At 38.9% G+C, this 288358-nt stretch overlaps 2 protein-coding genes and 1 pseudogene across 7 annotated transcripts; 1 reads left to right on the top strand and 2 right to left on the bottom strand.

The window, feature by feature from the left end:
- Nucleotides 1-84699: 84699 nt before the first annotated feature.
- On the bottom strand, nt 84700-87800 carry GPR88 (G protein-coupled receptor 88). The gene has a single exon (XM_030936479.1). It carries the CDS (start codon nt 87731-87733, stop codon nt 86579-86581), a length of 1155 nt encoding a protein of 384 aa, XP_030792339.1. The 5' UTR covers nt 87734-87800; the 3' UTR covers nt 84700-86578.
- A 20851-nt stretch (nt 87801-108651) lies between these two features.
- Nucleotides 108652-279918, bottom strand: CDC14A (cell division cycle 14A). Of its 6 annotated transcripts, none has more exons than XM_010377242.2 (16): nt 279382-279918; nt 278533-278623; nt 255361-255436; nt 241486-241578; nt 205110-205189; nt 189489-189555; nt 186644-186706; nt 173823-173910; nt 166324-166554; nt 161064-161202; nt 144487-144646; nt 134032-134147; nt 132912-132959; nt 130733-130855; nt 129700-130033; nt 108652-110676 (listed from the first exon to the last, which is right to left on the bottom strand). In XM_010377242.2, the coding sequence occupies exons 1-16, from the start codon at nt 279428-279430 to the stop codon at nt 110647-110649; spliced, it is 1788 nt and encodes a 595-aa protein (XP_010375544.1). In that variant the 5' UTR covers nt 279431-279918; the 3' UTR covers nt 108652-110646. The 6 variants fall into 6 exon arrangements, with proteins under 6 accessions (XP_010375544.1, XP_030791709.1, XP_010375543.1 ...); XM_030935849.1 differs by lacking the exon at nt 108652-110676 and adding an exon at nt 121619-124223 and having other exon boundaries at nt 129701-130033; XM_010377241.1 differs by lacking the exon at nt 108652-110676 and having other exon boundaries at nt 129507-130033.
- Nucleotides 216462-239265, top strand: LOC104673255 (annotated as a pseudogene).
- Nucleotides 279919-288358: the final 8440 nt, after the last annotated feature.

Genomic DNA, 288358 nt, shown 5'->3' with positions numbered 1-288358 from the left:
GGGCTGGTTATCTAAGACAGTTCACTCACATGGGTGGCAGTTGATGCTGTTTATTGGATAAAAGCTCTGCTGGGCTTGTCCACCTGCACGTGGCCTCTCCATGTGGCTTGAGCTTCTCACAGCAGGATAGTTGGGTTGCAAAAGACAGTATCCCAACAATGCACATTTCAAGAGGCCTAGGCAGAGGCTATAAGGCTTCTAGTGACCTAGCCTTGGAACTCACTGCCACTTTTGCAGCATTTTACTGGTTAAGAGAGAGTCACAGGGTCAGCCCGGATTCAAGGGCAGGGGACTCCAGAGGGTATAAAGACTAGGAGACATGGCTCATTGGGGACCATCTTTGGAGACTAACATGATGCCTTTGGGACAGGCAATTAAGGTGGTTCAATATGTATTTAGATTGGGGATTTAGCTGGAGAGACAATCAATATGTAGGTCATGACTGATGCCATACACATAGATGAGATCTCCCAGGGAGAATGTGTGAAGTGCTACAAGAATAAGATCAGGGAAGACTTCTGAAGCAATGAAACACTGAGTAGAGATACCAAGAATGTGGGACCATAGAGGCAGAGAAAACCATGAATGACTTTGCTTACACAAGCCAAATGGAACATTTCAAGAAAAGGAAATAGTCAATAGAGTCAAATGCTGAAGAGAGGCAATGTCATGTAGGGTCCACAATGTATTTTCACCAAATTTAACAATTAATTGATCATGGATAACCTCAGAAGGAACAATTCCAAGGAATGGGAAAAAGTAAAGGAAAAAAATAAGACAAACAAAAAGGGCAGTGAATGGTAGCTAAGAAAGAGAAGGAAAAAACTATCACAAGACACAGTATTGAAGGGGGGTGTTTGTTTTAAGATGCTTGGGGGAGGGCTTTGGGCACAGATTGTCTGTTTGCGTGGATTTACATGTTGGCTCTACCAGCTCTGTGACATTGCTCAAGTTATTTAACCTCTCTTAACCCAGATGTTCTCTGAAGAGGTAACATTTAAGCTGATGCCTGAAGAATGAATCAGCCATGCAATGGATTGGAAGAATAATGGTTTTGGCTGGGGTAATAAGGATATGGGCAAGTTGGGGACACATTTAGCTTGTTAAGGAATAGACTGGAAATGATGACAAGTTGGCAGGTAGGACGGAGTAGAAGATATGGTCATGGGAGCAATATGAGATTGAGCTGGAAGGGAGATGAAAGCCTGATCTTTCTGAGCTTTTACTATGGTGAGATGTCATCCTAAATACAATGGAAGTCACTAGAGAATTGAAAATAGAGGAGGGATATTATTTAACATATTTCTAAAAGGCCACTCTGTTTTAAAAACAAACACACCTTCCCAGCAATTCTACTCCTAGGTGTTTATTCAAAACAAATGGAAATATATGTTCATGAAAAGATTCGTGCAATAATTTCATAGCAGATTTATTGATTATAGTCCCAAACAGGAAACATCCCCAAAATCTACGAATAAAGGAATAGTAAACATACTGTGGAATATTCATAAATGGACTATCACTCAGCAATAAAAAAGAATTAATTTGCTGCTACAGGAAAGAAAATTTTGTATGATTCCATTTATATGATATTCTAGAACAGGAGAAATTAATACACAGTGGGAAAAACTTAGAACACTGGTGTCCTCTGGGAACTGTTTGGAGTGACAGTAATCTATCCCTGATAAGAGTTAAGGTTAATGGCTGGGCGCAGTGGCCCACGCCTGTAATTCCAGCACTTTGGGAGGCCGAGGCAGTTGAGGTCAACAGTTCAAGACCAGCCTGACCAACATAGTGAAACCCCGTCTCTGCTAAATACAAAAAATTAGCTGGATGTGGTGGCACATGCCTGTAATCCCAGTTACTTGGGAGGCTAAAGCAGGAAAATCGCTTGAACCAGGGAGATGGAGGTTGCAGTGAGCTGAGATTGAGTCATTGCATTCCAGCCTGGGCAACAAGAGCAAAACTCCTTCTCAAAAAAAAAAAAGTTAGGGTTACACAGTGGTGAAAACTCAAAAAATGCAAATTTGGTATTCAAATTTTACATAAAAAAATAAAGATTGAACTTTAGTTATATGCATACCAGAGTGTTTACAGGGAATACTACTGATTCCTTTGAAATCAGTTCGATTCCTTTGAAATACACCAAAATGAAGATGGATTCGTGGATGAATCAAGGGGTAGAAATATGGATGGACAGAAATGTGAGAAAGCAAGTGCATGTAAAATGCTAATGGCAGAACCTGGCTGGTAGGTACATGAATGTTCATAGTAAAATAATTACAATTTTGCTTTATATTTGAAGATTTTCTTAGTGAAATATTGGTGGAAAAGATCACTCTGACCTCTCTGAGCATAATGGGTTTAGGGGGCAACTAAGAACACTGGAAGGTGAGAGGAGGATATGACATTGACCAAAACGAAAGGTAAAGTCAGTACAAAGAATGACATTAGTGATTATGATTTGAGAATGGATTTAAAAAGAAATGACCTGATTCTATATTTATGTTGGAGATACTGTGAGAAACAATTAATATAAAGCCTTTGAACTAGAGCCTTCCCTGAATAATTCGGACTTAGAGAGAGCTCAGTAAATCCTGTTATCTCATCCTTCCCTCAGGCAACATCACTTCCAAATCACCTCAGAGAAATGAGAATTTCTTCTCTATTAAATAACTCATTCTAATGTTTAATAACTGCTGCAGTCTCTTGTTTTCTTCAATTGGAAATTGTCTAAATATAGTGAGAGCTCAGCTTACTGGCCCAGAATGGAGCTTCTGAAAGTCCTAATACATGGTATGATCATGTTTATGTTTATCTGATATAGTAGAGTCCCTGACAGATCTGCAATACAATATTTCCAGAGAAAAAATTTGGTACACTTTAGACATCTTTGTTAGAATTTTGTGTTTCCCATCAGGTGTAGCACACAGATAGAACCCCTAGATTAACCACGTAGGCAGGAAAATTGGGGGGAAAATGAAAACCTGTCATCTGTGTCATTATTTCAGCACTAAGCCTTCAGGGAGTAGGAGAAGTGTCACTCAGAACATCTCTGCAATTGCCTGAGCTGCACGAGTGTCACCAGCTGCATGATACACTCACTTAGAGCTTGCTGAAACTCTCACCTTTTCTCCCCCATCTATCACCCCTATCCTTTCAGTGGAAACGGGGCCGGTGTTTGTTCAAACTCAGTAGAAAATAGTAGCAAGCACACCCTCTGTTTCGCTTCTCTTTTTACAGTTAACAGTTAATAGCTTACTTGGCTGCTTGGCAAAGTGCTAGGTGCCAGGCTAAGCACCATGCAGCATCATTTTGATCAACCTTCACAGCAACGGTTCTATGAGGTGGCATCTATTATTATCTACATTTTACAGCTGAAGTGTCTGAGGCTCCAAGGTTAAGTAATTTGCCCAACTAGCAAGTTAGGGAACCGGAGTTCAAAATGAAGTCAGATGGTTAGCAGAGGAAAATCTTCCAATCACCGTGTCCTCAGCATCACTAATGGAACATCAGGAGCCTAGAGGGTGAAGAGAGTTGACGGATTCTCCTGAGCCTTCAGCAGTAGCCATGAAGCTACATGCCTTTTGTTCTGCCTCTCAGTGCACTACTGAATTAGCAGCTCCTGCTTTGTATGAATTCAGAGGCTTCCCTTGCAAGGCCTCCTACACAGTCCCTCAAAACCTCCTAACTCCCAGCGTATGACTTAGTGCTTTTACTGGGCACAAACCTTTGCATCTCTCAATGAAGATGAAACTGAGCACAAGTATTGCTTTTAAAAAGTGAAAGTGGCTTAAATTCACACTAAGCTATAGATAACATTTATTGTGATCCATCTAGATTAGATTTAGCTAGCAGCAGAGATTGGAGAGAAAAGGAGAAAGAGCAGCTAGTTCTATAGAGGTTTTGGGGGATCAGGAAGATATTCAGAAATAAGTATGTAAGCCATGAAATCAAACCTAACCTAACAAAATTTTTTTTTTTTTTTTTTTTGAGATGGTGTTTTGCTCCTGTTGCCCAGGCTAGAGTGCAGTGGAGCGATGTCAGCTCACTGCAACCTCCGCCCCCCGGGTTCAAGCAATTCTCCTGTCTCAGCCTTCTAAGTAGCTGGGATTACAGGTGCCCGCCACTACGCCAGACTAATTTTTGGTATATTTTTAGTAGAGATAGGGTTTCACCATGTTGGCCAGACTGGTCTCGAACTCCTGACCTCAGGTGATCCACCTGCCTTGGCCTCCCAAAGTGCTGGGAGTACAGGCGTGAGCCACCACGCACAGCCAATGTAACAGATTTTTGATTGCCAATCAGCCCATTCCAAAAAGTATTAAAGGTGTTATACACTGGTCCCCAATCTATACTTTCCAGTTTGGAGCCTTGCACTTCTAGTGTAGCACCAAAACCAAGCTTCCACTTTGCCCCTTGTCCTTCTTGCTGCCATTTATCTGCATTTACATTAAAAAGCTTGTTATTTGGAGAAATCTGTTTATTTCTTGGCAAAACTCTAGAGCTGGTATAAATCACTGCTTCTCTAGGGCTTTTGCTCTCACCCTGCCCTGCTGTGCACCAAGGAAACAGCAATCTCCCCCATGACGTAAAGAACAGAAAGTGCAGATGGGCTGTTTTGCCCCACTTGTCTCTCTCAGACCTTCTCCAAGGAGCTCCACAGGGCTGTGAGCTATTTATTCCCAGGAGAGGTTTCAAGAATAAACAGGGAAACAAAAATGAAGAGATTTGCCTAGGGTGAGATGGGAGAATTCTATCATTTATTTAGAATCACAAAATCAAATTAACTCCAATGAAATATTTTTAAGGGTTTATTTAATGTCTATCTTCCACGTTACACTGGGGCTGGATTAAGGGGCAATCCAGTCAGACAGCTACTCCAAACATCAGTCTAAAAGGGGAGCCAAAAATCACCTACTGTTTAGAACTTCACCAGGATGTGATAAGATGAAAGGAACGTAACCACTTTTAGAATACTGACTGAATGGAAGGAACATGGTCACCCAATAATGAATGAAATACCTCCTATATTTAACTGATCCAAACAGATCAGTTAAACTGCCTTCTTAGCTTTGCTGTGTGAAATTTGTAGATTTCGGGCCAGAGCTATTATTGGTCTATACTGGAGAGTAGGGACAGATAACTCTCATAAAACAAGACTCAGATTCCACTCTCAGTTCGAAGGAATGCCAAATTATTCCCCTGCACAGGGTAACCACCAGTCTTGGTGCGGCCCTGACTGGAGAAAGAGTTCCATGTGGACAAGGGCTGTACCTGCTCTGTTCGTGACTGCTCATTCAGCATCTAGCTCAGTACCCAGCCAAAATGCATACCCTAGAGGCATGCCATTGCTCAGCTCCAGAGAGTACCATTTACAGCATATGCTGCTGCTTTATAAGCCTCATAGGTGGTGTGCTTGATGCAGGGTTGTACACATGGCCCCCCAGATTTGTTGACTGACCTACTGAATGGGTAAACAACATATAGATAGAGGGGGAATAACTTTTTCCCAACAATCTTTTCTCCCTACATCCGCTTCGTTGCCTTAATGTAGTCTCTGGCCTTCTTAATTCAAGTTGAGGGGCCAGATGTGTTCTTTCTGCCTCCAGTCTCCTTACCCAGTAAGAGTCATCTCTCTATGGCAGGACCAGACCGTGCCACTTCCTTTCTTCAAAGCCTCTGATGCTTCTCACTGACCATGGAAAGGACAAAATGTTTAACATAGAAAATGAGACCCTCTGTGAGTGGCCCCAAATTGCCCTGGCCAGCATCATCTCTAACCACTCCCTCCTTTCTGCTCTGTGCACAGCCATGTCCAGGGGTCATATTCACTATGTGCTTTCTCACTTGGTGCCTCTGCACATTCTATTCCTTCCACCACAAATAATGGTCAGGGTTGTGTGAGATGCTCCTTGTCCTAGTCCATTGACGTTGCTATAAATTACCTGAGGCTGGGTGATTTATAAAGAAAGAAAGTTTATTCAGCTCACAGTTCCGCAGGCCGTACAAGAAGCATGGTGCCAACATCTGCTTGGCTTCTGGTGAGAGCCTCATCCTGCTTGCACTCATGGCAAAAGCTGAAGGGGAGAGGGTGTGCAGAGAACATGTGGCAAGAGCAGAAGCAAGAGAGCGCAGGGGTTGGAGTGGGGAGATGCTAGGCTCTTTTTAATAACCAGCTCACCTGGGAACTAATAGAGCAGAACTCATCCGCATGGGGAGGGCACCAAGCCACTCATGAGAGATCTGTCCCTATGACCCAAACACCTCCCACCAGGCCCCACTGCCAACACTGGGGATCAAATTTCAACACGAGATTTGGAAGGGATAAATAACTAAACTATATCACCCTACTATTGAAATTCATCTGGTGTTTTTATAATGATTACACGGGAGTATGGGATTAGGGGAAGAAGACCTTAGAAGCAAAGTGCCATTCCTTTTGCCTAAGATCAAGGATAAATGATATCAACCTGTCTTATCACTGTTCCTATTAACCTTCATCACCTGGCTGAGATAGCGTGTGCTAGTTTTCTCTATGGTAAAGTTATTCTCCTCCCCCGAGCTTCCACACTGTACTCTTTGGAAGGAGAACACTATTCCAGCTCATACCTAAGGGATGGAAAATACGTTCCACCTCCTTGAAGAGGGGAGCATCCATATAGATGAGATTTTTAAAACATTTGGTTCTCTTAAACACCTATTTTTACTCACCTATTCCTAATAGCACATTTGTCTTATTATCAGTGGATTGTTTTGACTTTGGGTAGTCATAATTAGGGTAAAAGGCAGATATATGGTTCAGTTTTTAAATTTCTTTTCTGGGGCTTATGCTATCAACCAGAATTACTTGCTACATTTTAAATATATAACTTATCATTTTTATTTATTTCTCCTAATCTTTCTTTCTTTATAACCTTTAGAGATAATGCAAACTTAGTATCTATTCTTTAGAAATAAGAGAAACAAAAGTCTTGAAATGTTAATGATTTAGTTTAGCAGAAAATGAAAACTGACAAGCCATACTCCTTTTGCTTTACATATATCCATCTAAAAAGAAGAAGCAGAGGAATTCTGATCTGTTAGAAAAAACAATTTATTCTTAAAGTTGTACAAATGCTTTCTGACCATTAAACTACAATTCAGTGCACTTTCAAGAATTTATTCTTATACTCCTGAAATCTCTCTCCAGTATGTTATTACCAGAGAATCATGATCTGAGCAGAAAGAGGTGGCTTTCTTCTGTGAGTGCCTGCAACGCATGTTCTCCAGTTAATATGCTTTACCAAAAAAGAATTTGTCATTGCCTGTTGTCAGAGTCAGGCAAATTATTCTATTCTTGAATTGGCAAGTCTTTAGGTTAAACATCTCTTGGCAAAGCATACTGTGTTTGTAAGACCTTTCTGTTTGAAAGGCAGAAAAACCCATCACAAAAAAAAGTATCTTGTTTTAGTCCCCAACAGAAATCAGCTTTAAAAAATGCAGCAAATCACACTCAGCTGGTAACTAGTTCATCACTAGTCGTTCCACTGAATTCAACTGTCTTTTTTCCCAAGCTAATTTATGTGTAGATACAGCCTAAATTTATATCCTTTTAAATGTATAGTAAACTTTTTATCTCTAAGTTCTCCTAATAATTAAACAGCTAGGACACACCTCAAATGACCTGAATTTGATCCCTGGAATCCCCCTAAAAGTGCTTTCCCTGGGGTAGAATTTCCCTAAGGGAAAAAAAGGAACAAAAGAAATGAACTCAGACTTTATTTTGGAATGTGTGTATTGGTAAGGAAAAGGAACTATTAATCAACAAAAATGTGCCTTAAAGTTGAACTTTCTAAGGCAGACTTGCATAGTACTTAGTAAATTAAAAACACAAAAAGCCGTGGGCAATAGACTTAGTGAGCGTCACATTAGCCATTTATTTGGTTTTGAAGTGACAATCTATGAGAGGCAGATCATGTCTGCCTGATGATTTCCCCACATGTACACAGGTGACACTGGAAGATAACTCAGGCAGACACATGTCTGGCATGTTGAGCCAACACCACCGAAGTACACGAGTGACTACTTATCCATTCTTTCTGCAAGAAGAGTCACCCTTGAAAGCTATGCGCCTCTATACGTGTTGATACGAAGTGAAGTGAGAACCACAACCATTACATTTGAAAAACAGTGTGTGAAGTAGGATTTAGTTTTTGGCAAAACAGAAATCTAAAGTATAAATGTCTCTGTATGCCAGCAAAAAAGTCTAAAAATATTTATACACTAAATGTTACTGGTTAGTGCTGAATAGTGGGAGTGTGAATTATTTTTAGTTTCCTCTTGTACTTTATTATACTTCATGAATTTCTATAACAATTTTAAAACATTTTTAAAATATGTAAATCAACATATTTTTTCTCTTTCCTATTGGGATTTTCTTTCCATTTTGTATTCATACTTCTCTTAACACTCTACAAATGTGACCTTTACTATCATACCCTTCCCTAGTTGCAACCAAGTGGAAAAAAATTTAAATTCCTTGACAAGATATATTGATGATATGATATCTGATGATTACTAGGATTGACTAGAGGCCACAGGAAAAAAAGGAAAATTCCATTGGTATTTTCTACCTGGAAAAAATTTTAAAGGCCTCTGAAGATTTATGTAACAATCTGGGTATACACCAAATTGTTGTATTTATAGCATATGTTATCATTGATGGTAACAAACATAGCTTGATGTTTTTCCAAGAGAAAGAGAAGTGTGCAGTGTTTTTTGGTTAATTCACAAAACTAAAAGCCTCAAAATCTCCTGGAACAGACAGAATCTATCCAAGTTCCTTTGGTAGGAATGAGGAGAAGTTTATGCATTTAACAGGCATAAGTTATAAGTTCTCATATTCAAGAGTTTCCAACAGTTTGAGCATTTTTTTTTGAATTGTTAAATAGGAGGGTTTCTGGCTGCAAAACTATAGTATGCATTGACTTTGACGATGTATGAGCCAAGGAAAGAACACTGGCAGTCCCAGCAGGAATACGATCTCACGTGCCCTGTGCTGCTTCTCTACACAGAGGCCGTTCTCTGGGTCAAACACACAGCTACAGGAGGGATAGGCAGACTCGAAGCAGTGTTGGAGGAAGGAGACCAACACAGAATCAACGGGAGTCAATTGGACTATGTTCCTAACACCGAAAAATTCACTGAACATAGGAAACCACAATCTAGGATTGAGAGCATAGGTCCTAGAACAGAGCTTCCACCTTCAGTGTTAAATCACACATAGAACTTGTTAAAACACAGAGTCCTGAACATTACCCAAAAGGTTTTCAGTCAGTCTAGAGTGCACCCAAGAACTTGTCTTAACAAGCTCCCAGGTGTTGTTTATGCTGCTGGTCTACAGTTCACACTTTGCGAATAGATAAAGTCAGGTGCCCTGGCCTCAGTATTGTCTTCACTTACATTATGTTAAACAAGTAAATGAACTCAGTTGACTCCTCTGTGAAGTGGGGTAATAATAGTTCCTGCCTCATAATGCTGCTTTGATGATTAAGTGAGAGAAGTCATGTAAAGTTCCTGTCAAAACACCCAAAAATTTCAGTTATTATTAATAATATTAATATCGTTATAATCTATTGTTTTATCTAACCCTCCAGATTTACAGTTAAAGAAACTGAGGCTCCAAGAGATTGTTACTGTCCCATGATCCCAGAGCTAATGATCAATGAAGCTGGGATGTAGCCCCTAGACCCCGGGCTTGCAGGCCCTCTCGTGACACCAGACTGAGAGTGCCCTGAGACATTTACAGAGATTGAACATTTTCAGCCAGTCTCAAACTCATGATCTTCATGTAGAAAGTAAATACTGAAAACAAGCCTCAAAAGGATATAGGCATCCAACAAAGCTGACTGACATCAACCTTGTAGCATTTATGCCTAATTGAAAGCAGCATAATGTCACGGGTTATCAAAATGGAAACCAGGGACATGCTGAATGAGGATACTTTCAAAAACCAAATAAATGAGATGTTGGCATTGCCCCTGTTTTTGAAGATGAAGAGACTGGTTGCCATTGGACACTTTCCTTGACTCCCAGGAGCATGTCAGGAGCAAAATTTCCAGTTACAATCGACGCTGCCAACGAGACACTTGGGACAACAGAAAGTTATGGCCAGAGCATTGCCTACCTTTGGCCTGCTGAGAAAGAGAAAAATATCTTCACTTTTGCTGTAATGAAATGCACAATTATGCATTTTTTAAGAGAACAGAATAAACCATCTTTTTCTAGCCGTGGAATGTGATGTGTTTTTCAGCTGAGAAGGATAATAAATTCTAGTTTTGCTGGAATAATATGTCTAAGCTGGAAATTAAGAACTTAGATGCTCTTCTCAAGTCCCCAGTCAGCTTTCTGCTTTGGAAAATTGGGACATTAGGGAGGAACAAAGATCCTTAGAACATTTTCTTCAAAGCAAATCTGAAAGGAATACTTTAGATTAAGAAAAACTTCACAACATTCAGAAGATTCCAGTAATCCTTGCATGATATCAGAAAAGTCCTTTTAATTTTACTAAGTCAACAATTTACTTTATAGAATTATTATTATAATTAAACCGATTAATATATATAAAGAGCATAATATAGACTGTAGCATTCAATAACTGCTTCATAAGTGTTTCCTATTATTAGTGTGAATAATTATAATGATTTGGTCCTATGTTAAAGCCACAGGGTTTACAAGCTGGTTCAGCTATCTGTGACTTTCATGACTTTCTGAAGTAAAGAAATATGTTTCCCAAATTGTATAAAATACAGAAAGATTGTGATTGAGGGGAAAAGAAATATTTTGACAATAAAAGTTTTACTAAACAGAAAATTAAACTTTTTACCAAGAACTGAGTTTGTTTTTTGTTTACTTGGATTATTGTTTTTCAAATTGGTCTACATGCTCTGTGGAGAAATATTCAGGACTTTTTAAAACCACAATTGATTGATTCCAACCTAAGATAATCAGAACATGCAAACAAAGTCACAATAGAAAATATTCTACGTCTTTTTTTCCCTTGACTTTTCAGTTAATCAAAATCAGGTTCTTAAAAACCTGGTTATCTTACAGAATATTTGCTTACGATGGTTATTTCACTAACTCTAATTTTTCAGTGTGTCCTGACATCTTATTGAGTTTTGAATGGCCCCTTTTACTGTTACTTTTGGACAAGACAGTTCCACCTTATTTACAGTACTAGGACCCAAGGATATGTGTTTCAACACAATGCTGGAAATATAAAACTGTGCAACTATGCATGAGGGTAGTAAAAATGTGATTCAGGGCAAGTCCAAAAACATGTTGATTCCAATCATTCTTTCACTTTCACGGAGAAGAGAATTAAGGCTCATTAAACATGAGTGATCATTTCAGCTGTGTAAAAAATATGTCAGCATGCAACTAGAAAGGACCCTAGAAAACAAAATGGTTTTCAGTAATCAGTCTGGAACCATTAAGCCAGTCCCCTGCAGGCTCTCCTTTCTGGTCCCGCCCCTGCTTCTACTTCCATTTATTACAACTGGGCTCTTGACTCTGTTCATCTATTACAGCCTTATCCTGCTTTATGGACTGGGGTTGCAGCTGACCTCTCAAGCTCCTCTACTCTCTGCAGCACTTCAAAGATTAGCATAGAGTCACGTTCCCACTCTCTGTACGTTGTACAATCCTGGAGAGTTTACATCTCTCCTCAGCTGACCCTTACTGACCCCAAATAAACTCTCATCCATGGTCAGTGGCCCATATAGCCCATTATTATTATTATTATTATTGAAATTGATGTTTTAAGTAAAATTGTGGTTAGATGCTTTGTGTAACTTTATTAATTTAGGTAACGTAATTTCATACCATAATAACTAGAAGTCAGTAGAAAGATGAGGAGGGGAAGATTTTAGTCAACCAAATGCCTCTCTAAAATAGGTTTCCTGTTAGGTAAGTCTGCTTATCTTCTCCATTGCATTTGACTCTTAAGAAGCAAATTTATGTCTAGACCAACATGTTCTATCAGTAGAGAGTGTCTAGACAACTTCCCCCAGCTCACTCTCCTGTAGAGGCAAGCACCTGATTTTTTTGAAGCCTGCTGACTGTCTACATCAGGTACAGGGTTCTATTAAATTACCTGATTTCCTAATGCTACTTTCCTCAGGAAAAAAAAAAAAAAAAAAAAAAAAAAAAAAAAAAAAAAAAAAAAAAAAACTTCAAGAAAATCAAAACAGCAGCAGTTTATCCAGGCAAACACCTATTTAGCTATCATTAGCCCTCAGTGGGATTCCTAATTCTATCACTAAGTGGCGTGGGGGAAAGGGCAGCTTTATTTCTGTGTTTTGAATTCTAGCTGAAAAACAAAAAAAAGGACAGTTTTCCCCTTATGGAAGCTTAAAAGAGATAGTGACATATCTTCAATCACTTCAACACTTTCCTTACAGAATATAATAAAGAATTTCCCAAATAGCAAAATACAATGTCATCTTCATCTGCTGATACAATTATGTCCTTGATAGCAGAATTCAGACAAATCAGCTAGCTAATTTTGGGCCAAATAATGATAGTTCATTACATTACAATTTACAAAAGAAACAAAATTCCTTTCTCTAGAAGGTTTCCAGGCCATTTTTCTCGCTGCATGGTTTTATATTCATCAACATTGATTTAAAACCAAAGGGACCTGAAGGAGCAGTGGCTGGGCAGTAATGCAGTGCCACCTAGCTTCCCTCCTGCAGGATGGTAGTCCATCACCAGTTGTTCTGCATAACTGAAGGAACCAGAGTAGAGGCAACACTGTGCTAGGACTATCTGAGGCAGAAATAGACAAAGGGGAAAATATCTTCTTTCATATTCATCCAAAGACAATTAAACGTCAGATATATACCCTGGAGTTAGGCACGATCCTCCACAATCTAGTCCGATCACTCCATCGAGCCTCTCTCCACCCCATCACCCTTACAACTCTGCAGAAGAAGGCAGCTTGTACATGTACAGTGCTTATGATTAAAACTGCTCATATCATATATTTCCCCTAATCATCCCCAGCATATGCCACGAATGTTCTGCCTCTGTTATATACACTTTTCCCAGCCTAAAATCTATACTCATTTGTTCTCTTTCAAGTCCTTTCCAGTCCCAATTCCTTTATGCAGCCTTCCCTGACTACATCAAACCCCAGTGATAATCTCACCTTTGAATTACATTGTATTTTCAATTCTCTACTGAGTCTTTTACTACTCTGTCTATTCCACCCATGTATCTAGACTGTCCTAATTATCCTTCAAGACTCAGCTCACCTATCTACAGCTGTTCTTGATCACACGCATTCCCTCCACCAAACAAACTGAGTAGTTGCCTGTTTGGTGCTCTCATAGTGTTGTGTACACACCTCTGATAGAGAACTCATTTTTATCTTTAATTTTTTAAAATACAACTTTATTTTAACTTTTGTAGGTACATAGTAAGTACATATTAATATATTAATGGGGTGCATTAGATTTTTGATACAGGCCTGCAATATCTAATAAGCACATGATGTAAAATGGGGTTTCTATCCCCTCAAGCATTTATCCTTTGTGTTACAATCCAGTTACATTCTTGTTTTGTTTTGTTTTGTTTTGTTTTGTTTTTGAGACGGACTCTGGCACTGTTGCCCAGGCTGGAGTGCAATGGCGCGATCTCCACTCACTGCAAGCTCTGTCTCCCAGGTTCATGCCATTCTCCTACCTCAGCCTCCTGAGCAGCTGGGACTACAGGCACCCGCCACCACGCCTGGCTAATTTTTTGCATTTTTGGTAGAGACAGGGTTTCACCGTGTTAGCCAGGATGGTCTCGATCTCCTGACCTCGTGATCCTCCTGACCTCATGATCCACCCGCCTCGGCCTCCCAAAGTGCTGGGATTACAAGCGTGAGCCACCACGCCCAGCCCAGATTACATTCCTTTAGTCATTTTAAAATGTAGAATTAAATTATTATTCACTATACTCACCCTGTTGTGCTATCAAATACTAGGTCTTATTCATTCATCCTATTTCTTTTGTACCCATTAACCATCTCCACCTCCCCCAGTCCCTCTCTCATTACCCTTCCCAGCCTCTGGTAACCATTCCTCTATTCTCTATCTTCATGGGTTAAATTGTTTTAATTTTTAGATTCCACAAATAAGTGAGAATATGCAAACTTTGTCTTTCTGTTCCTGGCTTATTTCACTTACCATAATGACCTCCAGTTCCATCCATGTTGTTGCAAATAACTGGGCCTCATCCTTTTTTATGACCAAATAGTACTCCATTGTGTATCTGTACCACATTTTCTTTTTCACTTTATTTGTTGATGGACACTTAAGTTACTTCCAAATCTTTGCTCTTGTGAGCAGAGCTGAACAAACATGGGAGTGCAGATATCTCTTCAATACACTGATTTCCTTTCTTTTCGGTATATATGTAGCCATAGCTCCATTTTTAGTATTTTGAGGAACCTCCAAACTGTTCTCCATAGTGGTGGCATAAATTTACATTCCCACCAGTGGTGTATGAGGGTTTCCTTGTCTTCATATCCTCACCAGCATTTGTAATTGCTTGTCTTTTGGATATATGCCATTTTAACTGGGGTGAAATGATATGCCATTGTAGTTTTGATTTGCATTTTAAAGAACTTGTTTTTATTTTTTCTCTGTTAAACTTAGAATAGGGCCTGTGTTTTAGTCTTCTGCTTTAGAATAAGCATTAATAAATTGTTGTTGAATTAGTAGTGCTTGAATGAATGAAATATAGCCATGTAATTATTTCATATGGTACTCATTGTTTCTCCAATTAGTTGACATTTCTTGGGAAAAGACTATATCTTTTAATCTTTCTCTTGCTCATCTTGGACACAATTGCTGATCCCTGCCTGATCCCTTTTTACTTCATAAAAAAGCAAAAATTTTAAAACCTACATTTCCCTAGTGAATTTACTCTCCCACTCTCAAAGCCAACCAGTTTCCTCTTTCTTCCCATCGACACTCCCATTCTTATCTAACTAAAGGCTTACTTATTATTTCAATGAAAAACAGAAGCAACCAGAGTTTCTGGAAACATGATTGAGAGACGAAAATTAGGGAAATCACCTGAGGTCAGACACGAGACCAACAGACAAATGTGCTGAAGCACATAGCTTTGGCTTCCTTGATCAGGAGGAACTGGAGATAAAGCCTTTGGTGGGACAAAGGCATTGCAGACAGGTGAGAATCTGCCTACATAAATCCATGCCCAGACTATTCTCTACGCATTAGCCAGAGCAATTATTTCAAAATGTCACTCAACTGCTCACAATCTTCCAGTTCCTCTCCCTCAACTTCCGAAAGAGTAAAATCCCAGGCACTTCAAGTTTTTCCGTGACCTGAGACTACTTCCCTGAACTCCCTCTTGCCTCTCTCCTTCTCATTCGCTGCACATATCAGTGTTCTTGCGCTTCCTCGTACTACTAATACTCCTAATATAAAACAGTGACACTATTTTCTGCATCTGTTTCTTAACTCTATTCCCTGCCTACTTCTCAAACTACATATGGCTTATCCCTCACTTCACATTCAGAGCCTGTTCAATATAACATCATCAGAAGAGCCTTTTCTGATATGTTATAAAAAATATACCCCTCACCCTCCATCCTCCATCCCCTTATCCAGCCTTATCTCACTTGACAGCACTTATCATTGGTTAAAGTTACATTTTATGGTTTTATTATTTATTAGCTGTCCTGACCACCAGAATGTGAATTTTAGGAGGAAGGAAACTTTCACTTTTTCATTTAGCTAAATAAACCAGTCCTAGATCTGGGCCTAAGAAGAAGTGTGCTTTATTCACATATAACTTTGTCAGAGTGGTAGGGACTTTGGAGGAAAGTAGACACCAAAGCAAGTGTATTAGTCATTGCGAGATAACTGCTACAACAAACTGTAAAGTCCAGGAGACTTAACACAATGTAAGTTTACTCCTTGCTCATGCTGTAGTCCAGTGTGGATGTGCCTAGTCAGAGGGCCCAAGGGGTTACCAGGCTCTTCAGTCTAGTGGCTTTACCACCCACTGGGATCTTAAAGTCCACCAGGATCCATTACATCTGGCCAGAAGATGAGGAACAGAAGAGGACATAGAGTATCATATGGAATGTTTTCATAGTCAAGTCTGGAAGTGATATAAATCACTTTCACTCACGTTCACCAGAACTGAGTCACTAGGCCATATCTAACTTTGAGGGAGGCTAGGAAAGCAGCCTAATTGTAATTTCAGGGGAAAGAGGAAGTGGGGCTTGGTGAACGCATAGCATACAGTGTTTGTCATGAAACATGACCATTAGATGATGCAAAAGCTGATTTATAAAGGATGAAAAAGTTACCCTGGAAAAGGAGGATAAGTGTGTTCTAAGGGAAGGAAAAGGCAGATGCAAAAGCAAAAAGGCACAAAAAATAATAACATATCTAAGGAATTTCCATTGTCGATATGGCTGAATGTATACTGTGAAATAAAAAGGCATAAGGTTGGGGAGATAGGAAGAATCTGGATCATGAAAGACCCTGTATACCATGACACAAAGTTTAGACTCATCCTAAAGGTATTGGGGGAGGCACTGAAAGATATTAAGGGAAAAAAATCGAAGGACAATGCGATCAAACGTCTGTTATTAAAATAATATCATTCTTATGGTTATATAGGGGGTAAATTTGGGACACAGAAAATGGAGACAAGATAATTAGATAGGAAACCATTGCAGAAGTACAAGAAGAAATGTAGGCAAATGGAAGCCAAGACTAAGGTAGTAGTTACATAGTGCTTGCTAAGTTCTTCCTTCTCTCTGAAAAGTATCATGAGCATACTTACTGTCTTTGATGAGCTGAAGACTCTAATACTACTGAGGTCAGAGATCCATCTCATAGAGAGGTTAGCAAACTCATATTTTAATTAAGTTTCTAATTGGATTTCTATTACTTATTAAAACTACAAGTTGATATTAAGGAATAAAGCTATTTTTTAATCACTGCTAAGAGATTACTGGGGGTGGAGTGGGCAGGGGGAACAGAATACGGGGCAAACGTGAATTCTCACATTGATAGTGTGTGTAAAAGAGAAGAAAATGATGAATACTTCTTCAATATCCTTTGTGATAATATAACTTTAATCAAAGAATAGATGAGAAGGGGTGGATTGCTCATCATAACACTGTATTTAACTCCATCACATAAATTAATATGTTTCAATTAAATAAATCATTAGGTATTTCCACAGCCACAACTATCAACATTTTCCAATTTTTCTCTTTATAGTTATAAACTTTTATTTTACCTGAATCATTGCTGATCCATCATAATTTTAAATTACAATAACAGGATGTACAGTCTAGATATTTTAAGATTATGGAAGAAAAGGAGCAAGAAAATTTTTTTTTATTTTCTGCCCTGAAAAAAAAACAAAAACAACAGAAGGTTCCTAGAAAGTAGAGGACAAATTAAAGAATCAGCAATACTTTTTTTTTTTTTTTTTTTTTGAGACGGAATCTCACACTGTCACCCAGGCTAGAGTGCAATGGTGTGATTTTGGTTAACTGCAGTCTTAGCCTCTCAGGTTCAAGCAATTCTCCTGCCTCAGCCTCCAAGTAGCTGGGATTACAGGTCCCCATCACCACACCCAGCTAATTTTTTGTATTTTTAGTAGAGACGGGGTTTTGCGATGTTGGTCAGGCTGGTCTTGAACTCTTGACCTCAGGTGATCAACCCTCCTCAGCCTCCCAAAGTGCTGGTATTACAGGCATGAGTCACCACACCTGGCCAGCAATACTTTCTAAAGCAAATTTTACAAATCTAAAATTACATTGAATGATGATACCTGTTATATTGAAATGGTAGAATTATAAGAGACTGACTTGTTTTTCCTTACCACGCTTCCTGTGTAAGAACATTTTTGTCTAATATATAAAATAAATACAGAATCACTTTGACAAACTGATTTTCTCATAAAATTATCAGGATTCCTGGGTTAAATTTTAGCGTCATTGCTTTTGTGACATTGGGCAAGTTAATATCATTATTATCATTGTTGCTATCATTACCAGTAGTATTATTAGATCACACTCAGCACATATTATGTACCAGTCATTTGATTAAGAATGTAATATGTATTATCTCATGTTATCGAATATTTCAATTGTTATCATTACCAATAGTATTAGTAGATAGAATTCAGCACATATTATGTGCTAGTCATTCTATTAAGCACATTATATATATTATCTCATGTTATTATTTCAAAATATTTTTCTTAACCTATTTTAAAACATTATAGAAAGTAACTTTAGCAAGATGGCAGAGTAGGAAGCCCTGAATATTTCCCCTCCCACTAGCAACTAATTTGGCCACAATTCACAAATTCGCTTCATGAGAAATTAAGACACTAATTGAAAGTTTCTTGCAACCTGGGAAAACATGAAACCAGACTCATTGAAGCTAGTAGGGAGAGTTAAGACACCCTCTCACCAGATCCCTGCTCCTAGCACAACAATATATAATCAGGAAGATTCCCCCTAGCTCCCAGCTTCTTCCAAGGGAAGGAATGAGTTAATGCATATCCAGTACCCCTAACTTTCTGAGGGAGCTTCCAAGAGGCCTAGTTTGTGTCTTTCTACTCTTGGATTTATGACAGGACTGGCAGAGTCTAGTGAGTTGAGGGAGACATGCAATCAAAAGACATACAGTGGCTGAGTGGATTAAAAATCAAAACAAAACTATATGCTGTCTATAAGAAACTCACTTTAGATTTAAGGACCTACATAGGCTGAAAGTGAAAGGAAGAAAAAAGATATTTCTTATAAATGGTAACCAAAGAGAGCAAGCACTGTCATATCAGAAAAAAAAAAAAAAAAAAAAAAAAAAAAAAAAACAGACTTTAAGCCAAAAACTGTCAGGAGAGGAAAAAAGGACATTACATAATGATAAAAGGGCCAATCTACCAGGAATATATAACAATTATAAAAGTATACGCACTCAACATCAGAGAACCTAAATATATAAAGCTAACATTGACGGAGCTGAAAGGAGAAATGGTAATAAAATAATAGGATACTTCAAAACCCACTTTCATTAATGGATAAAACATCTAGATAGAAGATCAATAAGGAAACAAAAGATTTGAGCAACACTATAGGCTAAATGCACCTAACAGCTATATACAGTTCAGACCACCTAACAGCAGCAGAATGCACATTCTTCTCAAGTCACATGGAACTTTCTCCAGCACAGATCACATGTTAAGTCACAAATTAGATCTTAAAATTGTTAAGAAGGTTGAAATGATACCAAGTATGTTTACTAACCACACTAGAGTGAAACCAGCTATCAGTAGTGGAAAGAAAACTTGAAAATTTCACAAATATGTGGAATTCAAACAAACACACATCCTGAACTTCACTGGGGTCAAAGAAGAAATAAAAATGAAAATCCGGGGGCAAAGAAAGATGATGGAATAGAAGCCTACACCATTCATCCCCCACTGGAACACCAAATTTTAACAACCATCTGCACATAGAAAAGCACTATCACAAGAACCAAAAATCAAGTACCATCTCGGCCACAGTAAGGAAGAGCAAACAGGCACTTGGGGCCCCCAAGTTGAGACCTAGGCTCTTGGTCAGCATTTCTAGACATGTTTTGGGGCCAGAAGGGTAAGTCCCAGGCTTGGCATTATTTACTGCAGGCTGACAGAAGAGACAATGGACTTTAAACAAACATCAGCACTGGTCTGTCTGACAGAAACTTCCATGGACCAGTGGTGATGGTGACCACAGGGACAGGCTACTCTGCCTGTGGAAAGGAAAGGCAAGAGCAGAAAGGACGTCGTATTGTGGTTTGAGTGTCAACTTAGCCACAATAAAATAGAATATTGGGTAAAAGGCTATTTTTTAAATTCTAATCCCTGGCCACCAGATAGTATCTCTGGACACGCCTGGGGCCTGTGAGAACTCACCACCCGGAAGGGAAGGGTCTTTGCTCTGCTGGCTTCAGCCTGATCCAGCCCGGTCCTAGTGCTAGTGGCCACAGCGGTGCTTGACCCCCACACCCCCAGTTCCAGATGGCTCAGCAGAGAGAGAGAGAGAGAGACTCTGTTTGGGAGAAAGTAAGGAAAAAGAACAAGAGTTTCTCTAAAGAGACATTTCTCAAAAGAAGACATGCAAATGGCAAATAGGCATATGAAAAGTGCTCAAGGTCATCTCGATCATCAGAGAAATGCTGATCAAAACTAATGAGATATCACCTCACCGAGTTTAAATGGCTTTTATCCAAAAGTCAGATAATAGCAAATGCTGGTGAGGTTGTGGAGAAAAGGGAGCCTTCATACACTGTTGGTGGGAGTGTAAATGAGTACAACCACTATGGAGAACAGTTTGAAGAATCCTCAAAAACACTAAAAATAAATACATGATCCAGCAATCCCACTGTTGAGTATATATCAAAAAAAGGAAATCAGTACATCAAAGAGATAGCTGCACTCTCATATTTGTTGCAGCACTGTTCACAGCACCCAAATTTTGGAAGCTATTAACCTAAGTGCCTATTAACAGATGAATGGATAAGGAATGTGTGGTACTTTTACACAATGAAGGTACTATCCAGCCATAAAAAAGAATAAGATTCTGTCATTTGCAACAACATGGATGGGACTAGAGGTTATTATGTTAAATGACATAAGTGAGACACAGAAAGACAAACTTTGCGTGTTCTCACTTATTTATGGGATATAAAAATCAAAACAATTGAACTCATGGAGAGAGAGAGCAAAAGGATGGTTACCAGAGGCTAGGAAGGGTAGTGGGGAGGGTAAGGAGGAGGTGGGGATAGTTAATGGGTACAAAAACGTAGTTAGAAAAAATGAATAAAAATTTTGTATTTGATAGCAAAACAGAGTGACTCTGGTCAATAATAATTGAATTCTACATTTTAAAATAACTAAAAGAGTATAATTGGATTCTTTATTACACAAAGGATAAATACTTTAGGGGATATACCCTTTTTATGTGACATATACATTGTATGCCTGTATCAAAACAGCTCAGGTACCTCATAAATATATACACCTACTATGTACCTACAAAAATTAAAATTGTTTTTAAAAAAGAATAAATAAGATACAGTATTTGATAGTACAAAATGGAAACTATAGTAAATAATAATTTAAATGTACATTTTAAAATAACTAGAAATATATAATTGGATTGTTTGTAACACAAAGGATGCATGCTTGAGGGGATGAATACCCCATTCTCCATGATATGATTATGATGCATTCATGTCTCTACCAAAATATCTCATGCACCCCTTAAATACATAAACTCACTATGTACCCACAAAAACTAAAAATAAAACAATTTTTTAAAGGTGAATGATAAACAAAACACAACATACCAAATCTCATGAGATACAGCAAAAGTAGCAGTAAGGAAGGAATTTTATTACAGTAAGTGCCTCCCTTAAAAGGAGAAAGATCTCAAATATACAACCAAACTTTACACCTCAAGAAACTAGGAAAAAAGTAAACTAATCCCAAAGTTAGCAGAAGGAAAGATATAACAAAGATTAGTACAGAAATAAATTAAATCGAAAGTAGTAAAACAACAGAAAAAAAATGATTCTAAGAGTTGGTTTTTTTGAAAATATAAACAAAAATGACAAACCCTTAGCTAAACTAATTAAGAAAAATATAGAGAAGGCCCAAATAAATAAAATCAAAATGGAGAAAGGAGACATTGCAGCTGATCTCACAGAAATAAAAAAGATTATGAGACTGCTATGAACAACTATATGCCAACAAACTGAATAATCTAGAAGAAATGGATAAATGCTTACAAACATACAACCTGCCAAAAGTAGGCTGTGAAGAAATAGAAAATCTGAACAGAATTATAAGTAGTAGTTCGAACTTCCAGGCAGCTTTGTTTACACTGTGAGGGGTAAAACTGCCTACTCAAGCCTCAGTAATGGCAGATGCGCCTCCCTCCACCAAGCTGAAGTATCCCAGGTTGAATTCAGACTGCTGTGGTGGCAGCAAGAATTTCCAGCCAATGGATCTTAGCTTGCTAGGCTCCATGGGGGTGGGATCCGCTGAGCTAGACCACTTGACTCCCTGGCTTCAGCCCTCTTTCCAGGGAAGTAAATGGTCTTGTCTCGCTGGCATTCCAGATGCCAGTTGGGTATGAAATACAACTCCTGCAGTTAGCTCAGTGTCTACCCAAATGGTCCCCCCGTTTCGTTCTTGAAACCCAGGGCCCTGGTGGTGTAGACACCCAAGGGAATCTTCTGGTCTGCAGGTTGTGAAGACCGTGGGAATAGCATAGTATCTGGGCCGGAACGCAGTATTCCTCATGGCACAGTCCCTCATGGCTTCCCTTGTCTGGGGGGATAGTTCCCTAACCCCTTGCGCTTCCTGGGTGAGGCAATGCCCCACCCTACTTCTGCTCACTATCTGTGGGCTGCACCCACTGTCTAACCTGTCCCAGTGAGATGAGCCATGTACCTCAGTTGGAAATGCGGAAATCATCCTCCTTCTGCATTGATCTTGCTGGGAGCTGCGGACTGGAGCTGTTCCTATTTGGCCACCTTGCCCAGGTCCCCATTTTTACTCGATTTTTAATGTGGCTACCAGAAAACTTAAAAATTATTATATATGTGACTTGCATTGTATTCCTCCTGGACAGACTTGTTCTCCATTGCTAACTCAATTGTCAGCTATCTCATTCAACATTTCATTGAAGAGAGTGAATATTTTGAAAATCAAGTTTTAAATTTTCTAAAGCACTTTAGAGTTCTATAATTGCTTCTTTTTCATAGCAACCTATTCTTATTTTATGTGTTTAAAATCTTCTCAAATATTTCTGGAAGTACTTGATTAGAACTTTATTAAAGTTCTCTTCAATTTCCTATATAACTCTGTTTCTTCAGAATTTTGTTTCTTTTTTTTTTTTTTCATTTTAGAACTTGGTTTTCATGCTGCTGGTTTCTACTCTTTTTGGTTATCCATATCTAAAATGTATCCAGACTGAACAGTCATTGGTGGCTGCATTGTTTTCTCAGCTTAAGTGAAATGACATTGCCCTGAGCAATGAATAAGGATACTGATTAATGTAATCCTAGATTTGAGGAATGGACTGGGACATACAGCCTAGCTGGATTACCTTCAGGGTGAACGAGGAGCTTGCCTTTTTGGTTCAGGAACTCTTTTTCCCTTATGTCAGCTTGATAACGCCTGGGGCACTATCTTAACTATCTCTGTACCTCCAATACCTGCTTTGGAGCTCCCCAAGGCATATCATTCATTCTATTTAAAGTTTTCAGCCTATTGTAAAAGATAATTTTAACCTAAGAAATGAAAACTACAACCCATTACAGAATCATGTGGTAGCACAGTATAAGAACTAAACAAGGAAAAAGAAAAGACAATGTATCATTATGGAAATAGCTTTCAGACTACTCAGGTGATAGAGCTAGATTTCTTCTTTGTACTAGTACCAACTTTGCAAGAAGATAAGATGAGGTAGAGATGAAAGACATCACTAGCCAGATGTTTGATGACAAATGTCTAACCACTGAACCCATCCAAAACTGAATTGAGCTATCTTGTAGTTTTCCTCACCAGATAACTTTGCACTGGGTAAGTAGGAGAAGAAAATCAAGCATTTAACAGGTTCAAAACTGATTATTTCTAAGGTCTATTCTGGAGGGGGTGGGAAAGAGTATCAAGAACATCTTGGGGTGTATCAGAAATAACACTGAACTGAAAGTCTTGGCATGAAGTCCCAGCACTGCCAATAACTGACAACATAGGTAAGTCTCTTCTACATCTCTGGGCCTTAATCATCAATTCAAAAGCAGAGTTTGTCTCTCCAAGATACAGACTACCTGGGTTCTAATGGCTCCACCATTTGAGCCTCTTTTTGACTGAGTTGCATCATCTATAACAGGTGTCAGCAAACTGTTCTTGTACAGGGCCAGATAATATTTTAGGCTTTGCAAACTCTAATATAGTTTCTATAGCATATTCTGCTTTCTCTCTCTTACTCTCTCTCTTTCTTCCTCTAACCTTTTGAAAATGTAAAACCATTCTTAGCTCATGAATCTTATAAAAACAAGCCAAAGATCATGGTTTGCCAACCCCTAATCTATAAAATAGAAATAAGAGTACCACAATGCCACATAGTGGTGTTATGGCTAGTGATATGGTTAACACATGGAAAGCACTAGGATCGGTGGATAGAACATAGGAAGCTCTCAATAAACATTACATGACACCCTTAATATTATAATTATTATGTCAAGGGCATCTAGTTTAGCCCTGCAAATATACCATGACCTCAATAAGTGGTTAGTAAATTTTAAAATATTATGTAAAGGAAAACAACTAAATAATATCTGCCCTCTCTTCAAGCCCTGTAATTCAGTAAACCCGCAGGTCACATGGTGCATATTGCCATCAGGCATGCCACGCTTTTTGTCCAGATACCTGAGGAAAAGTCTGGTAGGAGTTGATGGCTGTTCTGAGTAAGGCTGGCAAAAAGGTTGAGTTGTTGAAAAAATGTTTCAGTTTGTAAGATTGGAATAAGAACTTGAAACTCCAAAATTTCTAGAAAAGAGTTTAACAAATCAGAGCATGATTTTGTGACATATATTCACACAAAGGTACGTTTTACAAATTTATTTTATAAAGGTTGTCCCCTCTCTAAGCCTGTGGTTGTCAAAGTATAGATCTCAAAATAGCAGAAACAACAGCATCTATAAATGTTTTTAGGAATGCAGATTCTTGACCCTGCTCCAAAGCAATCCAACCAGGAATTTCAGAAGTGAGGGTCCAGGAATCTGTGTATTAACAAGCCCTCCAGGCAAGCTCAAGTTTGAGAGTTGCTGTTTTAAGTCACCCTCTTCTTCAACCATCCTCTAATTCTTTACACCCTATCCAATCAATGGTTTGGCATCTTTTTCAGTTCTAAGAGGAAACTTATAACTAATAATAAGTATAGAAACCAGGGTTTGGGCCAGGTGCGGTGGCTCAATCCCAGCACATTGGAAGGCCAAGACAGGCAGATCACGAGGTCAGGAGATTCAGACCATCCTGGCTAATATGGTGAAACACCATCTCTACTAAAAAATACAAAAAAATAGCCAGAAGTGGTGGCGGGCACCTGTAGTCCCAGCCACTCAGGAGGCTGATGCGGGAGAATGGAGTGAACCCAGGAGGCAGAGCTTGCAGTTAGCCGAGATTGTGCCACTGCACTCCAGCCTGGGCAACAGAGCGAGACTGCATCTCAAAAAAAAAAAAAAGAAAGAAAGAAAGAAAAGAAAACCAGGGTTTAGCAGGTCTTTTTCAATTGTGTTAGCCTTCATAGAACCAAAACAATTCCTATTATCCAGCTCTCCCAATTCCATAGGCTTTTCTCCTCTTCTTCCCCTATTCTGATCATTTCCTTTCCTTATTTCCCCTCTTAATACCAATGTTCTGGAAAATGCCTTCCAAACCACACTGAGCACATCATTTGCTGAAATCTTCTAGCATTAACTGTGCCACAGTTTTAACTCATAATCACACTTTGTCTTACACTGTTAATAAGTTGTTTTATTGACTCTGGCTAAAATCATTTCTTAAGATCCTACTTACAGCTAGGTTCTGGGCTAGGCCCTGTGAGAGTCAAGGCACAGAGTCCACCTTCAAGGAAATTAATCTAGTAATGGGTAAGAGAAAACTTAGAACTAATAATGAAGTATACAAAACATGTTTAAAAGAGGCACAGGTAAAAGCACCATTCCTTTGTAATCTCTTATATTTTTCAGGCCTTTAAATACCACCTATATGTAGACGACTTCCAAATTTACATCTTCAACCTGGATCTCTCTAGTGAACTCTGGTCTCATAAATATAACTGTTCATTCCACAATTATGCCCAAAAGTCATATAGACATTTCAAGCATAGCACGTCCAAATCTGAACTTTTAATCTTCTCCAAACTTGCTCTCTCTCCCATCTTCCTGATCTTTCTTTCATCCCCCACATCTTAGCATGATCTCCTGCCAGCTCTACCTTCAAAACATTTGCAAAATAAAACTATATCTCATCACTTCCACCATAACTACCATGGCCTTAGCCTCTGGAAAATTATCTTGCTTCCATCCCCCACCCACTATAGCCTATTTGCCACCCAGCAGTCAGAACAATCCTTTTGAAGCATAATTCAGATAGTGTTATTTCTCTGCTCAAAACTTTGTAATGGTCTCCCATCTCACTCAGAGTAAAAACCAAAAGCCTTAATTAACTATAGTATTTGCACCCTATCCCCATCCCACCATTACATTACATATTTGCTCTCATCTCCTATCGGACTTCCTCTCAGACACTCCTCTCCAAACACACTAGCTGCTATGGCCTGAATGTTTGTGTGCCACAAAAATTTATATGTTGAAACCTGATCCTCATTGCAATAGTATTATGAGGTGAGGCCTTTAGGGGGATCAGTGTTCTGATGAAAAAAGCCCCAAAGAACTTGTTTAAACCCCTCCACCTTGTGAGAATGAAATGAGAAAATACCATATACAAACCAGAAAGCAGGCCCAGACACAGAATCTACTGGTGCCTTGATCTTGAACTTTTCCACCTCTAGAACTGTGCAAAATAAATTTATTTTATTTGTTACCCAGTGTAAGATATTTTATTACAGCAGCCCAAATGGACTAAGACAGAAATTGGTACCAAGAGTGGGGTGCTGCTATAATGAATACCTAAAAATGTTGAAGTAGATTTAGAATAGGGTAGAGGATGAAAAGTTTGGAGGTGCATGATAGAAAAAGCCTACATTGCCATGAACAAAACATTAAGGGTGACTCAAGTGAGGACTCAGAAAAAGAAAAGTTCTGTAGAGAAAGCCTCAATCTTCTTAAATAGCATATAAGTGTTCATAAACAGAATGTTGTTAGAAACATGGAGATTCAGTAAAGCCCACTCTGATGAAGTTTCAGATGGAAATGAAGAACATGCTATTGGAAATGGTAGGAAAAGCCATCCTTGTTTTAAAGTGGCAAAGAGCTTGGCTGAATTGTGTTCATGTTCTAGTGTTTTGTGGAAGGTAAAACTTGCAAAAAATGAAATTGGATATTTGGTTAAAGAAATATCTAAGCAAAATGTTGAAGAACCTGCACAGTTTCTCTTGACATGGCTTACAGTAAAGTGCAAGAAAAGAAAAATTATTTAAAGACAGAATTTATAATAAAATAAGAAGCAGGTCTTAAAGATTTGGAAAATTCTCAGCCTAGGCATATTGTAAAGAATGAAAAAGGAGGATGCCAAGGGTATGGCCAAGTGACCCTTGATAAGGAGATGAGTAACTGTCAGTGGAAGCCAGGTGCTATTCTTCAAGACAATGAAAGAATAACCCCAAAGGCATTTAGAATGTCCCTTCCATCACAGGTTCAGAGTGCCAAGGTCTGGAGGACACAATGATGCCAAGTGTGGCCTTGGGTGCCTGCAAGACATCACACAAGTCTCTGCTCCCTGCATTCTGGCACAGTGCTCCTCGGCTGCCCCAGATATGGCTCCAGTGGCCCAGGTGTACTGAAGTTTACAATAGCCACCTTTCTGGAGGGCAGGTGATAAACCTTGGTAGCATCCATGCTATGCCAACCCCAGCACAAAGTGCAGTGTGCAAAGTAAACAAGCTGTGGGAATATGGCTGCCTCCCTAGGTTTCGAAGGATGTCGCAGAGAGCAGCAGGGCCCAGGCACAGAATGGCCTGCCACAGGAGTGTGTTATTACTGATAGACCCTATTAGGGCAATGCCTAGCGATGCCATGGGGGCAGGACATCCTCCAACACCATAGACTGTTAAAGCCACCAGTATGCAACTCCAGCCTGAGAGAACCAAAGGCACCAGACTTCTACCCATGACAACTGCAGCATGGGCTGTACCCAGCAAAGCTATGGGTGCTACTGGAGATTTGAGGACCCAGCCCCAGCCAGTGTGTCTGGAAGATGGGAATTCCAGTCAAAGAAAATTATTTTCAAGCCTTAAGATGTAACATTTGCCCTCTTCAGTTTTAAACTTGGTCAGGACCTATTATCCATTTTATTTCCTATTGTTTCCTTTTGCAATGGGAATGTCTGTCCCAGACCTGTCCTACCACTGTATTTTGAAAGCACCTAACTTGTTTGATTTCATAAGCTCACAGCTGGAGGAGGATTTGCCTTAGGATAAATCACACCTTTGAGTCTCACCCATATCTGATTTAAATGATAGTTGGATGAGACTCTGGACTTGAACTATTGATGCTGAAATGAGTTAAGATTTGGGGAGCTGTTGGGATGGAATGAATGTATTTTTCATGGGAAAATGATAAAATGTTAAGGGCCTGGAAGTGAGGTGCTATGGCCTGCATGTTTGTATTCCCCCAAAATTCGTATGGTGAAACTGAATCCCCAATGCAATAGTATTAAGAGGTAGGGCCTTCATAAGAAAGGGTGAATTCACGTCCTTTGCAGGAACATGGATGAAGCTAGAAACCGTCATTCTCAGCAAACTAACACAAGAAGAAAAAACCAAACACTGCATGTTCTCACTCATAAGTAGACATTGAACAATGAGAACGCATGGACACAGGGAGGGGAACATCACACACCAGGGCCTGTCATGGTGTGGGGGTCTAAGGAAGGGATAGCATTAGGAGAAATACCTAATGTAGGTGACAGGTCAATGAGTGCGGCAAACCACCATGGTGCGTGTGTACCTATTTAACAAAACTAAACGTTCTGCGCATATACCCAAGAACTTAAAGTGTAATAAAAAAATTAAAAAGAGGTGGGGCCTTTATGAAGCAGTTAGGTCATGAGGGATGAGTCCCCATGAATGGGATTAGTGCCTTTATGAAAGAGGCCTCAGAGAACTACCTCATCCTTTTTACCATGTGAAGGCACAGAGAAGAGGAGTCACCTATGAACCAGAAAGGAGGCCCTCACTGGACATTGAATCTGCTAATGTTTTCTTGGACTTCCCAGCATCTAGAACTGTGAGATATTTCTGTTGTTTTTAAGTTATCCAGTCTAAAGTATTTTGTTATAGTAGCCCAAATAGACTAAAATACTGACCTTCCACTTAAAATTTTTTTTCCCTGTACCTGTCTTCCAGCCTACTCCCTCACTCCTGGCAGGTCTCTGATTAAAGAACATCTCTCCTTGAGGCTACCTCCTTATGTTGAAACTACCTATAACCTTATTCTGCCTTATTTTTCATGAAAATAACAGTCTTGCCTTATGTTTTCATGAAACACATCTAACATATCACTATCTAACATAATATGTACACATTTTTGACTCTCTCCTCCATTAAATTATAAACTCCATGAGAGAAGAGATTTTTATTTACACATAGTAGATAGTTACTATCTACTATGTAATGAGATAGTAATGAATAGTGAATGAGTGAGTGAATAAATGAATAGATAAACAAATGAATGAATAAAGTGCTACAGGAGTTCAAAGGAAGGGTAGGTTCCTTCCTGACAAAGAAATAAAGCAAGGTTTATGATGGAGGCAGCACATGAGTTGGTTCTGGAAGAACGGGTAGAATTTGGACAATAAGAAATGGTGCGTGGAGGATTACCAAACCTAAGAGAGCCCATTATCCCCAAATGTAACTAAAACGCTGTATAGTCACATCACAAAATATATAAAAATTATATCATTTGAATATTAACCTTAATATCATAATAGTAATGTTAATTACTAGCTAAGTCAAGCATATTTTAAAATTGTTTTTAAAATGTGAAAAAGTGTTTGAATGCATGAGAGAGGAAGAAGTGGATAGACACTTTTATAGAAGTTGTTAGCAGGGCCCTGGGCACACTCAAGAGTTTTGGAGATGAGTGGGACAGAAGTTGTGGAAAATGTGCCTTCCCTTTCTTAGTAAAATTATAACCCAATAATCCTTAACTAACAGAACTGGGAATACTTTTTCTTAATAAATTGATAGAAGAGAGGATTTTCTGGGAAACAAGGCAAGAAAAAAAGCTTAGAGTTAAAGAAAATGTGTGTTTGTATGAATGTGTGCATACACGTATGTGTATCTGTGTTTGTCTCTGTGTGTGTGTATGTGTGTGTAATGAAATATTGCTTGAATCATGAGCTGTGCAAACAAAGAAAAAGTAGAGGAGCTGCTTTTAGGCAAGGTAACAGTGGGCTCCAGAGAGCATACAGGGATCAATAAATAATTACTGAAGGGATAAATTCTCATGTATTTAAAATACTCTAAGGAGAATCTATCCCAGCATCTGTGGATGATTTCTTAATTCTCCTAAAATTCATTTATCTCCAACATGAGAATCAAATTATGTGCTGATTTTGTCTTCTCTATGGAGAAACGCTGCATCCAAAACAAATGTTATGCCGGAGGGAACCTTAGGGGTTGCTTATTTCAACCACTTCTATTCTCCAATGAGACAGCGAGTTTCTGAGATGTGTTGAGCCTGTTCAAGGTCACAAAGATGGTTAGTATAAGATCCTGGACAAAGAACCCAGGACTTCTTTCTCCATATTCAGAACTTTCTCCTCTACTAGGCTGATGACTATCCACTGTATTTCTTATTTTACTGAATAGCAAAGCAAGTCAGGTGGCCAGTACTTGTTGGTGTATTATTTAGTACATCCTGCAGAGCTTGAATTCTGGCTTGTACTTGAGTTTCTTCTGAAAGTCAATACTGGCCTAGCAATTGTTCATTTCATTCATTCACTAAATATTTATGAGCACTTATGTGCAAGGCACTGTGTTAGGTACCACTGATCCAACAATGAGCGCAATATTCATGCCACTGGATTCACAGAACTTGCATTTTGGTGAGGATGGCAGAAAACAACAACAAATGAAATTACTAAATAACGTAGTAAGTGATATGAACAAAACAAAATAGCTCTAATACAAAAGAAGGCAACCTACCTTAAATAATATGGCCAGAGAAAGTTGCTAACAAGATGTGTTATGTAGGCTCAATCTGAAATAGGCAAAGGAATCAGGAATTGGAGGAGGTTCTAGGCAGATGGAATAGGAAGAGAGAAGCCCTTGAGACAGCAAAGAGCTTAGCATGTCTGGGAAGCTGAGAGAAGCCTTGTGTGTCTGGAGTACAATGAGAGAGGGAGAGTGAACAGAGTTGAGGTCAGGGTGGAGGCAGGGCCAGGTCACATGGGACCTAGACGCTCTGATTTGAAGCTTGAATTTTATATCAAGCACATGAGAAGCCACTAAAGGGTTTTAAGAACTGAATAACATGATTATATTTACATATTAATAAGAGTTTTCTATGTTAGGCACAATTCTTCCCATTTAAAAAACTAAATTAATCAAATAAAAAAATGCACTTAATATTAAGGCAGGTGCTATTATTCTCATCATTTTGTAGCTGAAGCAATTGCAGCACAGAAAACTTAAGTAACTTGCTTAAATTCACATTTTTAGTAATAGGCAGAGCCAGGATTCAAACCTAGGTTGTACACTGCAGAGTATTCACTCTAAACTACTACACTTTTGCTTTTTATGTAATCTTATTTGGTATAATAACGAAGGCAGCTATTGCAGAACTCTAGGGGAGAAACAAATAGTGGCATAAATTAGGATCACGGCAATGGAGATAGAGAAAAGCTGCAGGATTTCAGATGTACTTTGGTAGTAGAATTCAGGACTTGATTATTGTATTAGTTCATTTTCATACTGCTATGAAAAAATACCTGAGACTGGGTATTTTATAAAGAAAAAGAGGTTTAATGGACTCACAGTTCAACATGGCTGGGGAGGCCTCACAATCATGGCGGAAAGCAAAGGAGGAGCAAAGGCACATCTTACACGGTAGCAGGCAAGTGAGAATGAAAGTCAAGTGGAAGGGGAAACCACTCATAAAACCATCAGATCTCATGAGACTTATTCACTACCACAGGAATAGTATGGGGGAATTCACCCCTATGATTCAATTATCCCCCACTCAGTCCCTCCCACAACATGTGGGAATTATGGAAGCTACATTTCTAGATGAGATTTGGGTGGGGACACAGCCAAATCATATCAATGATGCAGTGGATATAGCTGATAAGGAAAAAAGAGGAATGAAAGATGGCTCTTAATAACAAACCAGGTGGATGGTACTGACGTTTATTAAGCTGAGCAAGACTGCTAGAGACATGAAATTAGTTGTAGGGGTAAAAAGAAAAATCAAGGATTTTGACTCAGCTGTTTTAACTTGGACATGTCAAGTAAACTTTTGGTTAAATCTGGAGCTCAGAGGAATGGATATAAAAATTTGGAAGTCATCTGCATAAAGATGGTATTTAAATCCTTGTTAATAGACAAGGCAACCTAGGGGGAGAGTTTAGAGAAAGAAATAAAGAGGGCCTGAGAATAATCCCTTAGGAACAGCAATATTTAAAGTTTGTTTAGAGAAGAACAAAGGGATCTGAGACACTTTGGACAGTGAAATGGAGGGAGCAGGAAAGGATGATGACAGAACATCCAAGACAGGAGAGGGCTTCTTAAAAAAGGGAGTTGTCGGTCTGTCCTCCAACCGCCTAAGGTGCTGAAAGGAAAGGAGGCTAAAGGGAAGAAAGTGGCCCCGACCCCTGCTGTCATGAAGAAGCAGGAAGCCAAGAAGATGGGAAGTCCCTGTTTGAGAAAAGACCTAAGAATTTTGGCATTGGACAGGATATCCCACCCAAAAGGGACCTCACCTGCTTTGTCAAGTGGCCCCGCTACATGCCGTTGCAGCAGCAAAGGGCTATCCTCCATGAGTAGCCGAAAGTTCCTTCTGCCATTAACCAGTTCACTCAGGCCTTGGACTGCCAGTTACTCAACTGCTTAAGCTGACCCACAAGTGCAGTTCAGAGACAAAGCAAGGGAAGAAGCAGAGACTGTTGGCTGGGCTGAGAAGAGAGCTGACAGCAAAGGGTCTCTCCCCATTAAGAGACCACCTGTCCTTCAAGCAGTTTTAACACTGTCACCACCATGGTAGAGAACAAGAAGTCTCAAATTGTGGTGATTGAACATGATGAGGATCCCATCAAGCTGGCTGTCTTTCTGCCTGCCCTGTGTTGTAAAATATGGGTCCCTTACTGCCTTATCAATGGGAAGGCAAGACTGGGACGTCTAGTCCACAGGAAGACCTGCACCACTGTCGCCTTCATATAGTTTAACTGGGAAGACAGAGGAGCTTTGATGAAGTTGATGGAAGCTATCAGGACCAATGACAATGACAGGTATGATGAGATCTGCTACCACTGGGAAGGTAATGTCCTGGGTCCTAAATCTGTGGCTCACATTGCCAAGCAGGAAAAGGCAAGAGCTGGAACACTTGCTACTAAACTGGGTTAATCGTACACTGTTGAGTTTTCTGTATACAAAAATAATAATAATTCTCCCAGGTAACATAATGAGATCCATTCCTACAAAATAAATAAATTAGCCAGGCACGGTGGTGTGCGCCTGTAGCCCCAGCTACTCTGGAGGCTGAGGTAGGAGAATCACTTGGGCCCAGGAGGTCAAGGCTGCAGTGAGCCATGATCAAGCCACTGCACTCCAGCCTGGGCAACAGAGAGAGACCCCATCTCCAAAATAAATAAATAAACAAACATAATTTTTAAAGATAATAAAAATTTGCCTTCAAAAACAGGGGGATTATCAATATGTTACATGCTGCTGAAAAGTCAAACAGGGTAAATTAAATCACCTATATCACTTGACTCCAGTGTCTCCACAAAGCTCTCATCCCTTAAGAACCTTCCACTCAGCTCCCACCTGTATGAAAGTCCATATTTAGACCTCCATCCTTTTTTTATTACATTCAATGTCCCATGAGTGAAACACCAAATTGAGTCACTTCTACTCCCTAGAGGGAATAAATTTCAGATCATGTCTGGATACTGGAGATTTGATAAAGAAAAAGAGAGACATAGAAAGAGAGAGAGAGAGAGAGAGAGAGAGAGAGACATGAGTATGGGCTAGTGACAGTACTGTTAAAGTTGGAACGAGGGAAAGGCAGAAACAAGGAGCATAGGAGATATCAAAAGGCAACTGCAGCTATTTTACGCATTTGTCTGGGACCTGCTCACTGCACTGAGTCATTCCTGTTTCATGCTGGTATTCTGGCTGACATTTGGTTTGATACATGAGTATAAAATCTCCTTTATCCCCTTCAGGGGATGCTGTCTTTCTACATGATACATCATTGGTAATGAAGTTCTTGATAAACCCTCTTCACAGTCTTTATTACACCTAGTATATCTTATATCCTAATCCATTTGAGGTAGGATTAGGGACAAAATAAGGAACAAAACTTTTATTAATCTACAAACACTACATGATGCTATCATTTGATTGATGGAGATATAGAGACTGAGAAAGACATCTCAGATGACGTGTGTCTTCGGACCCACCTACAACCCAAACTAGACCAATCCACAGCCTTCAGAAGAGTGAATTTGCCAGAAGGAGACTCCATTCCTAGTTGATACTGGATAGAGGTGGATTCCAGCTGCACACATGGACATGAACCATTGGTTGTCCACTTGTTTAAATTCTCTAAGTTCTTCTTTGATCTTTCACTGGTCTTGAGGGAAGAATTAAAATTAAAACTGGTTCACCTTTAGTGTCAAAAGTTTCCACAGTAAATGGATTCCAACTATTTGATTGGGGTAAGGGGGTAAAAAATGCCATTTGTCAAAGTACTTAAGTTTTTAGAAACCCTATTTTCATATATCTTTATAGGAACAAAACAAAGGAAGTCAGCATCTTCTTTATGACTCATAGTCAGGAAAACATTGATGTTATGTAACAAGTGTTTCTCAACAATAGAAAATTCTACTACAATGAATGAATGAACAAACTAACAAATTAATGAATGAAGGAAAAAGTTATACCACATATCGGCTTCTTATAGGAGTCACTTCCAATGACTGTGACTCTCTCCAGACTCAGAACAGGGTATAAGATTGGAACAGACAGGATAGGAATGCAGGAAAAGCTACAAGGGGTATAAACAAAGAGACCTTGGCCTCTGGGTAATGGGGTGACTGTGCTCTGGACATTTGTCCTTGTGGAGTCTTTTAGGCAACCACAGCCAACTGTTCTCAAATCCCTTACCAGAAGATAAAATTTCCCTGACTGTGCAAAAATGTAGCAGCTGATAGCCTCCCTAAGGATGTATTTTTGAAAGGCAAGCATTTCACCTCTTCAGAGCAGCCCCCTTCAGAGAAGATTAGCATTCCTGGAGAGGCTCCAGACTGCCCAGAAACTCTGTGTCCCTGGAGTCTGAACAGAGCAACAATACGGAGTTAATTCAACAAGATTTCTTTACAAAAACAAAAAAACAAACCTTTTATTTGGTACCTAGATGGCTACAAAGAGGAAGGTAGTCGAGACACATGAGGACAGTCGCTGTTCCTAGAGCCTTGGAACTGCAGGAAGTCAATGGCAGAGCCAGAAATGGGATTTGGCTTTCAGGTGACTGTACCAAGCAGAAGTCCTCTCCATGTTTATAATTAATCAGTGGAATTTCTATTTAAGCCCTACATTGCTCCTAAATTGTCCACATGGTACAATACATCCAATCATTTGATGAATCTGCCTCATGGAAACAGTGCTTTGAAAAGATCACATAGCCAAAAAGTGAGAATAAATTGTCCTGCTTCAGGACTTTCTTCATGTTTTTCCTTGACCTGCAAAAGAAAGAACCTTCTTCTATCTCCACCTATGAACAATGGTCATTTTGTCTAGAATTATCTTTTGTCCCTAATACTTTAGGCAATGTGGGATAGGGAAAAAAAGTGAAGAAGTCAGATAACTGGTTTAGAGTCCCAACTCTACCATTTACTAATTACTTGATCTCAGATAAGTTCCTTAACTTTTCTGAGCCTCAATTTCCTAACCTGTAAAATGAATCTAAGAATGTGTACTACATTCTCAAGAATGCTGTGAGTATTGCATAAGATCACAAATGCATGCTCATCATCACACTGTCAGCACTGGAGAAACACTGTTAATGCCACTTCTGTTCTGTCCCCGACACCAGGATGAATCCAACCAGAAATGACTACATTTCCTACTCATTCCCAGAGTGTTTCTTATTTACCAGTTTATAGAACCCTTATCTAATCTTGTCTCAGTCTCTCTACTACTCTAAAAACTCCTTGAGGGCATGAAATGTATAATGTACAGTTTCATCATTTCTCTACTGCCCAGTATGCACATTCACATGAAAAACGCTCAGTGAACATTTATTAAATAAACCTCTCTGTTTTATCAGGACAAATCAAATGAATTTGTCCTGATAGGAAATGAAAAGAAATTGAAGGAGAGACACCAGGGTGGTTCCAGAGTCCCTGGCAATCATTAGTTCTTACTAGCTCTCTATTTTGCCAGACGCTATCTACAAGTGACAATAATAACTGATCGTCTGCTAGCAAGTTGGCCAATTTATAAACTGTCAACTATTCCCCTTTAAAAAAAAAAAAAAAGCCCTAAAAAAGCAGCTTCCCAGAACCCACAATCTCCTCTCTTTTCTCAAGTTCAAAATCCCATGGTTACCTTTTGTCTCATTCCAATGTGCAAGGCCCTTTGCCCAGTTGAGAGATAGAGATGTTATTTTTAAGGCTGAACTTTGCACTCTCAGCAGTCCTGCCTTAGACAAGAACAGTCTGTTCAACAGAAGCCCCTGGGGCTTCACAATCCAAACAAACATGGGACTCAGGATCACCTCTCCCATCTCAGAGGAGAGGGTCCAGAGAAGCACAGAAATGAAGCAGTCCTTCCCCAACACAAAAGCTTCAGATTTCCCTCCAATGTTTCTTTATTTCAAATTGTTTAACTAGTTAATAAGAAAACCTTATTTAGGTCCTAATGGTCTTTGGCATCCTCCTAAACAGAGGCAAACATAGGTTGTATATGGCATGAGGCAGCTGTAGTAGCCTGGGTCCAGGGGTCAGAGTGGTGAGGTAAGAGAAGGAGCCCTGTATCAGGCAGTAAGTGCCCAAGATTATTTTGAAATAAAAATCTAGAATCCATACACCTAGATATGGAGATTCTCTCAGGTTATATAGTCATGATGTCTAGGTTTTTTTACACAGAGTCGAAGCCAAGTGGTTGATGTAGAAGCTGGCCCAAGTTGTGGAGTACTTAGTACCCCTTCCATTCTCTTCTGTGGCCTGAACTTGTGGCTGGTTCCCAGTCCCTCACAGCCTCACAATCTTGGCTTGTCTCCCTAGAACCTCTCTGCTCCTCTCCTCCCTTTTCCATTTGGAGATTTCATTCAACACCACATTATGTTTCATCTCATAACATTTTCTCTCTCTCATTAAAAAAATGTTTATTTGAGGGTTCTCCTTCACTTCACCATTTGTTTCTACCTGTGAGCCACATGAAAGTCACTCTACACCCTTATATTTTCATGGTTTTGTAGGCCTATTCGAATTTCAAATTGCAAAATTTGATTTTACAAACACAAGATTTTACACTTTGGTTCCCAGTCCTTGGGAAATCTGCCCCAAATCTCAACTACGCTTGTAGGAAACTGGGCCATGTTTCTATAGATCACTCTGAATTTAACCTGTGGACCAGTAGGCAGGGTTTAGAGATCAGAAAATAGCAAAACAGGAAAATAGAAAAATAGCTCTAACTTGATACACTTGGGAGAGCCTACTGAGTCCATCAAGATGAGAAGAGGCCGCCACACTTCATTTGTATTGTTGAAATGAGTTTTATAATTGCATAATGGAAGCCACATTATGGTTAAGTTCAGAGTGTAAGCTAATTAATGGATAATAAATCCATAATAGGGTATTTTTTTAAAAACCCAGAAACATCCTGAATCATTGTGTTCAGTGGCCAAAAGCAACTTCACCAAAATATCCCTTGCTGCTACTAGAAAAGACCTCTTTTCATAGAATAGAAGGCTAAAGAGATAAATGTGGCATCGGTTATTTCATATGAGATGAAACGGTCTGAGGAAAAGACCTATCTATCTCCACAAGAGTGACCAGAGTCACTGAGAAACATTAGGGCTTTTTGCAAGAAACAGTAAGGAGGACACATTTTAAAATGCTTTTTCTTTTTCTCTTTGTAGAAGATGAATGATATTTTTTAACCAATATTTGGGGCCCAGGAATTAAAACTGTGGGATAAATTTGAAGGACAGAGGGATGGGAGGCACACATTCAACCTAAGAATGGGTGATGGGAGGAGTGGATAGAGAACCAAGAGCTTGCTGGGACTGTGGTTGATTTTCCAAGGAGATGGGGACTCTTGAGAGCAACTTTGGCTTGAGTCATCTTGATATGCTCTGACCTAGTTCTGGGGAAACTTGTACTGGATTTTGAAAAATCTGAAAGACCAAGAGCAACTTCAAAGGAACCCCAAAGCATTGTGACACCTGTGGGATAAAGGTTCTCTCCAGACTTATGAAAGAAACCATATGAACCACTAAGGGTGAGGTGGTTGTGGGTGGCAGCCAGTCAGCTTCCTTTCACAAGTGGTAGCCACCTCAACCAATTAAGGCCATGAGGAAAGAGGAGCTACTGTCAGCCAATTTGATCACTTCTACAGACACTCTATCTTCCCCAGTAAGACTTTTCTAGTCAAACTTTCTCCAAGTATGCAAAGTTCTCATTTGCAGTAAGCTTTGGAAACCCAATGTGTTTTGGTTTCTAAGAGAGTTTCAGAGCTAGTTGGGATCTAATGAGTCAAGCAAATCGTATTCATTCCCAAATTACCTGCTATTGTCATGCATAACCCTTGATTCAATTTTTTTAATTAATAAACTTTCTTTTTTGAGAAATTTTAGGTTTACAGAAAAATTGAGTATAAAATACAGAGTTCTCATTTACTCCCTCTACCCTCCTCCCCACACACAGTTTCCCTATTACTACATTTTGCATTAGTGTGGTAAATTTATTATAATTGATGAACCAATATTGATACATTATTATTAACTGAAGTCCATGTTAATATTAGGGTTCACTTTTGTATTATACAATTATATGAATTTTGACAAATGTATGACATGTGTTCATTACTGTATTATACGGAATAGTTTCACTGCCCTAAAAAACCTCTATGCTCCACTTATTCATTCCTCCCTCTGTATCCCAAACCCAAACCCTGGCAACCATTAATTTTTTTATATTCTCTATAGTTTTGCTTTTTCCAGAATGTTATATAGTTGGAGTCATACAATGTGCAGCACTTTTCAGATTGGCTTTTAACGCTAGCAACATGCAATTAAGATTCATTCATTTCTTTTCTTGGCTTCTTTTTAGTACTGAATAATATTCTGTTGTATGAAGGTATCACAGATTGTTTATCCATTCACCTATTAAAAGCATCTAGGTTGCTTCCAAGTGTTGGCGATTATGAATATGGCTGCTATAAACACATGTGCTGGTTTTTGTGTGCACATAAGTTTTCAATTCATTTGGAAAAATGCCAAGGAAGTATTCCATTCTGCATTGTATGGTAAGAGTATATTCGTTTTGTAAGAAACTGCCAAACTGTCTTCCAAAATTGCTGTTTCATTTTGGATGAATGAGAGTTCCTTTCTCTCCACATCCTCACTAGCGTTTGGTGTTGTTGGTGTTTTGGACTTTCCTCATTCTAATAGGTGTGTAGTGGTATCTCATTGTTGTTTTAATTTATAATTCCTTAATGACATATGACATATGATGTTCAGCATTGTTTCATATGTTAATTTGGTGTCTATATATCCTCTTTGCTGAGGTGTCTGTTTAGAAGATCTCTTGCCCATTTTTTAAAGGAAGTTTATTGGTCTTTAAATGGCTCAGATTCCAAGTAAACAAATCAGGTAGTGGCATCAGCCTATGACATGTGATGCATCTTTATCAGTTGGCTTTATAGCATCTCGGTACCCAGAAGAGGAAAAGTCACAAAGCAAAGTCACAATGTCAGTGGTTAAATATGACTGCAATGAGTACAGATGGAGGTTGCTGGGCCCCCTGGCCAATGTTACATTGGTAACTTGAATTCTGCACATCTTTGTCCCATTTTTAAATTCAGTTGTTCATTTTCTTATTGAGTTTTAAGCATTCTATGTATATTTTGGATATAAGTCCTTTATCAGATATGCATTTTGCAAATTTTTGTGGCATGTTTTTCCAATTTTTAAACAGTATCTTTCAGAGACAGAAGTTTCTAATTTTAATGAAGTTCTACTCACCAATTTTTTCTTTCATGGATTATACTTTTGGTGTTGTATCTAAACACTTATTGCCAAACCTAAGGTATAACCTAGGACTTCTCTGATGTTGTCTTCTAGAAATGGTAGAGTTTTGTGTTTTACGTTTAGGTCTATGATCCATTTTCAGTTAATTTTTGTGAAGGGTGTAAGATCTGTGTCTAGACTTTTTTTTTTACATGTGGATATCCAGTTATTTCAACACCATATGTTGAAAAGACCACCCCTTCTCCATTGAATTGCCTTTGCTATTTTGTCAAAGATCAGTTGACTGTATCTCTGTAGATCTATTCCTGTGCTCTCTATTCAGTTTTATTGATCTATTTGCCTGTTATTTTTCCAGTACCCCACTGTCTTGATTACTGTAGCCTTATGGTAAGTCTTGAAGTTGAGTAGTGTCAATGCTCCAACTTTGTTCTTCTTTTTCAATAATGTGTTGGCTACTCTGGGTCTTTTGACTCTTCATATAAGCTTTGGAATCCATTTGCCAATATTCACAAAACAACTTGCTGTGTTGTGAAGAATGACATCTTGATAATATTGCCTTTCTATCCATGAATATGGAATATTTCTTTATTTATTTAGATCTTCTTTGATTTCTTTCATCAAAGTTTTATTGTTTTCTTCATAAATATTCATATTTGTTAGGTTTATACCCAAGTATTTAAGTAACTTCCTAAGCATTTTATTTTTTGGTACTAATATAAATCGTGTTGTGTTTTTAATTTCCAATTATAATTGTTCATTGTTGGCATGTAGGAAAGCAATTGATTTTTGTAGATTAACCTTGTATCCTGCAGCTTTGTTATAATTGCTAATTCATTCTGGGGTTTTTTGGTCAATTATTTGAGATTTTGTATATAAAAAATTATGTCATCTGCAAAGATAGTTTAATTTCTTCCTTTCCAATCTATATATCTTTTATTTCTTTTACTTGTCTTATTGCATTTTATGCTCTTCTCATGTTTGTTTCTTTCTGAACATTTTTTTCTAATGGCCATATTTTTACTGTCGATCATTAGCTACTAACTATGAACAACTTTCTTTCACTTGATTTAACATACCTATAAAACCCCTCTTATACTTTAGTTACAAAGTTCCAACAGGTGTGGTAAACCAGCATCTCTGGAGTGAGTGATGTGTCAGGGAAATCAGGGAAATGACAAACTGAAATCCCCACATTCCAGTGGTGTATGATTGGCCCAAACAATGACGGGGGAGGCACATTCATAAGAGAGATCCAGTTCTGTGAAAAGCATTTATACTTTATCTAGATAAATAATTGTTTGTTTATTTATTCTAAATAGACACTTGATAATGTCCACTTTGTGAATCATGCAGGTGAAAAATCCTAAAATACAATCTCTCTCCTTTAAAAACAATTGAAAAATTCAGTTTCACTTATATGGTAAAGCTTACCAAAATTATGTTCATGTGAATGAAATATCACATGTCCACAGACAACAATAAAAAAATTCAGCATTTCCATATTAGAAGAGAGGAGTGTTCTCACATCTAGCAAGATCTGATATAGGAAACTGCTTAATTTGTTTTAACCTAGGACTGACGTGTGTGTGTGTGTATTTGTGAGTGCGTGTGTATAGCCATCTTATAACTTTCAGAATAGGGCTCTTCCTCTATACAGAGAATTTGATTAAACTTCTGCATCCTTCAACACTACAAGCTAATGCCTATTTTTATATGCTAATGAAATGCACAAATTATCTCTTTTTTAAGTGTAAAGACTAATTAAGTCACATTACTATTATTGCTAAGGTAATATACCAGATAGGATTTGCCGTAAACAGCACAGTTGAAAAAATTCATGTAATCATTAAGAAGGGTACAGCTACCCTTTAAGTTTAAAAAAAAGGAGATAAACTGTGATTCTTTCTCAAAGGGATAGATCTGGAGAGTTCTACTGCCAGCTCAAGTAATCTACTTGCAAATTACAAAACAAAAGATATAAGGAAATTACAGGCTATCACTTTTATTTACAACCTCCTTTCAACCGGAGCCTATACTTACACTGCTACATCCAAAACAAATCTGAGGCTGCTGATGCCGCAGTCTCTAATGGGTGTATGACCCTGGTCAAGAAGCTCATGGCCTCTACCTCAAAGAATTATTGTGCAGAAGTCAGGGAGCTAGGGATGGGTGATGCTGGGAGGAGGAGAAGAATAGGAGAAAATTATGGAAATCCTTTTTGAAGATTCAAAATGCAATTGAAATTCCAATCTTAATCAAAAACAGTAATAGGCTCTACTAAATACCTAGAAAGTCCTGCTAAAAATATGTGAAGTTCATCTGCAGTTCAAATCTCAGAATTATTTTTATTTCCCAGCTTAGGCCTATCAGAACCACCATGAAACCTTTAGCTGTTGCACTAAGAAGATAGTCTGTCCATGCAAATGGGCGAACATGTTCTTAAATCACAAAATGAAGTTCGAAGTGAAAGAAACTTAACAAATCTTTCATTGTACTCAACGTTAAAATTACACTGTGGTGTCAACTGAACCTGAATTGGAACTTTCTAGCTTCATAATGACCTCTCTGAGCATCAGTCTCTTAACCTTTGAAATGGATTGTTTATGAGGAACAAATGATATGAAATACATATATGTAGATATAGATAGATGAATGGATATATTAGATAGATAGATAGATAGATAGATAGATAGATAGATAGATAGATGATAGATAGATAGATAGATAGATAGATAGATAGATAGATAGATAGATAGATAGATAGATAGACAGATGGCATAGACCCACTATACTATATACTTCCTGGCAAAGGGTTAATTCAATAATTGCTTTCTTCCCACTGTTCATACTACTGCTTTGTGTCATGTGTAAGTTCTCTCAATGGTTATCTACTTACAGTGTAGCTAAACAAAGCTGCATCCCACTGACCCACAGACACGTGAAGATAAGACATTGACTAAAGAGAGGGAAGAGTTTAATTTGGAAACCAAATATCTTTGAAATCTGTAATGCAGATGTAAGCTGAAATCATCCTGCCCTCTGAGACTGATTTAAACTGTGCTGAGCTGGACCCCTCATCCAATGGAAGTTCAGTGCTCTGACTAAAATTTCTGCATAATTCCAGGGCTTATGCTTTCATGGTTACTCTGGCTTCAAATCTATGCTTCTGCTGTACTTTCAAACCAATTTGAGGAATCTCCTCACTTTATTTGCAGAAGTTTCTCGCTCTACTCCCTAACTGGCACTGAGCCTTCTTTGGCATATCCAGAGACACACCAATGTGCTATGCTGAGCAGACAGCCATTCATGTGGTGTCTCAAAGGAACTAGCAGAGACTGTGAGATATTAATCTTTCCTTCAGTTTCTATAAGTAGAAGGAAATAGCATAGAGATTTATTTTCCCACTAATGTGTATTTCCTACCTCAAACTCCTAAGATGACAGAACTGACAATATAAGGAGGTTTAAAATCAATACTTAATTATTCTGGCAGCTTGAGTTTACAGAAAAAGGGATCCAAGTGCACAGAGCTCTCACATACCCCTGCATCCTACCCTCACACATACTTTCTCCTGTTATTAACATCTTGCACTAGTAAGGTAAATTTGGTACAATGGATAAACCAATATTGATACATTATCATTAACTGCAGTCTGTAGTTTACATTAGGGCTCACTCTTTTTTTTGGTACATGCTATGGGTTTTGACAAATATAAAAAGACATGTGTCCATCATTACTGTATTATACAGAACAGTTTCACTATCCTCAAAACCTGCTGTGCTCCACCAACTAATTTGCGGGAAAGCTTCTTAGCTCTGCTATTGCTACACCGTTTCCACATTCCTTGTCCTTCCCCACAACAATTTCTCACCCACTGCTTACAGGCAATTTGAAGTTTACAGCTTTTCTCTGTCTCTTAATTTCACTGAAAAATAGCGTGAGGGGTTTTTTCGCCTCTGTTCTTATTGCTTTGTGTATTTTCTAAGAAGAGAACTGAGAAGACCTATCATTAAGCTGCCACCATGTTCCTCAGAGGGGGCATGATTTCTGACCTCAAGGAATTACACAATGGTGTTTCAAGGGGACATATAAATAAACAAGTGAGAGTGTGCCAAACACGATTCAAGTCACTGAAAACTTCTCTTTTCTATTGCTATACATGGCAGTGGAGCATGATCCAGGGATAATTCGGGGATTTAATTTTGGAGGCAGTCGGAGCCCAGAAAAGGGCAAAAATATACCTTCTAAAAGTGAGTGCATCACCTGCATAGACAAAGGTTGCCCCTAGGTAATAGCGGTTTATAAAAAATTGGAGAAGCCCAGGACTAAATATAGAACCACCCTCCAACTAGGTTAAAATCTGAGAGAAGGCCGGGCGCGGTGGCTCAAGCCTGTAATCCCAGCACTTTGGGAGGCCGAGACGGGCGGATCACAAGGTCAGGAGATCGAGACCATCCTGGCTACTACGGTGAAACCCCGTCTCTAAGAAAATGTGGCACATATACACCATGGAATACTATGCAGCCATAAAAAAGGATGAGTTTGCGTCCTTTGTAGGGACATGGATGCAGCTGGAAACCATCATTCTTAGCAAACCATCACAAGAACAGAAAACCAAACACCGCATGTTCTCACTCATAAGTGGGAACTGAACAATGAGATCACTTGGACTCGGGAAGGGGAACATCACACATCGGGGCCTATCATGGGGAGGGGGGAGGGGGAAGGGATTGCAATGGGAGTTATACCTGATATAAAAGATGAATTGATGGGTGCTGACGAGTTGATGGGTGCAGCACACCAACATGGCACAAGTATACATATGTAACAAACCTGCACGTTATGCACATGTACCCTAGAACTTAAAGTATAATAAAAATAAATAAATAAATAAATAAATACAAAAAACTAGCCGGGCAAGGTAGCGGGCGCCTGTAGTCCCAGCTACTCGGGAGGCTGAGGCAGGAGAATGGCGTAAACCCGGGAGGCGGAGCTTGCAGTGAGCTGAGATCCGGCCACTGCACTCCAGCCTGGGCGACAAAGCGAGACTCCGTCTCAAAAAAAAAAAAAAAAAAAAAAAAATCTGAGAGGAAAAGGAGGCATTCTGGGCCTGATAAGGAAACAAAAGACGAAGCCCTGAGCAGTGAAGCCTGGAAAGGTGCCCCACCCTTTACCTTCATCCACAGGAATCTCCTAAAACGGTCCAAGAAAACTGAATTTCTTCCAATAGGAGAAAAAAGAAAAGAAATATGATCACCATACACCAAGAAAACCAAGTAGAAAATACCAGTGCACCTTTCCTATAGAAAGTTAGAACTTACCAGAAAAATATTACCATAAAACAAATTGAAAATTATAATCTGGCATTCTAACATAAGTGTTAAAAATTTAATGAAGCAATCACAAGTCTGGGGGTAGACCACAAAGAAGAAATACAAGAACTCAAGGGTAAAAGGACCAAATATGACAAGAATATATTACAGAAATTGGCAGGACTCAAGAAGGAAATGGAAGGAAAAAACAAAAGATAACTACATAAATACAAGCTAAAATACAAGGAGCACAATGGAGAATAAACACCACATTAAGGGCCACAGATGATGGAAATAGGAAAAGCATACAGAATACAGCAGAAATAAAGAGATAACAGATATTAACAAAAAATTATAAAAGACAAACAAAAAGATTCAACCTGCTCATAATTGGAGTTCCCAAAGAAGAAAAAGCCCAAACAATAAAGCAAAAAATAAATAAATATTTATTTTATTTTATTTTTAACTTTACAGTTTTCTTCCCCTTTTTCTCATTCCTTTTTTTTTTTTTTTTTTTTTTTTTTTACCTTTTATTTTAAGTTCAGGGATCCATGTGCAGGTTTGTTACATAGTTAAACTTGTGTCACAGGGTTTTGTTGTATGGATTATTTCATAACCCAGATATTAAGCCTAGCACTTATTAGTTATTTTTCCTGATTCTGTCCCTCTTCCCACCCTTCACTCTCAGGTAGACCCCAGTGTCTATTCTTTCCCTTTTTGTGTCTGTGTTCTTATCATTTAGATCCCACTTATAAGAGATGGCATGCAGTATTCAATTTTATATTCCTCCACTAGTTTGCTAAGGATCATGGCCTCTAGCTCCATCCATGTTCCCACAAAAGACATGATCTTGTTCTTTTTTATGGCATGGTACCTGAAGTCACGTATCATGTTGCCTTCAGCTTTGTTTTTTTTAACTGCAGATTGCCTTGGCTATTCAGGCTGCATAGTATTCCACAGTGTATATGTACATTTTCTTTATCCGGTCCATCATTGATGGGCACTTAGGTTGATTCCATGTCTTCGATACTGCAAATAGTGCTGCAACGAACATTCATGGGCATGTGTCCTTATAATGGAACAATTTATATTCCTTTGGGTATATACCCAGTAATAAGATTGCTGGGTCAAATGGTCGTTCTGTTTTCAACTCTTTGAGGAATCGCCACATTGCTTTCCAAATGGTTGAACTAATTTATATTTTCACCACAGTGTATAAGCATTCCTTTTACTACACAACCCCACCAGCATCTATTATTTTTTAACTTTTTGATAGTAGCCATTCTGACTGGTGTGAGATGATGTCTGATTGTGGTTTTGATTTGCATTTCTCTAATAATGATGTTGAGCTTTTTAAAAATACGTTTGTAGGCTGCATTTATGTCTTCTTTTGAGAAGTGTCTGTTCATATCCTTTGCCCACTTTTTAATGGGATTGTTTGTTTTTCTCTTGTAAATTTAAGGTCCTTACAGATACTGGATATTAGACCTTTGTCAGATGCATAGTTTGCAAATATTTTCTCCCATCCTGTAGGTTGTCTGTTCACTCTGTTAATACTGTTAATAGTTTCTTTTGCTGTGAAGCAGCTCTTTAGTTTAATTAGATCCCATTTGTCAATTTTTGCTTTTGTTTCAATTGCTTCTGGTGTCTTTGTCATGAAATCTTTGCCCATTCCTATGTCCCAAATGGTATTGCCTAGGTTGTCTTCCAGGATTTTTATAGTTTTGGGTTTTGCATTTAAGTATTTACTCCATCTTGAGTTGATTTTTGTACATGGTGTGAGGTAGGGGCCCAGTTTTACTCTTCTGTGTATGGCTAGTCAGTTATGCCAGCATCTGTTATTGAATAGGGAGTCCTTTCCCCATTGCTTGTTTTTGTCAGTTTTGTTAAAGATAAGGTGATTGTAGATATACAGCCTTATTTCTGGGCTCTTTATTCTGTTCCATTGGTCTATGTGTCTGTTTTTGCACCAGTACCATGCTGCTTTGGTTATTGTAGCCCTGTGGTCTAATTTGAAATCAGATACCATGATGCCTCCAGCTTGGTTCTTTTTACTGAGGATTGCCATAGCTATTCACGCTGTTTTTTGGTTCCACATAAATTTTAAAGTAGTTTTTTCCTAGTTCTGTGAAGAGTATCATTGGTAATTTGATAGGAAGAGCATTGAATCTATAAATTGCTTTGGGAAATATAGCCATTTTAATGATATTGATTCCTCCTCTCCATGAGCATGGGATGTTTTCCCATTTGTTTGTATCTTCTCTGATTTATTTGAGCAGTGTATTGTGATTCTCATTGTAGAGATCTTTCACCTCCCTGGTTAGCTGTATTCCTAGATATTTAATTCTTTGTGTGGCAATTGTGAATGGGTTTGCATTCCTGATTTGCCTCTTGGCTTGACTGTTCTTGTTGTATAGGAATACTAGTGATTTTTGTACATTGATTTCATATCCTGAAACTTTGCTGAAGTCATCTGAAGGAGCTTTTGGGCTGAGACTATGGAGTTTTCTAAATATACAAAAATCAACAAATTTTTTATAACTGCATAGTATTTCACAGTGTATATGTACCACATTTTCTTTCTTTATTCAATCTGTCATTGATGGGCATTTAGGTTGATTCCATGTCACATGCAAACACAGATAGTTTGACTTCTCTTCCTATTTGCCCCTTATCTCTTTCTCTTGCCCGATTGCTCTGGCCAGGGCTTTTAATTTAAAACTATCTTGAGTAGGAGTGGTGAGAGTGGGCATCTTTGTCTTGTGACATTTTTCAAGGGAAATGCTTCCAGCTTTTGCCCATTCAGTATGATGTTGGCTGTGGGTTTATCATAGATGGCTCTTATTACTTTGAGGTACGTTCCTTCAATATCTGGTTTATTGAGATTTTTTAACATGAAGGGGTGTTGAATATTTTTAGCTTTTAGTTTAAGTTTAGGGGTACATGTGAAGGTTTATTACAGAGGTAAACACATGTCATGGGGGTTTGTAGTACAGATTATTTTATCAACCAGGTATTAAACCCAGTATGCAATAATTATCTTTTCTGTTCCTCTCCCTCTTTCCATCATGCCCCCTGAAGTAGCCCCCAGTGTCTGTTTTTTCCTTTTTTGTGTTCATAAGTTCTTATCATTTTGCTCCTACTTATAAGTGAGAACATGCAGTATTTGGTTTTCTGTTCCTGCCTTAGTTCGGTAAGGATAATAGTCTCCAGCTCCATCCATGTTCCTGCAAAAGACATGATCTCATTTTTTAGGGGTGCACAGTATTCCACGGTGTATATGTACCACATTTGCTTTATCAAATCTGTCATTGGTGGGATTATAGGTTGATTCCATGTCTTTGCTATTTGCTATTGTGAACGGTACTGCAGTGAACATTTGTGTGCATGTGTCTTTATGGTACAATGATTTATATTCATCTGGGTATATAACCAGTAATGGGACTGGGGGGTTTAATTTTTATCGAAGGCCTTTTCTGCATCTATTTGAGATAATATGTGGGTTTTGTCTTTAGTTCTGTTTCTGTGATCAATCATATTTATTGATTTGTATGTGTTGAACCAACCTTGCATCCGAGGGATAAAGCCTACTTGATTATGATGGATAAGCTTTTTAATGTGCTGGATTTTGTTTTTCAGTATTTTGTTGAGGATTTTTGCATCAATGTTAATCAAGAATATTGGCCTAAAATTTGTGTTGTTGTTGTTGTTGTTGTTGTTGTTGTTGTGTCTCTGCCAGCTTTTGTTACCAGGATGATAGTGGCCTTATAGAATGAATTGGGGAGGAGTCCCTCCTCCTCAATTTTTTGGAATAGTTTCAGCAGGAATAGTGCTAGCTCTTCTTAGTACATCTAGTAGAATTTGAATTTGTGTGTGAATCCATTTGATCCTGGTCCATTTTTGGTTAGTAGGCTATTTCTTACTGATTCAATTTTGGAGCTCATTACTGGTCTGTTCGGGATTCAATTTCTTCTTGATTCAGTCTGGGGAGGGTATGTGTCCAGAAATGTATCTATTTCTTCTAGAACTTCTAGTTTGTGTGCATACAAGTGTTCATAATAATCTCCAATGGTTATTTGTATTTCTGTAGAGTCACTGGTAATATCCTCTTTGTTGTTTCTAATTGTGTTTATTTAGATCTTCTCTACTTTCTTATTAGTCTAGCTAGCTGTCAATCTATTCTATTAATTTTTTCAAAAAAACAGCTCCTATATTTGTTGATCTTTTGATTGGTTTTTCTTGTTTAAATTTCCTTCCATTCAGCTCTGATTTGGGTCATTTCTTGTCTTCTGCTAGCATTGGGGTTCATTTGCACTTGGTTCTCTGGTTCTTTTAGTCTTTTTTTTTTTTTTTTATACTTTAAGTTCTAGGGTACATGTGCATAATGTGCAGGTTTGTTACATATGTATACTTTTGCCATGTTGGTGTGCTGCACCCATCAACTCGTCAGCACCCATCAATTCATCATTTATATCATGTATAACTCCCCAATGCAATCCCTCCCTCCTCCCCCCTCCCCCCTCCCCATGATAGGCCCCAGTGCGTGATGTTCCCCTTCCCGAGTCCAAGTGATCTCATTGTTCAGTTCCCACCTATGAGTGAGAACATGCGGTGTTTGGTTTTCTGTTCTTGTGATAGTTTGCTAAGAATGATGGTTTCCAGCTGCATCCATGTCCCTACAAAGGACGCAAACTCATCCTTTTTTATGGCTGCATAGTGTTCCATGGTGTATATGTGCCACATTTTCTTAATCCAGTCTGTCACAGATGGACATTTGGGTTCTTTTAGTCTTGATGTTAGGTTGTTAAACTGATATCTTTCTAACTATTCATTGTGGATGTTTAGTGCTATAAGTTTCCCTCTTAACACTGCCTTAGCTGTGTTCTACAGGTTCTGGTATGTTATCTTTGTTCTCATCAGTTTCAAAAAACTTTTTTATTTCTGCTGTAATTTCATCATTTACCCAAAAGTCATTCAAAAGCTGGTTATTTACTTTCCATGTAATTGTATGATTTTGAGCAATTATCTTTTTCATTTTTAAAAAAATATTTATAGCATCTTTATTTGTAAAGTCTCAAACTGAAAACAACACAAATTGTTTATCAACAGGTAAATGGTGAAACAAACTGTGGTATATCATACAATAGAATGGATAATATAAAAAAGAGAAAAAATGAAAAAGTACAAACTATTGATATGTGCTACAACATAGATGAATTTCAAAACAATTATGCTGAGTGCAGGAAGTCAGATTATTTTTAAGAGTACTATCTAATTCTATTTATATAAAATTTTAAAAATTTAAAAAAAGAGCTAACATATAGTGGGAAAAAAGGGAGATTAGTGGTTCCCTAGGGATAAGCCAGAAGGTAAAGGGCATAGGGAATCTTTTACAGGTGATGGAAATATTCACTATCTTGATGTAGTAATAGGTTCACTGGTGTTTAAATATGTCAAGATGCATCTACTTGTATACCTTAAATGTGCACAGTTTATTGTACTTAAATTACACCTCAATGAAGCTATTAAACAAACAAAGACCTTTCTTTGTGTTTTAAAACCATCTTGAAAAGACTGGTGTAGAGATAATAGAAATAATGGTCACCTAGCAAATAATGAGTATTCTAAAAAGCTGAGCTCTGCACCAGCTGCTATGATGATACATACAAAGTAGAAAACGATATGGATACAGATATAGATACTTTAAGTTCTGGGATGCATGTGCAGAACATGCAGGTTTGCTACATAGGTATACATGTGCCATGGTTTTTTTGCTGCACCCATTAACCAGTCATCTACATTAGGTATTTCTCCTAATGCTATCCCTCCTCTAGTCCCCCACCCCCTGACAGGCCCTGGTGTGTGATGTTCCCCTGCCTGTGCCATGTGTTCTCATTGTTCAGCTCCCACTTACAAATGCAAACATGCAGTCTTTGGTTTTTTTTCTCTAGTGTTAGTTTGCTGAGAATGGTGGTTTCCAGCTTCATCCATGTCCCCGCAAAGGACATGAACTCACTCTTTTTATGGCTGCATAGTATTCCATGGTGTATATGTGCCACATTTTCTTTATCCAGTCTATCACTGATGGACATTTGGGTTGGTTCCAAGTCTGTGCTATCGTGAATAGTGCTGCAATAAACATATGTGCACATGTGTCTTTATAAAAGAATGATTTATAATCCTTTGGGTATATACCCAGTAATGGGATGGCTGGGTCAAATGGTATTTCTGGTTCTAGATCCTTGAGGAATTGCTACACTGTCTTCCACAATGGTTGAATGAATTTACACTCCCACCAACATTGTAAAAGCATTTCCATTTCTCCACATCCTCTCCAGCATCTGTTGCTTCCTGACTTTTAACAATAGACACCTGGCTAGGCTGTGCATGCTCCTTTCATCCCAGATCATTTGCTCTCATGATAAGAGCTTGTGTCTGTTTTTCTACAGTTTCAGCTCTTTCTCTACAGGAGATAAGACTCTCATTCAGGGCAATCTTAACAGGTTTGAGGCTCAATATCTGCTTCTGAAGCTGGGAGATAGAAACCCTGAGTTCATCATTTTCCTTCATCACTTTGTCCACTGAACTTAGGAGTAACCAATCAGCTTCATTATGTTCCTTGGTTCTCCACATATGATCAAAGGTATAATGTCTAGAGTCACTAAACTCCTTGTCTCTCACAAGCGATGAATCAGGAGTGTCAAATGCATTTATTTTGCATAACTCTTTAAACAGTTCATGCCAAGGACTGTCAGTATTCTCCATACTTTTAGTATAATCCTTAGCATTTTGGGGTCTAATCATATTAAGCAGTCAACTCCAGAAACCCCAAAACCAATTAAAGAACTCCATCCTTAATATACTGTTCCTCTGAAACCCCATTCCTGGTATCAAAATCTGTATTAGTCAGGGTTCTCTAGAGGGGCAGAACTAATGGAATAGATGAGATAGATAGAGATAGAGATTGAGATAGAGATAGAGAGAGATGGAGCTAGAGATAGACATAGACATAGACATAGGGGACTTTATTAAGTATTAATTCACATGATTACAAGGTCCCACAATAGGCCATCTGCAGGCTGAGGAGCAAGGACAGCCAGTCTGAGTTTCAAAACTGAAGAACTTGGAGTCTTATGTTCTAGGGCAGGAAGCACCCAGCACAGGAGAATGATGTAGCCTAGGTGACTAGGCCAGTCTCTCTTTTCACATTTTCCTGCCTGCTTAAATTCTAGCCATGCTGGCAGCTGATTAGACCGTGCCTGCCCAGATTAAGGGTGGGTCTTTCCTTCCCAATCCACTGACTGAAATGTTAATCTCCTTTGGCAACACCCTCACAGACACACCCAGGGTCAATACTTTGTATCCTTCAATTCAATCAAGTTGACACTCAGTGTTAACCATCATAATTGTATAAAAAGGAAAACTGATCCAGAATGGTCAACAATAAGATATCCCAATAAAATTATTACACATTAAATATTTAAAAGAAAATAGAAAAAGAATCCTTTGGAAGTCAGGCAAAGAAAACAAAAGTCAAGTCACTTATAAGAAACAAAAATCCATTTGGCATTATCTCTCTCATCTACCACCACAATGCAGAGTAACAAAACCTGTAAGACTCTCAAAAGAAACATACTGTACACCAAAATTGTATATCCAGCCATGTTGCCCTTCAGCCATAAAGGCTATAAACAAATAGTTTTGAATTTTCAAAACTCAGCATTTATTGTTCATATAACTCGTTCCTGAAAAACTTGTCATGATTAATTTCTCCTGTTTCTTTTACTTTTTTAAGGTGGTGTTTTAAATATTTTAAATTCCTGTGTGGCTCACATTTGTGACTTGCATTGCATTTCTTTTGGACAGCATTCATATAAGACAGCACCATGTACAAATAATAAATTCAACTGCGCAAGACAAAAAAAAATTCTGTTAGACAAAAACAAATGACAAATTCAGAAAAATAGAGTTTCAGATCATATCACAGACAAGGGTTTATCACCTTGATATAAAAAGAGTTCCTAGAAATTGAGAGGAATTGAACAATAATCGTAAAGTTAAAATGGGTAAAAGGCATAGACATTGAGAAAAAATATGGCCCCTAATCACCTAAGCATAGTGTGCTTATAAAAATTATCACTTATAATAATGGAAATACAAATAAAGTTACATTGTGAATTCATATATTATAATTTAAGTAGACACAATCCAAGAGTGACTGTACACTTTGTTGTTGATGTATGTGGAAAAACATAGATTGTCTCACACATTGCAGATAAGAAGAACAATTTGACAATATTTATCTAAATTACAAATGCATTTACCCTTTGACCAAAAAATTCCCGTAACTATCTTACAGTTATACCTTCACACATATTAAAAGGTATCTGTACAAAGTTATTGCACCAATGTTTGTATTAAAACATATTAGAAAACAGTTCAAGAGTTCGCCAACAGGGGACTTATAAAATACCTTATGGTACAGTTACTTGTTCAATGAAATACCAGGCAGCTGTAAAAGAAAGAAGTTCTTTGTATACTGATATGAAAAGATCTACCAGACTAATTAAGAGCAAGGTGCAGAGAAGTCTATATGGTATATATTTTTGTTTGAGAAAGAGAAGAAAATAAGAATTATATAAGCTCCTATTTGTAAAAGAAACACAGAAAAGATATACAGACACTAATAAAAGTACTTACTTGTACACGTCAGGGGAGTGGTGAGAGTGTACCTCAAAGACAAGCAGCAAGGAAGCCAGTGTGGAGTGGAGAGACAAAGGAGGAGGATAATAAGAGACGAGATCAGCAAGATTAATAGTGGCCACATCACATGGTGTCATGTAGGTCCTAAAGAGGAAATTAGCTTTTAAAGTAAGATGCAATTCCATGAGAGAAATTTTAAGCTAAGGCATGACATGGTCTAACTTGTAGGTTAAAAGAAGCATTTTATGTGCTACATTGATAATGGATTGTAAAAGGATTAAGGGAAACAGCAGGAAACCCAGTTAAGAGCTTTTGTGGTGGTAAATGAGAGTGGCTTGGTCTAGGATGGAAGCAGTAAAAGTGGTAAGAATGGTGTATTACTCCATTCTCACACTGCTACAAAGATACTACCTGAGACTGGGTAATGTATAAACAAAGGAAGTTTAATTGACTCACAGTTCTGCATGACTGGGGAGGCCTCAGGAAACTTATAATCATGGCAGAAGGTGAAGAGGAAGCAAGGCACGTCTTTTTTTTTTTTTTTTTTTTTTTTTTTGAGACGGAGTCTCGCTCTGTCGCCCAGGCTGGAGTGCAGTGGCCGGATCTCAGCTCACTGCAAGCTCCGCCTCCGGGGTTTACGCCATTCTCTTGCCTCAGCCTCCCAAGCATCTGGGACTACAGGCGCCCGCCACCACGCCGGGCTAGCTTTTTTTTTGTATTTTTTAGTAGAGACGGGGTTTGACCGTGTTAGCCAGGATGGTCTCGATCTCCTGACCTCTTGATCCGCCCGTCTCGGCCTCCCAAAGTGCTGAGATTACAGGCTTGAGCCACCGCGCCCAGCCTAAGGTACGTCTTATTGTCTTACTTGGTGGCAGGTGAGAGAGAGAGCAAGAGCCAGGAAGTGCAACACTTAAAACCATAAGCTCTCATGAAAACTCCCTCACGAGAACAGCATGGAGGAAACCTACCCCATGATCCAATCACCTCCCATTTATCTTTCTGGGATCTGGAGGACAGTGGCCCTCTTCTCACAGCTCCACTAGGCAATACCTCAGTGGGGACTCTGTGTGGGGACTCCAACTCCACATTTCCCTTCCACAGTGCCCTAACAGAAGTTCTGCATGAGGGTCTACCCCTGCAGCAGACATGTGCCTGGACATCCAGGCATTTCCATACATCCTCTGAAATCTAGGCAGAGGTTCCCAAAACGCAACTCTTATTTTCTGCACACCCACAGACCCAACACCACATGGTAGCCAACAAGGCTTGGGGCTTGCATCCTCTGAAGCAATGGATGAGATGTACCTTGTCCCCCTTTAGCCACAGCTGGAGCTGGAGCTGCTGGGACACAGGGCCCCAAGTCCCAAGGCTGCACAGAGCAGCTGGGTCCTAGGCCTGGCTCATAAAACCATTTTTCCCTCCTAGGCCTCTCTGCCTGTGATAGGAGGAACTGCTGTGAAGATCTCTGACATGCTCTGGAGACATTTTCCCCATTGTCCTTGCTATCAACATTCAGCTTGTTACTTATACAAATTTCTGAAGCCAGCTTGAATTTCTCCCCAGAAAAATTGGTTTTTCTTTTCTACCACATGGTCAGGCTGCAAATTTTCCAAACCCTTATGCTCTGCTTCCCTTTTAAATATAAGTTCCAATTTCAAACCATCTCTCTGTGAGCACATAAAACTGAATACATTCAGAACAATCCAGGTCACATCTTGAATGCTTTGCTGCTTAGAAATTTCTTTACCAGATACCCTAAATCATCTTTCTCAAGTTCAAAGTTCCACAGATCTCTAGGGCAGGGGCAAAAGGCCACCATTCTGTTTGCTAAAGCAAAATACCACCACTCTCTGCATTTGAGCTCTCTGTTGTACATAAAAGGGTTATTTTGTTTGTTTCTGTTGGTTTGTCTGAACTTGGGTAAGTTGCTCTCTTCTGTTCAAAAAGTGAGGTCAGGGATTTTTGTTTCCCTGTGTCCTAGAACAGTAGCTCCTTTGGCTAGACCCTCCAGAGTTTACTTGACATCTTCAAGACTACAAAGGCTACGATGAGTTCCTCTCAGTCCACAGCACCTGGAAATCTTCCAGCTACTTACATGTTTAAGAACTATAGGCTGAGATTTTGTGCCTTTTCAGAAAAATGGGTGAACTTTACTAAGGGTAATTTAGAATTGCCGAAGCCACTTAGAGAACCTTTAACTTAGATAAAATAAGCTTATCTTAGAGGCACCTTGAAAACAGGAGAATACGAAACCTCCCCAAAACAATGAGATACATTCTTAAATTGGTATAAAGAGGCTTCTGAAAGACAAAATGACTCTAGAATCGCCTCTTTAAAAAATCCTTACAGCATGCTGTTGAGAAAGTAAAGACCAAAATTCAGATTGATTCTACTGATGCAACAGAAACATCATTTAATCTCTCTGCTTCTCTATATCATCTAATGCCTAATTATTCTGAATCTACTAACTCTGTTGATCCTTTGCTGTTTCCTCCAAACTGTTTCAGCATAAAATGCCCTTTAAAATAAGACTTTTTAATGAACCTGGGGTACCAATCTCAGCAGAATTTAAACCTTTATCTCTAGCTGAACTCTAAACCACATAATTTTCCAGACCCTAAAAGAGGCTAAACTAAATTTAAAGAAGAATTTTAAATTCCTTTGGGTGCTTATGATCCAGGACTCCCTGATTTTTGTCAATTTGTTTACATGGTAGTCAGCCCTGGAGATGTTCAAAAATGGCTTTGAGAAATGGATTGGAAAAATCCCATTAAACATTTTGAAGATTCTGTTAAGCATGATTCTAAGAGTAGACTAAAAAGAAACCATGTCTGAGGCTTTTTTTATGAGAATAGATTGGTCCATGTCTTAGTCCATTTTCTGCTGCTGTAATTGAATACCTTAGACTGAGTGATTTATAAAAAATAAATATTCCTAACAGTTCTAGAAGCTTGGAAGTCCAAGGTCTAGGGAGTGTACCTTGAGAGAATCTTCTTGTTGGTGGAAACCTTCTGCAGAGTCCGGAGGTGGTACAAGGCATTACATGGTGAGGAGCTCATTAGAGATAGCCAAACTGGCTTTTATAACAAACCCATTCTTGGAATAACTAACTCACTTCCATAATAACCTATTAATCCATTAACCCATTAATCAATTCATGAGGGCAGAGCCCACATAACCCAATCACCTATTAAAGCTTCTGCCTCTCAGTACTGTTTAGTTGCGGGTTAAAATGAAACACGAGTTTCAGAGGGGAGAAACCATATTCAAACCATAGCAAGGCCATAAACCAATCTTGCAAACAGAAAAATAGATGAATCTGCTGTGGATTATTGTTTCTGCCTAGAAAAAAATACTTAAACAGTACAAAATCTTTAAACATTTTGGCCATAGTGACCAAAATGATGAAGTGGCTTTGTCAGCCCATTTTGTTAATGGGCTGCATACACATAAGTGACGTATGAAAGAAACATAAAGTAGGAAGGGAAGTGACTCCCATGACAGTGTTACAATATTTAGCAAAACATTTTGGGAAAAACTTATAACAAATAAAGTAACCACCAGACAAAATAAATTGATTTTTGTAATTACAGTCATTGCAGGGGCCTCAGCCTAACTTTAAAATACCTTTATCCAACAACTGTTTCAATAAAGACATTTTTCATTATTGCAAAAAAATAGACATTGGAAGAATTACCCTTGAAACCCCTTAACACCGCAGTCTAGACTATCAGACTGGAAACCAAAGGGAGATTCTGAACTTTCTGACTCCTACGATAACTGTCAATACTAATGGAGCTCCAAGGAATTGCAAGGTAAACCACTTCTAATTATTTACTTAAATCAACAAAGGGAAACTAAACTTTAAAAATAGAGAAATTTGTTCTGTGTGGGTAGAGACTGAAGCAACTCTTTCCACTTTAAACGCCACCATGATAAATCAAGAACTTCTTCAGAATAATTTAAAAAACTCAATGGTGGAAACTCTCTCAAATTCAAAGGTTTTTTATTGGAACTCATAACTATCACCCTCTGCCCTTTCTCTGAAAATTATGCTTTTCTATTTGGTAATGCTGCTGTAGGTAGAGACCTGCTTTCTAAACTGAGAGGTCAATTTCAATTTTCCTCAGGAGAAACAACCTTAGAAATTCAAGATTTATTAGACACTGAAACATTATGTGTTTTCTAAACCCAAATTGTACTGAGGAAACTACTAAGTTGCATTAAAATATAGATATTCTAGATGTCTCTGAAGCTCCTGACACTCTATGGATATTTTCTTCTACAGATGTGAGAAAAATCAAAAGTGCTAAACCTATTAAAATTCAGATTAATCCTCCAAAATTGTTTCCTAAGTTGCCTCAATACCGTTTAAAACCTAAAGCCACACAAGGGCTTACTCCTATAATAGAAGACTTAATAAAACAGGTTTGTTATTCCTTGTACCTATCCTTGCACTACTCCCATCTTAACTGTCAAAAAACTGCACAGATAAGAATGAAGACTTGTGCAAGACCTTAGAGATATAAATAAAATTGTTATTCCAAGATTTCCTGTAGTATCTAACCCAAACTCCCTACTGGCAAATGTACTCACTGAATCCAAATGGTTCACGGAAATGGAATAAACAAAAAGAATTAGTATTTGTTTACCTTTATTGTATTGTTGGAAAAATCAACAATATGCTTTGACAGTAATGCCTCAGTGATTTACCAATTGATTAAATTTACCTGTAATCATTTCATGAGGGCAGAGCCCACATAACCCAATCACCTATTAAAGGTCCTGCCTTTTCATACTTCTTGCCAGTTTTACATCAGGATTTAAAAACCAACCTTGCAATTTCCTGGAAATTCCACCTTGGTTGAAATATGTAGATGATTTGCTTCTTTGCTCTTCATTCAAAGAGGACTCAGAAACTCATTTAATGTACAGTTGTCCCCAGTATTCCTGAGAAATTGGTTCCAAGACCTCCCTATGGTGCCAAAATCAGAGGCTTAAGTCTCTTATAGTATGGTATAGCATTTCCATATAATCTACACACATCCTCCTATATACTTTAAATCATCTCTAGATTATTTATAATACCTAATACAATGTAAATGCTATGTAAATAGTTGTTATATTGTATTGTTTAGAGAATAATAACTAAGAAATTTGTACATGTTTACTATAGATGCAATTTTTTCCATATATTTTTGATCTGTGGTTGGTTAAATCCATGGATGTGGAACCCAAGGATACCAAGACCTGACTGTATTAGCTGAAACAGTTAGCTTGTAGGGGTTATAAAGCCTACCAAAATAAATTCCAACTCTTACAAGGAGTAGTACTTTCCTTTAGTCATGATTTATCTGCAAAAGGAATTTTTGTATCTCCAGAAATAATTTTAAAAACTATCCAAAATTATCCTAAACCAGTGACTAAAAAGAAATTCAGAGTATTCCTTGAACTTTCAATATCTTGCAAGTTGTGGGTTCCCAATTTTTCTTTCTTGGCCTCTTCACCCTATGAGCTGACCAAAAACAGCATTCAGAAACCTCTTCTTTGTGAAACAAAACATTAAAAGGTTTTTACTGAACTTACATAGGTGTTTTTGTTTGTTTGTTTGTTTGTTTTTGAGACGGAGTCTCACTCTGTTGCCCAGGCTAGAGTACAGTGGTGTGATGTCTGCTCACTGCAAGCTCCACCTCCCGGGTTCACACACTTACGTAGGTTTGACAAAATCCTGCAACCTTAAGACTTCCCAGTTACTCTAAACCCTTCACATTGTTTGTCCATGAATGAAACAATCAGGCTTTAAGTGTCCTTACTTAGGAACATGGGGGAAAAAGTAGACCTTATTACAGCCTACAATAGCTCAGGCATATCCAAACTGTTGAATAGCAATATCTATAGCCACTAGAATTACAGAATCCTCTTCAGAATTGTTCAAGGAAGTTACTATGTCTGCAAGTTCCTCATGCTATAAAAATTTTATTAAATACTAAATATACTCATGATTTTTCAGCTAACAGCCTAATATCTTGTAAGGTTCTGCTTCTAGTTCCTTCAAACCTACATATTATTTGATGTAACTCTCTGAACTCTCCCAACTTATTACCTTTACCTGACAAATAAGAAATACACTATTGTGTTGAATTGGTTTTCCAAAATTTTACTCCTGAATTAGATTTACAAGACCCACTATTGAATAATCTAGAGTTGATAATCTATGTTGATGGCTATTATGCCATAAATTCTAAAGCAAAGTACTGAATTGGATACGCTGTTACAATCTGACATGAATTATTAGAAAGAATAGTACTTCCTAAATTTAGTTTAGCCCAACCTGTGGAATTATTTACCCTCATTCAAGACCGTGAATTAATCAAAGATAGACTGTAAATATATATACTCACGTGCTTTTAGAGTAGTGCATTATTTTTATATGGTATGGAAATGGGATTTCTTACATCTAATGGCATGCCCATAAAAAATATCAGGTTGCTAATTTTCTTTCTGCATGATTACTGTCTCTACTAGTTGATATTTGTTCCCTCAAAATCTCATGTTGAAGTGTGATCCCTAGTGTTGGAAGTGGGGCCTGTTGGGAGGTGTTTGGGTCATGGGGACAGATCCCCTCTGAATGGCTTGGCACCCTCCCTGTGGTAATGAGTTACTATGAGATCTGGTTGTTTAAAATTAGAGTCTGGGACTTCCCTCCTCTCCTGCTTCCCCTCTTGCCATGTGACACGCTAGCTCCCCTTTTGCCTTCTGCCACAATTGTAAGCTTCCTGAGGCCTTACCAGAAGTAGATGCTGATGTCACACTTGTACAGCCTATAGAACTGTGAGCCAAATAAACCTCTTTTCTTTGTAAATACCCAGTATCAGGTAATCCTTTATAGCAATGCAAAACAAACTAACATGCCCAGATGGTGATTTGTATTTTATTTTATTTTATTGTATGACAATAAAATGTTTAAATTTTCCTAATTTTATTTGATTTTATTTTTGACAGTTAGAAAGGTTTTTCTGACACTTCAAACTAATTTAGTTGTCCATGTTGTAAATTTTCACAGCACATCATACTTTTGCATTTTATCATTTATCTGAATTGTAATGAAAGAACTGTTTGCAATTATTTGTTTCATGTTTCTCACTCCTACTAGATCTAAGTTCCCTGAAGACAGTGACTGTGGTTGTATAGTATACATAGGTACATAGTAGGCTTGTTATAAACAACTATAACAAAAATGCCTCCTCCTGTCTCTGTGGGACAGTCTAATGGAGAAATCATTAAAATGTATTTGACTTACAGGGAAAGCTCATTAAAACCAAATGTATCTGATTCTTGACTGCAGACTCTGATGAGGTATCTTTCTTTGCAGATGAAGCCTGGACACACTCTTAACAACCCATGTGATGGAAATGCATCAGGATGGGGTATATTTTTAGCTACAGCAAATTATCATTCTTTTATGCTTTCAGATTTTTTTCTCTTCAAATGAATTCTCTTGTTCTTACATTTTCAGAGTAAATTAAAACTGATTTTTCTTAATAAAGAAAGAAGATAGACTTTAAGAAAAGAGTATTTATCCTTCAATCTTCACCCCAGCTCAGAGATTCAAAGAGCCTTTGTTGGGAGGCTTTTTTTTTTCCTCAGAATAAGGATGGTCCTCCATTTTTTCTTTTTTTTTTTTTTTTGTAACAACACTCTGGACTCAAACTTGTATAGGGGAAACTCAGTCCAAAAAGAACAAAACAGAATTTGACTGTGAGATTAGTCAAGGACATGATGTTTTACAATAATAAAACTGGTTAATAAGAAACTGGCATTGTACAGTTATAGGTTTTTTTTTTTTACTATATTTGTTAATATGATAGCGTTCTATAAAAATAAGTTATAGGCTCCCACAAATCAATGTAATTTATGTAATGGCCTGAAGATGACAAAGGGTTCAAAGCCAACCTAGAGAGCTTTCTGGGTTAACAAATGGTGTCAACAAAAGAGCTGAGATGTGATGTTAGCACAGATGAAGTATTTCACAGAAAGAACCCTATTTCATGGTGGTGGGGAGACTTCCAGGAGTGGGGAGTTAAAAAGATAATAGGAGGTTTATATTTTAACTTCTCCAGGATGCAGGCAGACTGGGATTGGAGAGGGAATATGTAGCTTTTTCAGTATACATTTTGTATTATTTAAAAATACTGTTTAGTAATATAAAAACTAAAGAATAAAACTTGGTATACATTTCTTAACTAATAATGATATAAAGAAAAAGTTTCAGAATCTCTAAGAAATTCTAAGATTTTTATGTTTAGTCAAAGAAAGCATAGGTTTAAAAATCCCAGTCAGGGGGGCGGAGCAGGATGGCCAAATAGGAACAGCTCCCAGTCTCCAACTCCCAGCGCAAGCGACACAGAAGACTGGTGATTTCTGTATTTTCAACTGAGGTACTGGGGTCATCTCACTAGGGAGTGCCAGACAATCGGTGCTGGTCAGCTGCTGCAGCCCGACCAGCGAGAGCTGAAGCAGGGCAACGTATCGCCTCACCTGGGAAGCGCAAGGGGGAAGGGAATCCCTTTCCCTAGCCAGGGGAACTGAGACACACAACACCTGGAAAAACGGGTAACTCCCACCCCAATACTGCACTTTAAGCAAACGGGCACACCAGGAGAATATATCCCACACCTGGCCGGGAGGGTCCCACACCCAGGGAGCCTCCCTCATTGCTAACACAGCAGTCTGCAATCTAACCGCAAGGCAGCAGCGAGGCTGGGGGAGGGGCACCCGCCATTGCTGAGGCTTAAGTATGTAAACAAAGCCGCTGGGAAGCTCGAACTGGGTGGCGCTCACAGCAGCTCAAGGAAACCTGCCTGTCTCTGTAGACTCCACCTCTGGGGACAGGGCACAGCTAAACAACAACAAAAAAAGCAGCAGGAACCTCTGCAGACGCAAATGACTCTGTCTGACAGCTTTGAAGAGAGCAGTGGATCTCCCAACACGGAGGTTGAGATCTGAGAAGGGACAGACTGCCTGCTCAAGTGGGTCCCTGACCCCTGAGTAGCCTAACTGGGAGACATCCCCCACTAGGGGCAGTCTGACACCCCACACCTCACAGGGTGGAGTACACCCCGAGAGGAAGCTTCCAAAGTAAGAATCAGACAGGTACACTCGCTGTTCAGCAATATTCTATCTTCTGCAACCTCTGCTGCTGATACCCAGGCAAACAGGGTCTGGAGTGGACCTCAAGAAATCTCCAACAGACCTACAGCTGAGGGTCCTGACTGTCAGAAGGAAAACTATCAAACAGGAAGGACACCTATACCAATACCCCATACTGACGTCACTATCATCAAAGACCAGAGGCAGATAAAACCACAAAGATGGGGAAAAAGCAGGGCAGAAAAGCTGGAAATTCAAAAAATAAGAGCGCATCTCCCCCTGCAAAGGAGCGCAGCCCATCGCCAGCAACGGATCAAAGCTGGTCAGAGAATGACTTTGATGAGATGAGAGAAGAAGGCTTCAGTCCATCAAACTTTTCAGAGCTAAAGGAGGAATTACGTACCCAGCGCAAAGAAACTAAAAATCTTGAAAAAAGAGTGGAAGAATTGACAGCTAGACTAATTAATGCAGAGAAGGTCATAAACGAACTGACAGAGATGAAAACCATGACACGAGAAATACATGACAAATGCACAAGCTTCAGTAACTGACTCGATCAACTGGAAGAAAGAGTATCAGCGATTGAGAATCAAATGAATGAAATGAAGTGAGAAGAGAAACCAAAAGAAAAAAGAAGAAAAAGAAATGAACAAAGCCTGCAAGAAGTATGGGATTATGTAAAAAGACCAAATCTACGTCTGATTGGGGTGCCTGAAAGTGAGGGGGAAAATGGAACCAAGTTGGAAAACACTCTTCAGGATATTATCCAGGAGAACTTCTCCAACCTAGTAGGGCAGACCAACATTCAAATTCAGGAAATACAGAGAATGCCACAAAGATACTCCTTGAGAAGAGCAACTCCAAGACACATCACTGCCAGATTCACCAAAGTTGAAATGAAGGAAAAAATCTTAAGGGCAGCCAGAGAGAAAGGTCGGGTTACCCACAAAGGGAAGCCCATCAGACTAACAGCAGATCTCTCGGCAGAAACTCTACAAGCCAGAAGAGAGTGGGGGCCAATATTCAACATTCTTAAAGAGAAGAATTTTAAACCCAGAATTTCATATCCAGCCAAACTAAGTTTCATCAGTGAAGGAGAAATAAAATCCTTTACAGATAAGCAAATGCTTAGAGATTTTGTCACCACCAGGCCTGCCTCACAAGAGACCCTGAAGGAAGCCCTAAACATGGAAAGGAACAACCGGTACCAGCCATTGCAAAAACATGCCAAAATGTAAAGACCATCGAGGCTAGGAAGAAACTGCATCAACTAATGAGCAAAATAACCAGTTAATATCATAATGGCAGGATCAAGTTCACACATAACAATATTAACCTTAAATGTAAATGGACTAAATGCTCTAATTAAAAGACACAGACTGGCAAACTGGATAAAGAGTCAAGACCCATCAGTTTGCTGTATTCAGGAGACCCATCTCACATGCAGAGACATACATAGGCTCAAAATAAAGGAATGGAGGAAGATCTACCAAGCAAATGGAGAACAAAAAAAAGCAGGGGTTGCAATCCTTGTCTCTGATAAAACAGACTTTAAACCATCAAAGATCAAAAGTGACAAAGAAGGCCATTACATAATGGTAAAGGGATCAATTCAACAGGAAGAGCTAACTATCCTAAATATATATGCACCCAATACAGGAGCACCCAGATTCATAAAGCAAGTCCTTAGAGACTTACAAAGAGACTTAGACTCCCATACAATAATAATGGGAGACTTCAACACTCCACTGTCAACATTAGACAGATCAACGAGACAGAAAGTTAACAAGGATATCCAGGAATTGAACTCATCTCTGCACCAAGCGGACCTAATAGACATCTATAGAACTCTCCACCACAAATCAACAGAATATACATTCTTCTCAGCACCACATCACACTTATTCCAAAATTGACCACATAATTGGAAGTAAAGCACTCCTCAGCAAATGTAAAAGAACAGAATTTATAACAAACTGTCTCTCAGACCACAGTGCAATCAAACTAGAACTCAGGACTAAGAAACTCAATCAAAACCACTCAACTACATGGAAACTGAACAACCTGCTCCTGAATGACTACTGGGTACATAACGAAATGAAGGCAGAAATAAAGATGTTCTTTGAAACCAATGAGAACAAAGATACAACATACCAGAATCTCTGGGACACATTTAAAGCAGTGTGTAGATGCCCACAAGAGAAAGCAGGAAAGATCTAAAATGGACACTCTAACATCACAATTAAAAGAACTAGAGGGGCAAGAGCAAACACATTCAAAAGCTAGCAGAAGGCAAGAAATAACTAAGATCAGAGCAGAACTGAAGGAGATAGAGACACAAAAAACCCTCCAAAAAATCAATGAATCCAGGAGTTGGTTTTTTGAAAAGATCAACAAAATTGACAGACCACTAGCAAGACTAATAAAGAAGAAAAGAGAGAGGAATCAAATAGACGCAACAAAAAATGATAAAGGGGATATCACCACCGACCCCACAGAAATACAAACTACCATCAAAGAATACTACAAACACCTCTACACAAATCAACTAGAAAATCTAGAAAAAATGGATAATTTCCTGGACACTTACACTCTTCCAAGACTAAACCAGGAAGAAGTTGAATCCCTGAATAGACCAATAGCAGGCTCTGAAATTGAGGCAATAATTAATAGCCTACCAACCAAAAAAAGTCCAGGACCAGATGATTATCTCAATAGATGCAGAAAAGGCTTTTGACAAAATTCAACAGCGCTTCATGTTAAAAATGCTCAAGAAATTCGGTATTGATGGAATGTACCTCAAAATAATAAGAGCTATTTATGACAAACCCACAGCTAATATCATACTGAATGGGCAAAAACTGGAAAAATTCCCTTTGAAAACTGGCACAAGACAGGGATGCCCTCTCTCACCACTCCTATTCAACATAGTGTTGGAAGTTCTGGCTAGGGCGATCAGGCAAGAGAAAGAAATAGAGGGTATTCAGTTAGGAAAAGAAGAAGTCAAATTGTCCCTGTTTGCAGATGACATGATTGTATATTTAGAAAACCCCATTGTCTCAGCCCAAAATCTCCTTAAGCTGATAAGCAACTTCAGCAAAGTCTCAGGATACAAAATTAATGTGCAAAAATCACAAGCATTCTTATACACCAGTAACAGACAAACGGAGAGCCAAATCATGAATGAACTTCCATTCACAATTGCTTCAAAGAGAATAAAATACCTAGGAATACAACTTACAAGGGATGTCAAGGACCTCTTCAAGGAGAACTACAAACCACTGCTCAGTGAAATAAAAGAGGACACAAACAAATGGAAGGACATACCATGCTCATGGATAGGAAGAATCAATATCGTGAAAATGGCCATACTGCCCAAGGTTATTTATAGATTCAATGCCATCCCCATCAAACTACCAATGAGTTTCTTCACAGAATTGGAAAAAACTGCTTTAAAGTTCATATGGAACCAAAAAAGAGCCCGCATTGCCAAGACAATCCTAAGTCAAAAGGACAAAGCTGGAGGCATCACGCTACCTGACTTCAAACTATACTACAAGGCTACAGTAACCAAAACAGCATGGTACTGGTACCAAAACAGAGATATAGACCAATGGAACAGAACAGAGTCCTCAGAAATAATACCACACATCTACAGCCATCTGATCTTTGACAAACCTGAGAGAAACAAGAAATGGGGAAAGGATTCCCTATTTAATAAATGGTGCTGGGAAAATTGGCTAGCCATAAGTAGAAAGCTGAAACTGGATCCTTTCCTTACTCCTTATACGAAGATTAATTCAAGATGGATTAGAGACTTAAATGTTAGACCTAATACCATAAAAACCCTAGAAGAAAACCTAGGTAGTACCATTCAGGACATAGGCATGGGCAAGGACTTCATGTCTAAAACACCAAAAGCAACGGCAGCAAAAGCCAAAATTGACAAATTGGATCTAATTAAACTAAAGAGCTTCTGCACAGCAAAAGAAACTACCATCAGAGTGAACAAGCAACCTACAGAATGGGAGAAAATTTTTGCAATCTACTCATCTGACAAAGGGCTATTATCCAGAATCTAGAAAGAACTCAAACAAATTTACAAGAAAAAAAAAAACAACCCCATCAAAAAGTGGGCAAAGGAAATGAACAGACATTTCTCAAAAGAAGACATTCATACAGCCAACAGACACGTGAAAAAATGCTCATCATCACTCGCCATCAGAGAAATGCAAATCAAAACCACAATGAGATACCATCTCACACCAGTTAGAATGGCAATCATTAAAAAGTCAGGAAACAACAGGTGTTGGAGAGGATGTGGAGAAATAGGAACACTTTTACACCGTTGGTGGGATTGTAAACTAGTTCAACCATTATGGAAAACAGTATGGCGATTCCTCAAGGATCTAGAACTAGATGTACCATATGACCCAGCCATCCCACTACTGGGTATATACCCAAAGGATTATAAATCATGCTGCTATAAAGACACATGCACACGTATGTTTATTGCTTCACTATTCACAATAGCAAAGACTTGGAATCAACCCAAATGTCCATCTGTGACAGACTGGATTAAGAAAATGTGGCACATATACACCATGGAATACTATGCAGCCATAATAAAGGATGAGTTTGCGTCCTTTGTAGGGACATGGATGCAGCTAGAAGCCATCATTCTTAGCAAACTATCACAAGAAGAGAAAACCAAACACCGCATGTTCTCACTCATAGGTGGGAACTGAACAATGAGATCACTTGGACTCAGGAAGGGGAACATCACACACCAGGGCCTATCATGGGGAGGGGGGAGGGGGGAGGGATTGCACTGGGGAGTTATACCTGATATAAATGATGAATTGATGGGTGCTGACGAGTTGATGGGTGCATCACACCAACATGGCACAAGTATACATATGTAACAAACCTGCATGTTATGCACATGCACCCTAGAACTTAAAGTATAATAAAAAAAAAAAAAAAACAATCCCAGTCATAAAATTGGCCTGAGAATGGAGGAAGTATAAGGAATGTGGTTGGATCAGTGCAATCTTACCTTTTGCCCCTTTTTTACATATAATTATTTTAATTTCCAGTTAAACACACCATTTAAAATTTTGCTTCCATGTCTGTGGTATGCAGAATATTGACTCCCAAAAAAAATCTGATCCCTATCCCCAGAACCTATGAATGTTGCTTTACATGACAAAAAGACCTTGTATTAATGTTACTTTACATGACAAAAGGGACCTTGTATTAAGATTAAGTTTAAAGATTGTGGAGGTAGAGCAAGATAGCCAAATAGAACTCTCCACTGAATGACCCCTTGCAGAAACACCAAATTAAACAACTAATTAAAGCACCTTCAAAGGAACAAAAAAACAGGGTCACAATCACAGTACCTAGTTTTAACATAATAATAAAGAAAGAGATATTGAGTGGATAGGAAAGATAGCCTCACATTGTCTACACTGTCCCTTCCCCAACTGCAGGCAGGGCAGCCCAGAGAGAATCTATGTGGCTGGGGAAGGGAAAGCAAAGTGAGTGTTGAACTCTGCATTGGAACTAAGTGCTGCCCTGTCCCAACAAAGCATAACATAGGGCAGAATTCTGCCAGTGTCCACAAAGGGAATATTTACACCAGCCCTGGACCCAAGGGGAATTCTCCACTCCAGTGGAAGAAACCCACATCCTGGTCAGCTTCACCACTGACTGACTAAAGTGGTCTGAGCCCCAGATAAATTTGACTGGAAGTCAGGAAACAAGGACTGCTGTCCTTGGGCAAGCCCTGGTGCCACATCACACTTTCCCCAACTCCAAGCAGTATAGCTCAGGGAGAGACTCATTCCACTTGGGGGAAGGAGAGGAAAGAATACAGAGAGCCGTGTCTTGAAACTTGGATACCAGCTAAGCCTCAGTAAAATGAAGTACCAGGCAGATTCCTGAAGCCACCAATTCCAGGCCTTTGCTCCTGGATGGCATTTCTGGACCCACCCTGAGCTGGAAGGGAATCCACAGCTCTGATGGGGCAGACCCAGTCCTGGAAGGATTCACCACCTGCAGACTAAAATGGCCTTGGGCCTTGAATAAACATCAGCAGCAGCCAGACAGTAATGGCCACAGGCTTGGACAACCTCCAGTACCGTGCTGATCTGGAAGGCCATGGGCATCAGCTGTGACCCAGAAATGTGCCAGCTGTGGTAGCCATGGAAGTGCTCAAGTCATCTATCTTCAACTCCAGTCAGTCCAGTGCTGAGAAAAATTCCTTCAGATTGGGGGAAAGAGGGAAAAGAGCAAGAGACTTTGCCAGAGAGCCCAGGGAATTGTTTCTTATCTTCACCAAGTCCACAAAGGCTGTGTATCTAGGAATCTGCAAGAATCACAGCATTCTTGGGCTTAGAGCACTTCCTATTACTACAATGGTTACAGTGACCATAGGCTTAGGTCACAATACTCAATCCCGTTTCAATTCTTGGAAAATCCTTTTAAAAAGGAAGGGTGTAAAACAAGCCCAGACTGCAAAGATTGGAATAAATACCTAACTCTTCAATTCCTAGACATTGAAAAATGACCATAACCATCAAGATCATCCAGGAAAATATGTCCTCACAAAGCAAACTTAGTGCCAGAGATACGTGAACCTTCAGGCAGAGAATTCAAAAAAGATGTCTTGAGGAAATGTAACAAATTTTAACATAAGGAAGATAAGAGAAGGAATTCAGAATTTCATCAGAGCAATTTAACAAAGAGATTGAAATAATTTTTAAAAAATCAAGCAGAAATTCTGGAGCTAAAAAACTCAATTGGCAAACTGAAAAGTTCACCAGAGTCTCTCAATAGAAGAAGTGACCAAGCAGAAGAAAGAACCTAGTGAGGTCAAAGACAGGCTATGTGAAAATATAGTCAAAGGAGAATGAAGCACTCCTACAATATCTAAAATTAGCCTCAGGAGGGCAAATATAAGAGTTATTGGCCTTAAAGAAGACGCAGAGAGAGAGAGAGATTGGAGTAGAAAGTTTGTTCAAAGAAATAATAGCAGAGAGTTTTTCAAACCTAGAGAGAGATATGAATATTCAGGTACAAGAAGGTCAAAGAACACCAAGAAGATTCAACCCAAATAGGGTTACTCTTGAAGGTCAAGGATAAAGGATTCTAAAAGCAACAAGAGAAAAGAAGGAAATAACACACCAAGGATCTCTGATATGTGTGGCAGCGGACCTCCCCGTGGAAATCTTACAGGCCAGGAGGGAATGTGATGACATATTCAAAGTGCTGAAGGACAAAAACGTCCAACATGGAATATTACATCCAGCAAAATTATCCTTAAAAAATAAAAGAGGAAGAAAAACTTTCCCAGATGAACAAAAGCTGAGAATTTCATCAACACCAGACCTGTCTTATAAGAAATGCTAATGAAAGTTCTTCAATCTGAAAGAAAAATATGTTAGCAAGCAACAAGAAATCATCTGAAGGTAAGAAACTCACTGGGAAAAGTGACTACATAGAAAAATACAGAATAATCCAACACTGTGATTATGATGTACAAATCATTCATATCTTTAGTAGGAAAACTATAGACAAACCTATCAAAAATAACTACAATACTTTTTAAAGAAATAGGCAATATAAAAAGTTATAAAGAGAGACAACATAATGTCCAAACGTTGAAGGGATAAAGTTAAAATGTAGTTTATGTCTTTTCTTAGTTTTATTATCTTTACTAGTTTGAGATTTTTTCCTTCTTTTTGTGATGAGAGTTGAGTTGTCAGCAGTTTAAATTTATTTGCTATAAGATATTATTTGTAAATCTCATGATAATCACAAAATAGAAGGCTGTAGTAGATACACAAAGACTGAAAAACAAGAAATTAAACATACTACCAGATACAATCACTTTAACACAAATGAAGACAGGAAGGAAAGAATCAAGGAAAAGGAGACCAACAAAACAACTGGAAAACAAATAATAAAACAGCAGTGATAAGTCCTTACCTATCAATAATAGCATTGAATGAAAAAGGGCTGAATCCTTCAATCAAAAAACAGAGTGGCTAAATGGATAAAAAATAAGACGTGTTTACTATGCTGACTGTTCCTTTTGTGGTGCAGAAGCTCTTTAGTTTAATTAAGTCCCAACTATTTATCTTTGCTTTTGTTGCATTTGCTTTTGGGTTCTTATTCATGAAGTCATTGCCTAAGCCAATGTCTAGAAGGGGTTTTCCAATGTTATCTTCCAGAATTTTTACAGTTTTCAGGTCTTAGATTTAAGTCCTTGATCCATCTTTTTTGTTGTTGTTGTTGAGACGGAGTCTCGTTCTGTTGCCCGGGCTGGAGTGCAGTGGCCGGATCTCAGCTCACTGCAAGCTCCGCCTCCCGGGTTTATGCCATTCTCCTGCCTCAGCCTCCTGAGTAGCTGGGACTACAGGCGCCCGCCACCTCGCCCGGCTAGTTTTTTGTATTTTTTAGTAGAGACGGGGTTTCACCATGTTAGCCAGGATGGTCTCGATCTCCTGACCTCGTGATCCACCCGTCTCGGCCTCCCAAAGTGCTGGGATTACAGGCTTGAGCCACCACGCCCGGCCCCTTGATCCATCTTTAGTTGATTTTTTTATAAGGTGAGAAGTGAGGACCCGGTGGGAGATAATCTTCACAATCGATACATCCGACAAAGGCCTAATATCCAGAATCTGCAAGGCACTCTAACAAATTAGCCAGAAAAAAATAATAAAAAATCCCATCAAAAAGTGGGCTAATGACATGAATAAACAATTCTCAAAAGAAGATATACAAATGGCCAACAGACATATGATGCTCAACAATGCTAATGATTAGAGAAATGCAGATGAAAACCACAATGTGTTACCACCTTACTCCTGCAAGAATGATCATAATCAAAAATCAAAAAATAATAGATATTGGCATGGATGCAGTAAAAAGGGAATAGTTCTACACTGTTGATGGGAATGTAAACTAGTACAACTGCCATGAAAAACAGTGTGGAGTTTCCTTAAAGATGAAAAGTAGAACTACCATCTGATCCAGTAATCCCTCTACTGGGTATCTACCCAGAGGAAAAGAAGTCATTATACAAAAAAATTACTTGCATATGCATGTTTATAGCAGCACAATTTGCAATCGCAAAAATATGGAACCAATCCAAATGCCCATTTCAATAAATGGATAAAGAAATTGTCATATACATATATATATATATGATAGAATACTACTCATCCATAAAAAGGAATGAATTAATGGCATTTGCAGCAACTTGCATGGAACTAGAGACTATTATTCTAAGTGAAGTATCTCAGGAATGGAAAACCAAACATCTTATGTTCTCACTCATAAGTGCGAGCTAAGTTATGAGGATGCAAAGGCATAAGAACGATACGATGGGCTTTGTGGACTCTGGGGAAAGGGTGGGAGGGGGTGAGGGATACAAGACTACCAATTGAGTTCAGTGTATACTGCTTGGGTGATGGGTGCACCAAAATTTCAGAAATCACCACTAAAGAACTTACTCATGTAACCAAATACCACCTGTTCCTCAAAAACCTATGGAAATAAAATTTTTTTTAAAAAAAATTAGGACCTCACTATGTGCTGCTTACAAGCAACACTTCATCTGTAAAGACACACATAGACTGAAAAAGAAGAAATGGAAAAACATATTTCATGCAAAATGAGCAGGAGTAGCTGTATTTATATCATATAAAACTGATTTTGACACAAAACTGTAAAAAGAGACAAGGTTATTTTATAATGATAAAATAAAAAGTGGTTAATTTAGCACAAATATATGACCATTGTAAATATATAGCACCCAACAATGGAGCACTCAAATATATAAAGCAAATATTTTTAGAGCTAATGAGAGAAATAGATGCCAATAACAATAGCTGGGGACTTCAACACCCCACTTTTATCATTGGACAGATCATCTAGATAAAAAATTAACAAAGAAACATCAGACTTAATCTCCTTTATAGACCAAATGGACCAAACAGACATTCACAGAATATCCAACAGCTGCAAAATACACATTCTTCTGCTCAGCACATGAAATATTCCCAAGGATAGACCATATGCTAGGCCACAAAACAAGTCTCAAAAAACAAGCAAAAAAAATTGAAATTGTATCAAGTATCTTTTCTGACCATAGTGAAATAAAAACAAGTGGAAACTTGTTTTTATAGTGGAACAAAAGCAAGTGGGAACTTATAGTGGAACGAAAACAACTGGAAACAAGTGAAATAAAATATAGTGGAAATCAAAAACAAGAGGAACTTTGGAAACTATAAAAACACATGGAGAATTAAATAATATGCTCCTGAATGACTAAAACATCAATGAAGTAATTAAGAAGGAAATTTAAAAATTTCTTGAAACAAAAGAAAATGATGACACAACATACCAAAATCTATGGGATACAGCTAAAGTAGCACTAAGAGGGAAGTTTATAGCAATAATCACATCAAAAAAGTAGAAAAACTTCAAATAAACAACTTAATGATACATCTTAAAGAATTTGAAAAGCAAGAGCAAATGAAACCCAACATTAATAGAAAAGAAATAATAAAGATCAGTCATAAATAAATGAAACTGAGACTACAAAAACATGACAAAAGATTAATGAAACAAAAGTTGTTTTTTTGAAAAGATAAAATTGACAACTTTAGCCAGGATAACTAAGAAGAAAAAGAGAGGGAGAGAATGCAAAAAAATAAAATAAGAGATGAAAAAGGAGACATTACAACTGATACCACAGAAATTTAAAGGCTCATTAGAGACTATTGTAAGCAATTCTATGCCAATAAATTGGAAAACCTAGAAGAAACTGATAAATTCCTAGTTACATATAACATAATATGACTGAATCATGAAGTAATCCAAACCCTGAATAGACCAATAACAAGTAACAAGATAGGAGCAATAATAAAAAGTTCCCAATTAAAGAAAAGCCTGGGACATGATGACCTCATTGGTGAATTCTATCAAACATTTAAAGAAAAGCTAATAACAATCCCAACTCAAACCAATCCAAAAAATCAAGGAGGGAGGATGCTTACAAATCCAGTCTACAAGGCCAGTATTACCTTGATACCAAAACAAGACAGACACAACAAAAAAAGAAAACCACAGACCAATATCTCTAATGGACTTAGCGTCAAAAATCATCCACAAAAATACTAGCAAACCAAATTCAACAACATATTTTAAAGACCATTCATCATGACCAAGTGAGATTTATTCCAGGCACGCAAGGATGGTTCAACATATGCAAATCATAAATGTGATACATCGCATCCATAGAATGAAGAACATAAACCATATTATTATTTTAATAGATGCTGAAAAAGCATTTGATAAAATTCAACATCCTTCATAATAAAAACTCTCATCAAACTGGGTATAAAAGGAACATACCTAAACATAATAAAAGCCGTATACAGCGAACTCACAGCTGGCACCATACTGAATGGGGAGAAACTGAAAGCCTTTCCTCTAAGATCTGGAGCAAGACAAGGATGCCCACTTTCACTGCTTTTATTCAACCTAGTACTTGAAGTCCTAGCCAGATCACTTAGACAAGAGAAAGAAATAAAGATCATCCAAATTGGAAAATAAGATATAAAATTATCCTTGTTTACAGATGACATGACCTTATATTTAGAAAAACCTCAAAACTCCACCAAAAAACTATGAGAACTGCTAAAGTCAGTAAAGTTGCAAGATACAAAATCAACATACAGAAAGCAATAGCATTTCCATATGCCAAGAGCAAACAATCTGGGAAAGAAACCCAGAAAGTAATCCCATTTATAATATCAACAAATAAAATAAACTATTTATAAATAAACTTATTTAACTTTTTTTTATTTACCCTGAGAATACTTGCTGGTGGTGTATGTGGCTGTGGTGTTTACCCAGGGAGAACTTTGCCACAAAATGTCTCTTTTATTATTATTTTTGCATTATTCTAGTGATGACATCATTTTATTTATAGCATTCTGATTTTAGCAGTGGTATTTCCATTTACAAAAGATAGTAATTCTTGATTGCTGCAAATGTCAAATCCTAGAAAAACTTAGCATTCTTACACATGATGTTAACACTGTTCTTGAACAGTTGTTGGTTGAAGATTCATTTGATGAATCTGATTTTTTCAAAATAGACAATTCTGATGTAGTTATGTTTAGAAATAACTGCAAGAACAGTTTTTGTATTTTATTTTCACATTGAAAATCAGTCAAATTTGCTTCAGCCGCAAAGAGAGTGTTTATGTAAAATTAAGTGAGCGCTGGCAGCAAGCTGCACTTTTTTTCTAAACAGAAAAGGGTTAAAGAGAGAAAGATCTCTATGACAAAAACCATAAGAGATTGATTAAAGAAATTGAAGAGGCTGGGTGCAGTGGCTCATGCCTATAATCTCAACACTTCAGTAGGCCAAGTCAGGAGGATCAACTGAGCCCAGAATTTCAAGACCAGCCTGGGCAATATAGTGAAACTCCATCTCTACAAAAAAATTTAAAATTAAGCAAGTGTAGTGGCATGCACCTTTAGTCTCAGCTACTCAGCATGTTGAGGTGGGGGTATTGCTTGAGCCCAGGAGGTCTAGGCTGCAGTGAGCCATGATCATGCCATTGCACTACAGCCTGGGTGACAGAATGAGACCCTATCTAAGAAAAGAGAAGGAAAGAAAGAGAAAGAAAGAAAGAAAAGAAAGAAAGAAAGAGAAAGAAAGAAAGAAAAAGAAAGAAAGAAAGAAAGAAAGAAAGAAAGAAAGAAAGAAAGAAAGAAAGAAAGAAAGAAAGAAAGAAAGAAAGAAAGAAAGAGAGAGAGAGAGAGAAAGGAAGGAAGGAAGGAAAGAGAGAAAGAAAGAAAAAGGAAGAAAAAGAAAGAAAGAGAGAAAGAAAGAAAGAAGAAAGAGAAAGAAAGAAAGAAAGAAAGAAAGAAAGAAAGAAAGAAAGAAAGAAAGAAAGAAAGAAAGAAAGAAAGAAAGAAAGAAAGAAAGAAAGAAAGAGACTGAAGAGGACACAAATCAATGGAAAGATATCCCATGTTCATGAATCAGATGAATCAATGTTGTTAACATGTTCATACTACCCAAAGCAATCTACGTACTTAATGCAATCCCTATCAAATACCAATGACATTCTTCACAGAATTAGAAAATATTATCCTAAAATTTTTATGGAACCACAAAAGACCCAGAACAGCCAAAGCAGTCTTAACCAAAAAACAAAACAGATCACATTACCTGACTTCAAATTATACTACAAAGCTATAGTAACAAAAACAGTTTGGTACTGGCATGAAGACAGGCACATAGACCAATGAATCAGAATAGAGAATCCGGAAATAAATTTATGCATTTCCAGCATCAGAAACATACATTGGGAAAGGACAGTCTTTTTTTTTTTTAAGATGGAGTTTCACTCTTGTTGCCCAGGGTGGAGTGCAAGGGTGCAATCTTGGCTCACTGCAACCTCTGCCTCCTGGGTTCAAGTGATTCTCCTACCTCAGCTTCCCAAGTAGCTGGGATTACAGGTATGTGCCACCATGTCCAGCTAATTTTTGTATTTTTAGTAGAGACAAGGTTTCACCATGTTGGCCAGGATGGTCTCAATCTCTTGACCTTGTGATCCGTTTGCCTCAGCCTCCCAAAGTGCTGGGATTACAGGCCTGAGCCACCAAGACTGGCCAATGGCAGTCTCTTACATGGTGCTGGGGAAACTGGTCTCTTGCTGTGTGTAACAATCACATCAAAATGGATTAAATTATTAAATCTAAGACCTCAAACTATGAAACTACTAGAAGAAAACATTGGTAAAACACTCTAGGACCTTGGTCTGAGCAAAGAATTTTTTTAGTAAGATCTCCAAAGCACAGTAATTCCAACACCACTAGAGCTGGGAATGGGTCTCAGTTTATAGTCAGCAAAAAAAACATAGACCTGAGTCCTACTGTTGCAAGGTGATAAATTCTCAACTCAGATGAAAAAGAAATGGATTCACCACTTCAGCCTCCGGAAAGGAACCCAGCCTTCCACAATTTTTATTTTAGCTTTCTGATCTACTGAACTGTAAAATAATGAATTGGTGTTATTTTAAGTTACCAAGTTCCTGGCAATTTTTTATGCCAGCAATAGAAAATTGATACAGTATCTCTGCTCCTTTCTCTGTGTTTACAATGCTTTTCCCTCTTCTACATTAAATCCTACATTCTCTGTGAAGCAATTCAGACTTCACTGATCTCTTCCTATGTTCTACCTTATAGGCACAAATACTTAGGGCAGCTAGTTATCTGTTCACACCTCTGTTCTATCTCCATAATGACATTGTAAGACCTGTAAGGACAAGGATGTAAAAATGGCCAAAAATCCTTTCCCTCCCTGAATCCGCTCTTGCAATGTGACTTTGAAGATATTCTTACCAAAAGGTGGAGTATATTTTTGTATCCCTCAAATCTGGGTCGGCCTTGTGACTTGCTTTGGCCAATTCACATTAGCAAATGTAGCAGAAGGAGAAACTTGACTATGAGACCACCATCATGTAAGTAAGCCTGGGCTAGCACAGCTGTTCAAGTGCTAATCCAGTCAACAGCCAGTGAAATGCCAGGCAGGTATGTGGACCATGGACCACCAGCTGAGTGCAGAATCACGGGTGGGAGACCAGTGGAAGAACCACCCATATGACCCCATTCAAAGTGCTAACCCATACAACCATGAGCTAATCAATAATTGTTATTTTAAGTCCATGTTTTGGGATAGTTTGTTAAGCAGCAAAAGCCAACTTATATATAACAGTGCTCTGCACTCAGCTGTTGGTGAACGTTTTTGATGACGATGATGATGATGATAATAATGACAATAATGACAATGACAATAACAATGATAAAGATAATAAAGAAAGTTGTACTCACTCCTAGTAAAACAAGGTCAGTGGCATCATTTCCATATTTTTGTTCTTATAAATTGAGGGGTTTCAAAATTTTTGTTCAAGTAAATTGGAAAATGCAGAGACTGAAGATTTTAGGTTTATATAAACTAGACTCAATTATAGGTCTTCAACAAATCCAAAATATCTCTGTGCTAAGCTTTTATATTGGTAACTTGTAGTATATCAATCTGTCTCTCATGTGTCAAAACATTGGGAAGAGCCAGATTGTCACCGTGCTCTACCATTTCTGAACGTACAAATAAGTAGGCTTTGGCTAAGATCTGCTTGGGACTTTATCACACCAGAAAAACTTAGCCAGGAACAATTTTCATCAAAGGTAACATTCACATGGAAGCCAACCATAGCTTATTTCTCATTTAAGCAGTGTTCTCTGAACTCTGTGCAACTCCATCACAGTCATTAAAAGTGTTATACTTATAAAAGTTTTAAGTTAATCAGGTAGCATAGCAGTCCTCAATATTTAACCTGAGAAAATCTAAGCAAAATGGACTTCTTTCAGCCTATATTCCATGAAAGGTTTGGGGATGAGGTAGGAACAAAAGGGATATTAACAGGGATAAGTAGAAAGGGGAAAACAGCACTAAGAATATGGTATATTTATATTCCCATGCCCAAGGAGGGACATCCCTAGTCACCTAGGCTTGCTTTCCTATTGCGTGGTATCGGTAAGGTTTTTGCCAAGCGTACTTCTGGCTAATCATTTGAAGTGTTATAGCCCCTGGGCAAGAAAGATTTTGTCACCTCCAAGTGAAGAATGAATATTTTACAATCATAGAAATTAGACTTGAAAGACATCTCAGAATTAATCTGGTGAAACTTCCACATAATATAGACATCTTTTCCAGAGTTAATCCTCCACATCCTACTTAAATTTCCTAAACATTGAGGAAGTCACAATCTCCTGAGACAGCCCGTAGTATTTTGAGCATCTATAAAGTTATTTCTCAAATTAAGCTGAAATCTGTCTCCTACCCACTGAGTTAAAAATTGCTTTTATTATTATTATTATTATTGTAAGACACTGGATCTTACTCTGTCACTCAGGCTGGAGTGCAATGAGGTGATCATAGCTCACAGCAACCTCGAACTCGTGGGCTCAAGCAATAGCTAGGAATACAGGGAATGCCACTACTCTCAGCTAACTTTTGTATTTTTTTTTTTTTAAAGATGGGGTCTCACTATGTTGCTCAGGCTGGTCTTGAACTCCTGGCCTCAAATAATCCTTCCACCTTGACCTCCCAAAGTGCTGGGATTACAGGAATGAACCACTGTGCCTGGCCAAATTTTGCTTTTTGAACCTCACACCACACCTTTCCCCCCTCTTCTCTAGTTTGATGTGTTCACAAGCCCGGGCTTTTGAGTCAGCTGGACTTGAGCTTGACTATCATCTCTTTCCCTTGCCAGTGACATTGGGCAAGTCTAGCTTCAAAAAAACAAGATTTTTGACTATAAAACTGAAATCATAGTATCTCTCTTATAGGGTTGTTGTACAGTTTGATGGGGTAATGTACATAAAGTGCACAGCCCAGTTTCTGACACATAGTATGTTATCAACAAATGGAAGCCAGCATTATTATTCCACTTGCCAGTCTTTTAAATATTTGAAAATAACTTCATTTTTCCATTTAGTCTTCTCTTCTCCAAGCTCATTATCTCCTTTTTCAATTACACTTTAGATATGACCAAAATTACTCTTTCCCAGATTTGGAGACTACACTTGTGTATAGCTTAAGTGTGCACTTAGGGTCTATTTTAAATGATAACAGGGTAAAGCTCCCTGATACAACTGGCGGTTTACCTATGCCCAAAAACTGAGAGGAATTTCCTCTGATAAAACTGGATAGAAAAGCAGGTCCATGGCTCATCTGAGTCCCTCCACCATAAGTCAGCCTGTCACTCCCGACCGCATCCTGGTTCAAAATCACAGGGTCTGTCTTTTGAGAGGAAAATGACATTTCCTCACTTGTCTGGTCTCCACGAAGAGGAATTTTGCTTCACACCCCTGGCTTCTTGTCCCATGGTTTTTTCATTTTTGTTTTTGATTGTTTGTTTTTGTTTTTGAGACAGTCTCACTCTGTTTCCCAGGCTGGAGTGCAGTGGCAGGATTTCAGCTCACTGCAACTTCCACCATCCAGGTTCAAGCGATTCACCTGCCTCAGCCTTCTGAGTAGCTGGGATTACAGGCATGCACCACCACACTCCGGTAATTTTTTGTGTTTTTAGTAAAGATGGGACTTCACCATGTTGGCCAGGTTGGTTTTGAACTCCTGACCTTAACTGATCCACCCGCCTTGGCCCCCCAAGGTGCTAGGATTACAGGTGTGAGCCACTGTGCCCAGCCTTGCCCCATGTTTTAATTTATCTCTTGGAGGTCAAGTGAGTTACCTGGTAAATAGGCAGTAGCCATTAGTCCAAGTCTTTCAACAGGGTGGAACTAATTTAACAAGGTTTTGAAGGCAAGAGATATGGTCTCTCCCTCCTCCCCTCTCCACTTGTGCTAGTGACAGTAGTCAACCTACAACTAACTGTTAGGCTACTTGTTGCTAGTCATTATGCTACTAATCAAATTCTGAAAGCATCTACCTCCAGACTTCTTTTGTGTTATATTTAAATGTCGTCAGTGTTTAAAGCATTTTCAGTTAGGTAGTTCGTTATTTGTAGCTGAACATATTCTAATTTTTATGAGTACTAGTGGCAAATACTATCTGTCCCTAGGCCCCACTTTGTAACATCTTCATTAGTTTACACTGTTTTTATATAGGTGAGTATACACACACACATACAAATATATATGTCAGTATATACTTTCTGATTATAATTATGTACAATTAAGTTTACATAGGAAAGAGTAAAAAGAGTAGGTGAATACAGCAAAATGTCAAGGGTGATTATCTTTGGGAAGTGAAACTTTGGATGGTATCTTTTTATGTTTCTGTACTTTACAACTTTTCTGGGAAAACGGACATTAATCTTCAGGTAGAAAAAATAATGTCACTTTAAAAATAAAACTTTCACAAGGGCAAATTTTTGTAGTAATTGCAGATTCAACCATGCCAATATTTCATAGAACTTTCATTTAGCTGAAAGCAGAGTATCTGCTACAGCATTACTATACGAAGGATGCTACATACTTTTCTACTCCCCGAAAATAGAAAAATGATAAAGGAGCCTAATTTATACCAGGAAAGATTAAAAATTAAAGCACCTTCTATCTAATAAAAATAGCAAGGAGCCATCCCAGATGATCTCTAGTACTTTTTTCAGGCCGATCAGGCTTTGAAGTGACCAGGAATTGTAAAGACATTCCCATAGTTATTTCTCCCAGCATTCCGGCAAATCACCATCGCTGACAGCACCAACAGCATGTGACTCATACGCCTGGCTGATAATCCCACACGGTATTACTCTGGAATATCCTTTGGTAAGATATAAGGTGGGAGCTAAGATTTATTCTTGGGTCTAATTCACTAAGAGAAAAATAAACATTCAAGGGAAAGGACCAAACCTTTTCTTTTAAAATTACTGTCTTCAACTATAAATGTATATTAAATATATGGTATATTTCAGAGAACTGGTTACAAAAAGATAGAAGACAGTATTTGCCCTTAAAAGTCAAAGGAATGGAAAAATAAAAACAAAACAAAAAACCTTTTCCTATCTGTTTTTGAAGACAAGACATGCACATTGAGAAAGAGATAATAGGAGAAAGAGATAATGTGGTCAGAACAAAGTGGTACAGGCAGTTCTTTGGAGGCAGAGCTTATGGTTGTGGTGGGAGCTCTAATGAGGAGACAGAAACTAAATGAGTCTTCCTGGAAAGCAGGATGTAGGCTAGATAAGCGACAAAAAGTTAGAACATCCCAGGAATGTCTTTGGATACCCCAAGGCTCAGACACAGAACATGGGCCACGTTTCAAAGGTAGTGTACACATCAACCAGCCAAGGATGCAAGTACGTATGGGAGAGATAGATTTGGGAAGTTAGGGAATGGCCACATCATGGAGAGAATTTTACTCTTGACTTTAAAATTCTTACTTTATCCTACAGCCCAGTATTTACAACCTCATGGAGTCAAAGATTTGAATCCCAGCCCCTCCATTTAATCATTCTGTGACCATAGGAATGTTAGTTTCTTTTCTTTCTTTACTTTTCTTTCTTCTTTATCTATTTTTTTAGTTTAGCTTCACTTTTTTTAACTTGTCACTATGAAAAATTTCAAAGATACAACACAAAAGTAGAGAAAACTATGCAATGCATCCCCATGTACCCATCACTCTCCTTCCACAATCATCAATATCCAACTTCTTGTTTTATATAAATCCATCCTACTCCCCCCTCACCATCCTCCTCAACTATTGCATTAGGCAGGATATGATTAAGTATCTGGGCAAACTCATTGTGTGGCACCTGTTTAAGGAGTCCCTGAAGATGGGAGGGGCTAGGAAAGGATGCCTCGAGAGGGTCTATGTGCAAGCAGTATTGAAAGCAGTATTGCCTTTAGATAATGTGGGAACCCAGCCTGGGTCTCAGGCCTTAAAAACTCTGCTTCTGCCCTTTCTGGCTACCTTTCCCAAAGGGAAAGAAGTCCCAATGAAATGTGCCCACTCAGAGCCCGTGCCTCCCTCAACAGGAGCTGGTACTTGGAACCCAGGAATTCCATGCCCAAATGGCTCGAGGCCACTCCCAGGGCATGCTCTGGCCCCTGTTTGTGCACCATGAGGTCCCAGAAGTGGGCAAGGTGGCTAGATGAGGGAAGGATGTAGGCAGAACTTGGAATTGTGGGCTGAGTCATACACCTATGCATGAGGACCCTTGAGATGTTAAAAGGGAGGGGGGAAGAAAGGGTCCCTCCTCCTTGTTCCTGCAGACTGAGAGTGCCATCTGGAGCTCCACTCTTGGCCCGGCAACCATAAACTTTAAGGACAGGACTCAAAAGTAGGGGATATCTACAATTTTTCTCAGTGTTCTTGAATTTAATTTATGCCACTGATGTCCTTTGTCAAGTCAGCTCCTACTGTCAAGTCAGTCCTACTTTAGGACTACTAAAGATCCAGATGAGCACTGTCTGAATGCTGGGAGACAGAATGAAGGTCACACATGAGACAGTGAAGTTGACCAATGTGGTTATTATCAGAAAAACAAGGTTGCACTGCCCATGAGTTTAAAGCAAACCAATGTTCCATTGGTAAGCTGATTTTTTCAAGGACTTTCTGTATGTGCGGATTAAAATAAGCCCCTTCCCCCTTCCTCAGCCCCACTCTATCCTCCAACTGGGTCCTCCTGAAAAAAACAACAACAGTACCCCCATTGTAGAAATCTTTCCCCGTAATTCTGAGACACAGGAAAACTTGTCTGATCTTGGAACTCTCCCTGTCCTGTTTAAAACAAAGATCACCTGTGGATGCTTTTGTGAAAAACAATTCTTGTTTATTAACAGACTACAATTTGGAAGAAGGGAAGTGCTAGGGGTAATACCTATTACATCCTAGAATTTAGCCATTTAAAATGCAAGGGGAAGACAGGCAGGTGCTATATGTCTTAACAGGCATATATCTAAAGGGAGAAAAATGTAGAAAAGGCAAAATAGGGCAGCCCACGACAGCAATTAGGATTTTTTTTATTCCTAAGTGATAATATGTGGTTTCATTTGAACAAAAACACGATCTCTGCTAATTTGTAAAACCAGTAACTCCAACACTCACAGCTAGTGCCCTGGTAAACCATTTTTAGACACATCATTACTACCTTGAAATTAAAAGTGAATCAGTCCTGTGGAGTTAATTACCAGTAAATTAAGCTAAAGTAGGTCTCCCATATGGTATGGAGCCAGTATAAGATGATTCTCAGTGCTAGCCAGAAACATTGCAAGATACCAGGTATACACTGGGAATGCTGACTTCATATGTGTGGCAGATGTTTATAGGAATAGTGGGGGAAGTCATTCACAGCCACTTACAGTGAGAAACAGAGATAAAGGTCTAATTAAAAGAAGACCTTTTTGACAGAGACTTAGAAAAGCATCCCTGCTCCAGCCCTGCCCCAAAAGGAAAATTCTCAGCTCTCTGTTGTTGTTGTAACCTATTCCCCAACACTTACAGAAAGGAAACCTTACCTATTTCTCTTTAATGCTGGTATGTGGGCCTTATTTCATTATATAAAGTAGAAATAATTTTAGAAACTAAAATTAGATAAAGCCAGCAAGAAGAAGTTACTTTCATCACTAGTGCTTTGGAATACCATATCCTCTGTTATAATGTTCTCAAGGAGGTGTGCAAGGAAACCAGAGACAGAAGAAAAAAAACTCAGAATGGTTGTCTGAACTTTAATATTTGAATCAAGGAAAATGTGAACAGATGAAACCTCAGTAAGAGAGAAATGGTGCATGCACAAAAGGGATAGATTAATAAAATGACAGCTGATTGTTGGTGATGAACATATTTGTTTTCCTTAACATGTCCCAACTTCTATAATTATTCAAATGTACAACAAGTGGTCCTAATATCCTGGCTTAAATTACCCAGGCGTGCAACAAAGCAAGCTGGTTTTGTTCCTGAATTGTGCAGTTAACTGAGGCTGTTTGGGCCCAGATTTTATGTGGTGAGTAGTCAGAATGCTGACATATGATTATTAAAATTACTTTCTTCCCATTTTAATTTGATAAGGTGATTTCACACAATTTTGCATTTCAAATATTTCTAAGTAAATTTAGTAAACCAAAGATGAATATGACAAATCTCAAATAATATGTTTTAGAACACTTTCTCATTTGAACTGTTCACTATATATGACTGAGTTCATTATACCTCCTTCAACATACACAATATTAATGTTAAATGTCATGGTAATATATATGAACTACATAAAAACAGTGTTGCTTTCTAACGTGTGGCTTGTTTAAACCCTAAAAGAGCACAGCTGGCTTTGCTGAGCCAAACCATATTACTGATTCATCCTGACTGTGATTCCATTTGTGAGATAAAGTCCCAACTGGGAGCTTTCTCAAAATTGGGTCAAGACAGGAAAAACTCTAGGTAGCCAGAGGTGTCTGTGTCTCTTTTCAAATAATTGAAGGCCATTTCTTCTGGTGTCTGGAAGAAGTAAAATGTCCTTGTCTAACGGGTATCGCTTTAGTATACCACATGCCCAATAAGTTCTAGCATCTAGGAGCATGCAATAGCAGCTAATATTAGCTATGCAGTCATGGTATTATTAGTGTTTAATTATATCATGTGCATTGAGATATTTTAAATGTTAAAGAGAAAACAGAAGGACTTATTCTTCTTAGCAACCATTATAGTACAGAATGTTCAAAGCTGCAATCACATTCATAAGGCAAATAAATTGGTTACAAAATGAGGGTAGCAACAAGTGTGCATGCTATAGAAAATGTGAAATGGTACCTAAAATAGATAATCACCTTATTTGTTTTCAAAATTCCAGTGCTGACTCCGACCATCAATTATCAAACTGGAAAATTTTCACTTTAACACTCAACGCCAATTTTCAGTCTCAGGAGTGCAACAAAAGGAGCATAAAATAATTTTTTTTTCTCACTGGCTAAGATTCTACCTCATTTGAGAAAGACTTTATTAAAAACCCTTTTAAGAATAAAGGGCTTGAGGTCTTAATGGCAACTCATACTGGTGGGCACACCTAGGGCTTCACTGCTCCAGGTTAATATACAAAAACTAAATGATAAGAGAAGCATCATCAAAGACAGGTTACTTTTCTAAAATACTTTCTACATATTGTTTTCCTTCTTCAATGTTATTTCCTTTGGCTCATGCACACTCGAGGCGCTTCATATATAAGACGATGAAAGAGGGAAGGGTTATACATTATGAAAGCTCTTTTTCAAAAACAAACTATGTCGAAATAAATTAACCGGTTATTTTAAAACGCCAGTTTGCAAGTTCTTGAAGTCCCTGGTGTTTTGATTTAGGATCTCTCTAAAACACAGAAACAAAGGGTAAAAATCAGGTGGCCGTCCAAACTGACGTCGGGCGTCCCACTTAGGGAGAGGCCTTGGTTCAGGTAGCCCGCTGGGGTCGAAGGCCACATTTTCCCCAGATCTACTGGGCTTCGCGGCGGGAGTCTTCGTTCTGGCAGGGGATGCCTCAGGAGGGAAGGAGGCGACGGTGACCAAGGACGTTGGAAGCCGGGGATCTCCGCTTCCCTCGGGCCCCGGCTAGGTTACCAGTGCTGGCCCGCGGCGCGGGTGCCCAGTTGCGCCTGGGACACTGCGGGCACGGCCGTGGCGGCAACCGCAGCGGCTGCCGCGTCGCCGACGCCCGGCAGGACTGAGCGCACGGAGCGGCGGAACTCCTCGTTCCTCCACGTGTAGAGCAGCGGGTTGAGCGCTGACAGGGCGCAGCACAGGAGCCAGCTGGCCGCCTGCACTCCCCAGGGCACCGGCAGCGAGAAGCCGCTGGCCAGGCTCACCCACACCAGCGGCTGCGTGGCCAGCAGGAAGACGCAGCAGAGCAGCAACACCGACAGGCCGCTGAGACGCCGCTGTGCCCGCCGCGGGTGCAGCGCGGGAGGCAGGGGCTGGGCCTGCGCCGGGTGCGCGGCGCCACCGGGGCCCGGCGCGTGCTGGGCGCCGGGAAAGGCGGCGGCGGCGGCGGCGCAGCCCGGCAACTGGTGCAGCAGGTGGAAGTTGAGCACGCTGACCCGCTTGACGCTGACACGCACGCGGCGCACGATGCCCAGGTAGCAGTGCAGCAGCAGCGCCGTCTGCGCCAGCAGAGCCGCGGCGGCCAGCAGCGCCGGGTAGTGGACGCGCGGTGGCGTGGCGCCGGGCCGCGGTGCCCAGGGCGGGAGCAGCAGCACGAGGCCCAGGGCTAGCGCCCAGGACAGCGCGAGCATGCCCGCCGTGTGGCGCCTCTGGTACAGCGCCTGGTAGGTGGCGGGCGCCCGGGTGATGAGCAGGTAGCGGTTCAGGGCCACGAGGCAATGGGAGAGGAGGGACACCGTGAGTCCGAGGCCCAGCAGCCCACCCCGTAGCAAGCGGTAGCTGCCTCCAGCGCCGTCCCAGTCCGCGGGGGGCTCCGCAGAGCCGGCGGGCAGGAGCCCGAGCACCGCCTCTTGCGGCATCCAGAGGGCGCAGACGCTGAGGTCGGCGGCGCAGCCGTTCACGATGAAGGCGTTGCTGGTGGTCTGCAGCTTTCGGAAGGACGACACGAGATAGATGACCATGCCGTTGGCCAGCGTGCCCCCGATGGCCAGGCCCGAATACAGGAGTGACACCGGGATGCGCCGGCCCGCCCACGACTCCTCTTCCTCGCAGAGCAGCAGCAGCGAGCCCCCGGTGGTGGAGGAGGTGGATGTGGAGGAGGAGTTGGTCATTCTGGCCAACTCTTCACACCTCCCTCGCTAGCGTCGGCTTCCGGCAGCTTGGTCCATCCTGACACTTTCCTGCCTGCCAGAAGGGCAAAGACATCCCTTCAGCCCTCTGCCACCGACACAAAAGGCTGAAGCAGAATAATGGGCTGGGGGAGGGGGAGAAAGGGAGCTCGAGGAGGACGGGGGTGGCAGATGACAGGTGCCTGCCTCGGAAATGTCTCCAGAGCCAGGGAAAGGCCACTTTGCATTGCATTCAGGAGGCATTGGGGAAGCCCTAGGACACAGCAATACCCAAAACAGTCTCCTCTTCTCCCCCCAACACACACACGCAGAGAGAGAGAGAGAGAGAGGGAGAGAGAGAGAGAGAAATACTGCCAGCAGAAGGACCTAGTTCGAGGAGACAGCAGAGATATCCCAGCTGGGGAAAATCCCATGGAAAAGAGATGAAGGGTACCTTGCGTTTGGGCTGGTCCTTAGCCGGTGTCTCAGAGGGAGGGATGCCAGAAAATACCTCCTCAGCAACAGCATCAGTGGTCCAGAAATCAACAGGAGAAACTCAACTGGGATCAGTGCCAGGAGCAAGTGCCCACTTCTCCCAAGCAGCATCCACACACATGGTCCTGGATAGGAACTAGCAGCTGCAGGGAGACTTTCAGCTGGTATCAGGGCTGGAGAAAGTAAAGTGGCGGGCTGCAAGCCCAGGCGGGTGGGCAGGCAGGCAGCAGCAGCAAGAATGCTTGGCTGCAAAAGCAGAAGCTGAGCTCAAGAGAAGAGCACCCTGTGCTCAGAGGCAAGAGTGGTGGCTGATGTGGTGAACCCACTCGAAGCTCTCTCCTGCTTAGTTATACATCACCCAGGGAAAAGACAGCCTTTCCACGCTTGGCATGAATTATTCAATAGCTTCTAACTTGTAAAAGGAAGAAAAATATCTTGCTCAGAAAGTCCTGTAGTTAACAAGTTTCTCTGTCTTTTCTCTCTCTCAATCACCTTATTTTTCATCCTGCTTCATTTTTCTTACCTTCCTTTTTTTTCTCCCTTCAATATTAGAATAAAATTTAATATACCCTAGAGTATTTCATCTCAGTCTGATGCATTTTGTGGGCAAGATTTTTCTGAGCGATAACTATATTCCCAATACCCAGGACTGATTTCTTTATTCCCACATATTTTAAGGAGAATTACTTTATGTACTACTTGAAATTCATTTTTTCTTTGGTAAAGTGGAACACAGATAATTATCCACAGAAAATCTCCATTCCTAAATTTAAATCGTACTTTCAGTGTTTTCTCATCAACAAACTCCTCTCCAGAGTTTGTTTTGTATTTAGTAATGAAATGGTTAGAGGGTAAAAATGAAATGGGCAAAAGATTTAAGGTAGATGTCAGTGGTACATCTAGACAATGGAGTATTATTCATTTATTTTTTTTTATTTTTTTTTATTTTTTTATTTTTAGTAGAGACGGGGTTTCACCGTGTTAGCCAGGATGGTCTCGATCTCCTGACCTCATGATCCGCCCGTCTCGGCCTCCCAAAGTGCTGGGATTACAGGCTTGAGCCACCGCGCCCGGCCTGGAATATTATTCAATGCTAAAAAGAAATGAGCTGTCCAGCCATGAAAAGATATGAAGGAACCTTAAGCGTGTATCACTAAGTGACAAAAGCCAACCAGAAAGGGCTACATACCATATGTTACCAACCATGACATTCTCGAGAGCGCAAAACTATGGAGACAGTTAAAAAGACCAGTGGTTGCCCGAGTTCGGGAGAAAGGAGGAATAAATAGATGATCACGGAAGATTCTTAGGACAGTGGAACTACTCTATATGATACCATAATAGTGGATCTGTGTCCTCATAAATTTGTCCAAAGTGGTAGAATGTGAAACAGCAGTGTAAGCTATGGACTTTGGGGAATGATGTGTCAGTGTACATTCAATTGTAACAGATGAACCACTCTGGTGGGGGATTTTGATAATGGGAGAGGCTATGTATGCGAGGGGCAGGGAGTACACGGGAAATCTCTGTATCTTTCACTCAAATTTGCCATGAATCTAAAATTGCTCTAAAAAATAAAGTCAGTTTTTAAAAATGTGTCTCAGGGGAAAGCAAGAAACCTGAATAATCCACAGTGTGAACAAAGATGACTTTTCACTTCAAAACTTTTTGTGTTAAGTCTGTCTTAGAGATTTGCAGTCTGATGTTGGCATCTTCTTTGGTGCAATTGCTCATTTATCCATTCCATGTGGGCAGTTTTTCAGAAAAGGAATTCTCTCAATTATTCATTGGAAAAGTCCTGTATTTGAAAATGTAACTCCATATGGGAATATGGTAACATGGCATAATAGAAAAAAATGTTAGGTGGGGTTGCAGCGCACCCAGATACTAAGCTGAGCATCCGTCAGGTAGCCTTGTGATTGATTATTTTCATCTTGTCAAATAAGAGCCCAGTCAATTACTTCAAAGGCCCTTTCTGTTAAAACTTTCTATGAATCCCTTTTCATGAATTTAACATTTCTCCTCTCTAGGTACGACACATGGCGTGTACCTCTTCTATCTAACATGCATTGTAGTTCTGGGTCATATGTCTCTAAGAGCAATGTTTCAGGAGAAAGGTCAAAACACAGCTTCTCTGCTTTTCTTTTTCTATTTCTAAGTCAATATGGTTAGTTGATGACTTTAAGAACTCTGATGAGGGTTAAGGATAAGCATGACTTGATAGATTTGGTCCAGCTAAGCTGTATCTGAACGAAATCGGTTGGCGCAGGGGCCGGGCGGAAGGTGAAAGAAAAGAACCAGTGACTTGCTATTCAGAGGGTTGAAGGTTTCAATATCAGGTTTCCTGATGTAAATGAGCATTTGTCATCATCCTTTTGCCTATTGTCATTTTTCTTTATTGAGGCTGGGAGTGCATTAAGCACAGCAAGCCTGCATTTCTCCTTTCTAGTTATGACACATGGCGCATACCTCTTCTATCTAACATGCATTGTAGTTCTGGACCGTATGTCCAGGAATCTTTTCCACTCTGTCCCTAAGAGCAATGTTTCAGGAGAAAGGAGACTCTCCTAATCACTCATAGTTAAAACTTGTCATTGAAGTAAAGTTTTTTTCTCTCACATTAACATAGTCCTAAAGGACTCTCTGATAGAATGTGGTAGGAGGGTATTCAAATTCTGGATCCTTGGTCCCAGCTGCCACTTGCTGTGTTGCCTTTGAGATGAGCAGCATTCCTGCTGAGGGACTCCAGTGCCGGCAGGTCACACACACTTCCTCCAAGACCATGCCTCCTTTAGTGCTGGCCTGACAGGGGCCAAATTTGTGTTTGTTTCTGGATTTGGTTTTGCTTTTTTTTTAAGTTAACGAACTTACACAATATAGGGTGGGAATTTTTTCTATCTTATATCCAGCACCAGGTTAGTGCCTGGCACATAGTAGATACTTAATCAACACTTATTGAATTAATAAAGGAATGGCAGTATAAATGATTTCATTTATGTTTTTTTCCATGGTGAAACAGTAATTCACTTTTATAAGCATCTCTTTCCTCCCACCTTCAGCAGGAACTTGCCCCGTCAGTCATCTGCTTTCTGCTGTCTCTTGTCAGTCTCTCTGCTTTCCACTGGTTGCTCCCCTTCGGACTTAACAAAAATGCTGATTTCACCACAACCTCATAAAACTCCCCTGGAACTCCACCTCCTTCTCGTGGTGCCTACACACAGCTCACTTCCCCTTCCTGGTGGAAGTGCTCATTTTCTGCTTGGACTTCTGATTTTACCATTGAATACCCACCCACATGGCCCTTAGCTCTCCCCGCTCCACAGAAACAGCTTTGGCTAAGGTCAACAGAAGCCTCTCAGTAGCAAATAGTGACTCCTAAATCCTTGCCCTCTTTACTTTGACTCTGTGAAGAACACTCTCCTCCTCAGTGCCCTTTCCCTCCAGGTTTCCCTTTGCTTCTGTTCCTCCGTCTGCTCCCTTCCAGACTCAGTCTCTGGCTCCCCAGTGTCATGGTTCCTTTAATACAGTGCTCCTGGCTTTTCTTCTTGGTTCTCTTCCTACCCGACTCTCTCCCCCTAATTGATCTCATCTGATTCATGCCTTCCACTCTCGCCTATGGGTCACCCACAGATTCTTTCCCACCAAGTTTACTTCGTTCCAGAGTGGCAGATGTGTCGGAACTCTCCCTTCGGCTGGCCCCTCTCCCTCCTCTTCCCACTCATTCTCCTGTGGTCACTGATTTGGTTGATAGTCCCCATTGTGACCCTAGAGTTTCTAATAATTCACCATCAAATATGGCGTTTGTTATAGATTTCTGATACATTGTTTATAAGTTAGAGATATTTCAGTCTATTTCTAGCGAGATTTTTATATAAAGTGAATGTTTTTTTAACTGTTGATGTAGTAAGTTACATTTGATATATTTTTAAAAGTTGAATCATCTTTGTATTCCTCTGATAAACCCTATTTGGTCACAATATATTATCCTTTTAAAGATAGACTGTAGGATTCTATTTGGTAATATTTTATTAAGATTTTTGCATCTGGCCAGGCGTGGTGGCTCAAGCCTGTAATCCCAGCACTTTGGGAGGCCGAGACGGGCGGATCACGAGGTCAGGAGATACAGACCATCCTGGCTAACACGGTGAAACCCCATCTCTACTAAAAAATACAAAAAACTAGCCGGGCGAGGTGGCGGGTGCCTGTAGTCCCAGCTACTCAGGAGGCTGAGGCAGGAGAATGGTGTAAACCCGGGAGGCAGAGCTTGCAGTGAGCTGAGATCCGGCCACTGCACTCCAGCCTGGGCCATAGAGCGAGACTCCGTCTCAAAAAAAAAAAAAAAAAAAAAGATTTTTGCATCATAAGTAAAGCCCACTTGGTTTATTTTTCTTGTGCCATCTTGTTCTTTCTTAGTGTCAAGGTTATGATAAAATTTCCCTCAAGAGTTATTTCACCACTACTATATCCACATTCTAGCCCACAGAGATGGAGAAGGATGAAGGGAGGGCAGCGAGCTTCCTTTTTAAGATTTCAGGAGAATCATAAACATCATCATTTTCAATGCCATCGAGTACATACTGTATGTGCCAAGCCATGCTTTGAGTATTTTTTATCTGTTGTTATATTTATTCCTCATGTCAGGGTGACAAGGTATCCAGCCACCCCCCCACCCCCCACCTAAGTTTAAGGGCAGAGCAGGTGTTCAAAAGGAAGTTTGCCTGCCAATACCTAAATACTTTAAAATTGTAAATCCAGCTCTCAAACTATCAAATATGTTATATTCTCCTAACTTAACAAATATACTTTCATGACAACTGGAGGGCCAGACTCAAATTTAGAACTCTGGCCAGACACAATAGCTCACACCTGTAATCCCAGTAATTTGTAAGGCAGATGTGGGCAGATTGTTTGAGGCCAGAAGTTTGAGGCCAGCCTGGGCAACAGAACCAGACCCTCGTCTCTACAAAAAATAAAACTTAGCCATTATGGTGGTATGCACCTTTAGTTCCAGCTACTTGGAAGGATTGCTTGAACCCAGGTATTCAAGCATGCAGTGAGCTATGATTGCACTACTGCACTCCAGACTGGGCTACATAACGTGACCCTGTGTCTTAAAAAAAAAAAAAAAAAAAAAAAATTAGAATTCTCATCACACTCATGGGTTGTTCTGTGCTACCTGAATGTGACTTCTTTGGAGAGTGTGCCACTGGTCTGCAATTCACCCCTACCTCTCACCACCCTCTGCTCTGTCATCACATGCCAGAGAGGCCTCATGTCTAATGTAGGACACTCTAACCTGCCCATCTGAGTTCCACCCACACCACTGTCCCACAGCCACCCCTTGGCAATATCTCAGACCAACGGTACCTGGAAGGTATAGTCAGCCATCAGGACAAAGCCAGAAAAGTCCATGCAGACCTTGGAAGCTGGCTCGTGGCTACTGGGCAGGGAATTCTAGGCCCTGGTACTAGATATAGTCTAGAAAGGGAACGAGCTGTAGGCGAACTTGTCCCTCTGGATTTATTTAATAGATGAGAAAACTGAGTCACAACAAGGTTAAATAACATGCCCAAGATTACACAGCTCAGAAGTGGGAGAGCTGGGATTCAAATGCATGTTATTTGGCCCCATGTACATCCACCATACAATATTGCCTCCCTTGGTAAAGTTTAATTTCCTGAACATGACTTAGCTGCTATAGATTAAGCTGCTGTAACAAACTGATTCAAAACTACAGCGGTTCAAAAAAATAAATAACAGTTTATTTCTCTCCCATGGGGGGAACTGAGCAGTCCATATAGAAAGCAGATCTACTACACCAGTAACAGACAAACAGAGAGACAAATCATGAGTGAACTCCCATTCACAATTGCTTCAAAGAGAATAAAATACCTAGGAATCCAACTTACAAGGGATGTGAAGGACCTCCTCAAGGAGAACTACAAACCACTGCTCAATGAAATAAAGGAGGATAGAGACAAATGGAAGAACATTCCATGCTCATGGATAAGAAGAATCAATATCGTGAAAATGGCCATACTGCCCAAGGTAATTTGTAGATTCAGTGCCATCCCCGTCAAGCTACCAATGATTTTCTTCACAGAATTGGAAAAAACTACTTTAAAGCTCAGGTGGAACCAAAAAAGAGCATGCATTGCCAAGACAATCCTAAGTCAAAAGAACAAAGCTGGAGGCATCACGCTACCTGACTTCAAACTATACTACAAGGCTACAGTAACCAAAACAGCATGGTACTGGTACCAAAACAGAGATATAGACCAATGGAACACAACAGAGCCCTCAGAAATAATACCACACATCTACAACCATCTGACAAACCTGACAAAAACAAGAAATGGGGAAAGGATTCCCTATTTAATAAATGGTGCTGGGAAAACTGGCTAGCCATATGTAGAAAGCTGAAACTGGATCCCTTCCTTATACCTTATACAAAAATTAATTCAAGATGGATTAAAGACTTAAATGTTAGACCTAAAACCATAAAAACCCTAGAAGAAAACCTAGGCAATACCATTCAGGACACAGGCATGGGCAAGGACTTCATGTCTAAAACACCCAAAGCAATGGCAACAAAAGCCAAAATTGACAAATGGGATCTAATTAAACTAAAGAGCTTCTACACAGCAAAAGAAACTACCATCAGAGTGAACAGGCAACCTACAGAATGGGAGAAAATTTTTGCAATCTACTCATCTGACAAAGGGCTAATATCCAGAATCTGCAAAGAAGTCAAACAAATCTACAAGAAAAAACAACCCCATCAACAAGTGGATGAAGAATATGAACAGACATTTCTCAAAAGAAGACATTTATGCAGCCAACAGACACATGAAAAAGTGCTCATCATCACTGGCCATCAGAGAAATGCAAATCAAAACCACAATGAAATACCATCTCACACCAGTTAGAATGGCAATCATTAAAAAGTCAGGAAACAACAGGTGCTGGGGAGGATGTGAAGAAATAGGAACACTTTTACACTGTTGGTGGGACTGTAAACTAGTTCAACCATTGTGGAAGATAGTGTAGCGATTCCTCAAGGATCTAGAACTAGAAATACCATTTGACCCAGCCATCCCATTGCTGGGTATATACCCAAAGGATTATAAATCATGCTGCTATAAAGACACATGCACACGTATGTTTATTGCGTCACTATTCACAATAGCAAAGACTTGGAATCAACCCAAATGTCCATCTGTGACAGACTGGATTAAGAAAATGTGGCACATATACACCATGAAATAATATGCAGCCATAAAAAAGGATGAGTTCATGTCCTTTGTAGGGACATGTATGAAGCCGAAAACCATCATTCTCAGCAAACTATTGCAAGGACAAAAAACCAAACACCGCATGTTCTCACTCATAGGTGGGAATTGAAAAATGAGAACACTTGGACACAGGAAGGGGAACATCAGACACTGGGGCATGTTGTGGGGTGGGGGAGGGGAGAGGGATAGCATTAGGAGATATACCTAGTGTAAATGACTAGTTAATGGGTGCAGCACACCAACATGGCACATGCATACATATGTAACAAACCTGCATGTTGTGCACATATACCCTAGAACTTAAAGTATAATAAAAATAAATTAATTAATTAATTTTAAAAAAGGAAAGCAGATCTACCCTACAAGATAATCTAGAAACCCAGATGTCTCCTCTGTTGCCACTCCATCATCCCCTACGTTACTAGTCTCCAAAGTGTGGTCCCTGATCAGCAGCAGCATCACTTGGGAATTTGTTAGAAATGGTTCCGATCCCCTGAATCAGAAATTCTGGAGATGGTATCCAGAGATCGGTGTTTTAACAAGCCCTCCAGGTGACTTTGATGCACACTGATGTTTTGCCTGTCTACACGGCTGAAGTTATTTCACCACTACTACACCCACATTCCAGCCCACAGGAATGGAGAAAGGCGAAGGGAGGGCAACCAGCTTCCTTTTTAAGAATGTGATCTGAAAATTTCAAACATCACTTCTGCACACATCTCCACAGTCAAAACTTTGGTCTCATGGCTGCTCCTTACTGCAAAAGAAACTAGGTATGGATTGTCCAGCCAAAAGATCACATGCCCTGCTAAAACTCCAGAGAGCAGGGAAAATGAGACTGGATACTGGGGTGGAGAGATACAATTTGCAGGCTTATAGCACAAAAACCAAGTCTGTTTTATCATTTGTTTTAAGCACAGTGCCTAGAGCCTACCAGCTTTGCAAGACCCTTTTAAAATGACTGCTATTTGGAAAAAAATTACTGGCTCTGAAATACAAAAGGAAAACTTTTAAAAAATTAATATGTTATTAATCACCTGCAATTAAAGTCATCATTATGTATAAATTACTTATGTGGAATTGGGGTGTATTTTAATATGTTTAATATATTGTATAATGGGGTCTCCAAAAGTATCCAGGTCTGCAGAAGCTTTGAAACAGCCCTGCATACCTTCCCACATGACCTCTCTCCCCCATCCTTCCCTCCTGTCGCTCTGCTGCAGCCACTTGCAATCCCTGAGTGTGTCCCAGTCTCTCCTCTTTCCCATCCAGATATCTTTGTTGACAGCATGCTCGTCCCGTGGCTGCCTCTCTGCCCCTACACGTGTGCTCCCACTTTTGCCCAGCTAGTCCTACTCATCTTCCATGCCTGAGCTTAGACTTCACCTACAAAGGGAGTCTTTTTTGACCCCAGTGCTATGGTTTGAACGTTTGTCCTCTCCAAAACTCATGTTGAAGCTTAATCCCCAATGCAGCTATATTGAGAGGTGGAGCCTTTAAGAGGGGATTGGGTTATGAAGGCTCTGCCCTCGTGAATGAATTAGTCCATTCATGGATTCATGGATTAATGGGTTAATAGATGAATGAATTATCATGGGAGGGGGATCGGTGGCTTTATAAGAAGAGGAAGAGAGACTTACACTAACATACTCAACCCCTTCACCATGTGATGGCCTGCACTATCTCAGGACTCTGCAGAGAGTCCCCACCAGCAAAAGGCCCTTGTGAGATGTAGCCCCTCCTCGACTTTGGACTTAGTCTCCACAACTGCAAGAAATAAATTTCTTTTCTTTATACATTATCCAGTTTTAGGTATTCGGTTGGGAACAACAGAAAACAGACTAAAGCTGATGACCAGACTGCCTAGCCTGTGTGCCCCCAAAGCCCCTGAGTGTATCATTGCCATGGTCTGACTTCTCTGGCATTGAGTATCCCCTCTTCAAGCGGTAAGCTGGTCAAGGGCAAGGCTCTCTTTTTGATTAGAGTACATGACATGTTGTAAATATTTAATCATGTGCTGACTGAATATTTCCCTTGGGAACCTTTATATGTGAGATCAAGATTTCAACCTCAATTATCTTTCTCAAGAGATACAACTCACATTAGTAGAGTCATGCCACAGAGCATTGTATTTGTTTTTCCAAAATGCTTTAAAAGCTTCATATAACCACATCCTCCTGGTTTATGCTAACAGATTATTTTTAAACAGAGTGTTTGTTGAAAACACATCACAGAACCCCATACCTGATCCTGACAGGATCCAGTGTGGACTTTCCTGGTACTGAATTTCATGATCCACTAAAACATGATATAGCAACTGTCTCACATACTTTGGGAAACGAAGGGTATGTAGCAGCAGTGAAAAGGGGCTCATTTCCTGTTGCCTTCCTCCCCTCTGTGCTGTTAGCGAAGTCACAGAGCAACCTCGGTAAGCACAACACTGAGACTGTCTAAAAATCCCATTTCTAACCTCAGCTTATTTCTTTAGATCTTGGTCTCTCAGATATTACACAACTGAGAATTGTGTTGGTACGGGCCTGTTTCAACTTTACGTTTTCCCAAGGAACAACATCTCTATGCTGTTTTATAGCCAGATTTGAGAGTGATTCAGCTGCACGTGAGCATTCACCATCACAAGAAACCCTAGTGGTAGAGCTTTTTGAAATTATGAATTTATAGAATCATGAAGCTGCAATAACATAGTGCATTTCATCCTGAAATTCTTTGCCTGATATATATGAAACCTTGTAATGGTGGTTTTCAGCCTTCTCCTGCCCTACGAGACTTCAGAGGTTCGACAGCCTCACTTCAGCAGCAGCAGCAGCTCACGATGGTAGTGATATCAGGGACTACACCACACAGCAGTGGTTTTCAGATGGGGGTGATTTTTCCCCCAAGCATACATTTGGCAATTTCTAGGGACATTTTGTGTTTTCAAAATTTGGGTGAGGAGTGCTACTGGTGTCTAACAGGTAGAAGCCAAAGATGTTGCTGGACATCTCACAATGTTCGCACAGGACAGCACCCTCACAATAAATAATTATCCAGGTCAAAATGGCAATAGTGCCAAGACTGAGAAACCCTGCCATGCAAGTTAAAGGGTCAGGGTCAAATCCAGGGCCTGCTCGTTATTAGCCACGTGACCTGGGCAAGCTATTTCACTTTTACAGACCTCAGTTTTCTCACTTGTAAAATGGTGATAATGTCACCTACCTTGGAGGAGTCTTCAACTTCCCAATGTGGCCACCTTATTCTAAGTGTGTTGCACTCTAAGTGTGTTGCACATATTAGTGACAACGGTGATTCCTAACATGGGGCAAGGAGTGAAGGATAAAAAGTGACAAGACTCCTCAACAAGGACAAATCTGAATTGGACAGGGGGCTTATAAAACACAGATTCAGATAAACCCCATTTTTCCCTTCCAAGAGTCACTGTCTGTCATATGAAGTTCACAAAAGCATTTTAAGGGAGCTGTGACCCTCCCAAATTTGGGTGCAAAATGTGTATTTGTGCATTTTTCTAGAGAAAAGATTGAATAATTTTATTGGTTTCTCAAAGCAGTTTGTAATCTCGAAAAGATTAAGAACGATTGATATTGTATCTGAATACTTATGTCCCTCAAAAATTCATATGTTAACATCCTACCCCCTAAGGTGATGGTATTAGGAGATGGGATCCTTTGAGGGGTGATTAAGTCATGAGGGCAGAGCCCTCATTAATGGATTAGTGGCTATATAAAAGAAACTCCAGAAAGCTAGATAGCCCATTCTTCCATGTGAGGTCATAGCTAGAAGGTACTGTCTATGAACCACAAAACCCTCACCAGACACCAAATCTGCTGATGCCTTAATTTTGAACTTCTCAGCCTATGGGACTGTGAGAAAAAAAAAATCTGTTGCTTATAAGCTACACAATTTATGGTATTTTGCTATAGCACCCCAAACAGACTAAGGCATTATCTGATCTCATTTTATTGGAAGCAAAATTGAAACCCAAAGACAGTGAACTATTTACCCAAAGTCACACACAAAATGATGAAGTTAGGCCTTGTACCAGGTGATCCCACAACACTAAGACAGATGGCTCTATTGGAGTGAGCTAGGACATACTTTCCCAAACACAATCCCTTGTTCTATCCTATTAATTTATCAATTTCTACATTGATCTTTTCTGAGTTAATTAAGCTGTGATCTTCAAATATTTTCTGCTTAAACAACTTGGGTCTTGTTTAGATAGATCTACAGGCTGGGTTCCAGAATCTGAATTTTAACAAGCTTTTTTGTTAAACAAGATTCTTTCCATGCTAGTATTTGAGAATCATTGAAGTGAAGGATATTCAGGCTGCTTTTGTTAGTTTTTGAGTGTTGATTTGTAAAGCTGCCAAGACATTTCTTTTCAGGACTACGTTTCCAGTTTTTCCAGGAAAACCAATTTGAGCTAAAATTACTTTGGCTTGGTCTCTGTCCAGAAGTGACTTTTTTTCCAGTAAGAAGTTTAGTATAGCTTATTTTTTGAATCTGCTTTAATATATTTGTCTGATTGAGATAGGAACTAGATGAGGAGGGTTTTGTGTTTTCAAGCATTAGGAATTATTTCATGTAATTTAAGTGAGGACATCAAATTCATATTAAAGAGGGGTGTGTGTGTGTGTGTGTGTGTGTGTGTGTGTGTTCTGTCACATATAACACTGATGTGAAAAAAAGATCATATACTTTTAAGCAAATAGCCACAATTATCATCCTGAGTTAGAGTTAAGCAGCATTGACAAAATCACAACATAACTAAGAAATATCTAAGATATTGTTCATGAAATTTTAGAGTCTAAATTATATTAAGAAACAAGAAAACCAGGAGCTAACATCCTGTTTCTACATCACTGAGGTCATCATTGATGGTGGGAAAAAAAAAAAAAAAAACTACTTCTATTTCCTGCATCTCAGAAATAGCGTATTTGCTCCCGGCTTCAGAGCAAATTGGCACTCTCAATTTCCAGAAATCCCCTCTCTCAGCTATAGTCCTTGAAAATTTTGAAATCCTTCTCTGGATACTGGGCACAACCCTCTGAGCCTCAGTGAAAGCAATGGCCAAATATGTGTTAGAAGCCCCTGCCACGGAATTTCAGAGCTACAGTCATCACCCATTTCTGCTGCTTATCAGATGTCTCTTAGATATACAAACAGCATAAACCAAACTAAACTCCCTGTGCTTGCAGCATGTTGGGGTGTGGAGTAGCAGTGATTCTCTGTGTGTTAAACACCCCTCATTTCATCCTAATCACCTCCACAACCCTCCTGTGGTGGGAAGTCAGATTGTACGTACACAGACCCAACTCTGAGTAGAAGCCGCTCCTAAGGTTTAGGGTTCTTTTTCAGGTGGGAAAATGCAATATTTTGCACCATTCATTTCGCCATTACTCTGTACCATACTATTTGCCAGTGCTGTCCTGGAATATCTCTGTCTTGCTATGCTGCATGTATGGTAGATAGTTGTTTTGTCTGCCCAGCAAACCCCTTCATCGCATTTTTTTTTTAAATTAGAACCCCTATGGGTCAGAAAACTATTATCTTTCACTTGATTTCAAAGGGAGTTCCCTGTTCTCTTGTGAGCTCAGCCATTCAAACTCCCCACCCCACCCCAGCCATAATTTGCAGGTCCGGAGGTGATCATGAGTCACTTCCCAGGGGTGTGGATTCAGGGCTGACAGTCAGGCCAGTGTCCCTGGTGACTGAACCCTAAGTTGCAAAGATGTGGCCACTGTTGGCATCCATGTTTTCATGAGATAGGATGTTCCTGCTAATTTGGTGCTCCTGGTTCCAGCTGTACCTGAGGCCCAGGCACTTACCATTTATTGGGTTCCATACGCTTGTGGCGTACACCAGTTAATGTTGGGTTTCTCTCACAATCAAAAAACACTAGCAAATACGTGATTATGCCATTTCCCCAAGTGGGTTGTGAGCTCCTTGAAGATATGGATGAAGGCAAGGGAAAGACACCTTCTCATCCTTGTCCCATTTATTTGTATTCCCCACAGTTCCTACTATCCCTTGAGCAGGATATTAACTGATAGACGAGTGAGGACAATTTAGCCTATTATTTCTCAACATAAATCTCAATTTTTAAAAGCTATCCTGAAGAATTAAAAATCTTATTTTATTGTCTAAGAGTTCCCCAGGGATGGGGGTGCAGGGAGGAATCCTAAAGAGACAATGTTAAATGGTTGGAAAGTTTGACTCCCCCTACCTTTAAATGACATGAAAGTATTTCAGGAAGAAGAAGAAGAAGAAGAAGAAGGAGAAAGAGAAGGAGAAGGAGAAGGAGAAGAAGAAGAAGAAGAGGAGGAAGGGGAAGTGGAAGAGGAAGAGGAAGTGGAAGCAGAAGAGGAGGAAGAAGAGGAAGGAGGAAGAGGGAGGAGGAGAAGAAGGAGAAGGAGAAGGAGAAGGAGAAGAAGAAGAAGAAGAAGAAGAAGAAGAAGAAGAAGAAGAAGAAGAAGAAGAAGAAGAAGAAGAAGAAGGAGGAGGAGGAGGAGGAGGAGGAGGAGGAGGAGGAGGAGGAGGAGGAGGAGGAGGAGAAGAAGAAGAAGAAAAACTAAAACAAATAATTTGAGTCTCCTTTTCTTGTATAGTGGTTCTTTTTCCTACTGTGCATCAGGAATTACTCTGGAAGCTTTAAAAAAAAAATTAAAAATAAGTCTTAGGCCCCATGGCCCAAGTTTTGATTTAATTGGTCTGGAATAGAGCCTGGGCACCATTTTTTTCCCCCAGAAAACTCTCTGGAATTTTTATTGCGACTACAGTGAATTTATAGATGTAAATGGAGAATACTGACATCTCGTGTTTCATTGGAAGTACCATAAATGTGTTATCCCTATCCCTTTCTATTTGTACAGATTTCTACAGCTTTATTGAGGAATGATTGATGTATAATAAAACTACATATATTTAATGTATAAGATTCAATTAGTTTGTAGATGCAAGTACCTGTGATACTATCACCACAATCAAGGTGATCAACATATCCGTTATCTCCAAATGTTTCCTTGTGGAGGAAACACACTTTTATTTTGGTAAGAATACTTCATGTGAAAGCTACCTTCTTAAATTTTTAAGTTCACGGCTGGCACTGTATTGTTATCTACAGGCACTAGGTTGTACAGCAGATATCTAGAATGTATCGGTCTCATAGCTATCTGTAACTTTATACCCCGTGAACAACTCTCTATTTCCTCCGTTTCCTGTCTGTGTTCCTCAGAAAACTGTGAACTTCAGCACAACGGTTTTAACTTTGTGTCTGTTGCACCACAGCAGCCTTTCAATAAACGTTGCTGAATGAGGGACTGAATATCAATCCACAGTCAACTTTCCAATCTGTGTGGGTAAATATGAGTTCTTATATTTTATTCCCTTCCCGCTGTCTCAATTTTCTTCTGAACCAGCAATATACCCGACCAGAGGCAGTAGCCCAATAAACCTCCCCGAATCTTTTCCAATACAGCTTGTTCAAAGTTCTGCTCCCCGTAGGACGCTGTCCCAAACCAGATTTCAGTCAGAACTCTAGATGTAATCGCCAGAGCCCCACTCAAGAAAATGAATCTATGTAACCATTTCTGAAGAACTCAGATAAAATGTGAAAAGAAATACAAAGTGGAATTTTAAAAAAGGCCTAACCTATGCTTATTATGTTTCAGTTACGTGGGTTACAGTAATAAAAGGCACACAACCCTAATTAAGGATGTCACTGCTTAGGGAGAGAAAAAAAAATTATACTTTGCCAAACCCAGAGTGAGAAAGGCTTCCTGAAGAAGGTGGAAAGCAAGCTGATGCTGAGAGGACTGACTTCATATGGCATGTGAAAATATGTAAGAAGGTGACTTAAAAGGTAAGAACACATTTTTAAAAACTTGGTTTTTTAAAAATAAAACATAAGGGAGGCTGAGGCAGGAGAATGGCGTAAACCCGGGAGGCGGAGCTTGCAGTGAGCTGAGATTCGGCCACTGCACTCCAGCCTGGGCGACAGAGCAAGACTCCGTCTCAAAAAAAAAAAAAAAAATAAATAAATAAATAAAACATAAAAAATAATTAAAAGTTTAAAACATTCCTAAGCAAGAGAGATATATGTGCAGAGAAAGTTACAGATGCCCACAGGCCTTCCATTTAGCCTAATCCCAAGAGTGAGCTACCCTGGACTCGTCTTGTGAACCAACTCCCCAGGCAGAAGAGTCTAAGGCAAGGCCTACGAGCAAGACATTTTGTCAGCTCAAAATGATCCCACTTAGATTGACAGCTTGGCATCTGTAGACTTTCAAAAGCTGTTAAGCCTTCGGGGTAACTTTAATTATTCAATTACTGTAGGCCAAACAAGGTACTAAAGTGCTATGAATCTGTAAGTAACCTACATGCTATCTTCTTATTGCCCTAAGATATATCCATTTCTATAAATGTTGTATCATTTTAATTTATGTTGTTTTAAGTTTATCATTTTAAAAGCCTCTGTTGCCTACCTTTTGCAATCATTATTTTTTTAGCTTTAATTTTTACTATTCTTTTTTTCTTTGTCTTTAAATTGCAGTATTTTAAAAACTGCATTAACTTACATTTTTATTTCTTTTACTCATAAATAACAGGGAGGTGGCATAGATATGGAGAGCAAAATTTTGAGACTAGTTTATCTCTTACAGCAAATATGAGTTGGTGAGTTTCTCCTACTCGTTTGGCCTGAAAGAGGTTGGAATATTGTAGACATCGGGTAGTAGCAGGTTTACTGTGGCCAGTAGAGTGTTCTATAAGGGAAAGCTGCACCACTTCCAAATTTATCCATTCGAAAACAAAACAGAAACCAGAGCTCTGGCCCATCTGGACCACTAGAGTCCCAAAAGATAGAGTTCCCATCTCCTAGATCACAACTCTTCCCTCCACAAACAAGTTTTCTAAAAACACAGGTTTTGCTAGCCTCAGGGAAAACTGCACATTAACTTAAATGAGTTTTAGTTCCTACGAAATTAGTCGGCTGTGATCTAGGGTATACAGAAAAGTATTTAAAAATCAGGCCTGAGACTGTCTTGTGAATGGCTTGCTTGTAAGGTTGTCTTTGACTTGTGCCTGAGAACTTGACTGGTAAATGGTTCCCCTACACTGATATAAAACTTCCTCTGAATGATAAGTGTAGTTCACTGCACCTAGACTGTGTAAACAATATGGTTTATCTGGAATACCTGCTTTCCTTCTGGGCGTCTGGAATTTTGATCGTGCTCTACAAAGGCTGCCCATGTGACCAGCCAGCAGTAGAAACCTAGGATGCTGAGTCTCCAATGAACTTCTTTGGTAGACAATGCTTCACATGTGTCACACCTCCCTTTTGGGGGAATTAAGTGTGTCCTGTGCGACTCCACTGGGAGAGGACTCGTGGAAGCTGGTGCTCGGCTTCCTCCAGATTTCACCCCATGTGCCTTTTCCCTTTGCTGATTTTGCTTTGTATTTTTTTGACTGTAATAAATCTTAGCTTGTGGGTATAACTATACATTGGGTCCTGTGAGTCCTTCTTAGCAAATTATCAAAACTGGAAATGCTCTTAGGGGCTCCCAATACACAAGGCTTTGCTAATTAGATAAATAATTAGATCCTGACTTAGTAACTGACTTTCATCTCTCCTCCAGACCAGATGAGTGAACTTTTCCTCTTTTGGTTTACCTTAAAAATTAACAATCCTAACTACTTGTCACTTAAACAGAAATCCTTAATTAAGGATAATTTGCCCCAACAGATTTGACTTTAAAATAGATCAAAGTAAAGTCACAGTTTGTCAGCTTAGTAGATTTTCAAGGTTGCACTCAGCAGTCCCACTTCTTGTCATGACAGGGCAGCCATCTCAGGGTCAGCATCTCTGATTCATCCTCCAGAGCAATATGAGAGAAAGAGAACTCCAGGGCTGGTGCTCTATGGGGATGTGATACGAGACTGTTTGAGCCCAGGGATTTTGCCACCAGTGTCTCTGCTAACAAATGTTAGCTGTATAGTTCCTGGAGTGTTGCCATTTGACGTGGTGCCTGGCCATTTAGTCACTGGTCATTTAAGGCACCAAAATGGTAAAGTAAGCTACCAGCTGGGCCTGAAGCAGCAGGAAAAGTCTAGGATTGGCGGCCATGCTTGTGAAACACATTGGTATGAAAAGTGGAGAAGGGAGAAAGAGGAAGTGAATATTACACAAAACCTCAAATCAGAAAAAGCTAGGCCTACCTTTCCAATCCTGCTGGTCACACTCGGCAGATGCTACATTACTTTACAACCCCAAGCTGCTTGAAAAGTTAACTGGTGACCTCTCTCCAGAGTTGATAAAACTGCCTGGAACATGCTTGTTGAAGTATGGTATCCAATTTATGTTTTTTCATTTAAAACAAAATGTCTCTCTGCCTGTAAGGAACCTAGATTTTTAAAAAATGGCTCCCTCTCCTCCATTGTTTTATTTATTTTTGGGTTTTTCACAAAGACCAGCTCCTTTCTTCTCTAGTCTGTGGGACCCTGTGTCTTCCAAGTTTTATTTAACTTCCCAATACAAAAAAGCGTATGTTACACTTACATTAGCTCTAGTAAAGCCCAGTTATACAGTAGGTTGGTAGGAGAGTAGTAGGTAGGTAGATAGATGGATTCTCATAGTAATCTGATCTCCGGTTCCAATTTTGTCCTTCCACGTACTCGACATAATTATTTTTGGGGATCTGAATATCAAGAATGGCAGTCTCACTTGGAGATAATCTTTTCTTAAAAATTGAGTAAAGTAAGTGCCAATGAAGAGTCCTGGAATTGACTAAAAGTGCGTGTGTGGTGTAAATGCGCCCAGTCTGGAAAGGACAGATCTCCTGTGATGTCTGAGAGGCTGCTTTACTTCAGCTTCAAGCCTCAGTGTCAGTTGCCTCGAAATTCAATGTCCAAAGCCCCTATTTACTCTCCCTATGGTACACCTGCTTGGTTCTATGAAGCCACTTCAGATCCTTTTGGAAGACAGCCATAATAAAAATAAACAAAATACCATTGGCCATCCATATCTATAGGTTCCACATCCATAGATTCAACCAATCAGGGATAAAAAATATTCAGGGGAAAAAAAATAATTGCATCTCTACTATACTGAACATGTACAGACATTTTTTCTTGTCATTATTCCTTAAACAATATAATAATGATTTAGATGGCATTACATTGTATTAGATATTATAAGCAATCTAGAGATGATTTAAAAGCATACAGGAGGATGTGCATAGGTTATATGCAAATACCACACCGTTATATATAAGGGACATGAACATCCTCTGATTTGGGTATCCACAGAGGTTCTGGAACTAATCCCCCATGGATATGGAGGGATGACTATATATTTGATAGATTACTACCCCCAAATCCTAAGTTTTAATGTAAATATTTGCAGACAGAGTCATTTCTACAGTTATTACCATGCCCCATTCTTCACTTGCAGTACAACTTCTCAAAAACGTGTGGTCAACTTGATTCGAACCAAAGGAGACACCACCAAGTGGTGATGTGATTTACTTTGATTTTGGTGGCGCGCAGGTTAAAACAAGGCATGGAGAGTGAAAAGGTCAGCTAATTTATGTTTGTCCACTTAAAACCTGTTCCGAATACGTTTCACATTAAAACTAGTCTTTTAACGTAAGTTTCTACTTGTACTTAGCAAAAAAAGTTTAAAATTCTCGAGAAAAGCTATTTTTCTCCTTCTTGATATGATTATCATAACTCAATCCATAGAGAGGGAACTGGGTGGGAATATATTAACATTTCAATTCAGCTCAAAATAACTTAATACAATTATTTTCTACTTTCCATTATATGCCATAGTTGTCAACCCTATGCAACCTGTGTGTAAGTAAATAAAGGAGTTTTCTGCTGTAAATTATATCCTTCTGTAATTGGAATTGTCCCTAATTAATCTTCTGAGGAGACATACAGTGACCAAATTCTTGCTTTGCTAAGTGTTGCAAAGGGGACTCTGCTTTATGATGGTACTTTTAGATTGAGTACAGACTTCTTATATGACATGAAGCCCATGGAGTCCTGTTCAGCTTATATACTAACAACTGGTTTAATTAGACTCAACATATTAATGGTTTAACATGTCATTGAAGAAAGCATAGAAGTAAAAACAACTTTCAAAATACATTTGTGTATAGTTGGTAAATTCATGTTCCTGCTATATTTGAATCACATAGATAGTTTTCCCAGGTGTGTTTTGAGATTTATAAATCATTTTACATCTAAGGATAAAAAAAGAAACATGTAAACTCAATAGGTGAGAAATCTATTGAAACCAGCTAATTGATTTGTTTTTTCACTTTCTTTTTCATAAAAACCCAATCTGTACAAAAAGAGATTTCCTTCTTCCCTGTGAAACAGGTTCATTATTTCATAAGAAATCTCCTTCTTTAAGATGTGGTCCTATGAAAACCTTGGTACCCCAATCGTTTCATGCAATGTTGTGAGGACAGCTATTTGCAGATTCCCAATTCCAAATGTAAAACTACCTTCTCATCCACAACCTTTCCTTTGCATTCTTAAAAAAATAGAAAGGAAGAAATTAAAGAAAAAAAAAATCCAGAAACATCATAATGCAAAGAGATCCAGTTTACTATATAAAATATCTCCAATAAATAGTGTAGCTTCTTCCTCCCAAGCTGACTTTTCAGGGCATAGATCCAACAGGTATGAGGTTTGTTCCAACTGATTTATTTCTGTAATTTCTTGTTTAAGAAAAATATCATTCTTTTTCTAAAGAAACTGATGACCAATCATACAATAGTCATCAGTAGTCATAAATGACTAAGCACGACCCAAAACACTGTTCAGGATCAGTCTTTTATTGACAGAGAAAAAAAGAGAAAGCAAGCAAGAACCTAACATTATATGATTTTTGTGAAATTCAAAGTGTAAGATTTCTGTGAGCTCACTGTCATGTATTTCAGGCAATGGCCACAACCTAGAAAGTCAATAAAAGATAAACTAAAATCCAGAATAGAGATCTTGAAACACTCAAGGCACCGACCACACTGAACCAAAAATAAAATTATAAAGAGACTTCAGTACATTGATAACTCAAAAATCCAAATTATAAATGCCAAAGAATAAGTGAATTGCATAAAACTTTTATTATTTATTAGCAGTGTATTCTTCTACACTTTAAAATAGAGCAAAATATCTTTTGGAAGATAAACTATTCATAACAAAATACATGTCAAACAATTTTTATTATCAGAGTAGAATTACTTTGCTATATACTTTCTATATTATATACATCCACTTCTTGGTGTGTCTATGTATGCACATGTGTAAAGTAATTTTAAGACATATACATGTACATACATACATATGACATATACACACATAATTATGGAAAATTTACAGTAGTCAACTTTACAATCATTTTAATAGCTTCACACAAATTAGTGTTCACAGAACTAAAACTGTCAACATGATTCCCTCTCCCCTACTTCTCAAATATCATCTGAATTACTTTTTATAACTTGAAAAAAATACTGTCATCTTCCTATAGAATTAACCAATTTTTTACAATAACTCATAATAAAATATTTTACTTTTTCAACTTTAGAAAAGATATATAATTCCACTTATTTTAGTTTTTGATTCCTAAATCATACAATTCATTTTTTATCAGTTGAGTGTAATTTTTGGTACTGCAGTTACTGAAGGTTAATTTAATAAACCTGAGTCAAACATTCATTCAAATGCCTTTTTAAAAAACATAAAACATGAACAAGATGTTTTGATGAAGCATACATAATAGACTCAAGGTACCCCCCCCCCCCAATAAATACATTATAAATAACTCAATGGTTGGGAGTAAAGCACTTCATATGAATCCATTTAACTAGCACTTTCAGTGTCGAAGCAGTCCATTCTTAAGCAGCCTGGAAGGATATCAGGATGTAAGGCTCCTCGATTCCTCATAGAAATGAAACCTACAGGTTTCTGAAGACCTAAATATCAGATCATACTTACATGAAAGGGCTGTGAGTACCTATAAGGGTCCTTTCATTTTCATATTAGGTTTCAGATATGCTAGCGTGTGCAGCAGGGGGTTGTACCCTGTTTTAAAAATATCTCCTTTAATACAGAGAACTACTTAGCAGCATCTTTTTCAGTTTTTTCTCTCCATTGATTTAAAACTGATGTCAAACCATGTGTGATTACAGGCAACAACAACCTCGTACCCAAAGCAGGATATTCTAATTGGGTTAAGAACTCTTTTGAAAGAAGGAAGGAAAGAAAAACATTTGGAATATTGAGTCACTTCATAGAGAAAAACCATGAAACCATGCTCTCAGAAGAAATATTCAGTGAATTCTGATCTTCCACTGCATGCTAAGTTTTTTAAAGCCCCCCAGGATGCAAAACTAACTCAAATTGGCTCAGCAACAAAAACAATGGGAAAGGAAATTGTCCTAAATAAGTCATCTCATGCCATTATACTCTTGGTAGAGATAAACTTGGATAAACTCAGTGTAATTAAACTGACTTCCCAAAAGAATGAACTGATCTGCCGTATTTATAGTGGGAGCATAAAAATCACTTTCTAAAACCTTTCTCCCTTACTTCTTCTTAGTAAGAAGGAATTCTTTATTCATTAGAGACAAAACCATACTAAAACTAAATAGACTTAAAATACAAATTTTTGGTAGCAAACAGCAGGAAAATCTAAATCAAAATATAGTCTTGTTTTTACATAATTGTATATATTTATAAATTTATCAAAATAGTCTTTTAAAGTTCACAATACATATATAATGTAACACTGTACATGTAAATATAATAAATGTATTACCAAAATACATTAAAAATAACCCTTCAAAATACCAAATTCAACATTAAAACTGTCTTTAAAAGTATGGAAATCTCCATAAACGTAGTTTCAGTGCATTTATAGTAGTCATTAACCAGTTTTCTGTTTTCAAGTCTCTTGAAGGTGTTATCTTAGTGCTCTCTTTCATTTAAGGTAAGAAGGCAGAGATATTCTTCCAGCAAGAAGTTGCTTTTCCTCTCCACTGCTCGTCCAGATGAAGAAATTATGTCTAAGAGAGGAACAGCTTTCACTGGAGTGGCAAGGCCTTAGTAATGAACATATTCAGACTGAAGGGACTGTGCAGGGAGAGACATAAACTGAGGTTAAATTCCATCACATGTAAAACTTCTAGCAAGTCATGCAGCTTCTCCCTTCCACACAAGGCAGCTTAGGTCTATTACACCAAAGATCAATGAAATAAACTCAGCCAAAATAGAAATAAAAAGACGGGAGACACAAAGCATTAGCTAAGTAAGAATGAGATATTCAATTATGCAAAATGATTGTAAGAAAACTTCATATTTTAAAAGGTTTACTAATTTATTTATAGTGACTAAAAATTAAGTTTTAATTTAAAAATTGGTAGGTAGCCTAAACTCTAAGCATTTCTGCAATTAGTGAGTTTTACTTAAAAATATTAAAAGATACTTTTAACTAATTAAAGATTACTAGAATATACTTTGAGATTATTTATCCTTAAATTTAATTCAATACATATCAATGTCAATGGCATGCTTCTAATGCAGAATTAGCAGCCATTTAAATAAATTCCTTAAGAATGCTTGAATTTATAAATATCTTACAAATCCTTTCCCTTAAAGGGGACACAAAGTACTACCATTTGATTTGAAAGATCATTTGATTTGAAAGATTTGAAATCTGATCTTAAGACCCAAAAACATTTATACAGAAGAGTCTTGCTGTCAGAATTTAATAAACAATAGGCAATTTTCAAGTAAACAATACAAGACACCATATTAGATACTAACATGTAAAAGGAGCATGATTGGGATATGTAATCAGAATGCCTGGAACAACAGACATAAAACAGAAAAAGATAAAGAGAGTTACAGAAAGTTAGCCAAATAGTTATTTTTTTTTTTTTAGCAGGAAACAGTGGTTAGAAAAAGGAACATAAACCAATCTAACATTAACAAATTTTTTGCTCAATTCTTCCAATTAAATGCCTGAGGACAACAAAGTTTACTTGATTTTCTAGTAAATGCCCTTTTCTACCACCCGATAATTATCTCTCAAATTACTCTGTAACATTTTATTAACAGGTCTAGTCAATTATAAGACAGGTTCAGTTTGGTGATGATATAGGTTATCAGTAAAAAAGAATCTGTCCATTTTCCAAAGAACTTACAAAAGGATTCAAGGTATTTTTTCTCAGCTTCAAAACCGCAGTGAATTTTACACCCTATGAACAGCCATTTCCTGAGTAAGTCCCTATTAACACAGAGTGTCAAAAAGTTACGGTCCCTGACCTCAAAGGACGAAACCCACAATATCATAACAGACATGAAATGAAAAGACAGCGGTGTCAACATTAAATAGTAATATATGTAGTGTAATGTTAACATTGTACACCAAGAAAGGCTTAGGTGAGAGGTAGTAAGGGAAATGGGTGGTTCTCAAGGCTGCCAGTTTCAAGAGCTGTAGGAAGAATGGAAAAGGTTTGGCTATTAACTTTCTTGTATGTGGTTCATGCTAATACTTCAAAACAGGAGTGAGATTATCAAGAATCAGAGCACTATACTATAAACATACCTGAACCCACAGTGGGAATAAAAGAGGTAAGACCCTGAGGAAGTCCAGTGAAATTGGTCAAAAGCCTTGAAGCCCATATACATTCCACTTGAGGGACACCAGCTACCACACTCGCAATTAGAGCATAAAAAATTTTTCTACCTGCTTTTTCTTTCTCGGTTTCTTCTAAGTCTGGCAAGCAGTCAGAGGGGAGAGCCAGTTAAGTCCCCCAGCTATAAGAATGCCACAAAGGTATGTTGTGTGTGTGTGTGTGTGTCTGTGTGTCTGTGTGTGTGTGTGTGTGTGTAGCTCAGCTAGTGCTTTTTTGAGAATATTTTTTTACTTTTGTTCCAGTTAGTAAAGTTGTGCATGTTGTCACTAACAGAAATTAGAAAACTCTTCATATTACATATAACTTAGAACGAAGTTGTTTTTGCAAGCTCCATCAATTATCAATAAACAGAGATGTAGCAAATAAACATTAGACAAGCGACCTTGGTTAAACCAACTTTTTTACAGGGTGAAGTATTTCATATGTATCTCAATAAAGAGGGGGCAAATATGTTTAGGTGCATATATTTCATATATTTATATATATAAACACACATATCTATTCATTTATTTATTTACTTATTTAATGAACCATGGTACCCAGTGAACTGGAAAACAGAAGTAGTCTAGAACATTTTAAAGATTTCTATTATTCACATGGAGAATATATTCATTAGTCTTCTGGCCAAAGCCTTTACTTTCACACAGAGCTCACAAGCCCTGGCTGGTGTTTCATCTGGCCTCAGATACAGTTCACCACAAGCCCCACTATTTCCTTTTCCAAACCCCTAATTTGCTCTCTCATGTTGCCTAACTGGCCCTGCAGCCCTCTGCAAACAAATGATGACACCATTTGGCCGACGAATGGACCTTCTGTCCCACCAGTTCAATTCATTAGACAAATAATTACAGAACCATCGGTTGTATCTATTAAGCACTAGGGGATAAAAATATAATACCAAAGTCCTCAAAACAAAACATGTTCCAATGGTTTCTTTATATGGCATAAATGAAAGGGAAATAAAAGATCAGTAAAAAGGGTTTAGCAAATTATTCTGACATCAGTATTTTGTAACAAATTAACTTCCTTTCATTTTCAATCTAAAATAAAAATCTTAATAGAAATGCACTAAGGGGGCCTGGCATGGTGGCTCACATCTGTAATTCCAGCACTTTGGGAGGCCAAGGCAGGTGGATCATCTGAAGTCAGGAGTTCAAGGCCAGCCTGGCCAACATGGCGAAACCCCGTCTCTGCTAAAAATACAAAAGATTAGTATGGTATGGTGGCACATTCCTGTAATCCCAGCTACTCGGGAGGCTGAGGCAGGAGAATCACTTGAACCCAGGAGGTGGAAGCTGCAGTGAGCTCAGATCACGCCATTGCACTCCAGCCTGGGTGACAGAGCAAAACTCCGTCTCAAAAAAAAAAGAAATGCACTAAGGGGAGAAGAGAATTGTTCAAGCCTCCAAGATTATTCACTTAACAAAAGCATAACTAACACCGTGAGACCTTTCTATTCAGGAAGCAACAGTGTTGGATGACAGGAATATTTAAACTTCAAGTATCACATGGTTATCCTATGGGGTTGTGCTGAGGGTCTCTCTGGGTCATTTGTACTCAGCCATGATTGAGGAAACCTCAAGGAGAAACACAAGTACTCTCCATTTGAAATCTTAGATAGGATAGATAGATAAGCCATATGAGTGCCTGGTTTGACCTAATACACATCGTAACAAAGCGTAACTTCATGCTTTCTTTTGTAGTCACAGGTAGGACTACCAAACTACAATGTTTTCCAAATGTCCATGTATTGTAAAATTCCTAATATCCCAGAAAAGACAATAGCCAGTTACTAGTATTTTTAATTTTTATAGTAAAATTACATGTTATAGTAAAATTGCATTTGCATTTTGAATTCCATGAAAAATATTATTGCTATTGGTTTTATTATTCAAAAATAGATTAAATACAACTATCTGAAGTTCCTAACAAGTTAGATATATTACTTGACACGTCAATTATTCTGAGCTAGATATTTGAGTACTTTCTATATGCTAAGGACAGTTCTAAACAGCTTATACATATTCATGCATTAAATGTTTGAGACAACCCACTTTACAGAGGAGGAAACTGAGGCACAAAGCAGTAATTAGCCCCAATTCATGTAATTAAGAATTGGTGGAGCTGGAATTTGAACCCTAGCAGTCTGACTCTAAAGCTCAAACCCTTAGCTACCATAATGTCTCAAGACAGCCAGCATTTGTCTTGTGATCACTACATATTCAATCCAACATTCTCTATCACCATAACAGAGACAAATAATGACCTTAGGCAAGCTGTGAGTCTGAGTGAATTTTAAAAAATTATTTAAAAATATTTGTTGCATTAAAAGATAAATACGTTTTTGAATGATTTTCATCAGGCCTGAATTCAAAGAATTTTCAGGAATATTCTAAATTTAAAAGAAATTTTCATTATAAGAATATCCATGCTTAGGTATTATGATTGATTAAAGTTTTAATTCTGCTTGGCCAATGTTTTTTGTTGTTACAATAATGAATTAATGAATCTGAAATACAAAATAAATTATAACAATGACAATGAAGATGGTTATACAGAAAGCGAAACCTGAAGTATAAATATTATGTTAGAAGTTAGCCCTTGTTTATATAACCAAGAGATTTTAATTTCTCAAATATAATATTCAAGCTCATATAATTAGTAAGTTCAACAGAGTTATAGTGAGTTAGGACCAAATCAAGTTTATCATGAATATGTGGTATTCTTATTGTATGAATACCATAAAATTAATAACGTAGCAATATTCAACCTGAAAAATAAGGATAAAATTGCCTTACATTTGCAGCCCCCAAAATTTTTATGTCAAAATATAAGCTTCCATCAAGAAGTCTTGTTCCCTGAAAGCAGTAAGATTTGACATAAAACAAAGTGTTAGGTAAGGAGATCAAGACAATTTGTTCTGTTCTGGAAATCTGCTACTAATCTGTTTTGGCAGATGTAGGTAGTAACTTTAAAATTTTAGCTATTCTGGAGGTGTTTCTTTTTTAAACAGCCCAGTTACCTAATCATGGTAGGAAAATGTCTAATAATTATAGCTATAAATATTATACAGATGGTTAATAAATAAAACATGTTAGCTATCAAAAACAGCAAATTATAAAGAATAATGAAAGATGAAGGTCCTTGACAGAAATGAATGTAACCATGTCTTAATGTTCAAATAACTTGAACCAAAGGATCCAATGGCCTGGAATGTTAGCATCCTACTGAGGTCAAAATCCTGATTCAAAATGTTCATGGACTTTTTGCCACACTGATATTTTTTTTCCTACATTTTCCCAAGTCCTTTAAGGAATAAAAAATAGTGTACTAGTTATCCCTGGTTTAAGTTATAACCACAGAGGCAAAAAGCACCTAAAATAAAAATGGTTTGTTTTAATGGGATTGAAATTAAAGGAAAAAATACATGCTTGGCAACATGGTAATTTATACATAACTATAGTGTTTTAAGTTTTAATGAACAAATACAACAATGGGAAAAAATAAATACACCCATAACTGCCTCTGTACTCCTATGTCTCTTTATGCCTTTGTAACAGTGTTTTCAGTTTTTGCATTGCTTACAAATTAACACAGAAAATGTGATGTGTGCATTGATACTTATTTCCATAACTGTGGTTTTACAATACTGAAAGTACTTTTTTTTTTATTTCAATAGGTTTTGAGGTACAGGTGGTTTTTGGCTACATGGATGAATTGTATAGTGGTGAAGTCTGCAATTTCAGTGCACCTGTCACGCAAGTAGTGTATATTGTACCCAATACGTACAATACTGAAAGAATTTGCCTCTGTTAATTTGATGCATATTTCCCCCAATAACACTAGATGAAATGTAGCTGGGTATGGTTTCATTGGTATCATGTTCAGATAAAAAGACTAAGGTTTGTGATAAAATCAGGTTCACAAGGCATGTGTACATTTTCCCACAGTGTTCTCTGTGCATTTCAGGGACTTCAAGACTTAACAAGCCAATTTGGGTTCATTATAATGCTATATAAAATAGTCTTTCACCTTCCTACATGATTTTTAATAGATTCTTTTTTCTGGAGAAATTTAATATATGCTTTTCAACAATCACAAAGAGCTCGATTGTTAGATGACAGATTGTTGACACCCAGCTTGACTCAGCCAACCATTACATGAGTGTTTTCAGTTCATCTGAACACCAAAATTATATTGATGCAAACTCAGTTAAAATTTATTTTCTCTTATTTTAGTGTAAAGCCACATTTCTAGAAAAAAAAAAAAAACACACAACTCCCAGATTACCGTATATTAAAGCTAAAGGTGGAAATTTGTTTTTTTTTTGTTAGTGCTTCATATGCTAACAATGAGACCCAGGCTCCTAAGCACTTTAACATTCACAAACCCAGATACATTAACCAACTTTTAGTTCAATAAATATTTATTAGGCACTTATACTGTACTATGGAACCTCAGGAAACAAAGATGTTTCAGAGAAGCTTAAAGGAAAGCAGAGGAGAGAGAGAATCATGTACAACTGACTATAATATGAGAGTGTCAGCACTCCTAGGAGAGCCGAGACAGGAAGAGCCATTCTGTTTAGATGGGTCACAAATGCTTATCAAAAAGATAACTATTGAGCCAGGTCAAGAAATATAAAAACAAGCAGAGAAAGAAGGGAAAGCAGAGTGGACTGCAAGTGCTAAGGTTCAGGCTCAAGGCAGGTCATGGCACTCTTGCAAAATGCAGGTCAGATGCCAGGTAGAGCTGCTGGAGAGGAGGCTGGCAGGAGGCACACAGCCTGACAGGGAAGAACTCTGAATGCAAAGCCAGGGGAGCCAGACTTGACCCAGTAGGCAGAGTGGAGCGACTGAATGAAGTCAAACATGAGAAGGATTTGATTAGCTCTGTGTCTCCGAAATTTAACACTGACAACAGTATAGAGGAGAGATTAAAGGCAAGAGACAGGAAGACAGAAAGGGCTATGCAATAGTTCATGAAGACCCCAATTAGGGCAGCAGTGGTAAGGATGGAGGGATAGAGAGGCATTTTAGAGGGAGACTTGATAGGACTTAGTAACTGCTATGACAGAGGGAAAGGCACGTAGAAGTAGTGCCAAAGATGGCTCCAAATGTCTAGCTTGGATGACTAGATGAATAAAGATGAGATGATTTGGCTAGGAAACCAAAGAGGAGCTGGCAGTGGAAGGAACCTGTATTCTCTCCATCCCAGGTAACACCCAGAGGAAGCTGGGAGTGTAGATCCAATGCTCAGGGGGTTACCCAAAGAGAAAGAGTCAATGTAAGGACAATCATTAAGGGGCAGGCTTAGGAGAAGAAGGACTAACAGCAGCCCATCAGATCTGGCCTTGAAGAAGTCGGCAGTAATCTGTGGGAGAGACTTTCACCAGAATGAGGGGCCACCTCCCGGCTACAGAGCGGAGGAGTACCAAAGAGACAAGGGAGGGGGCAGTGCAGGCTTCTCTTTCCCCAAGTTTGGCCATAAAGGAGAAACTGTGAGAGGAAGACAGGACCGAGGGAAGACTCCTCCCCAACCCCCACCAGCCTACCAACTTGGATGTGCACATTTGCAGGTGAGGAGACCTGCAAACAGAGGGGAAGAGGCTGAAGATATAAAAGGGGAAGGAAGTGGTTAGGGCAACATCATGGAAGAGTCTGGAAAGAACAGCACAGGTAGGTAGAGTTATCATTGGAAAACAGTAGGGTTTCTTTGGATTTAAAAGGGAAGGAAGAAATGGATGAGTCCAGATGCAGATAAACTTTGAGATAGAGAAGAGGCAAGTTAGAGGAAATTACTTCTGATAAATTCTATGTTCTTAGCAGATTTCAAAGCAGGGTCAACTGACTCTGGAGATCAGCAAGGGGTTGTGTTGGTGAAAAATGTTAAAAAGTTTTGGAACAGCCAGGTGGGGAAGAGAAAAGGAGCCAAAAAGGGATAAGACAACTAATTAGGAGCACTGAAGGGCCGGGTAGATTAGAAACACATTTGAGATGGAGCCAGTTGGCAAAGTTATGGGATTTTCTCCAACAGTGCTCACAGGAGAGAGATGAGGAACAGATACAACAGATGGTTGAATTGATCTAATTTTGGAGGCTGGTAATCAAGCGGTTACAGAATGTCCAAGTAGAAGTGAGAATGTTGGAAAAAGGAAGCAAAAATGACTATGCAGGCTACAGAAGGAAAGAGGTGAACTGAGATGGCTGGGGAAACAGGCAGGGTCAGAAAGAGGTCATGGAGCAGAGTTAGGAGGAGGGGGAAATGTTTAAAGGAGGCTGGCAGGATTCAAGATGTCAGAAGCAATGTGCTAAGCAATAAGAAGGTTTACTCAACGAATTTTCAAGTGCACAAAAATAAAGATAACTGAAGTTAAGAAAGTTTAAAATAAGATCACTGTGACACCTTGGGCAAGTTATTGCCACTCTGAGTCTTGATTTCACCATCTGTAAATAGCAGGTTAAATAAATAAGAGAATGGATATAAAGTACCTAATACCATATCAGGCACATAGAAGGTATTCAAGAAACAGTGGATGATGATAATGATTAGAAAAATGTTACAGTTGTCCAGAATGTTGGCAGTGCCTAGGCAGCTAAAACGTAGAAGCAAAAGTCTTCCAGGGATGAAGGGAGGGTAGTAACAGTGATGAGGACAAAAAGATATGAGTATCCTTGGATGATGTTTGCAAAAGGCAGGAGAGCATGGAAATGAGGTTCCTAATAGGAAGTGGGAACACAGCCTTTCCCCTCTTAACCAGAAATATTTAGGAGCTACCAGAGAGTAAGTAATGTGTACTTAAAGAGTAAATAAGGGAAAATGAGATGGAATGGGTCAGTCTTATTTTGCTCACTTTCAAATGGAGACTTCTTGATTTTCTCTTATAGTCTACTGCTTTTTCATAACAGAAGGCTGAAGGACTCACAACAGTCTGCCCAAGAGAGAAAAATATCTATTTCTAAACTGATAAAAACAGTTCTCTCCCACATATATCAACCTTTGAGTTGGTTAGACATTCACTATCAAGGAGAGACTGTGTCACTTACCAAAGGTTTCTGTTACGGGCAAATCCAATGACTTTACAAGCAATGTGCACATGGTGTCTGTGCTTGTTTGCACATGCATGCACATCCACATGTATGCGTATGTGTGTGTAAGAGGGAGTTGCAATAAAAATATGCCTTTCTAAGTTAAAGATCTGACACACACGTGCGCACACAGTAAAATTCAAATTTTTGGAAGAAACAGATGACCTACATAATATTAGAAAAGGTGCAAGTATGGACTGAGTATACCCACAATCAAACAGGTAAGCATAGCTCAATGCCAGATGCTTCGGAGATAACAAAAATAAAAGACATTTTCTAACCTCAATCAAGGAATTCAGTGGGGATTCAAGGCCCACATCCACAAGATAGGTGACTCTCAATACGAAAGAGGGATGAGGAAGGCCAATAACCAATACAAACAGAAAGACTTCAAAAAACGTCAGGATTGCTATGGTCTGGTGAGGTTAAGGAAGGCTTCACAGAGGAGGAGGTTGGACTTAGGCCAACTCCTGATGGAAAGGAGGTGAGAAGCAAAGGGGGGGAGGAAGGGAGACCAAGTTGGGGACCTAGCATGTAAGAAAAACACAGAGGTAGGAGGAGCCGTGCACATTCAAGGATGTAAGAAACTGCCTGGTAGAAGCAGAAGGTTCATGCTCAGGAGGGGAGGGAAATGAGTTTGGAAAGCTAGTTGGGGAAGGCTGAAAAAGGCACTGAACGGCAAGCTGCAGAGACTGGACCTACTTAATGTCGACATGGTACACTCCAAACTACCTTCTGTATGCATGTATTAAATATTTTTAAAGATGAAGAAGAAATAAAGGGCACAGCAGAAATTAAAAAGCAAGATCAACATCTTTGTGGCCCAGAAACAATCAAGACAGTCGTAGGACTCTGGCTACACAGCTGGAAGCCTGCAGAGGTGGCTAGGTGTTCCATTCATGTGGGTACATAGGTGAAAAGCCGCTGGCCTGAAATCAGGGGTGGAGTCAGGCTCTCCCACATGGGGAAGGAGGCTAAGAGAAATTGGGACCATTGCCCTCGGGCCAGGGCTGAGGTGGAGCCACATCCCTGCCTGAGAAGCAAGCCTGGGAGGAGATCACCAAGAGATGGAAGCCTGGGTCGTCAAGGTCTCTTTCTAAACCCAAAGGCCTAGATGATCAGGTAGAGCCAACAAGGTCAGCAGATGAGGAGGGAAAAACAGAGAGAGAGGAGAGAAACACACAAAAACTCCCAGGCAATCTGAAACTACGAACCAAAATTCCCTAACACACAAGGTAAATGAACATTATGAGAACTGACAAAGTCTGCAATCACAAGGCAAACTCTCACAGGGTGAAATGCAAATAACAAGGCAATATCAAAATGCCTTATCACCTGAGATCCTCCAGGTGAAAATAAATAAATATATATATACACATACACACACATACACACACATAAAAAGAATAAGAAGCCATAAAACAAAAACAGGGGAGCCCAAATTAGAACAGATGGCTATCATAAGGATCAAATTAGAAATGCTGGAAAGGAAAGATATAGCCCCTGAAATCAAAGGTCAGTGGATTGGGGGATATACTCCAGAACTGACACATTAAAGAAAATCCATGAATTGAAAAATAATAGGAGGAATTCAATCAGAATACAGCTAGAGCTTAGGAACTGAAAAATATAAAAAGAAGGTAAGAAATATTAACGACAGATTGAAAGGCTCCACTATAAGTTTTGGGGGCTATTGGCTGGGTGCAGTGGCTTATGCCTATAATCCCAGCACTTTGGGAGGCCGAGGCAGGCAGATCACTGAGGTAAGGAGTTTGAGACCATCCTGGCCAACATGGCAAAACCCCATCTCTACTAAAAATACAAAAATTAGCCAGGCGTGGTGGCACGCACCTGTAGTCCCAGCTACTCAGGAAGCTGAGGCAGGAGAGTCACTTGAACCTGGGAGGTGGAGAACCTGAGAGGTAGAGGTTGCAGTGGGCCAAGATTGCACTCCAGCCTGGGTAACAAGAGTGAGACTCCTTCTAAAAAAATAAATAAATGAATAAATAAAAAATATAAAAAAATTGTGGGGCTATTGCAAAAGGAGAAAATAAGGGGAAAGGCAGTAAAGCAACATCCAAAAAGATAGTGGAGCCAGGTGTGGTGGCTCAAGCCTGTAATCCCAGCAATTTGGGATGCCAAAGCAGGAGGATCGCTTGAGGTCAGGAGTTTGAGACCAACCTGAGCAACATAGCAAGACACTCTCTACAAAAAAAAAAAAAAAAAAAAAAAAAATGATGGCTGAGAATTTTCCATAACTAAACATACAGCCCTAAGATTGAAAGTACACACTGACGCCAGGCAAGATAAATTATAATTAATCTGTATATAGCTACATTATGGTGAAACTACAGAATTTCAGAAAAAAAGAGGAAAAATCTTATAATAATTGGTTTTATTCTTCAGCCACAGAAGCTGTTAAACAAAGACTTACATTAGGAAACTGGTATTTTAAGTGGATTCTGGCAGCAGTGCAAAAACAGAAAGGACCAGAAAAACAAGAGTAATCAATTCCATCAGAAGATGCCTGCATGAAGTTTTTAATCTAGTGGAGGACAATGGCTTGTATGTATTTGTCTTACCTTGCTCTACCAAAAAAATACTGGGCTCATGGTAGACACTTACATAAATATTAGCTATAGCTTTATTAATTGGATAAGCTTCCATTTCATTTAATTTCAGTTTTTAAGATATGGGGTCTCTCTCTATTGCCTAGGCTGTTCTCAAACTCCTGACCTCAAGTGATCCTCCTGCCTTAGCCTTCTAAAGTGCTAGGATTATAGTGTGAACCATTGCACCCAGTCAGCTTTTATAGGTATATAAAAAGCACTTGCTTTCTTTTACTCCTAGCCAAAAAAATAAGACGCAAGATTAAAATAAGACTCTTTTCTATTGACCTAGTAGTATTATTGACACTACATAAGAAAGTATAAAATGAAGCTGAACAGCCAAGGTGATTCATAACTCTAATACATTGAGAATATAAATTAATCCTCACCTATTATATATTTCTGATCAACCTTATTACTTAAAGCAAGTTTTATATTTTCAAGTCTTTTCAAATGTAGAGTCAAAAATAGCTGACAGGCTTTATACAGAAAATTAACATAAACCACTATTTAACACTGGAAACTTAAATTATAGTTAACATGTATCTACAAATACTGCAAACATATAAATAGCTTATATACAAATGTAAAGGCATCATCTGAACCATGCTGACCTCGTAATGATTTGATACTTTGTCAAGTAACATTCTCAGGTCCGCTTGGGAAGAGAAAAAAAATCGCAATGTTGAATGAATGCCAAAGGTGTGGTTCAATACTGAGATTGAGTTCATGTTCTTGATATATAGTTAGTATCCCTTAGCTGAAAAATTACATCAAATCTAAAGTAATGCCACAACAAAGAGAAAGGATGAAAAGCCACAGCAACGTAAATATACAACAAAAGAATAGAAAGCCAGCACTAATCTTTAACTGTAATAAATATTAACACTTAGTTAATATTTAATAATATTAATATGAATTAATAAATGAATATTGATATGGTTTGGATGTTTTATCCCCTCCAAATGTCCTGTTGAAATGTGACTCCAGTGTTGGAGGTGGGCCTAGTAGGAGGTACCTGGGTCATGGGAGTGGATCCTTCATGAATGGCTTGGTGCTGTCCTCCCAGTAATGAGTGAGTTCTCACTCTATGAGTTCACCTGAGATCTGGTGGCTTAAAAGAGCCTCACACATCCTCCCTCTCTCTTGTTCCCTCCTGCCATGTGATACGCAAGATCCCCTTTTGCCTTCCACCATGATTGTAAGCTTCCTGAGGACTCACGCGAAGCCAAGCAGATTGCTGGTGCCACGCTTGTACAGCCCACAGAACTGTGAGCCAAATAAACTACTTTTCTTTATAAATTACCCAGCCTCAGGTATTTCTTAATAGCAACAAAAGCAGACTAATAAAAATGTCATATTTAAAATCAGGACAAGATGACCAATTTTTAAAATGGAGAATAGGCAGAGGGAAAAGATAACAAATTGACATCGGGAAACACTACTACATACCACTGGAAAGTTTTAGCACTTTACTGGGAATGGATATTCACATAATCAATAAGTAGTTTATTACTGTCAGCACTAACATTATTCCAAAGTAAAAATGAACCGTGCTTTAGTGCACTGCCAATCTCACTCAGATTTTCATCAAACTGGTTATTTTATAAAGCTAGATTCTAATATTTTGACCTCATTCCAGGTCCTACTTTAAGGACCAACAATTCCTTAAAATACACACGTATTCCGCCTGGTGTTAGAACACAGAAGAACTTAATCTATTCATAGGCTACCAAGGTTGTTCTTACATTGGTCAAATTTGAGATGGAAAACATCCACACAGTCTTCATAACCAGAGAGCAGCATTAACCAACTGAGTATAAAAATGCTACTAACACTAGAAAAAAGAATACATTTAAGCCAACTTCAACTGTCATATAAGAATGCTAAGGGAAAGTAGGAAGCACACAATATTTCATTTCCATTTTGCTTTCAACTTTCAACCAAATGAGTATTTTAATTTTTAATTCCCGCCTGTGACCAGTACTGTGTTAGACACCATGAACTATAAAAGAATGTTTTGAAATGTCTAAAAACGGAAGTTTAAATTTGGAGATAATTCTTACATACATAGACAATATGTAAACAAATATAGACGTTCATGTATGTAATAGCATACATGATAAAATAAAGTGTTAATGATAGGGTGGATTCCATTTATTGGGGAAAGCTTCACAGAAGACATGGAAGGTAATGTCTTTATTTAAAGATGAGAAATTGATAAGGAGGGCAGGGAGCTTCCAAGAAAGGGCTTCCTAAAGACTCGCAGTAGGCATGAACATAGTGGGAGAAGAGGACAAGAGAATAAGCAAGGTAAATGCTGGTGCAAAGATACAATACTACAGAAATGCAGTACAGAGGGCCTGAAAGCTCAGCAAAGAAAGTCAGTATTTATATTCTAGCACTAGGGGACCACTGGTCATTTCTGAATAGGGAAATAAGATACTGAAATCTATATATCTTATCTGGCAATGCTTTAAAGCAGGGGTTGGCAAACTGAAGCTCACTATCCAAATGCAGCCCACCACCTATTTTTGTTAATAAAGTTTTATTTAACATAGTCACACTTTTTGTTTATGTATTGAGTTGAATAGTTGGGACACAAAGCTAAAAATCTTTACTATCTGGCCCTTTACAGAAAAAGTCTGCCAATCCTACTTTAAAGTAGGAATTAAAGGTGGAAAGAGACAAGTTAGGAAGATCATAAAAGACTCAAACACAATAGGGATGAGGAAGCAACTGAATGGAGAAGAAAGGAAAAATTCCAAGACAATGAACGGCACCACTGACATTACCTACAACCTTCACTATGAGAATATCCCTGCGAATGTTTGAAGATTAAGATAGGAAAGTGCATAACAAAGCTTATTACAGGCTATAGTAAGTTTTACTTATTGTATAGTTTTATTATTAAAGCTATAGAGCATTCATTCATTTATCCATCCATCCTTTTATCCAATCAACAAACACTTAATGAGTGCCTAATATATGCCATGCACAGAGCATATAACTATGAAAACCAGAGGCACCATCCCTGCCCTCACAAAGCATATAGTCTAGTGGATGATGCAAATTCCAGTTGAAAAAGAGTATTCTGATTTAGACCAAGGCGGGATGTAGAGAGGCTTATGGGAGAAGCAACATGACCTAACTCTGACTTGGGGGTCAGGTAAGGTCAATGTAGATGACTAGTAATCCAGTGATTAAGTGTCATAAAAATAAAGCATAGCAAATATTCAAGACAGATACCACAAGTAATTTCAATTTAATAAAATACTTCCACCCCACCTACACCATAATCACATGTCCCTCATTTCTTAAGCATTTGAAAACTCCTCTCAGTGTCAGGGAGTGAAACTCATTTTTTACAGTAAGTGGGTCAACAAAAATGTAACCTTGTGTGTGCATTGCACAGGGCAGTAGAAACTGCAAGACTAGCAAAAGAGGACAAATGAATAAAAATAAAATCTGACTGTTCCTCAGCATTCTGTCACAACCATAAGGAATCCTTAACATTTGTTCTTGTTTTCTGTGTTAAACGATTTAATGACAGAATAAGGAAATCATTTTTACATTTTTCTGGGGGCTGAAGTGCTGCAAAAAGTGAGTGAGCAATTGCAGCTTTCAAAAGAGATGCTAATTGTAGCTTTTAAAATATTAGATTCCCTCTAAATACCCATCACCCCCATCCCTAAGAGTTTCTGGGTCTTTCTTAAAGGTTCTGGGAGGATATTGCCATGCAGACTTCATTTTCCTACCTAAGAATTTTAAAACATTTTTATGGAGTGATTTTTCTAGTTCTTCAAGGCTTTTAATCTCACATCTTCAGAAGTACTAGAACTAGAAGGATGATCTTATTTAGACAATAAACCCAGCATAACTAGACAAGCTGCACTGGACCATAAACAAAAATAACTCATAATCTCCTTATTCCACACAAAATGGGAATTTTCACCATAATTTAGCTTTTTGACCACAAGTCAACAGAAGTAGGACTTGGAGCTTTCCCTCTCACAGGAGGTTTTCTAAGCAAAGTTAAAGGGGGGAGGGTCTGCTACAAAGACCTGCTGCTTCTTACTTCCAGGGAGGGTGAGAGGGAGGAAAATGTTGTGTTGATAATTCTATTTATAAATGCTTTTCTTTACAATAACATGATAAATTTAGGAGGGAGGAGAAGTGAAGTGGCAACAACTGCCCACACAGACTATTTCTTAAATTCAATTATTTAAAAATCACTCTATTCTAGCCAGAAGAGGGACGAGGAGGAGGAGAAGTGAAAAGAAATAACAAAATATGGAATGAGACCCAAATCAAGTTATGTAAACATCATTAGGGGAGATTAACAATTGTCTAAAGAATGCCTCCATGGTTCTACCAGCAAAGAGGAAAACAAAAATGTAGAACATTATTCTTGTCAAGCTACCAATGCTACTGGCATTCAGCTATAAGTGTGGATTATACAATACTTTTACGTATGTAATCTATTTACACAGTCATGTGTCACTTAATGACAAGGATACACTCTGGAAATGTATCCTTCGGCAATTTCATTGTTGTGTGCACATGACAGAGTGCACCTATACAAACCTAAGCCGTAGAGCCTGCTACACACCTGAGCTAAATGGTATAACCTACTGCTTCTAGGCTGCAAACCTGTACAGCATGTTACTGTACTGAATACTGCAGGCAGCTATAACACAACAGTAAGTATGTGTATCTAAACATACCTAAACATAGAAAATAAACAGTAAAAACATGGTATGAAAGATCTAAAAATTGCACACCTGTAAAGGGCACTTACCATGGATAGAGCTTGCAGGACTGGAACTTGCTCTGGGTGAGTCATTGGGTGAGTGGTGACTGAATGTGAAGGCCCAGGACATTACTGAACACTACTGTAGACTTTATAAACACTGTACACTTAAATACTATGCCAAATCTGTATTAAAAATTTTTCTTTCATCAATAGTCAATTAACCTTAGCTTACTGTAACATTTTTATTTTATAAACTTTTTAATTGTTTCAACTTTTGACTCTTTTGTAGTAATACTTAGTTTACTATTGTTTAATTTTTTATCAACTCCCAATCGCTTGAAATTAACATTTAGTTTAAAATAAACATTGTATGTATAACTGTACAAAAATATTTTCTTCCTTTACATCCTTATCCTATTTTTTATTTTAAATATTTTTAGTATTTACTTTCCAAATTTTTGTTTAAAATAAAGACACAAACACACACATCAGCCTGGGCCTACACCAGGTCAGGATCATCAATATCGCTGTCTTCCCCTCCACATCTTGTCCCACTGGAAGGTCTTAGGGGCAGTAACACACGGAGCTGTCATTTCTAACAACAACGCCTTCTTCTGGAATACATCCTGAAGGACCTGCCTGAGGCTTACAGTTAACTTGTTTTTTTAATAAGGAGAAGGCGTATACTCTAAAATAATGATATAAAGTATAGTACAGTAAATACATAAGCCAGTAACAGGTATTTATTATCAAGTATTATGCACTGTACATAATTGTATTGCTAGACTTTTATATGGCTGCAGTACAGTAGGTCTGTTTATACCAGCATCACCACAAACACATGAGTACTGCAGTTATAACCCTACAAGGGCTACGACGTCACCAGGCAATAGGAATTTTTCAGCTCCGTTATAATCTTACGGGACCACCATTGTATATGTGGTCTGTTATTGACCAAAACATCATTAGGCAGCACATGACTGTATGATTATCTATATATCTCTAGCACTTTTTCTGAAAATGGAAAGATCTGCATTCTGATCCAAAAGAAGAGGCTGATCCACAGTCAGTATGTGAAAACGCTGACTGAGCTCAACAAATGCTGGAAAGTATATGATTTATACATATAGTTAGGAAAATGTAAATATATTATCTTTTTACGTCTAATCCTTAGTTACATGGATTTAAGTTTTTATGATACCTATACACTCAATTTATATAGTGGGTTCAGAATCAGATTAAGGGGTAGATGGCTGGCAGTTTCCTGGGACCCTAATCTGTAAAGGAATCTAAACTAATGCCAAGGCCAAGCACGGGGGCTCATGCCTGTAAAATTGGACAGGGAAAGTCAGATACGCTAGGCTCCTCTTAGAGAATGGGTTGAGAGTGGACAGAGTGGGAATAAATTTTAAAAGAGGTCTGAGGTAGGGATAGGAGTGGTAATGAATCTAATGCACCCAAACATGAACACACACACACACTTAAACACACACACTGCATTCTCATGTTAGAAAACATCCTCATCCTCATGGTTTCTTTTTCCTTTTTTTTTCTTGAGACAGTCTCGCTCTGTCATCCAGCTCACTGCAGCCTCTGCCTCCTGGGTTCTAAGGGATCCTCCTTCCTCAGTTTTCTGAGTAGCTGGGATTATAGGCGCACACCACCACGCCCCACTGATTTCAAGTTTTTAGCAGAGACAGGGTTTCGCCATGTTGGCCAGGCTGGTCTCGAACTCCTGACCTCAGGTGATCTACCAGCCTTGGCCTCCCAAAGTGCTGGGATTATAGGCATGAGCCACTGCTCCTGGCCCATCCTCATGGTTTCTAAACTGCCAACTAAAGAAAGTGGATGTCATTAAGGATGAACCATGGGGCTCCTGTTTTGCTGAGTGGCCCATACGCAGCACACTGCCACCAGCACCTTTCTTCTTCCCCGCTTCTCTACAGAAGCAACCACTCCCTAGATGATGGCTGAGGAAATGTTTCAAGAATAGAGAGTGTGAAGGGATGCCAGGCCAGAGCCTTCCAAGACACCCAGGGCTTGCTCAAGCCCTGAGTACAATCAGTGTTGCAAACCATGCTTCGTATTTCCTTAATACACAGGATTGATTTCTGCTTCCTATTTGTCCTTGTTACTCTCAAGTCAAAACTCACATTCCTATAGATCTCAATACCCCTAGAGGCAATCAAAACAGGTGATTAAAGTAATTTATAATAGCAGTTAACCAACAGAGTTTACCTTACCAGGTATTGTTGATTGTTAAAGAGAGTTTGGTAACCTAAATAGAGATCTCACGGATAAGATGTGTTTGGAGGTCTTCCCACCTTTCTCTAGAAGAGTGCTGGCTACTTTTAAACACCTTCCTGATACTCTGCTTGCTCCTCCACTTGCATCCCAGGTACCTACCTATAAGCCCTTCTTAGAAACATCTTCCACTTGCCACTTATTTTATTCTGGGTCAGTTCCTTGCAGGAGGTGAAATATTCAAGAGCCTAATGCTTAGTTCTGGGAAGATAGTGTTCATTCAGTACCTTCCACATGTCAATACTCCAAAATTCATTCACTGATAAATGATGTGAAAAAAGCCATAATTTCCCAAACCAGCACACCCCCAGAAAATGCTATCCACTGTATGAATCAGCTCCTGACTTAGCACCAGATATTCAGAGTGATTGGAAACATAACTGAAAAGTAACTGAAGTCAACAATGTCCATAATCAAAAGAACGAAAGCTATTTCCCTTTTAAGAGAAACTACTTATCAAGGAGTGCAGGGTAGGAAGAAAAAGAAGGAAGAAAACCCAGTTGAAACGTGGCGTTTACTTGCAGAGGAGCTAGCAGAATGTAGTGCATAGACAGTTTCACAGCACAGAGGGAAGGCATCGCTCAGAAGACTTCCTTGGCGCTATTAAATTTCTTTGGTGGCAGCCTTGGCTGGGAAGGCAAGGCACAGAAGTTGCATTCAGGGTTCTGAGGACCAGGAGGTGGTGTCTGCGAACTTACAGGGATAGAACGGCTCAGGAATCTCGCTGAAGAAGAAGAAAGTCCAGTGTAGGAGGGTCGGAGGATGGTTGTGTGCTCCTCTGTCTTGGCGCTGTGGGGGCCTGGGGAACTGTTCAGGTTGCCCCCGTTGCTGCTGCTGCTTCTGTTGTACTGATTGTTGTTGAGCTCAGGGTAATTTCTGGTAGTCGGCTGGGAGCTGCCATTCAAGAGGTTGGTAAACGGGCTGGCTGTGAAGCCTGCCTTAGAGGATGAGGAGGTCTTTTTGTTTTCTGGATCATCTGTTGCAGCATTCAAGTTCCCTAGAGAACTGGCTAGCCGGGAGTTTATGGAAAAGCTGAATGGAAAACACAAGTGAGGAGGGAAAAAACAGACAACAGTGTACACTCACACAGAGCTCATGTTTCTAAAACATACTCATGATATTAGGGGAACATGATGAAGACAATACTGATCAATGTGAATGATGTCAAGATGGCTTCTTCACCACCCTTGGTGTTATGATAATATGTAGCTTTGACTTATACATATCAAGTTTCTTTGTCAAAAGCAGTTAACTAGGACCCAAGAAACTGGCTAAAACACTTTAATTACAGATCTTGAAACAGAACATCAGGGAGTTTTATTTACCCTGGGGTGGGAAGTAAAGGAAAAGGGCCATGTAAGGGGAGTACATATTCAATAATACGACTACATCAAACATCCCTACCCATTTTGGTTAGTTCTCCCCTGCCTATACATGTCAACTGAGAAATGACAATATCATTTGTATATGCAACTGAACTCCATTTTCTGGATCACACTAAGCCAGCTGCAGACTCACTAGAAGAAGAGCACGCTCTGCACCACTGCCTCCACAGCCTTGTCTCCTCCCTTCCAAGACAGGAACGGAAGCCCCAGAAGATCACAGGGTCTTCTGTGGTTTCTCCTCTTCTCCCTTATCCCCTGCTCTGACAAAACTGCAGCCAAACTCATTGCCTGCTGCAAGCTTCCTGTACCTCAAACCAGCACCTTGGAAGAGGGAGAGAAAAATTACCTTCTTACAGTGGCACCTGAAGACAAAGAAGTTCTATTGATCCTCTTGGCTGTCGCTGAAGAGGACAGTGCCATTTTTGATGTCTTCAAGGTAGGTGCTGATCCTTGCAGGGATGAACTTAATCTTTGTGGAGAAAAATGGCAAAGTGTCACAATAAAGTAGTCTTATCTTAAACATTCAGCAACTAGCTAGGACAAGATAAATTAATCAGTCTTAAAGATATCATGACAGGTCCTAATAGTGATGACAGCAGCGGCAGCCAACACTGACACAGCGCTAACTCTGCCAGACACTGTTCTGAGAACCTTAAAGATGTCAGCTCAGCTTGACCTCACAACAATCCTATGAAGGAGCTAATATTGCTGTCCTTACTTTACAAGTGGGGAAACAGAAACGCAGAGGAAAAGTTCCTCATCCAGTCACTCAGTTAGTGAAAAGCAGACCTGGGATTCAAACCCAGGAGTCAAAGTCCTGCTCTTAGCCATGATCCTGTCTTCCTGGGTCACTGCCCTTTTTCGCCACTGGTATTCATTCCTCAGCACAACCTTAGATTCCATTTCTTATATTTCAAATCCATCCTCTCCTTTCCACCCTGCAACTACCCTAGGCGAGGCCATCTTTATTTCTTACCCTTGACTATGAGTGGCATCTTTTAATCTTTTTTCTAAACAATTCGAATTGTGAATAGCCTTCAGTGAATCATGTCACTTCACTGTTTAAATCATTTCATCTTTCCTCTGTGCCATAAGCCTATAGAAACTCTTTGGCTTGGCTTATGCAACCCCTCCAAAATCTGGACAGGTCCTTCTTTCCACACTTTTGCACTGGACATCTCTATTCCAGCTACATAAAAATGCCTTGAGTTCCCTGAATGGGTAGCGTCCACATGTTTGTCCAGTGTGCACAGGCTATTTTCCCTGCCAGGGCATTTACTCATCTCCTTCCCATCCTTTACCTCTTATCTTCCATGTCCATTTGACCCACTCCTATCACACTTAGCCTTTAATGGTCCAATCAGCTGTTACCTCATCAAGCAAGCCTTCTCTGAGTTCCCAAGCAATATACGTTTCAACATATATTCTCATAGTAAATCATAGCTCTTATACCATATTGCATCATCTGATATTTGTCTATCTCCGTCACTTGATATAAGCTCCTTGAGGGCAAAGACTTCTCTCTCATTTCAATTCCCAGTGGCTAGCACAATGCTGGATTCTGAGCAGGTGCTCAATAAATATTTGCCAAGTGGACAAAAAGGAAAAACACCCAAATCTGGATAGCCAGGGCCCAGTCATAATCTGAATATCAAATCTACTTGATCCTAGATAAATCATTTAATGCAGCTGAACTCTGTTTTCCTCTCTGCTAGACAAAAGCTTATTCACTTGTAGACTCTCTCCTTCATTATCCACCCTCCAAACAGCAGCTTAAGCTCATGTTTTGCCTTCAAAATAAAATTCTACCAAGAAGCGATTTTTCTATGGGAAAAATTCTACCAAGAAGCAATTCAAGCTTCTCCAGAAGCTCCAGAAGCTTGAGCCCTCTTAGAACTGCCCTCACTAAACAGTCCTAAACCTAAGAATGAATAAGAACCAGCAGGTGAAGAGCTTCTTTCCCCTATTTCATCAACATTCTTGACCAAACATCTCTACTGCTCTCACCGAGTGCCACATCGGATTGTGGTACCACTCCAGGAGGTTTCAGGGGACATTTTTCCACAGAACAAAACTAGTGTTCCCTCTTCAAAAGGAAGGTAGAGAAGAAAATAAGACCAGAAAATAAAGGAGGGGAACAAATGCATGCTGATTGGGAAAAAACAGAGGGAAAGAGGACAAATAGAAATGGAAACAATTTAAGCTAGATCTATCACTAGATCAAAAGGAAAGATGCAGAGCACCTGTAGTTTCTGAGAGACCCCCCACAATGAGCTAAGAGCACAAAATACATTGATGTCTCTACCAATACCACACAGCCCTGTGGGCATACCAGCAAAAAAAAAAAAAAATCCTTTTCATGGTAAGCATTAAAAATAAGGCATAAACAATATGGAAGAGAAAGGAAGCAATTTAAAAATCAAAAAGCTGTGTACAGTTGATTTTCATGTTTGAGACTTGGGAAACACGGCTAAAAGGAAGCATATATTTACAAGCTACTAGACATTGAACCTCATTGGCAGTACCTGAAAGGCTGGGACACTGCTCTTGGGTGTCCTTTTGCATCATCCGACCTGCGGAAATCAAAGACAGATGCTCACATATCACCAGGCCACACGTTTTCACAAAGACCACAAGGCACATCAAATGGTATCAAACCAGTAAAAATATTAAATTAGCAAAAGGGAGAAACCTTGCAAATGGATACTAGATTACCCAGAACCAGGCTTGCTATCCCCTTTTCTCATAATACTGCAGAAAATGATAACCTCATCTTTGAGCAATATGAACCTTTATTCCTTAGATCAGGAACTCGGTAAAGACCCAATCTGACTACAGTGCTATAGTTTCTCCCAGATTACACATGAAAACTAAATTCCCTGCGAATCTGTTTGGTGTTTGTCATACCAGCAAAACATCCTTCTGCTATGTGTGTCTCTTATTTATAAGTCAAAGAAATGTTGCTGCTTCCCATTATATTAATTTGCGGACTGGGGCTTTGCCACCCAGTATATTGCAATTTTTTAAAAATGATATTTACAAATGTTTGCACCTTTTAATTCCAAAACCTTTTTTTAAACCCAATCTGAACTACCAGCAGGTTTCAAATGTTGTGATCAGAATGCAAGTCTCATCATTGATTCCAGTGAGTAGTTTGAGACTTCAAAGTCAAGATGGCTTATAACTTTACAGGCACAGGTAAGAATGGCTTATTCAATTTTCAAAAATAGAAGGTAAAGCTGCAGACTTAGCTTGGATTGCCAGAGACTGGCATACAATACTTTTCCATACACTATGAGTCAACACAAAAGCCTCAGCACACCTGTGAGGATCCAACACAGGACAAGAAACTCATTCACAGCAGAAGGGGAGAAATCCAAAAGGAATTTGAAACATCCCAGAGATAACTGCTTTGCAGCTTAAGGTAGAATTCCAGAGACTGAGATGCAGCAGTTGCTTTTGGTAAACTTCTAAACTTTAGCTACTCCCAACAGTGATAAAACAATTAATAAACAACACGAAATAGTAAACTTAGTATTTGTAGAACAAAATTCAAAAGAGAAGATTACAGATTAAAGAGAAGATTAAATGTTCTATTCACAAAGGGAAGCACACTATGAATTGAAGTGTTTAAAACAGATCTACCTAAATGCACAGGATGGTGAGGTACGTGGCTGTCTCTGACTTTTTAAGGCACGTAGTTTGTCTCCCTGGGTTATACCATTTTTCCTTTCCACATCTTCATCATCTTCTAAGTTATTCTGGAAAAAAATACCCATTCCATAGAAAGGTCAAAATTTGGCTTTATATAGGTTTCTTAATAGATTACATATATAGATACATTTTATACAGATTATGTCAATAAAGATTAAGTCACTAGAGGTACTATGAATCAGCATTGTCAAAGTTTACCCAAAAGAACACTCAACTATTTGCCAGTTCAACAGGCAACAAGTCAAATTCCAAATCAAAGAAGCATGGGAATAGATGTGGTAGAATATAAAAGGAGCTGTTTGTTACAATGGACCCCAACAGAGGAGACTCTCTCCTGCAGACACAATCATGCGTTGGAATATAGCCTAGATACAGAAGGGCCCACAGATGCAGTACAAACATATTTTTAGATACTACCAGGAGCCATCACTGCAAATTCCATAACTTGTTTACAAAAATACAAGATAAAAACACTTTAGGATATCTATACAGTAAGTTTTTAACACAGTAATTATTTTAACACTATTAAAAGCACACAAGTTCTTTTCAGAAGGATTTAAAGGGCCTTGTTCACTAGATCTTTCCTTCTGAAATAAGTCTTTATTGTTTGAAAAATAGAGGTATCAGGCTAGTCTCTTCAAATGCTAGTCTCTTCAACAGCGCTGATGCAGGGGGAGACACTGATACCCTTAATTTATCGATGAAGAAAGGACACACTCATGGAAGTTAGGAATACGGCCCAAGTTCCCATAAACTCTTAATGACCTTCGTATGACTTCAAAATTAGATTTCTCGTCCCAAGATGCAATGTTCTTTCTAAAATACATGCCACAGCACACTGTCATTGCACCAGTGAAGCCTGTATTTTGCCTTTTTTCCTCAACTGAAAAATCAAAGTGCTTGGATTTGCTAAAATCCTTCCCAGCCCTAAGAGTCCCCTCCCTATTTAAAACTAGAACTCTTGTTTGATGAAAAATATACTTCCATCAGTTACATTTGAGTCATTTCTGATCGCAATACCTCCTCACTCCCTGCCACCTATGTTGGGTTCCACAGGTAACTCTGGGACTCAGTAGGCATGTCCTGAGTAAAAAGACCAAATCTCACTATCACATCTCTGAGTTTAAAAAAGAAATAAAGAAATGCAAAGCACCAGGCCAGTGGGAAAGAAAGAATAAGGACAAAAGCTTCCTAGAGGCAATCCCTTATAGAATGGGTACAAATGACACAGCCCAAGACCCCAGGAAAGGTCGTCCTGCCCAAGAAGAATACCAGCTCAATAGTCACAGGATCATGCAGTCTTCATGACAGAGGGTTCTCTTAGAGTCTCAAGTTGCACTTGGAAAAAATCTCCAGGAATCAGTTTTACCATTCAATTCTATTCATACAGTCCCAACGGGGGAGGAACTTACTACCATCAAAGGAAGTCTGCAAGAGCAGGAATCAGGAAGGTCTGAAGGCTAGGCTTGCTAGTGGGATGGTGCACCTGAGAAGGTGGGTTCAGCTTCACCAGGCTGCAGTAAGCACTCAACGTGCTGGGATGTTACCAGTTACTTAGCACAGAGTCAGAGTGTCCTGAATATGAGGTGAGGCCAAAAAGCATATAGGCCATCATGAGAATGGCCAAGAAAGCTTCTAGGAGGAGCTGACAGAATCCTTACCACAATCAGTTTCATTGTCAACTGGGTGCTTTTGCAGGATTTTGAAAACCAGGAACGCTGGTTGTTCCTCCAACTAGGAGGCTCTTTATGTTTCTCACTAGAAACACCTTCAGAATTCTAAATATAAATGATTCTCAACCTGTAATTCTAAAATTCAACCTTTCAGGTAAGTGTAAAGGTAAAACAGATATAAAAATTTACTACCCATACAATCTTTCTGAGAAAACTATTACAGGATATGCTCTTCAGGAAAAAAGGAAAGATAACATGAGATCCAATAAAATTAGGGATCTAACTGAAGAATATGAAGAAGAGTTACAGAATCAGACTATATAGTTCTGATCCTAGGACTTCACACACACACACACACACACACACACACACACACACACACACACACACACATACATGAGGGCTAAGAATAACCAGTCCAAGTTAGAAGGGAGAAATGTCTTCAGGAAGAGAATGGAATTAGAATGGAATTTTGCTGTGTTGAGATTTCGAAAAAATTTAAAATTGTTTGGCACGACTTTTTAAAGCATTATCTTTTCCTAAATGCACAGAAAACTATGCAAATAAAAAAAGGTAATTAAGTCTAGGACAAACAAAGAGAGTGTCAAAAAAGAAAACAGTCATAGTGTACTACTAAGCTCAACCATGAACAATATTTACATAGTAATAATGTGCACATTATTTGATCTAACAAGTATAGTTATATTGGGAGTGGTGGTGACAGTGAGACAGAAGAGCTGCATCGTGTCTATGACAACCAGGAGGCAATAGGAAAATGTCCAAAATTGATCAATTAAAAAACAGCAACATAAGCAAGGTATTCATAATAGAAAAATGGCACTAAAAATATTAGTGTAATTTTCCTAGAGGTTTCCCCCTTTGGAAGTGGGTCCACAGATACAGAAAGGTGAGAGAGGAGATTGATATTTCTTGTTGCTAGAATTCAACACTAGTTGATATTTTTTAAGCTGTAATCATATATTGCTTGAAAAGAATAAAAGCATTTTAAAAGATATACAGTTAAACAGAAAATTAAGTAACAGTACACTTTAAATTATAATTACTTTACATGTATTTTTCTCTCATTCTATTGTGAATCTTAAAGGTCAAATATTTCTGTAAATTATGATACACTTCAAAATCAGAAAACAGCAAAAATACTACAATACACAGCCATGCACTTAACTACCCAGATTCAACATACTTTTACTTCCTCCCCTCAAGTTTACTTAAACACCCTCACAGGAGCCGCCGCATTGTCTGCAACGAGCCTCACGGGCCACCGTTCTCCCCCAGCTCCTCTCAGGCGAGCAGCTGAGGTGGTGATGACAAGGGCAGGGGTGTTTTTTCTTAAAAAAAAAAAAAAAAAAAAGTATTTGGCTAGGCATGGTGGCTCACGCCTGTAATCCCAGTACTTTGGGAGGCCAAGGCAGGTGGATCACATGAGGCAAGGAGTTCAAGACCAGCCTGGCCCACAAAGTGAAACCCCATCTCTGCTAAAAATATAAAAATTAGCTGGGTGTGGTGGCACGTGCCTATAATCCCAGCTACTTGGGAGACTGAGGCATGAGAATCACTTGAACCCGGGAGGCGGAGGTTGCAGTGAGCCGAGATCACACCACTGCACTCCAGCCTGGGCGATAGAGACTCTGTCTCAAAATAAATAAATAAATAAATAATATAGATATATAGATATATATAGAGAGAGATGCAGATATATTTATGATATATTTTTATGTATCATAAATATATATGCATTTACCATATATATGGAGATATGTTTACCATATGTTTGTCATTAGTAATAAAGTATAGGTAAACATGAAAAAATATTTAAATCACCTATATATTTACTATCAAAAGCAAAACACATTAACATTCTGGCACAGTCTTCCAGAATTTTCCCTGCACTATATAAAACCCTCAACCTACTTCTTCCTTACAAAAAGAGGTTGTATTATATACATATGCTGCTTTGTAACTTTTTTAACTTAAAAAACATATTGTGAAAGTTTTTCAGGGCACATTTTTTAAAATCTCTGTCATTTTATGGCTCCATAAAATTCCATTGTCTAGATATGCCTAATGTTATTATTTAACTGATACCCTAGGTTAGACTGTTCTCTTTCATCACTATAAACAGCCTCAACAAACATACTCTCATATATACCTGGTTTATGAACACTCTCTTATTATTGCCTTAAGACAAATTCATGGAAGTGGAATTCTTTTTAAAGTCATCTTCTACATGATCAAATTGCCCTCCAAAAAGGTTGTACCACTGTAAATTCCAACTAGCAATGTTTCAGAGCTTTTTATTCCCTAAACGTTTGTCAATACTGCATACATTTTTAATACATTTGATAGGCATAAATAGCATTTCATCATTTAAATTTGTGTTTCTTCCATTTCTAGGGAAGTAGAACCTTTTTTACGTTTACCAGCCAGGAGGGTTCCCATATTGTTTTATTTGTGTACACAGTATTTTGGTGATTTGTAAGAGTTCTTTATACACACAAACCCCCCTCATTTGTATATGTTGCATATATTTCCTCCCATTGATCATTGTGAGAATGAATTGGAGGTCAAGACTCGGGGGGGACACATTTAAGTGGTCATCATGAGAGATGATGGATTGGATTAGGGTATGGGAAACTGCAGGGGAGCCCAGACTTGGGGAGAGGGAAGAAGGGGGAAAGATCCAGACAGGCAATACAGGTCTGAAAAAATTTACTAAAATGAAAACTGTATTATTTTTTGTCTAAACTTATCTTCTTTTATTTTGTCTCTGTGGCCATTGTACAAAAGTGTGGGGCATTTTTAGGACTATGAAAGATACAACATATAAACTATAAAATTCTCGGTGATTAATAAATAGCCTTCAAATTCAACAAAAATAGTTAACATTATTCAAAACATATTTACATTAAATTACAGAATTAAGAAACTAAAAAGCTATATGGAAAAGGACTTTGGCCTCCTGGAATACTGAATAAGATACACAGATATAAATATAACAAGCCTTATATTTATTAGGGGATTGATCCTATAAGATATACCAGGTCATAAGAGCCTGGAGGAGGAAAATGTTTATTAGCAAATGCAGTACAATATATTGTGTGGCACAAATCAATCTCATGAGTTGGTAGCCAGGGGAAAGTTTGAAAACTTTTCTCATCAGGTGCTGTTAGGCCTCCTTCCTTATACCAGATTCATTCTTCATGACAACTAAAGAACACATTCACAAATCACAAATGAGGAGAACCCACCCTGGGCCTCCATTCTGCCCTTAGGCTCCAGCCCCTCTCCCTACAAAATGCCAGGGCAGACTCCCTCTTGTCCTAAGCTGGTCCAGGAGAAGCAGATTCCCTGGAATCCGCTGAAAAGAAACAAAACCACATGGCTGATGTGCTGGCAACAATGAAGAACCCTACCTAGTCCACGGAAGACCCTCCTATCTTTGTCCCCCAAAGGAAAGGGGTCTGCTCTCAGACGCCCCATTGCCCTTTGGAGGATATAAGCAGCAACACTCTTTCTTTTGGATACCGGACTGCCCTACATAAAGGCAAAAAAATGACAGTAAACTAAAATACTGTAGCAAAAGAAGTACAATTAAAAAAAAAAAAAAAACAAGAGTGATGACCTAGTGAAAGAACAAATAACACCATAAAGAATAAATATTTTATTCCACCAGTTGTTTTCTCCAAACACAATCATGTCCACAGATTTCAGCTGGATAAAGTAATTGCTGACCAAAACGTAAACAAAATCATGGCACAGTAAGCTATAGGAAAGGCTATGGAAAGTCTCATCAAGAAGAGATCTATGAGATAGAATATAGCACACTAGGGAATAAAGATGGAAGAGTCATAATAGAAAAATGACATAAATAGACAGTTTAAATAGAAATGAGTAAAAATAGAAGTCCAAGAACTGGAAGATAAAGATGAGAATGGAAATTTTAGCAGATTTTAATAAATCGGCTAGGAAAGGTGGCTGGGTCATCTCTAAAGTTCTTTTCAGCTCTCAGATGTTGAACCTACAGATGTAAGTGTTGGGAAAAGGCAAAGATGTCCTCTTTATAATAAGCTGCTTCTGATCAATAAAAAGTTTGAATTTATCGGAGCTACCCACATCTCTCTTCTGGCTGCCCCACTCACTGCCACTGGTTGGGACCTTTAAAACCTGGACCTCCCCATCACCAGCTCCCTGGCCTTCCACCCTCAGCCCTATATGACACCATGGCCAGAGTGATCTCCTGACACCATGATTCAGTGTGCTGTCACTCCCCTGCTTAATAACCTCTGGTGGATCCCAATGGCATTCAGATTAGAACTGGTCTTCACCGTCATAAGAGGGGAAAGAAAGGTGCTTAAAAGCAGGACATTAGAGATTTAATTTTTACTTCATAGATTTTTCTAAGATGCACCCTGCTTATGAGTACTTGATGGATTTTATAAATCACAATATCTCAAAGATGTAATTAAAACAACTACATTCTTGTCTACTTGATTGTTAATTTGTAGGAACTTGGCTGAATATTAGCAGCACCTGTATCTAATTAATATCACTAAGTCAAGAGCATCTACTGATTGGCATGCTAATAACGGACTATAGCCCTAAAGTAGAAAGACAAAATGTAAAAACCGTTGTTATTCCAGGAGAAGTTTATTAGCAGGAATGGTTACAGTTTTGCTCAAAATTACTGTATATAATTTACTAAAGCCACAATGAAGACCTCATAGAGAGCTAGCAGAGTATAGTGAGAGGCCTCCTGGGAGGGTTGCTGAGTGCACAGACTTTGGAGCCAGAGCACAGAAGTTCAAATGACCACCTCACCATGTACTTAGGATCTTGGGCAGATGGTTTGACCTCTAACTCAGGTATGTCTCCTGTAAATGGGCCTAGTAACACTGCCTATTTCATACGGCTACTGTAAGGATTAAAAGAGTTCATTAATGTCAAGTGCCTAAAACAGTTCCTGGCACATAGTGCCTTCATGCTAAGATCCTGATTTAATATTTGCACTTTAAATAAAGTACTTTAAATCCCATCTTTAAAAATAACTCCAAGCCATAATGGACCTATAGGCCCTAAATGTTAAAGTGAGCACTTATTGCTAGTACTATTTTGTATCTGAGGACATAATGCACTTGTGTAGCTTAGATTATTACCAATTTCATGTCTCTGTCCTTTTTTTTCTCTGAAACTATAAGCCTTCTTCATCCATTCACATAATACTTATTAAGGCCTTTGGTCAAAAATAGAATCGTGATGAAGACAAATAAAAGTCTCTACCTTCCTAGAGAGTATGGGAAGGAGGGATGAGGACTGAGGAGGAAAAGTATAGTGCAAGGCAGGAGCAGGGAGCAGGGAGCCTAACCTACATCCACATGATGGGCTGTGTATATTTCATAGTGCCCAGTCCAGCACTGAAGTCCAGGCTCTATAAAAGTGAAGCCTCTATTTTATTTCTCATAACTCTAAGTTGACAAAGAACATTCATTAAAACCACAACCTAGTCCATCACTATGATCTGCATCATTCTGGTTGTTTTCCTTTCACCTACATCCTAAGCACTAAAAAAACTGTACTTTTTTTTTTTTTTTTTTTTTTGAGATGGTCTCGCTCTGTTGCCCAGGCTGGAGTGCAGTGGCAGGATCTCAGCTCACTGCAACCTCTGCCTCTTGGGTTCAAGTGATTCTCGTGCCTCAGCCTCCCAAGAAGCTGAAACTACAGGCATGTGCCATCACACCTGGCTAATTTTTTTTTTCTATTTTTAGTAGTGATGGGGTTTCATTATGCTGGCCAGGCTGGTCTCAAACTCCTGACCTCAAGTGATCCATCCGCCTCAGCCTCCCAAAGTGCCAGGATTACAGGCATAAGCCACGATGCCCGGCCTAAAAAACTATATTCGAATTCTCCAAATCTGGTAATACAGAGCTTCTTAGTAACTAATCACAAGAAAATTACTGTAGGCCTAGAAAGAAAAAAAAATTTAGAATCTCTGCTTTAATCTTTTTTTTCAAGGCAATCTCAAGAGGAATACTGCTTTTTTGCACTTTCTATATATACAAACTAAGTAAATCCAGAAATTCCATGGACTTTCACCCTCCATGCAACTTGAAACACATTAAATTCTTAGAGCATTCTCAATCTATTATTCCACGTGCAATTTATAAGAACAATAAAGACATCAATAACTCTGTTAAGTCCAATTTTGAGCGAGCTAATATTCCATATTCATGTGATATTCCAGAGCTGGCACCAGATAAGCATGGCAAGAAAAGTGCTTGTAAGAGTTACTTGCACAAAGCCATTAACTAGCTAATAAAGTAGTCCAAGAGCCTTATACATGATGCTGTGTAAAATATTCACCATACCATCATTCTGTAGCATCTCTGAATTCTTTCATTTCTGCCCTTGAATTTCAGAAACAATAGCATTTCAATGGCTAAAACTAAAATAACGATGGGGGGGGATGCTATGGTCTGAATATTTGTAGCCCCCAAAATTCATATGTTGAAATCCCAACCCCCAACATGATGGCATTAAGAGTTTGTTTGCTCTTTTTGCCATGCGAAGATGCAGAAGGTGCTGTCTATGAACCAGTAGGCAGGCCCTCACCAGACACCAAACCTGTTGATGCCTTGATCTTGAACTTCCCAACCTGCAGAACTGTGAGAAATAAATTTCTGTTGTTTATAAGCCGCCTAGCCTGTAGTGTTTTGTTACAGCAGCCCAAATGGACTAAGACCAGGGAATAGACTTACATATACTTATATTTAAAACTGACTTATTTTAAATTCCAATCATACTGCATTCCTTACCCTCACAGTGATACATAAATGTTAAGTATTCTTAAGATCGACAGATTGGGGATTAAAAGAGTAGGAGAATAAAATGTTCTAACTACCAGATGTTAATCTAATCAAGATTATGATATAGAAAGTACTATGTTCCTGCAAGGTAAATATGTTTCTCAGATAACAGGATTAACTTTATGTTCTTTATAAACATAAAGTTAATAACTCAAAGTTATTAACTCAGAGTTCATAACTCAAAGCCCTGTTTACTTGAACTCAACCTGGGAAGGAAATGCTGACTAGAGCAAGAAAAAGGTATTCTTGCTTAGCTATATTATCACATTAAAATCTTAGTTCAGAGCCTTTCTTTTTATTTGCTCTTAATAGGTGAGACTGGAACACAGAGACAAGAAAGTCAACAAAAGCTCTAACATCAACATGACCTTGGATAAGGTGTATATTTCATCAGGACAGATGACTTAAATGGGTAAACTTAGTCACCTCACCAGCGGCCATCCTGGAGAACAGAGCACTAGGTTTAAAAATCAGTTCTTCCAACGGTCTCCATCCTTTTGTCCTTGAAAGAAAACTCACGCTCCCAATCTCCAAGCACTCTGGCTTTCTTGCTAAAAAGAAATCTGTTTGGGATGCCAATCATTAACCTAAGAGAGCTATGATGTGTTCCTTCCATTCTGGGTTCCTTGTGGGCTAAGCTTGAGCCACAGTATTTGGTTTAAGGCCCTTGTCTGGGTCTAATGGGTCACTGTTTAATAGAATGTAAATCTACATTGTTGCTTCTATATTTTTTCTTTTTATTTTTTATTTTTTAGACACGGGTTCTTGCTCTGTCGCCCAGGATGGAGTACAGTGGTGCTATCATAGCTCACTACAGCTTCGACTCCTGGGCTCAAATATCCTCCCACTTCAGTCTCCCAAGTAACTGGGACCACAGAGGCACACATCACCCTGCCTGGCTTGTTCCACTATTTTGAACAGGTCTTTTTTTTTCTTTCTTTCTTTTTGCTGCTTTAGAGATATAAAAATATAAGCCAGACACTTAGCTTCACCTTAGGCATAACGTGGTAGAAAGACTAAACTAGGAATCGAATGCCCAGTTCTCAAAGTGGCCCCACTACTAAACAACCCTGGAACTTTAGTTTCTTGTCTTTACAAGAGTGGAACCAAACAAATGGTTTCAATGTTGTTTCTAGTCCCAAAAATGCTCATAATCCTAATTCTTAGTAAATCTCTTCTATTTTTATTCAGAGGTAACAGGGTGTAATATAAAAAAACACAAGCTTGGACTCAGACAGACATGGATTGAACCATGTTTGACACTGAGGTTAGAACATCTCTGATACACAATTTCCTTCCTATAAATAGAGATAGTATTATCTAACTCACCAGGTAGTTATGAATATTAAATCAGACAATATATATCAACTATTTAAGGTGGTTTGTTTATAGTAGAGCTTTAATTTTTTTAAAAGAGTTGCCCTAATCATGTTTTCAAGTCGGCACTTACTTTAGAAATCAGCATGAATTTGAGGCTTTCAAAGCACCACTTGTGGTATGTATTATTTCAATTGTCACATTAAATTTTTTCTTCTTGATATCTATTTTAATTTTCAAATAGAGAGTTTGCTTTTCTGTTTCCTTTCTGTAAATATTCTCCCCTACCAGAGTAGCCTCCTTTATAATTTACTCCTTAAATTATACCATTTTTTTTTTTTAAGGGCAACTGGTTCCTTTCCTCTGCTTCTTGCTATATAGATGGATGACTCTACATCTAAAAACCTGGCACTCTCGGCATCCAGAGAAAAGACACTGCTATGTTATATATGTCCAACTGAGAAACAAATGCAGAACATCAGTTTTAAGATAGAATCTTCCTAGGGAAAACTTACCTCTCCAAATCGTTCCACGTTTTGTATTTTTGAAAGATTTCCACCAATAGACATATCATCTAGGCTAGAAAGAATTTTATTAATACTTCCTTCACTGGATGGTCGATTTTTCAGTTTGGATCGGAAAATGTCTCCTTGGACCCACAACGATGCTTGTTTTCTGTAAAAACAAGCAACAACAACAACAAAAAGACAAGAAAAAGTTATCTTTAAAACAATCTACTCTCATCTCAAAGGTATGATGTCTTATAAAGGAAAAGATTTAGCAAATAAGCATTTACAAATCAGACTAGAAAATTATATCTTAGAATAAAGAACAATGAAGTCACTTTCAAAAAGCCAAAATAAGGTTCTATATTCAACACAAATGTCATCCTCCAATATTTGTCTATACAGTTGACTGTTGAAGTCCTCAGATGCTTAGAACAAATTCCACAGCAATAAATATTATGCGCCTATTTATCTTTTAAATATAAATTTGAAATCTTCAGTTTCTCAAGTAGCAATTTAATATGCCTGTTTATAAAAACAGAGAGAATAACTGGACTCAAAACTGTAGATGAAAGAACTTGGGAGATATTACCCAAAAAGTACTACATATCTACTTTTGGGTGGTACCATGAAAGGCCCTCACATATAACTTTTAAAACCTACTCTCAGAATCTAAAAGCAAGGCTTATAGCCTCAATTAGATTGTCCTTAGAAAAGAAAATGTGTTTGAAGTTCATGTATAAATTTTCTTTCATTCATTAAGGCACAATCACAACTGTTTTCAAAGTTATACGAAGATAATTTAAAATATGTAAGCAAAATGACATTCTGAGGATTCTATTTTTATTGATGGGATCACCTTCATACATTTCCTCTAAGATAAACTGTCCCATAAAATCACTTTATTTTTATCCTATAACACACTTTACAGAATAGAATTAAACTAAAAACACTGGTTCATCATAAAAAATATCATTTTTTTGATAATAGCATTATCAAGGAGATGCCACCAGTAAGAACAGATTTTTTTTTAAAGCAACGGGATTGAGTAATACTTTCTCACAAAGATTTCACATACCACATAAAATTCAGGTTAAAACACTGATCATTAGAGAAATGCAAATTAAAACCACAGTGAGATACCACCACACACCAGTAAGAATGGCTATTATCAAAAAGTTAAAAAATAACAGATGCTGGTGAGGTTGCGGAGAGAAAGGAACACTTATACACTGTTGGTGGGAGTGTAAATTAGTTCAACCATTGTGGAAAGCAGTGCAGCAATTCCTCAAAGAGTGAGAAACAGAATTACCATTCATCCCAGCAATCCCACTACTAAGTATATATCTTGAGGAATATAAATAATTCTACCATAAAGACACATATACGCAAATGTTCATGCAGCACTATTCACAATAGCAAAGACAAGGAATCAACCTAAATGTCCATCAGTGATAGACTGGATTAAAAAAAATGTGGTACATATACACCATGGAATACTATGCAGCCACAAAAAAGAATGAGATCATGTCATTTGTGGGAACACAAATGGAGCCTCCCAAACCTGCACAGTGTGCACATGTACCCTAGAACTTAAAGTATATGTATATATATAGATATCTATATCTTTTGATTTATCTCTCTATATATACATATAGAGAGAGAGAGAGAGAGTTAGGTTGAAAGGAATAAAAATCATGATAAAAAAAAGAGAAGATTCAGCTCTGTCATAAATATTGAGAAATTCAGATAAATGAAACACACAGGAAGGACAGGATATATGGATGAAAGACTGAATCCCTGTCTCTCAAGAAGGGATTTCTAGTTCAGGATGAGAAAAGCAAACATATGAAGTCCAATGTTATAAACTCTATGATCAGGATTTGCACAGGACCTCAGGAAAAGAGGCCCCTTACTCAATCTGAAGGAATCAAAGAGAAGTTCCCCAACATTCCAGAAGTATCTGGAAAGATAAGCAGGACTTACCCAGCTAAGAGTATTGCCAAGCAAAGAAAACAACGTGAGCTGGAAAAAGTGATATCAAAGAAAACAGCACATTTATGAACATGAATTATTTAATTTGGCTGAAGCAGAGGCTATGAGAGATGGGCCCTGCATGTCATCCTAAGGAATTTAAATTTGATCCCCAAAATAAAGGAAAGACCTTTTAAAGGTCTTCAGGAATGAAAAACAAAGTGGAAAGAGAGGAGAAGAAGGACCTAAGAGGCTAGTTGAAAAAAATTCCAATTCCAAAAGAAGTTATAAAATGAAAATTCTGATGCTGCTGCCAACCTAAAGATGAAAATTACAAAGTGACAACTTTCACTTGCTTGGTTTGAAAGACGCAATCTGTCCCATCTCTGGAAAGGCTTGATTTGAACCTGAATATTAAAGATGAATAAGGTGTCAGAGCTGATTTGTGTGTTGCTAAGCAATGCTGTACGCAAGTGCTTCTTGAGAAAAAGCAGCACTTCACGCAAATTCCTTTTTATTGAAAATGCAAACCATGCTAGCTTTTATTGTGGTGTCTATTACTCCCTAAAAGCCTCATCTCAAACAAAAGAAGTAAAACATGTATTTTTAAGCATTTAGTATTTAAAAATCAAATCTTATGAAGCTAACACACCAGCTCAAAGTACATTCTCCAAGAATATAGTGCATTTTCTAAGACAGCATGAAATTTACTGACCCTCTGCTAATAGGGCATGTGCTTTAAAATGACAGGAAGGGATGTGTCTTGGTTTGAATAGAGCCTTAAGAAGTACAGCCAGTGCTGGGGTCATTGTTTTCAGCCATGTCCTTGCCCTGGGTTAGTTGGGCTTAGGCTAGCCAGGCATGGGACATAAGAAACTAACTAAATAATTTGGCTTGTGATGAGCCAAGTTACAGTTGATTCTGATCTAGAGCCTTCACAGGTCTTTTTTTTACATCTACTTTTAATATTCCTCTAATGAAATCCAAGTCAGTTGCACTATTATAGTGAATATTCCTAGTTCTGAGTACAGAACACAATGGCAGCCAGCCATTGTGCAGTCTTCTGTGTGTGGCTGACCTGTCCTCCTTCACTTCCCTAAGCCCAGCCTAATCCCATCTCCACACCAACAGAACTCTTCATCTTCATCCTTCTTCCATCCTGGACACATTTTCCCAAAAAACCCAACCCTGACCACAAAGTCCATCCAAACCCACTATTTGGTCACTTCAAGTAGAAATGTAACCCACTTTCTAGCTTGGCCTAGGCCTACTCTAGCCATGACTTGAGTACCAATCTGTTTTGTGTACCTTCTATTCCACCAGCCCAGAGTTATTACGAAAACAGAGACAGTTCCTGGCCTAAAGAAGTGGGCTAACAAAATGGTCTAACTTGCTATCAAAGGAAGACAGATGGGAATCTGTAACCAAGAGGCAGGGGGTGGGACGGCGATAGGTATTCAAGGAGTTCTTCAAATGCTGCGATACAAGTGGATGATTCACTAGGAAGATGTTTAGAGAATTTCTGAAGGTATAATGGAAGGCAGTTAATTGTGAAACATACTAGAAAATGAAGTTAGAAGGAAAAAACTGAGAAAGGGTATTCTCCAAAAGACTCAACTAACTAAATCTAGTTTAGGTATAGAACCCTACAATCAGAAGCTAGATCATTGGAGTGTCATGCCAAAATGCAAACTTCATAACTAAACCTAATACATTACTGCTTACTTTTTTACTGCTTACAATACTTTTCCCCCCATCTCTAATCCTTTTCATATAGTTTTATTCAGAGCACACAAAACAAAACAAGCAAAAACCATTCATGGTAAGGATACAGAGAAACTGCACCCCTCATTCATTGCTAGTGGGATGAAAAATGGTACAGCCATTGTGGAAAACAGTTTCACAGTTCCTCAGAGGGTTACACATAGAATTACCACCTGATCTAGTAACTCCACTTTTAGGTGTATAGTCAAAAATCATTGAAACTGGGGATTCAAATAGATACTTGTGTACCAATGTTCATAATAGTTGCATTATTCGCAATAACCAAAAGGTAGAAATAACTCAAATGCCTATCAACAAATGAATGGATAAATAAAATGGGATATATAACACACAATGGAATATTATTCAGCCTCAAAAAGAAATTCTGATTACAACATGGATGAGCGTTGAAAATGTGCTAAGTAAAATAAGTCAGACACAAAAGGACAAATATTGAATGATTCCATTTGCATGAGGAATCTAGAACAGGCAAATTCATAATGTCAGAAAATAGAACAGAGGTTTCCAGAGACTTGGGTAGGGGTTGGAGATAATGGGGATTTATTGTTTAATGGGTACATAGTTTCTGTTTGGAACAATGAAAACATTCTGGAAATAGTGGTGATGGCTGCACAACATTATGAACATATATAAAGTCACTGAATTATACACATAATAATGGTTAAAATTGTAAGGTTTATGTTATACATGTTTTACCATAATACAAAATTAATTTAAAAATTCAGTCTTCTATCCAGAGTAATAACTGGCATGAGTATTTAATAATAAATTTCTGATGCAACCACTGCCAAAGATTCTGATACATACTTAATTATCCTTAATACTTGAACCCATATTAGGATTTTATTTTTGCTTAGCCAGTAGTTCCAGTGTCAACTGGCAGTCAACAAATGGATCAGATAATGCAGCAGTAACTGTTGAAAAGAAAATCAGAAACTTCTATAACTGAGTGTTACTACGAAAATGTCATTTTCAATAAATAGTGTAAACTCAAACCTATGGAGTATGCCTGTAATTCTAATAAAACACAGTATCTTGTATTGTTAAATTCTGATTTTTATGGTATTTCGGATTATAATTTCTGTATTTTAGGAAACACGAAATTTTAAATCCTTAAAACAGATAATTAAAAATCTTTAGCCTATATTCCTTGACCTACTGCATGTATCTAAAAGAAAACCATAAAAGGAAATGGTATAGGTATGCAAAGGCATACAGAGTGAATATAATGGGCTATGGAGACTATGGGCAAGAGGGATTAAAAACTACATATTGGGTACAATGTACACTACTCAGGTGATGGGTGCACTAAAATCTCGGAGTTCATACTATACAATTCATCCGTGTAACCAATAACCACTTGCATCCCAAAAGCTACTGAAATTTTTTTTTTTAATTTTTCAAAAAAAGAAATGATAGAAGTCAATCTCAACTAAAACTCAAACCATTACTGTTAGACTTTTTCAAGCATTTTCCATTTTCTAAACAGATGTTTTTCATCTTATTTTTGGTAATTCCTGAAATAAAAAAGAAATGGTTTAACTATTAATTTCTGATCTAGCTCAATTCAATTGTGAAACTTAACAAATGCTATCCATACCAAAGTAAGATATAGCCTAAGTTGATATCTACAGCGTAAGGATGAGCCAAACACCCTTGTTATTGAATGTAGTTCAAGGACCAGCAGCATCGCATCACCTGGGAGCCTGTTAGAAATGCAGACTCTCAGGTCTCACCTCAGACCTGCTGAATCAGAGACTGCACTGAACAAGATCCCCCAAGGATTCCTAGGCACTTTCATGTTTGAGAAGCACTGAAGACAATGGAAGGCTTGCAACAAAGTTAGAATTCTGAAAATATCCAACTAAGTAGAAGCTGATGAAGACATCTATGGTAATAAAGTAAAACAGGGGAATTTCTGATTTATGGATTTAAGAATGAAAAAGAGTTCAATCATAATATTGTGCTTCTTAAAGATAACCTCGTTCAAAATGGAAGCTCTGCTTTACAGAGACAAAACTTCCTGTAAGAGCCAGGTTTAGGCTTTATGTGAGTTCTCTCTGTCTCAGGAGGAAATGCAAAATAAAAACAATGCCATATTGGGCCCCATAAGTAAAGGATCTCCATGAAGTGAAAATCCCCATGGGAGCCCAACACTAGTCCCTCAATGATCCCTTTATAATGAATGAAAGCTTTAACAGATCATGATCCCCGAGGACACAGACAGATCTATCTATCTGTGATATAGGTTATGTATCACAGATAGATAATGATACCCAAGGTCAGGGGAACATTCACACAGTAAACGTTCAATAAATAGAATCAACCAAATTGTAAAAGCAGCCTGACTCCACCTTTATAATTCTAAAGGTTGTCTCTGAGGACGTTGAGTCCAGAGTTGGCTCAAAAACAAAAAGATGTATTTTTACATCATTTTAAGAACCTTGAGGATGTTTGAAAGAAGACACATTTGGGATTCAGAATGGTATTTTTGGTTTAAGAACTTTATCTTTAAATAGAAGAAAAACACCTGATGGTTGTTTTGCAAATAGAGAGTCTTATTTATATCCTTTAAAAGTTTAAATACAAAATTTCAGACTGTAACAAAGGAGAGGTCAGCCAATAAGTAAATTCATCAACAACTCAAAAGGATGCTAATAAACATCTCTCTTACTGCCAGTGAATAAGAGGGCTGCCTGTTTAAGACACAGCAATCAAACACCTGGACATATTTTGGTCCTCAAGGACTAGGAGGATATGACAAACCAGCCTTTATAAGTCAGAGCTTTGGAATTAACATTCTCTAAAAAGCACTGATTGACTTTTCACCTTTAAAAGAATACAATCACTTTAACTTGTTCAGTCATTTTTGACAGGTGAAAACCTAACAGAAAACGTTTTTACCCTCTTATTTCTTGCTTAATGAACACGTTACTTATTCATGCTTTTGCGTCATCATTGACTTCATACTCTTCGTCTCTCCGATCATTAGTCTTCAAAGCCTTGTCTTTTTTTTTTTCTTGAAATGTCCCTGGTACCCATCTCTAACTACTCAGTCCAACTTCTATCCTCTTTTGATAAGTCCTTGTCTCTCTGAGATGGATGATAATAGTCTCCTTTTTAGCCTCTCTGATTCCAATCTCCATCCACCCAATTCATCTTACACATTGTTGCAACCCAAGCTTCCTTAAATAACACTTAAGTCACACGACTCCTCTATACACTCTTATTCATCATACTTTCTAATTTGGAGTATTTGGAATTAAATACTCCAAATTAGAAAGTATGATGAATAAGAGAAGTTCAGAATATGCATGTTCATCACTAGGATCTGCATCTCTTACTGTAATATTTGCTATCTATACAAAGCAGATGTATTAATTTCCTAAGGATATTGTAAAGCACTGCCGTAAATGTGGTGGTTTAAAAGAACATAAATTTACTTTCTTACAGATCTGGAGTTAGAATTCTGAAATCAGTTTCACTGAGCTAAAGCAGTGACAGTAGGCAGGGCTGGTTCCAATAGAGGCTTTGAGGAGATAATTTGTTTCCTTGCCTTTTTCAATTTAGAGTGGCTGCACATATTCCTTGGCTTATGGCTCCTTCCTCCATCTTTAAAGTGCATCAATCCAATCTCTGTTTCAGTCATCATATCGGCTTCTCCTCTAAATGGCTCCTCCTGGGTCCCTCTTCTAAGGACACTGTGATTATATTGGGCCCACCCAAATAATCCAGGATAATCTCCCCACATCAACATCCTTACCTTAATCACTTCTGCAAAGTCCTTTTTTTCCATATAGAGTAACATTCACAGCTGGCACAATTCACAGGGATTAAAACATGCATATATTTGGGGAGACACTATTCAGACTGCCACAGCAGATTCCATGCCGAAAATTATAGCCAGACTAATTACCTTAAAATATAAGGTAATAACACCATTTCTGGAAAATGAAGTAGATGTACTTTTCCCTATTCTTCCCAATAAGTAAAATTTAAAATCCTACATATATCTTTAAAAAAATAACAAGACTCTGAAAGATAGAAAAGAAAAAGGCAGATTGGTTGGAACTTTGAGACCTAAGTAATGAAATAAATGGTGGTGAGTGCTTCGAGTTTTCTTTTTGCCTTACTTAGGCCAGTCTTAGGGCTGAAGAAGATAATGACCCAAAAATGCCAACAGAGCTGGGGTTTTTTTGTTTTGTTTTTTGTTATTTTTTTGCGACGGAGTCCTGCTCTGTCACCCAGACTGGAGTGCAATGGCGCAATCTCGGCTTACTGCAACCTCCGCCTCCTGAGTTCAGTTGATTGCCTCAGCCTCTGAAGTAGCTGGGATTACAGGCACTTGCCACCACACCCAGTTAATTTTTATATTTTTAATAGAGACAGGGTTTCATCATGTTGACCAGGTTGGTCTCGAACTCTTGACCTCATGTGATCTGCCTGCCTTGACCTCCTAAAGTGCTGGGATTACATGCATGAGCCACCGTGCCCAGCCCAGAGCTGATATTTTTAAAGCCCAAAGAAAAACCTGCTCTGTCTAGTCAAAGGAACGGGAAAAGGGTATCCTAGAAGACAAAAAACGTTTCAGCAACTGCTCTTCTCCAGCCAAACCCCACAGGAAAAAAACTGTGGCCCTAACCCTGACAGCCAGCAAAGACTGAGAGGGTATCCTGGATTTCCACGCTGCCAGGCTGTAGGCAGGCACCCCTATACCCTTTGTCAGTCACTCACCAGAGAAGTGTTAAAGAAGGCTAAGTTGGGAGTCAGGTAATGAGATCCCCCAGTTTCGGCCCCACTCCTCGCTAAGGTATTAATGGTGGAACCTGGAAGTCCACCTCAACCAAGCAGTGACCAACAACCCTCCCTTATCAGCTGGAGTGGTGTCACAGGAGGCCTAGTGGAGAGTGAAGACTTTCACCAACACCCTTCAGCAACAAGGTGACCCCTATTACAGTGTCAGTGCAGACCAGATGGGAAGCTAGAACTCCCACCTCCACCCACCAGCAACAAGAAGTCTCTCAACCTTGGACATGAACAGAGGCAGAGTGCAGAATCCAGATTCCTGCCTCCACCTGGTAGTAGCAATGTGGCAACCCCCCAACCCCCAACCCAACTGCCGCCACCTTCCCCTGCTGGAGCAGTGTAAGAAGCCAGATACAACGGAATGTTTAAGTAAGATCCAGAGTCTCACAACATACTAGGAAAATGTTCAGGTTAACATTTTCTGACCTTGACATTGACTGAATGAAAAGAGATGATCACTAAATGCCAACACCAAGATGACAGAGATGTTAGAAGAATTTGACAAAGATTTAAAAGTAGCCATGACAAAAATGCCCCAACAAACAATTACAAAGACACACGAAACAACTGACAAAATAGGAAGTTTCAGCAAAGAAACAGATATAAAGAAAACCAAATAGAAAGTTTAGAATAGTATATAAACAAAATGTAATGGCCGGGCGCGGTGGCTCAAGCCTGTAATCCCAGCACTTTGGGAGGCCGAGACGGGCGGATCACGAGGTCAGGAGATCGAGACCATCCTGGCTAACATGGTGAAACCCCATCTCTACTAAAAAATACAAAAAACTAGCCGGGCAAGGTGGCGGGCGCCTGTAGTCCCAGCTACTTGGGAGGCTGAGGCAGGAGAATGGCATAAACCCGGGAGGCAGAGCTTGCAGTGAGCTGAGGTCCGGCCACTGCACTCCAGCCTGGGTGACAGTGCAAGACTCTGTCTCAAAAAAAAAAAAAAAAAAAAAAAAATGTAAAATTCAGTGAGTGGGTTAAACGGCAGAATTGAGAGATGAGAGAATTTGTGAAGTTGAAGATAGGATAGTAGAAACTATTCAATCATGAATAACTAAGAGAAAATAAACTAAAAATAAAATGAAGAGAGTCCCAGAGAGCTGTGGGACTTACAAACCTAACACTCATGTCAACAGAGTTCCAGAAGGAGAGGAAAAAGAGGGCAGGGTTCAGAAAGTACTTAAGTAAATAACAGCTGAAAAACCTTCCAAATTTGACAAGGCATAAACCTAAACATTCGAGAAGCTGAGTAAACCTCAAAAAAGGATAATTCCAATGAAATGCACACCCAGACACATTGCCAAAATAGTGAAAACTACAAACAAGCAGAAGGAAATAAATATAAAAACATGAACCAATGAAATTAAAAACAAAAAAAATGAGAAAATTAATGAAACAAAGAGCTGATTCTTTGAAAAGATCGATAAAATTGTCAAACTTCTAGCGAGACTGACAAAGGGAAAAAAAATACACAAATTACTAACATCAGAAATGAAGCCAAGAAAATCACTACAGGCCCTGCAAACATAAAGGAATACTAAAAAAAAAAAGCACCTCTACAAACATAAATTTGACAATTTAGATGAAACTGACTAATTCCTCAAAAAACAAACTACCATAATTCACCCAATATGAAATGGAGTATTTATCTATTAAGGAAATTGAATTCATAATTTTAAAAAGAAATCCCCAGGCCCAGATAATTTCACTGGAGAATTCTACCAAGCATTTTAAGAATTCACACCAGTTCTCACAATCTCTTCCAGGAAACAAAGAAGAACAATTCCCAATTCATTTCATGAAGCCAGTATTATCCTGACACAAAATCCAGACAAAACAGTACAAAAAAAGAAAACTACAAACCAATGTTACTCATGAATATGGACATAAAAATTTTTAACAGAGTTCAGCAATATATAAAAAGAATTACACACCATGACCAAATGGGGTTTATTCCAGGGACATAAGGCTCCTTCAATATACAAAAAACAATTGACGTAATCTACCATATTAACAGTCTAAAGAAGAAAATCATGTGATCTTATTAATCAATGCCTAAAAAGCATTTGACAAGTCTCAACACCCATTCATGATAAGAACTCTCAAAAACATAGAAATAGAGGAGAACTGCCTCAACTTGATACAGAACATCTATAGAAAACCTCAATTAACATACTTAATCCAGGTGAATGCCTGTATGCTTTCCTTCCAAGACTGGGAGCACGACAAGGATGTCTGCTCTTTTCACTCTTATTCATTACAGTGCTGGAAGTTTTAGCCTGTCCAACAAGGGAAGAAAAGGAAACATAAGGTATATAGATGAGAAAGAAAATAAAACTGTCCTATTTGTGGTTGAAAAAGCAATCCCCAAGAATTTGCACATACATACACACACAAGCCCCCACACAAAACTCCTAGGTTTCAGGATACAAAATAAACATAGAAAAATCAACTGTGGCCAGGCAGGGTGACTCACACCTGTAATCCCAGCACTTTGGGAGGCCGAGGTGGGAGGATCACCTGAGGTCAGGAGTTCGAGACCAGCCTAGCCAACATAGTGAAATCCCATCTCTACTAAAAATACAAAAAATTAGCTGGGCACCACATGCCTGTAATCCCAGCTACTTGGGAGGCTGAGGAGGGAGAATCACTTGAACCCAGGAGGTGGAGGTTGCAGTAAGCCAAGATCGCGCCATTGCACTCCAGCTTGGGCAACAAGAGCGAAACTCCATCTCAAAAAAGAAAAAGAAAAATCAACTGTATTTCTACATACTAGCAATGAACATATGGACATAAATACCATTTATAATTGCTTTAAAAAAAAAAGTACTTAGGTGTAAATTTAACAAAAAAGGACTTGCATCCAGAAAACTATGCAATGCTGATGAAATAAATCAAAGAAGATCTAAATAAATGAAAAGACCTATCATGTTTACGGATTAGAAGACTCAACAATAGTAAAGATGTCAGTTCTCCCCAAATCGATATAGAAGATTAACATACTTCCTATTAAAATCCCAGAAACATTATCTGTAGATTTAGACAGGCTTACTCTAAAATTTATATGAAAAGGAGAAGAAAGTGGAATTGCTCAGAATATTTTGTTAAAGAAGGAGAAAGTGGAAGGAATCACTCTTCCAATGCTAAGGCTCACTATATGGGTTCAGTAATCAAGAGAGGGTGGTACTGAAGGAAGGAGACACATAGGTCAATGGAACAGAACAGAGAACAAAGAAATAGATCAACATAAATATATCCAAATGATTTTTGATACTGCTATAGAAACAATTCAGTAGAGAAATTGAATTTTCAACAAAAATGGTACTGAAGCAACTGGGCATGCATAGGCCAAAAAAAAGAAGCTTGACCTAAGTCTCACACATTATGAAATAAACAAAAAACCTCAAAATCCATCACAGAGTTAAATATGAATGTAAAACTATAAACTTTTTAGAAAAAAATATGAGAAATCATCGAGTCTAGGGATACACTAAGAGTCTTAGACAATATCAAACAGAAAAAAGTGATAAAAGGGATTTCATCAAAATTTAAAACTTTTATTCTGTAAAAGATCCTATTAAGAGGATGAAAAGACAAGTTATAGACTGAAAAAAAACTTGAAAAACATTTATCAGACAAAGGACTAGTATCTAGAATATACAAAGATAGACCTTAGTCATCAAGAAAAAGCAAATTAAAACTCTAAAGCAAGTTACCACTTTAAAAAATCTAATGGCTTAAATTTAAGAGACTGACAAACCATTGCTGATGAGAACATAAACAGGCATATCTACTTTGGAAAACTGTTTAATAATTCTAACACTGAATGCACACATACCCAACTGTTCCACTCACAGGTATATCTCTAACAGATAGGTGTACCAAAAGATATGAAATAGCTATTGAAGCTGAATCGCTTTTCGTATGTTTATTGGCCATGTGTACATTCTCTTCTATGAAGTATCTTTTCATGTTTCTTACACATTTTTTATCAGATTTTTTTTATTGTTAATTTGTAGGATTCTAAGTATTCTAGGTACTAGTAAGGTGCCCATTATTATGTGATGCAAATATTCTCCTACTCTTGTGGTTTTCATTTTCACTTTCTTAACAGTGTCTTTGATGAAGAGAATTTTACAATTTCAACTCAGTTATAGGCAATGCTTTCTGTGTACCACTTAAGACATCTTTGTTAACTTCAAAGTATGAATATATTATTTTATGCTATCTTCCAGAAGCTTTACTGATTTTTCTGTCACATTTAGATCAACAACTCATCAGGAATTCCTTTAAAAAAATAGGTTGTGAGATAGGAGCCAAGGTTCTTTTTTTCCCCCATATGGATATCCAGTTGACCCAGCAGAATTTACTAAAAAGACCTTTTCCTGTTGCTCTATCATGTCACCTTTATCATAAATCAAGTGTCTGTATATGTCTGAATTTGTTTCTGCACTTTATATTCTATTCTATTGGTTAATTTCTCTGTTTTGACACCAATACCTCAACATCATAATTGCTGCAGTTTTAAAATGAATCCATGTCTGGGAGTGTAAACCCTCCAGCTTTGATCTTATTCAAGATAATCTTTACCTTTTCATTTATTTATAACTTCTTTAATTTCTCTCAATAAAAAAATTTCTTTGGTTTTCTGTGTAGAGATATTGCACATCTCTAACCTGAAGTTACTGGATGCACTGTAAATGGTATAATTTTTTAGGTTTTATTTCTAATTGTTTAAGGCTAGTATATGGAATTACAACTGATTGTGCTCCTGTGTAACCACAACCCAAGATACAGAACATTTCCAACACTCTAGAAAGTTCCATCATGCTTTTTTGCGGGGTCAGTTTTCCCTGACACACCTCAGAAGCAATTGCTTTCTGATTTCTATCACCACAGAATGGTTTTGCCTGTTCTTGGGCTTTATCTATACAGCATGTATTATTTTATGTCTGGCTTTTCTTCCCCTCTTACAATAATATGATATTCATCTATGTTGAGTATATCAGTAATTCATTCTTTTTTATTGCTGGTTAGTATTTCATTTTATGAACATTTTATGATATATTCACTTATAAATTGTTGATGGACATTTGGATGATTTCTAATTTTGGGCTATTATGAATAAAGCAACTGTGAATATTCTTGTACAAGTCTTTTTGTGGACAAATGTTTTCATTTCCCTTATTTAAATACCTAGGAATGAAATCATTGGTTCATAGGGTTAAATATAGATTAACGTTATGAGAAACTGCCAAATAATTATACACCAATTGGTTAACACATGAGAGTTCCAGTTGCTCCATATCTTTGCCAGCATTTTGTAGTAAAACTTCTTTTTTGTTTGTCATTTTGGTTGACATAAAAAAGTATCTCATTGTGGTTTCAATTTCTATTTCCCTGATGGCTAATGATGTTGGACATCTTTTCATATACATATATTACCTCCTGTGAGCTATCCGGTCAAGGCTTTTGCCCATTAAAAAATTAACTTTTAAAATTGCTTCTTTATAGTTTTATTATATGTGTACAAGTCTTTTGTCAGATACGTATACTGTGTGCCTTTTAATTAGCCATATTTTAAAATTGTGCTAAAATTTTTGAAAATTGACTTTGTATCCTGCAATCTTACAGGATTTCTAAGTTTTTGGGTTTTTTTTAATTGCATTGGTTAAGATTTCCAGTATAATATTAGAAGTAGTGAGAGTAGAGACCCTTGTTTTGTTCCTGATCTTACAGGAAAAGCATCACCATTAAATATAATTTTATATAATTTTAGCTGTAGAGTTTTCATAGATTATTTTTATCTGAATGAGGAAATTTCCTTCTATTTCTAGTTTATTGAAAGTTTATATTAAAAATGGGTACTAAACTTTGTCAAATTTTTGTACATCTATTGAAATAATCACATAATTCTTCTACTTTTTGTGTTAATGTGGTGAATTATATTGATTTTCTAATACTGAACCATGATGGTCAAGATGTACAATCTTTTTTATATAGCTGGATTTGATATGCAGTGTTTCTTTAGGAACTCTGTGCTTCTGATCATGAGGAATATTCACCATCTGTATATCATTTTGGAAGAATTTCTGTTCAAATCATTTACCTATTTTATATTAAGTTGTTTTCTTGAGTTTTGAGAGTTCTCTATATGCAGCTTAAGTATCTATAAATTTAAGAATCTTTCTTCAGCCTAGAGTGACTTTGCCTCATAACTCTAATTTCTTCTCTTACTATTTTGAGATATGGCAGAGAGAAAGAGTATAATAGGGAGGTTGGAGGGAGTACGCAGCCATGAAACATGAGGGCTGTGTTATCTGACACCCTGAGAAAGCTAGGTGACCCTGACTGCTAGAATTCTCTGCTATATCTCCTCACCTTGTGAGCTGTACTTAGCAGAATGCCTGGGGCAATAGGTACAGAGATACCTATTAAATGACAAGCAATAATTTTAAGATATTGATTAAATGGTTTAAAGAACTAGGCTTAGGAGTATTTGGATTTTTAAGCCTAAGACCATTTCTTCAACTTCAGTAATTAATATAATGAAAACCTGGCAGATACATGGCACAAAGTTCCAGGCTACAGGCACACAAAATGCAAAACAGAGAAATAGAGGAAGACAATGGCTGAGAATCTGATCAAGAATAAAGCTCCAAAATAACAGAATTATTTTATATGTACCTCACAGGTAAAAACAGATAAATCCCTGTCTTTGTAATGATCCTGTCCTTGCATATTTTTCCAATGCATTCATTATACTTCTGCATCATTCTTTTAAGCTAAAGTATAACCGCTCATTTTTCAGCACTTCTTAATCAGTTATTACCTCTAGGATTGGCAACTAAAGTAATTCATTCCTCAGCAGGCTCAAATCCTCTTATTCATTTCAGATGCTAAATTACTTATGGCATCTTCCTATGAAATTCATGATCATTTCTTCATGAATTCACACATGATCATGATCATTAAAACTGGAAAGGAATAGTTACATTTAAATTGGAAATAACTAATTATATGGAAAAGAATGCTATTCAAAAGAGAGCCATCAGCCGGGCATAGTGGTTCACACCCATAATCCCTGCACTTTGGGAAGTCAACGTGGGAGGATTGCTTGAGCCCAGGAGTTCAAAACCAGCCTGGGCAACATAGTGAGACCCCCGTCTCTACAAAAAATAAAAAATTACAATTAAAATAAAATAGGGTCAACCCAGCATAAAAAGAAAAAAAAAATGAAGTTTCAGTAAAAGATATCACTAATGAATAGTAGTTCAGAGCTGGACCTAGATCTACCAGTACTAACTTCATCTTCTCATTTTATTAATGAGTACATTGAGATACGTTCTAACATTCTAAGAAGAAAGGATTGTGTCCTACAGTTTAAATCTCTCTATCTCTTGGGCTGAGGCTGGACAAAAAGTTAATGAATGAATGGCTATGGGAATAGATGAATGAGTGAATAAATAAGTATTCTTCTAAATAATGGTCATAAAGCTAGTTAGTGTCAGAGTTAGAAATAAAACCCAGTTCTCCTCCTTTTTTCTTCTGTGGTAACTTCTTGGGTAAATTCATAAGTTGTAGCTACACTAGCAGTTTAGTTAGTTGCCAGAAGAACAGCAATCTTACCAAAATCACTGAGTGACCTTAATTGTGTTTTTCTTTTTCCCATTATGCTTTAAGACATGCAAACAAAAGAAAAGAATGAAAAGTGCCAAGTGGGATGTCATAAGAAAATTGCACTGTAGCCAGATCACACATAGAAAATGACAGAAAAAGGGTAGGCAGAGATGGCTCTGTGATTTTCTTCTCACTCTCACCTGATCTAAGAGATATAAAAGGTACAAAGTTAGAATGCATTAGCTGTCAAATCAACAATATTCTATTAGAGGCACACACTTCTCTTAACAATGGAGCCATTTTATAACCACAGGCTGACATGGTCCACAACCAGGGGAACAAGAGGTAGAAAAGATCAAGGACAGGATATAATGTGATAATGGGGACAATATACTTACTCCTCCAGAAAGTGCTGTTGGGGTCCTATAATAGAACCTGGCCGGCATATTCTAATCCAAGCAATTATTTCAGCGTGTGTAAACCTGTAGTGTTTCATTACATAACAGGCTATCAATGTCCCTGTTCTTCCAAGACCAGCTGCAAGAGAAGGAAGCAGAATAAGAAACATAAAGTCTAGCAAATGCTCCCACAAAAACACTGAAATCAAACCTTGCCCAGAAACTGCTCTGCATTCAAGTGTGACGATATTGTCCACAGCTACTAAACATAACTGCTATCATGTAAAACTCATTTTTTCTTTAAACAATGGAAAGGGCAAAATGAAGCTGCCATACATTTGGGGGCAAGAAAGTGATGTGATAAAAAGCAAATGGGTCTGGCAGCAGCATTACTGGCTGGATTGGAAAAGCCAGAGATAAAAGCAAGAGAGATGAGATGGAAGGCAGGGGCAGGGAAGCAAGGATGGCTGAAGGAGGTTGGGATGAGGATGGAAAGGGATGAGGCCGAGCAAATGCAATAAAGAGGAAAAGATGAATGAGAAACCCATTAGGACTGGGTCACAGGGAAAGTTATAGGTAAGTGACACTTCTGACCTAGAAAACTGGTACAATGTTGACTTCATCCATGAAAACATTTAGTTAGAAAAAGAAATAAGGAAAAATAATGTGTGTATGTGTGTGTGTGTGTGTGTGTGTGTGTGTGTAAAACAAAACAAAGTAGGGGAACGTTGATAGTTTCATTTTTTACATGTTCAAGAATCTTTTGCTTTTGAGGGGACCTTTGTCAGCTTTCCCTGATCAAACAATAAAGGTAGTTTTCTCTTATCTCCCAGTACTTGGGAGCACACAGTACTTCAGCAAATCGAAGACTACCGTCGTGTAGTATCTAAGTTCCACTAAGAAAGAAAAAAATTAAACTATGACATGCTATCAATTTTAAGATGAATTCTAATTTCAGAAATGTTAAAATGTGAAAAAGGTATGTCTTTAAATCTGTGTTCCTCAACCTTTTTTACAGTATTGTTCCTTCCAGGAGCCTCTTTAGATATTTTATTCCTGATCAATCCAAATGAAATTTCACTGTCACAGATAGACTGCATATCTGTTTATGTAAATCTGTGCTTTATTAAAAAAAAAAAAAAAAAAAAGTTTTTCATCCCGCCAAAACAACAATTTTGTCCCCTTGGGGGCAATATTCTTGGATGGAGAATAGATATTGAAAATGCAAATTAAAGAACAATCAATCTGATGTCTACAGATGCCTGACATTTCCTTCCCATTAACCCTTCCCTTTTTTTTTTTTTTTAAAAGACCGAGTTTCGCTGCTGTTGCCCAGGCTGGAGTACAATGGCGCGATCTGGGCTCACCACAACCTCCGCCTCCCGGGTTCAAGCGATTCTCCTGCCTCAGCCTCCCGAGTAGCTGGGATTACAGGCATGCACCACCATGCCCAGCTAATTTTGTATTTTTAGTAGAGACAGGGTTTCTCCATGTTGGTCAGTCTGGTCTCGAACTCCTGACCTCAGGTGATCTGCCCTCCTTGGCCTCCCAAAGTGCTAGGATTACAGGCGTGAGCCACAGCTCCCGGCTAACCCTTCCTTTTTAAGAAGTATTCATACTCTGTTTTATTAGATGAAGTGTGTGTATGTTCTGTTTTAATCTGAAGGGACTCTTGTCCCAGATCAAACATCAATGTTCTTTAGAGGCGTGAGGTTTAATTATGGTCTCAGTGGGGCTCCCCGTTGTTTACGATTAAGAGTTCTGAGTAATTTGCCTTCTATTTCACCCAGTGCCTATCATTGTTAATTCCCTAGATGCCTGGCAAGACTACAAGCAACCGTATAGATAAAACACAGGTGACATCCTGGAGCAGAAGCCAGAGCCCAGTGAGTTTCCAGAGTTCTTCCTTCAAGTCACCAATTTGGGTGTCTATCTAGAGAGAAAAGGGCCTTCCTTATGGAGACAACACTCTCTCTCACTGCTCCCCCCTGTGAAAAGACCTGGATGGCTCCCTCACTTAGGCTCCTGTTCACACTCACAACCAAAAAGGAGGTGCAGGAAATTTTCCAATTTCTCTGAAACTAAAGCAGCTTCCCCCTTTTAAAAAAGAGTCTATAATTTTGATCTATAAAAAGAACGTACTTAGCACTCAATAGTTAGGAGCTCTTACCACAACTGAACAGAATAGGAACATTTCACTAAGTTTCTATAAAAACTTTAACAAAATTTTTAAAGCATTTGTAATTAAAGGGCTCCCTGCCACAGCATGACAAGATGTTGAAAAGTGTTCTATTTATACCAAGTCAAACACCAATTGCTTTACAGTTCCAGGCATTTTCTGAAAGCCCTATAGAACATCAATAATCACATACTGGAATATCACAACGTTGCTGTATTTTAGATTATTATTTGTGGTAGAGAATTTCAAGAATTGATAGCCATCTCTTTTATCAACCACAAAGTGAAATGCAGATATTGAAATGTAATCCCCAGCAAATTGGTTTCTAGTTTATCTCTGTATAAAATAGTTTATGTTGAGGCATGACATATTCATTCCCTTTTCAGTAGCTACCAAAGTTCGTCTGACATAGGAAAGATTCTTTCTCCCTCCTTCTTTCAGTTCAATTAAAAGAGTGAGTGTTGCTTGAATTCCCGGCAAATTAAGCTGACTTAATCAGGGCAGATGTCAAAATAATTAACAAGCCTATAGTAGATAAGTATGCTGTGAAAAGCAATACAGCTGTAATTAAACCAAAGGTGTAATCCCTATAAAAGAACCCTTTATGTGTGTGCAAGTGGAAGAAAACGAAATAACACTCTCAAAAAGACATCACCACATGTAAATGTGACTGTCCTATACAAGAACTGCATTCAATGTTAAAGATTCTGATTTAATATGAAAACATCTACAATACAGACTGGGTACGGTGGCTCACACCTGTCATCCCAGCACTTTGGGAGGCTGAGGCAGGTGCATCATCTGAGGTCAGGAGTTCAAGACCAGCCTGGCCAACATGGCAAAAGCCCATCTCTACTAAAAATATAAAAAATTAGCCAGGAGTGGTGGCGGGCACCTGTAATCCCAGATACGTGGGAGGCTGAGGCAGGAGAATTGGTCGAACCCAGGAGGCAGAGGCTGCAGTGAGCCAAGATCACGCTATTGTACTCCAGCCTGGATGACAGAGCGAGATTCTCTTTCTCCAAAAAAAAAAAAAAAAAGAGGAAAGAAAAGAAAAAAAAAGAAATCTGCAATATAAAATAAATATATTTTTTAAAAGGTAAACATTCACAGGTCAAGGATATAGAGAAAATATCTGTAATAAGAATGTTTAACACCAGAGAGTTTTATTTGCACAAGGTCTCTCAGGTGAGAAATATATCAAGAAACACACTGAGTTTTAATGAAAGCTTTGCAGTTCTTCTCCTTTGAATTTGTCAGTCCAAGATACGGATGGCTAATCCACAGATAAACTCTATGACGTAGTAATAATAAAACTACTTGAACTAGGAAATAAGGCCAAATTAATCTCAGGAAAAAATACAATTTTTATGGCACAAAACTAAACTTTGAAAGAGAAGATAGGATTATTTCCTGCTAAACATTGATATAAATGTTCCCATTAGCTCTCAAGTTCTACTGATGTTTAAAATACGTGACATGTGGGCTTTTTCTGGGACCTGGGCAATACTGAACAAAATGCAATGGAAAAGCAAACAGGGTGCAAATGAATCACATGGGGACAAGCCAACACACTGCCACCCCACTGTGGCCTGAAAGCAGCACCCACAAATAAGCCAGCAAGTGACACCTTCCAAGCCAGAGACAAGACATCCCATAAAGCCAGGGCCCATCCTGCTAGCTAACCAGGTGGTTAGGGAGGGAGAGCTCTGTCCACCCAGGAGGAGGCAGCCTGGCATGGGGAGCCCTCCTCCAAACCCAGGCCACGTGCTGCTCATTTCCATCTCTCTGGGTCTCTGGGAAACCGCAGCTTCCCATTTCTGCTCACATGTTCACAAAGTACCTCCACCTACTCAAATCTTAAACATAGAAACAAGGGCCTACAAAACGGCATTTTAATTTCTGTCAGAACCAAAGCCATACTCGTCTGAATAAGTCAGTTACAGCAGCACTAGGCACATGAAAAGAACAGCACCCTCCCCAACACCTACTAGATGATTAGCATAAAATGAGAGGGAAACCAGGTCTAGCCCCAAAACCACGAGCACAGCACCACCCAGCGACACTAAGAGGAGCTGCGCATGAGGAATTCGAGGCTCCAGCCCAGGGCAGCCCAAGAGATTTCTCCTCGCTTAAATCAAAGACCCAGTAAAATATCTGAAATATTTCCAGTATTATCCACACTGAAAGATCTGGAGTGGAATGGATTTTGAGCCTCCTTGAAGTCTAACAACTAAGCTTAGAGCAAATGGCATGTCATACTTTCTGAGTAGCTGACATGGGGTTGCCAGATAAAATACAGAATGCATGTTCCCTGCAATATTTGGGACACACGTATACTTTTTGTTTTAAAAGTATTCATTGTTTATCTAACATTCAAATTTAATTAGGCAGCCTGTATTTTTATTTGTTAAATCTGGCAATCCTAAACCTTCTATACTCTGAACAACTCCTGCCCCAAAGTATCCACCTCCAGAGATCAGGTATTTGCAAAACCAACTCTTTAAGTTCATTCCAAGAGGCAGCATCACATCAGCAGCATTGTAAGCTAGCCGATTGTCCCCAGCAACAGGCATGGAAGACACTCTGCTCCATGAAGCCAAAGACTAGCAGGGGAGGGATGGGCAGAGACTGGAATGGGGGTCCAGATAACTGGGTCATAAAACAGAACCACGACAGTGCAAGAGGATGGGGAAGAGATGAGCAATTCTGAAAAAAAAAAACAAAGGAGAGAGGAAAACTAACAACCCTTGCCTCTTGAGAATTTCACCTGTTTAAAGGTGTTCCTGCAGCCTAAGGACACTGCTACTGTAATTTCCCCTCATTGTAGCACATGGACCTGGAAAGGTAAAGTCTGAAAAACTGGCATATCAAGAAAGCCACACCACCACCAATTGTCCACACCCAAGCAATCGTTTCTTTAAGAAGGGGTTACAAAAATGAGTTTGTGTCCCAGTTGTCTCAAATTAAAAACCTCATTGTGTTCTAAGACACTAAACAGGTTTTGTTTTATGTTACTCGCTCTTCTTTGGCCTGCCCCTTCGATAAGCGCAGCCACCACCACCAAGGCCTTGCACACACCTTTGCAGTGAACGGCGATGGCCCCTTCGGTGTTCTCACAGATGTTCAGGAACCTTCGCACGATGTTGTCACTGGGTGTGCTGCCATCTATGAAGAAGAGGTCATAGTGCTCGAAGCCAGCGTCTGTGAAGCGCTTTGCCTCATAAATCTTTTTGTTCAACCTCACAACTGCAGTCACATTATGCTTTTTGAAATAAGGAAAGTAGGCTTCAGGGGCGTGAAGAGGATAACCTAAAGGAAGAAAGGAGCAGTAAGCAAAAGGCATGCATTTCATCTTCCATAACCCAGAAATACAAAACTCTCAACAATGAAGTGTATAAATCTCAACAAAGCTTGGGAGGAAAGTGTGTTGCGTGAGAGAAAAGGTCACAGCAAGCTCCTAAAAGCATCAATCTTCATAACTGTAAGCACCATAGGAGGTTAAAAAGAAAACTTCTCTAAGTACTGGAAATACATCATTAAAGTTCAAAATCTCAACCTCTAGATTCGAATCCTGGGAGCATACTCTTCCGACTCCCAACACAAAGGCATTCTTGAAGTACTCAAATGTGCATAACAGACCTAGAATGGTTCTTGGTGACTTTATTCTCCCTTGAGCTTTATTCGCCACTTGACAAATATTTTTCAACTACAGCTAAAGCTTTTTTGCCATATGTAGAGTTTTAATTTGTAGTATAACGCTCCCCAAAAGCAATTATTATTAAGTACCTACTACGTACAAGTCACAATTGTATATCATTTCAAATTCTCAAAACCATCTCTTAAGGATGGCTAACTCCATTTAACATATTAAGAAACTAAAAGAGGGGGTGTTGGGGAGATATTGGTCAAAGAAAACAAAATTTCAGTTAGAAAGGAGTATGTCCCAGAGATCTATTGTACAACATGGTGACTATAATAACAATGTATTGTATACTTGAAAGTCATTTAGAAAGCAGAATTTAAGTCTTCTCACCACAAAAAAAAATATGTGAATACTTAAGTAAAACTTGACATAGCCATTCTACAATGTATACATATTTCAAAACTTGTTGTACACCATAAATATATAATTTTTATCAATTAAAATAGAAACATTTTTTAGTTAAAAACAAAAAGAATAACTTTTGTGGATACCTCCTTTTTTTGAGAGAGGAAGATGCTCCGTCTTTAAACCCCCTTTTATTTTTGAGCGGCTCCACCATCATGTGAGTAATCCTGGGAGCTATGCAGTCAGCTGGGTTACAGACCTAGCCTTAGCTAATCAGCCAAGGCGACCACTGGGGGCGCTGGCCATTGCAGGCCTTGCTTGGCAGCTCCAAAGGTTCAGGGGACTAAGTTCCCAGCACACGGATGGCCACATCTGTAACCCATTCAGGATTCACTGATCCCTAACATACCAGCTGAGTGAAATTATCTCAGTTGGAACCCATTCACGATGGTAGGTTCCAGGGGTGGCGGTAGCCAGCAAAGTGAATCAGACTGTTTCCGTGCTGTGTCCTTGGCTGTATTTCCTGCTGCCTTGGATCCCTGTTATGCTAGTCAGCTCTCAGCTCCAAGCCAACTCTCTTATGCTCTGTGACACTGGGGCTGGAGTCCATATACGTCCTACATTTCCCAGACTACCTTTCTATCTGACTTCCTATTGGTTGTAAAAATGGGAGGCACTAAAGTGCAACCTGAGGAGGAGGAAGGAACTTCTTCCTGTCCTCCTGGCAGCATCACTTCAGCAGCAGAAAACAGGAGCAGCCAGAGCTCTCAGCTTACTTTGGCTCTCATACCACCATCCTGCTGCACTCACCTCTGAGGCTGGAGCCCCCACGGTCTCCACTCCTCAGCCCCCAAATCCAAACACCAGCTGTGTGGCATTCCCTTCAGAGGTCAGAGCACCAACCTTCTGGCTCCTCCTCAGAGCTCCCAGGTTCTGCTAACTCCACTTTTGTCCCTTTCGTCCCCCCAGTCTTAAAGGTACTAGCTGTTTTCTCCAACATATTCTGGTTTCTTCAGTGTTGCCTTTTTACTTTTTAGTCTTTTTTGAAACAAACTCCTTGTATTAAATTTTTATGTTTGAAATGCCTGGTGTGGTTCCCATTTTCCCACTTGGGTCCTGCTCATCTTTTAAACCTAGTTCTCCAGCCTTCTCTTAAAGTCTATGAGCCACCCAACGTACTCCAAAAACTGCCTTTTACCAGAGTTAGACAGCCCTAACTGGTACACTTGGCCAGGTCACACAAAGGACAAAGACAGAATTGGAAGGCAGGACCAATTAATCCACAGCTCAGTATGTGATTTTCACAGGCCATGTTGCTTTTGAGCAAAGAGGTAATACACTGCTTATTTAAAATCTTCTTTGTAGAAACAAAAACATATACAAACATGGAAAAAACATGCTTTTCTAACTGCAAAAATCAAGTCTGTTTTCCTAGTTGGTTTACTTGCTCAAATTATTTCCCTGCAACAGATTTATAGCCTAAAGCAAAAAGATAACTGTAGTTGGCATTAAGAAATAACAGTTTTTCTATTATGTGAGGAATGGGGAGAAGAAGGGCTCATAAACACCTGGAAAGCCTGTCCTGGGTGTGGCAGGCTGGTGAGAGCTTCTGCCTCCAGGTTGCTAGCATGCCTGGGATGGCAATTGCCTAACCCCTTTCTCCCTGCAACAAAGGCTGCAAGAATCTCTCCTTTCATATATGAATTTCCATCATGAGTAAATGGCAGCATAGCTAATATGCCTAAATAGAATATTAGAAACGATGTACATCTCTTTTGAGAAAAAAACAATGGACAGAAATTGTCCAAATATGGCAACAGGGCACTGAAATAACAATAACAACAATAATTGTACCTAACATTTATCAAGCACTTACTATGTGCTAGCCACTATGCTAACTGCTTTATGTGGATTATCTCATTAAAACCTGCAATTACTCAATTTCTGATGCCTAAAAAAGCTGGCCCATACACATACAACTAGTAACAGGTACAGCCAGTATTTCAGTCCTGACAGTCAGATTCCAACACCCGTGCTGGGGCTAATTTCAAGTAAGATTCAACTTGATTCTATCTGTTAAGGCTCCAAATAAGAGAACATGATATGAGCATGAGCGGTTAGAGTTGGTGAGCAGGTTTTACAAAAATCCGTAAAACTGTTCAGAATAAATATAACGAACAGTGAAAATGTCCTATGACCTGTGAACAACTGTGTGTGGCTTTTACGGATTAAGTGAGTGCTTTTTGTGAGAGACTGGTTTTAGCAATGTGTGAAACGTGCCGACCCAGAGCTGATGGAGCCTTCATCCGACCCTTACTCCATCTGGCCACAAGATGGTGCCCTGCCATCACTGAACCACAACAAAGTCCTGGCGTTGAGCTGACCAAACACATGAACAGGGTATCAGAGTCAAAAGAGATTTCTTTATTCATCTCTTCCCAGGCCCTCATTTTAAAGTTTGAAAACTGAAGAACAGCAGAGTCAAATGACTAGTCCGCTCAGTCATTATTGAAAGTAAAAACTGCAAAATGAGCAGGCAAATGTAGAAAGACATAAAATCTGTTGATTAGGCTAGTTAATGATAAAAATGTAACCACAATACCTGCTATCTAATAAATGCCTATTATGTGTGCCCGATACTCTGCAAGGCACTTCATATAACATCTCTAATCCTCAATAGGTGCCTGCAGTGAGCATCATATTTCTCCCACTGTGATATACAAGAAAACTGATGCTCAGAGAAGTTGTGGAACTCACTGAAGTTCACGCAGCCAAAAATGAATGAAGCCAGGCTTCGGCCTGCCCAGGCTCTTTACTGAACGGGACATTGGGCTTCTCTCATTAAAAGGAGCAGGCTAATGCCTCAAATTGTTGGGATTCTCAGTCTGAAGCTATCTTTCTGTGTAAGAGACAGAGTGTGTGTGTGTGTGTGTGTGTTTAAATAGAAGTGAGAATGACAGTGACACTTAAGAGACATTTTTACAGAAAATCTGAAATCCAAAATACTTGTTTCATTCTGTTGTTATCTATCACTTATCAATTCAAAATTGTTTAACAAAAAAAAAGTAGGGTTCTTCTCTTCCCCACTGTCAAAACAATGTGAATCAAAATGGCTGAAAGAAACTCCTAGTGTTCCCTGTTGACACAAACACACACTTAATACATTCTGCCCAGATCCCAAGATTTTACAGCTTCCTTTAGCTACCTCCTAGCAACAGCTTTTTGATCATTTTTTTAAAACCTCAGCTTTTCTACCAACGAACCTCTAAAATGACTTTCAGCCTCCTCAGAAAAACAAAGGTTTCTCAATTCCAAAAAAAAAAAAAAAATTACCAAGATGTCACTGTAATTGGATCAGGTTTATTAATTCCATCACAAAATTATTTTCTCAACTTCAAAAAGAATTTACAAAGTTAAAGTCCTTTACAAAAAAATATAGTGAAGCTTCTAGTGAATATCAGATCTTAAAATGGAAATTCCAGTAAAATAGCAATATTTTACCAATGACAGCCTTAAATGAAATTGTTCTAGGCATCATAAAAGCTGACAAAGATGAAATAAATGTACATTCAGACTTTTTTATGTCAATATGAGAGGGCACAATATATGCATAGACTAAAATATACATATAGAGCAATATCTTAAAGGGATTATTTCTTGATTATATTATGTTTTTAAAGAGCTTTACTCTTTATATTGCTTAAACTTTCTAGAGTGAGTGTGTACATCCTCTATAATAAAATTTAAAAGAACACAGAATTCAGAATTAAATAGACCAATATTTGAATCCACATGCCAATAATTACTGGCCTATGAACCTGGACAAGTTAGGTAATTCCTGTACGCCTCCAGCTTCTTTTCCATAAAATAGATGCCACCTGCTCCAGAGGGTTGTTCTGATCATTAAATAGATGATGTGTGTGCAAGAGACTTAGCAGGCAAGCGAATGGTAGCTATAATTTTTCCCCGTATTAAATACAGGACCAAAAAATGTTTTAAATATTTTTGACACTTATAACTTATTATACAAAATATGCATATCCTTCTATCTAGTGATTCTATTTCTAACAATTTAGAGAAGAAACTACAGCTGCAAAAAGATGTATGAACATCTATGCCAACCACAGCAGTTTTTAAAAACTGAAAAACTGTTCATCTGGTTAAATCGATGATGAAATTTAAAAAGAAAAAAAGAATAAGAATAAGTGAAAAACAACTTAGATCTCATTCAAAAATAAATTAACAGGCTGGGCTCAGTGGCTTAAATCTGTAATGCTAGTGCTTTGGGAGGCAGGAGGATCGCATGAGCCCAGGAGTTCAAGATCAGCCTGGGCAACATAGAGACCTCATCTCTACTAAAAATTAAAAAAAAAAAAAAAAAATCTGCCAGGTATGGTGGGACGTGCCTTGTAGTCCCAGCTACTTGGGAGGCTGAGGCAGGAAGATCATTTGAGGACAGGAGTTCAAGGTTGCAATGAGCTATGATCACACCATTGCACTCTAGCTTGGGCAACAAAGCAAGAGCCTGTCTCTAAAAAAACAAAAGCAAAAACCAAAAATAAATTAACACAATATGGCACAGTCATATGGTAGAATAATATGCAATGCAATCATGGAAAATGATTACATGGATCTACATTTACTGCTATAGAAAGAAGTCGTGATATGTTAAGGGAAGAAACCTGGCTGTAAGATAGTAACTATGTTATGATCCCACTTCTGTTAAAAAAAAATAATATTTTTAAAACGCATGTATCCATAGAATACACAATGTCTACATACATAAAAATATTTTAAATAGCTTTTACAATTATACCTCTCAATTTCTCATTAAGAAAACATAGTCAAACACATGAATCACAAACGGTGAAAGTCTTTTGACCTTGCCAAATACCCAACAACAAAACTACTACTGAAACAATATCCCTACTAACATTTCCTGGGCCTGAGTCAGGTAATTTGCACAGAAAGCAGGTTTAATCAGTCTTATCTTGAAAGGCCAACTGTCAGAAAGCAGTTTCCTCAGGTTCTCAACATGTAATTCCTAACAACCCAAAATGACAGAGGTTAATTACTGAATGTCCAGACCAAAACACATTATTTAGCAAGCTTATAAGTGAGAAGATCAAATTCTGGCTTCACCATGGAGGTATCCTGTTTGTGAGCTTAACTCTCTAGACCTGGATTGCCCATCCACACAGTAAAATGATGATTCAAGCAGATACGTCACAGGTATGAAATGATAAGCATATTTATGAAAGCTCAAATTATAAAACCTAAATGCATAAATAACAATATGCAACGAAACTACATTCTAGAATATTCATTAAAGAAAAATAAATCTTTTTTTTTTTTTTGTAAGAGACAGGGTTTTGCCATGTTGCCCAGGCTGGCCTTGAACTCCTGGCCTCGAACTCCTGGCCTCAAACAATCCTCCCACTCGGCCTTCCAAAGTGCTGGGATTGCAGGCACATGCCATCATGCCCAGCTGAAGAATAAATCTAGACCAGGGGTTTCAAGTTAGGTTCCCTCAGAACACTTGTATCCCACCTCTACGATCAGATAGAGAGAGAGAAAAGAGTAGGGAGTGGGGCGGGAAGCTATTCTGTTCATGGATATTTTTCAATTTTATATACTTCTCTTATAAATTATTCTTGAACCTCTGTTGTCTATCATTACTTTTCTTCTAGGGAATGTTAGTAGAGAGAAAAAATTAGTAAGCACAAAATATGTATTAATTGGAAAACTTGCATAGCTGATCATGTTTTATTCAAAAGGTTTATTTTTAGTTTTGCTTTTATTTTTTTCCTAAATATGTATGCCCATGGCAATAAATATGCTGCAAACAAGTAGTTTAACCACTGTCAGCCAGAAAATTGTACCTAGTTGTCACAATGGAACTAAGTGTATCAGTGTAGTGGCAATGTTTAGGAGTCCTCCTCTGGTTTGGAGTACCAGTTCTGCCTATTACTTTGTCACCTTGGGCAAATTCCCTACTAATAAGGCTCAGTTTACTCCTCCCTAAAATGGAGATAACAATATCTATATCTCATAGAGTTGAGTGTTAAAAGAGATAATGCTGTAATTTGTGTAACTAACACCTAAGCATTCAATAAATGACAGATTGTCTTCACCATCATTATTCAACATGGTGTTACCCAAAGAATACCTTCATGTGTAGCACTCTACCAACAAATAAATCTGAGAACCACTGAAAGAATACAGCAATCTGCTTATAAGTTTGGCCAGTTCGTTTCTCAGATTCTTCTCTAATAATTGGGGGTCAGGTAAAGTCAACATCCTATTCATGGCAAGCTAAAAATTTGTTAAGTTCTAAAACAGTGATTATAGCTCCACCTACTGGAAGTATAATATTTAACACACTAGTCACCACTGTTCAATTTTTTAAATTGTGAATAAATATTCTTTGGAGAATATTACCAAAGAAAATAATTATGTGAGGAAGTTAAGAAACTTAGAAAGATAAATCAAAATAAATGTTTGGATGGTAAAGGAAAAAAAAACCTACCATTTTCAATTTTGCTTTTAGGATGTGGTCCACTAAATGCTAAAAATTTTCCTGGAACAATCCAGTTGAAGTCACCATTTTCAACTCGCTGGCAGAATTTTGTAAGAAAAGAGAAGAAAAATATTTTATAATTCTTATACAATTTAGGAAACCCTTACAAATTAAACCGCTTTTCACTCTTAGTACTAATTAGACATACATGTAGACAAATATAGCTTAAAATAAAAACATGCACCTGATTCTCAGAATGCTATTTTGGAATTCAGTCTGCTTTAGAAAAACTTGTGTCTAGACTGTATGAAACGTTTAGAAACTTTTATTTACAGCAGAGGTATTTTGCATAAAATGTTTGTTTCACGGCCACTCTGCAAAGAAATGAAATGAAAACAAACATTGCTTGTCCTGGCAATAAATAAGAGAAAATGGGAAATATGAACACTTTCCATGAATTGTAGTAAACGTACTTTAAAAAATGAAAAAAAATCTGTAAATATCAAGCTCATGATGAATACACTTTCAATTTTTTTTTTTCTCTTTTTATAGAGCTGATATCTCTTGTCAATGCCGATTTTTAGAGGGGGAAATGGCAAAACGCAGGAGCGAGGGATACTGGCACATCCATTCCACAAACCAGAGTCAGACAAGCTGTACTCTGAGGGCTAACAAGACTCAGACAAGTGACATACACAGAGTCAGGTGCTCCTCCACTCCAGCTAATGAGACACCTTGCAGGAAAGTGGACTGAACACAGCTGATTTTCCAATTGAATTTTCATCTCTCTTTTTAAAATGTTGACTTTTTAAATTAAGTTTTTAACTCCTATGAAACCAAAAAAATATGCCTGTTGGCTGACTTTGAGCACCAGTTACCAGCCTCTAGTCTATACACGCTAAGAGATCCTCAGAAAAGGCTTAAAGACCAAGAAAGTGGCCAAGCACCTTCCCATGGCTCCATCATCTCCCCCATTTTCTTCCCTTCCCCATGTGCCTTTGAACCATGGGACACTGGGGCATGAGTAAGGTTACCCCAAATTTTGCAGTCATTGGGAGGCATTTGTGCAATGCATCACAAAATATATATGTCACCTCTTTACTTACGCTGTCTTTACCACCACCACCCCCTCCCCACCTACCCCTACCCTTGCCTCCTCATCTCCATCCTCAGGGCAGGGAAGCAATGTTGTTCTCTTCACTGGGCCATCTATTACTATTCATATAAAAAGCTTTCTCCCCCATTATATGGTAAGGACCTTAATAGTACAAAACTGACCCAAATATAGACTCTGTACTCTACTGTAAGTACACAATAAATATTCATTAAACAAATTGGAATATGGCCATCAAAAAAAACTGCAGCCACTACTTTAACTACTTAAATTGCCCATTATCATTTCCATGAAAATCAAAACTTGGTTATAAAATATAATTGTCATTTTTTAAATGCAGATGTTTCCTCCCAGTTATAAAAAGTTATATGTGAAACTGTGCATACCATTTTATAAACATCTGAACTGTATTTAATCTAATTGCAATAAACATAATATCTCCAGCCGGGCGCAGTGTCTCACACCTGTAATCCTAGCACTTTGGGAAGCCAAGGTGGGTGAATCACCTGAGGTCAGGAGTTCGAGACCACCCAGGGCAACATGGTGAAACCTCGTCTCTACTAAAAATACAGAAAAATTAACCGGGTATGGTGGCATGTGCCTGTAGTTCCAGCTACTTGGGAGGCTGAGGCAGGAGAACTGCTTGAGCCCCAGAGACGAAGGTTGCAGTGAGCTGAATTCATACCACTGCACTCCAGCTTGGGCCACAGTGAGACTCCATCTCAAAGAAAAAAAAAAAATCTCCAAAATGCCCTAAGTAAAATCTATTTTATGAGTGTTATGAATGTTATGAATGCACATGTGAAATTAAACCTCAAGCATAGCTTCTATTTATAACAAATAAAGAATCTAATTATGGCAATTAAACATTTGCTTGTTTAAATAAAAGTCTCAAATTAATTATCCAGTATCTCTCAAGTAATTATTAAGCTTAAAATAGTATTTGAAAATCCAAGAATAAAGGTATGCACTAATCATCAAGAGACTAAAACCAATTCTTTATGAACAATAAAAGAAAACAGGTTTCTACGGTCACTATTTCTGTATCCTTGACCATCAACCAAGTAGGTTAGATAAATACACTGTGCAATAGCTCTTATTTGGATTACAGAAATCCATTTGGTTAAATAGCAACCTTTTATAATTAATCATATGGAGAGAGGCAAGGGACTCCCTAAGATACATTCATTCACAGAACCAAAAGAATATGTTTGCAAATCCTCCTACTCAAAAAGATAAATAGGTAATATTGGGTTATATTCAGCAGCCAGGATAAGGTTGATGGAATAAACAAAAAAGATTAGGTCTTAGACCTAAATCTGAGAAAAAAATTAATAAGCTTTTAACCAACCTAATATAATATACGTTTACTTTGGTAGTCTTCCAAAGTTAATATTTGTGCCTTTATTTCTAGTGAATTATACAAATGTCAATATTTATCAATAACAAAATACTTTATATGACACAAATTGGTTTTTCTAATTAAACACACACATACACTTCAAAGAAATCTAGATCAGACAGGAACTTAAGGTACTTTCCAACCTTACCACATTTTATAAACAAATACCTAAGCAACGATGAGGCAAGAGTATGATTTCACCACTTCTGATCTGAAGCCTACTACCTACCAAATACTATGCAAAAAAAAAGACAGATGTTCTTCACTGTAAGAAAAACCCAAAATAAAAAAATCTGAATTCCTCAAAGTGATACATTTAGGTGTTGTTATTCACTGTGCCGTAGGATTCTCCAGTCTACAAAAGATTCACAGCTTTCTTTTGAATAGTTCACTCTCTTGGTGCACTCAAAATATAATTTGACTAAAAAACATGAATTTTTACAATCTTTTTTTTTTTTTTTTTGGAGATGAAGTCTCATTCTGTCACCCAGGCTGGAGTGCAATAGTGCAATCTCAGCTCACTGCAACCTCTGCCTCACGGGTTCAAGCAATTCTCCTGCTTTAGCCTCCCAAGTAGCTGGGATTACAGGTACACGCCACCAAGACCAACTAATTTTTTTGTATTTTTAGTAGAGACCAGGTTTCACCATGTTAGCCAGGCTGATCTCGAACTCCTGACCTCATGATCCACCCAACTCAGCCTCCCAAAGTACTGGGATTACAGGCATGAGCCACTGCGCCCGGCCAATTTTTATGATTTCTACAAAATGCATCTGTGACTCTAAAATAGTGGTCACAAATATATTTTTCAGTCCAAACACTGAAAATTATTTGACCTTTTTACTACTGTAATAAACCTACAGTAAGATAGAAAAGATGATCTTTGAGGTTGACGATTACAAGATTGATTCCCTTTATCAACAGATGTGTTTTCTAGGAAAACATGCAGAAACAATTTTGAAGTGCAATTCAACATTCATTTAAACATTTGCTGAGCCTTTATTATATATCTAGGACTGTAACGTACTGTCAAACATAAAACAATACAAAGCATTCTCTGTGCTTTTACAGAGTCCAAAGGCAAGTGGGAATGACAAATAACAGTAACAAAAATGGCAGCAAATATGTGGATACCACCGACTCTTTGTTAAGCACTACTGTATTCTATACAATTTAATTCTCATAGCAACCCTATGAGGTAGGTGTTATTCTCATCTCTGTTTTTTATCCATTAAAGAAAAAGTCAAATTACACTTTTAAAGTGTGATACTAAAAGTACAGAAGAGGAATGACAGTGGCACAAAGACTATTTTGAAATTTAATAAGGTAGAACCACAATGGCTTTTTAAAATTCATTTAAGAAGTGTCTTCTTTATAGTTCCCTAACTTCTAAAACAACAAAACAGTGTTGACAGTATAGTTGTATCACATAAACGCAAACATGCTGTAAGGATGGGCACTTTAAGAGCTTAAAGCAAAGTAAATATTTGAATTATTTCGTTTAAGTTGACGTGCCATCTGGCTTTAAATAATAATCAAACTCTAGATTATTAATTTAGACTTGCTTTTGAGGGAGACGGTGCGGTGGACGGAAAAAGGAGTGCCCCATGTGGATGACTGCTTCACCTCTGCTAGCATCAGCTGCAGCAGAGAGACAGTAGGTTGGAAAACATGTAGGGTCCCAGTCCAACAGTCCAGATCAGTGAACACCTCTGCTAGTACAATAACAGCAGGGTGCAAAAATCCAGTGCACATTTGCAGATGCCACTCCAAAGCTCAAGACGCAAAGATGATTTGGAGTCAGCAGCACATACATGGTTGTTGAAACTTGGAACTGGATGCACTCAATCATACAAAGTGTGTATAACCAGAAATCATGAGGCCCTAGAGAACCCCAGCAAATCAGGGTGGGCAAAGGAAGAGAAAGGACTTGAGAGGGAGGCTGAAAAAGATGGCTAGCCATGGACGGAGAAGAAATCCAAAAGACAGCACATTATAAATCAGGGAAGGAATGCGAATTAGAGAGCGACCACAGAATAAACCAAGTAGGAAGAAGAACAAGCATAGCCACTTGGTTTTACGAACCCTTGTGTCAACAGGAACAGTTTCAGTAGAGGCCAGATCATAATTAGTTAGAGTCGAGACTGCTCTCTTAAGAAGTCTGGAGATAAAAGAAGGAAAAGATACCAAACAGTCATTAAAGAGGAAGAAAAAAAGCCATGGGGAATTGTTTAGGACAGGGTAAGTCTCAAAACATTTAATAGACTTAACCAATGTGACCTTTGAACCAGCAATGGGTGTAAGATACGGAAACACTGGGTCCCCTCACTTTTGCAGTTGCAGTGGCCAGGAAGTAATTTTGCTTCCTTAAACGTGAGGATTTAGAGTGGTGTAATGAACGCTACCAGATGGCTGCAGGAGAATGCTTCTTCTAATAGTTCTTCCAATATTCAAATGGGCAACAGGAGGAGCACTTCCATAACTGCTTCAGGTGGTGAGGACATGCCCACATACTTGCATTCTGGGGACTGCTTGACCCCAGTCCTATGGCAGTCCCATATTTCCAGTTCCATAATCCACCAACATGTAAAGAAGGCAGACCAAGCAGCATCCAGATTACATTTTAGTTTGCTGTACAAATTCTAATTCAAAGTCTTGAAGCATCATAACTTCAGTGTTCAACAACATTGACTCCTGCTGTTGACCCGATGTGACTTGTTGAGAGATGGGAGGCCTAACAAACTTTACTGTTTCTCAAGGTAAGTGCTAAAGAGCAATTGTTAGGACTCTACACAACCTGGTCAATCTAGAAATTTACTTACACAGTGAAGGGTGACAGAGTCAACCTGGAGATAGTCCCCAGTCACATATTAAACTAAATTGATGTTGCATACAGAACTGGTCTCAGATTAAAATATCTAGCAATCTGTGTTGTAAATACAGATTGACTTAGAACTGGCTTAGAACAAAAAAACCTCACTCTTGCAGCATAGATTGGCTGCTGATAAAAGAAACATCATTTGAAGAAGTTGTCTACCCTGGTAAATTTGTCCCTTGGAATATTACTGCAAAATCAGAATGGATTATTAATGAACATGTTTTAGGCACTTTCCACAGAAAACAGACCATATAAAATATCTTGAAATTTGCTTTTCTCCTGTTTTTAGTATTTATTCACACATTTATTCATTAGTTCTTTCATTCCACAAATAATGACTGCCCACTATGAGTGTACTGTGCTACTAGGTTACTTACTCAAAGAATAATAAGACACAGTTCCTGCCCAAAATTACCCACAGATACAGGAAAGACACAGATGTGTAAACAGAGTACCACACAAGGCTACATGAGAAGAGCTTCCACAGGGTTGAGAAGGACTTAACAGTAAGCCGTGTAAATACAGTGGACCAGAAAGAAGAGTTGACGGGCAGGAGGAGGGAGCAAGAGCATGTGCAAAAGCTCAGAAGCCGCCACCTGGTTAGCTACATGGATTTGGGTATGGGAAGGGAGTGGAAAAGGACAAGAGTGGAGAAGAAGGACAAGCCCATGTAAAGAAGCGCCTTCCGTGCTATAGTAAGGAGTCTGCATTTCCTCCACACCTTTAGTCAGTGTGGAGTCCATGAAGGGGAAATGATAAAACAGGGGAATGATATAATCAGACTTAATTTTTAAAACCTACACCTTGATAGTAATGTGAAGTCTTGATCGAAGAGGCCTAAGATCCAAGAAAGACCCAATCCCAGGCATCCAGAATGAATCCATGCTTTTTCACAAACAGTTCCTAGATGGGCTACATTGTAATGTGGCTAAAATAATGTGAAATCACTTTCTAGAATAGAAATGGTCTTTCCCCAAAAGAGCACCCTTTAGGTGAAGATAGCAATAATGATAAACTGAATTGCTTGAATGTCTCAGGAACAAAATAGTCCACATTTCAGCCTGTCGTTGATCAGTGAGAAATTCTATATCACAACTAAATTGATAAGCATAAAAATGGGGGCTTGGGGCAAGACTCAAATATGGCAACTTCTGCAGAATGAGGCACAAGAATACATGGATTCTATGATACCAGGTGACAAGAGTAAAGGCTTTAACCCTACACATGGAGAGATGATATTACTGGTAGCCTCCTAAAAAACAAAAAAGAAAAAGAAACATTGGGCCTAGCAAATATATGGAGCAAACAGGAGGCATTTAATATCTGTTCAACAAATGAACTGAAAAGCTATAAGAATGCGGCCACAAGGAGCATGGTGTGGCTACTTGACTCTCAAATAACGAATGTTCATCTGCACACCATTATTTCTGTAAAACAAAGCTTCCTAACCAGTGTGACCAGAATGGAGCTGCCTGGGCAGACTGGAGCAGCCAGAGCCCCCAGGCCAGTTGCCAACAGCTGTGAGCTATAATCACAGGGTGTTGAGCAAATATTATCATTTTCTCCATGTGCCATGATGAAAAAACAAAAGGAAGCCCTGTGCAGGGACTGTTGTCAAGGCAGTAACCAGTGCCTCTGTCATCAGGCCTGCAGGCCAAGTGTGGCTCTAACTTCTGTCAAGACAATGGTAAAGAAGTGGCCTGGATTTGTTCACATTTAAAAGTACAGGATCAAGGCTACAATAGTTTGATATTCTGGAAAATATTCTCATAATTTTGTTTTTCACACCCAAAAAAGGAATGACTTATAGCAGGGGGCAGATAATGGCAGCTAGAAAATAGCTCAAAGAAAAAAGTCAAAGTACTTTCTCAGTTTTGAAGTCGTTTTTGAACTTTTAGTTTCACCTAATCCCCAAATAGATATTTAAGGAGACTCCTTGAAATTGCATGGGCTGAATTTTGAATGGGATAATAAATGTAAGCCACAGTGATGAGGAACCTCCAATGTTGCCACTGAAGCATCATTTCTCTAAATTTCTTCTCCCAAACCCAACTAAGGACACTGCTACCACATCACACTTCCATCATCAAACATGGCAAGCTTTCTGGTAAACAGTGGAAAGCCCTTTGGGGCAAGCAAAATAACAAATGAAAGACACAACTTCAAATTCTCTCTGATAAATAATAACTGCTTACCAGTAGCATCATGAATGATCACTGGTGTTTGGGCAACATCTTGTTTGGTAAGGACAGCTACCCCCCAAAAAACTAGAAGAAAGCTGACTGAAAGTAGACTCTGTATATGGGTACCACTTCCAGGTCTTACAAGCAGAGTATTAGCCTACACTAGCATTAACCATTAAACTTTACTATTAAAGAGCATAGTTCCTCACATACCTACAGCTACATAATTTAATTGAATGTTCAAGCTCTATCATCTTCATTATTTTTCCCTAGGATAAAAAGTCAACTTTTATTTTTCTGAACTAGATTTGAAATGGCTAGATTTCAAAAGAGTAAACGTTCTCAAGGTTCTCAAAGTATGTATTCTTTGAGAATACCTTAAGAAGCTGTTGGAGAAGCATAAATGTTTTGACACTGATTCTTAGAGGAAGGTTTTAGACCATCATCTCACAGTTACTTTTCTCAACTTTCCCAGCATACCTGCCCAAATTTCATGTCTGATCGGGGCAAATGTAAGGAACTGCACAGTTCCACAAGAGCTTGGTAAAGGACCTGGAAAGACCACATTTTGGAAGATACTTTTGCAAGATGAAAGCCAACACCTGGTGTTGTTTATCAATACTTAATACAATGGGCCATTTTTAAGTCACATGAAAATAAAGCAAGAGCCTGAGGTATCTCACCTCGAGCTTTCTAGATAGAACAGGGCGTTGAAATTAACTCTCATGTGAACAACAGATCACATGAAGCAAGGAGATATAACCTAGGCTTCATGTCATACTGATGGACTACGACAGTACATTGGCTAGCCTGTCCTTGCAGAATCCACACTCTAGCTACATGTGGCTACTATGCACTTGAAATATGGCTAGTCTAAATTAAGATATGCTATAGTATAAACTACACACTGGAGGCCAGGCGTAGTGGCTCACACTTGTAAGCCCAGGACTTTGGAAAGACAAGGTGGGCGGACTGCTTCAGCCTAGGAGTTTAAGACCAGCCTGGGCAACATGGCGAAACCCCATCTCTACAAAAAATACAAAAATTAGCAGGGCAATGTGGCATACACCTGTGGTCCCAGCTACTCTGGAGGCTGAGGTGGGAGGATGGCTTGAGCCCAGGGGGTCAAGGCTACAGTAAGCCTAGGTTGCACTACTGCACTCCAGCCTGGGTGACACAGCGAGACCCTGTCTCAAAAAAAGATAATAAATAAAAGAAATAAACTACACACTGGGCTTCCAAGGCTTAATTGAAAAAAAATGTAAAATATATACATCATTAATAATTTTTATAATGCTTACATGTTAAATGCTATTTTAGGTATATTAGTAAATATGTAAACAACATATTTACAACAAGTAAAATGTATCATTAAAACTAATTTCACTTTCATATTTCTATTGGACAGCACTGCTTTAGACCCTGGAATTGCAGGAGGAAGATGGATATAACCTTTTGCAGGATAGGCAGAGGTTTAGCTGTAGACTTTACACAAGTATTTCCCAAATTCTGTTGACCTCATCACTAGAAGTATTTATAAGTAGCACTTTTTCTATAAGATTCCCCTTTAATCTCACATAGTGATACAGTCTTATTGGTTTGGGCTTTCTGTTGCTGTTGGTTTTTTTTTTTTTTTTTTTTTTTTTTTTTTTTTTTTTTTTTGAGCCATATCCTTTACTAAACATACTTTAGTAAAGAAGTGCCTTTGAAAAGTTGCATCTTGAACATCCCCTAACCATCTAAGGTTCACAGTCTCACCAACTGCTGTCAACAATAAAATTTTGCTTTGAAAACTACACTGCCTTCATTGGAATACTGACTTTCCTGGAGCTAATAAAATGTATGAATTCAGCTATTCCATAAGTTCACCAAATATCATACTCACTAGAACAGGGCAAACAGCAAGAGAAATCTGACAGGAAATGCCTGGGCCCACAGATTGTCAGAAAAGAGTTCCTTTATTCATTTATTCCTTCAGCAAACATTTAAAAAATCAAGAAATTAAAAATTAAGAAATACCTACCACTTGCCAATCACAATAGTGGTTTTCTATTTTACAGGCTTTATAATAGAACAGATAAATCACTCTCAAAAAAAGAAGTTGTTTGACAACATTTTTCTTTTTTCTTTTTTTTTTTTTTTTTTTTTTTTTTGAGACAGAGTCTAGCTCTGTCGCCCAGGCTGGAGTGCAGTTGCGCGATCTCGGCTCACTGCAAGCTCCGCCTCCCGGGTTCGCATCATTCTCCTGCCTCAGCCTCCAGAGTAGCTGGGACTACAGGCGCACGCCACCACGCTGGGCTAATTTTCTGTATTTTTAGTAGAGATGGGGTTTCACCGTGGTCTCGATCTCCTGACCTTGTGATCTGCCTGCCTTGGCCTCCCAAAGTGCTGGGATTACAGGCGTGAGCCACCGCGCTGGGCCAACATTTTTCAAATGTTCACCAAAACTGACTGCTCCCCTCCCATCACCTAAATAGTTGTTGTCAAGGTGAAAGCATGACTACCTTCTTGTCAGATTTTTGTTTGTTTGGCTGGTTGGTTTGCAAGAATAAAATTGTACTGTCTGCTTAAAGTTTTTCAAGATTTTTTTCAACTAACCCTCAGCATCACCATTAAAGTTAGAGAGAGAGGAAGGATGGAATAAATAAAAAATCCACTAGTTTTCTCCTTGAATTGCTCCTTCTTCTCTCTCACCCCTTCCAACCCCCTCCCACCTCCGTCTCTCCTTTAATTGGCTTTAGTGTTTGGCTGTATATTTAATAATTAATACAATGGGCCATTTGCATTCTTCATGCTTATATTCATGGGGCAGAGATCCAGGTTTTGGGGGGGTCTGAAACTTACCTAATTTGAGGGTCCATCTTAGAATAAAAAATTATTAACACAAAATTGGATATAGGACTGTAAAAGGTGCCCATACAAGTTGGGGGTTGAGGCTTTCTAAAATTTAAGCTTCATTAGTTTCAAAGTAAGTCACCTCTGGTCATATAATGTGGATACCTACATGTGTGGGCTAGGGAGCATCTTACTATCATTTGTTTCATTACAAAGACGGATTTTATTAAAGCACTCTTCCATATCCTTTCTTTTCAACAAACATTATAGAAATCATTCCAAGATAACTGGTATAGCTCAATTCATTTTTTAAAATGACTGCATAACCTTCAATGATTTAGATGTACTACAAGTTATCTGACCTTCTTTCTTATATATACATATTCCCTTTGTTTCTAATTTTGGGATTTTAGAGGGGAATGGTATTTTTTGTCACTACTAAAAATGCTTTTATGGTATTTTAAAAAACTCTCTTTGGGTTTTTTTCATAAATTGCATTAAATGTATTAATTTTGGGGAAAGTAGCAGCTTTATGATGTTAAATCTTTCTATCCAAGAACAAAGTATATGTTTTTCTATTTGGTCATAATTCCATCCATAGGGAATTTGCAACCTAATAAGGAAAATAAGGCTTGTACACAAATAGCCATGATGTAAGAAAAATGGAAAGTACAAATTGTAAGGCATGAAATTGGCCGGGGGTGGGGCAGGAGTACTCCAGAGGCCAGATCTAATCTGTGCAGGATTTTAACACAAGCGAAATGGAGGAGTGGGGAGGTTCAAGGGATGGGGATCTGGGAAAAAGCAAGCTCAACCAGGCAACAGGGATATTCAAGAAACAGTAACTAAGCAGTTCAGAGGAGCTGGAACACAGAGTACGTACAGTGAAGAAACAGGAGATGCGGCTAGGAGGGTAGGCTGGAGCTCATCACAGCTAAGAATGCCAGGACAGGAGAGTTTATCCTCATTTCAGCAGGGCAATGGGAGAAACAGCCAGTTTGCGGCCAAGAACAAGACAAGCAAGATGAGAACCCTATTTTAGGATCACTCAGGTGTGGGTAAGGCAGCCTGGGAGGAGAAGGGCCGAGCTCAGTTAGAGAACTATTAAAATGAAAGGTCCACAGGAAAAGACGTGAGACCTGAGTCAGAGGGAAGGAAGTGAGAGGAGAGAGGAAAGACAGATATAATTAATACATCCTGTGGCACCAGTAGAAGTGATCCAAATACTCACTAGGTTAGGGAGGAAAACAAAGTAATGTTTCTAGCCTTGAGCCTGGGTGCTCAGTAGGATGGCAATGCGGTAACACACACAAAGCAGAGGACCATGCTTGGGTAAAAGATGATCAGTTTATTTTCAGATATGTTGCATTTAACATGGAAACAGAATATCCAAATAGCCATATTCTAGACTAGGGCCCCAAATGTGAGGGCTTCCCTTATCGTACTAAGGATAGAGATAAATTGTATTACTCCTCTGGGGAAACCCAACAGATGAATTCATGTTCTAAGAATGTTGAACCTACTCACATTGTACAGGCTTCTCATCTTTCAGAAAAAGTTAACGACTTCTAGACTCCTTATCCTACTCTTCTTTAATATCTCCTTATAGCACAACCCAGCTTGGAGATAGCCTTTGCTACATTTTGAGCGGTCAAGACATTAATCAAAAGTTTTGTAATGATGCCATGGGGGAAAAAATTCAGTCAACTTTTAGAACTAAGTAAATTCAGCCATATTTCAAAATAAAATTTATACAATCAAAAATATTATAAGGCGGCTGGGCATGGTTGCTCATGCGTGTAATCCCAGCACTTTGGGAGGCCAAGGCAGGAGGATCACTTGAGCTCAGGAGTTCAAGATCAGCCTGGGCAACATGGTGAAATCCTGTTTTAAAAAAAAAAAAATTAGCCAGGCATGGTGGCATACACCTGTAATTCTAGTTACTTGGGAAGCTGAGGTAGGAGGATGGCTTGAGCTTGGGGAGGCAGAGGTCGCAGTGATCCAAGATTGTGCTACTGCATTCCAGCCTGGAGAAAAGAACTAGACGCTGCCTCAAAAATAAATAAATAAATGGTACAAATTCAGTTTTATTTTAAATAAAACCTGATTTCTAAAATAAAAGTAACATAATTTTACTACCCTACTTAGATTTTTCTTATAAACTTAAGGTGCAAAGTGATTGTCAATAAATATTTGATGACAGAATATATATAGACATGTCATTTTCCCAAAATAAAATTTTGGTGACTCCTGATTCAAAGGAAATAACCAAGGCTGAAAGGACAAAACTGACCACTCTGGAAAACTCCAGAATGCTTTTATTTAGCACCCACTCAATTTGCAATACATGAGTGTGATGGGGGAAAAAATTAATCAACATGAAATTATGTTTTGTAAAAAAAATTTAAATGTACAAACCTCATAATGTTCATATTCATCCACATCAAACGTCTCAAAGTCAAAAAATCCATGTTGTAATCCCTAAAAGCAGAATGTGAATTAGTTTTTCCATGCTAAATTGATAAACTCTACTCATCATTTCTGGAACTCCTACTTACAGAAATGATCCTCACTAATCTGAAGAGATCGCTTAAACCTTTGATTTTTAATGTATATCTAGAAATCTTTTTATAACACTGGTTATACTGCATTAAGACTGTCTTAGAAGTGGAACCAAAAAAACACTTAGAATAACATGAAAAAAGCCCCACAAAAGATGCCTTGATTTATAATTTACATCAGTTTTGCATGTAAAATTATATGTATAAAAAATGAAATAAAACAAATTCATATTTAGAAACTGTTGGGACCTAGACGTAACTATGACAGAATATATCATAGTGATTAACTTCTTTGTTAGGAGAAGAAAAATCAATTATTCTTATGAGTTTCTGTTTTCCTTTTATCATAATGAGATATTTAGCCCCCCAAAAATCCTGCATTTTTTACCTTTTTTTTCTTCCAACCCCTAAAACTCTTAATATTTCTACTTAATAGGCCCTTATTTGTAACTAAAACTCTACCTTAGGAGAATCTGTTTCATGATGATAGTTTCTGACAAAGTAGGATTATACTTGACTGCTCTTACAATTTAAAAAAAAAAAAAAAAAACTGATACTTTTATCACAAAGAAAAACTTCATACTCCCTTTTGTAACTAATGACTTAGAACTTTTAAAAACTATCCAGCTAGCTCAGATCTAATATTTTAAAGAAAACAGAGAGTCTTTTATTTTATAAATCATGAAGCTATACGGATTACAACAGAATACAAAACCACAGGTACATTTAAAAGTTACATGATCAAGTCATTAAAAATAGAAAAAGAAACTAGCAAGCCAAGCTCCAGTACATCTATCAGTGTTTTTTCAAAACACAGAACATGCACCATCTGCATCAGAAACACTTAGCGTAATTCATATTAAAGAAGCCGACTCCTGGGCCCCACCCCAGAACTATTAAATCAGATTCTCTGTGGTTGGGGCCCAGGATCACCTATTCAGCATAGCTTCCCAGGTGATTCTTATAAATGCAAAATTCTGATAATACTGGTTTAAACAATCCCCACAGAATAAGCAGAACAAATTATTTAAATGAGTCCATTCTTAAAACAAACAAAAAAAAAAAACTGAGTTCATCCATATGCACCTTTCCAGACATAAAAGTGAGAAAAATATACACTCTGAAGTTTTCTCTGTATTTCCAAAGTGTTTGCTTATATCCATGTATACTAGTTCACATAACATGGAATATAAACTATACTTATGACAATGCCAATACATCAAAATCAGAGAAATGTATTCCCTAAAAAGGCAAAAATGTCGCCATACTCTGTATAGGTTCTTAGAAGGGTACTACTCGTTGCCACGCAAAAATAGCCCAGAACATGGTGCCTTATGGAAGCGAACGAATGTACGGGAAATGTCTCAGGTGCTTAAAGACATGCTGCACAATCTGTGAGATCCTCCAAAATGTCATCTGTCTTTGAGTTAACCCCAACATTTGATGAAACAAGTTTACATACCTTTCCTCTACAACAGGAGGGATGGCACAACTTTCTATACTGAGTTACTAATTACCATAATTACAGGTAGCAATATTCCAGTCTGAACTCTTTCTAAATTTTTTAAGTAGTATAAAACAAATAGCCTGTACCAGATGGTACAAAATAATAATAGTGATGATAAATAAATTATTTTTTCCCTCGGGCATATTTTCCAAATGCTATAATCAATGGTTATATGTTGGGTAATGTCTCCATAGAAGTTCTTAACTGGTATTACTGTAAGTGCATTTTGGCAATATTGTTGCAAGAGTGAGCTAGAGTATCTCTGTAGTTGTTTAAGTGGAAAGAAAAATATTTGAAAACTATTTTAAAGTTTGATAGGGTTTAAATTCATTTTAAATGAAACAGAAACAACCATGTATAAAATGGGTAGCACATTTATCACACCAATTTTCTCAACTCAAAACACAGCAAAATCAGTTTTATATTACATCTGAGAAATGAACTAGAATTGCTACTGATAATATATTTATAGTCCATGTAACATCATTATGCATGTCCTATGATCAACAGGTTATGTAATATATACATTTCTGACTGATAATAAATCATGGTTATATGTTTGAGATGGAATTATGTACTTTGAGCCCTCATTAGAATTTACAGTATAGCTTGTATAACTTCTCAGTTTGTGAATTAATGTTTCTAAAACATGTTCCGAGAGCTCTCAGAAATCTTCTAGTTTAACTTCTCCATTATATACAGAAATAATTGAATAACTATGACTTGGTTCTCAAACTTTGGAGTGTATCAAATCACCTGGAGAGATTCTTCAAATACAGACCGCAGGGCTCTACCCCCAGAGTTTCTGTTTTAATGGGTTTGTGGTGGGATCAAGCAGCATAGGAGAACAGTGGCTTAAATAATGTCCTGACTCTCCCACACCAAGATCAAGCCTGACAATAAAGCTAAGCATGTGACAAAGCAATGTCACAGGCACTGCAGCTGATAGTGGCGATAAATCTGCCCTGGAACACAAACAGTTTAAATGACAAAGAAAGGCCCCTTCCACTCCCTCCTCCCAGCTTTTCCTGGTGTTTGTATTTTACAAATCAATCATCCTTCAGGAAGTGAAAAGCCTTCTACTTACTGGTTCCCCTTTCTTCCCTCCAATAACAAATAAGGATGTTGAGATTATTCCTTTCTCATATTTTTTTTAAACTACTGTGTCAAATACAGCAAGGAGAATTGTTATTACCTTTCTGATTCCCTGCAAACAGTCGAGAATGGTAAGATTGTAAGTGCAATTTCCAAAGGAAGCATCCCTATAAACATAAATAAACTCAACATTAAAAACTTGCATTTAGAACATTCAAATAATAAAATACAACACCAAAGTCAGCTGGAGATGTGCTTGTTTGGCTTCAGAGCTATCAACATGGTAAACTTACATAATACATTAGATCATACTAGGTAACTACCACACTTAACTGAAGCACTTCTGAAATTGCTTTAATCCAAGAGGCTGATTTAAGAGCCTGCATTCCTGAGTCTGACTGCCTTGGTTCCACTTCCAATTTGGCCAGGTACTGTACAGGAACTTAAGCAAGTTACTTTACCTCTAGGCTGAATCTCAGTCTCCTCATCTGTGAAATGAAGTTAATGATAGTAGCTATCACTCATAGGACTGTTGTCAGATTACATTTTTTAAAATATGTAAAGTCCTTCATATAGTGGCTGGTACATAGGAAGCATTTCATAAATATGATGCCCATTATTATTATTATTACTAAGTGAATTGGACTGTTTGATTAAGTAAAACATTCATCATTGCAAGAGATATTCTGGCAGAGGAATAACCTCCTGTCAGGAACATGATAAAAACAAGCATAAAAAGATAGGAGAGACAATGTATGTAGGTCAACAGAACCTAGCAGGTGTTTGGATTAAATGCCATCCCTTACCTACAAATAAGAAAAGAAAAGAAAGAAAACAGGAAAATGTACTCAGGCTTCCAAACAATCTCCTCCGAGTCACTGGGATCCATGAGAGCTTCTAGTGTACCATGAAGTACTCCTTCAAAAGGAGTGGGAACCTACTGTGGTGAAAATTGAGTGCCTCATACTTTATTTAAGTTTTTAGAGCAATTTAGCAGACCTGCTTTAGGCAACAGAAAACTAAAGTATCAAGTTCAGGTCAGTTAAGCAAGAACTGGCACCAGAGCTTTAACACTACAGTGTTCCAAGGTGTCCGAGGTAGGAAACTTGACCTCAAGGCTCCAGGCTCTCTGCCCAGCCTCCACTGCTGACCCAAGAAACAGAGCAGGCAGACACCTCTCCAGACAAAGTCAAAGGCACACACGGCAGCCATCAGGAAGGGGCCAGAAGACATTCCAAAGGCAGAATAGACCTTCAAGGGCTTTAAGGTATAATTAACATAAAACCAACTTTTATAACCATCCAAGGTCACTTGAACCTATTGCTGCTAAGCCATGAAGTAAAATGTAACTTCATCATCCCTGAGTTTCAGCATCCCGAAAGCCTAACATAAAACTAGGAAGTTAGCAAAGCAACTTAACAGAATGGTTAAGTCCTGAAACTTCAATTATTCCAAATATTTAGGTCTCATTTCAAAATGAGGGTTCTTTGTTCTTGTGTTTTTAAATATCATCTGAACTCACATGTCAGTGAAAAATAAAATAGCCCCCTTTCCAAATATCTTATAAAAATGAAAACTCTATGTTAGAAAGCAAATTTTAATGGGCTATGCCAGAGAAAAGAGTGACTAGAGATCTAACAAAAATATTAGTTTATATAAACAATCATAAATTCCTTTGCAGTCACTTGTCTTTGGGGTTCAGAATCTCTGTGCCATGGACGCTCAGCAACCTGAGGAAGCCTGCAAACCCACTTTCTCAGAATAATGCTTTTAATGCATAAACTAGGATTAACAGAAAACTATTTCAATTACATTTAAATTAAATATATATTTTAAATATATTAAAATACAAATTTACAATACCCCAAAAGGTACTTTTTAAATTAATATGTTATATAACAAGATCTACTGGCAAGTCTGATAACTGCTACTATAATTTTAGAAAGGAATGAGCATAAATAATATTTTAAGAAATAATAACTGTAATGTGATATTAAATTGTCACTTATATGCTACTAATGCTACTACAGTTTATTTACAACATATATAATTGCATGTAACTTTATAATTGATAAGGTAAAGTCAGTAAAAATAAAGATATAATTTTTTTCTCATCTAAGTTCACTGACTCCCTGAATTCTCACCACAGACCCTAGACTAAAAACTACTGCTTTACGTTTTTTAAAAGGGGGTAAAATTTTCTTTATATTTAAGGAAAGTAAAAAAATATTATGAGAAGTAGAGGTATCCCTTATTCTTTCAAGTATTATCTTCCCACCCCTAGACTCAGCTAAACAATGTCACTAATGTAAGTTACCAGAAAAAAGTTCCAGCCCTATTCTTTCTGAATGTCTGCAAAGTATGGTGAGGCTTTCATGATACCTCCTACCCCATCACAGCCACAATTGTTACCAGGGACAAAAAGGAGAACTCTGGTGACCTGGTGGTCAAATCTGCAGGCCTCCAAAGCTGGGAAGGAGAGTTAACATGCCATCTGATAGAACTAGGCAAGTCAGTCACTGCAGGCTGGAAAGGCACACAAGTTTACAAACTGAAATGTAATAATGAATGCAGTAGAATTCAGTCATATCCTCCAGATTGAGAAAAGGAGATGGCATGCCTTTTTTGAGCACCTACTATGTCAGGTAATTTAGATGCATTAGCACATTTAATCCTCATGACAGCCACGTAGTGCCAACAGGTTCCCAAAATCTGCCCCAAAGACTGGACAAGAAAGAAATGGCTTATTAGTGGCATGTGGCTCATACATAGTCACAGGAGAATACTATAACAGTGAAGGGACACAAAAACATGTTATATATTCTCTGGGGGAAAAAAGCGAGAGAAGGTAAAGATGGAAGATTGAACCCATGCATCTACCAAATCTCACTAAAAGGGTATTCTTTTTTTTTCTTTGAGACGGGGTCTTACTCTGTCACCCAGGCTGGAGTGCAGTGGTATGATCTTGGCTCACTGCAGCCTCCACCTCCTGGGCTCAATTGATCCTCCAGCCTCAGCCCCTGAAGTAGCTGGGACTACAGACACAAGCCACCACGCCCAGCTAATTTTTGTATTTTTTTGTAGAGCCAGGGTTTCACCATTTTGCCCAGACTGGTCTTGAACTCCTGAGCTCAAGTGATACACCCACCTCTGTCTACCAAAGTGCTAGGATTATAGGCGTGAGCCACTGCACTTGACCAAAAGGTGAATTTTTAAAGGCTTTTGTTTTTTAAATGGAAACCAACAAAGACAAGGAGAATAAGAGAAGAGACAAAACAATAAAATCTTGAAAGCTAGAAATCATTTGGATGAGTGGTAAATAAGTTAGAAGACCAAGAAAACTGAATACTAAACTGATAATGAAAAAACTGAGAACCAGTTGGGCACAGTGGCTCATGCCTGTAATCCCAGCACTTTGGGAGGCCAAAGCAGGTGGATCACCTGAGGTTAGGAGTTTGAGACCAGCCTGGTCCAACACGGTGAAACCCTATCTCTACTAAAAACATAAAAATTAGTCAGGCATGGTGGCGGGCGCCTGTAATCCCAGCTACTCAGGAAGCTGAGGCAGGAGAATCGCTTGAACCTGTGAGGCAGAGGTTGCAGTGAGCCAAGATTGTGCCACTACACTCCAGCCTGGGCAACAGAACAAGACTCCATCTCCAAAAAAAAAAAAAAGAATAAAAACAAATAAACAAAAAACTGATAAACAACACAATTAATACCAGGGAAGTCTCAAAAGGCTTAGGAATTGGCAGCACTGCGTTCTCCTGGAAGTGAGGATAAAGGAAATGACTAAAATGAGATTGAAAGTCCATTTAAGAGGAAACATTGCCTCCCATTTTGTAAGTCAATTTTCCCTGTTGATTTTCCTCAACTCACCAATATAGTCAGGACCATCACAAAATAGAATGGTAGGCCCTAGGAGGCAGAAAGATACCTGCCCCACATGATGTTCAAACTTGGAACTGGAAGATCCCTTCTGAGGAATTGTTTTCACCTGCATTATAACATGAAATGGAGGTCAGGAGTTAGGAAAACAGCAGACTACTGGCCCCAAAAGTCCCCTCCTACTCTGAGGTTATACCACTATTCAACACCATCAATCATCTCTTTATCTCTCTTCTGGATCCTTTCCAACACAATTTAAACATTTTCAGATCCTTATTAGCTTTAAAAATAACAAGTCATCCAAAACCTTCCAAGCTCCACATCTTCCTTCAGCTTCCATCCAGTTTGGACTCCTCTTTAAAACAAGATTTCTCTAAAGAATTACTCATTTTCCTCTTTTTTTTTTTTTTTTTTTTTTTTTGGAGACGAAGTCTCACTCTTGTAGCCCAGGTTGGAGTGCACTGGCACAATCTTAGCTCACTGCAACCTCCACCTCCTGGGTTCAAGCAATTGCCTCCTCCTGAGTAGCTGGCATTATAGGTGCCTGCCCCCATGCCCGGCTGATTTTTGTATATTTAGTAGAGATGAGGTCTGACCATGTTGGCCAGGCTGGTCTTGAACTCCTGACCTCAGGTGATCTGCCCACCTAGGCCTCCCAAAGTGCTGGGATTACAGGTGTGAGCCACCACGCCCAGCCTCATCTTCCTTTTCAAAGTGTACAATTCAGTGGGGTTTGATATATTCATAATGTTGTACAGCCATCACCAGTAATTCCAAAATATTTTTACCACCCCAAAGAGAAACTCTGTACTCATTTGCATCACTCCTCATTCTCCTTCCTCCAGCCTCTGGCGATTCACTAATTTATTTTCTGTCTGTCTGGATTTACTTATTTTCAACCCAGAGAACATTGTGCATGCATCATCTTACCTAATATGTCAGCAACAAGTAACTCCCTACTTTGCTCTCCTGTCTTGGTTCCTGGATTTTCCTTCTACCCTCTAAACACTACTTCCAACCTCCTTTGCAAAGTCATCCAACCTTCACTTCCCAGTCTTTAGAAGTCAAACCTTCTCAAGGTTCAACTCCAGACCAAAATTTTTCTCACTCCATACTCTCTCTAGACCAGGGCCTCTAAAACTTTAGTGTGCATTAGCATCACCTGGACAGTTCCACAAACACAGGCTGCTGGGCCCCACCTCAAGTTTCCAATTCAATAGACCAAAGGCAGGGCCTGAGAATTTGCATTTCTAACAAGTTTCCAGGTGGAGCTGAGGCTGCTGCTAGAAAGCCACATATTTTGAGAATCATTGCCCTAGATATCCACATAAATTACCATCTATCTACCAATGACCCTCAAATTCATCTCTCTAGCACAAACTCCTCTTAACGCTTCAAAAACAGCACAGCCAACCACCTACATGGCATTTCCATTCGGGTGTCTTAAAGATATCTCAAACTCACTACGTAAGAAGAACCTCTTGAATCTGTTCCCATCCCCCAAAAAAACAACGGCAACGGTAATCCAGTCTTGCAGCACCCCCTGCCTGGGTAAAAGTTCCCACAGTCACTCAAGCTACAGCCCAGAAGTTCCACCTTTCTCTTTCCCCTTATCCTATCCCTCACTACGCACCATTGGTTTTGCCTCTTAAATATCTCTTGAATGCATTTCACTTGCCAATTCCATTGCCACTGACTTCCTACACCCACTCTTAGACTTTCTAATGGTTTTCTTCACTGAAGCCAGAGTGATATTTTTAAAAGGCAAATCTGATCTGGTCGCTCTTCAGCTATAACCCCTCACTGACTTCCCATTGCTCTCAAGGGAAAGTTCAAATCTTCACTGTGGCCACAAGGCCTGGGGGCATCTGGCCCCATCCTCCCTGAGCTCCCCAGGTAGCCACTGGGCCCTTCCCACAGAACCTGTGCATCTGCAAGTCACATGTTCTTCCCACTCACCCTCACCTTAGATTACTCTCCTCAACCTTCAAACCACCACGCCCGGCCACAATTCTATCTTTCTAAATGTGACTTCTGGCATACTAGTCGACTTAACCATACAGCTATTATACAGTGATTATAAAAATCCACAACTATGACCATAGGAGGAATCTGCAGTCAATAAATAGTTCTCGAATGAAAAACTAAATGAATGAATGAATATTTAAATAGAAGGAGCAATTGGGACTTGTTGTTTATTTTGTGTTTAGTGTTTATTTTGCAGAAAAACAGCAAGAAAAAAATTAAGTTTAAGAAAACTAGAATCAACATCCACAATTAAATGTTAAAAGAAAGAGCTTGTTTCATTGGTGTCACAGCACTGTCTTATACAGGCTCTCAAGAGTCAACTGTTAAATATTCAGAAATTTTGAGAGCCCAAATCAGCAGTAGTAAAAGTATTTGTATCATGGAAATCAGCAGATACTTTTTATTTATAGAGCCAGTTTACCAACATACCACTGCTTGTAACCTGAGAATCTACGAAATCACTCAGAATGAAACAACCTTACAAATATTAATAATGGGAGATGAAACCAGAGATGAAAGAACATATTTAAACAAAATAAGAAAGCAGTTCTTATTATGAATAATGAAGTTACTCAAAGAAGAAAGAATGGAGAACAAAAGCACAGTGTCTACAATGTAGAGACTACATTAAAAAATACAAAAAGAGCTGATAGAAAAGGGACTAAGAAATTTTGGAAATGACTGTGATCTACAATTATCTTAAGTCCATGATTCTCTAAATTCTCTGGGTAACAAGTAGTAAGGAGGTATGCAAAAATTGCAGAGCAATGGGTTGGAAAGGATCATGAAGGTCATCTAAGCACCCTTATAAGCACTGAACTGAATCCTATCCTCACAACTTCCACAGGATGATGAGCTTCTTAAGGACAGGAAACATGTCTTTTATGTCTGTTGGCCCAGAGTATAGTACAGTGTTGGGAAAATTGTTCTATGTTATAGATGTTATAGATGTTACTGAATGAATTAATACAGGAATGAATAAATGATCATTACCAAGAGTTCATTAAACTTATGCCTGAACACCTCTGGTGGCTAAGAACTATTGACCTTTTAAAGCAAAAATGTGGCCAGGCGTGATGGTTCACACCTGTGATCTCTTTGGGAGGCCAAGGCAGGAGGATTGCTTGAGCCCAGTGGTTTGAGACTAGCCTGGACAATAGAGGGAGACCCCTTCTCTACAGGAAAAAAAAAAAAAAAAAAAAAAAAGTTAATTAGACAGGAGTGGTGGCAAGCTACTCAGAAGGCTAAGGCAGGAGAATTGTTTGAATTCAGTTCAAGGCTGAAGTGAGCTATGATCTGGCCACTGTACTCCAGCCTGGCTAACAGAGTGAGACCCTATTTCTAAAAACAAATAAATAAAGCAGAAAGTATATAAAATAATTTTTAATTATGAGCTATGTACAGTAGCAAAAACACTCTAGATCATCACTGTCCAATGGAAATATAATGCCATCCTCAAAAGAGAGCCACATGTATAATTTTAATTTTTTTATAAGCATATTAAAATAAAGTTACAAGAAAAAAGTAAATTTTAGTAGTGTGTTTTGCTCATTCAATATATCTAGAATATTCTCATTTCAGCATTAATCAACATAATTATAAATAAGATATCTTACATATTTCTTTTATATTAAATATTTTTATTTTGAGAGACAGGGTCTCACTATGTTGTCCAGGCTAATCTCAAACTCCCGGCCTCGGCCTAGGACTACAGCTGTGAGTCACTACACCCCACCTTTTATACTACATCTTTGAAATCCAATTATGTATTTTAAATTTACAATCTATCTCAATTTGGACTAGACTGATTTCAAGTGCTCACTAACACATGTAGCTACTAGCTAACATACTGGACAGTTCAGCTGCAGACTATATTGTACGTGTACTTCAGAACCAGACAGTGCCCAAAATACTTTATACAACTGTCCAAAGTACATCCTAGTTTCCAGCCTCTGAACAAACCTACGACATATATGCACCAGCTACAATAAAAGAAAGAGCTTATAACATTGAGAACTACAAGACGAAACTGTACTGAGAATTAGTAGGGAGGACAAAACCATCTCCCATTCATGAAAGAGCAAAACCACATGCCTCAGGAGGCAGGGTCCAAAGTTGAACGTGACCTGTACCAAAAAAAAAAAAAAACAGAATCTCAGCTTTGCAGATTTAACATAAGGCTACACATGAATCATTTTGCTCATCTAAAGAAACAGAGATATGTGAAAATTCAATTCTAAGTCATGGCTTAAAGGATCACCTGAAATCAGAATAAAATCTGTCTAGCACTAGCAATAACACCAGAAAAATAGACCAAGACCTGTACTCTGGGCATTTTATCAACATCTGACTGGCACCCATTTAACCACTAATTTTTCTATTCTTTTTTTTTTTTTTTTTTTTTAATTTCAGAGACAGGGGCTCATTCTGTCACAGCGGCACAATCATAACTCACTGTAGCCTCAAATTGCCGGGCTCAAGCAATCCTCCCACCTAAACCTCCCAAGCAGCTAGGACTACAGAGGGGTGCCACTACCCCTGACTAATTTTTATTTGTATTTTTTTGTAGAGACCAGGTCTTACTATGTTACTTAGACTGGTCTCATGGGTTCGCTTAACTCATGGGTTCAAGCGATCCTCTTGCCTCAGCCTCCTAAAGCACTGGGATTACAGGAATGAGCCACTCATATGGTCAATAATTTTTCTTTAAAAATAAAAATAATGGCAAATTGGTTTTAACCCAGGTATTTAAGAGCTTTTCATAATATTCAACAAAATAATAACTATTACTATGTTCATTAAGGTAAATGACTGCAATCTTATTCAAACCCATCTTTATCAACTAAGGCTACTGGAAATATACCATAAAGAGTACAAAAACTTTGGCACCAACCCTACTTCACTAAGTTTGGTAAAACTGATCTGGAACTCTAAAGGTAGGAATAAAAATTTTAAAAAAAGTAGTCTGAGCGAATTTTCACAACACAAATCACTGAAGCACCTTCTTGTTCCAGCAGATAAAAAACAGAATAAATATAACTCACCTCCATGTGAGTACTTAATGGGTCATGGAGACACCTACACTTGTTTCTCTTCTCAGATCCTGTATAGCAGCGCTTACTTAGCACTTTAACAAGAAAACTCTGACAAAGAGTCTTTTTCAAGGGGGTACGACTTACTCAAAATATGCCGCAGCTGTTAAGAATGGATTCAACAGTTTGGACTGGAAAAGACATCGATTTTCAACACTCAGAAAATTGGCACATCCTCACTAGTCAAAACTAATGCGAATTAGCTTCCAGAATACCAAGCACCAAAAGCAAAAGTTTATTAAAGATCCACGGGGCAGAAATGACCCCAAAGATCAAGACTGAGAAACAGCAAGGAAAAGTTGAGAGTGAAAGGAACATCTTAAAACAGGATAAAATATTGTTTCCATAGTTTGGATACTCAAGAGGAAAGCAGGAAAGAGGTAAAGAGAACTTTCCCTTTGAAGTACAGTTAATTGCTAAACAAACTTCGACAAAAATCACAATATCATATTTAAGCTAATAAAAATCTGGTTCAATGTTTTATTTAAGGAAATATATTTTATGATTACATCTAACATCTGCCAGCACATGTTTATGAAAAAGGAGGCAGCCTGATGCAAAGTCCTAAGTGGTTGACCTTTTTGAGCCTTTGTTTAAAGACCTACAAGTTCTGGCATGCCCAGAAGATCTCAAATAATTACCTTTGAGATTTCCCATTAAGACTCAGCCACAGAGCTCAGCAACTGGAATATCACTAAGGGTCATCCCCCAAAACACAACAAACACCTCCCTCAACACAAACACTATGCATCCATTTTAATGACAGATGTCATTAAAGGATTGCCAGTGGGAGGTGTGTGAATCCTCTGTTAGAGAAGATTGTCTGGCTTCACAACTGCAAGAAAACGTGCATATTCCTGTTCACATTAAATAAAATACCATGATTTGATAAGCCATCTATTTCCAAGACTCTCAGGAAACAGCACCAAAAAAAAAAAAAAAGTTCCACAAAATGCTAGCATATTATTCTAATCCCAAGAGATGATTTTTGTTCCACACAGGTGTGGATCAGGAAATATGCCTCAGAGCGTTTCAGAACAGGAGTTCTGCTGGATATTAAAGGAAAGTATGGGGCAGAAGGAAGAAAATCAGTACTTTGTAAAATTCTGGGCCAGATGCAGTGGTGCATGCTTGTAATCCCAACTACACAGGATTTGAGCTCAAGAGTTCGAGCCCACCCTAGGCAACAAAGTGAAACCTCCATCTCAAAACAACAAAAAGAAAAAAGAAAATTCTGGGTTTTACAGAGCTAAACAGGTTACTTCATTATCAAAACCATTCAGAATGTGTAAAATGGAAATTTGCTTTGTAAATCTCCAAGACAGAGAGTTTTAAATTTACTTTTTTTTTTTTTTTTTTGCCATGACATATCTTACAGAGCAGGAGTTCTCAACCTTGACCACACATATGGGAATCATATATGTAGTTTTTCAAATTTCCAATACTCTGACTTCACCCTTGACCAATTACAGCAAAATTTCTGGGCACAGAATCTAGGGATCAATAGTTTTTTAAAGCTCCCCAGGTATGTAGATAAGTTTGAGGATCAACATAACTTTGAGAAACACCTGTAAATTCTAGCCTCTTCTCCAAGCTTTAGGAAAAAACTAAAGGCACAGGACATCCAATGTTCAACCAGCTTTATTCCATTAATGTTAGCACATTACCGTACCTAACCTTACCTCCAAACTTAGTCATTATTTCTCATGCCATGCTCTCTGCATATGTCTTCAAAACTAGGTCCCTGGATGTTATTCATTCCCTGTTTAATTGTATATGTCATTTTATTTTATTTTATTTTATTTCATTTCATTTTATTTTATTTATTTTGAGATGGAGTATTGCTCTGTTGCCCTGGCTGGAGTGCAGTGGCACGATCTTGGCTCACCACAACCTCCGCCTTCCAGGTTCAAGCAATTCACCTGCCTCAACATCCCGAGTAGCTGGGACTACAGGCATGCACCACCATGCCTGGCTACATTTTTTGTATTGTTAGTAGAGATGGGGTTTCACTATGTTGGCCAGGCTGGTCTCAAACTCCTGACCTCAAGTGATCGCCCACCTTGGCCTCCCAAAGTACTGAGATTACAGACATGAGGCACTGCACCCGGCCTATACGTCATTTTAAAAACTGGCTTTGAGCAGATTTAGGAATCATCACCAATACTAAAAAACTTACCAACCTGATACATGTGGACCAATAAGCAAAGAAATAAGTATAAAATGAATTTAAAAGCACAAGAGACATCTTAAATAAGTTGTACAATTTAGATTGGTTATATTTTCAATGATTTGTGGGACTTTAAATTTTCACAGATACTGTCTTGTGAGCACCCAAGAATGTAGCTTTGAAAACCCTGCCACTGACTGCCATGAAAACAATCTGGATATTCCACTAAGGGTCACTGGTCTCCTGGGGCTTTAGATAAGCTGAGATTAATATGACTTTGTTTGCTCAATAGTATACACTGTAATTTAGTAGTACACTGAAAGGAAGAGAACCTAAAAAGATTCATACCTGGTTTGTCAATTCAAACTCTGCTGAGTCTGACCCCAGAACTGAAAGGCCTCTTGTTCCCTTGAAGGCCAGCTGCCAAGCCAACATTGAAGATGGATGACTCAAAGAATTAAGGTAGATGAAAAACACCCCTTTCCCCTGATTTTCAGCTAAAGTCACTTTTAATCAACAGATTGGCTATTCTCAGTAAAAGTGAATACAGTCTCTGACACAACTACCCTATAATTCAATGGAACACGCTAAGACTGACTCACAAGTGACATCACAACACTCGTTGCTGTCACACAAGCCAGAAATTCAACTATCTCTAAAGTTGACTATACTTAATTTAATCAAGAATAGGCAGTAAAGCTACACACTTCCCATTTTTTGTTAATTTTAACTAGGTAAATAGAATCTAAGTAGGAATAAAATCAGATCATCCTTTAGGTTATAATAATGTACCCATACCGTGAACTTCATATTATATATCCTACCTAACATAACATTATACAAAAACAACCCATGCCATACTAATAAATAAATATAGCACCTAAAATCAGTGCCTGAATTGCTGTTCTCCAGTTTTCATTCTAATATGAAAAGCATTCCATGGGGCGTATCCCTAACATCTTCTCCCACCCCCCGTTTCAGAGTTAAACCTCCTTCCTCAGTATTCCCATAACACCTCTCTTCTAACTCTAACAAAGCACTGTAACTGTTTTACACACCTATACATGTATACAGACTATACATTGAGCTCTTCTGCAGCAGGTACCAAGTTGTTCTAAACATCTTTAAATCCATAGGACTATCAAAGTGACTGGCACCAAAAAAGCAATAAATATATTTTAATATACTTGCTCCCTCAGGACAAAATAGGAAAAGAACCAACCACAGCCCTCAAGAGAAGAGTCAGCCATGCAAACAAATAATTAAAATACAAGGTATTGGCTTTGTAATACATAAAACGTAATAGGGAATCATAGGCAAAGGACCTGCCAAGCCTCTCCAGAAAAATGAGGGAGGCTTTACGGAAGTGACTGCTCAGATAAATGTTTGCAAAGTGAAAAAAATTTGAAAAACCACATTATTTAAATTCACAGTAGCCATAAAACTCTTTTATTAGAAAGAAACTAAAATATATAGCACAAATGGAAACAGACATTTCAGTGAAAAGTGTATATGAACATACCAACCACACCTTCAACAAGCCTTCAAAATCATCATTTTTAAAAAATTTTAAATAATAAAACAATTACATTCAAACACACTTATTTAAGGCTTCTCATTTTTAATTAAAAGTGTTAATATATCAGCAGTTGAAACAATTTAGACAATGAAGACAAAAGTGTAATTTCATAAGAAATGGGATTTTTTTTTAAAACCTAGTTATAATAAAACCCAGATTATAATGAAGGCCAATGCAATGATGGCTGCCCGGAATTTAGTATAGGGATGATTCTTGATAGGAGTCCATCAGTCTTAGTTGGTCTGAGCTGTAGACTAAAAACAACTCACATCTTATCTTAGCATAATAAAAAAATTAAGTTTCCAGAAAACTAGTAGTATTCTTTCAACTAAATTCTTCACTGAATTATAAATGCACTACTTTGCGGTATTTTCTATTTCAAATGTATGGTTTATGAAGAGTCTAGATTTAGAAATGCAGCTTAATGTAAATACAACTCTTGGTATCCTAAGTTATCAAAAAGATAGAACTTAGAGTTACATTCAAGTGCATACTTTTAGTAGGAAATGGGTGCATATCTTCATTTACTTATATGTGCATAAAGAAATTCTAGGCTGATATCAAATCAACTAATACCAGAAGTTACCTGGAAAGGACTAGACAGATGAGGATCAAGGATGGGAGGGAGAAATTTCACTTAAACCTTCCTATAGATTTTTTAAGTTTCTGAACTATGTTAACGTATTTATATTTTCAAATAATTTGAGTGAAAAATATTTGAAAAAATTGGCTATCAATTTACTATTTATGTAGAATTGAAATCAATTCTATGTTAAGTAGTATTAATTATCTTACTATCTTTTCTTCTATTCTGGTATTATTATTTAAAAATTCTAGTTCTCAACTGGGCGCAGTGGCTCACACCTTCATTCCAGCACTTTGGGAGGGTGATGCGAGTGGGTCACTTGAAGTCAGGGGTTCTACAGCAGCTTGGCCAACACAGCAAAACTCCATCACTACTAAAAACACAAAAATTAGCCAGGCATGGTGATGGGGGCCTACAATTCCAGCTATTGAGGAGGCTGGGGCAGGAGATTCTCTTGAACCCAGGAGGCAGAGGTTGCAGTGAGCCCAGACTGTGCCACTGCACTCCAGCCTGGGCAACAGAGTGAGACTCTGTAATAATAATTATTATTACTATTATGTTATTAACAGTAATAATAGTACAATGCTAACAACAAGAAAAACAAAAACCAAATATTGCACTAGGCAGAAGGATAAATTAATTACTTCATTGATCCTTAGTTTAGACCTGAAGCCATTTTACAGATAAGGAAACTGAGGCTGAGAGAGGATAAGTAATTTGTCCAAGATACTTATACTTACTTACTACAGACAGCAAGAAGCAGAATGAGGCTTCAAACTGCTTCAAGTGTCTCTGCCTCCAAAGTACGTACTCCTAACCACTTTGCTTAGAACTTAGAATTATTAGCATTATTACCCCTTTCTGAAAAAATAGGATTATATTTTATAAAGGACTTTCAAAGTATAGGAGCCATTAGAAGTAGAAGGAAAAATAAGCTTTGTCTTCACCATTAAAACTCTCATCTACATTATCTGTCATTTCTTATCTGCCCTTCCACAGCTGATTACCTCAGACTCTAGGTTGCTTCAGGATATTTTCTTCTCAGGGTCCAAATCCCAATGCCTTACTCCTTGACTTCACTTTAATTAAACACACTAGGTGTTGCTTCTTTCCTCCCCATGTCTTACCCTAACAGTTACCTCCTGTGATCTCAGAAGCAGAGTGAGAATCCTTTGACTCTTAAGGGATTTAGTCTTAATGCATTCATTCAAATATTTACTAAAAGTGCTGTTAAGTATAAGGCACTGGGGCCTGCCCTCTGAGAGTTTAGAGCAGAATGAGGAAGACAGACAAGCAGATCCTTCTCAGTCACTCCCATTCCTTTCTCTCATTGTGTTGCTTAATTATGGTAATATAACAATAATAAGCAATAAGCAATACACATGCTTGCAGATTTGGACATACAAGCAAAAAAGGCAAATATATTAGAATCATTCACAATTCTAGCAGAGGTAAGTGTTATGGGAGTTTTGATGCATGGTCCCTTCTACTTTATTTATTTGAGAAAGGGTATCACTCTGTCACCCACGCTAGAGTGTAGTGGGGCGATCTCAGCTTACTGCAGCCTCAACCTCCCAGGTTCAAGCAATCCTCCCACTTCAGCCTCTCGAGTAGCTGGGACTACAAGCATGTACCACTATGCCTGGCTAACTTTTGTATTTTTAGTAGAGACGGGGTTTCATCATGTTGCCCAGGCTGGTCTCAAACTCCTGGGCTCAAGTTATCCACCGGCCTCAGCCTCCCAAAGTGCTGGGATTACAGGTGTGAGCCACTGCACCCAGCCCCCTTCTACTCTTTAAATGAGCTCAAGTTCACCCCAAATTTTTAAAAGATCTTCTTTGATGATACTTAGAAAACACGGTAATGAGAGAAAGGCTGCCTGGGGATGTCAGTCAGATTTGTGTGCCAAACTGGTGATTTAGGGTCCCCACTAAACAGTGCTCCTGAAGAATCTTAGAGGGTCTCATTCTATATCCCCAGCCTCTGACATGTGGCCAGACCTCAATCACTGCTCATGAAATGGAAGAATGAATGGATGAATCAATGATGTAGATTACTGAAATCCAACAAATCTTGACATCGGGCACTCTTTGTACTTATTAGCTTATACATCGGGCACTCTTTGTACTTCACATAAACTGTAAAGATATAGAAAGGATTCAAGGAAAAAAATTAATTCCTACAAGAAGAAAGCTATTTTATTCTTGCTAGCTACAGGGAAAAAACTCTACAAAATGTAATAATAAAAACTACCATCTCATTTCATTCCATATAACATCACCGTTATCATCTTAAGACAATTAAAAAACACTACGACCCAACTCTAAGTATCCAGCTCTGTCGCAAAAGCCTAACCCAAGTCTCACCAGGAGTTATACCTGAATGGAAGATAGGGGGGCGTTGAGCCAGATAGGAGTGCTCTGTAGGCTTCTTCTGGTGTCTTCTTTAAATAGATTACCTAAAACAGATAAATAGCAACATTTAGAACACCAAAGAATGACACAAAACTAATTACTCACCAATTTTGCATTTCACTTCCTCCACTTTGAGTGACAACTGTTACGGTGATAGTGTTGATCTTTACAAAGCAATAATTTACCAACATTTCCTTTTCAGCATGAAGCTGAGCAGCAGCCTTTGTCTTCTCCATGGGTAAGCTTAGAGACAGAGGGCAGATCCATGAAGAGGCCATTCCAGGCTCTTTACAAAGGCACACTGAACAGACACAATGGCAGGGACAGTTGTACCCTCATAATATACCATGTGCTCACCAAAGACCAACGCACACCTCCTTGACCTTCATCAAAGATCTGCCATGAGTTATTTCAGTGCCTGGTAAATCCTGAAAGATTTCTCACAGTGAGCACAATACCCATGGGGTATCTACTGAATTTTCTGCCTACTCTGAGGAAAGCCAGTGTTGCTCTCTAAACACTCAATAAAATCACAATAAAAATTGGTGAAAACGTGTATAGGTAAGAGTATTGGAAAACAGATTATCTTAGATTTTGATACCAAAGCTACTTAAATCCCTCTGGTCCAACAAGATAAACTAATCTTAAAGACACAAACAAAAAAGGAGCCCTTAAAACCAGTGAACAACTCCCAGGTAATATATATACACAGATAATGAGTATATAATATATGCCAGGCACTGTATCAGGTACTGGCACCTCCCTTAATAGAATTTACCCTTGTGGGTCAAAGACAATAATCAACAGAAATAAATACAGTCTAAGGTAAGTGCTGAAAAGGAAGTAAATAGGGGCCTGGAAAGGGGCTACCTGAGTCAAGGTAGTCAGGGAGGGGTCTCTGGGTGATGTTCAGGGTGAGATCTAGAGGGGGAGAGCCACAGGAAGAGCTAAGGGGAAGGAGGAAGGGCTATCCAGGCATGAGAATGACAAACACAAGGTCCCTGAGGCAGGAAAGAGCTTGGTGAGTTGGAGGAAAACAAGGTCAGTGTGGCTAGGACTGAGACAAGGGGAGAGGGGGCAGGAGAAAGCCAGGCAGTGGCCGGAATGTGAAGAGCGATACAAACCACTGGGAGAGCTCGGTTTTATTTTTTAAAAAATAAAATATTTTATTTTTTAATTCTGAGCCGATGGCATGGGTCATTTTCCTCTATAGTCAGAAACGAGCTTAATTCCTACAATCTTCTCTACCTAAAATTAGTAACACTATTTCTTTAATATGTCCCAACATCAAAACCCTATGCATTTCAATGACAAGAATGGCAGCGTCTCCATTCTTAACAGTAGGGTTTTCCTCTACTTATAAACCTTCTTTGAGCTTTAAGCTATTTCACTAGGAATACATTACATATTTACTTATTAATATTTCAGGACTAGAAAATGAGTCCATTCTGAGTTTTCTAAAGAAAGAAAAATAAAATAGATTAAAAATACTAACTTTAGTAACAAAACCCCATCTTCATTTGGCAAGTAAACATGAAGCTCTAATAAAGCACACACCAACCAAAACTTATTGAGTATGAAACAAAAAAACAATAGAAAGGAAATAACCAAAAGTGCTGCGAGACAAGAGGCATTGCCAGATTCTAAAAATGGAGAATTGTCACTCTAGTTGCAGCCCAAATAATTACAAAATTCCATTTAAACCAACACTAGCTCTAAAGACCATTTTCAGTAACCAACGTTACAACAGGTTTTACTGTACCCTAAGGGGTAAGTTATATAACAGAATTGGTTATAATGCAGTGATTTCTTAAGCCTAAAGATGCTGCAGTATTTGAATGGTGACTGGTTGCTAAAAGGGAAGGCTGCTTATAGAAAGCTTCTGGGTGTGGATTAGATAATTAAAGCTTAGACAACAACCTTTGAAAAGCAAAAATACATTTTCCTCCTCAGGAGCAATTATATTAATTCCCTTTAATTTTGAGACAGTCATTCTGCAAGAGGGAGGCACTAGCCCACATGGAATTCTTCTTTAGACTGGCTACCCCACAGGGCTTTGCTCCTCGTTTTACCTGCATGACTTAGCACACATGGCCCATGTTCTCACATTGTAAGATGATACCCTTTGTTTTTATTTTTATCCCAATGCTCAATTATTAATAAGTGCAAAGTGAAACCCAACAGAGGCCATCTAAATTCCAGGAAGATTCCTGGGGCGTCTTTTACAGGTTGACCTTTCACAACCTGAAGGTAGGTATTTGGGCAAAGGGGGGAAATGCTTTCCTGATGAGTGAGTGCATTACCACATGAATGCATGCTGGGTCATTAAAATACCAAATTTAATTTTTCCAGGATAAAATATGCCACATATTCTTATGCCAGATCTTCTTAGACATGTCTCCTTATTAAAAAGAGAGACAGGAGAGAGACAGACTAGGCTAGATTAAAGCTCAGAAGAAAAGTGACATTTAATAAGAAAGGTAAGGAACTTCAAACTCTCCTTGTTGCTCTAGGATGAAAATAGAATTTGAACAGTGGGCTGACTCCAAAGCCCTCAGCAATTCCATCATATCCTCCTGAAAATATAAACTCAGTTGGTAGCATAGGTCTGGAAAAAAGGTTTCCACTCTTCCAAGTTCCTAAATGCCATTTCATTCCATTTGATTTTAAAACTTAGATGACTTCAAACTGTTAACAGTTTGTAGTCATATTTGAGGAAAAGGGCTGGGGAAGGACCAGAAGGAGAAAGAGGAACTTTCTACCTTATATTTCTACTATCAACACATTGTCTTTTTCACAGACATACACAGATCTGTTTTTTAAATGTGAAGTAAGTAAATTAATTATGCAATGTTAAATGTGTACTCTTTCTAAAAATAAAATCTATATTTAATGCTCAAAAATTTGTTACCAGATATTCTAATATTTCTAAAAATATTTTTGCCTTCTCTCAGCAGAATCATAAAAATATTCTCTGAATGAAATTAATTTCAAAGCATCTTCTACATATCTTTTTTTCCTCTTGTACTCCTAAGGGGAAAGAAATAATATGCTGTCTGCTTTTCTCACTAGGTATTAACATATATAAACCCAAACCAGAAATTTCCCCGAACTTTTGACTAATACAACTTAACAAAAGCATTTGCACAGATAATGTTCGGTGTACCACATCAGTTTAGTGGGTGGTACATGCATGACTTTGATAACATTGCCCTACTTTTGCCAAGAAGTCCTAGAAACCATATTAATAATACAGCATTTAACATATACTTTTATTTTTAACTGAGCAAGAGTCACCCAATTAAAGTGACGTTTTTCTGTTTAATTAACTTCCAGGTACCAAGAACCTCAATGACTTTTTGTTTCTTTAATAAAAGGTTCTTAAAGAGCCAGTATCTTAACATATATATTATCAACAGCTATGAGGTTTTATTAAACAGCATAATAAAATTTACCCTACTACAAACCAGCACAATTTATATTGTTTACCAGTAAGCCAATGTTGCCCAACAGTTAATCATGCACTTTTCAGTAAAGCACAACACACACACATATAAACAATATATATATATATTTAAAAGTGAAATCTGTGCCCCTACATTAATTATATTTATATTTTGTGACTTGGAAAGTGAAAATACTCTTGAGGATTCAATTTGGCCATCTGAAAGAGTATTCTTCAATTTTATTTGTTTAATATTTTACTTGTGTGAAAAAGAGGAAACAAATGCTGACAATAGACTTTCCCAGACAGGTGCTGCCACTGGAACATTGGCACGATAGCTTTGAAATTAGCATTCCAACCACGTCTGCGTCAATTAAATTCCTTCAAAATACAATTTCCAGAAAACAGATGTTACAACTTTAAAATAGTCTTGAAGCACTATGATTTACCAAATATGGAAGACTTATACCAAAAAAGGAGAGACTTCCTTTAAAAGTTTCAGACAACCAGGTTTAGCATACACAGAATAGTAACTGGACATTACAAAGACGTCACCATGTTGTGTGCTTTGGGCTGTAGCCCATTAATCAGCAGTCATGCTGAGTCCTTTCCTTAGCACCATGTAACTTACAATTATCATGCTTGCAAAACTGCAATTGAGGATGGGGGTGGGCAGATATAAGAAGAAAATGTTTCTTTTACTGGTGAAGCTAACCAGCACAGAGCACTCACTTGGCTTGAAACTGTTGCACCCTAACGGGCTGCTCCCAACATCCCCCTTTCTTATGAGGGGTTCCTCCCAGTCAGCCAGACCCAGCATCTCAAAAGTCATCTTTGACCTTGGCCTCTCCATCACGTGATACCCACATCAAGTCAATACACAGACTGATTCTCTCTCCACAGTCACAGTCAGTATTCTATTGTATTCTACTCTACTCTACTCTACTCTACTCTACTCTACTCTACTCTACTCTACTCTACTCTACTCGAGACAGGGTCTGGCTCTGTCGCCCAGGCTGGAGTGCAGTGGCACAATCTTGGCTCACTGCAACCTCCACCCCCAAGGCTCAAGCCATCCTCCCACCTCAGCCTCCCAAGTAGCTAGGTCTTCAGGTACATGCCACCACGTCCAGCTATTTTTTTGTATTTTCAGTAGAGACAGGCTTTCGCCATGTTGGCCAGGCTGTTCTCAAACTCCTAGCCTCAAGTGATCCAACAGCCTCAGCCTCCCAAAGTGCTGGGATTACAGGCGTGAGCTATGGCTCCTGGCCATCCACAGTTTCTTTCAATTATGGGGTAGATCCAGGTTTGGGAGCCTGAAACACATCATTGAGCGAAGATGGAGCATACAAACATCTTTTCACATTTTACAAAAATTTTTCCCTTCAACAGCTTGAGAGAGGGAACTAAGCAAGAAAAGGCCCTGAGTCTTAAGTTTCATTAGCTCCCCAGTGAACTACCTGGACCTTTCTTCCATGACAATCATCATCACGTTATTTCAAACCCTTCTCACCATACTCTAGGACTAATACCATTTCTCTCCACCTCCACCTCCTGCCTACTCCAGTAGTTCCAGAGCAGGGCTCGGAAAGTCTCAACCCTGCTCCAAAAGCCCAGCCCAGACTGCCAACCCTTCAACAAGATATTGTCCCAGCCTGCCTTTTCAGGTGAATTTGTCATTTTTCCTCAAATGAATCCTACCCACTAGCCTAGACTCCTCACCCTTCCCTAAACATACCTGATATCTCTGGTATTTGAGGTGGTGGTGGTTGTTTTTCTGGAATACTTTCCTCACCATTTCTGCCTATTAGACCTATATTTCATTAGACCTAAACTCAAATACTATGTCGTATGATGCCTTTCTTCTCCAACTCAGAACCTTTTCCCTTACCCTTTAGACTCCAGAATATGACACTCAACTATAAGTGATAATGACCACGATAATGACAACAATAAAAACAAAAAGTTAACAGTATATACTATGTGCCAGGCACTATTCTAGGCACTGTACATAAATCATTAATCCTCACATCACCCCGAGTTAGGTTCCATTATTATTCCCACTTTCTTTTTACAGGAAAAGCATTGAGAACTATTTGCTCAAAGTCACACAGTCAGTCTGGCTTCCTCACAGAAACTCATAGCACATCCAGATGGGCCCCTCACAGCTCTTTTGTAATTAGTTTCCTTTAGACTGAAGTGGAAAGCTTCTGGAGCTCAAGTAACCAAGCTTCCCATAGCTTTATAAGCCTTCAGATGCCTCCTGTCAGATAGATGCTCAGCAAAAAAACCTATGTGTAATGAACAGTTACTTTAAACATATAAGGGTAAGACTGCATCTACCCCAAAGGGTTAATTCAGCTTAATTAATAATTGGTGAATGAGATTTTAAAAGACTGTATCACTACAATTTTAGTGGGAATGCCCGGAAGAGGAGTAAAACTAACTTTCTCAGCCCAATTATATGAAAGCATCAAGCCAAATAGAGTCAATTCACCAATAATGTGCTTCAAGAGAAAGTAATACACTAATTTTAAAAAATAAAAGCTCAAGCTCATATGATTTGCATTTGCTTATAGAAAGTATTTAGTCAAGGCATACTCCCTGATCCAAATATTCACTCTCCTACTTCCCCTGTGTCTATTCTGAAGCCACACTCAGCCACTCCCAATATGGGATAAAAAGCAGCCAGCAGGAGGTGAAACAGAGCACAAATCACCACAGATGACTGTAATTCAATCAGCATAAGTATTTATTTAACACTTACAATTTGCACAGGAACCTGCACACATATGAGGGCACAGGGAGAGTCTGCAATCTCCATTATGGAGCTTAAAGACACTGACTTCAAGGACTCTAAAGGGGGCTGGGAATGGCCCATAAAATGACCAGACTCAACCTGAGCCTACCTTGCATCATGACAGTGTTTAGATGCCACCTCCTCCCCTTCCTTGGGATCACAGCTCTAAAGTGAGACAGTCTTTTTGGCAACCCAATAAGATCAGGCCCCTGCCTTATGTTCTCAAAGCTCTCTGCCCTTCTTCAAATTCATACACCAGTTTGTTTCTGTGGTTATTTAATTGAGCCTGTCTCCCCAAGTAGGCTCTAAAGCTAATGAGAGCAAGGTTTCCGTCTCTTTTTTATCTGCAGGACTCTACTACTATGCCTGGCATGTAGCACATACTCAAAAATGATGGATGACTGCACAAATAGTGGGCATTTTATATGAGGGGAAGCATGACATAGACACAGGTCCTTTCCGCATGAGTGGCATGAAACTAACCCTGTATGCTTCCATTGCCTTAGGTATAAATTGAGGATAACAACTGTAATTATCACATAAGGTTGTTTGTTGGGAAGAATAAATAAATTAATAATGTATGTAAAGTGCTCAAAATTACATCTAGCACATAGCTCTTCTACAGTAAGGGACAACAAAAAGGAGATAAACTTTGGTCCCAAAATGTTTTTCTTTCCACCATCTGTCTCTGGGTGAATCTAGATCTACACTGTTATTATTTCTCACACCTTCACCCTAAAGCCCATCTATGTATACAAACATCGGAATATGAGGTTGTAAATGTCCCTAACAAGATCATGATTTAGTTCAACCCTATGATTTTAGAGTACAGATTATGATCCTACTCTCAGTTCTGCCTCTTCAAACATCCTCCCTAGTCTCCTGATGCCTTAGTATCAACATCCATAAAATAAATGCCACTGGCCCTTGCTTTACCAAACCCATTAGCAAAATATCAGAAGATCCCTGAGGTGGCCCATGTCTTTCTGCAACAAAGTACGTGAAAACAGAAGCGAGTTACTGTTACTAGCACTGTATTCATTTTTTCTATTTGAACTTCTCATGAACAAAATAATAAGATTACTAAGCTGTATTTGTTTTTAGGAAAAGAAAGCAATCACCAGTTACCTGCAAAGAATGAACCACAGAAATCCATGAAAAGAAGTCCAGCATAAAAACAGAAGTCCAGCATAAAAGCACACTGCAAGGCAAAAAACTTTGCAAAACGCTGAAACATAAAACTTTTAAAGTCTCTTCCTTGGCTCCCAAAACTTGGTTCTCAGACTTCTTAAATGTCAGGGCACTTAATTTATAAACTGTTTTTTTCTAAAGACAGCATTAATTGTGATACACAAACACAAACAACATGTTTAATTTTCTTATTTTTAGCAACATTATTTTCTTAATCATTTCCTCCCATTATATCCAGTGACTCAGAAACAATATCTACATTCAACTTTATAATGTTTTAAAAATAGGACAAAGTTTTACATTTCTCAAATGCATAAATAATTCTATTTTGTTTTAATTGCTTGTGGAAATAAGAAATATTCAATGTTAATCACATATGAATTAGACAGGTCAGTCTGATTACAAATCAGAAACACAACTGTATTTAAAACTTGTATTATTATCAGTCTACTATTTTAAATCTATCATGCTAAACAGTCTAATTAAAACAGAAGAAGAATGAATGTGTTTTGTTTCCTACAGTCTTTGGTTGAACATGTAGTAAAAGAAAGTCACTCTTCCTGTTCTTCAACTTTTGAGTCCATTATAAATCACAGATTATGAAGTCAGCAAAGCATAAGACAATATATCTGCTTAACAAATATGGAGGCAAGGCTAATCATAGAAGTTAAGCAGAACCTGACATCAGGTCTCTATCTCCATCGCTCATTTCTACCCTAAAAATACTTAACAATTTTCAGTATTTGAATCCTTATGAGAATGAAGTCTAGAAATGACTATGGTTTTTGTTTGAGGTGCTGTTTGCTCTGAAATACCCTCATGTGACATCTCTTTACAGTTTAATTTGAAGCTGGGATTTAACAAACAGTCAACAAAGAGCAGACTTTATTTATTTGACAATTCATTTAGAATAGAAATACTCTCTCACCCCTCTCATGGGGTATAATTAGAGTGAAACCAGTGGGAGCTTTTTGATGGGCAATTTAGGAGAATTGCAGACAATATTAGCCATGTGTGTCTTCCCATCTAATTTGATTACAACCAGAATTTTCATAATCAGCCTAAAAAGATATCCTTGCAGAACTGACAGCTACAGCCAGCACAAATGCACATCTCTTGCTAGCACTGTCTCAGTGACACAATGGTTCTCTTCTGCCTGAGGTGAGTTCATGTACCAACATAGACCTCACTGAGCTGGTTGTGTGACAGTAAGCTAGCCCAACCCCTTATAAAGCAAACAAAGGAAACACTAAGCCAATGTTCTTAATACACAGAAACTTAAAAGGACACATTAAAGGGGGAAAGAAGAAAATGTGTGGCCCCAAAAAACCTCAGTCCCTTAGTCTCACACAAGCGGAGCAAAATACTGTTACGTTACAACATGCAGCTAAATATAACCCTGTAGAACATTTATCATTCATCATTAAAAGGCAGTCCTTATATAAAACACAAAAACAGACTCGCTCCAGAATATCACTTGAATAATACATCTCCCAAACTGAATGGTTTCATATTAAAAACTCCTGGTGCTGAGTTTCACTGCTTACTTCTGGGTAGAGCATGAACTTCATTTCATAAAACTTTCCAAGTGAAGAAAGAAAACAAAAAAAAGTATGTTATTTAAACCCAGGACTGAATTGGATCAAGTTTAGAAGGCAAAGAACCATAACTTTGTAATGAAGATGGTGATGCAGATCCACTGTAACAGACCAGAACTGGATGTTTAAATCCTCTTAACACCTGTTAGCAATTATAGAAAGTCTTTAAACTGCAAATACATTATACTTCAAACATTTATTTGTAAAAGATAATATGCGTTTTTGTTGTTGTTGCTGTTGTTGTTTTCTTTCTTATTGTTGTTTAGAGATGGGGGGTCTTACTATGTTGCCCAGGCTGGTCTCGAACTCCTGGGCTCAGGCAATCCTACTGTCTTGGCCTTCCAAAGTATTGGGATTACAGGCGTGAGGCATTGCGCCTTGCCAAGGCTAATATTTTGACTTCTGGAAATGTTTTCCCAAAGACAAAATCTTAAGATTTTAAGTTTCCTAAGCTAGTCCAAAAATGATAATATATTCAGTATTATCATTAAAATCATATATCTAAAATAAAATGTAGAAGACATTACTTTCAATATTAAAACTAAAATAATTAAGTAAGTGTGTTAGTTTTTTAAGTTAATTATCTTCCCTCAATGCTAATACTTGAGGGAAAGCTAAATTAGAAAAACTTGAAGAAATCAAGGAACACATCTATAATGCCTTTAAAGTGAACCCTGAATTATTTCTAATGTTTTGATTGGTACTTAATTATATACAATTCTGCTTCAAAATGCATAACTTTCCTCAGCATTTGGCATTATGATTACAGCTGATTTCAAATCTGAGGCAGTGGAAAGCAGGGCAAATATGAGAGGAAATTTTCTTGCTGTCATTGGAAGGAAAGTAATTGGGAAGAAAAGTGAACAAGAAAGATCATAAACTTTCTGGTAATGCACAGGAGGAAGTCTACTAAACTTGCCAGGGACGGAACCCAACTTGGGTGTGGGGGGTTGCTTCCCATGTGCTTATGGCAACTTTAGGCAGTCTGCAATCTCCTAGAAGACAGAAGGTGGTAGACCAGCAACCCAATGTATTAATTTTAGTAACTAGAGTATATACCTAAGGAACTGTACATAAAATTGTTTTTAAAATTAAAATTTTAAGAAGCCTTTTCAAATGTAGTCGTCTTATTCTTTTTCAAATTTCAGGAAGTTTGCAGGTGAGATGTTATCCAAACTTCTAACACAAAAGTCACGAAGCATGTGAACTAAATCTCAGGTCTAGAATCATAGTAACTTGTAAGTTACTGTTCTTTTAACTCACTCAAGAATAGAAAACTAACAATGCACACAAACAAGGAACTGGTTGTTCTCTTCCATTATTTACAAGAGTTGTTGCTTAGAGAAAGCAGGAGAAACAAGAGCTTTGCCCATCAGTCAGGTGTTTGGAGAAAAGATTCTGTGGCAATTTTTCTGTGCATTAGCCCCAATTGTTCAAACAAGTGCCACATGCCTGTATTGTCCTTCGAGAAGATAACAGAATTAATCATTCTTTTTTCTTTCTTTCTTTCTCTATTTATTTATTTATCTTTGAGACAGAGTTTCGTTCTTGTCACCCAGGCTGGAGCACAGGAGCATGATCTTGGCTCACTGCAACCTCCGTCTCCCGGGTTTAAGCAATTCTCCTGCCTCAGCCTGCTGAGGCGCTGCAGAATTAATCATTCATAATTGTGCATAGATTTTTTTAAGTAAACATATTCCCTACATACTTTAGCTTACTAATTTCCACAGACGTCAGAACTGAGACAACTGCAGCTTAAATAAAAATAACTTAAACCCAACCAACAGATCTATTGCATATATACCCTATATATATATATAACATACAGGAAGTTCACCCACCTTCCCTGAAGTAACTGGGAATTTCCCTCCTATTCTGGCTCACTACTGTAGGCAGACCTCACTACTTCCAGAAAACAGTCCCCCTTCACCCTGGCCAGCAATTTCTCACCCGCATCTTCCTATGAGCAACAAGACTTGCATGGCAGGTTTACTGGTAGTAAGGAAAATGAGGAAGGAGGAAGGAAAAGGAGAAAAGCAAAGAGCTTTCCACAGTTCTGCACACCAGGTAATTCATTTCTTCATTCAGCAAAGACTTACCAGTACCAGGCACCGTGGATAATACCAAGAACAAAGCAAGTATGTTCCTGACCTCATGGCACATCCCTTGTATATCATTTCAGATCTAATCCCAGGAGTTCCTCACTTTAAGTACTCCTCACAAAAATCTTTCAAGGTTAAGTAATCAGAGCATTATGGCAGAGTAGCATAAGATAAATCGGAATGATACAGATAACTGTACCATGGAGAGCTTCAAGTGACATTCTAAAAGGTGAGTTTTTAAAGTGTTTTTAACTGTACATCAGGTCATTTCAACTCCCTAAGAGACCCACGTCACGAAGAATAAAATTCGAACTTGCTCTCACATACAAGCCCTGGCAGAGACTTTGGCCTCCTCGCCTGCATTACAGCCTTTTTAGCCACAGCAGCTTTGTCTTGGTTCCTCAATCTTTCCTAGTTCATTCCCACTCTAAAGTCTTTGTATGTGTTGTTCTCTGCCTAGAATGTTCTTCCTCTTTATCAGCATCACCACCCCAAAGAGGGCATCTCTGAACTTCCAATCTGAAGGAGCCAGCCAGTCACCAGCACATCACCAACTTGCCATTATCACTAACCTCTTATTTGTTTGTTTCTCCCAGCAAAATCTAAGCTCTGTCAAGACAGGGATTTTCTCTCTCTTGTCCATTGCTATATCCTTAGAGCTCAGAAGGGGTGTCTGGCCCAGGTGCTCAACGACTGTTTGTTCAATGAAATAATGAACAAATGAATCACACAGAAGGAGAGAGGAAAATACTATTTCCCATTAAAATGAATAAGGAGTTTTTATTAGAAGGGAAGGCTACAGCAGCCCTCTACTACCCTTTTTTGATGTAACTTCCAGGAAATTCATTAGTTAAGTTTTGGGCTTCAGTAAGTCAGAGTCAATTTCTGTTATACACACCCAAAAAACTCTGACTATAATGATACTGCTATTCTACACATCAGCCAACTAAGAAAGGAGGAAAAGGAAGGAAAAACAAACCAATAGGAGATTCCTTTCATTCTTGTCTGAAGAAAAACAAATGTTTTAAAGCAACAGGACAGAAGTGGTTGGAAGAGAGGAAGGAGAAAGAGATGGAACCAGTAGGAAAAACAAAAACAAAAATGGAGAGGGAAAGGTACACAGGGACAGCAAGAAAGAGTGATGAGGAGAAAAGAGGTAAGCGGTTATTCACACAACAGTGTTCCCTTGCACTATGGGTATCTAAGTAAGCTGAGGGCTGTGAAGGTAGAGGCAAACGATTGGAATATCAGTGATGTAGGAGGTTCTTGGGCCTGTCAGTTCTGCCTCCTGTGACAAGTTAATTTCTCCAGGTTTACCAGTATGGTGAGGATGGGGAGTGCAGAGGGGTGGGGTGAATAGGTAGGTCAGGGAGAGATCTTCTCTAAGATGTGTCTGTTCCTATAACTCAACAAAAAAAAAATCACTATACAGTTCTATCAGAGAAGTTCTTCAGAGGGGAAATTATTCTCTGCATTGCTAGAGAAACACAGTAAAAGTCAGAGACCTCCAATCTCATCCTGAAGTTCTTGTACTTAACCTGAGGTCTAGATCAACCAATGTTCCTTAATAAAAAGGGGCGGTGGGGGGGAGATAAAAAATTTTTTAATTGAATTAATAGAGACAATTCTGTGATCAACATCATGGTTAAATCCCCAACATTTTAATTGTAATAAAAGGATCTTAACAACTTAAATTTGATTTCCTCTATTAATTCAGAAGTAAAATATTTTCATCAGTACACCTGTGTAAAATCTAATATACTTTTTAAATACAGCCCAATGCCAGGATATTCTAAATGTTTCTGGGTTTTGTTAAAAATTTATATATCTGGCCAGGCACAGTGGCTCACGCCTGTAATCCCAGCACTTTGGGAGGCCGAGGTAGGCGGATCACAAGGTCAGGAGTGTGAGACCAGCCCTGGCCAACATGGTGAAACCCTGTCTCTACTAAAAATACAAAAATTAGCCGGGCGTAGTGGCGTGCACCTGTAGTCCAGCTACCCGGGAGGCTGAAACAGGAGAATCGCTTGAACCTGGGAGGCAGAGGTTTCAGGGAGCTGAGATCGTGCCACCACACTCCAGTCTGGGCGACAGAGCAAGACTCCGTCTTGGGGGAAAAAAATCATATATCTAACTTGGAGGCAGCAAAACAAAAGGATTTTAGAAACTTTTAAAATGTTATCCCCATTTTGTCACTATTTTTATTACATTTCAAAGATACGTTTCTTGGAAAAATAAGTAAAATTTTAAAAACTTTTTTTCTTTTTTTTTTTGAGCCAGAGTCTTAGTCACCCAGGCTGGAGTACAGTAGCACAATCACAGCTCACTGCAGCCTCAAATTTTGGGGATCAAGCAATCCTCTTGCCTCAGTATCCCAAGTAGCTGAGACTACAGATGTGCCCCACCACACCTGGTTAATTCTTTTTTATTTTTTATAGAGACAAGGTTTCACTATGTTTCCCAGGCTAAAAACTTAAAATTTGACTCTGTATAAAATATGTAGCTTGCTGCTAAAACTCCAACTCACTTGCAAGTACTGATGATTTTCTCAAAATTTCAGACATTTCTGAAGGGAATATAAATACTTTACCACATTCAAACTGATGAGATTTAAGGATTTTCCAGTTCCTATTAGGAACTAGTAACTATTAGGAGAGTTACCACATATTCCTACATTCTTTGAACAGGATGGGTCCATTCCCATGTTTTAACAACAAGTTGATTTCAAATTGAAAGTCTTGCAACTGCAACCTTGGTGACAGGAGTCAAGAGCAGGACTGGATGTGAAATATGGAATCAAAGGAGATCATTTTGGAGCTTTAAGATTTGACAGCCCTGCCGTACTCTGAAGTTGCATGAGGCCTGTGGCCCCTCTGTTTTGGCCAATTTCTTCCATTTGGAATAGCTGTACTTACCCAGTGCTGTACCCCATTGTATCTAGGAAGTAACTAACTTGCTATTCACTTTATAGGCTCTTAGGTGGAAGGGACTTGCCTTGTCTCAGATGAGACTTTGAACTGTGGACTTTTGAGTTAATGCTGAAATGAGTTAAGACTTTGGGGGACCATTGGGAAGGCACGACTGGTTTTGAAATGTGAGGACATGAAATTTGGGAGGGGTCAGGGGTGGAATGATATGGTTTTGCTGTGTCCCCACCCAAATCTTAACTTGAATTCCCACATGTTATGGGAGGGACCCGATGGGAGGTGACTGAATCATGAGAGCAAGTCTTTCCCTTGCTGTTTTTGTGATAGTGAATGAGTCTCACGAGATCTGACGGTTTTAAAAAGGAGAGTTTCCCTGCTCAAGCTCTCTTATGTGCCGCCATGTGAGACATGACTTTTACCTTCCACCATAGTTATGGGGCCTCCCCAGTCATGTGAAACTCTAAGTCCATTAGCCTCTTTCTTTTGTAAATTGCCCAGTCTCAGGTATGTCTTTATCAACAGTGTGAAAAAGGACTAATACAGGGGATAAGGAGATATTTGTTAAAGGATATAAAATTACAGCTATTAATAGATAGGATGAATAAGTTCCAGTGTTCCATACCACTGTAGGATGACTACAGTTAACAGTAATATATAGTTTCAAATAGCTAGAAGGAGGATATTGAATGTCCCCAACATAAAGAAATTACAAATGTGTCAGATGATTGATATGCTGGTTGCCTGGATCCATTCTGATCACTATATATTACATGTAGCAAAACCTCATTATGTGGGCAAAGGACATGAACAGACACCTTCCAAAAGAAGACACACATGCGACCAATAAGCATAAGAAAAAGAGCTCAATATCACTGATCATTAGAGAAATGCAAATCAAAACCACAATGAGATACCATCTCACACCACAGTGGTTTTTATTAAAAAGTCAAAAAAAAATAACAGATGCTGGTAAGGTTGCAGAGAAAAGGGAACACTTATACACTGTTAGTGGGAGTGTAAATTAGTTCAACCATTGTGGAAAGCAGTGTGGTGATTCCTCAAAGACCCAAAAACAGAAATACCATTCAACCCAGCAACCCTATTACTGAGTATATACCTAAAGGAATATAAATCATTTTGTCATAAAGACAGATGCGCATGTACATTCACTGCAGCACTATTCACAATCATGGAATCAACCTAAATACCCATCAATGGTAGAATGGATATTTAAAATGTGGTACATATATACCATGGAATACTATGCAGTCATTAAAAAAGAACAAGATCATGTCCTCTACAGGAACATGGATGGAGCTGGAGGCCATAATCCTTAGCAAACTATTGCAGGAACAGAAAACTAAATACTGCATGTTCTCAGTTATAAGCTGGAGCTAAAAGATAAGAACACATGGACACAAAGAGGGGAATAACGAACACTTGGGCCAACTTGGGGATGGACGCTGGCGGAGGGAGAGGAACAGAAAAAATAACTATTGGGTACTAGGTTTAGTACCTGGGTGACTAAATATTCTGTACAACAAACCCCTATGACACAAATTTACCTCTACAACAAACCTGTACATGTACCCCTGAACCTAAAATAAAAGACTTTTTTTTAAGTAAATGCATTACATATACATTTTAAAAAACATCAGTATGTACCCCACGAATATGTACAATTATAAAGTCAATTTAAAAATAAACATAAACATAAACTTTTAAAATAGCACAGACAGACACTATGTTAGGTACTGGAGATACAAATATGAGAAAGACACCACTCCTATTCAACATAGTATTGGAAGTTTTGGCCAAGGCAATCAGGCAAGAGAAAGAAATAAAGGGTATTCAAATAGGAAGAGAAGAAGTCAAATTATCTTTGTTTGCAGATTACATGATCCTATATCTAGAAAACACCATCTTCTCAGCCCAAAAGCTTTTTAAGCTGATAAGCAACTTCCGCAAAGTCTCAGGATACAAAGTCAATGTGCAAAAATCGCTAGCATTCCTATACACCAACAACAGGTAAGCAGAGAACCAAATAGTGAATAAAGTCCCATTCACAATTAGCACACAAAGAATAAAATACCCAGCAATACAGCTAAAAAGGGAAGTGAAGGATCTCTTCAAGGAGAACTACAAACCTCTGCTCAAAGAAATCAAAGAGGACACAAACGAACAGAGAAACATTCCATGTTCACGGACAGGAAGGATCAATATCGTGAAAATGGCCATACTGCCCAAAGTCATTTATAGATTCAATGCTATTCCCATTAAACTGCTATTGACATTCTTCACAGAATTAGAAAAAAAAAAAAAAAACTATTTTAAAATTCATGTGGAATCAAAAAAGAGTCTGAATAGCCAAGGTAATCCTAAGCAGTAAGAATAAAGCTGGAGGCATCACATTACCTGACTTCAAACTGTACTACAAGGCTATGGTAACCAAAACAACATGGTACTCATACAAGAACAGACACACAGACCAGTGGAGAGAATAGAGAACTCAGAAATAAGACCACCCACCTACAAACATCAGATCTTCAACAAACCTGAAAAAAACAAGCAATGGGGAAAGCACTGCCTTTTCTTAATTTTTATGTTTTTTTTTTTTTTTTTTTGAGACACAGTTTTGCTCTTGTTGCCCAGGCTGGAGTCTAATGGCATGATCTCAGCTCAGTGCAGCCTCCGCCTCCCAGGTTCAGGCGATTCTCCTGTCTCAGCCTCCTGAGCAGCTAGGATTACAGGTGCCCACCACCACACCCAATTAAATTTTTTTTTGTATTTTTAGTAGAGATGGGGTTTTACCATGTTGGCCAGGCTAGTCTTGAACTCCTGACCTCAGGTGATCCGTCCGCCTCAGCCTCCCAAAATGCTGGGATTACAGGCATGAGTGAACGAGCCTGGCCAGAACTGCCTTCTTAATAAATGGTGCTGGGAGAGCTGGCTAGCTATAGGCAGAAAATTGAAACTGGACCCCTTCCTTACACCTTACACAAAAATCAACCCAAGATGGATTAAATACTCAGATGTAAAACCCAAAACTATAAAAACCCAGAAGAAAATATCGGTAATACCATTCAGGACATAGGTAGGGGGCAAAGACTTCATGATGAAAATGCCAAAAACAACTGCAACAAAAGCAAAAATTGACAAATGGGATTGATCTAATTAACTAAAGAGCTTCTGCACAGCAAAAGAAACTATCATCAGAGTAAACAGACAACCTACAGAATGGGAGAAAAATTTTGCAATCTATCTATCTGACAAAGGTCTAATATCCAGAGTCTACAAGGAACTTAAACAAATTTACAAGAAAAAAACAAACAACCCCAGTGAAAAGTGAGCAGAGGACATGAACAGACACTTCTCAAAAGAAGATATTCATGTGGCCAACGAAAATATGAAAAAAAGTTCAACATCACTGATCGTTAGAGAAATGCAAATCAAAACCACGAGATACAATCTCATGCCAGTCAGAATGGCTATTACTAAAAAGTCAAAAAACAACAGATGCTGGTGAGATTGTGGAGAAAAACGGACATGTTTACACTGTTGTCAGGAGTGTAAATTAGTTCAACCATTGTGGAAGACACTGTGATGATTCCTCAAAGACCAAGAGGCAGAAATACCATTTGACCCAGAATCCCATTACTGGGTATATATACCCAAAGGAATATAAATCATTCTATTATAAAGATACATGTACTCGTATATTCACTGCAGCACTATTCACAAGAGCAAAGACATGGAATCAACCTAAATGCCCATCAATGGTAGACTGGATAAAGAAAATGTGGTACATATACACACTATGCAGCTATAAAAAGAAACGAGATCATGTCCTTTGCAGGGACATGAATGGAGTTGGAAGCTATTTTCCACAGCAAAGTAACACAGGAACAGAAAACCAAACACTGCGTGTTCTCATTTATAAGTGGGAGCTAAATGATGAGAACACACATGAATGCATAGAGAAGAAAAACACACACTGTGCCTTGGAGGAGGGAGAGCATCAGGAAGAATAGCTAATGAATGATGGGCTTAATACCTGGGTAATGGGATGGTCTGTGCAGCAAACCACCATGGGACACGTTTACCTATGTAACAAACCTGAACATCCTGCACATGTACCCCAGGACTTAAAAGTTGAAGAAAAAAATATATGAGTAAGAGTTATCCCTTTACTCAAAAAGCTCATTCTTACAAGGGCGAGTGTGCAAAGCAAGTAATTACAAGGAGTTCATTCTAGTGGATCAATATTATATGCAATTAACTGCAAAATGAGGTAAGAAAAGCTATAAATGAGTCATGTTCTAAGTCAGATAATAAGAAAATGACAGTGAACAGCTGGGAGGCAGTGAGTGAGGGGTAGGCAGAAAAACTAGGGAGAAAACATCAGGAAAGGTTTATCAGAGAAGGGAATTATGGTTTCTTAAATTAAGAAATTTCCCACAGCAGGCCCACTAAATGACTCGCACACCCACTCTTGAAAGAATTGTCTGATTCATCCTACAGTACGTATATTCACATGGAAAAGCTTGTCTGTCTGCTCATTAATTTGAAACTATGAACCACAAATATCACTTCCTATTAAATAATTCTGTGAGGTACTGCAGCCCTTCTAAATATTTCTCTGAGGCTGAGGTTACACTTTCCCAGTCCTACTATTTAGTTTTATTACCCATGAATTTGCTGTCTAACTACATCCCTGGCTTTAATTCCTCATCAATTAAAAGTCTGAATTACCATAATGAAAATTCAAAGCCCCTACAAGCATTAGTTATGGGGGTTTGGGAAGACAGGCACAGGAAAAGCAAAGCTAAGGCAGAAGAGCAACAAGGAAGAAAATTAAGAAAGACACACAGACAGAGAGCTGCTGACATGGGCACCTAGTAGTTGACATGGCCACGGTCTGTTTTTTAGCATGGTAACCCTATTTTGAGCACTAAAAGTCTTAGAAATAGCTGAACACACAACAAATTCAACAGCAATTGCGGTTAGCTCTTCTTTTTTCCTTTTTTTTTTTTTTTTTTTTGAGAAGGAGTCTAGCTCTGTTGCCCAGGCTAGAGTGCAGTGGCACTATCCCTGCTCACTGCAAGCACTTAGCTCTTCTTTTATTTAAAATTTCAGAAAGTGCTCATAAAGAGGGTTTTAATGAATTAATTCACTTTCCAAAATAGGGGAAAGGCCACAATTTTACTCATTCTATCAAATAGAAAACATTTCTTGAAATAAAAATTTATATAAATTAAAATTATTCAATCAAGAAAACTCTTATAAAGCTAAGGTTTAAGATTTGATGTCTTGAGGTGAATGGGACATTATATAACTTTTCAGCCCACACTTAGAAACTAAGCCCAATGAGATACTAAAATGACAGACCCAGTAAGGGAGGCTCAGCACTGGCTCCTCAGGGCCCACAACATTGACCTAGCTACAGGCTTCTCATTCAAGGTTCTCCCAAACTGAATCAATGCACATTTTGGTTGCCAGGAAGAAGGGAGGAGTATGAGGGGGCTTTACGGGTAATACAGTGATTCAAATGAAAGTGAGATAAGAAAAGATAAATCATATTATTTGAAGGCTTAAAACAAACTCAGATATTTCCAAAACAAATCAAGTATCAACTGAATAAAAATCATCCAGAGACAGGTATACATCTTGATGTTTAGAGACAGCAGTCTTTGAGGAGTTCAGAATACTTTCTGTTTTCCTTAGGCCATTCATGTTAATTGCAAACTAGCCTAGATGCAGAGCAACCAATCAATCACCTGCTCATTCAATGCCAAAATCAAGGCCCTAAAAACATTCAAGAACCTTCTGGATCTCAGCACAGTAAGTAGATTCTTCAATGGCTGTGTTTTGCAGTCTGCAGGTTACAATCTATTAGTGAGCAGTGCAGTCAATTTGATGGGTAAAGACATATTTTTAATAAAATAGAACAGAATATAAAATATCAGTACTGCTTTACACCTTGTAAGAATTATTTCATGAACCTCTTGTTTCAATTATACATGTGAATGGCGTGTGTGTGTGTGTGTGTGTGCGCACATGCATACTAAGCTGCAATGTAAAATGTGTTTCTTATGGTGAATTACAGTGAATAAAGCTTGGAAAACTCTGTCCTAAGATACCAGCCCAATTTACTTTGTATCATTCCTTGCTTCTCCTATTCCCCTATCACTCCTTGCACTTAGACCTACCCCAACACATTCATGGACATCACCAAAGTAAACATGAGAACAACCGCCACTGTACCTGATTGGTACATGAAAGTTTTGGGAGTGTTAGCCCCAATAGCCAGAATCAAAGCTCAGAAGCTACCTGGAAAATGTATGACTAGTGTATTTGAAACACTACAACACTGCTTTCTACATAGAAAATTCTACTCTTCCACACTGCATATTGCTTCTAATCTTTTTGCAGACTATTATGGTTTAGATGTAGTATATTATACCAAGACTAGCAGTGCTCAGTGACATGCTATATGACTGGGTAAAGCTCTCAGCTAGAAACTTAGGGATCTGGGTTCTAGTCCTTCTCCATTAGCTGGGTTTGATCTTGGACAAGGTACTCGACCTCTCTGGGTTCAGAGTCTCTGAAATATGACAAAGCAGGACTGCAGAAGGGTTCTTCCTAGTGAGTGTTCTGTGGAGATACTTCACCAGTCTTGCAAAAGTGGGTCTTTTTTTCTAATTAAGATGTTTATTTTTAAAACTAAAAGAAAATGGTAAACACAATAAAATACATTCAATATCGAATTTTACCATTCTGCAATTACCAGGCAGCCAAATAACCTCATTTTTCATAAAAATTAAAAGAATTACCTTCAGTTTCTGTATATATTCTGGTAAACATCTCATTGATTAGAAGCCTGTAGCTCTCTCTGCATGGGGGATACGTATAAATGTGAGCCTGCTCTGTTCAGACATTTGTATGAAATGGAACATTGATAGTCCTCACTCGGGTAAATGCCAGGTGAAGCCTAGGTAGACATGTACAGAACATGCTCTCGTATCAGGCATGGCAAACAATTTCAAGTCACACTCTGATAATGGATAATGTCTTCAAGGCTTTGAGTACCTCCTTTCCGATTTTTTTTTTTTCATAATGAATGCATGTAGCTAAAAATTTTCAAGATCCAACTCTAATTAAAAGTTTTCTAGTATTCCTCTTTCAAGCATATGAATTACTTCTTTTTTTTTTTTATGTTTTGCTCTTGTTGCTCAGAGAGTGCAATGGCATGATCTCAGCTCACTGCAACCTCTACCTCCTGGGTTCAAGTGACTCTCCTGCCTCAGCCTCCCGAGTAGCTGGGATTACAGGCATGTGCCGCCATGCCCAGCTAATTTTGTATTTTTAGCAGAGACAGGGTTTCCCCATGTTGGTCAGGCTGGTCTCGAACTCCCAACCTCAGGTGATCCACCCACCTTGGCCTCCCAAAATGCTGGGATTACAGGCATGAGCCACCACGCCTGGCCCCATGAATTAATTCTTAACTGGAAATTATCCTGAGACTGGAAGGATGGCTGTTAAAAAAAAAATCGTTGTCATTTAGTAGCAAATACTTATATGTATAAATAAGTAGTTTCACCTATTGAGAAAAACAGAAATAATGCTGAGGGTAAAATTAACATTACCATCCACAATATTAATTTCAAATGTTTGTATGTACAGTATTAAAGCCCATTTCAGTTCTATATAACACACTTTGTTTTACTCAGTAACTTTAAGAGAATTAGTTAATGCTTCGCAACACTGATTTTTGTCGTTATTTTTATAATTAGTACCGACTTAAAAATTTACCTTTAAGCACATCACAGGTTTTAAATTACTCCATATTAAATTTCCACAAAACTGTGGAAGTCAACCACTAAGATTTATTGGTCAATTAAATAGGCATTCATTTCACAAACACGTATTGAACACTTAGGATGTGTCAGACATTGTTCTAGATGCTGGGGCTATTGTGGAAAACAAGACAAAGTCCTTTCCCTTAAAGGGAGAGATAATAAACTGGTAAATAAATAATTTCAAGTGCTAAAAAAGTACATCCCCTTAATTCAGTATATACTATTGAAATAGCAAGAACCGCAATTACTTTTGCACCAACCTAAAATGAAACAAATGGATGTTAGCTTCCTCACATAGAAAGCATATGATGTTATTCCAACGCTACTGATAAGATTCAGAAATTTGTGAGTAAATTACTGTAAACATACACATGGCATCATTACTAAATATATAGTACTAAACGCAGTGAGTATGTATGTCTGTGTGTGCAGCTGTGTATGTGTATATAAATTTGAGAGCTTATTTACAATACAAAGGAAGTTTATTATCAGGATGCCAAAAGAAAAAAGGAAAAAAAACTGAAAAAACTGATGCACCTTAACTTGACAATTCTTCCACTAATGAAAAGCAAACAGCTAATTTTCCTCACCCACAGCTAAATGAAACAAGCAAGAAAAGTTGAGTAAGAGGTGACACTGCTCTACCCATACGCAGAAGGCTCACAGAATGTCCAATCTCAAAGAGTCTGAAATTGAAAATGCTGTATGATTTTAAGGAGCGTGATCTGTTTCAAAGCCACCAAAAATACAAGCCTACAAAGATAAAAGACTGTCTGGCCCACTTACAGGCAATATCACAAAATAGTTGCCTATCAAACTATAAAAGGAAGAAACTGCAAACAGGAAATTGCCCAGGCCCAGCCTGTGCCTCCCCTCCCTTCCTCTCCACTAACTTCTATAAGCAGAAGCAAACACTATCGTTAGATTTACCAAGAAGCCACAGACAAGGATGACAGAACACTAGTAGCTGACATCTAATATATTATTGGATTAATAAATATTTAAAGTAAATGCTTTTATTATTTTGAACCAACTTTTTTGATAATTTTACCTATATTTTAAATGACATTTGTTTAATCTACAGTTTTTTAATGTCAATGTAAAACAGTTCTGAAATCAGAATTTACAGAATTGTGAGTTAAAGGATAAGCAAAATAATATACTTGGTCCGAACAATAAAAACAAAATCACAGTTAATTGTCTGGGTATATCAGTGTCCCATGACATAAACACACACACTCTAACCACTTTTAAATAATACTGTTCTGTTAAAATTTCTGTATATTCAGCCGGGCGAGGTGGCGGGCGCCTGTAGTCCCAGCTACTCGGGAGGCTGAGGCAGGAGAATGGCGTGAACCCGGGAGGCGGAGCTTGCAGTGAGCGGAGATCCGGCCACTGCACTCCAGCCCGGGCCACAGAGCGAGACTCCGTCTCAAAAAAAAAAAAAAGGCCGGGCGCGGTGGCTCAAGCCTGTAATCCCAGCACTTTGGGAGGCCGAGACGGGTGGATCACAAGGTCAGGAGATCGAGACCATCCTGGCTAACACGGTGAAACCCCGTCTCTACTAAAAAAATACAAAAAACTAGCCGGGCGCGGTGGCGGGTGCCTGTAGTCCCAGCTACTCGGGAGGCTGAGGCAGGAGAATGGCGTAAACCCGGGAGGCGGAGTTTGCAGTGAGCTGAGATCCGGCCACTGCACTCCAGCCTGGGTGACAGAGCGAGACTCCTTCTCAAAAAAAAAAAAAAAAAAAAAAAAAAAAATTCTGTATATTCAGCAGACAGCTTAATGTTCAAAAATCAATAGGTCCATTACCAGCAGTTCCAACTAAGCACATTTATATTCAGGTATACAGAAGTACTTAATAAAGCATTCTGACATTCTAAGGAGTAACAGCAGGAAAGGTCTATGGACTTCCTTAGTTTTTACAGAAACCTGAACTGATGGGCATGATTTCTAGTAGTCTGTATCTATTGAAACAAATTAAACACAGATAAAATGACTTCATCTTTTTTTTTTTTTTTTTTTTGAGTCAGGGTGTGGGCTGGAGTGCAGTGGTGTGATCATAGCTCACTGCAACCTCAAACTCCTGGCCTCAAGCAATCCTCCAGCCTCAGCCTCCAGGTAGTTGGGTCTACAGGCTCTCACCACTGCACCTGGCTAACTTATTTTTTAATGGAGGCTAATAGCACTTTTCCACTCTTAAATGGTCTAAATATAGGAAACAAATTTAAAAACACAAAGTTTTCAAAAAGTTAATAAATCTATAAAGAAAACTATGAGAATAATCAACCTCATTATTAATCAAAATATGATTACCAAAACAATGAGGTAGCATTTTTCACCAATTAAATTTCTAAAACTGTAATGTTCATACCCAACACGCAAAGATTATATGAAATTGGAGGCCGGGCGCGGTGGCTCAAGCCTGTAATCCCAGCACTTTGGGAGGCCGAGACGGGTGGATCGCGAGGTCAGGAGATCGAGACCAACCTAGCTAACACGGCGAAACCCCGTCTCTACTAAAAAATACAAAAAACTAGCCGGGCGAGTTGGCGGGCGCCTGTAGTCCCAGCTACTTGGGAGGCTGAGGCAGGAGAATGGCATAAACCCGGGAGGCGGAGCTTGCAGTGAGCTGAGATCCGGCCACTGCACTCCAGCCTGGGTGACAGAGCGAGACTCCGTCTCACAAAAAAAAAAAAAAAAAAAAAAAAGATTATATGAAATTGGAGTATATACTGGCTTAAGTATAGCAATATGCTCCAAGAGTCTTAAAAACTCTGAAATTTAAAATTATTTACCCCACTTCTGGCAATCTGAAGACAATAATCCACAAAAAGAAACACAATATAGAAAGAGGTCTGTCACATTATAAAAAATTTTGGAAGAAATCTAAAATGTTAAATAGTATTCTCTCTAAATGAAATATTATTTGGTCACCTGAGTAGCAAAATGGCAAAACATACATAAGCTAAATTTCAAAAGGCTCAAAAAACTACACGGCAATCACACCTAATAAATAGTTCAGGTTTAGAACTGCAAGAAAATTTTTCCACATTTCTTCTACAATGTGGTTACTCCATTTTTTAAAGTTTTTTTTTAATTGTAAGGAAAAAAAGACCCCCATCTTCTCATTAGATTATGCCCTTTTCACAATGGACATTTAAAATTAAATTAAATTAAAATTTTTAAATAACTAGTTTTCTTCCAGCCTCCCTTCACTCCCCTACCACCAGAAAAAGCAACCTCACCGTCACGCTATTCTCCCTGTCCAATGGTTCCTCAGCAACTTGGCCTGCTGGGATTGACCATCTTGGAACCTCCCCTCTCTCCAGGTCTGAACCCAGCCCTCCACACCCACACCAACTTTAGTATCCTCAACTCTGGGAACAAGGCCTGTTACATGAAAACGCCTCAAAAAAAATTTGTTAGATAAATTCATATTTACCCAATTATACCTATTGCCCACTTTAAACAACTGTTTATCTCTCATCTGTCCCACATTTTAAGCTAGGCATTGTTTATATATTTATATATATTTTATTCCCTAGAGCCCACCATAGTGCTAGGCCGGGCTCATAGTAGCTAAACAAAGATTTACTGAACTAATGAACACCTGACTACAGATCTCACAAATTCATTTGGTTTAAACAGACTATTCCCTTAAAATAACATCCTTGGAGAGAAATATACTCATACTTTCCAGTGAATTATACTAAGCAATAATCAGATTAACAACCATATGAGTGTTGTTACTGAGCCAAGGAAGTGTTTAAGTGAAAAATGTGATGGACAAGAGGAAGATGAGCAGACAGAAAGTGGGGAAGTAGCCATCAGATCTTCAGGGAGGTAGCCTAAAGGGTCTACGCACAAAAGTGAGTGATAAGAAGTAGGAGATTGGGTCAGAAAACTTTGCGGAAGGTCACATAGCTTCCCTGCCCAGGGCCACCAGACATTCCTAAGTGCATACAATGTCAGACACCGCACCGATGACACCTTTATATAAATGACCTCCTACAGTCCTCACCGCAAGTAAAATAGGGTATTATTATGCCTATTTTAAAGATGAAAAAAACAGCAGTTTGGATAAATTAACTTGCTCAGGGCATACAACTAATAATTGGATTCAAAGCCCAGTGAGCCTGTGGCTATGTTAAAGTCATTGCTTACAACCACTACACCAGATGGAGAATGGCTTCTTTGCAATTAGTCACAGACTTAGTAGAGCATAACTACTTAGGCCTTAAGTGTAGTCTACAAAATAAATAGCCAACACAGACATAGTTAGACAGTCTAAAAACCTCAGGCTTGTTATCCCCAATTCAGACATGACATCTGGTTCGGACTGGTCTCAGTTAATCCACAATGTAGACCTCTAATTTAGCAATGCAAAGACTTAACAAGTAGGTAAGGAAAGTATACAATGTGGTTATCACCTCTGTTTAGCATCCTCCACATAATAGAAAAAAAATTGTATTTCTTTAACTCTGAACTTAATTTTCTAAGCTAAACTTATTTTAACTTCTTCTCATACACATTATTTTCCAATTCTTCAGTTACGGTGACCTGATCCAAATTCTCCTTGACCTTCTTGCCATAGGCCTGCAAAACTGAAAACAATATAGTAACACAGGTACTAAGGAAGACTTGGTCTTTAAGCACATGGCAAGAACCTAATTAATTCATACTCATAATTTTTAAAAGCCATCTTTTTCAAACTCATATCAGAGTGTCTTAGATGCTACAATGATCTAAACATCCTAACTTCAAAACTGCACTGAGTGTTGCCCTGGAAGGCAAATACCTTTCTGACAAAGCTGGTCTCTTCTTAAATCTAAGCCCTCCATCTCAAGGAGCACAATGTCACAATGTAGGAGGTGAAGAGATGCTTCACTAGTACAGACATCCCTAAAATGGGTGCCTATCATCTGCTAAGTGTCACTGTGGTCTCCAGTGGCCACATCATTCCAGCAACCTGGCTTTAAGATCACTTAATATGATGGTCTATATCAGGGTGTCTAATCACTTAGCTTCCCTGGGCCATACTGGAAGAAGAATTGTCTTGGGCCACACATAAAATACACTAACACTAAGGATAGCTGGTGAGCTTAAAAAAAAAAAAAATCTCGGCGGCCTTCCTCAGTCCTCCACTCCTATCGGGATGTCGGGACTGCAGGAACTCCGTCCGAGAGCCCCACCAGGGGACTCGGTCGGCCTTCTTTGCTGGAGGCCGACAGACCTCTTCCCCACACCTTAAGTGACCAAAAATAAATTTGCAGTTTTGCTCCTACCCTTGCCTACTCGCTGGTTCTTTTGTGCCCGCTCGGCTGGTCTTTAGAAAAACAAATCAGTTGGTGCCGAAGACCCGGGGGGAGACCCCTCCTCAGGCCTCTAAGGGTTGAGGAAACTCCTCCTGCTCCCACGCCGCAGACGGACCAGGACCTGAGACGCGCTTCCCTCACTCTCACGGCCTCTCTGGGGTAAGTGCCCTTGTCTCCTCTTTACCTCCCTCGGCCAAAAATCCTGCGCAGGTCCGAGGCCCACTTTTGAGCCACCATGTGGCTCAGGAGACCCGTTCAGGACGGAGATGTCTGCCTGAAGGTAATCTCCACTTTGGCTCCATGAGCCTCCAGTCTGTCTCTGCTGGTTCCAAAGGTCGCTTTGAAGCCAGGCAGAGATCCACTTCCATTTCAATTGTGTCCATTGTGTAAGTAAAGAGGAAACAAATGGGAAACCGCCCAGTCCAAATTTCCAAAGAGCACCCCCTTAGGGTGCCTCCTAGCCAATTTAAAAACCTTACAACTTGAACAAGACCTTAGGAGGAAGCAGTTAATTTTCCTTTCCACTGTGGCGTGATCGACCTCAGCAATTTCTGCCAGCGGCTAGGCAAGTGGTCTGAAATTAATTACATACAAGGCTTTTGGGCCTTACGCTCTCGTCCCGATCTGCCCTATACTCCTCCTTCTCTCCCCGCTCTCTCCACCCCCTCCCTTCCTGCCCAGACTCCTCCTTCCTCCTCCTTATCTACTAGTAATCCATTGGGTCCCGTGCCTCCTTCGGGGCCCCCAACTGGCTGTCTTGAGTCCCCTATCTGTGCCCACACCCTCCTACAGTGTTAGCACCTTTGCGAGAGGTAGCTGGGGCGGAGGGGGTAGTCAGAGTACATGTCCCTTTTTCACTGGCCGATCTTTCCAAAATTGAGAAGCGTTTAGGTGATTTCTCAGCTAATCCTACCATATACATAAAGGAATTTAGTTCAAAATCCAGGAGAAAATCCAGCCGCATTCTTAAATAGGCTGACTGAGGTTCTAACCCAATATACCCGGTTAGATCCAGCCTCCCCCACAGGGGCCACCATTTTGGCGTCTTATTTCATTTCTCAATCAGCTCCTGACATTCGTAAAAAACTTCAAAAGGTAGAGGATGGTCCTCAGGCACCAATACAAGACCTAGTTAAATTAGCCTTTAAGGTCTATAACTCCAGAGAGGAGACGGCAGGCTCGCCTTGACCAGAAGTTACAGCTCCTAGCAGCGGCTTTACAGCCCAGTCGTAACCCCAGGCCAGAGAGCACACACCCCGCAGACTCCAAGGCTACTAAAGGAGCCTGCTATAAGTGCGGCAAGGCAGGACACTATGCCATCAGGTGTCCGCAAGGTCCCCGAGCCCCAACGCAGCCTTGCTATAAGTGCAAGGCATCAGGACATTGGGCCAGTGAATGTCCTAACCCTCGTCCACCAGCAACTCCCTGCCCTGCTTGCCAGCAGGGAGGACACTGGAAGTCTGATTGCCCCACCCTGAGAACAGGTGCTGCGTCTCCACGTGACCCCCTTTCCCAGGATCCTGGGAGCTCCTTCCAGCTCCTACATCTGGACGACGATAACTGAAGGTGCCAAGACACAGGGACCCCCATCACCCTCGCCGAGCCACAGGTAACTCTCCTGGTAGTGGGTTAAGACAATTTTTTAATCAACAGCGAGGCTACCTATTCTGTTTTGTCGTCCTTCTCTGGACCTAGCCTTCCATCCAATATCTCTGTAGTAGGAGTAAGCGGAAAGCCATCCACTCCACAAAAAAACTCCACTCCTTAATTGCTGCCTGGCCAACAACTACTTTGCGCACTTGTTCCTCATTCCCAGCTAAAAAGGGCCCCTACTGAAATCAATCAGTGGAAATCAGTTTGGCTTTCCCCCACTTGCCTCAAACTTACTAAATTTTCTTAACTATCTCATACTCCCCAGCCTTGCCAGGACTATCCTTCTGGGTTTTGTCCATATTCCAACAAATGCTTCCATTCCTCATTCCTATACTAATACTGTGCCTTATTTTATTCTTCATCCGTACGTCCAAATACCAACCATGGGCCCCGGCCTTAATGACGCCCCTTAACAGCAGGAAGTAGCCAGACAGACCACGGCGCCCCTTTATCACTATTATCAATAAAAGGTTGGACTGTTTGGACGAACGGAGGCAAGATGGTGCACTTCTGGGTTCTTCTTCACCAACTTTTCCCGCGCACGCGAAAATGCAGCCAGTGCCCAGGGAGGGTGCAGACCAACCGGGCATGTGCCAGGTGACGTCAATCCGAAGAGACCAAGATTTACCTGGTCGCACCTGCGGAACGCCCCCCGACACGCCCGTGCCCCGCCTATTGCCCTCCCACTCCTAGAAAAGCCGCTCCGGACGGACACCACGCGCGGCCTTCCTCAGTCCTCCACTCCTGTCGGGACGTCGGGACTGCAGGAACTCCATCCGAGAGCCCCACCGGGGGACTCTGTCGGCCTTCTTTGCCGGAGGCCGACAGACCTCTTCCCCACACCTTAAGTGACCAAAAATAAATTTGCAGTTTTGCTCCTAAAAAAAAAAAAAAAAAAAATCTCATAATGTTTTAAGAAAGTTTACAAATTTGTGTTAGGCCACATTCAAAGCCAGCTGCAGGTTGAACAAACTTGGTCTACATTTTATCTCCTTTTTGATCCTTATGACAGCTCTGTGAAAGAAAGCATAAAAAGTCTCCCCCACATAGATATAAGGAAATAGAAACACAAAAGCTGTGAAATACCTGACGTCATTATCTAACAAGAGAAACCACAAGTGCCACAAGATGGCACACTCAAAAGTAAGCCATGGTGCTGGTGGCACAATAATTGGAAAGTAGTTAATACCACTGAGCTGTACATTTTAAAATGGGTAAGACAGCAAGTTTCATGTTACATGTATTTTACCACAAAAAAAAATTGGGAAAATACAAGTTTATTTTTTTAAAAAAAGGCTAGGTAGTGATGTAATTTTGTATACTGGTTACTACCCTTGATCTATGATCTTTACTTTGATCCTGCATCTTTAAAGACCAAAGTTGGCTCAGTCATGACTACAAATATTCTGATAAAGGGGAAGACACCACTTTATACCTTATGTCCAACTTCATTATTTTCAGGAGTTTCCCATATATTACCTTCTTTCTTCCATGTTTTGTCATCCCATTATTCATTCACTCAAAAGATACTTACAGAGCACCCATTATGTACTAGGCACAGCTCTAAATTGATAGTGTTCAAATACTGAAACAGTTCTATAGCAGTCAGTAAACAGCTGCAGCCCACAACACACCACTCCACTCCACAAAGGCCGTCCTAGTCTCTTCACTGGGATCCATCCCCAACCCCTAAGTCCTAGACTTCCCCATGATTCAGCAAAGCAAGAAGCCTCCAGGACCCTGTTCCAACTTCCAACTCAATGGGTGAATGCCCAGCCTAACCCCTTGTTAAATATTTTATCACCCTCCACACACAGCAACGAACAAAACAGATAAAGTCCTTACCCTCTAGTCTGGGAAAGAGATAATAAGCAAGTAAATGCATAAACAAACAAAGTAATTTCAAACAGTAGCATGCTGTAAAGAAAACAAAGCAGCAAAGGTCTAAAGAATGACTAGGGGTGGAGGTAAAAGGGTAGAAACTGAAAATCTCTCTGAGAAGGTAACATTAGAGAGAGCCAGGCATGCAGAGGTCTGAAGTAAGAACATTCCAGATAGAACAGAAATATCAAGGCTCTTTGGTAGGAACAAGAATGGAATTTCAGTTAAAAGGCCAGCATGAGGGGAGCATCTTTTTTTTTTTTTTTTTTTTTTTTTTTTTTTTTTTTTTTTTTGAGACGGAGTCTTGCTCTGCCGCCCAGGCTGGAGTGCAGTGGCCAGCTCTCAGCTCACTGCAAGCTCCGCCTCCCGGGTTCACGCCATTCTCCTGTCTCAGCCTCCCCAGTAGCTGGGACTACAGGCGCCCGCCTCGTCGCCCGGCTAGTTTTTTGTATTTTTTAGTAGAGACGGGGTTTCACCATATTAGCCAGGATGGTCTCGATCTCCTGACCTCGTGATCCGCCCGTCTCGGCCTCCCAAAGTGCTGGGATTACAGGCTTGAGCCACCGCGCCCGGCCGAGGGGAGCATCTTGAGCAAGGAGACCACAGAGGTAGAGAAGGTCAGATCAGAAAGGATCTTAATGGCATTGGTAAGGATAAATTTTATGCCAAGATCAGTGAGCAATCACAGATTTGAAACAGGGTAATGACGTGATCTAATTTACAATTTTGAAAGATTACTCTGACAGCTGTATGGCAACTAAATCAATGGGAAGCAAGAATATAAAAAGAGACAACATATAAAGTTGTGGTCATAATTCATGTGAACAATGATAGTGGCTTGGGCTAGGTGATAACAACAGAGATGGAAAGATGTATTCTGATTCAATATGTTTTAGAGGTAGAGCTGACCAAACTTACGAATAAGTATAATTTGGGATTAGCGAACAAAAGAAATCAAAATGACTACTGTCTTTTGATTTAGCAAGGCACTGACGGTAGTCCACTTACTAAAAAGGGAATGACTTGGGAAATAAATACATTTAGGGAGAGAAGGAATACAAACAGAAGTTTTGTCACAATAAATTTGAGGTATTTAGACGTATAATACAGAGCTATCAAACAGGGAGTTGAATATTTGATCTTTACAATAATCCTGTGAAGCAGATAAGGAAACTCAGGTATTATCCAAATTTTACAAAAGAGAAAACTAAGGCTTTGAGAAAAAGGTTTGTCTTAGTACAAAATATTTTTATTAGTCAATGCCCCTTAAGAGAGGGCTGATTCCACATTTTAAGAACAGGAACACCTTCACTGTTAAGCACTTCTGTCTGATAAAATATACCTACCTACCTAGCTTGCCTCATGTAAGTCACATGGCTGCTCCGAAGGTAAAGGTCTTTTGTATCCAGAGAAGATTCCCCAGAAAACGGACACTTATCAAACTAGCAACATTTAATATATGTAAAATTTAACTGAGATATATTTATAATGCATAGTATTGACTATCTTCTTACAAGACTGTCAACAACTAAATACATACAGACAATAAAAGAAAGGCATAAAATTATCTTTAAGGATCCACTGCCAATTTTTAGTTCCATTTGTATTAACGGTTTGTGTCAAAAAGCCTTCTGGGGAATACAGTTCCAAAATTAGAAAAATCAACTGGGACATGACCAGTTCAAGAATAATCACTTCACACTGCTCCTCAAGACTGTAACTAGTGTGTAAGACGAGCTCATGCTGGACTCAGCACTTCTTCCACCATGCTAGAACTGCTTTTTCCACTTTTGGTTGCTTTAAAGTGGTGGAAACTTCTGCATTAGAAGACATATTTTTATCACAGAGTATTTTATCACAAGCTCAACACATCTATTATAATCCTTTCAAAGTTCTAGAGGCACCCTGCTGAAATGAAGAACCACACTAAACAAAACAGGAAGAATAGGTGTTAAAAAGGAAAGAAGAGGTTGGGTGTGGTGTCTCACATCTGTAATCCCAGCACTTTGGAAGGCCAGAGCAGGGGGATCACTTAAGGTCAGGAGTCCTGAAGCCAGTCTGGGCCACAAAGCAAGGCACTGTCTCTACAAAAATAAAATGAAATTAGCTGGGTGTGGTGGCACACACCTGCAGTCCCACCTTTTAGGGAGGGCTGAGGCAGGAGGATGGCTTGAGCACAGAAGTCTAAGGATACACCAGTCTACGATCGCACCACTACACTGTAGCCTGGGGGATAAAGCAAGACTCAGTCTCAATAAATAAATAAACAAGGAAAGAAGAGAGAGAAGATGCAAAGGAGGGAAAAGGGGGTAAAGAAACTAGAAGAGCAGGGCAAACCTGAGGTCCCCAGAATGGCAGGCATGGGTTTGGTGGCTGGAGAGGTTGTGGTGGATGCACAGCTGTATTTATTTTTTTTCTTTTTTGGGACGGAGTCTCGCTGGGTCACCAGGCTGGAGTGCAGCGGTGTGATCTTAGCTCACTGCAACCTCCCCTTCTGGGTTCAAGCGATTCTCCTGCCTCAGCCTCCCAAGTAGCTGGGACTACAGGCACGTGTCACCACGCCCAGCTAATTTTTGTATTTTTAGTAAAAACAGGGTTTCACCATGTTGGTCGGGATGGTCTCCATCTCTTGACCTCATGATCTGCCCGCCTCAGCCTCCCAAAGTGCTGAGATTACAGTCGTGAGCCACCGCTTGATCGATATTGAACACTTGATCCATATTTTGATCAAGGTTATGAAGCCCCTGGTGTCCAGGAAGCGGCTGCAGTGCTGGTGGAGAAGGAAACTTGCAGATACCAACCTACTATGAACTACCTGAGCTACCTGATAGTCCCGAATTATTCTGCTTTTGAAACTGACATAATGAGAAACGAATTTGAAAGACTGGCTGCTTCACAACCAACTGAATTGCTCAGTATGAAACGATATGAACTTCCAGCCCCTTCCTCTGGTCAAAAAAATGGCATTACTGCATGGCAAGAATGTGTAAACAATTCCATGGCCTAGTTAGAGCATCAAGCAGTTAGAATCAAGAATCTGAAACTAATGTCACAGCATGGATGTAATGCCTGGAAAGTATACAATGAAAATCTGGTTCATATGACTGAACATGCACAGAAAGAACTTCAGAAGTTAAGAAAACATATTAAAGATTTAAACTGGCAGAGAAAGAACATGCAACTCACAGCTGGATCTACATTGAGAGAAATGGAGTCTAATTGGATATCCATGGTCAGTAAGAATTATGAGATTGAACAGACTATTGCTCAGCTAGAAAATGAAATCTATCAAATTAAGCAGCAACATGGAGAGGCAAACAAAGAAAACATCCGGCAAGACTTCTGAAAAGACAATTTCGTGGGTAGAAAAGTTGGGCTTTCACAAAAGGCATCTGAACTTTTAATGAACTGTGAAGGACAACAGCAACTTCCCAAAGTCATTGACGTTTAAATGTTTAGAAATCACAGAATGTGTGGGCTGCTGTGGTAATTCTGTTTGTGTATCTCAACAGAATTAAAATGTCTAGCTTGGTGGTATTTTTATAGCCATAAAAAAAAAAAAAAAAAAAAAAAAAAAAAAAAAAAAAACCTTTAGGCTTTCAAAATAAGTATGACTTTAGAATAATATTATGTCACAGAATTAATTTTGAGCCATGTGGGTCATGTTTTGTGTCCAAGGATCTTTATTCAAAGCTTTCAACATGTACAGGAAGTTGGAACTTTTGGTTTATGACCTTGTCTAATAAAGAGATAGTTCTAAACATATTCTTGATTACCAAACAAGACTTCAGAAACACAGTGACCATACAGAGTCATCATTACCATCATCATCATAGATAACTGTTATATCAAACTTCATATGTGCTGAACACTGTTCTGAACACTTTGGGTAGATAAACAAGATGTATATGAATAAAAATCATTTGGTCCTCACAAAAAAAAAAGAAAGAAAGACATGAGAAGAGTGGCAAATGACCTCTTCCTGATGGCAATCCTTTATGAGAAAGGATTCACAAATAACACGCTTACAAAGCATCACAAAACCCTGCAAGAAAAACATATTTGAATCCAGAAATTAGTACAGTCTCTTTCCATGTTTCAATCACGGTGTCAATCATCAACTTCAAATGAGTAGTCATTATCAATGTAAGGTAAAAAACATTCAGCTTACCAGAACTTCACTGAACCTTCATGCTAACTGCCAGCTTTTCATGTATGCACTTAAAATAAAAGTAATAGCCTGGTTGGCACTACAAATAATCTGAGTATCCTAAGAATTGAAAGAAAATGTAGGGGTCATTACATCCAACCCTCTCATTTTGTGGATAAGGAAACAAAATAAAGCTGAGAGAGATAAAGTGCATCATCACAGAGCCCTTTGAGATGAAAAACATGTTTTTCTGACTCTTAGCCACTATTCCTTGTGCTATACCATGCTATCTACAGAGCAAGAAAGATGCAGCCACAAGGGGTAGCCCAAGGCTTTACTGCAGCCACATCAAGGGACAAAAAGTGGGCAGGGCTGGGCACCTCAGTGCTAGAAGCAAGGCCCCAGCCCGCAGCCTGGCTGACAGCCTGCCACTCTTCTCGGCCTGCACCCTGCAACAGCCGACAGCTTTTCCAGCGATACTGCTGGGCTTTTTCCCCCGAGAGCTTTTGGGTTGATGGGGCAGAGTTTGAGGTATAGCAACTGGCGCCCTCTTCCCAAGGTCCTTAGAATGAGGCCCTTGAAAAGTCACTCAGCAGGGTTGCTTCCATGGCTTCAGAGGAGCACAAGCCCTCCCCAAGGATGAGGGGAAATGACACCTCTCTGCTCCCTGCCTTTAAACAAGCATATTCCCAACTGGTTATCACACATATCCCTGCAAGTGTGTTTTAGCCCTGATGGTTTCCGCTTTCTAAGCTTTTGCTCAATCACAGCATATATAGAAAATTCCAGAATCACCATTCTAAAACTCCATAGCATGGTCATGTGGAATTCATACTGACATGTTAGTGACTGCGGAGAACAAAATTTCTAATTGAAATTAGTTTGGGTGAAGTCTTATGTAGTTATTAGGGAAGCTATAATATATGCAGGATTTATATTGTTTGCCTACTGCAAACAATTGTATAAACGAATGAATGGATTGATAAAAATAATAACAGTCCTCCCCTGTGCAATCCAGGATTTCCTCTTCTCCCAAAAAATGAACACTTCAACAGTCTTTTAAAATCTTCATAATACCATATTTCATTCATTTAAACATACATGTACACACACATATTATTTTTTCCTAGAAATGTCCTTGGTAGGTATTCTTTTTATTAAAACACCTATATAACTGTGGAATTCAAGCTACATATTGCAGTTCCATGATTCTCTCATTAACCAGTAGAAAATAAAATCCAAAGAGTAAACATCCCACCACTGCTAGTCCATACTTCCCACTACAGATCAATTCCCAAACTGCTAATAATCTCCACCATCTGTCAATCCCACTAAAAAACTGGTATGGATTTTCTTTGACAGTGTTAGCTATTCACTGGCCTGATTATAGAAAATAATCATGAAGAAGGTACTTACTGCATAGGCACCTATCAAAAATGCTGCATTTGCTCTTTTCCGTTGGTCAAAACAGGTGTAGTGCACTATTTTCTTTCTTGACAAACTGTATGACTGGAAAGAGATAAAAAAAATAAGGTAACCGCAGAGACAATGTTAACATATACAGAAGGCAAACATCATCTCTTAACCTTCAAGATGTGCCACAACCCATAAAATTTAACAACTTTCAACTTTAATTTCTATGGCATTTGAGGGTTAGAGAATTACTAGCTCAGACTTTGTACAGCCCAATCATAATGTAAGAATCAACAATATAATTAATATCTTTCTCTCCAAGAAAAGAAACTAATATGGTGGAAAATAATTAAATTATTGGCATCTCTATTACGAGGAAACATTTTTGATGATTTATTCTTAATCTTCTACAGAAAGTCTCTTCACCCTTTGTTACCCTCTATATGCCACTCCCACTCCCAGGAATGTTATCTATAGTTTTCATATAACACAATTTTTTTAAATGTCAACCAGTCTACTGTGATCTCTAAAAAATCTTATTTTTAAAGACCAATATTAATATTTTATTTCTGGGATGTTCTATAACAACCCCCTTTTAATATCTGAAAATACATGGTTAATGGAAAAAGATCATTAAAAAATTATATCAGCAAACATCTTAATACAACACATTACAATAGCCATCCATTAAATTCATGAATTCAAACAGTTATTAAGCACCTGTTATATGCCAGGCAATATGCTGCATGCTCAAGTACTTAACTAAGTTCAAAATAATCAACATGGCATGTTGTACACATGCTAAACATGAAAAAAAATGACAAAAAGATCTTGTAAAAAGAAATCAAATTATTAATCAAAACTCAAATAAGTATAAGACAATGGGAACACAATGCAATTCAATGAAATCTGCTTGATTTCTTTACTTTTCAAAATTTATGTATTTTAACAATTGATTTTCGAAATATAGGCACATAAACTATCTTTAACGGGCTAGCAAAAAAAAACACAGGCACAAAAGTACATTTCAATATTCGTCTATAAATTCACATTGACTATAAAAGCAGCTTTTTCTATCTTACAAATTGACAACATACAGAAAATCCCTGCTTTTAGAACCTCTTTTAAAAAGGTAAATAGAGCTCAACTATGTACTTTTCTTGATCCTGCTATTGTCTATGAGGAAAAAAAAAACAAAAAAACTCTTCCATCTCTGAAGCCTGTTCTAAGACAAAACTGTAACACTCTGGCTTTATCATGTAACCACAGAAAGGGTATCCCTCCAATGAGCCCAGAAATCTTCATCACTCCAAGTCAGACATTTCTTTTATAACCAAAAATCATATATATATATATATATATAATTTTTTTTTTTGAGACAGAGTCTCGCTTTGTCACCCAGGCTGGAGTGCAGTGGCACAATCTCAGCTCACTGCAACCTCCGCCTCCCAGGTTCAAGCCATTCTCCTGCCTCAGCCTCCCATGCAGCTGGGACTACAGGCACCCACCACCACGGCCAGCTACTTTTTGTATTTTTAGTAGAGACGGAGTTTCACCATGTTAGCCAGGCTGGTCTCAAACTCCTAGAATCACATTATCTGAAAAGAGTAGTACCCTTTTATCTTTTACCTTTTTTTTTTTTTTTTTTTTTTTTTTTTTGAGACAGGTCTTGCTCTGTCACCTAGCACCCAGGCTGGAGTGCAGTGGCATGATCTTGGCTCACTGCAGCCTTGACCTACTGGCCTCAATCAATCCTCCCACCTTGGCCTCCTGAGTTGCTGGGACCACAGGCACATGCCACCATGTCCAGCTAATATCTGTATTTTTTGTAGAGGTGAGGTCTTGCCATGTTGTCCAGGCTGGTCTTGAACTCCTGGGCTCAAGCGATCCACCTGCCTTGGCCTCCCAAAGTGCTGGGATTACAGGCGTGAGCCACGACACTCAGCCAGTAGTGCCCTTTTTATTAAACTTTTAAAAATTAGTATGTGAGGACAGGCCTGGTGGCTCATGCCTGTAATTCCAACACCCAAAGCGAGAGAAACACTTAGGGCAGGGAATTTGAGACTAGCCCAGGCAACATAGCAAGACCTCATCTCTACAAAAACACTGGGTAGGAGTATCACTTAAGCCCAGGAGATAGAGGCTGCAATGAGCCATGAACATACCACAGCCGTCCAGCCTGTGCAACAGAACAAGAATTTGTCTCAAAAACAAACAAACGGCCGGGCTCGGTGGCTCAAGCCTGTAATCCCAGCACTTTGGGAGGCCGAGGCGGGCGGATCACAAGGTCAGGAAATCGAGACCATCCTGGCTAACACGGTGAAACCCCGTCTCTACCAAAAAATACAAAAAACTAGCCGGGCGAGGTGGCGGGCGCCTGTAGTCCCAGCTACTCGGGAGGCTGAGGCAGGAGAATGGCGTGAACCCGGGAGGCGGAGCTTGCAGTGAGCTGAGATCCAGCCAGTGCACTCCAGCTTGGGCGGCAGAGCGAGACTCCGTCTCAAAAAAAAAAAACAAAAAAACAAAAAACAAACAAACAAACGGCCGGGCGCGGTGGCTCAAGCCTGTAATCCCAGCACTTTGGGAGGCTGAGGCGGGCGGATCACAAGGTCAGGAGATCGAGACCATCCTGGCTAACACAGTGAAACCCCGTCTCTACTAAAAAGTACAAAAAACTAGCCGGGCGAGGTGGCGGGCGCCTGTAGTCCCAGCTACTCGGGAGGCTGAGGCAGGAGAATGGCGTGAACCCGGGAGGCGGAGCTTGCAGTGAGCTGAGATCCGGCCAGTGCACTCCAGCTTGGGCGGCAGAGCGAGACTCCGTCTCAAAAAAGAAAACAACAACAACAACAACAACAAAAATAGTATTTGACTCAAAGAAAGTCTCTTATTGCCAATGCCCTTATTTCCTGACAGGTTTATACAGATACTCCTAAGAAATAGAGAGAAAAAAGGCACAGCATTTAATTCAGCTCAGTTGAGTTGATGCATTGAAGTTACCTAGAGATGTAAAGGTTACAACCAATGGTGCTGACACTTGATTCCTCGCTTTCTTAATTTGGGACTACTGACTGCCTGAACATTTCCTTTTTCTGTTTTATTTCATTGTCTCATTGTCTGTTGGGTGGTTGGTTGGTTTTGCCACTTATTTGTTCTCCATCAATAAGTTATGTTTGATTTACCAAAAAGGAAATAAAGTCTCTTCAGACCTAAGCATCTCCCATCATCTCTGAATTGCAAATATCTAAATACTGCCTTACACAGGCCAGGCTCTCAATAAACATGAGTCAGACTGAGCATAGGGACTCAACGCTCTCCTGGCTCCCAGCCTCTCACTATTTATGTTTCCTAATGCCCTAAAATACCTGTGGGGAAGAAAATATCAACAGTCTATCTCCAAGTCTGGATTAGCTTTTTTGATGCTCTTTTCTACTAAGAATTTAGGTTTCATGACAAACTACTGCTATTGTTTAATAATGTGAAACTATTTTACAAATCTACTTGCTGAAAGGGACAAGTCATAGTGCTGTTCTTTCATCACTGATGGTGATTTCTTCCTGGGGTTTTTTGGAGGGGGTTGAGGGGAGTAGAATCTTTTGTGTTTGCCTGGTTTTGTTTTATCTCTCTCTCATTCTAAAGTATATAGAACACAGAGACTTATCCTGGAACATGAACCGTAAAACTAAAGGACAGAATTCTGAGGAAGACTTTCTTTTCACTGTATAGCTATAAATATTCTTTAAGTAAATATAATACAAATTAGCACTTTAAAGATTTTAGAAGAATGCTTAAACTTTATAAGCGTTCATAAATTACATCAGGTAAAGAATAGTCTTCACAAAATCTTCCTAGAACCTTTATTTAAAAATATTTCCTATGAGAAACTGCCCACAGGAAGCAAACATAACTGACTTTTTTTTTTTTTTTTTTTAGAGCTTTCTGCCTGATTTTTAGGAAAATGTTTAAAGCTGCTAGCATTTACTTTGCTTAGATATTTTTGGAATTCAGTTTCCTCAGTTAAGTTTCAAAAGCACTCCAACCAAGAAATGATTTCCTGCTTAGTGAAGCTTGGCCAATATCTCCAAGGCCAAATCACTGAGAGTGGAGTTCTCTCACTCGAGGAATCAAAACGAATTCAAAGTGAATGAGAGCAGAGAACAATCTGCTAATCTCAAAATTAGACCTTGTCCTAATTTCCTAATTAATTTCCTAATTAATCTCAAATTTGCTAATCTCAAAATTAGGCCTTGTGCTAATGTCCTTTTCACAACTGGGGCCTCCCTCTTACGGCCATCCTGGCCCATGGTTTTATACCAGTGATGCTGTTCAACAGAGGAGACATTTTGGTATTGGAACAAAAATTTGAGGGATAACAACATATTTTGTCGATTTTTTAGCTGATGTTTTATATGAGTGGGCTGATTTAAAAAAAAAAAAAAACTCTTTAATGTTTTTCCCTCTCAAATTTTAAGCATGTCCCCCACTTAAAAAATACTATTACATAATCAAAGCACCCTAGAAGAAGCAATACTAACACCCAGTGCAGACACTGATGACTGAAGTACCTTCTACGGAACATTAACTTCTCTTTTGAGATCTTTCATGGAAGAACTTTACCATGCAGACAAAGTCACAGTTTGGAGACAATAGGACGGGACTCTATGTATGAGCCCAGTCAATGTTTTCTCAGATTCTGCCCTAATATCAGGAGAATATCACGCCTCTAAATTGGACAGTGGCCTCTTCCTTATTCCAGTCTGTCTCCTCTGTAGCTGGGACCACAGGAAGGTGTCACCACGCCTGGCTAATTTTTGTATTTTTAGTAGAGATGGAGTTTCACCATGTTGGCCAGGCTGGTCTTGAACTCCTGACCTTAAGTGATCTGCTCACCCCAACCTCTCGAAGTGCAGGGATTACAAAGCAAATATGATGAGTGGGCCCTTCAAGGAGAACACTTGCAAAGTTATGCCTTAGCCACAGGCTTTCAATGAGCTATCTGCTCTATTACAGATTATTTTCTGCTTTACACAAGAAGCTCACAGGTTACAAAAACACTGTGTGCCATAGCAAAGACCTTTAAAATCAGTCAATTCCAATAAATACAGTGTAAATATATAATAGAGGGGGTAACAGAAAGAATACTAAGACCTCTGGACTATTTGCCGGCTCTGTAGCAGCACAGCACATGAACCATTATAAATCACAATCTCCAGGCAGCCACTATCCACCTTATGTTTTAGAATTCTATCTTGAAACTAGAACAAATACCCTTCTTTTTTCTTTTCTTTTTTTTTTTTTTTATACCGTCTCACTCTGTCACCTAGGCTGGAATGCAGAGGCACGATCTTGGCTCACTGCAACCTCCACTTCCCAGGTTCAAGTAATGCTCGTGCCTCAGTCTCCTGAGTAGCTGGGACCACAGGCAGGTATCACCACACCTGGTTCATTTTTGTATTTTTAGTAGAGATGTGGTTTCACCATGTTGGCCAGGCTGGTCTTGAACTCCTGACCTCAAGTGATCTGCTCACCCCAATCTCTCAAAGTGCGGAGATTACAAAGCAAATACCCTTCTGAACTTTCTAGACTGAAGTGGACACAGCCAGCCCTCTATAATAACCATAACAACGGCTTGCATTTATTGTTCACTTGTGACATTTCACCATTTCCCAAAGCAATAGAAATGGCACCAGAGGGGTCTGGTTTAATCAGACACATAATGTCTCCCAGACTAGGGGTCCTGGGCAAGGCTAAAATATAATGAGCATACTGTGTTTTACAAGGAGAACATAAGCCCAGAACCAGAGAGGGCCTTTGAGGAACATTTACACGGCAAGAGTAATAAGCAGGATCAATCCAGAACTTTCTCACTGAGCCTGATAATTTGTCTAAATCTTAATTGTGAGGCCATAACAAGTTTCATGCTTCAGAATTTAAATAATTCTCAGGTTGAATTGGTCAATAGTACTAAGATTTTTCAGAAATAATTAAATCTAACTCTAAATCGTATCATATTATTATTGTATTGTATTTCATTATTTTAACAGATTGGTTCAGAATCACCTACAGGGCTTATATAATAAAACACAGATTGTTGGGTCTCACCTCCAGAATTTCCGATTCAGTAGGGCCTGAGAATTTACATTTCTAACAGGTTTTCCAGTAATGCTGACACTGTTGGTCCAGACATCACACATTGAAATCCACTACTCTAAGAAATGGCTAAATTTTGGAGAAGCACTACCTAAACATGTACCTGGTTCCACCAATGGGAATCTTTTATATGGAAGCTAAAACGCTGTCCATCTGGTCAAGTTGTCCCCAAAGAACTCAACATTCTCTTAAAAAGGAATTCTAAATCATGCAATAAGCCTTTTAAAAGCATTTTACAAAAAACACATTTCCCCAGATTCCTCAGCAAACCTTATTACAATTTGTAAATTCATGCATTCCAGGTGATAACACTTTAGGAACAAGTCCCTTTAATGATTCCGTAATTAAGCTGCCTTAAATGTCATTATTCCAGAGGTTCCAAATTCAGACGTTCTCAGGTGCCAAGAATCTGAAGTGGGGCAGCTGGTAAACAAGAAAAGCATTCCCTATCCAAAGCGCACTGAGCTCCAACCTGCTGCTCGTGAGGGAATCTGGGTGCAGAATGGTCAGATACTGCAATATTTCAAAAAAGCCAAAATGGAAGCTTTCATAAACTGCAGATATTGACTATGAATTAAAGTTTTTTAAACAGTGTTTATGCTCAAGAAAACATGTCTGTGGACAGAATGCAGGCCACAGGTGACCAATTTGCTAAATCTGGGTGCCATCATACTGCTGCTGAAGAAGATTCTGTGGGTTCCATCAGCATAAAATGAGCAGCTGTTGTGTGTCAAACACTTTGCTGAGCAATGCAGTGACAAGGGGAGAAGAAACCCACTCTCTAACCTCAAAGGCTAATGAATATTTAATGCAAAATATTGGCCAAGGTTTATTACAGAGGAGAATAACTGTATAGGGATGCATTTACAGCACACAAGGACCAATAAAATGATACTAATTACAGGTACAGTAAGTGTTTCATTTAATAAGGCAAAAAAATAGTAGATAAAAGGTGGAATTTAGTATTGACTATCTATCAATTAACATAATCAAACCTACAGAAATTTCTGTATTGCTTACCTGAGAGTCAAAGTTTTGCCCCTGTTATGTAAATCATAAGTGTATATCATAAATACTAAATGTACTTATAAACCAAAGTACAATGACTGCTATGATAGAACAATACAAATAAGATAAGGGTATTTACCCCAGACATTTTCCATCTTGGAAAGAAAAGCTATGTGAAAGGTTATATTCTAGTGGGATAACACCCTGCAAAACACAAGCCACAGCAACTTGGAGAGAGAAAAGATAATGACAAGCTGCACAAATAACAAATAGCTCAGGCTACGCTCGGATTATGGCAACAAACACAAATCATGCACTTGTTCAGCTTCAGTCAGGAGAGCACAAACTACTTAACCATTCAATAACAAAAGGTGATACAATTAGGCTCAAAGCCAAAGGCAAAAAGAAAAAAAAGAGTTAATGGTCAATTTAAAGAAACACAGAAAAGTAAAATCTTCAAGTTATTTGGTTAGAACGCTGTATTTAATTAAGCTGTATCAATCAGTCTGACTGAGCTAAGGAAGACATTAGTGCAGCCTGGATAAGATGCTGTTTAATAAAAATAGAGCCCATGCACCTCCTAAACATGCAAGTTCTGTCAATGATCATGGTCACATGAAGGAGATCACAGCACAGAGACCTCAATGACCAAGGCATCATTCTCTTACAGGTGGCTAGGCTAGACCAGTAATGGCCGCAGCAATCAGCATCTCCATAGCAATCAGTGTTCATCTCACTGCAAAAGCGATAAAATGAGCAGGTCTTCCTGTGAGCAGCCATGACCTTTACAAGTTTTACCTCCAACTTTCTCAGGAAAGGAATACTCTGGAAAATGTTCTTTGGCTGTACAAAACAAAATATGGTTTATGGTTTTATTTAGTGCCAATATGAAATAGATTGAATCATTCCTTTAAAAAGAAAAAGGTGTCTCTGTGTGGCCCATTTTGTTACAAACCCAATACATTTCATTAACGAAATAGCACAGTTGATTAAAGCAGAAGTCAAAATGTCAGAGAAAAGTTCCTCATAAAGATGATTTGATCGTGTTAATAATCAATAATTGAAGGCATGTGGGATTCTCTATAAATGGGGTTCTTCCTGCCTGAGGATTCCTAACAGGCATAAGTGGTTCTTGCCTTGCAAACTCTGTTTAGGCTCGCTCCCATGGGAGATGACATTGCTCTGGAGCCCCTAGAACCTCTTTAAACTACATGAACTATCTCCAGAATGTAGCTTGCTTTTCTTCCCTACAAACCCATGAGCTAGAAACAGATGAGAACCACATGAAGAAATCTCAGCATGTTTTTGTAGTTATAATAGGGTGGTCTAGTCATTATATCAAAAGAGTTCTTGTGTATATAACCACCTGATATGGGGCAGGTGCCTGGTTTCCAGGATAGGATTATGGCACTGATTCATTCAGCAACAAGGACATTCCCTAAGCCCCAGCATCTGCCAGATACTTCCAATGCTTCAATATAACCATTGGTTTCATCATGACCACCCCTTCCCCTTTTACCCTGAAAGGGCTATGTGGGATGTTTTGTAAATTTAAAATTCCATTTCTGTGAATATTCCCTTAATCCTTTTTTAAAACAGTCCTCAAGATTACTGTAATTATCCTGTTGATTCATAACAGCAGGTATTAAAAAAAAAAAAAAAAGCACTGCCCTAGAAAATGTCCCCCTTTTCTAGAGATTTTTTTTCTCCAAGCTGAGGTTTTATTTTTCTCAGAGGAAAATGAAATCAATAATTAAAACTGTATTGATGGCCAAGCACAGTGGCTCATGCCTGTAATCCCACCACTTTGGGAGGCTGAGGCAGGAGAATAGCTTAAGCCCAGAAGTTCAAGACCAGCCTTATTAACGTAGTGTGTCCCTGCCTCTACAAAAACTGGAAAAAAAAAAAAAAAAGTTAGCTGGGTGGGGTACAGCAGTGCACACCTATAGTTCCAGTTAGTCAGTTGACTGAAGTGGGAGAATCATCTAAGCCCAGGAGTTTGAGGCTGCAGTGAGCTATGACCACACCACTGCACTCCAACCCAGGTGACACAGTAAGATCCCATCTCAAAAAAAAAAAAAAAAAAAAAAAAAAAAAAAAAAAAAAAGAATAGATTGAGGAAGGTATTCAGTTTTTTCAAAATACCACAACTTTGTCTTTTGTTAGTAAAGTCTTCTTTTTCAGAAGACGTTAGCCCAGTGTTCTTAGCATTGTCTGTGTCAAGGATCCCTCTGAGAACCTGAAGAAAAGTCATGAATCCTCCTAGAAGAAAAATGTAAATGCATACAAAATTGTACATATAATTTCAAGGGTTTATGGATCCCTTGAGTTACCAGAATAATAATTCCGGCTCTAGCCTATCAATCATTGATGACATTTAACATTAAATAACATACACAGTTTAACAAACTGTTCTCACTTCAATGCATCTTCCCTCTTTTGATTGCTTCCCCTATCCTAGGGGGAATACCAAAAAGTAACCTATTACTGCTTCAATCCTAGTACTGACAATTTTTTAAAGCAGTTTAAATAAGCAGCAGGTTTTTTGTTGGTGATGATGCCTTTTATGTTTGGATTTTTAATCTAAGCATATATTTGATGGAATAATTTTCCATTCTAATTGACATAATTAAAATAAGGCCATTGGGAATAGAATGTGTATGGACACATATACACAAAAATAGTGATAAATCACCACCTCAAATCATCAACTGGAAAAAAATACCTTCTCATTTCAAAAATGAGAAATTTGGGATTGGAATAAAATGTACAGCAAAATATTACCTAGCTATATAAAGCATAGAATAAGGAAGAAAAATCATACAAGCTTTCTTGGAAGGAATAAAAATTTCCAAACTAAAAAATGAAATGTGCCTAAAATTGGGAAATCACACAAGAGAAGAATTCTAAGAAGTTGTTACTGGTTAACACAGTGTGAAATTACTCAGAGAAGTAAAGGAGTTTGAGGATCCAGCAAATGCCATCAGATTCGGCATTTAAGATGCTATTAGAGCAGTTTCAGTAGAGTAGGGAAGGCAAAAGTGAGATAAGAAAGGGCTAAGAAATCAGCGCACAGGAAGGATGGAGGCCGGCTCTTCTTCTGCAACCTCTGGAAGCAAAAGGAGAAAGGGGGATCTGCAAATAAAGGGGATCATGACAAAGTCAAAAGACTTCTCTGTGTGTCTGTTGTCCCTGCACTGGGCACCGAGAACACAAAGATATATTATATCCTCCACCTCCCACCCTCTAGGAGGTCAGAGTCTAGCGAGAATGACAGGTGCAAAGAGGTCATCACAATTCATCAAGGATAGAGAGCTGCACAGAGAATTATGGGAAAACAAGGGAGGCACCCTCAATCCAGTCCAAAAGGACAGGAAGATGCTTCCTAAAAGGTAGTGGCTGGACAAAGTATTAAAGAATGAAGAACTATCAAGCCAGAGGGTAAGGGCATCCCAGTCAGACTGGTCTTCATGAGCAAATGCATGGAACAGCTGGTATGGCAGAGTAAAGTGCAAGGCTGGGAGTGGCAAGGGTACTGCTGCTTCCCAGTAAATTAGTGCATGAAATCATCCACTGGGAAGACACCAAGGGTGAGAGCTGACAAGGCAGAAAGACAAGAAAGCAAAGTACCCAAGACCTTACTGAAGTAAGTGACCATAGGCTGCAGGCAAGAGACATCAGCAGGGTGCCAGTGGACTGAGAGAACAGGGAGACTGAAAGTCTAGCAATCCCAGTAGTGTGAGAGGGACAGAATGTGCAAGGTGAATAACAAAGGCATTTTCCAAAGGGGAGAATCTGGAGTCTGGGTTCCTGGAAGTGAAGCAGACAGAATGGCCCTAACACTTACAGGAATGAAAGAGGCAGAGAAGACTCAAAGTCAGCGTGGGACAACAAGGTGAGGTAGCTGGGGCAAAGCGAAGAGTGAACAAAGGGTGACTTTAAACCAGAGGCTATGGTTGCTACGGAAGGTGGAAAGAAGGACAGGAAAAATGCAGTCGAGAGCCATGAAATCTAGCACTGACTTTACCTGCTGCATTGGGCAAGTCACACACCTTTCCCAGGCCTCCCTTTCTGAGTCTTGCCTAAATGGTCATTTAGATTCCTAAAATTATATTGGACAGCTTTCCCATATAGAAACAATAGCTTTAAGGCTGAGAGGCAGGTGTTCATCAATTTTGTAGAAGAACTGTCTTTATTATATTCCCTATCAGAATTCACAAATGTTACATTGGTAACTTTATTATGTATAGGACTTTAAAATGTACAAAGCTTTTAAATATTGGTACACTTTGGATATCTGTCCTGTGCAAATCTCATGTGATCCCCAGTGTTAAGAGGTGGGGCCTTGGGTCATGGGAGCAGATCCCTTATGAACGGCTCAGTGCCATTCTGAGGGGATTGAGTGAGTTTTCACTCTTAGTTCCCCCAAGATTTGGTTGTTAAAAAGCGTGTGGCACCTCCCTCCCCTCTCTCTTGCTCCCTCTCTCGCCATATGACATGACTGTTCCCCTTCACCTTCTGCCTTGAGTGAAAGCTTCCTGAGAGACTCACCAGAAGCAGATATTGGTGCCATACTTCATGTACAAAGCCTGTGGAACCGTGAGCCAAATAAAACTCTTTTCTTTATATATAAATTGCCTAGCCTCTGGTATTCCTTTGTAGCAAGGCAAAACAGACTAAGACACATATATTTTCTAATACAATACTAACCACCACCCCGTGACAGTTCTATAATTCCTGTTTCACGGATGAAGAAACTAAGATTCCACAAAACTGAAGCAATTCCAACTTTGGATTGGTACAGTAAATCTTTTTCTCCTAATTAGAGATTCTATTTAGTATGCTTCATTGAGATAACTCACGACTTATCAACATTTAAGTTTTTAAAACGCAATCATTCAGCAAGTAATACAGTGCCCATTAATTGTCCTAAAGCTACGTATGTCATTCCAGACATCCAACAGATTACCTTACCACTAAAATGAACCAAGTGGAGTTTTAATAAAGTTTAAACTTTATTAAACTTCCATAATGTTGAAACAAAGCACTATAAATGAAAGCAAATAGAAACAAGTTTACATACATACACTTACCATACCGTTCAGTGTAGGAAATGGTAGAAAAAAATAGTCTCAACTCAACCCATCTAATCTTGTGCAACTGCTATGAGTAGAACACTGAGTCACACTAGTGATTTTACTTTCCTGATAATGACTCCTTTCTCTTTGGCTACCCTAGATAGCACTCAGTTCCCAGATTAATTATAACACCCAATTCATTCCAACTACATACTAATGACTAATCAAGACAGCAAAGAAATTCCTTGGTCTTCAAAAGAAAAAAATAGACTTCCATTATTTATTAATTTTCTTTTCTTATTTATTCAGCCATTAAAAGTTCATTTTATTTAAAAGGATATTATTTACTTCCTTGGTGATTGCAAAAACCTCTATTTTACTTTCTAAAATACTGGTTTCTTTTCTGAAAAACAGATCTGGCTTAATTAAAGGAATTTACATGTATCTTTTCAAGTCAGACAACTTTATAAGTTAATTCCTATAAAAGTTGAGTAAAACAGATTTTATTGGGTTGGTTCAAAAGTAATTGTGGTTTTTAACATTAAAAGTAATTGTAAAAACCACAACTGCTTTTGCACCAACCTAATATGTTATATGATTTTTGATTCTTTTTGGCATAATTCCATGTCCACCTCTCACTTTGAAATCAATGGCAAAACTTCAAATTCATAAGGATACAACATATTCTACAGGAAATTCTCCATCAGACTGCTTTTTATACCTAAGTTCATTAAAAACCAATCAAATCAAAAGACAATCACAGAACAGTTAACATGTCCAAGGCATTGCACTATGTAACACTAGTAACATTTTACCCAACAGAAAGAGTAAAATACCTGAGCACTATAATTTATTATTTACCCTTAAGAGTCTGTTGTATAGCATTTTGTCTTTCAAACTGAAATCGTTAAGATCTTCATTTAGAAATTGGAAGACAAAGAGATACATATTGCTTTCTGTGTGATAAAATAAGTTCACTAAAACTAGGTATATAGATGAGTTTCCTCATATGCTTGAAGAAGAAAAAAAAAAGCCACATGTCAAAATCCACATAAAAGTACAGAAAATGAAACCAGATACCCATGTGAAATCAAAAATATAGATGAATACTAAATGTATGACCAGAATGCTATCATCTCAGGTAAAATTCCATTCTCTGTCACTGCTGGTTCATCAATCTCACTTGGCTGTTAACCACACAGAACATTTAAGAAACATGCAAAAAATTTCAATCTTGACCAAACAGAAAATGTTATGCACACAGCTCCAGCCATGATGAGCCCTTTTCATCACTTGGAAACAGGGTCTACAGGCATATCTGAAAGTTTCAGAAAAATTATCTAGGAGGGAATTTGATAGACTCATTAACAACAGCCTAAAAGGATTTGTGCTTTCTTTCTTAGATCACTATTCCAGTGACTTCATTCAGCTCATATTGCAACTCATTCTGAAAACTGAAAGAGGTTAGCATGTCCTTTGTGGTATAATCAGGAGGATCACTTTCAAATTCTAGGTGAACTACTCACATAAATTTCCAGAGATCAAGATCATCTGACTAAATATTGCATGTACACCAACCCCACTGAGCAGACCCTATGGTTCAAATATTTTAACTCCAAATTACAAATATCACTACAATACTCACTTTTAGTTTCTTGTTTAGTTTGCAGCAATATCTGTACACCATTGCCAAGTTCAGCGGTCCAAAATCTGCATAGAAACTAAGATACAAGAAAAACAAAAAAGTTAATATTTAGTAAAAGTACAACTTTCAGTAACATCAATGTTCATCTTTAATTTCATTAAATTTACAATCAAATTTCAATTATCTTATAAATAATCTGATCTATGGTATAATCCAAATAACTAATGCTTTCATCCTAATGCCCTCTAGTTACTCTAACTAGTCTCTATTTTAACAGGGAACTAGTGGCTGGGCACGGTGGCTCACGCCTGTAATCCCAACACTTTGGGAAGCCAGGGCAGGCAGATTGCCTGAGGTCAGGTGTTCGAGACCAGCCTGACCAACATGGAGAAATGCTGTCTCTACTAAAAATAAAAAATTAGCCAGAAGCGGGGGCACCTGCCTGTAATCCCAGCTACACGGGAGGCTGAGGCAGGAGAATCGCTGGAACCCAGGAGGTAGAGGTTACGGTGAGCCACAGATCGCACCACTGCACTCCAGCCTAGGCAACAAGAGTGAAACTCCATCTCAAAAAAAAAAAAAGGGAACTAATTGGACAGTTTTAAGTTCCACCTCCTTTTATCTGCCTGCCAGACCATTTAAGTAAACACACTAAAGAACAGGCAAGGAAAGAACCAACAGGAATATAATAAGTAGATGGCCTGTACTACTTGCTTTTATTTCTTTATCATATATTTTAGTCATAAACTTACTTGTGTACTTTGGATTCCAATTATTCCACTCAAACATAGCTCACAATTCTCAAGTATCTTAAATCCAGTGGTCTTTTTTCAGTTCGTTCTCCATGAACTTTCTGTATTATAAGACACACTGGCTCCTCCCACTCTCTTCATCCCCTAACAGCTCCAAGATACAGTCATCAATCTGTAGATCTCTCTTAGCCAACGTCATGAATTCAACTAACGACCCTAAGGAAAAGTGATGTCTCCTCCACTTGAGAGCCAATGTCAGTCTTCTCCATCTCGACTACCTGCTGGGTCCACCATCTACAGGCCCTTCCATCACCTGGAACTGAGAATATCTAAAACTCAACCCATCTTTCCTTCACATCAGCCCTCCAGACTGAAAAAACACTTTGCTTCTCCCAGTCACTCAGGCATTAAATCTCTCAATCACAATAGGCCAACAAATAAATATTTAATTCTGATATATCAAACAAGCTACTACTCTAATTCATCCCTTCCCTTTCTCTTCCTATTTTGCCAGCAGAAGTCCAGATCCTTTTCATCTCACACCTGTACTTTCTTTATATACTTTAAGTTCTAGGGTACATGTGCACAACACGCACGTTTGTTATATATGTATACATGTGCCATGTTGCTGTGCCACACCCATTAACCCGTCATTTACATTAGGTATATCTCCTAATGCTATCCTTCCCCTCTCCCCCCACCCCATGACAGGCCCCAGTGTGTGATGTTCCCCTTCCTGTGTCCAAGTGTTCTCACTGTTCAATTCCCACCTATGAGTGAGAACATGTGGTTTTGGTTTTCTGTCCTTGCAACAGTTTGCTGAGAATGATGGTTTCCAGTTTCATCCATGTCCCTACAAAGGACATGAACTCATCCTTTTTTGTGGCTGCATAGTATTCCATGGTGTATATGTGCCACATTTTCTTAATCCAGTCTATCATTGATGGACATTTGGGTTGGTTCCAAGTCTTTGCTATTGTGAAGAGTGCCACAATAAACATATGTGTGCATGTGTCTTTATAGCAGCATGATTTATAATCCTTTGGGTATATACCCAGTAATGGGATGGCTGGATCAAATGGTATTTCTAGTTCTAGATCCTTGAGGAATGGCCACACTGTCTTCCACAATGGTTGAACTAGTTTACAGTCCCACCAACAGTGTAAAAGTGTTCCTATTTCTCCATATCCTCTCCAGCACCTGTTGTTTCCTGACTTTTTAGTGATCGCCATCCAACTGGTGTGAGATGGTATTTCATTGTGGTTTTGATTTGCATTTCTCTGATGGCCAATGATGATGAGCATTTTTTCATGTGTCTGTTGGCTGCATAAATGTCTTCTTTTGAGAAATGCCTATACTTTTTAAAATCTCTCTCCCCTTCCTTTTCATCCTGTATTCCAAGAAAGACATTAGTCTTCATAAAGTCTCAGTTCTCACATATCCTCCCACTATTCAAAAATGTTTAATGGTTTCTTACTGCCTTTAGAATAACTCCTTGGCCCAGCAATCAAAGCCTTACACAACATTCCCTAGCTTCCAGGCTGGCCTTATCTCCTGAGAGGTCCCATAGGAAATCTTCATTCCAACAAACATGTCTATTCCTTATTCCTAAATATTCCATATGTATTCTTAATCTAAGCCTCTACTCACATTGATTTCCTTGTCTAGAGTGTCCTCCTTTTCTTTCTGCCATCCTCTACCTTGCTCAAAGTCCAGTGCAAATCCCACCTTCTCCATGAAGCCTTTCCAATCATCCTAGGGAACACTACTACCTTTCTCTCAAAGTTTTCAAAACCTACCATCTGAGTCATTCTTTTAGTCTACTACATATACTACCAAATATTGCAAATTATTTTAAGTGTTGATTCTACTTAATCAACTACAATGTTAGTCTCTCTGTCAGGGACTGTATCATATACTTATGATTAGAAGAATGTCCTACACATAATACAAAGCCAGAAACAAGTATTCATTATGAAATAGTTTGCTCATTAATGCTTTAAGTTCAAGTTAGTCTAGACCACAAATTTACTAAATATCAACATATTTCCAAAATGCATCCCAAAAGACCTTTGAATTAGTCATTTAATTTTTTTGCTGCCACCCAAATGACATTATCATAACTATGTCATTACATTACATAAAATCTGCCAATAGCCACTTGCCTTAGATAAATAAAGAATACTGAACTTGTATATTTTATCCCTATTAGGCAAGTCGGTAATATTTTGAAATTTACATTACAGGTGGCACCAAATTTAGCTGTCCCTGTACACAGGCTTCAAGAGAAGAACACAGAGATGCCAAAGAAAGAAAGCAGCAGTGATCTGAAATGAAAGTTCTAGACTCATTTCTTAAGTTCCCAGTGTAGTGTTGTAATGTAAATATAAACAAAATACCCACGAATCCAAAATGAACCATACCTATAATCCCTTTACTGACCAGTCCAAGACAAGTCAACAAAAACTAACTGAAAAGAACCAAAATGAAGAGTATAGGCATACCTCATTTTATTGCACTTCACTTTATCATGCTCACAGATAGTGCATTTTTTTACAAATTGAAGGACCGTGGCAACCCTGCATCAGGCAAGTCTATCAGTCCCATTTCTCCAACAGCATGTGCTCACTTCATGTCTCTACTTCACATTTTGGTAACTCTCACAATATTCTAAATTTTCATTATTATTGTATCTGTTATGATGGTCAGTGATCTTTGATGCTACTACTGTAATTGTTTTGGGTCTCCACAAACTGTACCCAAATAAGATGGCAAACTTAATTGATAAATGTCACATGTGTTCCGACTGCTTCGCCAACTAGCCATTCCCCCATCTCTCTCCCTCTCCTTGGACCTCCCTATTCCCTGAGACACAGCAATATCAAAATTAGGCCAATTAATAACCCTATAATGGCCTCTCAGTGTTCAAGTAAAAGGAAAAGTTGCACATGGTTCACTTTAAATCAAAAGGTAGAAATGATTAAACTTAGTGAAGAAGGTGTATTGAAAGCCAAGATAGGCCAAAAGCTAGGCCTCTTGATCCAAACAGCCAAACTGTGAATGTAAAGAAAAAGTTCTTGAAGGAAATTAATAGTGCTACCTCAGGGAACATATGAATGATATGAAAACAAAATACCTTTATTGCTAATATGGAGAAAGTTTTAGTGATCTGAACAGAAGATGAAACCAGCCACAACATTCCCTTAAGCCAAAACCTCATCCAAAGCAAGGCCCTAATTATCTTCAATTCTATGAAGGCTGAGAGGTAAGGAAGCTGCAGAATAAAAGTATGAAGTTAGCAGAGGTTGGTTCATAAGGTTTAAGATTTATGGGAGGAGGTCAACATATTAACATTCAAAGGAGTTTGGAAGATGTTGATTCCAACCCTCATGAGTAACACTGAGGGATTTCAGATGTCAGTGATGGAAGTAACTGCAGATGTAGTGGAAATGGCAAGATAACCATAATTAGAAGTAGAGCCTAATTGCTGAATTCTCATAATAAAACTTGAATGAGGAGTTGCTTCTCATTGAACTTTATCATGTTCACACCTTTTGCTCATGAATGAGCAAAGAAACTGGTTTCTTAAGATGGAATGTACTCCTGTTCAAGATGCTGTGAATATTGTTGAAATGACAACAAAAAATTTAGAATGTTACACATACTTAGTCGATAAAGTAGCAGCAAGGTTTGAGAGGAATAACTCCTATTTTGAAAGCTCTACTTTGAGTTAAACACTATCAAATAGCATCTCATGCTACAGAAAAATTTTTCATGAAAGGAAGAGTCAGTCAATATGGCAAATTTCACTGCTGTCTTATTTTAAGAAATCGCCACAGCCACCCCAACCTTCAGCAACCACCACCCTGATCACTCAGCAACCGTCACACTGGGGCAAGACCCTCCACCAGCAAGAAGATTACAACTTGCTAAAGGCTCAGATGATCATTAGCATTTTTTAGCAATAAAGTATTTTTAGTTAAGGTATATACATTTCTTTCTTAGACACAATCCTATTACACACTTAATAGACCACAATATAGTATAAACAAAACTTTTATATGTACTGAGAAACCAAAAAAACTTGTGTGACTTGCTTTATTGTAGTATTTGCTTTATTGCAGTGGTCTAGAACCAAACCTGCAATATCTCTATGGTATGCCTGTGTATAAATATGCACCTACCAGTATTGATTAAGGTAACCTTTTTTCTATATAAGAGATTTTCTTACCCTTAGGTTAATCGAAGCAAAACTTTTGACTAATATACCTTGTTTTTCTACTTGAATATGAATATTGACACTGGTAGAATTTAAAGTTAAATTTGGGATTTTTAGCTATGGTTATTTCAGCTTTTTAAATTCACTTTGAGCAAATTTTGAGAAAGCAAAAATAATTCAAGTTATCCACAAAAATCCTCAACAAACCAAATCCAGTAGCACCTCAAAAAGTTTATGCATCACAACGAAGTAGGCTTCATTCCTGGAATGCAAGGTTGGTTCAGCATATGCAAACCAATAAATGTGATGCACCACATTAACAGAATTAAAATTTTTAAAATGTGATCATCTCAAAGACACAAAAAAAGCTTTTGATAAAATCCAACATCCGTTCGTGATAAAAAACCTTAACAAACTGGGCATCAAAGGAACATACCTCAAAATAATAAGAGCCAACTATAACAAACCCACAACCAACATCATACTGAATGAACAAAAGTTGGAAGCATTCCCTTTAAGAACTGAAGTAAGACAAGGATGCCCACTCTTACCATTCCTATTTAACATAGTACTAGAAGTCCTAGCCAGGGCAAGCAACCAAAGAAAACATAAAAGGCATTCAAATAGGGAAATAAGTCAAACTATCTCTTTTCACTGACAATATAATGATATACCTAGAAAATCCTAATGACTCTGCCAAAAGACTCCTGGAACTGATAAACAACTTCAATAAGGTTTCAGGATACAAAATCAATGTACAAAAATCAGTAGCATTTCCATACACCAATAATATTCAAGCTAAGAGCCAAATCAAAAATGTAATCCCAGTTACAATACCTCAAAAGAACTAAAATACCTAGGGATACATCTAACCAAGATGAAAGATCTCTGCAAGGAGAACTACAAAACACTGCTAAAAGAAGTTATAGACAACACAAATGAAAAAACATTCCATGCTCATGTTATTGGAAGAAACAATATGGTTAAAATCACTATATTGCCCAAAGCAATCTACAGTTTCAACAGTATTCCTATTATAATACCAATATCATTTTTCACAGAATTAGGAAAAAAAACTATTCTAAAATTCATATGGAACCGAAATAAGGCCAAATAGCCAAAGTAATAAGCAAAAACAACAAACCCGGAGGTATCGCATTACCCAAATTAAAACTCTAGTCTAAGGCTATAATAACCAAAACAGCATGGTACTGGTCAAAAACAGACACATAGAACAATGGATCATTATAGAGAACCCCGAAATAAACCTGCACACCTACAGCCATCTGATCTTCAACAAAATCAACAGAAATAAGCAATAGGGAAAGACCTTCCTATTCAATAAATGGTGCTGGGATAGCTGGCTAGACAAATGCAAAAGAATGAAACTGGTCTCCTATCTATCACCATACACAAAAATTAACTCAAGATAGATTAAAGATTTAAATGTAAGATCTCAAACTAAATATCCCAGAAGAGGCCAGGAGCCGTGGCTCATGCTTATTAAACAGCATTTTGGGAGGCCAAAGTGGGAGGACTGCTTGAGCTCAGGAGTTTGAGACTAGCCTGGGCAACAAAGGGAGACTCCACCCCTACAAAAAAAAAAACTTTAGGCTAGGCGCAGTGGCTCATGCCTGTAATCCCAACACTCTGAGAGGCTGAGGCAGGCCGATCACTTGACCCTAGGAGTTCGAGACCAGCCTGGGCAACATAGCAAAACCCCATCTCTACCAAAAAAATATAAAAATTAGCTGGATGTGGTAGTGTAGGCCTGTAGTCCCAGGTGCTTGGGACGTAGAGGCAGGAGAATTGCTTGAGCGTGGGAGGTCGAGGCTGCAGTGACTTCTGATGGTGCCACTGCACTCCAACCTGGGTGACAAAATGAGACCCTGTCTCCAAAAAAAAAATTTTTTTTTAATTAGCCAGATGTGGTGGCATACACCTATAGTCCTAGCTACTTGGGAGGCTGAGGCAGGAGGATCACTTGAGCGCAGAAGGTCAAGGTTGCAGGGAGCCATGATCATGCCATAGCACTCCAACTTAGGTGACAAAGCAAGACCTTGTCTCAAAAAAAAAAAAGGGGGAGAATTTTACAAGAAAATCTAGGAAACACCATTCTAAATATCAGCCTCAGGAAAGAATTTATGACTAAGTCCTAAAAAGCAAACATTGACAAGTGGGACCTAATTAAAGAGCTTCTGAATAGCAAAATAAACTATCAACAGAGTAAACAGACAACATGCAGAAGGGGGAAAAATATTTGCGAACTATGTATCTGACAAAGGTCTAATATCTAGAATCCATAAGGAATTTAACAGTTGAACAAGCAAAAAATAGTCCCATTAAAAAATAAGCAAAAGACATGAACAGACATGTCTCAAAAGAAGAAATACAAGCACCTAATATATGAAAAAATGATCAACATCACCAATCATCAGAGAAACACCAATCAAAACCACAATGAGACACCATCTCACACCAGTCAGAATGGCTACTGTTAAAAAGTCAACCCAGCAATCCCAGCAATCCCATTACTGGGTATATATCCGAAAGAAAAGAAATCATTCCACCTTCGCAGCAACATGGATGCTGCTGGAGGCTATTATCCTAAATGAATTAATGCAGGAACAGAAAACCAAATACTGCATGTTCTCATTTATAAGTGGGAAGTGCATAACTGAGTACTCACGGACAAAAAGATGACAACAATAGATATGAAGGAGTACTGAAGTGGGGAGGGAAAAAGGGAGTAAAGTGTTGAAAAACTAACTATTGGGAACTATGCTCACTACCTGGGTGACAGGATCATTTATACCCCAAACCTTAGCATCACAAAATATGCTTGTATACAAACCTGCACATATACTCCTGAATCTAAAATAAAAGTTGAAATTTTTTAAAAAAGAATTCAAGTCATCAAATTCTAGTTTCATACTAATCATTACAAACCAACCTCAATCTCAAATTCAAAGATGTACAATTTCTAACAATCAGAATGGCTTAGCCACGTGTACTTTTGAAAGCAATGTGGTTCACATATGAACCTATTTCACCAAACACCAGGAAATAAAATTGGTATACTACAATAACACAGGAGAAAGTAAATCAAATACAAACATCATCCTTAAGTTGATCTGTACTCTCCAACATGGTAGCCACTAGTCATGGCTATTTAAATTTAAATTAACTAAGGTGAAACAAATTAAAAATTCTTCAATTATTTCAAATGTGTTCAAAAGCCACATGTAGCTAATGGTTACAGAATTCAACAATGATCTGCACTGATGGACAATACTGATCAAGATGAAAAGACATATCAAAATAACTATAAAAGATAAAAGAAATGACCAAGTACCATAAACGAAGTATAGATAAAATGTTTGAAGACAATATCCTTTCCCTACAAGGGCCCAATTATTTCCCAACAGTGAGATTAGGCCCTGGTAATTTTTACCCTGTTTTGTTCAAGAGGGTCATATTTCCAAAAAACCAGTTGGAACTTAGAACAGGAGAGAATGGAAAAATAGGTGAGGATCTAGTTCCCACCCTCCTTCACTGTCTCTCAAAAAGACAGGCTGTTTTAAGAACAGGCTGCTATCCAAAGATAGCAACAATGAAGTAGTTATGCCTCTTTTTTGGCAAGAGTCTCAGGTTAAAGGTAGAAAAACAATAAGCAATCCAAACCCAGAGGACTTCCCACCCCACAGTATGTTGAAACTCAGTGGGCCAGTCTTCATATCCCACAAAAAAATGGATGAGCTTCAAGTTACACTAAAAAAATTCAGTCAAAAGTTTTGCACAACCAAGAATAATTTTGAACAAGTCTTCAAAAGTCAGAATTGTCACAGAGAAATATAAAGCCAACAAGCTCTATCTTATCTTAAGGTCATTTGATACAATACACTAATAAAACCATTTATGTATTTAAAATAATATAGTTTTACACATATAGTTTTCAAGCTTACTATTAATAAATATATTTTTTAATGCCAAGATCATTGAAAAATTGCTGATAGTTGTTCACACCATGCTGGGTTATCACCAACTTTGGTATAATGAAATACTGTTAATAAAGAAGACATATTCCAACAACATGCTCCTTTGTAAGAACTTTCTTCACCAGAGTTGAGGGAAAAATGAAAACATACTAATAATACATACTATTAGCTAGAGGGAAATTCAATATAAAAATTAATTGATAATCAATTAAAATGAGTCAAATGTGCTAGAAAGTAAAACTACATCTATTTGGGCAGCTTAGAACAAAAGCAGGGTGGAAGAGGAGAAATGGAAGGTCATCAACCCGGGGATAGTGAAAAGGGAGGAGATGGTAGAAATAAGCGCTTCAGAGACTATTCAGAAATCTGAGGGTTGAGTGCGCTCCTAAACTTGAAGTTAATGACAATGGACAGAGTCTTCTCCACCCTGGCATTTCCTAGGAAAAGGCCTCCAGAGCCACAGCCAAGCAAGGGTCCCCACTTTGTCTTGGCAGAGGGGAGGAGTCTCTTGGTCTCATGTGGCCAGGGAAAAACATGGACATTTTATTATTTGAGAGTACCCATGGCTTCATCTCCAAATGAATGAACAAACGAACAAATGATTCTCTCCACCTATTTGCAGATTTCTTCTAAGAAGGTTGGCAAATTATTAGTCAAGGCCTAGAATGAAACTCATGAACTATTAAGTGAAAATCGGTCCATCCATCTTTTATTCACTAAGTGTAAATAGCTAAAATCAAACCCTTTTCTGTTTTGACAGGAAAGAAACTAAAAGAATTGGAGCATTTGGAGTCATGCAAGTGAAGGAGGAAGGAGGTTCATCTCCTTACCAGGAGAACAAAGAAACAGGAGCCCAAGTATCACAGCAAACGTTCACAAGGGTAGGATCACCCACCACCCCACAGGTGCTGGTCCTACAAATTTGAAGGGACATAGAAGCTAGGCCTAGAAGCCTTGCTGTCATACTCAACATGTGTATCTCTTCTCACAAGATTTATGAAGTTTATGATGTACCATTATTTTGTCTTCGGTTTTTCTAATAAACTATAATTTAAGTGAATCAATTCCCAGAGGAATCATTGTTTGAAGTATTGTTATACCTTATTCTATACATTAGAAGCTTCCTGTGAAAATTCCCAACTCCTCAGCAAAAAGATAAGCTACATTCTAAGAATTACCCATTTATTCTACAAGATTTATGACTACCTATTCTAAGCAAGGCATTACAAGTTAGCATATTCATCACAGAGTACTTGCAATACAAAAAAAATTAACTGCTTTAAAAATAGGATGAATAAATTCTATCAGATCATTATAAGGCATGCCAACCTTTCAATGTTTTACCAGCACTGCTGACATTTTTTTCTCTTCATTCACTTGCTCACTCAAATAGTTACTAAAAGCCTATTGGTCACCAGTCCCTATCCACAAGGAGCTCACTATCTACTGAGAAGACAGGTAAAGATATTATTACAATGTGATAAATGCTAAGATAGCGGTATCCTCCAAAACACAATGAGATCGTGTGTGTATGTGTGCGTGCATGTGTGTGCATGTGTGTGTGTAAAATTTTGTTGAAACTGATGAGCAATGCCTCTGGGCTACACATTACCTAACAGTTTCCCTATCACTAGAATACTATCTGCACCCCTCCAGTCAGATGATAAAGTTTCTGTATGAGATGTGATCATTATGGCTGAATTCATAACGATCACATTTTAAAAAGGTCCTGAAGCACAATGAATACCAACCTCAGATGAGGGCACTAGTCTTTTTGCTCAAGCCCTTTAGCACAACCACCCACAGTCACACTGATGCCAACTTCTTGGGGAAGAGTGGCTGCACATCTAACAAGCTTCCCACGCACGAAGCAGTCTCATGTAGAACTAAAGATCACTGGGTGCCAAAAGGTCCAGTCCCAATTTGGTCACTCAATGTCCCTAAGCTGGTGTCGCAGCCTCTCTGGGACTCCACATCCTCATCTATCAAATGAAGCCACTGAATTAGATGGCTCCTAACGTTCTTTCCAGCTCTTATGTAACATCATATATCACAGTTCTAGCGATTATACAGAGTCTACAGAGTCTACGACTCTAGTTATCCTTATTGGACAAACCCATTCAACTGTTCAAATGTTTCTCAAGGTCTACTTGTCCTATTTGATGTACTCTGTTCTATCTGTCCTCTCAGTGCATTGGGTCTGGGTACAGAAGACATTTCCCTTAGGGTGTCTCCTCTTTGGGGAAGGAAAAGAACACAGCTTCTTCCCTGAAATTCACTGTTTTCTGCACAGCCAGAAAGCAAACCCACAGACTAGAAAGCAGCTACATGTATTAGGAAACTTGACATCCATATTACTTACTCCTCTGCAAGAAGTTTGACATTTGTTGAGATAATAAAGGAAGGAGAGAACTCCAATATCAACTATTAATCCTGTCCCTTGAGGTATTGTCCAGGTTTCTAAGAAAGTTCAGGTTTACAACACCAGAGTGTAAGGAACCATTCTCCACTTATTACCGTCTTAACCCGAGGCAAATACCAGTCAGGTCAGGTGTCAGCTGCTGTTTCTGTAAAATGGGTGAGTGCTTTCACTTCGCCTTAAAGTCAAACAACAGACCAGATGGTATCAAGAACCCTTTCAGTATCGGGGTCTGTAATTCTAACATCCCTCGTTAGAGAAACTCAATTAATAAAAACTCCCTTCGAGACTCAGATTAATGAAAACAAAAGACTTCTTCAGGAATGCACTGGGAAAATTAAAATTCACTCCCACAGAAACATTCTCAGCAGTATAAATTAACCCCATTATTCAAAGGCTAGTACTGAAGGCAGGAGAGCTATACAGCCAGTACATGCAAAGCTTTGTTAGAAAACAGAATGATGAGTGATTCTCCCATACATAAAAGGCTAACCCTCACATTTCATAAAGTGACTGAGGCTCTTAAAAGGAAAATAATTACTCTAAAAGTTGTGGTGAGGATCACAGGGCCGGGGGCAACGGATCATGCCTGTAACCCCAGCACTTTGGGAGGCCGAGGCAGGTGGATCACGAGGTCAAGAGATTGAGACCCTCCTGGTGAACATGGTGAAACTCTGTCTCTACTAAAAAAACAAAATACAAAAATTAGCTGGGCATGGTGGCATGCACCTGTAGTCCCAGCTACTCGGGAGTCTGAGGCAGGAGAATCACTTGAACCTGGGAGGCAGAGGTTGCAGTAAGCTGAGATTGCACCACTGCACTCCAGCCTGGCAAACACAGCAAGACTCCATCTCAAAAATAAAAAATAAAAATGATGATCATCCATAATGATGAAGTCTGTGTATGACCGAAAAAAAGTAAATTGCGATCAATAAATTATTTTGTGTGTGTGACAGGGTCTTGATCTGTCACCCAGGCTGAGTGCAGTGGCACGCTCATGGCTCACTGAAGCCTCGACCCCCTGAGCTCAAGTGATCCTCCCACCTCAGCCTCCAGAGGAGCTGGGACTACAGGCATGTGGAACATGCCTGGCTAATTTTTGTATTTTTTGTAGAGGCAGGGTTTCAGCATGTTGCTCAAGCGATCTGCCCACCTTGGCCTCCTAAAGCGTGGAATTACAGGCGTGAGCCACTGGGCCTGGCCAGTAAAATTCCTTAAGAAGGTAGAAATGTATATTCATTTTAGAAGGGTTTCCATAAATTATTTAAAGTATAAAACTTTGGTATTTCAGAATGTAATTTTCCAATTCTCTGTAGAAGTTGTCTCACTGAAATGCCACATTTCCAGACACACAAAACTGAACAAATGTATTAAAGTACATCAATCATGGGGACCAAATTTGAAATAAACTACCTTTTCCGGTTCCCAAAAGAAAACTAAATTTTATTAAAAAAAAAAAAAAAGTCTAAACTGGCAAATTCTTCAATTTGTCACTGGGATATGAACATATTTAAGACCAAAAAATTAAATTAACAACAAAGGAGATATCTTATTCAAATTTACAGTTTACACAAAGTATTTCTTATAAAGGAATTCACTGTCAAAAACAAATAATTGTGATGATTTACCAGATGTTTTTGATATAGGAGTTAAAAAGAAATTACTCAGGCAGGTAGTGAGGGTACGGGAGACCTCAGTAAGGTTTTCCTTTTAATGAAAAGCAGACGTAAAATCATTTTCTCTTCTAACAAAGAGCAGCCTATAAAATAGAGCTGCACGTAAACAAGCAAGCTGGAAACTTGCACAGGTGAATGTCGGCAGTTGTGCCAGTAGGAATATTACTATCTGGGACTAAGCATGTTCAAAATGGCAGCTCCATCTTCTCTTTTTGCCAGCCACATGTACAGTGAGCAGCAGACAAGATGGCACTGGCCGAGTGGAAAGTCCACTTGCATAATGAGATTGGGGTGGGGTGACCAACCTTCCCCGCCCACTACGTAAACGTCACACCTGGTTGAACCAATCTATGGGCCCTATGTAAATCAGACACCGCTTGCCCAAGCCAGACTATAAAACCTGTTGCGGTCAGCTGCAGACCCGTCTTTCCCTTTTGGACTCCTCTGTCTCACGAGAGAGAGAGAGCTGCTCTCCTCTCTCCTTTCTTCTGCCTAGTAAACTTTCTGCTCCTTAACCCACTCACGTGTCCCTATTGTTAATCTTCCTGGGTGAGATATGGGAATGCCACATATTTTGAATAAATAGAGCAATATTTTTGATGACTCTCAATCTACATAAAATTCTTTAGTGCTTCTGGAAGTATTTCGTTGATTAAAACAAACCACTTTTTTTTAAGTAAATTGAAACTAAAGCTTTAAAAAGAATTATTCACAGCTCTACTTTGCCTCAGTAATGTGAATTGGAACAACTTAAAATGACAAGACATTTTAAGTTAAATGAAACAACCAAAATGACCAAAGAGAGGAAAATGTTCAATACAGTATGGTATATCCTTTCCCTGAAATCTTATTAATATAGAGACATTTATGGTGATTTTGAAAAATGGCATTGGTTTACAATGCTCATGTATGATTTAAAAATATTAGCATTTAAAACTGCATATACAAAATTATGCCAATTAAAAATTTATAGCACTGTAGCTTTGAATTTCTTCATTGTAGAAAAGCAATATTCTTTGAAAAATTTAAAAAAAAAATCTCTCTAAGACACAATAAATTTCACAATTAAGTATAAAAAATTCAGCTCAAATCACAAAGCCAGAAAGGAACTTGAGATCAGTTGTGCCACTTACCTCCCCACATTTTAAATATCCAGGACAGGCACGGTCTATTTTCTGCTTAAAGATCACAAAAGACAAAGACTCCATTATAATGATCCCCTTTTTACTTCCTATCTCCAATCCTCAAAGCAAAACAGAATAGCAAAAAGGCAGTTTCCTTCTGATTTACATACCTCCCTTATTTAAAGGTTCACTCTCTCCCAGTCACCCAAGCCAGAAACTTTGAATTGAACTTTGCTTCCTCCTCCCTACCCTCATCTGGTCAGTCCCAAATCCAGTCAGTCGGTTCTTTCTAGCCTCTCCCCATCTGGCCTTTCTGTTCCCCACTGCTACAACCCTAATCCAATTCTGCCATAGCCTAACTGACCCCACCTTCGAGCGATGGCAGCACTCGTCCTAAAGTAGAGCCCTGGTCACTCTCTGCCATTTACAAGCAAGCACAACTTACTGACATCCAAACAGTTTTCCACAATCCAGTCCCCAACTAAGTGACTGCTGCTGTGACCTGTCACTCCTCTCCACTCAAATATTATTACACCTCCTCTAATAGAATCTTGCTATTCCCAAACACTTCTTGTGCCTTTTCTCCGGACTCTGCCTGAAATCTTTTTCTTTCCTTTCTTCCTCATTCACTCACTCACTCATTCATTCATTCAACTAAAATTACTAGAGCCCCATATCTACGCCAGGCACAGTGCTAGGTGTTGGGACATAATGGTGAGCAAAAACAGGTAGTACTGGTCTTCAGAGAGATCATAAAATGTACTCTTTGCTATTATACACCCTTCAAAAACTAGCTCAGTTCTTATCACCCTGGGTAGCAATAATCTCTTCCTTTCTTGAACTCCTAACACATACATTTGCAGTTTTGGTCATGTATTATCCTGTACTGTATGTGTTTCCACTTCATTCTTTACATATACAAATCTCCAAAGCATTAGCGCAGTGTTCTGCATCAAAATCTATCCCATCTAAATACTAAGTTTCTTGTATAGCAATTTTCAACCACTTATGAAATTTTAAGTTATGCTTTTCACTTCCCATAAAAATGTGTCAAGAGTTTTGTAAGGCTTTTTTGTGTTTTTGTTTTTCAGGTTTTTGTTCTTGTTTTTGTTTTTTGGTGTTTTTGTTTTTGTTTTTGTTTTTGTTTTTAAGCACAAAGGTGTACTGAGCTGTGGCTAAGTAAAAGTCATTTACTTCTGGCTTGGGAATGTGTTTATGAACTTACAAATGAGAACATCTGATGTCTTAGGAATCTACTTCAAACAAAATAATGAAGCCGCCCTGTGGTGACCTGGCCAGAAAGAACTTGGAAGGCTGACAGCTCCCCACTGGGATCTCCTGCAGCCCACTTGGAGCTCTCTCTCAGGCTGCATGATTACGACTACCCCTGTTAAGATAACTCGCCTTAGCACCTTGGCTAAATTTCATGTTTTCACAGCCTTATCTCAAGCAAACTGAAAGAATGGAGTAATAATTTATCATTATGAAGATTAGAGAGCAACTCTACACCGAATGCCTAAGAGGTCGAAACAGCAGATATTTAAATAAGTCAGTATCTAGAAGGTAAATTTGATTCCCCTGGATTACAGAATTAAGAACTGTGGGCCAGGCGCGGTGGCTCATGCCTGTAATCCCAGCATTTTGGGAGGCCGCGGCAGGCAGATCATTTAAGGCCAGGAGTTCAAGACCAGCCTGGCCCACATGGTGAAACCCTGTCTCTACAAAAAATACAAAAATTAGCGAGGCATGGTGGCATGCACCCATAATCCCAGCTATCTGGGAGGCTGAGGTGGATGAATCGCTTGAACCCAGGAGGTGGAGGTTGCAGTGAGCCGAGATTGCCCCACTGCACCCCAGCCTGGGTGACAGAGCAAGACTGTCTCAAAAAAAAAAAAAAAAAGAACTAACTGTGAATGTACACAGATATATCTACTTCCTCTTAACATATACTACATGATAACATTGGCTGTCATATGTTCAAAACAGAAGGTGAAAAAGGCTAGGCACGGTGGTTCACGCCCGTAATCCCAGCACTTTGGGAGGCTGAGGCAGGCAGTTCATGAGGTCAGGAGATCAAGACTATCCTGGCCAACATGGTGAAACCCCATCTCTTCTAAAAATACAAAAAAAAAAAAAAAAAAAATAGCTGGGTGTGGTCATGCGTGCCTGTAATCCCAGCTACTCAGGAAGCTGAGGCACGAGGATCGGTTGAACCCAGGAGGCGGAGGTTGTAGTGAGCCGAGATCACACCACTGCACTCCAGCCTGGGCAACAGAGCGAGACTCCAACTCAAAAAAAAAAAAGAAGGTGAAAAAAAGCAGCCCTGAACAATTTTACTTTTCCAAGGTTTGGATGAAGAGAAGAAAAAGGGGGGAAGAAACTATAAACTACCATCTTTTAAAAACTAAACAGTTTTCTGAGGGTTTTTTTGGAGAATACCATAAAAAAAAAAAAAAAAAATTCACGTTAAGTTACACCAGGTAAGCAGCCAGAACATTTCACCAGAGAGTCTACAAAAGCAGTTATCTTAGGCTTATAAAAACTGGGCTTCTTTCGTTTTCACATGTCCTACTATTAACTCAATTTCTTTCCTCTCTTTCTTTTTGGTAGTGCACTGATAGGAAAAAAAAAAAAAAAAAAAAAGGCAAAATTACACCCCCCAAAAGTGAAATTACAAAGAAAAATTTTTAAATTACCACCACACATTACCAGATAGGAGCTGGTCATAGTTTGTGCATATACTGTCAGTGGCACATTTCCCCCAAGAGCTGTCACCACCCAAGTTAGAGGGATCAAGTCTGTCAGGAAGGGGCAAAGGTGTCCCATACCCTCCCCATTGGCCTCAGTCTCAGGCCAACTGGGAAATGCCTGGACTCCAGGGCGGACTGCCTCTGGCTTACATCCCTGCTCTGCCTTACCACCTCAGTGACCTTAGGCAATATACTTCCTTTTCTGGGCCTCTGTTTCCTCCTTTGTTAAGTAGTGATAATAACAGCATCTAACTCCTAGGCTTGTTCTGAGGATTGAGTTAATGTGTGTAAACCACTTAGAACACTGCCTGGCACAAGGCTATACGTGTTAGCTGCTGCTGCTGCTGCTGCTGCTGCTGCTGCTGCTGCTGCTGCTGTTGCTGCTGTTGCTGCTGTTGCTGCTATGGCTTTATTATTATTATTCCCACAATGAAATTTGTCTCGAGATTCAACCAAATCTCCTCTTCTGTCTACATCATAATAATTTATAATGAGAACTGAGGTTCTAAATGATGACCGTAAGACTCTATAAGATCATATATATGTGTATGTGTGTATATGCTTAAGTGGCATTCAAACTTCCATTAAATTATCCTACTTGCTACACATTTAATTTGAAATAAAAATTTAAAAACCAAAAAGGTTTCTCCTGACCTGCCTCTAACCTAAATACTCATTCCCACAAATATTTCTAGGCAACAGTAGTTTTTCCATACTTCTCTCAAAAATGTTCTATGTTCACATTTTAACTCAAAACTATGCTATAGACAAGATAAAAGAAATCATTTTTCTATAAATTATTTATCCAAAACTTCCTGGATACATTAATATCAGGCTGCTTTAATTAAGTTTAAATGAAAATTGAATGTTTTAAATTATTTAAATCTTCCATTTAGCTAATTATTTCTCATTAGAGGCTGCTCATTCTTAACATGCTAAAACATTTGGTGAAATCCTTTAAGTCACTTCAGAAACTGCTTAAAATTCAGTCCCTAGAGTTTCTCCCTAAAGAGCTCTTTCCTGTATTTTCAATACCTTTCCTTCACAACTCAAAAAGAGAAGAAATGACAATGGACAGGCTGAAAATGAAGACCCTATACACTATCCTTCCCAGCAAACTAGCTTTCTATGCCATTAACATCCAACCCTATACCCATGACCAGCACTAGGAGGGGCACACAGATGTCATAACAATTAATGTATTTGATTTCACTAACTTTTTGGCCACACAAAAAGTGAGCCAAGTTAGTAAAAGTAAGTGTTGACATGCACACGTATGTTTATTGCGGCCCTATTCACAATAGCAAAGACTTGGAATCAACCCAAATGTCCACCAATGATAGACTGGATTAAGAAAATGTGGCACATATACACCATGGAATACTATGCAGCCATAAAAAATGATGAGTTCATGTCCTTTGTAGGGACGTGGATGAAGCTGGAAACCATCATTCTCAGCAAACTATCACAAGGACAGAAAACCAAATACCGCATGTTCTCACTCATAGGTGGGAATTGAACAATGAGAACACTTGGACACAGGAAGGCGAACATCACACACACCGGGGCCTGTTGTGGGGTGGGGGGAGGGGGAAGGGATAGCATTAGGAGATATACCTAATATAAACGACGAGTTAATGGGTACAGCACACACCAACATGGCACATGTATACATACGTAACAAACCTGCACATTGTGCACATGTACCCTAGAACTTAAAGTATAATTTAAAAAAATTTAAAAAAGTAAGTGTCTATTTGGATTACGAGGCCCAATTCCAATACCAAAGAACAAGCCTTTCCAGGGAGTTGTGTGTTATTTGTAGTTTAATCAAATGCAGATAAATCTTCTTTGAAAGGCTCCCTTTTTGTGGAGTTATTTTTGTACCACTAGTGTGTTAGCCTATACTCTGATTTTAACTCTGACCTGTGAAATCATAACCCAAGGACAAAGTATGATTTCTTATCATCCTCATTTTATTAAATCTGCTCAGGCATTTATAGTAATAAGTTCTGTTTTAAAAAATCAAGCAGATAATTCAAACGTTCACTCTTAATACCCCTACCTCGTGAGGCCACCTCATTAAATTTTCTCCACCAGCATCTCAGAAGGTTGACATTTCATCATGGAATGCTGTCCTCCTTTCATAACTAAAGAAACATCTGCACAAAACACAGCTGTGCCCAAAATATCCACAGCCTAATATTTAAAGAGTCTACTTCCCGATTCAAAAACAATCGCTTCTAAGGTGATAATTTAGCCAGAAAAGCAGCATTTCTTTTTTTTTTTTTTTTTTTTTTTTTTTTTAAGAGATGGGGTCTCACTATGTTGCTCAGGCTGGCAGGCTGGCTTTTCAGTTCAACTGCGGGCCTCAAGCAATCCTGTCACCTCAGCCTCAAGAGTAGCTGGGACTACAAGCACACCCAGCTGGAAAAGCAGCATTTAATTTAAACATTCAGCAAATAATTACACAGTACAAAGTCCTGTGTGATAATGAATATAAATATATTCCTCTCCTCAGAGACATGCATATTATGATGTGACAGTCAAGATCTTTCTCGCCGTAGGACATCCTCCAGACAGAGCCCAGGTTACTAGAGGTCCTTCTAGGGGCTTTGCAGTCTCTCTCATTCTATACTTCCCCAACATGGAGCTGACGAGATGGAGTCAGTCCTTCTCCCTTTCTCCTCTCCCCTTCAGTGTTTGTCCACCTCTTTGTTGCATACTTCCACCTTCCCTTGCTCCTCTCATCCTGGCCCTACCTGTGAAATACAGACCTTGAGGCCTTCTCTATCTTCCCAGAAATCGCATCATTCTCTCAGCTTTATTGTCTCTTTGGGAAAATTACCAAATTTAAGAACCTCAAATATACGTGATATCTAACAGTGACATAAATATCCCTTAAATTTCTTAAATTCAGTCTGACCAAAATGGAATGCCTGATCTTCCCACCAAAGCCAATTATTCCACCCTCCTTCCTTATTTCAGTTAAGAGCTCCAGCAGGCTCACCACAACCCAAGCCATCTTAAGGACTTCTTTGACTCCCCTTTTTCCTCAGCACCCCTCCACCCCACCCTCCTGTGTTGCCAGGTTACATGGCTTAAGATCCCTTCTGTCCATCACCATTGTTACCATCCTAATCCAGGTACTTGTTTCTTCCTCCTGAATTTTTTTTTTTTTTTTTTAAGACAGAATCTTGCTCTGTAGCCCAGGCTGGAGTGCAGTGGTGCGATCTCAGCTCACTGCAACCTCCGCCTCCCGGGTCCTGGTTCCCAGGTCCTGGTTTAAGCAATTCTGCATCAGCCTCTGGAGTTGCTGGGATTATAGGAATGTGCCACCATGCCCAGCTAATTTTTGTATTTTTAGTAGAGATGGGGTTTCACCACATTGGCCAGGCTGGTCTTGAATTCCTGGCCTCGTGATCCACCCACCTCGGCCTCCCAAATTGCTGTGATTACAGGCGAGGGCCACCATTCCTGATCCCCTCTGAATTTTTTTAAGTGGGCTCTTATCTCCTCAACAACCCATCTTAAGTGATGCTACTGTATTAATTTTTTGAGAAGGATATATGTCCTCTGCAACTAGATGACTTGGTTTCAAACTCCAGCTATGCTACTTTTACTTCTGTGACCTTGGGCAAGTGACCCAGCCTCTCTATGCCTTTTTTGTACAATAAGGATAATAGTGCCTGCCTCATAGAATTGTTGTGAAAACAAAATGAATTAATAGTTATGAGCACCTAGAACAGTATATGGCATACATTTAAATGCTCAATAAATGATTCCCATTATTTGTAATTAGCACAGATCAAGTCATACCATGGCTGCCCCAAATCCCTCAAGAGTCCCATGGTGTACCAAAGAAACGGCAGGTCTCTCAGCCTGACATTCAGTCTGTCCCCAGCCAACCTTTCAACTTCACATTCTCCATCCCCTACATGTTCCCTGAATACACACCAGGAAAACTGGAAGACTTACTGTTCCCTGAACACACGTCCCAAGGCTCTCCCCTCCTCACACTTGCTGTTTTCTAAGATCCCTCCTCTCACATCTCTGCCTGATAAGACCTTGTCTATCCTTCAAGTCAATCTTAACTCTTCCACGAAGCCTTTGCTGAACCCCTCCACCAGATGTGCCCCCACCCCCCTATGAATTCCTCTCCTGGCATAGAGATTGTACTTCTCTTTTGGCAGATATCTTTCCTATACCTCAAACTGCAGTCCTGTTATTTTCCCTACAGGCTTGGAGCTCTTCGAAGGTAACATGTGCATTCAACATTGTTTTATTCTCTGCATCACCTAGCATCATGCAATATGTCGGGGTAACAAAAAAGATGGAGTTGGAGGTTTCAGAGCCACAGCCATTACTGTGGCACAGAAGGGTAAGTTCAAACTAAGAAAAGTACACACTCTGCTCAGGCTGGAGTCCTCATCATATTTCAAATGTCAATTCAAACTCACAATATAAATTGGATGGTTTCTCCAGCAAGTCTTTCCTTGTAAAATACCAGAAAAACAGTAGACTATAAGAGAAATGTGATTTGTAGGCCTATCCCAAAATACCAACATGAAAATCACATTAAACATTTTCCTCATCTATCAATATTAAAATCAAAAAGCCATCACGCAGTGTTTAGTTGGCTTAATTTTCTGCTAGATCTATCACCTAGCAATCCCAAGAGAAGTGACTCAGATCTCCATGGCTAGAGCTCATTCAATGACATATTAACATATTAACAACCTCTGGCATGTGAGTTACTATAGAATTGAACATAATGACATATACACCATCCCCACTCTCAGACTCATGAGAGACCCCCAAACCCTAAAATCACAAAAACACAGGCACAACAATGCACATTCCCAACAACAGAGTGAACACTCAATAAACACTGCTGGCAGTGACATCATCCAGGTACACAGCCGCACATAACTCCATTCTGTCTAGAAGCAGAGCTGTAATCTGACACCAGAGACTCAGACCTCTTTGCCTCAGCAACTCTGGGCATTCATGAGCAGCAGCAAAGGGCTCTTTCATTCCCACTCTTACTTTAGCCATTGAAGAAGCATCCTCCTCCCAGCACCACTAAGAGAAACGTTGCAGACCTCAATTTCAAGAACCTCTATGATGAAGTGACAAAGATTGTTTTCCCCCAAATAAAAGATATGCTGTTGAAGGTCCAGAACACTCACTCTTCGAAGACCTGGTAGTACCCACAAATCCTTAGGCAGAACTGCCAATAACCTTTCTAACAACACAAGTCCAAGGAAGCTAATAATGATTCATTTAACTATGTTCATTTATCTGCACATTTGGTAAAGATAACAAGAAAGAAAATTTAAACATTTAAAACAGAATATATTAGACTCCTCTGAAACACCAGCTCTTTTCATAAAAGTATATAACCAAGTCAATTCAGCCTTATTTCTTATTATCTGATACTTATATTGAATAAAGATTTATCTCTGTTCAATTAATGTTTTGCTATACCTAAAGTATTAAGATATCTTTTTCCTGTAGATTAGTGGTCTTTTACAGGAAACAGTTCCCTACTTTTATTTTACACTCTCAAATCCTAATCCCACAGAAGCAAAGTAGTCAAAGAAAATAAATCAGGACAGCTACATCATTTCATCAGAAGCAAAGAAAATAATATCAAAAAGTTTGGGGTACCCAAATTAAAAAATCAATAATATGTCAGATAAAATGTTAGTCATAGATGTGACTCTGATACAGCTCCCTGCAGTTAATGTGTCCCACTTTCTGAAAAAAAGCTGCACAAACAAAAACATCCTGAGACAGAAGAGAAGCTTTGTAAACTATAAAGCTCAAGCACCTGTAATACATGCACTGCCCTGTACCCTACGGACACTCCATAAATACTTAGTGACTGATTCCCAGGCCAATTACAGAGTCTGGCAATGATAGTGTGTCTCCCTGGTCCTACTCTGAGGAGTGTTAGGAATCTCCAGTTGCTGTTTGCTGTGGTGGTAGGAAGAACTAAAACAGAGAGATGTCTGGAAGAACTAAAACAGATAGATGTCTAAAAGAACTGAGGTGTTGAAAGGTTCCAATTCCATCAATTTTCCCTGAACTTCTCCCCACGTACCTGAGCCTTAAAACATTGGTATTGTTAGTCGAATCACTGGGGGAAAATGAATAGAAGTGCAAAGTGTTTCCTCGTCAAAGAACAAGCTGAATGGCCAAGAGAAAAAAAGCAAAACAGAAACTTACTTTTCATAGACCAGCTCCTCATCGATGGAGAAATAGTGGGTATTTACTGTGCTTTTTGGTCTATTCCTTAAAGTAGCAAAATATAACCGATCTGAAAGACAAGTTTAAAAGACAGAAAAAACATATGAGAAGTAGGGAAGTGGAAGTGAAGGGGGGTGATAACATACGAAGGATCCAATTTAAAGACCCCATCAACACGTGGAATTCTTGCAGAAACCTCATCTCTCCCAAAAAGCTAGAGACTCAAGAGCACAACAGTTAGGCATGAGGAAGACCTGACAGAGGAACTCAGCGGAGTGCAGAGCACCCACATTTCCCTTGTTTCAGGCCAGCGGAGTAGCCAGGAGAGGGGGGTACCCGCAGAACTGGAGGTGCAAGTTTGGTTCCCAAATCTCCAGACCTCAGCAGCTGCGAGAAGGGGAAGAAAGAGGTGAGCCTCCCCCATGCGGCTTCGGAGATTTGAAAAAGAGGAAGGGAGAGAGACTTAGGGGGTGTAGTTGGGGGTGTCCCGAAAACCGAAGTCTGCGATGGTGAAGTAAAGGCGACCGGTGAGCAACCGGAGCAGGCTCCCCATGAGCTGCTGAGTGCCGGAGTCCGGGCAGAAGCCGGTGCTGTCCCATTACGAGGCCGAGAAGCCATCCGAGGGAACTGCAGAGGGAGCAAGGGACACAAGAAAGAGAAGCCGGAAGCAGGGGGTCCTCGGAGAAAGGAGAGTCCCGAGAGGGGACGAGAGCGCGCGCAGCGGCTGCAGGACACTGGCAGCCTCAGGAGAAGGTGGGGACAGTGGCGCGGGAAGTGAAGAGTTGGGGGCAAAAGAGCGTTGGAAGATGCGGGGCGGCTGCTCCTCACCTTTCATGAACTCACAAGCCCCGATTAGTTCCCCTGACTCCGCTGCCATCTTAAGCGAGATACGCACTGGGGAGGGCTGGGTCGTGGCCAGCTGAGGTCACTCGCCTCCGGGGGCTTCCCCACTGCCCAGGAGCCAGGAAGCTCACAGTCCCGAACACCAAGCCTGGCCGAGGGAGGCAGCAGGCGCCGAAGGCGGAGGCGGCTTCGGGGTCAGCGCGCTGGGCGCCCCGGGGACATTCCGAGGGGAACCCGAGCCCGCTCCGCGCGGGGCGCACACGCCCCTGGCTGTGGCCGCTCCTATTTGGACCTGGCTGCTGCAGCTGCTGCTCCGCAGTCGCCGCGCCTGGGAAACGCAGACCAGCTCTCACGGCAGGGCAATATCTTCCCCCGGCTTCCAAAGTGATCATGGAGGAGGAGACGTCTGGTCTCGATCGCGCCCGTGGCTACTCGAGCGGCAGCCGGCAGGACTTCAGTGCCCGCGGGCTGGCAGCAGCTGCTCCGGCTCCTCCTTCGCCACCTCCTTTCAGCAGTTACTCTTCCTCCTCCTCCTCCCCCTGGGTCCGCCCCCAGACCTTCCTCCCCGCCCTCCCTCAGCCCCCTCCACTTTCAGGACTCCGCAGCCATCCCTTAAAGGGACAGCCCGGCTCCTTTCTCCGCAGCAGCCCCAGTTACCAGGCACCCTGCGGGTCACTAGGAGCCGGTTGCTAAGGCTTTGTTGCCGTCCACCAATTGCTGTTCAGGAAATGGGGCTCTCGGCCCAGGGGAGCGGGCGGGGCCTCTAGGCCAGAAACTTATGAATGAAACGGCGGGGTTGGAAGTGGACATCGCCAAGGGCGCTGTCGCGGCCTGGGAGGCTAGGATGCGCCGGCGCCCCCTTTCTTTTCGGCACCCACTAAGTCTTGTCCCACTCGAGATTTCTTTTTTCTCTCTCTCTCATTCTCTTTCTCGCCCACTCACCCATGCTCTTCTAAACTCTTGCAGCGCGCGCGCGCACACACACACACACACTCGTAAAAACCTCAGATCTCCGTGCCCTGCCTCGCCTCTAGCTAACATTTCAACCACCCCCCACGCCCAACACTGAGGGGGTCTGCATCTTTATAAAAAATACAATTGAAAAAGAAGCCCCAGCTCCTAGCTCGCAGTACATGTATTGGTATCTTCTACACATACCAGACTCTGACATAACTTGTACTTTGTTCTCATGGGAAAACAAGTTTCCCATCTGGTTCTCCGCGCCCTCTCAACTGGGCCGCCACTGTGAGCGCAAAAGCATCACAAATGCCTAATCTTTACAGAGCTCGGGTCCCGGAGGGGCGGGGCGAGACCGCAGAGCAAGCCTGGGCGGGGGCGGAGGGAATAGGCGAGAGAGGAGAGTCCATTGGTCCAAGGAGAAGGTTAACACAAAGGAATTTCTTTACATAGTCTCAGCTGAAGCGTTCCAGGCAGGAGTCCCGCTAAAAGAGGCCCTTGACTTGTCTCTGCGAGGTTCCAGGTACTGTTTGAACAACTTGAACGCTGGGCGTCCTACGGCTGTGCCTAATCAGCGTGCAGTCCCTTCCATACGAAAATGGCGCTACAGACCCACTATCCGAAGAGCATGCGCTCTGAGTGCTCTCTCCAGAAACAGCAAGAAACTTGTGGCAGCCTTTTCCTTAGCAGTCGCGTGTTGACCTCTAGGGAGAAAGGGAGCGCACCCGTGCAGAGCTGACCGAGGGAGCGAGCCCTTCGAGGGTCAATTCCAGTTTTTGTTAGTGGGTTTTTTTTTAATGTGTGTTTTCTTTGTTTGAGACAGTGTCTCGCCCTATCACCCAGGCTGGAGTGCGGTGGCCCAATCTCTGCTCACTGCAACCTCCACCTCTCGGGTTCAAGCGATTCTCGTGCCTCAGCCTCCCAAATTGTTGGGTCTACAGGCTTGCCCAACCACGCCCGGCTAATTTTTGTATTTTTTGTAGAGACCGGGTTTTGCCATGTTGGCCATGGTCTTCAACTCCTGAGTACAAGCAATCCGCCCTGCCTTGGCCTTCCACAGCACTGGGATTACAGGCTGAGCCACAGCGCCCGGCCTCAGATTATTTTATTGAAAAAAAAAACAAACTAGTATTTCTTATATGAAAGACAGAGAAAAACAAAGTATATGAATAAGTATATGAATCTTTCAATAAACTTACCCACTTTGTTTAAAAGGCTAAATAAATCCAAAGATTCTGATTTAAAATTCTTCCAGAATCTAAATTCAAATTCCCCAACAATTTTTCATGAGTTTTGTGTTAGAAAAAGGGCATTAGAAATAGAAGTTAGAGTTCTCATCCAATTCATAAACTTTTAATTTCACAAAGTAAATAGTCTAATGAAAAGAACTCCAATCTACACTTTCGGTGAAGCCAGATATAATTGAACACCCTCTTGTTATTTTCCAAAATGAATTTACAAAAATCTTTTTTATATAACTCTCCTGCTTAAAATTTTGATCATGAGGAATGAATTATCACCTAACAAATACAAGTCCTTAAGTTCAAATGAAAATGTTTATTTTTCCTTAGCATATTTACAAAGATAATAAAACTCTGTATGTAATGCTTTTTTAAATATTGCTTGGGGCTGGGCATGGTGGCTCACACCTATAATTACAGCACTTTGGAAGGCCAAGGCCAAGGCCTGCGGATCACCTGAGGTCAGGAGTTTGAGACCATCCTGGCCAACATGGCGAAACTTCGCCTCTACTAAAAAAAATAGAAAAGTTGGCTGGGTGCAGTGGCTCACGCCTGTAATCCCAGCACTTTGCGAGGCTGAGGCAGGTGGATCACCTGAGAGCAGAAGTTCGAGACCAGCCTGGCCAACATGGTAAAACTCCGATTCTAGTAATAATACAAAAAAATTAGCCCGGCGTAGTGGCACACACCTGTAATCCCAGCTACTAGGGAAGCTGAGGCAGGAGAATCGCTTGAACCCGGGAGGTGGAGGTTGCAGTTAGCCGAGATCGCCTCATTGCACTCCAGCCTGGGTGACAAGAGCAAAACTCTGTTTCAAAAAAAAAAAATTACAAAACTTAGCTGGGTGTGGTGGCACACGCCTGTAATCCCAGCTACTCAGGAGGTTGCAGTGAGCCAAGATCGTGCCACTGCACTCTAGCCTGGGCGACAGAAAGAGACTCCGTCTCAAAAAAAAAAAAAAATTGCCAGATGTGGTGGCTGACGCCCGTAATCCCAGCTACTCAGGAGGCTGAGGCAGGAGAATCTCTTGAACCAGGAGGCAGAGGTTTCAGTGAGCTGTGATTACATGATTACGCCACTGCACTCCAGCAGTGCAGTGTCTCTGGGCGACAGAGTGAGACCCTGTCTCAAACAAACAACAACAAAATTGCATGGAAGGAAAGTGTCAGTATAATCAAATCTCTCTAAGCCATTCTAAATGGTATAGAAAATTCTACAAGAAAAATATGAAACAGATAATGCACACACAGCACACGTATAATACATAACAAGGTTCTAATGAGATCATAAAACACTTTATTCTCTCAATTATCATGAGGTCAAAGCTCCTGTTGGTTGTAGTTTCATAATAAAGGCATACTTTTACAGTCTATGAGGGAAGATAATGGAAGAAGCTTTTCCAACCACCCAACTTGATATAAATTTAAGGAATGAACTTTAAAGAAACAATAAAGAAGGCATTTCACATATAAAGGAAATACTAAGAGATTTTAAATATCGCTCAACTGCACAAAAGGAAGGTAATATTACACACAGAAATTCAGCAGGTAAATGTCAGAAGTGTCAAGTTTGAAAACAACAACTTTTTTTTTTCTTGAGACGGAGTCTTGCTCTGTCGCCCAGGCTGGAGTGCAGTGGCACTATCTGGGCTCGGTGCAACCTCCACCTCCCGGGTTCAAGCGATTCTACTGCCACAGCCTCCAGAGTAGCTGGGACTACAGGCGCGTGCGCCACCATGCCCAGCTAATTTTCGTATTTTTGGTAGAGACGGGATTTCACTGTGTTGGCCAGGCTGGTCTCAAACTGCTGACCTCAAATAATCCGCCCGCCTTAGGATCCCAAAGTGCTGGAATTACAGATGTGAGCCACTGCACTCACCCTGAAAACGACAAAATTTAAATCTAACTCCTGCAACCCATGCTTGTGTGCATGCAGTTCTAGAAAACTCACTGCTGGAGGCAGCGCTAAATTATGTCAAAAGCCGCTAGTTCTAATTCTGCCTGGAGGCTGCAGGACCTCTGATCACCCTTACTTATGACAGCTCTTCAAAAATGCAAAGACAGTTTCCTTGACCACCTTCCTTTTCTCCTTAGTCTTCCCCAGACAAATATCTCCATTTTCTTCAACATTGTCTTATATTACATGGCTTCAAGCCCCTCAGTCCAGTCTCTGCCAATTTGTCCAATTTCTTATAAAGTGGGTCCCAGAACTGAATGCAGACTAGTGATAAACTGGTGTGGCAGTTCTGAAAAAAGTAAAAAGAATAGATGGAAGATTCAGATGAGAGCAAAAGAAATGAAAAAACATAAAAGAATCAAATTTTGTCATTTAAACTGGTGTGGCCAGTTCTGAAAAAAGAAAAAGAATGGATGGAAGATTCAGATGTGAGCAAAAGAAATGAAAAACATAAAAGAATTAAATTTTATCATTTAGCTTCAAGAAAAAGAAAAGGAAAATATTCTTTTTTTTTCTTTTTTTTTTTTTGGAGATGGAGTCTCCCTCTTTCACCAGGCTGGAGTGCAGTGGCACAATCTCGGCTCACTGCAACCTCTGCCTCCCAGGTTCAAGCAATTTGCCTGCCTCAGCCTCCCGAGTAGCTGGGATTACAGGCATGCACCACCACACCCAACTAATTTTTGTATTTTTAGTAGAGACGGGGTTTTGCCATGTTGGCCAGGATGGTCTCGATCTCTTGACCTCGTGATCTGCCCACCTCGCCCTCCCAAAGTGCTGGGATTACAGGCATGAGCCACTGCACCTGGCGGAAAATATTCTTTCTTGCTGGAAGAGGGCAAGGAAAAATGATCTCAAGATTGTCAAAGACCTGACAGCTATGTGGTTTATATAGTGTATTCTTTTAAAATTATCATAATTTCTTATTAGAATGTATCATTAGAACATACTCTTTTAGTTGTTTATTCAGTAGTGATACAAAGTTACCAAAGAATGTAAAGAAAATATAGAATACATACTTCGAATCATTTCTGGAAATTAATTTTCACATTAAGTATGAAACATGTAGTAGAAACCTGTGCTGCTGAGTGATTTGAAATTCAAGGTAATTTGAATTATTTATTCATATACATATTTTGACAATTTTTTGATCCCAAAAATAATTTAAAACAGCTTTTAGTAAAATACATATAATAGGCCGGGCGCGGTGGCTCAAGCCTGTAATCCCAGCACTTTGGGAGGCCGAGGCGGGCGGATCACAAGGTCAGGAGGTCGAGACCATCCTGGCTAACACAGTGAAACCCCGTCTCCACTTAAAAAAAAAAAAATACAAAAAATTAGCCGGGCGAGATGGCGGGCGCCTGTAGTCCCAGCTACTCGGGAGGCTGAGGCAGGAGAATGGCGTGGACCCGGGAGGCGGAGCTTGCAGTGAGCTGAGATCCGGCCACTGCACTCCAGCCTGGGCGACAGAGCGAGACTCCGTCTCAAAAAAAAAAAAAAAAAAAAAAAATACATATAATAAAAAAGTTATTACAGTAGAACCAGAATACCAAAAATAAATAGCATGACTCAGAAACGGCTCTGTTCCAGAAGCCTGCCCACAAAGGATAAGACCTTAGCCTAACCCAGCCACATTGTGATTATATCGAACAAATCACCAATGCCTGTTTAAAAATTCCAAACCAGAATCAAAGAAGTAAAAACCAGAAGGGACCTGGGAGATCAGCTAGTTCCAGTTTTCAAACAGACTCCATCAAACTCAAGGGATTTAGCACAAGCCCAATATGGGGGTGGGAGTGGAAGGCAGTGGATGAGCACTCAAGGCTTCTACAAAATAGTTCCTTTATAAACGGTTATATGGCAAAATTAAAGGAGAAAAAAAGAGAGGGAGGTCCACAGTCGGTAACTGATTTCCCAATCACTTTAGCCATAAAGTGTCTTTTAGTTGTTTATTCAGTAGTGATACAAAGTTACCAAAGAATGTAAAGAAAATATAGAATACATACTTCGAATTATTTCTGGAAATTAATTTTCACATTAAGTATGAAACATGTAGTAGAAACCTGTGCTGCTGAGTGATTTGAAATTCAAGGTAATTTGAATTATTTATTCATATACATATTTTGACAATTTTTGACCCAATCACTTTAGCCATAAAGTGTCAATAATAATGTATGCATAATATCTACAACTATTTTCTTCAAGATATTTAGAGGAAATATTGAAATAATCTCCAAATGAAACAATATAAGATATTGCATTATCTGCCATTGCTATTGTTCTTGTGTGGCTTCTACAGAAATTTGAATTGTTTTCAACCCTGTGATTTATTAATGGCATACCAGCATTCTACAAAATACAGTTTAAGAAATACTGGTATAGTGAACATTAATGTTCACAATAAAACAAGTCAATTCAATATTCATCTCCTTCTTGACTAATGCAGTCAATAAAGAATGGTACAGTTTTAGAAGGTAAAAGAAAGTTCCATGAGGTCAATATACTTCAGAGTAGTCAATTTATTGTCTGTTTGCTATACTTATTAAACAAGTTAACAACTCAATATATTTTTTAAATTTTACAGAATTTATCCATCTATATTTATTTGTTATTACTACTTTTTTTTTTTTTTTTTTTGAGACAGAGTCTCGCTGTGTCACCCAGGCTGGAGTGCAGTGACACCATCACAGATCACTGCAATCTCAACCTCCTGAGCTTGAGTGATTCTCACATCTCAGGCTCCGGAGTAGCTGGGACTACAGACATGAGCCACTGCACTTGGCTAATTGTTTAATTTTTTTGTAGAGACAGGGTCCCACTATGTTGCCCAGGCTGGTCTTGAAGTCCTGGGCTAGAGCCAGTTTCTCCTGTCTTGACCTCCCAAAGTGCTGGGATTGCAGGTGGGAGCCGCCACACCCACACCATTCATACTCTTTTTACAGAAAAAATAAGTGAACATTTTTACTCCAAAAATAGATAATATTCCCCACACCACTCCTCTCCCACCATCACCATCATAGCCATGCTGAGAAATATTAGCGAGCTACACACTGTAATCTAAAGGTTTTTTGTTTTGTTTTGTTTTGTTTTTGAGATAGAGTCTTGCTTTGTCACCCAGGCTGGAGTACAGTGGCGCAATCTCGGCTAACTGCAACCTCTGCCTCCTGGGCTCAAGCAATTCTCCTGCCTCAGCCTCCTGAGTAGCTGGGACTACAGGTGCCCGCCACCACGCCCGGCTAACTGTTTTTTGTATTTTTAGTAGAGACAGGGTTTCACTATGTTGGCCAGGCTGATCTCGAACTCCTGACCTCATGATCTGCCCACCTCGGCCTCCCAAAGTGCTGGAATAACAGGCATGAGCCACTGCACCCAGCCGTAATCTAAAGTTTTGAATGTTCACTTCCATGTTCACATTTAATAATGTTTCTACTCTACATATTTCTAGCAGGAAAATAGTAGTAGTTAATAGTTCGGTTTCATTTAAAACCAAGCACAGTAGTTTATATCTCAGTTCTCACATTGGTTGCCTATCAGGTACGTATATTATTATTTCCATTTTATAAATGAGGAAACACACAAAATACATGCTCAGTGTATATTCGGAGAATGGATAAATAAATGAGTAATTAAAATGTGAGGAGATGAACTCATGTGAATCACCTGGATTAATAAATCAGTTCCTTTGCAGCCTGGAGTAGTGAAAAAAATGCTGGATTTGTAATCAGAAGCCTGGGTTTCAGGCACCTCTCTCCCACCATCTGTATGCATTGTTTTGGACTCAGTTTCCTCTGATATTAAATAGAAATTATAATAATTTCTAACTCACAAGAATAACAGTAAAATTAAACGTGAGCTTCATGTTGTGATGCTAGACACTGTGTACAAATATGGTGCTGTACAAATACAGCCTAGCATTTGTATTAATAAATACAAATATTTAGTAATATTAAGCATAGATTAAGAAATACTAACTTGTTTCCAAAATCTAATTTTCATAAGTCTCAAATGAATACAACTATTTGGATCTAGGTATTGTAATTTAATTGACTCCTAGCTAACAGCATAATTAAAATATACACTCACAGAGAAGTCCTTTTTATCAACCGAAGACAACTCCACAGGGTACAAATTAATGTCCTTTTTCATTTCTGATTGCCTGTGACCATATGCCTGTCTCTGGAGTGTGATCAGGGCCAACAAACCCATTCAGGCATCCTCAATGGATTCCTAAATTCCCCTGCTCTCACTCACGTTCTTTCGGTCCTTAGTGTTCCAGAAGCCTGGGACACAAATGTTGTGCCCTATGGTTTCCATGGTGACCCTTGACACACTTTTGGAACATATGTTTTCTGATGCCTAGTCCTGTGTAGAAACTCTAGAAGAAAATTATATTTTCAATAAATAGGAGACCTTTGGTTTCCATTTTTTCAACCAAAAATACTATATATGTATTGAACATATTATTAATGGTTGTTCTCGTTGTTATTAACACCAATAATTGTATTGATTCCCATGGGAGAACAAAAATCACACTTCATATCTTCCACATACCAAGCCTTCCTACATGGAGTCTATGTTATTCTTCAAATGATATCTAAAGTAGTAGACCTGTATTTGTTAATGTAGGATAACAGCGATGTGAATAATGTAACACATACACAAAAATAATGTCTACTTACCCTAAAATGTATGTATTTTAGGTAAAATATTTCTCTTCATACCTACGTTTTATTTCATAACATCAAATATACATTTTCTTTATATTTGTGTATTCATTCATTCAGTAAAAATTTACTATCTGCTATTTGCCT

Source organism: Rhinopithecus roxellana, chromosome 8, assembly GCF_007565055.1.
Source record: "Rhinopithecus roxellana isolate Shanxi Qingling chromosome 8, ASM756505v1, whole genome shotgun sequence".
In the NCBI taxonomy this organism is placed as follows: Eukaryota; Metazoa; Chordata; class Mammalia; order Primates; family Cercopithecidae; genus Rhinopithecus; species Rhinopithecus roxellana.
Note: the sequence above shows the minus strand (reverse complement) of the source record. Positions and strands in the feature narration are given on the sequence as shown.

What these genes read in the sequence shown, in the direction of transcription:
- GPR88 (XM_030936479.1), bottom strand. Translation starts at nt 87,733, where the DNA reads ATGACCAACTCCTCCTCCACATCCACCTCCTCCACCACCGGGGGCTCG.
- CDC14A (XM_010377241.1), bottom strand. Translation starts at nt 279,430, where the DNA reads ATGGCAGCGGAGTCAGGGGAACTAATCGGGGCTTGTGAGTTCATGAAA. An exon ending in GAGGAGCTGGTCTATGAAAA is followed by an intron (nt 255,437 to 278,532) that starts GTAAGTTTCTGT and finishes CTTGTATCTTAG; the next exon opens with TTTCTATGCAGATTTTGGAC. An exon ending in GTTTGCAGGGAATCAGAAAG is followed by an intron (nt 186,707 to 189,488) that starts GTAATAACAATT and finishes TTCTGCTTTTAG; the next exon opens with GGATTACAACATGGATTTTT.